Source organism: Dermochelys coriacea, chromosome 9 (genome assembly GCF_009764565.3).
Source record: "Dermochelys coriacea isolate rDerCor1 chromosome 9, rDerCor1.pri.v4, whole genome shotgun sequence".
Classification (NCBI taxonomy): Eukaryota; Metazoa; Chordata; order Testudines; family Dermochelyidae; genus Dermochelys; species Dermochelys coriacea.
The window spans coordinates 25921344-26209701 of record NC_050076.1 but is presented as its reverse complement, the minus strand read 5'-3'; the positions used below and the strand labels follow the sequence as shown (position 1 = coordinate 26209701).

Below are 288358 nucleotides of genomic sequence, written 5' to 3'. Positions count from 1 at the left end.
GATGAGTTTAGGGTTTTAGCCAAACTGTTCACATGGCCCATAGGAAACAGCAACCATTCTGATATATTGCAGAGTAGCAAGCCGTGTTAGTCTGTATCCGCAAAAAGAAAGGCGGACTTGTGGCACCTTAGAGACTAACAAATTTATTTGAGCATAAGCTTTCGTGAGCTACAGCTCACTTCATCGGATGCATTCAGTGGAAAATACAGTGGGGAGATTTATATACACAGAGAACATGAAACAATGGGTGTTACCATACACACTGAAACCAGAGTGATCAGGTGAGGTGAGCTATTATCAGCAGGAGAGCGGGGGAGGGGGGAACCTTTTGTAGAAATAGCAGAAGAGATAACTAGTTCTGATGGAAATTGTGGTTCACATCTATACCAAATTACTGTCAAAAGCAAATTGAAAAGATCAAGAAAAATTGCTGTAAATATGATGCATAACAGGGTTATTACACAATTATAAGGGTTCAATATGATGCTGAGATTCACAGAAATAATAAATGACTGTAAATGCTCAGTAGTTAGTTTTCAGTCTTATACATTGGAGTTATTTGAAACAGAGCTGTGCAAACTCAGCAGTTTCAGTTTCAGTTGTTCATGTGAACCTTTTAAAAATCTTGTTTCATCAGGGTTTGTACCTTCCTCAAGGGCCTTCTGCCATCTGACCACAGCTCATGCGGTGTTATCGCTGTTATCAATGGCTGGTACCTTTTGCACCAGTGGCCTGAATATATCCAGTAGGACTGCTGTGCAGGAGGAACTTTCGTCGGCAGCCATCTTCCTTTTTTTTCAGAATGTCTGTTTCAGGAGTTTCTGTGCTTGTGTTGATCTGCAGGAAACCATTCGCCACTGCTGATTTTATTATCCCCACGCAGCATGTGAGGTAACTGCCATTGGTTAGGTGTAGTCTTTATGGCAGGATCTGAATAAAACCATCTCCAGGGATTTTTCCCCTGCAGCGTTTTATCAAAGCTCTGAGACAAATCATATTTTATATATATATCTGTGTCTCCTAAAGGCTAAATTTTCAGAGGTGGTCATCTTCAGTTAGGCTGGCATCCACATTTGGACTCTCCATACAGGCCCAAAAATTGATTTTAAGCAAGGAATTGTCTGTCAGCACCCCAAATGTAGGATTTGGATGTTCTATTGAGATGACCACATGGACAATTGCTCCTCCCGGTGTTAACACCTCTCCCTTAGCAAATAATGCTCTGAGCTTCATGGTTTTGCTTCCTTCTTGACAGACTCGTTTTGTAAAGGAGTGGTCCTTTAACTTTATTGGATTTTTATTTTTATTCTTTTGAAACTTGATTGATATGCATTTCTGCGGTTATTTTTAAATGACTTTGAGGTGAATGGGTTTAGGGTATTTTTTTCCTGTGATATTTTGCTGTTCCATACCTGTATAAATCTGAATGTTAAGCAATCTGGAGGATGCCATGCAAATGATTCCATGTCCTGATTTGCATATTTGATTAATATACATTATGCTATTTACATAATTGGCAGCAAATTATCCTGATTGCAACCTGAGGCGGTTGCAGCATAGAAGGAACTTTCGGAACAGAAGGATTGCTACGCTCCTATCTGGCTCTGACATCTCCCTGGACCAATTAACTCTGGCTGCCTGCTTAAAGCTTTTTCTCCCCTGGTTGTTTTCTGTTCTGGGGACTGGGTGTAGGATGTGGTCAGGTTGCTAATGCTAGTGATGGCTGTTGCCTTGCCCTGGGCTGGATAGGGACTTGGCTGCTTGTGTCATCAGCTGGGGATGCTCTGGCTGAGTAGGTAGGTGGGTCCTAGGTTGGTGCTTAGCTTTGACTGCTTGAAGGCTGGGGAATGGGGGGCAAGCTGGCTGTGGGCCCAGTTCTGGCTGCTGCTTACTGGTTACTGCTCCCAGGCCCCGTGTGGTCATGAATAGATGGTAGGACCACTGCCCAGGGTTTTGCTAAGTCTATGGCCATAGGTGGTGGAGGCTACATCTCTACAGTTAGCATCCTCCTGGCTGGGTGTCTATGGTTGGAATCCTAGACTGGACTGATAGAGATCACATCTAGGGTGGCCCTAAGGATGGAGATGAGGCCTAGAGTGTCTCCTCAGCTTTAACGACACTTAGACAGGACTGGGGTCAATTTAGGGAAAAAAGGCTGTGGAGCTCTTCTAAGCTCTGCTGATAGAATAAGATTCACCCATACAGGTTGCCAGAATAAGATGCCACTGCCAGTAGATAGTATATAATATTGCAATTGATTTCTTCTCCCCAGTGGCTGGGTTGCTGATGGGTATGGTTTGAGAGAGGCTGGACGAATGGGAATTGAAACAAAATGTTCTTTGGGGGGATAGTGCCGAGTGTCCCCAGCTCTAGGGAGGACAGCACTGTGGTATGAGGGCTCTGCCAGCATTCAGGTTTGTCTAAAAATCCAACCTTGGGTCTCATTCCTTCAGGTACCACTGATATTATATGATTGTGCAGCTTTCTGAGCTCCACTGGGCTCCACCTGCAGGCGCTTCAATAGGCCCACAATAGGCTCCTTGAGCATAGCAGGGTTTATTAGGTAACTTCAGGGGTTCAATATGATCCTGAGACACACAGAAATGATAAACTATTGTAAATGCTCCATTGCTGTTATCAGTCATTAACACTTCAAACAAAGCTTGGCTCCTTCTTGCAGGGCGTGGAAAATATCACCACTTACAGTCACTGGACATTACCATGATCATTTACAACAAGGAAGTTAACATTTTTGACATTTAAATACTATTATAGCAGTTGACAGTATGTGGCACTGTTACACGCAGTCTTCTAAGTCTTTTCCTTAGTGGGCAAACAAGTGTTCAGTTTTGGGAAGATATGCTGTGATAGGTTATGCAAGGTTCTGTGCAGAGGCTGTAATCCAGAGGTAACTGTGCAATGCGCAGAAGATTTTGCTCTCTGCCTTGTCTCTGATTAGAGCCAATTTTTGAGGCAGGTTTGCTCCCTGGAAACTGAGCATTGGTATTGGGCTGAAATTCTGAAAGAAAACATACTGCATTCTATTGTCACCTGCATGCTGTCAAAGCACCGCATTCCATGGCTGGTGTATATTGTAAACAAACCATGTTACACCTAGAATATGCTCAGGCACCCCAACACTGATTCTCATCCATTGGGAAACCAGCCTGCAAGGATATGAACATCTGCTACTTCTCAGGAGAGTGGCAATGCTGATGTCAGAAAAGGGAAAACAATATCATCTCCCCACTTGGTAAGGCAACTCCCATCTTTTCATGTGCTGTAATATATATACCTGCCTACTGTATTTTTCACTCCATGCATCTGATGAAGTGGGTTTTAGCCCACAAAAGCTTATGCCCAAATAAATTTGTTAGTCTCTAAGGTGCCACAAAGACTCCTTGTTGTTTTTGCTGATACAGACTAACACGGCTACCCCTCTGAAAAAATAATCTCTGAGTATGTGAGATAACACCTCACTGAGATGAACTGAGCAGTTCACACCTCTCAGAGCTATTGCTCCAGACTCCCTGCAGACTCATGTAGACATCTATGCATCAGTTACACTCTGTTCACAGTTTTTTAGGTTTTCGCTGCAACCAGCTGAGACTTGCTGCATTTTTTGAAAATGAAAGCTGTGTTTCTGGAGAACAAGATAACAGCTTGAGAGAGGTGTTGGGATGCCACACTACTGTGTACCAGCCCAGTCCATGCTCTGATGGGAGCAGCACAGAACTCAGCTAAAAACAGAAGATTCCTTGCCAAATCAGGAGACTGGTTTGGTTGGAGGTTTTTTTGTTTCACAGATTTCCATCTGGGGCACGTCTGCTGACAGGCCCTAGAAACACTCTTAAGTCAGGGTGTCCTCAGAATATAGAACTGTTTGTTCTGGTAGACTGCCAGAACCCAAATGTTCAGAGCATGGTACAAGCTGCATTGTTTAAGGTCAACATCTTGTGTATCTGAGAATCATTGTAAGGGAGGGTATCTGAAGTGAGCCCTGATTTTTTTTTTCACCCCGCCTCCACCGCAGAAGGAAATGATGGTGGTGCTGCCCTTTGCCTTTTTCTGAGAGGTATCATGGAAACCGGGTTTTCTTATTGTGGGTGGAGCAGTACAGGGAGATGTCCGCTTGAACTCTCTGATGCGTACAGTATACGGTGTTGCTTGTTTTAAAATGTGTCTCACAAATATCACAGAAATAGGTGAACAATAACCATTAAAACAAATGATAAGAGACGATAATCTGTAAGTAGCTGTGTTTTCCTGGGTAGTTGCACAGAACTGCAGTTCAGCATTATTGCTTGGGTAACTACAATATCCACCAGAAATAACAGTTCATTTCCTTCCACTGGCTTATTCCTGTTGATATCTGGCTTTTGGGGTTACAACTAAGACTTTGTTCATTAACTATGAGATCACTTCTGTTTGTGTTTCTATATTCTAACTGAGGCATGTGGGGATGATCTAACACAATTCATCCTGTGTTAAAAACACTTTAGCAATTACACAGTACTGCCTCCAGTATGAAGTAAGATGAGCTCATATAGAATATTATGTGAGTTAAAAGTATCTAAGAATGTGACATGGGCAGATATTCATGAAATATTGTTTCCTTAATTTATTTCTCTGTATCTGAGTTAGAGATTTTAATCTCTCTCCTGATCTTATACCACATCCATCACCAGGGTATGTGAGAGCTTTCATGCTTGCATTCGATGTGAAACCGCTGCTCAAATTAGCATTAGTGAGGTATTTACTAACTACAAGTATCTACACTCCAATAGCTTTAACCCAGAGCATCAAAAGGAGAGCATCTAGACAAGCTAGTTAGAATCAACACTTTTTCTTAGTAAATATCCTTGCTGTTGCTGTTTATTATTTATATATTTATTTATCTGTATTTTGCTAGAGCCAAGAATCCCTAGTCATGGACCAGGATCCCATTATGTTAGGTGCTATACAAACACAGAACAAAATAATAGTCTCTGGTTCAAAGAGCTTATAATCTCTTTCTCTCCCTCTCTTTGCCAAAGAAAGGAGAGAGAATCCTGTTTCTTTAGGAACTTTGTTTAAAAAGACTTTGCCAAATGCCAGACATACCATTATCTCCAGAAGAAGACAAAGTAAGAGGTATGTTATTCTGATTAGTCAACACATGAATCACAAAATTCTGTATTGCTGTTGAACAATTATAATTTTGGATATTTACTTTGACTAAGGCCTGATCTGCACTACAGAGTTAGATCAACATAAGGCAGCTTATGTCAACCTACTTCTGTGAGCATCTACACTAAAATGTAGCTCCCCCTGATGTAACTTGCCCACTATACAAACTTAATGGCTACACCTTAGCAAGAGGCGTAGCGCTTGGGTCGATGTAGTTAGGTCAATACAGTGTCCGTGTACACTTACATCAGCGTTGTTTACATTGACTGTTGCTGCTTTTCAGAAGCCATCCCACAATGCTTCACACTGACAGTTAAATTGGTGCAAAAGGTTCTGGTGAGGACACGCACAGTCGACATAAGCATACTGTGGACTTGCAAAAGTGATTCAATTACTGCAGTGACTGTAGGTTGACATAATTTAGGTTGACTTAATTTTGTAGTGTAGACTTGCCCTTAATCTTCTCATTCCTGGTTAATTTTGGAAAAGGGCCATGTTCATTTGTTTGGGTTTTATATGGATTGCAGTTAACAGCCTAGAAAGGTTGTTGACCCGGAGAATGGAAATCCCAAGTTGCATTTTTTTTTTGGAACTAAAATAATTTGAAAATCTATCCAAGGGTTTTATACTGTAGTATCTGAGCACTTTTCAGGCAAAATCCATAGGAATAGTGAAGTCTGTAGGTGTACTTCATGGACTTTCTGGCTTTCTTTCTTTTTCTTTCTTTCTCCAAATTGTTTAAAATATTCTAAATTACCTTTAGCTGAAAATGTTTTCTGTTTATGTACATTTATTCAATGCTTTTATTTAATGGTGGACAATTTTCCCCACAAGCTATGTATACAAATAGAGCTACTGACTTGTTCATGTAACTAATTTATCAGACAAGGTTAGCCCTTTTCTCTGTTTACAATCATTAATGGAAAGACTTTGATTTATACAGATTGAATTACTATCCAAACTATTCAAACAGTTTTATGTGAACAATTTTCAACCTATGGGATTTTCACTTTGAGTATTTGCTGTCTGTGGCATAATTGGGCACTGAGCCACATGGTATTGTTTCTATTCCTTGACTGGATGGCTGAAACCTTTTACACAGGGCAATAACAAAAGCAAATAATAAATATTCCTGTGTCCACATTTGTTCACACATAAAAATTGCTATTGGTGCACCGAACAGCCATTTCCCCACACCGCCAGTGAACAAAGACCCTTCATGTGAATGGTGACTGGTGACAAATAGCAGATAAAAAGGAGCACAAACCAGCTCAAATCAAGCATTCACACTTGTTGTTAGAGAGTGGGTGAGCAGGACAGTCACCCTGGCTGCCAACTTCCACACCACTTGGCCTATTTTTTAATCTGCTGATTTGACTTTTTTTTTTTTTTTTATCCACCGATTGGCTGGGTGGGCATGAAAATTTTCAACCTGGCTGGTGAAACTCCTAGAGCCAGCCCTACACGCATCCCTTGGGAATTGTAATGATATTCATGAACACTGTCTCTGCCATATTCAAATGACTCTGAACTGACACTGTTTTAATTATTATGGTTCAGTAAGTTATTTAAGGTCTTGCCTACCCTAGGAAAAAATGCATATCTGTATTGCAGTAACTGCTAGTGATGGTACAGTGAGTAGCAACAGCATAAGCATGATTGTAGATAGGATTTGGGCACTTTTACCAGCATGTCATGAAAACCTGCGCTGAGATAAGCAGCAATTACTTAAAGGTCAGCTGAGAGAGTTGAAGAACAAAGAAAAGAGGAATGGGAAAAGTTTACGACTCAAGAAAGAAGGATGGAAAAGAGAAGAGGATTAGAAGTATGGATGTTTGGGGAGACATGTTTTTGGGATAATATAATATCTCGTCCTCTGCTGTATTTGTTCAGTGCCTAACATACTTGGGCGGTATCCTGATTGAGGCCTCTAGGGGTCACTGTAATACAAATACATTTTATTTTATATTGACAGTTTATATTGTGGTAGCACCAATGAGCCCTGATCAGGTCCCCATTGTCCTAGGTACCATATAGACAAATAGCAAAAGATGAGGAGTACTTGTGGCACCTTAGAGACTAACAAATTTATTTGAGCATAAGCTTTCGTGAGCTACAGCTCACTGCGTCCGATGAAGTGAGCTGTAGCTCACGAAAGCTTATGCTCAAATAAATTTGTTAGTCTCTAAGGTGCACAAGTACTCCTTTTCTTTTTGTGGATACAGACTAACACAGCTGCTACTCTGAACACAAAAGATGGTCTTTGCTCCCAAAGAGTTTACAATCTAAATAATAATTCCTTATAAATGTCACCCACAAGCAGCAGGATTCATTCCAATTGTTGTTTGTTGAAAGGATCGTATTCTCCATGAAAATTAAAGGGATCTTTTGTTTCTATTCTATTAAAGAGAAGAAGCTCTTTGGTCTTTCCAAACCTAGCAAATTTACAGGAATAGACTAGACTACAACCAGAGTTAAACCAATGTGAGGCAGTCCACACACAAGTTGCATTGGTTTAACTAAACCAATTTAAGCTAAACCAGTGCAACTTCTGTGTGTACACAAGCCCTAACAAGTAAATGCTGTCAAAACTGGTTTTTCTAAGACAAACTGGAGGAAGTAGAGGTGTTATCATATAGGCCAAATACCTTTTGGATAATAGTGTGATGGCACACTCTACTAATGAAAAGTACTATATAAGCACTAGGCATTAATTAATATTACAGATTCCTACCAGAGGGTGGGTTTTGTCACACAATTGGGCTTCTAGGGATAGGGGTGTTGGGGACTCATGACACTTTCAGCATGTTGCAGACCTTTGAAAACTGGTATTATTACAAAGATTAATTAAAGGGAAGTTAAACCAAAAGGGAAGAGATGAGGGAAGAGTTGAGTTTTAAAGAGGTTATTAGATGATTTCCTCATAATGTCTTACTTGGCAGTGTTTGCTCTCAATGGTTCCCCTCCCCCACCTTTAAATTTGTATTAAAATTGCACAGCCCATTTTGCTCTTGCTGTGTCAGCTTTTGCATTCCATTGCATTGCACACACTTGTGTACTTAGTGTGGCCCTATCACAAACTAGACAGTTACAGCTTAGCTGCTGCTTTGGGATCCATAGGCAGATCTCAGCTGAAGTGACTCTACATATAGCAATCAACAGAGCCCCAGCAATGAGGCTGCCTAATGCTTAAAACGATTGACAAAGGCTAATGAAACCAGCATATTTTGGTCGTGTTCATTGTATAGAATTGTGCTCTTTTGGGAGCTTTTCTTTGAGTGTCTGGCTCCCTCCTCCCTCCCTGTGTCCCTCTTTGTGCTCAGTTCCTCTTCTTTCTCTCTCTCTGCCTCTTCACTCTTTTATTTCCTTTGCTCATTTTCTTTCTCCATCACTTTCTCCCTCAATCAGCAGCTGTTTCCTTTACTGCTGAAAACAGTCCAGTGCAGTGAGATTAGGACTGGGGTCATGACTCTTCCCCCTGCTCATGTTCCCAAGCCAAGCGCTTCAATGCTGATTGCATCACAGTGTGAAGCAAGGCTGGATCTAGTATGCAGGAAGACCAGGCAGTTGCCTAGGGCAGCAAAATATTAGCGGCAGCAAATCATCCAAACCCTTTTTGGATGGGGTGAGAGGGGGTGACTGACTGCAGGCTGGTAGGGGTGAACATTTGCCAGTTTGCCTACAACAGCAGAACTGCTAGAGCCAGCCCTGTCTACAGCTGTCAGCATGGGGGAAGGAGACTGGTGAGCAGTGGAAGTGCTGAATTAGTAGATAAACCGAGCTGTGACAATACAACATATCTTTGTGTAGGGCCAGGAACCAAGGTACATGTGAAGAAAGGAATGCATTGGAAAGGTCTTTGGTGAGGTGCCTTCCCAGTGGATGTGCAACTGTTATACCACTAGGAGTGTTATGACTAGCAAGTTTAGATCAGTCAAAGAAAATGGCCAGAGCTGCTGGGCAGCTCTTCCAGGTAGATTGTTTTTCCTGTAGTCTTTTGGTACAAGAGGGGTAAAAAGAAAGGCATGATGGGCTGTGATATCATCAATCCCTGTTTCTCTAGAGTAACTGTTGTCTCTTTTGTATTAGCGTTATACAGGGGCCCATATTACAGCCTTTGATTGAAACCCCCACCCATGGAACTTTGACCCTTGCTGAACAATCCTTCCTGTATGAACCAAACATACTTCCTGTCAGACCTTGGATGAATCACTTAGTGGAACATTTTCAAATGCATCTAAGTGATTTAGGCTCCCAGATACCATTGACTTTAAGCTCCTAAATCACTTAGGATTAAGTTTTAAAGCTACTTAGGCACCTAACTCCCAACTTTGAAAACATTACCCTTGGTGTCTCTCTGCCTCAGTTCCTGATCCATAAAATGTGGGTAAAAGCAATTCCTTACATCATGTCAAAATCTGTGAGGTGCACAGATTCGATGGTAATGGAGGCCATACATGTACCAAAGGCAGAGATAAACACCTATGATATTTTATTTGTCCAGTGGCAATAAGAATTTTCCATGGCTGGACTAAGAGGAAAAAGTGTGTGGTTTGATCTCCTGCCCTTAGCCTAGGGATTACACTTACTGATTACAAAATTAAAATCCTAGCCATGTAACACCTGATCAAAAGCCTCCTGAAGTCAGTGGAAATCTTTCAGTTGATTTCAGTGGGCCTATAAACCCCAAACCATTAAAACTTCAAAGGAGCAATATACTTAACTCTGGATCTTTATGGAGATATAAATTTATTTTGTCATCCTTTCCCCACAAGGTAGGTTGGTACTGCTTTATGGTAGCTATATGAGACAGCTGATGTGCTGTGATGATGATATCCTTACAAACATGTGCTAGGAAAAATCCTTTTAAAATGCAAATCTCTCTCTCTTTCTGCCTTTGTTTGATTGTTTCAATAAACGATTGCTGCATCACTGTTTTGCTGGAGGGAGTGTCCCCTCCCCTTTTCTTTTTAAAGCTAACTCTAGCAACATTCAGAGTAGCAGCCGTGTTAGTCTGTATCCACAAAAGAAAAGGAGTACTTGTGGCACCTTAGAGACTAATAAATTTGTTAGTCTTTAAGGTGGCACAAGTACTCCTTTTCTTTCTTCGAGAAACATTGAAGCTAATGAACTCTAGCTGAATATCAGGAGCTGGGGAGAGGAAAAAGTACATCACGAAAACACTTTCCCCAAGTAAAGTACAAGGAAACTCCCATCTAAATGGTTCATACATATTTAATGGTGCGAACCCGCACTCGGGGTTATTACTGTATGTGCAGAGAGTAATTAGTAATAACTCAGACTCAAAGCTGGCTGTCACAGAGCCCTTGTAATCCTCAGATTGAAGAGATACATACCAACTGCTGTAGTGCCATTTTGTGGTGAAAGCAAGAAATATATAAATAGATGATGATGTTTTCCTCACTCAAATAATTGCCAAAACAATAGTCCAGATTCCGCCGTGTCCCAACTCTGCTCACAGCAGGGATCTAGGAAGCATCAGAGGACTGTTTTTGGTGCCCTGATTCCAAAAGCCAGTCTCCACCTGTACCTCCTCCATCCCCAATATGAGTTAAAGCAGCCTCCGGGCTGTTCTGATTTATGACACTGGTGTATGGAGCTTTACCATGCCCCTTCCAATCCTCTTCCTGTCCCCACGTATACTCTTTCCCCACATCACGTCCCCTATGTCAAGATGCGGGGAAGGGCAATGGCTAGTGGAGAGCTGCCTCCACCAGCTTTACACCAACAGGGACCCCTCTACACCAGATGCCAGCCAGGGCCAGAATCTGGCCCCTTTGAGCCACCTGAGCAGTACAAAGGAGTTAGAGTGGAATGAAAATCTGGCCCAACATCCTTGTGTATAAACGAGCAGTCAGAGAATTGTCCAAGTAAATAAACTTCCGCTACCTACATAGTTCTCAATTCATTTCCATAAATCCAGTGTACTAATCATATTCCAGGCTTTCCCTAAAGCCTAAACTGCACTAGAGTTTATGTAATAGTTTTATCAGCCAGACTTTGCATCTCTTTTATGACAGCCTTTGATTGGAGTGAGACTTTGGGATCTTCCTACCCATTCATTTCCTTTAGCACTACACTACAAGGCTGCACTACAACCTGTTTAAAAGGAAGCAGCAGCAGCAGCTTGTGGGTGGTGTTTGATCCTGCAAATTTTGGAGCCTTCTGTCGTTTGTAAAATGATTGGGGAGAGAAGCCCACCTTTTGGATGACAAGCAGGAGCAAATGAATTTGAAATGACTTAAATTCTCAAAATCCTTTTCTAATTTTGGCTCTGACAGAGAAGAGAGTAAAACGACCTATAACTGAACCTTGGTTATTATAAACTCTAGAAAATATTTTGTGTTAGATCTGATAAATTCACATTTTTCTGTTTGAATTGCATATGCATGAACTGAGTAAATTTGCACAATGACTGCAGTATAATGGGGAATTGCATGTGCATCAAGCGAAGTATAAGGGGAATTGCATGTGCATCTCTAAATATACTGAATGTTGTGAGTGGGGAAGAGTCTAGTTGACCAACTGCATTTAGTTCATTAGATTTTCTCCTGCAGAGAACAAAGTTCAAATCTGGCTGTAGGTCACCAGTGTGGGTAAGGCAACTCATCCTAATCCCTATTAGTCCATGTCAGAAAAATCGCTATGCAATTTGGCATAATTTGCATTTTCTGCACAAGTGAAGCCCTTGGTTTAGGTGCTTCAGGTCAGGACAAGGGTGCCGTGAGAAGTGTGAGGAAGTTCACATTGCACCTGCTCTCACCATGCTTCCCTCACAATCCAGAACACTAAGATCACCCATACGTGTAATTTAAATGTGCTACATGCACGTTCTTTCTCTCTTTCTTTCTTTCTTTCTTTCTCTTCTTCTTTCTTTCTTTCTATGGTTCTTATCCCTTGGTCTCTTATTTGCTTTACCTTATCTTAAAACAAACCTGATTTTTAATTTTAAGAAGCTCAGGGCTCTCTGTAAACCCTGAAATGTGTAATAAATCCTGATCCATGAATTTTTTTTCCTGTACATTTTTTTCACTTCTCCTGTCAAATGTGTTATTGTGCAGATCTGGCAGGCCTGTCTGCTTCTTTTCTAACTTTCCCTTGTGACTGATTTATACTCTCTGACTGATAGTCTGATGTTACCAACTGAGATTTGCCCCCATCCTCCAGAATTGTTTGCAATGAAAGAAATATTTTAATTTGGACCAGACAGAAAGAGTTAATTATTTTCAATGACTTTTAGTGAATTCTAATGATCTATTCAAATTGCTGATTTTAATCGCAACAATCTCTCATGGCAATACCCATACAAGTCAAGGAAGCCTATGTACACTGTCAGCTCACATTGTCACTGAAATCAGAACAGGTTAGTTGTATAACATTTTTCAAAAGATGCTGTATAAAGGAATTCCAAATGGATTGGGGAGTTGAGTATTTTACCAGACATAGAAAATCAGTTCATTCAATTTTAGAAGCAGTTTTATTTAATGTGGGTTTTAAAGATAATGGTTTCTAAAAAGTATGCTCATTTTAAATACATGACTAAAATTAGATAAGGGCTAAAACTGAAACTCCGTATCTGAACCACTTCCAGTTTTGAAGGGTTCTGTGTATATGATTGGCTTCAGATCCCTGGATCTGAACTTGCCCATACAATTTTGGTTCTGGGTCAAGAGAAAGGGCCCTTTCTCTGCTTGGATGTAGATCTTCTGAGAACAGTGAATACTTCAGCCCAAGAAGGTGGCACTCTCATAAGGACAGCTGATCTCACAAGAGTTCCACCACCTGGGGCTAAACCTCATAAGAGCAGAATTTCGGCTCTGTCCAATCTGAGCTCTAGCCCAGAACATCAATCTGAACCTAATTTGGAGCCAAATACTACCTCCTCAACCTTTCTCTCTTGTAAAACTTAACTTATCTCAAAACTTGTCTCAGACGCTCTGTCTGGATGTTAATGTCTGGAGTGGGGAATAAGGGTACAAATTTAGTGGAGCCATTACTTCAAGTCACAATAACCCCATATTGCATAATTCTTCTATGCCAGACATGCTGGGGGTATCTTCTTTTGGTCTTCAATCTTCTGCTTACAGACCTGCTAGAAGATAGGTCAGTTCTGCCACAACAGAGAGAGAGATCCCAAGAGAATGCTATGAGAAGGGAGCATGGCACACAGGAAAGCATATATGTGGTGTTTGTTCTCGAGCCCTAAAGCAGGTTAGGGCTTTTTATTTTTATCCACCTACTCTTGGGACGTTGCAGTACTGAGAGATGCTCTGAAACTGCACTTGGGACAAGATGTGTCAGAGCTCTGTGTTTCATAAAAAGAATACTGGAAAGTACTGTAAAAATCCATGATATACCTAGGAGATGAGATCAGCTCAATATCCCTTGCACTTTGATTTCCTAAAGTAAGAGGCCAGACTGTTTGCTGACGCTAAAGGGATGCTGCCAAGAATGTGTCTCAGAATTTACTTCCCAGTTAAAATATTTGGGCACCTTTCTTTTTTCACAATAACTGTTGTGGCTTCAATTAAAACAATCAGCCAAGTTAGTTTAGGTCTGATGTGCCAACCATGCTGTGCATTCAGAAACTGGACTGGATTCTACCCTCTCCCTGACACTACACTGCTGTAACTCCATTGACTTCAATAGAATTATTCTGGATTTATGCTGACGTATGTGAGAAAAGCAAAAGCCCCAATATTCTGCTCTTCTCTACAATGCAGTATATGACATCAGAATATGATTCAGTATCTGCTAGCATAGTGCATGTACACAGCTTAGCTGTAAAAATGTTGGCTGCTGGGTTGATCATCGTTTTTCCTCGCCAAACAAATCATCAGTTTGCTAAAAAAAACACAGGGGGATTCTAAAAATGTAGCATGGATTTATAAAATCCCCTGTTGACTTCAGTAGGAGCAGAGTTAGACCAAGGTTGAGCCCTTTGGAAAATCCTACCCTAAAGAGCTGCAATAATCACGTGTTAAGGTATCTGGGGCTGAACATCATGAGGGTGTTCCTTTAATGTGTGCTGTTTGTTACTGTTTGTTTGCAGAGCGGGGGTTGTTGGGAATCTATCATTTCCTGTATATAAGGAGGTGTAGGGAGTGTATGGGATGTATTGTTAGGAAGTGTTTATGCAGCTTTGGCCTGAGAAGAAGTCAAAGCATGTGCAACCTATAAGAAATGTTTGTCCTCAATAGCATTCCCCTTCTAGCTGTTGTCAGTAAGTTTGTTTCATTCTTTGTTATATTCCCTGCACCATATACGCTGTCCAAGTGATTAGTGCCTATTTTTCTGGTCAGAGTGTATTACCAGTTGTCTTTTCAACAGACAGTGTGTTCTTCACTGTCTGTAAATGTTTACAGTCCATTAAAAAAGTTCATCCTTTCCCATCTGAAATAATAAATCCAGGTTTCAGAGTAGCAGCCGCGTTAGTCTGTATTCGCAAAAAGAAAAGGAGTACTTGTGGCACCTTAAAGACTAACAAATTTATTAGAGCATAAGCTTTCGTGAGCTACAGCTCACTTCATCGGATGCATTTGGTGGAAAACAAAACAAAACAAAACAAAACTTTTTTTTCCACCAAATGCATCCGATGAAGTGAGCTGTAGCTCACGAAAGCTTATGCTCTAATAAATTTGTTAGTCTCTAAGGTGCCACAAGTACTCCTTTCCTTTTTGCGAATAAATTCCAGGTGTCTTCTCACATCCCAGCTATGTTATTCTGTCTTGTCAGTGTCAGGGGAATGAATGCTGGAACCTGCAGAAAGCAGGAGTACATAGGATGTCCATAAGATAGCCAGAGGGGTTGTGGGAGGAAAGAATTCTTTTCCCACATCCTCAGGCATTAAAGCAGCCTTGAATCTACTACACAGCAGATAGAGCAGTTAATGAGCTGTAGTAGGCTCCACTGATGCTCCTGCTCTGTAGAAAAGGAACATGCATAGTGGCTACACATCCTGTATATGCATGAACTTGACTCCTCCCTGGTCCTCCTGTGTGCCCTCTGCCCTGTGCTAACTTTGCCTATTCCTCATTAATTCCTTTATCCCCCAAGCAAAGCTCTCAAAATCCTGCCATTGCCTTCCTACCCCAATGCCATGGAACCACAGGAGTTCTGTTGCAGTCAGGGCTTTCTGCTGCCATGAAAAGGTGCTGGAAGGATGATGTGGAGGTGAGGCAAATAGACGCCCAATGATAATGTCCACCACCTTTTACTGTTCTAAGCAGAAAGCTTTCACATGAATTGTATGCAGGATTGTTATAGCTGTGTTAGTCCCAGGATATTAGAGAGACAAGATGGGTGAAGTAATATCTTTTACTGAGCCAACTTCTTTTACATGAATTGACTAAGAAGGGGAGCAAATCCCTTCATTTGCTTTAAGTGGAAGTTCTTGCTACCCCATTGCTGAATTATGGCCTCTTACAGAACAGATGAATGGACTCTTGTGGAACCATAGTGCCATTTCAAAAGATTTTAATAATCATAAAATGAGGAATTATGTGCCAAGTCAAATTTTACAGTGTCTTTTCAATCTGCACGGCCTGTCAGCCTGAGCAGCAGCTAGAGCTGGTACGGATACACATGATTAGGAAAAGAATGGCATTAAAAATGAAAAATCAGCATTTGAATCATGTAGCTATTCTGAGCTAGTCTTCTGTCCATGACCAACCCTAATTGAACCCAGTGAAAAAAATTCAGACGTAGTGAAACGGAATCAGTTCCCCCACTTTATTTTTATAAGTGATAAAATAACCTGCTTACTATAGCACTACCAGGTGCCTGTCTCTGCTGCCACAGACAGAAATTAAAAGTGATTTAGCACATCTTTCCCACAAGAAAATTCCCAACTGCCTTACTTAATGTCTTGCCCAAAGGCAATTGAAATCAATTTACATATATAAACTATTGTTCCAAACAGTCACTGTGTTTTTCTGGTGCTCCAAAAGACATCATTATCCTTACATTAAATATAGCTTTACAGGCGTATTATCAGGTGAATGCTTAGAAACAATCACTTAGGCTATTAAAAATGAGAGATTTTTTTTAAAAATTACTCTTTGTTATTGGTACCATTTGTTTACATTAAGCTAGGAGAGTGGAAATAATCAGCTTCATTTTTCTTTGGAGTCAGTTTCTTGTCAATCTTACATTCAGGTCCCTGTTTATTAGAAAAATTATGCCGTGTTTGGATTGCAGACAATGAAGGGAATGTCTATTTGCTGGGTGTATGGCTTGTTTGTTTATTTTCTAATGTCCTTTTCAAAATGAATTCATGGAAATGGTTCTGTTGGTCGTAAGTTTTAAGCAAACTTATTTGTACACAATTCAAATTTAGGACCACACTTGAGCTGACAGGTTCCATTTAATATAGGGTATGAGGAGAGAAGGAGAATTGGGTATAGTCATTTATATAGAATTGTAGGACTGGAAGGGACTTGGAGAGGTCTTCCAGTCCAGTCTCCTGCGCTCATGGCAGGACTAAGTATTATCTAGACCAGTAGATTACTAAACAGTTTGGATTGTTTTAGAAGTAATAGAGTACAAAATCTCTGGTGGTGACTTTTCCGAATTCACCTTTCATGCCTGGTGGGAGGGTTTTCTTTTACGTGAAGCTTTTAAAAATAAGTACAAGCCTGTAAAAGGTGTCTGACTGTCTGCACTCTTGTGCACTGCCACCCATCACTGTAGTAGTCTGAGTGCCTTCCCCATAAATACCTTAGCAACAGCAAAGTCCCTAGCAGACTTCATGGAGTCATTGGCTCTTCAGGCATGTCAGGTTATAGAAAATTCGTTTGGGGTAAGGTGTTGGGGTTTAGGGAGATGGTTTCCATTTGAACAATATTTCCTGTAAGCCCTAGCTCTAGGAAATTCTTGATAATCCTGTTGTGGTGGAATTGAATGACTTTTAGATGCATTTCTTACTCCATGGAATTAGCGTGAGAAGCTGCTGAGAAGCTTCACCATACTACAGAGTGCCTAAGCTTGCATTCTGTGCACAGCCCATTTGTAGCAACTGGATTTTGACTGAGCAAGGCCCATAACTTTTTTAAACTTTTAAGCAAAGAGGGGGGAGGGGGAAGAACCTCTCAGTAGAGCTGAAAACTATTGAATTTTGGAGCAAATTTTTCTTTAAGTTAACTGAGCCTCCAACAAACAACTGTGGATTGAAGAGGACAGTGCTCTATTTTTCTTTTAAGATGCAAATATGTTTCAAAAGTTTTAAGACCCAGTTCAGGAAAGCATTTAAGCTTACCTCCAACCCTTCCCAATTCTCCTATGAGTGACTGTCCCCATTACCTAACCGTAAGGCTTAGGCCAATTAAAGGGTGAGTAAAGTGATTTAAGGTACATAAACTGTTATAAATACTTTTAGTCGCAATTCCAGAACTAAAAATCAATCCTTGCAAATGTAAGGGGACTGTTACCCCCTTATTAACATTCAGTAGGTGTGTTTTGGTTGGCTAGCTCCCAGGACTAAAAGGGGAAGAGTCTATGGGAAATCAGGACCCTGAGACTGATAGTCCCAGGAACAATGGGGAGAGGCCAATGCTCCAGGTCAGCCTGAATGACAGGATGGGCAGGCTAATCAGAGAGTCAAGAGGCCAGGGAGGTCCCGTCCTCCATGTGAGCTGGAATTGCCTGGGTAAGACAGAGTGGGGCCGAGCTAAAGAGAAAGCAGGGGTGCAAGCTGAGCTGGGGAGCAGAGCTTTGCCAGATCCAGAGAGAGCAGACCCTGTCCTGGGAGCAGAGCTGCAGCCCCAAAGCCAGAGGCACAGCCCAGAGAGAGCAGACTTGCCCTGGGAGCAGAGCTGCAGCAACCAGAGGCAGAGGGGCCAAAGAAGCAGCCAAGGGAGCTGGAGGCAGAGGAGTAGCAGCAGCAGTGCTGAGAAAAAGTGTTGGAGCTGGGGCTGGAGGAGTCTGGAGCTGGGTGTGGTGAGCAGCTGGGAATAGCGAGGGGGACCTGGACAGCGGGCCCAGTAAAGGGAGATACCTCAGCCAAGAGGCTCTGCAGGCCAAGCTTGGATCGTAACCCCGACAGGGCGGGGGCGACACTGGGAAGAAGGGTCCTACCACTTAGAGCCTGAGAGCGTGTGGCCACCACCAGAGCAAGTGTCCAACCCACAGCATCCCTATAGCACAGCCAGGGCCTGAGAAGAAGGCCTGGGACCTACAAGGAGCAGACTGTGAACTGCCCTGACATTCCAGAGACACTATAGTGATGTTCCCTGCCACAGAGCAGGGTGATGTGTTTCCTTTAACCTTTCCCATTTTTCCTTATTCTTTTTAAAGTTAATTGTTGATTAAATAACTTGCATTTGCTTTAAATTGTATGTAATGGTCAGTGGGTCAGAGAAGTGCCCAGTGCAGCAAGAGTACCCTGGAGTGGGGACATCCTAGCCCTGTCCTAGGTGACCACAGCAGGGTTGGGGGTCGAGCCCCCAGGAATCCTGGGCCCAGCCTTGTTGGGGTTACGAGGACTCTGCCAGACAGGAGAGTGGAAGGGGGGCCTTAAGAGCAGGGAGGCACTGGGTAAAGGAAGTGGGAGCGAGGACTCAAATCCTTTCGCTAGTCCACTTCACCGGGGCTGGTGCAGAATCCAGGAATGTTCCCCACAATAGCGGGGACTATTCCCCCGCTTACACAAACATTTATTGTGGCTGTTTGATGCTTATATCTAGGAAGAGGCCAAATAACCATAGGTAGAAAGAAGTGAAGCTGTTCAGAATGAAACTGCCTAAGACAAAAGTACATTATCAGTAGGATCTGTCTTCCCCTCCCCTTCAAGATGTAGTAATAAACTACTGATTCCTAATCCTAATATTTCTGTGAACTAGAGTAATATGGAAAGAGTTAGCATATGCAGCTATTTAATAATGTGCACAAGAGTAAGAACAGGAAGAAAGATAAACAGGAAACTCTGCAGTGCTCCCTTGAGATTTAGATGAAAATTTCTTCTAAAGCCTCAATGTTCTGAACAAGCTGAGAGTTTATTTTCATGACACACAATTTAAGATTGCGTGGAGCCAAGAAATAACTGGAAAAGTGTCCTAAATTACCTCCGTTACAATGCATTTGCAAGTGGGGAAAGGAGGATTACAAAAAAGGATGTCTTGCAATCCCTAGTGGACAGCTAAGCAGCAAGCCACAACAGGGGATGTCACCAGGAGAACAATATGAAGCTGTCACAACAGAACAGAAGACCCAGTGCAACTCACTTGGTTTTAGGCTTCACCACCAACATGAACTCAGTCAATAATCATTAAAGTTTGCGACACTTTCAATGAATCTGGACCAACTTTAGTCTATATTTCCCAGTAATTCAGTCCAGGTTTAAGCCATCTTTCCCTTCCTCATGTGATTTTCCCCCCCAAAAAGAGACAGGATGTGGACTCCCTTACATGACAACACCTTTCAAAGTAGGTAGGATGTGTGGTTTATTACATCCCCTCACTTCCAAAGTCTTCTGAGGTGTTCAGCTAGCTTTCTCCCAGAGATTCAGAGGTTGACCCTCTGGTTCACTCCCTCAGCTTTCATCTTCAAGGGGTCAAAATTTACCCTATATACCCATCACATATTCACCTCTTCTTCAGGATATCTCCCAGGAAGATTCCTGCTTCACACCCATTCAGTAACAATGGCATCAAAAAGGCTTCAGATCCCACTGTTGACTGCCAGAATTCTTCAGAATGGACAGCATGGACACAATAGTTCATCAAACCAGAATATGGTTAGTAGCCATTGCTACAACAATGGGTCCCCCTGGAGCCTTTTTATCCCTGTGCTGCTGAATGGTGGAGGCAGACACCACCTCCCTGAAGAGATCCTGGAGATGGGAGGAGAGTAGACCTATCTGGATGTTCACCCCCCCACCATGTCCTTGGAAAATGTACAATGCAGCCAGCCATCCTTTGAAGATTTGTGAGGGAATGGGTTGAGCCAGCTGTCCCTGAAGTCAGAGTTTGGGGACAGGTGGCTTACAGGCCACCAGCCCCTAGAAAATAGCGTAAGGCTGCATTCTGTTGAGCCAGTATCCTGCATCCGGTGACAAAGGAGAGATCACTCAAATTAGGCTCAGCTTTGCCAGTACCGGGGATGAGTTACTGGTAAATCTGGAACAACGGTTGTCCATAGGACCAAGGGAAGCCCAGGCCCAATGCAATAGGAAGAGGAGTGTGGGTCACGGCTTATGGCTACGCACAGAAACCATACAAACATCAGTTTGTTTCAGAGCTGCCATTAAATTGGAGTGCTTTGGATTATGCACATATAAACTAAAACAGAAGCCAAAAGGATCAGCAGGCCTCCTGCAAACAAAAACCAAAAAGTTCTAATCTGGAAATATTCTATGGCTGTACAGAAGGGCCATCTTAGGTATCAAGTTGTTTGTACTAGCCTCGATGATTTTATTACATTTTAGTGCTTTCACACGATTGATGGAGCCAGCAAGACACAGGGGGGAGAAAAGGCAGGTGCTACAAAACTTCTCAAAAATGAGCCACATTCCTGGCCTGCTTTTCCCTATATTTGAGTCACATGCCTCTCTCTTTTGATAGAGAATTTACAAATTTATTAAGGATTTTTCAAATAACCTTTTTCCTGAAAGTCCATAGGGAGGAAATCCCACACCATCAAAACCTGACCCAAACAAAAATAGCATGTAGGAGGGCAAAGCAGATCAAATAGTCTTCAAAAAAATTTAACCCTTAGGTAGTCAGAGTACAACTCTACAGCTGTCAGCAGGGAAAGTAGCCAAAGATCTGAAAGCAAATGCTGCTGAAAAGATGTATTCCAGACCTTGGCATCTGGATTCCACAGCTGTCAAACTTGTCTCCTCTGTAACACCAGCTGTTGATGTCCCTCCAAAATATGTGGAAAGACTGCAGCATACACTAGAAAAGGAGGAGACTGACATTTCATGTAGTTAATTTCATAGCACCACAGATTGATCTTTTTCTTTAAAAATAAATAGGTTGTTTAACTGTTCTTAGTATAATATGGGATACAATACGGGATATTATTTTGGCTTTTGTATATGTTTGAAAATTCTAGGGAGCAAACTTACAACTGGGTGAGTAATATAAATCAGGTAAGGTAGCAGTGTGTTATGAAGGATTATGTGGCAGTGTGCCCCCTAGAATGGGAGCTGGATTCCTTAACTGTTCATTTCTATGCTTTTATTGTGTTTGGGGGTTTTTTTAAGTTGTAAAAATGTTGTAAAGAAAGTGCAATATTTTGGGGTGGGCGGGAGCAAAAGAGAGATGTTAGCTGGACTCTTCCAAAACATGTTTTTAATCCTTTTTATGGAGTTTGTTTAGCAATAAGTTAGGCCTTCTCAATAGACAACAGTTGCACGAGTTTAATTAAAATGTGGGTTTTAAATCAGCCTAGTTAAACTCATGCAAATGCCTGTATGGATATAGGCACATTTTTACTGTTGGCTTACATCAAATTATTCTAAACCAGCGATAAACTGATTTGTGGGTGTCCACACAGAGGTTTGCACGGATTAATTTAAATCTATTTTCAACCATTTTATTTAAACTAGGGCAACTTGTATGAGTAAACAGGCCCTATTGCCTAAGGGATATTCATTCTGACACTCTTTAAAGTGTCATCAGCAGCTAAGAAATTTGATCAGAATTTAGCATCTTACACAAGATCATTCCTAGGTTTGTGCATTGTGTGTGGTGAATCTTGCCATATGCTCAGGGTTTAGCTGATCGCCATATTTGGGGGGGAAGGAATTTTCCTCCAGGGCAGATTGGAGAGGCCCTGGAGGTTTTTCGCCTTCCTCTGTAGCATGGGGCATGGTTGACTTGAGGGAGGCTTCTCTGCTCCTTGAAGTCATTAAACCATGATTTAAGGACTTCAATAGCTCAGACATAGGAGAGGTTTTTCGTAGAAGTGGGTGGGTGAGATTCTGTGGCCTGCGCTGTGCAGGAGGTCGGACTAGATGATCAGAATGGTCCCTTCTGACCTTAGTATCTATGAATCTATCAAAAGAGGAGAGTGAGAAGTATTGAGGAGTCAGGAAATGTACAAACCAATGGGTCTGATATCTGCAGAGGGCAGGATCCCAGAAACATTAAGCAGAGATTGAGATTGCAAAGCACACAAAGAAATAAAGACAAATGATCACAAAGCCTGACAAGCAAAGATGTTGGAGCAGAGATTTGATGGAGGCAACGGTGAAGTTATTTCTGTGATTTAAAATTAAAGGTATTTGAAACATACAGAAAAGTTAGCAAGTGATGTATGGAAGGCACCTCTATGAATATCTGGAGGAGGGACACAATTATGGCTGTTAAATGCATGTGAAAAGAAAGTAAATGAGGGGTACTACCAACAGCAGTATTGGGCCGGGTAATCCATTTCCATCTGGGAATAAATTCTCAAAGATGGGTACCACACCTGGCTGATCAAGCTGGCAAATGACACAAGACTTGGTGTATAGTTTAATAACAGAAATAAAATGGATTGATATCAAGGCCTATATAGTTAGGCCAGAGGGTCTCATATTTTATGGTATATGGTGTATGTTAACTCATATTAATGAGAGTTCTGCTATATATGTACTCCTTGAGGACATGATTCAAAGCCTATTGGTGTCCGTCAAAATAATCCCATTAAATTCAATGGACTTTGGATCCGGCCCCAATTGGAAAAGAAATATCCTAGGAATTAAACTGGTACTTTGAATGTTAGATATGTGGAAATAGCAGAGAAGAGCTTTTTATTTTTTCTAATGATTTCCTCTTGATTTTTTAAAAAATGTACATAACTCCACAGTGAGAACACCAAGTATGCTTGAGTTCAGAAGTTGATGAGAGGGGGAGAATCCTAGTCACTCCTAATTACAGCAGGCTGTAAAGTACCCTCAAATGATTTAGGCAACTGAAGGCATATCAGATACTTTTAGATTAACCAAATATTTACATCACTTGTTTCTGTTGGAATTAACATATCTGGTCTTCAGGGAACATCTGCAATTTAGGTCTAAAGATCAAATACGTTAATAAAAATGTTCTTACTTTGTCATTTGGGGTTTAACTCTTTAAGGGCCTGATCATGCAGGATGATCAACAGCTTCTAGAAAGTGCATCTTCAGAACAGGGGCCTTAAGGAAGGGAGGAGTAGGACGGAGTATCGAAAAGGGTAACCAAAAACTAGGAAACAGGTGAAATTTAAAGCATATAATGAAAGGTTTGGGCAATTCCATACATCTAGAGGAAAAATACTTTTATTGACATCCCTGAGAGTACTGTATGAGGAATAATGATAGATATTAATTAGCTAGATCAAGAAACTTTCCAATGACTTCAACTGGCTATTGATTGGGCCCAAAGTGCAGATCTACCTTATAACATGACTTAGTAAAAATGGGTTAGTGAGGCTTTCATATTCACTGTGTCTCTCAGATCTAGTCACCGCACTCTTTAAGTATCTGATTCTGCAGGCCACATAAGCACATGTTTAAATTCATCGCTATTCAGCAAAGCATTTAAGCAGGCACTTTTTTAAGCGTCTGCTTATTTCCCATTGAAATCAAGTAGGTGCGCAGAGGTATCACCTAGGGCTTAATCTGAAAACAATGGGATTGTACACATGTAACCTGAGGGCATAATTTAGCCTGCAGACCCTCCATTCTGACGAAAGGGTTAGGAACCCAGCTTGGCCATCAGAGCCCAGGCTGAGAGTGTGGAGCTATTTTTATTTCACACAGAGCAAATCTGAGACAGAAATCAGGTTGACCTAAATCAGCATGGAACCCCACAGTCATTTTTTACAAACAACTTTGTAGGGTAGAGCCTCAGTTCGGGTATTTAAATATCACATTTGCCAACCGAAGTAGAGAGCAATAAGGCCAAAGAGGAACAATATCCTTTTAGGTTAAGACATCCCCTATTTCAGGCATGGGCAAGCCTATTGGATTAAATAAGGGCACACTGAACCTTTGCCTGGTCTAGAATTCAACTACAGCCAAAAACTAAACTGTTCGTGGTGCTTGAAAAAGTTGGGTTAACTTTTTTCATTTCTCTTCATTTTTGTGCCTCTGCACTTCTGGGTTCTGGCTGGGAGAAGTAGTGCTGATATGTAATAAAGAAATCCTCTGGTTGAAGGAATACCTAGAATATTACCATGACAATCTATTCTTTTGCTCAGATACTCTCTGTTTCTCAAGGGCTGGCTTGAGGATTCTAAAAGTCATTAATTTCTTGCTTAAAATTCATAGGTAAACTCTAGCATTCCTTTATATATCAGTGGTTCTCAACCTTTCCAAACAACTGTACCCCTTCCAGAAGTCTGATTTGTCTTGTGTACCCCAAGTTTCACCTCAGTTAAAAATTACATGCTTACAAAATCAGACATAAAAATACGAGTGTCACAGCACACAATTACTGAAAAATTGCTTACTTTCTCATTGTTACCATATGATTATAAAAAATCAATTGGAATATAGTACTTACATTTCAGTGTATTGTACATAGAGCAGTATAAACAAGTCATTGTCTGTATGAAATTTTAGTTTGTACTGACTTTGCTAGTGCTTTTTATGTAGCCTGTTGTAAAACTAGGCAATAGCTAGATGAGTTGATGTACCCCTGGAAGACCTCTGTGTACCCCCAAGGGGTATGTTTACCCCTGGTTGAGAATCACAGATCTATATGAAGAGTTAAGGAAAAAAAACTCTTGAACGCCTTTATTCTTCAGGCCTGATGGCTTTGAGACTTCAAATGTGCAAGTTATTGTTTCTCAGGCCATTTTTCCTCAGACTCACAGGTTTTTAAAAAGGCATTAACCCCTAGCGATTATGTTAATACTTTCTCAGGCACATATTTTGCTAGCCATGAGTATTTTACTGGTAGTCAGAAGAGTCTAACTTCTGAGAGAGTCTGCTTTTGCTCCAAGGTAGAAAACTGATTCCTTGCTTTTAATTCAAATGACTGCACAACTAACCAGCAGCTTTTCTATTACTGACCTGCCCTCAGAAGGTGCAATTGTTGCTGGGATTTCAAATTTTGCAGAGAAAATTTCCGAAGATGATTGACTGTCAGGCTGGCTGTGCAGATCTGGGAAAGGCTTTTCTTAAAGCAGCCTGATCTTAGCATTTCTCCCCTAAACACACACTCTGAGTCACTTTAACAACATGCTAATCAAGAGTTTCTCTCTGGATTTCCTCAGCGTTTGTCAGGGCTTTGCTGAAACAAGGAGAGATGGTGGAGAGAGATTAATTAGATCAATTAAACTGATTAAGTGGTGCATAAAGCGCTATTTTCTTATTTCTTTCTCTCACTGGTTATTCATTTATTACATCTTAAATACTCAGTCCTCACAATTTATAAAATATTCGAAAGGAAGAAGGTCAAGCAACTGTGCTGCAAGTGGCTGAATATACTCTGCCCCAAAACTTACTCTGATTGGACAGTTGGGTATTTTTAATGTCAACTGTGCTGTGTGAAGTAGTAGGCTCCTGGTACATTTCTCTTTGGTGGTATGCACCAGTAACCTTGTTAATACACTTCCTGTTGTCGCTGATCTTTGAAAAAGATTATTCCCTCCCACAATTTTCTAACCAATATCTTGTCCTCCTTTATCGCTGATAAAATATCATCTCTAGGAGTTCAGTAGATAGTTACACATAAGCAGCCTGCAGCAACTGGATTTTCTCTTTAAAAAGAAGCAAAGTTATATATGCATTTGAGAAGTATGGTGGACTTCATGGGATGAACTATAGAGATTTCCTTGGTTTGATAATCCCTTAAAAAATCTCTATCTCCAGGTTTTGCATCCATTGTTCTAGTAGGGTCTGGTACTGCTTTTAAAAAAAAATTATTTCAAAGCAGCACCAGACCCTGCTGGAACAATGGACGCAAAACCTATAGACACATCTCCACTGCTACAAGGATCAACACCCCACCTAACACACCTTTCAAGATCTATGGGTCCTACACATGCCTATGACAACTTCATCCAGTGCACTAAATGCCCCAATAACCACTATGTGGGTGAAACCAGACAATCACTCTCGAATGAACTGGCACAGGAAAATGATAAACAACAAAAACACCCTATCACCTGTGGGTGGACACTTTTCACACAGCGATCACTCTGTATCTGATCTATCCATTCTCATCCTCAAAGGGAACCTGCACAACACTTTAAAAAGACAAGCCTGGGAGTTTAAATTCATAACTTCGCTAGACACTAAAAATCATGGTCTTAACTGGATTTATGGTTTATTACAATAATTGGTCACCCATTAATCTCCCTTTTTGTCCTTTGATTACAGGTGGGTTAACAGGCCACTTAACCTTGAATGAATATGATAACTACTTGTGGTAAACTAATTGTGCTAAACTATCTATTTGATCTTGTATTTAGCTTTGACACTCTTAGTACTTTTCCCAGACCTGAAGAAGAGCTCTGTGCAGCTTAAAAGCTGGTCTCTCTCACCAACAGAAGCTGGTCCAATAAAAGATATTACCTCACCCACCTTGTCTCTCTATATATCTAGGCGTTTATATCCTGTCTGCCATCTTGGATTAGCTCATCAGGGAAAACCAATCCCTCTAGCTGCTTATGAAAACGTAAAATCTTTGTTCAATTATAAAAGCATATAATGTCTGGGCATGATTTTCAGAAGTGAGACTTACAACTCCATCTGAAGTCAATAATAACAGGTGCTCAAGACTTTTGAAAATCAGGCCCTAGGAATGTAACAGACAGGATATGAGAAGTGCAGGCAAAAAAAATATAGGTTTTTTTGGGCCAAAATCTCTGCTGGTGTAAACTGGCTATGGTGCTTCACGAATTTACACCATCTGAAGATTTGACCCTTTCTTTCCTGGCCACGCAATTCCAGCAGAAGTTTATTTCTTACATAATGCTAATCTCAGTACTTGATAATATTATATTATACTTAATGCTGCTTTAGTGTTTTTCATCTTCAATGTACTTTACAAAATGTTAATTCAGGCTGTGTCTAGAAAGTTGTATCGCTTGCAATTTAGTAAAGCAGTGCACACCCTAGTGAGCATGCCGCTATCTTGGTATAAAAGTGCTGATATTGGTATTGTTTATTCGTGTACAGGAAGGGTAATTAAAAGCTCTATGGTTATGAGATACTGGTTTAACTGAAAAAACAATGAGGGGTACTTGTGGCACCTTAGAGACTAACAAGTTTTTTTGGGCATAAGCTTTTGTGGGCTAAAACCCACTTCATCAGATGCCTGGAGTGGAAAACAACAGTAGGCAGGTATATATACACAGTACATGAAAAGATGGAAGTTGCCTTACCAAGTAAGGGGTCAGTGCTAATGAGACAATTCAATTAAAGTGAAGTGGGCTGTTTTCAACAGTAGAATACCAAGGGAATAAAATCACTTTTGTAGTTGTAATGAGGCCAATGTAAACAGAGTGGCCTATTATGCTTGCAGTTATACTAGTATAACTATTATAGTAAAAGTACTTCACACCCCAATTTGAAATAGTTACATTGGTACAAAATCTGTGTGTTGACAACATACTTTTATTTAAGATATTTATAATTTAAATTATTTGGCTGGTTAAGGTGATATGCAGTGGAGAAATACAACGAGGATTGGAAGAGAAGGCACAGGATAAAAAAAATAGGGAACTAAAGACTACGGCTCCATTCCTTCTTCCTTAGCAAGTTTTGAGTAGTCAGTCCTGGTACAGGAGATTCTGCAGGAATCTTCCCCTCCGATGCAATAATCCTGCAGCTTTGCCTCTGGTCTTCAGAGGATAATGACTGTTGGATCTCTCATTCCTCCCAGGCTCACTCCTGTCCCATATATCAAGCCCACTGTGCAAGAGTCCCAAGGAAGCTGGGACTCAATGGCCATTTCAATGACTGTGGGATCATGCCTCATATTAATCAGAGGAATGGATGATCCATAGTAAGATGACCCACATCCAGGCCCAAATTCTGCGGTTTTTTGTCAGTCCTTTACTCTGGCAAAATTCCTGTTCGGTTTCAGTACTTCAGTTTGGGTAAGGCCTGGCTAGGTCCTCAGGTTTTGAGCCCTACACATTCCAGTGAAGAAACAGCAGTGCAAATTGCTGTTCTGCATGTCTCTAAATTATTCCTGAGTTTTGTGAAACATTTCCACCCCCACCTCCCATTTAAGCCATTGGTTTGCAATAGAAATGTTTAACAGTTGGGTGTTGCTCAGAGAATAGAAGCCTGTGTTATGAAAACAATCGATTTGATTTTTTTTTTTTTAAATTCTCACTGTGCTTCTAGGAACACTGTGGGAATCCAAACCTAGAAACCGCAACTACAGCTACAACAATCGGAATTGCAGAGCTCACCTTCTACAAGAGCCAAAGAGAGATCAGGAACTTTTGGAGATTTTTCTCCTTTCCACAGAGCCTCTTTTCTAAGGGCCTGATCCAGCAAAATACTTGTGCTTAACTCTGAGCACATGAAGAATCTCAGTGACTTCAACATATTAATGGGAGTCAATGTGTCTACTCGTATGTTTAAAATTAAACACATGCTTATGTGCTCAGCTGGACTGCGGCCTAAATCCAGTGCCCATAAGTAAACTGGTGAAACAACCCAGAAAGTAAAAATACAGTTGCAATTAACAAGGTTTTATCTAAAAGGAAAATGTTTCTAATCTTTAGAAAGCAAAATAAGTTCACACAAGCAGAGAAGGGATTGGAAAAGTCCCACATTTAGGCTTAGGGTTCCACTGAGTCTTACAGCTTTGGTGCTGAAACAGTCCCTTCCTAAAGGCTTTTTCTCTCTCCTCTGCTTCCAGGGAGCTATAATGCTTCTCCTGAGTACTTGCGGGGTGGGAGAATTTGATCAGAGGTTTAACCTCTTGTTCACTGGGGAGCAAGCTGTATTGCGCAATGCATCACACTGGGTCGATTCTCAGCTGGTATGAATTGGCCTCATGCTGCTGAAGTCAATAGTACAATGCCTATTTACACCAACTGAGAATATGGCCCCATAACTTTTGGATGGGATTTGAATTTGGTTAAACAAGTTCTCTCTTAGTGCAGAAGCACCGCACACTGATTTGATGCTAACAGGAGTAATTTATTGTGGCAGGTATCTCAGAAGCTCTTTTTTACAAGGCAAACAAGTTGATAGTACATTGCTTAAAAAAACCCACATAAATCCCATTTCTCCATCATTTCACTTTGTAGACTGTGTGCTGGTGATTTCAACACTATCAGTGCTTTAATGTTGTACATCTGCCTGAGGCAGCTCAGCCATCGGGGGATCAGTAGGATGTTATCTCTGATAAGGATACTTTCTAACAGGTAGTTCAGTATTTGGGGGAACTGATTTCAGTCATACAAAGTAGATTAAATGCAGGACTATGCCCTAAATATATATTACCATCGATATAATGATGTCAAGATAGAGGCATTTGATGAAAGAGCCAGAACTAGCACTAGTTTTCTTCTGGTTAGCATGCAAAGGAGTATGTTTGTGTAGTTACCCTTGTGCTTTGATCAGCTTTTGGAAAACAAATCAGTAATTTAATCCCAAATGAAAAATGAGAAATGCTTCAGATAAACTTAATTTTCACTCCTGAGATATTGTTGTAAGCAATGATAATAAACAAAGCCTTCTGTTGTGACATTTTCTGGCAATACAACAGAGCCATCATATCTGAAATCTAAATTTGCCTTAGAGCTTGAAACATCCTGGGTATTGTTTGTTTATTTATTTATTTATTTTCATGTTGTGGTTTTCATTCTGGAGGCATGATTTTAAATACATTTTTCAAAAGATTATATGTGGAAATGGCGGCGTTGGCAGCAAAGATTAAGCTTTGTTTTTATATTTGTTTGTAAAGCTAGATGGTAGAGTCAGAATACAGAGTCATTCAGATTAAAAACTCAAAGAGAAATCCTAGCTCCACTAAAGTCAGCAGCAAAACTCCTATTGACATCAGTGAGCAGGGATTTCAAACTCAGCCTATTCTATTTTAGGATTTATTTATACAGGAAGGTTTAACTGGATTAAATTGAGTTAATCCAGTTTGAAAACACTAGTGCACACATGACACAATTCATTATAGCTCACTAACTCCATGTTTATTGTGGACTCTGGAGTCCCTCTTTCAGAGTGACCCAAGATTGATGCCCTCCATTGGTCTGCTGTCAAATCAACTGGATGCCTCCATTCCCCTTTAAAAACTGATACAGAGCCAGAATTTTCCCATTAGCTCCTGGATACAACTATTGCTGCATTATTACTCCAGAAGCCTTACAACATGCCTCGAGTGGCTGCTCAGAGTCATGGTGAGCCTGAATCTCATCACTGTCTGGGGAGAAGGGTTGATGTGGCAAGCTGGTTTCCACCCACCAGAATAAAAAAAATTTTGTGGACGTTGTTAAGCAGACGTCCATGGGGTCACAACTTGGACACTACCAGTGCAGGATAAAGAGCAAACAGATGGTACATTAAAACCAAGGATACCAGGAAAAAATCCAGCAGGAAATGTGATCTGTCCATTTTATGAGGACCTGAACAGGATTTTGACCAGTTGCACCACTATCGAACCCAATAATGTTGTGGACTCTGTTGGCATTCTGCTGTGCCACCCCACGGATAAGCATGAAGAGTCACGGGAGGATAAACACAAGGAGGCCAGTGAAGAGTTATCCCCAAAGTGCCAGGCTCACTTTGGGGCTCAAGACCCTGACAAAAGCCAAGTAGGAAGACAGCCCAATTCCCAGACAGAAACTGGGCGGATATTGAGGAGGCAGATCCTATCAAAGGAACATCAGCATGTAAGTATCTGTATAAAAGTGTTGTATTGTTGTTATGCTGTACTGCGATGCTAGCTTCTGTTCCAGGTGCCCCACAGCCATTTTTGGCAGATATGCACTAGGAATCTTTCTGAGTTTCCTCCCTCAGTCCATGCTGTCTGTTTGCCCCCACCCCCGTACATTTTCAACATGGCAATTGCTCCAGCTGCGCAATCAACCTCCATGTAATGCTAAAGCCCTGACCATAGACCATTTTGAAGCCCCTGCCATGGAGGGCACATGCCTATCTACCCCTTTTCCTCTATCCTCCCTGCATCCGTCCTGCTTCCCCCCATCCCCAAAGGTCCTCTCAACCTCATTTGCCAACTCAAAATGGCAACCACAGCCATTATCCTGTTCAACTGTGCAAAATTCAATAGTTTATTGAGAGGTGGTTACAGGAAAAGTGTGGTTTCAGAGTAGCAGCTGTGTTAGTCTGTATTCGCAAAAAGAAAAGGAGTACTTGTGGCACCTTAGAGACTAACAATTTATTTGAGCATAAGTTTTCGTGAGCTACAGCTCACTTCATCGGATGCATTTGGTGGAAAATACAGAGGGGAGATTTATATACACACACAGAGAACATGAAGCAATGGGTTTTATCATACACACTGTAAGGAGAGTGATCACTTAAGATGAGCCATCACCAGCAGCGGGGTGGGAGGGAGGGAGGAAAACCTTTCATGGTGACAAGCAAGGTAGGCTATTTCCAGCAGTTAACAAGAACATCTGAGGAACAGTTGGGGGGGGGGTGAGAGGGAGAAATAACATGGGGAAATAGTTTTTATTTTGTGTAATGACTCATCCATTCCCAGTCTCTATTCAAGCCTAAGTTAATTGTATCTAGTTTGCAAATTAATTCCAATTCAGCAGTCTCTCTTTGGAGTCTGTTTTTGAAGTTTTTTGTTGAAGAATAGCCACCCTCAGGTCTGTAATCGAGTGACCAGAGAGATTGAAGTGTTCTCCAACTGGTTTTTGAATGTTATAATTCTTGACGTCTGATTTGTGTCCATTTCTTCTTTTATGTAGAGACTGTCCAGTTTGACCAATGTACATGGCAGCGGGGCATTGCTGGCACATGATGGCATATATCACATTGGTAGATGCGCAGGTGAACAAGCCTCTGATAGTGTGGCTGATGTGATTAGGCCCTATGATGGTGTCCCCTGAATAGATATGTGGACAGAGTTGGCAAAGGGCTTTGTTGCAAGGATAGGTTCCTGGGTTAGTGGTTCTGTTGTGTGGTGTGTGGTTGCTGGTGAGTTTGCTTCAGGTTGGGGGCTGTCTGTAAGCAAGGAGGCCTGTCTCCCAAGATCTGTGAGAGTGATGGGTCGTCCTTCAGGATAGGTTGAAGATCCTTGATGATGCGTTGGAGAGGTTTTAGTTGGGGGCTGAAGGTGATGGCTAGTGGCGTTCTGTTCTTTTCTTTGTTGGACCTGTCCTGTAGTAGGTGACTTCTGGGTACTCTTCTGGCTCTGTCAATCTGTTTCTTCACTTCAGCAGGGGGTATTGTAGTTGTAGGAATGCATGATAGCGATCTTGTAGGTGTTGTCTCTGTCTGAGGGGTTGGAGCAAATGCGGTTATATCGTAGAGCTTGGCTGTAGATAATGGATCGTGTGGTTGATCTGGATGAAAGCTAGAGGCATGTAGGTAGGAATAGCGGTCAGTAGGTTTCCGATATAGGGTAGTGTTTATGTGACCATCGCTTATTAGCACCGTAGTGTCCAGGAAGTGGATCTCTTGTGTGGACTGGTCCAGGCTGAGGTTGATGGTGGGATGGAAATTGTTGAAATCATGGTGGAATTCCTCAAGGGCTTCTTTTCCATGGGTCCAGATGATGAAGATGTCATCAATGTAGCGCAAGTAGAGTAGGACATTAGGGGACAAGAGCTGAGGAAGCGTTGTTCTAAGTCAGCCATAAAAATGTTGGCATACTGTGGGGCCATGCGGGTACCCATCGCAGTGTCGCTGATTTGAAGGTATACATTGTCCCCAAATGTGAAATAGTTATGGGTGAGGACAAAGTCACAAAGTTCAGCCACCAGGTTAGCCGTGTGTGGTTAAAGTGTGGTTAGTATTCTCATTTTACATGAGGTAGATGTGGACACTGCTTGCCCTTAAAGGTACCAAGACTACAGCTCCCCACTGAGGTATAATTACTTGTAACAAGCATTCTCACAGGAAAATAACTTTACCTTAGGGATAACAAAGCTCTTACTGGTTATTCACAGGCTTACATAGACAGAGAATAGGAACAATGAATGCTTCAGACGAACCCGTCTATTTTTTTCTCTGCACTTTCACCATGTCTGCAGGGGAGACACAGTGGAACCTGAGTCTGAGAAATTGCTCAGTTTTGTCTTGGCATTATGGGGGATAGCTGCCAGGTCATTTCCCCAGAATAGTTTGCAATATCCTTCCACTCCTGCAGCACTTCTGGATGTATCATCTTGATGAATAGCTTCCCTACATGTCTCCTTGGTCTGCCCTTTGCCTTTTGGATAATACCATTCTTTGCCTCCTAGTCTCCCACCTAAGCATAACGTGATTGAGAATCAGGAGAGCCTAAAGAGGACGTAGACGGGATTACTATCCTGCTCACCCCCAGATAATCCCTACTAGCATCTCTAAGACTGTACAAGCACTTCCAAGGCACAGGAAACCCAAACTGAGACCATAATTCCCAATCTCCCTCAGCCTCCAAGGCGCAATGGCAAACCCAAGCAGTATGTACTGCAAGACAAAGACCACAGTACAGCCCTCCTCATGGACATACCACATACCGTCTCTGAGGTTCCCCCAAGACTGGAAGGAAAGCCAAAAATACGTATTAAAAAACCCAATCTCATAGCCTCTCTGGTCCCTGCTGTTGCTGGAGGAGCTGGTGCTACCAGAGCATCATCTGCTCAGCAGTGTGGTGGCTAAAGTCCAAGACTCAAGGCACCCAGCTCCAAGAGCTCTCATACAGCCAAGCAGTCTCTGCATGTTTGTGGTTGCCAACATAGTGGCACAGAGCATCATTGAGTCCATGCTGGCCGACCGCAACTCGAAATGGAGTTCCTTCGCTGGCAGAGAGAACCTGGGACGGAGACAGCGGAAACAAGGGATTTTAAAATTTGAACTCACACCTGGCTTCCTCTTTGCATCCCATAATGCACAGCGAGAAAAATCCCACAATGCACAGTGCTCAGCAAAAAAGGAAAGAACCATGGGATACCCTCTGAGAATGCCACAAGCTTACTACACAGCGAACCACCTCCATGTGTACACAATGATGCAAATGGAAAGAGGGCAGAGCCATCCTGGTTTCACACTATTAGTGAAGCTTGTGTATTGCACATTAAATGTGCATCAAATCAATCCATTTTAAGCCCCCTGTGTAGAAAAGCGCTTATGTACTTATATGACTCCTATCACCATAGTATCTGAGCAATTCACAATCTTTAATATATTTTCCTCACACCCGCCCTCTGAGGTAGGGAGCTGAGGCACAGAGGAGTAAAGTGATTTACCCAAGGATTTACACCAGGCAAGCCTGTAACAGAGCAAGACTTGAACCGAGGTCTTTCAAGCCCAAATCTAGCATCCTAACCACTAGGACATCATGCCTCTTTTTGCTAGAGGAGGATACCTCCTCATAGTTATAGTTGCAAGCAGCTTCCATTATAAATCCTTTTTTAAAGTTCCCTTCATAACTTAGCCTTGGAAAATTGGGTTGGCGTGAAAATTGCCACACTTTCTTCAGGCTAAAGAGAATGAAATCTTTAGACTTGAAATCAGATGAAGGTTTTAAACCATCAGAGGAGTGAAGTTTTGGAATAACCTTCCAAGGGAAGTAGTGGGGGCAAAGATCTATCTGGTTTTAAGTTCTACTTGATAAGTTATGGAGGAGATGGTATGATGGGATAATGGGATTTTGGTAAGTAATTGATCTTTAAATATTCAGGGTAAATAGGCCAAATCCCCTGAGATGGGATATTAGATGGATGGGATCTGAGTTACCCAGGAAAGAATTTTCTGTAGTATCTGGCTGGTGAATCTTGCCCATATGCTCAGGGTTTAGCTGATTGCCATATTTGGGGTCGGGAAGGAATTTTCCTCCAGGGCAGATTGGAGAGGCCCTGGAGGTTTTTCGCCTTCCTCTGTAGCATGGGGCATGGTTGACTTGAGGGAGGCTTCTCTGCTCCTTGAAGTCTTTGAACCATGATTTAAGGACTTCAATAGCTCAGACATGGGTGAGGTTTTTCATAGGAGTGGGTGGGTGAGATTCTGTGGCCTGCGCTGTGCAGGAGGTTAGACTAGATGATCGGAATGGTCCCTTCTGACCTTAGTATCTATGAATGTTTCTGCAAAGTTTGAAGGAAAAAAAAACCTGTGTTTTGAGTTACATGTGATCAAACAACTAGCCTGATTTGAAATACTGACTTTTCTCTAACAGTTTTGTTTCCCTTTAGTTCAAAAAATGGCTTGTTACCTACCACCCCTTCAAACTTTCCATGGGAGTAAATCCCCTTGTGAACTCAGGCTCTGGCTGTGTTTGAAGAACATGAGTTGTACTGAAGCAAAGCTATGAATGACTTTTTGTGGCTAGTTTTGTGTCCAATCTTGTTCCCATTGATTTCAGTGGCAGGTCTGAGCTCAGTCTTATCATATGATTGTTGATGTCAATGGGAGTTATTTGTTTGTTTTCCCAATGACTTCAGAGAGAGCAGGACTGGCATTGGGTCTGTGAGCACATTGCCATCTATTGGTGGGTTGCAGCTTACACAGAACCTAGGCCAAAACATTCAAATCCAGAGGCCCAAAGTTAGGCTTTGAAATCTTCATATATGCAGTACTTTACACTCGTTAAGCACTCTGGAGGGAATCCTCCTCTTTGCAACAGTGACAGGGGGAGAACTCACCACGTGCAGGCACTGTACTGGACAGCCATAGGCTGGTCTGCACGTCTTATCACAACCCCTGACAATGACGGCATTTTGGAGGCAGGGCCGGATTAACGCAGGGGCTTTAGGGGCTGCAGCCCGGAGCTAAGGGGGACCCCAGCGAGCCGGGCTCAGGCAGGCTGCCTTTCTGCATGGCCCCACGCCGCTCCCGGAAGCGGATGGCTGCTGATACATCTCTGCGGCCCCCGGCTGGCGGGGAGGCAGTTCTGCGTGCTGCCCCATTTCCAGCACCATCCCCACGCTCCCATTGTCCGGGAACCAGCCAATGGGAGCTGTAGGGGTGGCACTTGCGGGCATGGGCAGCACACGGAGACACGCTGTCCCCCTCCCCTAGGCACATGCAGAGACGTGCCAGTAGCCAGCCGCTTCCTGCCTTAGTCCTGCTGCACTGCCAGCTGGGAGCCGCCTGTAGTAAGTGCCTCCCGGCCGGAGCCTGTATCTCACACCCCCTCCTGCACCCCAACCCCATGCCCTAGGTCAGAATCCCCTCCTGCACCAAACTCCCTCCCAGACCCCACACTCCCTCCTGCGCCCTAAACCACTGCCCCAGGTCAGAATCCCCTCCTGCACCAAACTCCCTCCCAGACCCCGCACTCCCTCCTGCACCCCAACCCCCTGCCCCAGATCAGAATCCCCTCCTGCACCAAACTCCTACCCAGAGCCTGCACTCCTCACCCTCTCCTGCACCCCAACACTGTGCCCCACCCTGGAGCCCCCACCTGCACCCAAACTTCCTTCCAGAAATCAACTAATATAACAGCTGTTCTAAGGTCAGAAGTAGGCTATTTGAATTAACTTAACTATATTCTTCATGTTTTAAGACTGAAATGTAACCACAGAATGGCTTTATGTTAATTAAAAGGCAAGTTTAATATTGCGTTAATAGCCTTGATGCCATAATTTTGATCATTTTGTTTTGAATTAGGAAAAAGACTTATATACAAGGACCCTACAAAATCTCATAGCCCTGGGCCCACAGGCGAGTTAAGCCGGCCCTGTTTGGAGGTCAGTTTAGAGTTGGAGGGACAGGAGAACAGTCCCCTTGGCTTATGCAGCCACAGCATCAGCTGCTGAAGGGTAGAGAGCAGCCCATAGGATGTGTGGGGATAAGGAGAATTGTAAGTCAAAGCAGCTCCTTCCCCCAGAGAAGCCCATCTTAAGGCCTTTATGTTCCCTCTCTCCTTGGGCTATACCTTTGCCTCCTGGAGGTGCAGTGCAGAATCCCACTTTAATTATTCATTGTCTTGCATCTAAGTGCTTGTGCTTTGTAACTGGTGTGATAGATAACAGCTTTTTGTCACCTGCAACTTGAGATGTGGTATGGTTTTTTAAATGAATTTTTTTGGTTTTGAGATACATATTGGGGATGGGCCTGAGCTGCGAAATTCAGATCCATGCTACCCAAAAGTTTTTGGGGTGTTTTGTTTTCTAATATTTAGACATAATTCACTGACATTAAGGGAGGCAGCTGACAGAACAGACCCTGACAGTGTCAGAGAGGATATTCTCAGGAACTTCCTGTTCATGTTAAAGAAGTTTCATGGATAATACTCCATGCAAGAAGAATAGGAATATACCACCACCTCAGCAATCCTCAAGCTTGAAATGTTTGGGAAGTTTCTTTTTATTCAAGCCCAGTCAGAAAGAGAAAATCCCATTAAAACACATTGGATTGCTTTTAGTATTTCTGTGCCATACAATTACACACACTAATGCTCTCTGTTTGAGAATCCAGAAATGAAAATAATCCCCCCTTTCTTGCACTGTATTTGCAAATCCACCTGATTGATCTTTTTGGCCATAAATAGACTGACTTACCAAGGCAATGCATGATTAATCACAGTTTTCCATTTTATAATTGGTATCAGGCCATATTCTCGGGCATGGCATGAAAAATTTACTTTTCATATCTGAACACTCAACCTGTGTATGTCCAGCAAATGACCAAGGCACTCACAATAATTTGAGTATGCATTGGAGTGAACTCAGTGATTCTACAGATCCCATGCCCTACTGTTTTTGGGAGACTTTGGATGTAACATTCTCATAAGTGTCACATTGTTGGGGTCAATCACTCTCTCCTTAAAGCCTGAATCTACTGTGGATTTAAGTTCCTCTGATAACTAATGCAGGAGATAAAAGTGATTGGTACAAGAGCTGAATACCCTTCAGATGGGATTGAAATTGCTACTCCAAGATTATTTTCAGCAGATGGGGGGTGCTCATACAAGGTTCACAGATTTGGATCTTCCACCTTGATATTTCTTGAGGTTATAAAGATGCATCCCAACAAACATTTGGGAGAAAAACGAAAGAAGTGTATGCTCTGTAAGAGTGCAACAAATTATTTGCCGGAGATTTAATTGCAGGTAAAGAAGCCATTGTAAAGGTTCTTTAAAAACTAGACCTGGTAGCTTTTTTCACACAACAGGCTCATAACTGACCGTAATTTAATGCTATGTTCTGCCAAAGGGCTCAAGGTCTTGAGCTCTGGAACATCTGTAAGCCTACTAGTGAAGTGACCACATAGTGCTCGGAAACCCTCCATTCTCCACTCCTCTCATTTGGGAGTCTGAAAGGATGAGAGACCAGAACAGGGAGGAAGAAGTGGAATTAACTCCCATTAACTTAAAGAGGTGTCTGTCAGTCCCTGAATGAGTTTGCCTTTGTTTATGTTCTAAATAATGGATGTTGTCACTACTACATTTTTAAAGGCTTTAAAAATCACTTTTTGAAGTCTAAAACTATCTATTTTTTTTTTGTCCTTGATATCCCAGAAACACCCCTGAGGAGGACATCTAACACACACACAGTTTAGTGCAGGGGCAGGCAAACCTTTTGGCCTGAGGGCCACATCGGGTTTCCAAAATTGTATGGAGGGCTGATTAGGGGAGGCTGTCTCCCTAAACAGCCAGGCGTGGCCCAGCCCCCGCCTCCTATCCGACTGCCCCCTGCTTCTCGCCCCCTGACAGCTCCTCCAGGACTCCTGCCCCATCCAACCCTGACGGCCCCCCCAGGACATCCACCACCCCCTGCTCCCTGTCCCCCGCCTCCTCCCGGGGCAGGGGGAACTGTGGGGAAGGGGCCGGGGACTAGCCTCCCGGGCCAGGGGTCAGGGGCCAGGCAGGAGGGTCCCACAGGTTCGATGTTTGCCCATCTCTGGTCTACAGAATATTCAATTCTACTGGACAGTTTCAGAACAAACAGAAATCAAACTTTCCCTCACTCCCCTTACAAATCACTTCACTGTGGTGACTTGGGTTCCATTGTGATTTAAGTACAATGTGATTTAAGGACAGAAATAGTGTGTTTTAATTTATCAGCTGGTTTCAAGTCTCAAAAAGAAAAGGAGTACTTGTGGCACCTTTTTGCCAATACAGACTAACATGGCTGCTACTCTGAAACCTTTCAATTCTCAGTCTCTGTTTCTTTGTCTGGTTGAGTTGAAGGGGCATAACAACAACAACACTATACTGCATTCTACAGTACATTGCATCTGAGGAGCTCCCACTTTATAAATTACAAACACAAGTTAATTAAGTGACTTCATGAAAATGGCCTTGCGAGGTTCTTTCTGATCCATATCAAATGTGTTTATTTTCCAAGTTAGCAAATATTATGTTTAACTGCCAGCCCAACAAACCTACGCTGGGCTCCTCTGAGTGTTCACCTGGGTTCTATCCATCTCACATCATCATCACAAGTAACAGAGAGTCTGCAGACCACGTTAGACTCTCAGATACATCAATTCAACCCTGGTGTCTTTGCGTGATGCCCTCAGTGACACCTGTGTACTCTCACTGTTTTTAAGTGGGTCATGAATGGTAAATTTAAAGATACCCTGAGACAGCTAAAAACATAGTCTGACAGAACCTCTACTGTTGATTTTGATGTATAAGCTGTGAAGAACCCATCTTGCCTGTCAGAGCCCAGGCAGCTGGTGGGGCTGGTCATGTCCCTTTGATTGCAACTTTCTGTGATCATTTGAGTAATTGAGTTTGACTCACAGGAATAGTTACAGAAAGCAGATTGCAAATTCATGTGTGAGCATTAATGGAAGGCAAATTTCAAACACACTAAACCAGAGGTGGGCAAACTACGGCCCGCAGGCCACATCCGACCGGCGGGACCCTCCTGCCTGGCCCCTGAGCTCCTGGCCCGGGAGGCTAGTCCCCGGCCCCTCCCCCACAGTTCCCCCTCCCCCGCAGCCTCAGCGCACCGCGCCACCGGCACAATGCTCTGGGCGGCCGGGCAGTGCAGTTGCAGAGCCGCGGCCTGACCCAGTGCTCTGGGTGGCACAGCTCTAGCGCCGCCAGCCACTGGTGCTCCAGGCAGCGCGGTAAGGGGGCGGGGAGGGTTGGATAGAGGGCAGGAGAGTTCAGGGGGTGGTCAGGGGCGGGAGTGTGGATAGTGGTCGCAGCAGTCCGAGGGGGGGAACAGGGGGGTTGAATGGGTCTCGGGAGGAGTCCCGGGAGGCAGTCAGGAAGGAGAGTGGGGTTGGATGGGGTGGCAGGGGGCAGTCAGGGATGGCGGGTCGGGGGGCAGGGAGCAGGGGGTGGTGGATGGGGTAGGAGTCCCGGGGGGCATCAGGGGATGGGGGGTTGGATGGGGCAGGAGTCATGGGGGAGCCGTCAGGGGCGAGAAGTGAGGGGGTCAGATAGGAGGCGGGGGCTCGGCCACACCTGACTGGGGAGACACAGGCTCCCCTAACCGGCCCTCCATACAATTTGGAAACCCGATGTGGCCCTCAGGCCAAAAAGGTTGCCTGCCTCTGTTCTAGACTGTGTATTTGTTTCAATGCTGTTCTAATTTCTGACAGGGACATTATATCTCTTTGTTGTTAGCTAGAATTGTTTCTATTATAAAACAACTAAATGCTTGCTATTAGGCAGGGTTTTTTGGCTATCACAGCTCTACTGTTAATGCAGACTAGATGTCATATTACACCTGGTCCTGTCCCACAGATGTTTTCAATTGCACTAATTATGCCACAGGCTCACTTGCCAAATTATACTGTCAACTCAACCTTCTGGTCATTACAGACTGTCTCACACCCTTGTCTGTGTCCTTCATGCTGTGTTTTTCTCACCTGTCTGCCTACACTTCTTTCTCCCTCATATACACATATGCATGCATGTTCTTTAAGACCTGAATAATCCTTTGTCAAACAATGATGGCCTCAGAGAAAGAAGGATGATTGCTTGCTACCTTTTAACGCCATCTGAATGTGATTCACAGAGCTACAAATTGAAAAAGTTGCCAATCCTTAATGCTTTCAATTAAAAATTTCTGTAACAGGCAGGGAGTGACTAATACATGAAGCAATAGAGCCTAGATATGCCACAGACTTCAGGAGCTTTGCAAAAATCATTTCTGCAAATGGCAAATAAATAAATTAGCCCCATCTAACGTACTAAGGGTTAGGTTGCACTTTTGCATTCTGCCCAGGGCAGGACTGATGTGTAGCTGTCTGCCAGAGCAGCAGTAGAAGGAAGGTTTCAGAGTAGTAGCCGTGTTAGTCTGTATTCACAAAAAGAAAAGGGGTACTTGTGGCACCTTAGAGACTAACAAATTTATTGGAGCATAAGCTTTCTTGAGCTACAGCTCACTTCATCGGATGCATTCAGTGGAAAATACAGTGGGGAGATTTATATACATAGAGAACATGAAACAATGGGTGTAACCATTGACACTGTAACCAGAGTGATCACTTAAGGTGAGCTATTACCAGCAAGTGGGGGGGGACCTTTTGTAGTGATAATCAAGGTGGGCCATTTCCAGCAGTTGACAAGAACATCTGAGGAGCAGTGAGGGGTGGGGGATAAACATGGGGAAATAGTTTTACTTTGTGTAATGACCCATCCACTCCCAGTCTCTATTCAAGCCTAAGTTAATTGTATCCAGTTTGCAAATTAATTCTAATTCAGCAGTCTCTCGTTGGAATCTGTTTTTGAAGTTTTTTTGTTGAAGTATTGCCACTCTTAGGTCTGTAATCGAGTGACCAGAGAGATTGAAGTGTTATCCGACTGGTTTTTGAATGTTATAATTCTTGACATCTGATTTGTGTCCATTTATTCTTTTACGTAGAGACTGTCCAGTTTGACCAATGTACATGGCAGTGGGGCATTACTGGCACATGATGGCATATCACATTGGTAGATGTGCAGGTGAACGAGCCTCTGATATTGTGACAGATGTGATTAGGCCCTATGATGGTGTCCCCTGAATAGATATGTGGACACAATTGGCAATGCAAGGATAGGTTCCTGGGTTAGTGGTTTGTGTGGTGTGTGGTTGCTGGTGAGTATTTGCTTCAGGTTGGGGGGCTGTCTGTAAGCAAGGACTGGCCTGTCTCCCAAGATCTGTGAGAGTGATGGGTCGTCCTTCAGGATAGGTTGTAGATCCTTGATGATGCGTTGGAGAGGTTTAGTTGGGGGCAGAAGGTGATGGCTAGTGGCGTTCTGTTATTTTCTTTGTTGGGCCTGTCCTGTAGTAGGTGACTTCTAGGTACTCTTCTGGCTCTGTCAGTCTGTTTCTTCACTTCAGCAGGTGGGTATTGCAGTTGTAAGAATGGTTGATAGAGATCTTGTAGGTGTTTGTCTCTGTCTGAGGGGCTGGAGCAAATGTGATTGTATCGTAGAGCTTGGCTGTAGACAATGGATCGTGGTGTGGTCTGGATGAAAGCTGGAGGCATGTAGGTAGGAATAGCGGTCAGTAGGTTTCCGGTATAGGGTGGTGTTTATGTGGCCATCGCTTATTAGCACCGTAGTGTCCAGGAAGTGGATCTCTTGTGTGGACTGGTCCAGGCTGAGGTTGATGGTGGGATGGAAATTGTTGAAATCATGGTGGAATTCCTCAAGGGCTTCTTGTCCATGGGTCCAGATGATGAAGATGTCATCAATGTAGCGCAAGTAGAGTAGGGGCATTAGGGGACAAGAGCTGAGGAAGCGTTGTTCTAAGTCAGCCATAAAAGTGTTGGCATACTGTGAGGCTATGTGGGTACCCATAGCAGTGCCGCTGATTTGAAGGTATACATTGTCCCCAAATGTGAAATAGTTATGGGTGAGGACAAAGTCACAAAGTTCAGCCACCAGGTTAGCCATGACATTATTGGGGATACTGTTCCTGACGGCTTGTAGTCCATCTTTGTGAGGAATGTTGGTGTCGAGGGCTTCTACATCCATAGTGGCCAGGATGGTGTTTTCAGGAAGATCACCGATGGATTCTAGTTTCCTCAGAAAGTCAGTGGTGTCTCGAAGATAGCTGGGAGTGGGCTGGTAGCGTAGGGCCTGAGGAGGGAGTCTACATAGCCAGACAATCCTGCTGTCAGGGTGCCAATGCCTGAGATGATGGAGCGTCCAGGATTTCCAGGTTTATGAATCTTGGGTAGCAGATAGAATACCCCAGGTCGGGGTTCCAGGGGTGTATCTGTGCAGATTTGTTCTTGTGCTTTTTCAGGGAGCTTCCTGAGCAAACGCTGTAGTTTCTTTTGGCAACCCTCAGTGGGATCAGAGGTTAATGGCTTGTAGAAAGTGGTGTTGGAGAGCTGCCTAGTAGCCTCTTGTTCATACTCTGATCTATTCATGATGACGACAGCACCTCCTTTGTCAGCCTTTTTGATTATGATGTCAGAGTTCTTTCTGAGGCTGTGGATGGCATTGTGTTCTGCACGGCTGAGGTTATGGGGCAAGTGATGTTGCTTTTCCACAATTTCAGCCCATGCACGTCGGCAGAAGCACTCTATGTAGAAGTCCAGTCTGTTGTTTCGACCTTCAGGAGGAGTCCACCCACAATCCTTCTTTTTGTAGTCTTGGTAGGAAGCTCTCTGTGGGTTAGTATGTTGTTCAGAGGTGTGTTGGAAATATTCCTTGAGTTGGAGGTGTCGAAAATAGGATTCTAGGTCTCCACAGAACTGTATCATGTTCGTGGGTGTGGAGGGACAAAGGAGAGGCCCCGAGATAAGACAGATTCTTCTGCTGGGCTAAGAGTATAGTTGGATAGGTTAACAATATTGCTGGGTGGGTTAAGGGAACCGCTGTTGTGGCCCCTTGTGGCATGTAGTAGTTTAGATAGTTTAGTGTCCTTTTTCTTTTGTGGAGAAGCAAAGTGTGTGTTGTAAATGGCTTGTCTAGTTTTTGTAAAGTCCAGCCACGAGGAAGTTTGTGTGGAAGGTTGTTTTTTTTATGAGAGTATCCAGTTTTGAGAGCTCATTCTTAATCTTTCCCTGTTTGCTGTAGAGGATGTTGTTCAGGTGGTTCCACAGTTTCTTTGAGAGCGTGTAGCACAAGCTGTCAGCATAATCTGTGTGGTATGTAGATTGTAATGGATTTTTTACCTTCAGTCCTTTTGATATGATGTCCATCTGTTTGCATTTGGAAAGGAAGATGATGTCTGTCTGTATCTATATGAGTTTTTTCATGAAGTTGATAGAGTTCCACTCCATACGGCTAAATTCAGTGTCTTGCATAATGACAGGTTTCAGAGTAGCAGCCGTGTTAGTCTGTATTTGCAAAAAGAAAAGGAGTACTTGTGCACCTAGAGACTAACAATTTTATTTGAGCATAAGCTTTTGTGAGCTCCAGCTCATTTCATCGGATGCATTCAGTGGAAAATTCAGCCCCCAACTAAAACCTCTCCAACGCATGGGTCAAGATCTACAACCTATCCTGAAGGACAACACATCACTCTCACAGCTCTTCGGAGACAGACCAGTCCTTGCTTACAGACAGCCCCCAACCTGAAGCAAGTACTCACCAGCAACCACACACCACACAACAGAAACACTAACCCAGGAACCTATCCTTGCATTGCCACTGTGTCCACATATCTATTCAGGGGACACCATCATAGGGCCTAATCACATCAGCCACAATATCAGAGGCCCGTTCACCTGCACATCTACCAATGTGATATATGCCATCATGTGCCAGAAAATGCCCCTTGGCCATGTATAGTGGTCAACTGGACAGTCTATACGTAAAAGAATAATGGACACAATCAGACGTCAGATTATAACATTCAAAAACCAGTCAGAGAACCCTTTTCAATCTCTCTGGTCATTCGATTACAGACCTAAAAGTGGCAATACGTCAACAAAAAAACTTCAAAACAGACTCCAACGAGAGACTGCTGAATTAGAATAATTTGCAACAGGATACAATTAACTTAGGCTTGAATAGAGACTGGGAGTGGATGGATCATTACCAAAGTAAAAACTATTTCCCCAGGTTATTTCTTCGCCCCTCACTCCACCCCGCACTGTTCCTCAGATGTTCTTGGTCCAGCTGCTGAAATGGCCCACCTTGATTATCACTACAAAAGGTCCCCGTGCCCCCCTTGCTGGTAATAGCTCACCTTAGTGATCACTCTCGTTACAGTGTGTATGGTAACATCCATTGTTTCATGTTCTCTATGTATATAAATCTCCCCACTGTATTTTCCACATATGCATCCGATGAAGTGAGCTGTAGCTCACGAAAGCTTAGCTCCAATAATTGTTAGTCTCTACGGTGCTACAAATTCTCCTTTTCTTTTTAGTAGAAGGAAGGAGTCTTATCTTTTTGAGATAATTAGCCCCTTTCCTGCTTGTCCCTTGCTGCAGGAGTAGTAATCTCTACTGGCCCTTGGTTCCTATCTCCTCTCCCTTCCCACCCCAGACACAGACTGGTTCAGCAACTCCCTGCTGCTCCCCACTCACAAGTTTTGAGGGAGGAAGTAGAGGACGTTCAGCACCAAGGTACGCCTGGTGCACTCGGACCATGCAGAGGTATGAGAGCTGAATGTTTACTTTCCTTTATGTCTCCGCTCAGGGCATGCAGATTAAACCACTATCTGGTCCTCTGTGATTTGAAGCTGTGTGACAGGGCGCCCTTGCCCCGCACTGGAACGGGAAACTGAGGGGTTAACCCGACTTGTGGGCTGAGTAAGCCACACCACCCCCTTTACTCGACTGGGCATGCTCCAGCTGTACCAGTATAGAGAGAGCAACTCAGTTCAGTTGGGGCTGACTTCTATGGAGGAAGGATGTGTTTCAGCTGAGGCTTAGTGGCAGCCTGCAACTATAGGAAGCCAGGGATGTGGCAGCCCAGACAGATGCCAAGCAACCCTTGCAGGGTTCAGAGGTGCCGGAGAAGGGAAGACCAGAGAACCTAGAGGTAACAGGGATGCCCAGACCACTGCATCAGGGGACGAATTCAGGAAGCAGCCCAGGGGAATCAAACAATGGATCGGTGATGAGCCGAAGCCTTGAGTCCACATTAATTTCGGTTGGAATCTTCCTTGCTGACGTCAGTGGGCCTGCGCTATGACCCTAACGGGCCCTGGGCTGGGGTCTGGTGGGGAGAGAGAAGGCCTGACCCCTCAGCTGGAGGTGCACCCCTCCCCGTGTGCCTGGCAGGGGCCGCTGACAGGGTGATTGTAGTGGACTCTGGCTGCTAGGCCTTACTGCCCTGTGACAGGGACAAAGATATTGACTTGGGCCACTAGGCCCTTACTGCCCTGCGAGAAGGGATGGATTTCCTGACTCTGGCCATTGGGCCTCACTGCCCTGCGAGAAGGGGCAGATTGACTGATACTTGACAAGGGTGAATTTATGGATTCCAGTCACTAGGCTTTATTGCCTCTACTGATAGACGGGCGAGTATATTAACTCGGGCAGGGAGGGTAAGATACAGATGTAAGATACATACACCCCACTCCTATTCCCTAAGAGAGGACGTAAGCACTTGCCCTGCACAGGGTGGGGTTTCCCCCACCCTGTCACAGGCAGTTCTGCATTAAGACCTGGAAAGCCAAGTTCGCTAGCTTAGGTGTTATGTCTGCACGCTAACTGGTCCTGAAATCTGATAATTTTAAAAGCAGTTTATTAAACCATCCACACAGAGCGGTTTGGCATTGAAATGTAAGTTAGGGCCAGATTCTGACGTGCTTAGTCAAGATGAGCAACTCCTTAGGTCTGTGACTAACCCCACTGATTTCAGTGTCACATTGTTCAATGACAATAACAGGATCAGAATCTGGGATGTAAGGCAACTGTAGTCCCTGATGCTCAATAGGTGTAAGAGCTGTGGTAGGCCCCATAACGTGATTTCATAGATGAACCAGGGATTAGCCCAGGAATGTTTCCTCCTCTCATCAAATGTGGAAGTTCCCCGACCCCCTAAAAATCACACCTACAGAAAGGCCTAGATGAACAAATGCCATTACTGCACTAGTGATATCGGGCCTCACTCCGCGCTCACAACGGATTAAATCAGGAGGAGCACCACAAAACCAATCTGAAGGCCAGGCCCTGCCATTCTTGTTCACCTTACTGTGTTAGTGACCCCCATGGAATCCTACACAGTGTGAGTAAGGGTGAGAAAACTGGGCCCTTACCTTGTAGGAGCCCTGAGGCACTAGACAACACTGACTGGACAGCCTCAGGCACCCCGTAAGCACTTAACACACAAAAATAGTAACAAGGGGACTGATTCTCTTCTTACTGAAACGCGAGTTTAAGGGAATTTCAGTGAGATTTAGACGTATAAATTCCTCAGGTTCTTTTGAAAACCCCAGCCTTATGTTGAGGCTGATTCTGCTCTGGCATTGGATTATTTGGGTAGTTTGTGTATTTCAGTCATCTTGAACAGGGGGATCAGACTGGTCCCTGTCACTTTCTGCCTGGGCCTGCACTAGCACACTGCTGCTGCTTGGATTTCTGCCACGGCAGGAGAGTGTTTAAATAGAGGCCTAGGTTGATTGACATTTAGAATATAATGCACTTTTCAAAATAAACCCAAGAAATCTGGGCCAAACCCTTCCTAGAAGGTGTCCCTGTAACACAAAAAATGTGAGCTTTTTTTAAAAAATCCCTTTAAAATCCTCTGTCACAAAAATTAGAAAGCAATCTCTAATTACTATGGTTTATCAAATCAAATTAATGTCAAGATGGAAATGATTACTGTTGACAGGTCTCCTTTAAATTACTCAGCAAACATTAATGGTATGAGCAGCACAGGGACACTGACAGTAATACAGCCAGTCTTCTGGGAAGGGGGACATTTATGGTGGGTGATGCTGGAGCTCTGCCTTCTCTGTGTCCTCTTTACACACAGCTATAGATAGTATTCTTCAGTTCCCTCTCTGTCATTCATTATAAACCAGCAGGCTTCCCAATACTGACAATAGAGATTTTGGATCAGTTGAAAAAACAGTCATTACTGGTATGTTACAAACCACAGAAGTGGAAAAAACAAGATCTGCTTTATTAAAGAATAAAATATGCAAACAAAGATGGAGACTCAAACATAACAAAAAATAGCAATTCGAAATTCTCCCCTTCTCCTCCACCAGCTGGAGGAACTGCTACTCAAAAGAGACAGGTAAAAGATGTGGATAAGGTGTGTGTAATAAGCCATGCTGCCATCTAGTGATGAAATTGTAACACTGTATTTTAACAAGTTAACACTAAGCTTTCAGATATATCGCAGGTTCCAAATGTCACTTATGTTAATTATGTCTGTCTTAACCTGTGTTACCTAGTTTCAGTGACAGAATCTCTGCAAGGTCCTCTGTATTGTTATGAGATTCATTTATTTGTACCTTATTGAGATTTTCCTGGCAATATGTGGCTGACAGTAAGTAATAATCTATCTTTTATCACAGTGTTCTTCAGTCCTAAGAATTTTTTCAACCCCAGTGAATATACACTTACTATAGTACCATGGGGGGGGTAGGGGACAGAGTTCAACTCCTTTGTCAGCTAATTGTAACTAATACACAATTAATTGGTGGAGGTTTGCGTGAGCCCAAACGCAGCCTGTCAGCCAAAGTGATGTGATTATATTATTTGTAGTGTTGTTGTTGGTCTTAGTATATGAGACGGACAAGGTGGGTGAGATAATATCTTTATTGGACCAACTTCTGTTGGTGGAAGACACAAGCTCTTGAGCCTCGCAGAACTCTTTGTCAGGTCGGGAAAAGGTATCCCAAGTGTCACAGCTAAATACAAGGGGGGACAGATTGCTAAGCAAAAGGGTTCAGCACATGTTGTAAGAAAAATAGCTTCCTGAAGCTCAGAGGTTTGCCTCTTCCACCAACAGAAGGTGATTATAGTATGTGATTTAAAAATTAAACTATAGTCATATGATTTTTTATTATTTTTTCCCCTGAAGGAGTCCATAATATGTACACTTCTTGGATTTTCAGCAGATCAGTGCTTTGCATTTCTGATCCTGAGGCATAAACACTTCAGAGGTTAAAAGTCAGATAACAGCTCTGTCTAGTGGCAATTTCAATAATTGCATCAGAAATGAAGGGTGCTATTCCTAACAGAATTCAAATCCATATGTGTTGAATCTCAACTGAATTTAGAAATAGCTGGCCAGCTTTTGCATGTGCTGTATGTTTTAAGTGATTCTCTTGGAGGTATATAGACTTAACCCTACAGCCATATTCTGACACTATTTACTCTTATCATGCTTTGAGAGAGGGCTGCTCTATTCAGCTGGCATAAATTTTGCAGCAAATCCCCCTGACATTTTGTCATTTGTTAAATTATGCATCTTATATAGAGATGGCAAACACCAAAAACCTTTGTGGTTTAGATTGGTTTGACTAAGCATCCAGAAGTTCAGATGCTTATCGGAACTGTAATCCTCTCTCCAGCTTGTGATTCTGGCCTGGAAATCTCATGGAAGCAAGCTGCTGTTTCTTCCCTTCTCCCCACTCACTACCCCCCCCCCCTTCGTTTTCTTTGTTTTTAAGATGTCTGGTCCTTTTCCATCTGACCCTGGCCAAAAGAATAGATGCGATAATTCTCGGTTGGAAACCAGAAGTGACAATAATTATCTAACTGAAGTGTTAGAACCTCCAAAAAGTCTGGTTCAAATCTTTTGAGAAAATGGGTTAAGGAGACCCTTATTTCTCTGGACTAGTTCTCCCTTCGCTAGACTCTTGGGGCTAGATTATGTCTGTAAAGTAAGGGGCGGTGGGGAGACAAGTGTTTTGGTGTGGAGCTATGCCCCAAAGGAGCACTAGGAGGCTGGTGCACAGTAACCTCACACACTGTCGTGGTCACATCCTGGGCTGCTGCAGTGGAGAATAGAGAGACTTGGTCACATCTTCCCTGCCCTCTGCACCCTGCTCTTCAGGATGATTTGTGCCCTTGAAGGGTAGGGAGGGATTGCAATTTTGCATGATCCAGCCTAGCCCCTGAGCAGATTCTGGTTGTGCTTGGGCCCATAGCAAGCCAGCCAGTTCCATACATGTATTCAGAGAAATAAACGAGCATATGCATTAACTAGAGAGTTCCCTAGACATCTTTAACTTGTATACTAATCCTAAGGCTGTCTCTCACTGTCCCATACATCCCATACTTTTCTTACCATGTTATCTTAACGAGAACTACTAAGCACCAAGATTAGAGGAAGCAATAAAATCTGAACTGAATTTATTTTTTCCTAACAAAGATGGAATGTTAAAACAGGCAGTTACAAATAAAATTCATTAAAACATCTTGCCCTGTGAATTGTCTATTGGTAAACGTTCATCCTCTGAAGGTTAGAATGGACTGTGTTCAAGGGATAAACGTTAACCATTTCCTTTTAATGATCATGAATTCTAGTCAATGACAAACTAAATTCATATTTTGCATAAACTGTGAGATGGCTAACTATAACCCAGAACACACAATGGAAAATGTAACCTTAAAACATATGTGTAAATGCACATGTATGTGATGCCTATAAAATGCAGCCTGCTGATCTGGATAGACAGGTGACAAGCTATGACTCTTCTTCCTTCCTTCCTCCCCATTTCTAACCCTAATTTTAAAAAACAACCTACAATGTCTGTAACAAAGCTGTGCCAGTTCTTCAACAGACTTCTTTGCAGAGGTGGTTGAAACTCAGAATTTCTTCTCCATGTGAAAATTCTTGTTAAATCCCTGCACCACAGAACAGCTGCACTATGGAACTCAGCATGAGCAAGGACTGGAGGACTTGAACAGATAAGCAGAATAAATGATAACCAAACCTGCAGTTTGCAAATTGCCTGCATGGAAACCATTCAGGACCTTCAAGCTACTTCTCTATATCTGGACTTGCACCTTCTCTGAGTTCACTGTAAAGGGTTTCCATTGTATATTCATCTCACCGATCCAGGCTGTTTTCTACAGGGAATCAGATTGGATCTGGTATATTGGGTTTTCCAGCTACACTTATCTTACATTTTTAAAGCTGTAAGTCTTGGATCCTGCCTCCTTTTTCTCAATTCAACCCCTTGTGCTGGGTTTTCTTTATTACATCTCCTTTTATAAGCTCTGACTCATTTCACTCTTTGTGTTCTCTCTTGGCATCTCACATAGTCACTGACTGCCAATTCCTTGCAATCCTCACATCGTTTTCTGCATTCAGTATGTTTCTTGGCTGCCTGTCAATTCTCAGTCTTTAACCTTTTAGTATTTCCTGTCTCTGTTCTCAGAATTTTTTTCTCTTTAATATTACTAATCACTTTACTCCTTCTTTTGCCCCATCTAGGGCTTTCCCTTTATCAACAGGAAAATGAGAATATTTTCTTGTATTTGGATCTGATTGAATTCAGAAGGGGCTGTAAAGGGATTCATTTGCACATGCTTCCCAGGACTTTCACCAAAGATTTTATTTTTTAACTCTGTCTTCATTTTCAAAGTTTAACAGGTTTACAAATAATAGCCTTGTAAATATCGGAGACAATGCAGTAACCATTACAACAATGGGCTGTTGCTTAGAGAAACATCATACAGTAGTAATGATCATTGGCACCCACTATTTAGCATAGTGTCATCATGTTTAGAGTGAGCATCTCTTCACTGCTCATGACATGTTGTTTCTAGTGATTTTATTAAATTGAGTGAATTCTCTGATTACATACATTTAACACACCAGGCATGCCTATCAAATGTGTGGTTGTTTGTTTTGTTTTTTAAATGGACAGGTGTGCTGGGGTTTTTTTTGTTTTTTTGCTGGTGAATGTACTTTGAGTATTGAATAATTGGTAACCAAATTTGTCCTCTTTTTTGGCTGGGTACATAACTGATGCATTAATTTTTCCATAGCTACCACCTCCCATATTTTTTGAACCATTCTTCTAGAGATGCAGCTGCCTCTTATTAGAAACACTCAAAAAGATTAAATGCTCAGATATTGCAGTGATAGGTGTGTGCTTAAAATCCTACAGTAGAGTGTAGGCAGAACGTCAGGAAGGCAAGGAATATATGGCTGCCTATAAAAGAGATTTATTTCAACTTCTCAAAAAGAAAAGGAGTGCTTGTGGTACCTTAGAGACTAACAAATTTATTTGAGCATAAGCTTTCGTGAGCTACAGCTCACTTCATCAGATGCATTTGGTGGAAAATACAGTGGCTGGCACCTTAGACTAACAAATTTATTTATCCGATGAAGTGAGCTGTAGCTCACGAAAGCTTATGCTCAAACAAATTTGTTAGTCTCTAAGGTGCCACAAGTACTCCTTTTCTTTTTGCGAATACAGACTAACACAGCTGCTACTCTAAAACGTTTCAACTTCTGATAGTTTTATTTTCCTCTCTCCATTTGCTGAGCAGAGGGTTTCCTATAAAGAACCATATGAAATGGAATCAAGGTACTAGCAAAATTACTTTACCAGGGGAACAAATTCTATGTTTTTCTGGCTGCAACACTTCGACATTTCCTGCAAAGCTGCAACTATTATGTGGATTGGGATTTATATATATTTGTTCCATTTTACTGACCGCCCTCCTCTCTGTTAAATGTATTCAGACACTGAGTCAGCATACCAGACAATCTTCTAAAATATGTATTCCCTGAGCTCACTGTTATCTTGACATCCTGCTGCATTTCTTCTGTTTCCATTTTGTATCAAGCAACTAATTAATTATTTTGGAAATTTGACCTAAACTACTATAAACAATAATTAACACTAGTTATTTTTTAATTTGTATTTTGCTAGCACCTAAAGGCTGCCAACTGAGGACCCACTCTGCTAGGAACTGCACTCACACGCACGGATACGCATAAAACAGTCCCTCCCTGAAAGAGTCTGCAGGCTTTAACTTGTCTAAATAAAACAGAAAATGGGTAGGAGAAAGGATGAATTATCTCCATTTTACAGGTGGGGAACTGAGACCTAGAGAGAGTAAAGCTCCAGTCTTACAAATGCTTACTGGTGCTTAGAGGTAAGAATATGTGTATTCCTATTGACTTAACTGGGACTACACACATGTTTAAACTTAACCATGTGCATAAAGGTTTGCAGGACTGGAGCCTAAGGATACATCTACACTGCAATAAAAGACCCCTAGTATAGCCATGGCTGGCCCAGGTCGACTGACCCAGGCTTGTGGGGCTCAGGCAGTGGGGCTAGAAATTGACATGTAAAGGATGGGGCTCGGGCTCTCAAATACTATAGGGGAAGTGTGTCTCAGAGTCTGGGCTCCAGCCCGAGATTGAACATCTATACTGCAATTTTGAGTCCCGCAGCCAGAGTCCTGCATAGACCTACCCTAAATTTACACACGTAATTTGTGTCCGAATTGGTAGCTGAACCCAGATCTAGAGGTGGGTGATTGTTTTTTGGTGAATAGTAAATCTCATTAGCCAAGAAAAACAAAACATCCATTTCAGTTTGAAACAAAATGATTTTTTTTTTCCCCTTCAGATTTTTTTTTTTCATTTGGCTGCCAAAATACAAAGTGATTTTATCTGCTCAGCTCTACCCAGATCTCTTTATTCCCAGTCCAATGTCTTAACCAAAAGGCCATCCTACAATATTAAAGAAGCAATTCCTCATTTTATGCCACTCTTTATTATGTTGTAACAGAACTCTAAAATGGACAAATTCTTTATCTCGCTCTTTGAACATATACACAAATATCAGTACACAGGTTATTTTTCAAATATCTGTTTGATTTAGCTGTAATACTTTGGTTGTGTTACACTGTCAGCTAGTTTAGTCTCTATAAAAGCTATATTAAACAGTGTAGCGATTTACATTAAGCTGTGACTGTTGCTAGTCAAATAATTCACTGTAAATTATTGAAAATGTAGTCCTATTTTCCTGATTGTGAGCCAATCCTGGAAATACGTTCATTTGCCAAACAATTTGAGCCAGATTCAAAACTTGTTGAATTCAATAGGAATCGTTCCACTGAGTCAAATGGATTTAGAATCATGCCTATTTGAACAAATGTCTACTATGGATTGTTTACAATGTTCCTTTTGACTATTCTCTGTTGATGGTGTGTGATTAGTCACGCAAGTCATATGGTATTGTTTCTGCTCCATGAATGGATTACAAAAACTTCTTAGTAATTATGTTCTGACTAAATATATTTTGGGTTATTTTGTTTTTGTTTGTAAAGACATCTTTATTGACATACATATTGTTGCTGTGTCAGGCAGAAAACCTGTCTGATTCATTGACACTGCTGCCAGAAATGCTATTTCTGGAATAGCAGTGGTTAGTCCTGGTGTTAGTTATCGCACACTTGGTCCCTTCTATAGCTAATACACACCCTATTTTGTGTAACTCTTTCAATCATCACTGCTGGAACACAAACAAACAGTCATTGGCATTTACTGAAGAAAGGCCAGACAAATAGCTTGAGTTCATGTTGGGCAAATGGTGGGCTATTAAGATTTAACCACAATGCAATTCTCACAGGATTTGTGGGCAATCAGTTTCACACTGGATTTCCTTTCATCTTCATCTTGTGTGGTAGATTCTGGGCAGAAGTGTGAATTTACACCATGATCTATTGTGGATGTTCAACAATCGTGCAAAGACAGCTGATGCTAAATGATTTTCCTGATTGGCAATTTATTAGGTTTTATCTAGATTAGGTTATTTGTCCTGGGATGACTACACTGAGGCACTCATAGATATTTCCCTTATTTGGTCACGTGACTATAAGTTATTAGTGCTTTTATAAATAATACTTTTTCTGCTTACTGTAAAGGGTTGTCATTGACAGCAATGGGATTCCAATGAAGTTACATGTTATATCCCACATTCCTGCCAAAAGTGTTCACCACAGCTCAAGGTATTACAATGAATAGCAAGGGAATTAATTATGACCTGTCACCTCTAGTGAAGTGTTGCCAATGTCTGAAATTTAATCTTTGGACTAACATTAGGTATGTACTCCAGAGATTCATGGAAACTATTTGTCGTTTGTTTTCTTTTTAGGTTGTTGTATTGAAGAAATTCTAATCTTTAAGTGCAATATACCTAGAAAATGTTCATGTTTTAAAGTACTCTGCAAAGGGTCACTTCCATTTGAAACAATCACACTGAATAGAGCAAATGGATGCCTGATAAGTGAAAGCATCCTTAATTTCACTGAAAAAAGAATCTGAAGGGGTATTAAATGGACTCTGTCTCTGTGGAAAGAATTTTCAAGAGAGGTAAAAGCAGGCCGGCAAAGCAAACCGAAAATGGTGTGATTACTGCTGTGGTACATGAAGTGAATGCTGGAAAGTTCTTAGTTGTATCCAAGTTTCTGTCGGTGGCAAGGTTGCCCGCCACTAGCTCAGCAGGGGTTCTATCGAAACATACTGAGCCTTTCTCTGGTTCTACAACTACTTCCCTGCCAAGATTCCCTGGGTCACTTCCTACAAGACTCTCAGCAGTTCGCCATCTCTGCAGTCTCTCCCCTCTCTGTGGTGTGTCGAGCCTGTATGCAGGGGTCTGTCTCTGGTAGGTTGGCCTCCACATCCTGGAATGCAGGTGGTCCTCCCACAGGAGTCAGCAGCACGCCTCCTTTCTCACCAGTGGTTAGCCTAGACTGAGCCACTCTGCTGCCTTTTATATCCTGTCTCCAGCTGGAGCATGCTCAACAGAGCCGAGAAGGTATGGCCTCTTCGGCCAACAGAGAAGGGTTAGCCCCTGTTGCACCTGTGCGGGTTGATACAGCCCATCACAGGGAGACAAAAGCTAAGTTGTGGTATAAAGTATCAAGTGGTAGAGGCTCACAGATAGGTCTTGCAAAGTTGTTCCTCTTGCATACCTATCACTGTGGTGGAGGTTCAGACAGCACTAAAGATGATGAAATGTGGGAAGGAAGTGAGACTACATGGTGTACCAACTGAGGCATTTAAAGTGTAGGCCATGAGGGAATGGTGGTTGTTTGTTTTTCAGCGTAATTCTCTGGAAAATTGCCCAGCAAGTGACGGAAGAGCACACTGGTCCCTACCTTCAACAGTAAAGGAGATGTGCAATCATCTTAGAATCATAGAACTGAAGGGGACCTCCATAGGTCATCTAGTCCAGTCCCCTGAACTCAAGGCAGGATTAAGTATTATCTAGACCAGTGCTTCTCAAGCTATCTGATGTGGGGGACCGGCAATTTTTTTTCCAATGTGCACGCAGACCAGCAGCCAATGGCTCACGGACTGGCACTGGTCCATGAACCACCACTTTGAGTAGCACTAATCTAGACCATCCCTGACAGATGTTTGTCCAACCTTCTCTTAAAAATCCCCAATGATGGCGATTCTACCACCTCCCTAGGCAATTTATTCCAGTGCTTAACCACTCTGATAGTTAGGAATATTTTCCCTAATGTCTAACCTAAATCACCCTTGCGGCAATTTAAAATTGTTGCTTCTTGTCCTATCCTAAGAGGTTAAGAAGAACAATTTTTCTCCCTCCTGCTTGTTACAACCTTTTATGTACTTGAAAACTGTTATGTTCCTCTGTCTTCTCTTCTCCAGACTAAACACACCCAATTTTTTCAATCTTCCCTCATGGGTCATGTTTTCTAGACCTTGAATCATTTTTTTGTTCTTCTCTGGACTTTATCAAATTTGTCCACATCTTTCCTGAAATGTGGTGCCCAGAACTGACACAATACTCCAGCTGATGCCTGATCATCGCAGAGTAGAGCAGAAGAACTACTTCTTGTGTCTTGCTTACAATACTCCTGCTAATACATCCCAGAATGATGTTTGCTTTTTTTGCAGCAGCGTTACACTGTTGACTCATATTTAGCTTGTGATCCACTATGACACCTCCCCACGATCCCTTTCCCCAGTACTCCTTCCTAGGCAGTCATTTCCCATTTTGTATGTGTTTAACCGATTGTTCTTAAGTGTAGTACTTTGTATTTGTCCTTATTGAATTTCATCCTATTTACTTCAGACCATTTCTCCAGTTTGTCCAGATCATTTTGAATTTTAATCCTATCCTCCAAAGCACTTGCAACCCCACCTAGCTTGATATCATCTGCAAACTTCATAAGGGTACTCTCTATGCCTTTATCTAAATCATTGATGAAGATATTGAATGGAACTGTACCCAGAACTGATCCCTGTGGGACCTCACTCATTATGCCCCTCCAGCATGATTGTGAACCACTGATTACTTCTGGGAACAATTTTTCCAATAAGTTGTGCACCCACCTTATAATAGCTCCATCTAGGTTGTATTTCCCTAGTTTATGAGAAGGTCATGCGAGACAGTAACAAAATCCATACTAACGTCGAACTATACCATATCTATCACCCCTCCACCCCCACCCCACAAGGCTTGTTACTTTGTCAATGTTAGGTTGGTTTGACATGATTTGTTCTTGAAAAATCCGTGCTGACTGTTACTTATCATCTCATTATCTTCTAGGTGTTTGTAAATTGATTTCTTAATGTAGCAATTATTGACCCATTCTGTTAATGAGTCACCCATGAAATGGATGGAAAGAATTGTCAAGAAAAGATTTTTTTGCAAGAACATGGAGCATCAAGTAATTGACAATTTGGATTTATGCCACGAAGGTCAACAATTTAAATAGCTTAGCTCAGCTCAGTGTTGAGCCATGATCAGCACATGGATGTTAGGAGCTGCATGAATAGCACTTGGAATAAATGGAGGGAGTTGATTGGAATTCTTATTAATTGGTTGGCAGGCCACTACTACAACACAAACCTTCTAGCAGGTCGATAGCATGGGGAGCTAGTATTTGCCCTTAAGCTCCCCCCCTAGAGATTCATGCCCCCCCACCTTCCCAAATCTATCACTGGGGGTAATAATGACCCTCAAAATACTAAGAGGCAAATGTAAATGTACAAACAGAACAAGGTTTATTAAACAAAGGACCCCACAACCAATAACGGTGAACAAACAGTAAAGCACTTGGATGCTAACAGACAAATAGGCCTGAAGCCAAAGACCCCAAACAGGTGTCTATAGGTGGTTGGTAAGTATACAGTAAATCAAGAAAACTAATACATCACCATGTCACTGATGAACAGGACAGAATCACACAAGAATTTAGGAATACGACACAGGAACCATGAACACACAGTTTCTGATTTCCTCCGCTGTTCCTATCAGGAACAACAGGTAAGTATGTCTGGTCTTGTCTTGACTTCACATCTCAGCTTGGATCACACACTAGGTACTGGACTGTCACTGAGGCAGACAGCGCGGAGTGCTGTGCTCTCAGCCCTTATATAACTTCCTACCTCTAGGCAGATTACATTTGTTGCATGATCAGTTCCTGCCTTTGTTTAAAAAAAGGGCCCCAACTTCACAAACAAGGAGGGGTACCAACATGGAGGCCAAACAACAACCATGGTAAACAAAATGGTGATTTAGGAATTGGCCCTACACTCTCTTCAATAAGAATATGTCAAGTAAACTCAAGAGCAAAGTGGGTAAGATCATGATTAGGCCACCCATGGTGTACAAGTATTAATGCTGCCAAATGAGGAAAAGAGAATAGCTATCTCACACTGAAATGAGAATGTTCTGGTGGATGCTGATTAAGACACAAACTACACATTGAAATGGTAATAGCAATGATGAAGTAGCACTCGTCATGGAAAAGTTGAGGGAGCATCAGCTGAGATGGCTGGGTCATGTGAGATGATGAGATGTGGGATATGTTGGCCAGAGAATACAATAACTAGTAGTCATGGGACAAAGACCATGAGGAGGACCTAGGAAAAAAGTGGTTTTAGAGGCTGACGGGGGAGACAAAGAAGGTTGATGTCAGCTTGGAAGATGCACTTGAAAAGAACATTTGGAGATAAAGAACAAGTGCCACCAACCCCAATTGATGAGACAAGGAGAAGAAGATTGAGGCTCACAGATAGTGTGATGATGCGTGCCATATAAGCCCTAGAGAGAGATGCTGCTAGAATGTAGGTCTAGATCCTTACAGGTATGCAGGCTTCTAACTTCCATTGAAATGCCTTTTAAGGAGTGGGCCATAGCTCTGGAATGCTGTTGAGACACTCCTGCCTCTGGATCAGGCACAGTGGAAGTCATAGAATCAGACTTTAAGGTCAGAAGGGACCATTATGATAGTCTAGTCTGACCTCCTGCACAACACAGGCCACAGAATCTCACCCACCCACTCCTGTAACAAACCTCTAACCTAGGTCTGAGCTATTGAAGTCCTCAAATTGTGGTTTAAAGACTTCGAGGTGCAGAGAATCCTCCAGCAAGTGACCCATGCCCCTTGAGGCAGAGGAAGGCGAAAAACCCCCAGGGTCTCTGCCAATCTGCCCTGGAGGAAAATTCCTTCCCGACCCCAAATATGGCCATCAGCTAAACCCTGAGCACATGGGCAAGACTCACCAGCCAGACACCCAGGAAAGAGTTCTCTGTAATAACTCTGATCCCATCTAACATCCCTTCACAGGCCATTGGGCAAATCAACCGCTAATAGTTGAAGATCAATTAATTGCCAAAATTAAGCTATCCCATCATATCATCCCTTCCATAAACTTATCAAGTCAAATACAAGAAGCCTGACAGACATTTTTCTCAAGCCCTGGAAATCAGACACTGACACTTATTTATTAAAACGATTAAAAAACTTGTTCATTTTCACTGAATGTATTTTTAGCTTGGGGAAAACAGATTCTGGAACTGTCTGTTCTTCAGTCACGTTTACGAATGCTTGACACATTATTCTAGTCATGTTTTGTCCCTCCTACATTATTTCCTGATAAGAACACAGTATCTTCCAAACTGCTTTGTAACAGAACTTCAGCTAAGACATGATACTTGTGCTGTCATCTGAACCTTCAGATGTCCTGATATCTATTAATAAAATGCTTCCTAAACCTATAGGAAATCTTATCCACTCTCTCTCTACACCATACAATTTAGTTTCCTGTTTTTTTTTTAAACATGGTTCCTTTATTGCTTTCACTATTAAATGTATTTGGGTTTTTAAAATATTCATTGTAAATGCTGCTTTTCCACATATTCCATTCCAATTTGTTCTGTAAGGACATCTTTATTCATTTTTCATCCTCTGAATTAAAAAAAAATGAACCAAATGTGCAGCATGCGTAAATAAAATGATGGCACACAGTCCAGTAGAGGAAATGCAGCATTGAAAGAGATTTTAGGGCCTTTATATTTATTCAAAAAATAGCAGTTGTTTAACTACCTCAGATGCTTCTGTTTAGCATTCAGAAGAGCTTTTCATATTGTATTTTTAACATACAGTGTTAAAGCCATGCTGAGGTTTTCTTTTGCTTTGAGAGTCTTTTTATATATGTGCAGTGGCTGCTACCCAGTTGCTATCTTTTTTTTTTTTTTAAAGCCATGAGAAAAATCCAATATCTTTTAGCATCTTTAAAGCCTTACCATCTTGGCATCATCTTCAGCCTCCAGGTGGAAGGACTTGTATACTTTTAGAGAGGGCAACTCATTTATCTTAGCCCATTACCTACCTAATATTCTTTCTTTAAATAAACAAAATATCCATTTTCTTTTTTGGGGGGGGAAAGAAAGCAACAGCATCCTTCTCAATAAAGAGGCTATATTTATGTGGATTCAGTTATGAATATTAAATTACAATTCTCCAAAAAAACCACAGCTCTCCACATACATGCATAGCTGTAGTAATTTTTTTAACAAGTTTCAGCTGTTTATATCCAGTCGGTATGAAAGGCAGGCAAAATACTCCTCTTGCAGTTCTGACACTAGGTCAGGAGATGTACCTTTATGGCAAGGTATTTTCCCTGGCAACTGTTTAAGATTTGCATTTGGATCTATTCATTGAATGTAACAGGAGTTATGCAAACATATCAAGGGAACAGATGATATACATTGTCTCCTGATAAAACTTACCACACATCAGAGCTAACATTTAGTTTTAGTGCACTTATTGATAGCTTCAGTAGAGAGGCCAGGGGCTGAAGGGGCACAGAGTCTGAAGTCTCTCTTTCCTCAGTAGGCCCTCATGGAAGAAACTTTTATAAAATCTGACCGAAAATGATAACTTTCCTATAGGTGGACAGTCCTATAGAGTGTAATAGATTTATATTACTGTTTAAAGCATTTTATATGAGGGTTAAAGACCTTATAGAAAGGTTACCATTCCCTCCAAAATTGTATAGGACTTGTCAATCAGGGATTTTTCCTTCCAGCTCAGGATAGAGGCAGACTAGTGAATAAGTGTTGGAAAGCAGAAATATCACTTCCCATACTATGTCTGTTTTCTGGCAAGGTGCAGTACAAGATTTGATGCCGGAGGCAGATTCTCAGCTGGCGTAAATTGTAATTGCTCCAATGGAAACCGATGCACACAATTGAGAGGAGAGGACAGGGCAGGGGCAGGATGTTGTGGATTCACATGGTAGTGCAGGGGAGGGGCAGCAGCAGCTCCCCAGAGAACTGAAAAAACTAATACAGCCAAACTATTTAATTGACAGGAGTCTATATAGTGAAGATCATCAGCCTCTCCAACATCTCAGAAATGCATCCCTGCTTCTCCATCTCTGTGGCTAAGAAATACTGATCAATAGCACTGCTGAGAACAAAATGTGGCACTGAAAGAATAGATGCTTGCATGTTTACCAGGTTGCTTATCTCATTTTGGCTTTCATTCAGCGTGCCAAGGACTGCGAGAAGCTTCTAATTACATTGAACTGAAATCATGGTGGATATATTACCACATGGATAAATTCTCTTTGCAGGATTACAGTTTAAGGTTACAGTTTTTCAAAATGTGTGAAACATATGTTTTGTTGTAATTTTTTGGCCAGAAAAAAGGAGTTAAGATACAATTCACTTTATGCAAACAGGGGAGTAGAATATTTGGGCCAAATGAGTAGAGAGTAAGAGAGAGAGTGGTCTTCAGACTGATCTATTTAAATAGACGATGTCATGTACTTTAGGACCAAAATAAGATGCATTTATTTTTCTTCCAAGTGGAGGGGATACAAGACAGCTGCAAACAATTGCCCTAACCCACAAAGATTTATGTATGTGATTCGTTTACTCCTTATGTGTAGTCCTATTGTCTTCAATGGGACTACATTACAGGGCATGAAGTTAATCACATGTATAAGTCTTTGCAGGATTGGAGCCTAACACTTGAACAGAAATATTTCCATTATTATTATTTTATTTCATTTTCTGTATTAAATATATGAAAACTGCTTATATCAAATGTTTAAACATTGTCCTGTAGTATTTGAACTCCAGATGCACATACATAGAGCTGGAGGGGGAGAAAATTTAACTGATTTGGCTAGTTTCACTTTCCAGGAAGAGTTCAGCGCAAAATGTAAACAGCATAAGTGGTGCAAAATATATCAGGATTTTTAATCCTTTCAAGTGCAATAATATGAGATGGTGGTGTTACTAACACAGGTGAGGAATTTTTTTTTAAAGATGCGACTTCATTTTGAGGCCATAACCTTGAATTAAATCAGACGAATATTTAAGAACCAGAGAAGGATTACACAGCCAGAGGAAAAAGACAGATTACTAGTTATATTGTAATTAAATCCATCTGCCATTCAGGGTGGGATTCTGCCTTCAGGGTGAAAAGCAAGAGGAAAATGCTATTTTTAGACTCTAAATTTTAGAACAAGGCCTCTCTTAAAGTAAAATAATATGCTTTTAATGAACCTCTCCCCCCACTCTCTAGAGTCAAGGGCTTTTGCAAAAATTTTAGGTTAACAGGAGCTTGCTCTGCAGGCCGGTTGCGCCTCTCATAGCTCTAATTAGAAACACTTTTTTTTTTTTTTTTTTTTTACAGCTTGGGTGTTGACTGGCTAGTTACAGTTTAATTTTGCATTTGATCTATGCCAGGGTGTTAACCATGTATTTTATCATGTTGTGTGGATTTTTCTTGTAATATGAGATCTAATGGTTTACTTTAAGCAAAAAATAGGTGTTTGGTGTGGAGTTTTGCAGCCAGTCATAACTATCTGGAGTATTTCAAGCATCTTCCAGGTTTCCTCCCTGCAAACACATGAACATCTGTATCCAGCTGTCGTTTAAAGTTTCTTATTCCTGACCTAAATATTTTCTTTTGAACATTTGGGATGCTTTGGAATTGGTTGTTAAACTTTATATAATCAGTTAAATAAGGACTGATATCTAGCAGTCTACTCTTACTGATACTGTGCAATAAAAGCCTGTTCCAATGACTTTTGAAATCAATTCGAGACTCCTGTTGATCAATTGGAATCTAAATGAGGTTGCAGATTTAAAGTTACCAGCCTTGTGGATGGAGGGAAAGCATTTTAATTCAGGCTTCTTTGGAAGATTGTCCCTGTCTCCAATTGAAAAATACCGGTGTGTAATGGGTCATTCGGATTCCTCCTGCATGCATTTTTTTACTAGTATTGCTAGAGCTGTTGTGAATAAGGCTAGTGCTTGTCATGATTCTGTCATGGAAGCACACATGGATCTGGCATGCACTGAGAGCTGAGTAGATGATGGTGACCAGTAGTTCACAACCAGGGGTCTGGGGCCCCTTCGGGGGCCTCAAGCAGGTTTCAGGGGGGTCTCCAGACAGGGCCAGCATTAGACTCGCTGGGGCCCAGGGCAAAAAGACTAAGCCCCACTGCATGAGGTTGAAGCACAGGTCCATGAGCCCTGCCACCAGAGGCTGAAGACTGAGCAATGTGGTTTCTGGGGTCCCCTTTTGGCATGGGGCCCCAGGCAATTGCCTGGCTTGCTACCCACTACCGCCATCCTGGCTTTTATATGCAGAAAACCAGTTATTGCAGCACAGGTGGGCTGTGGAGTTTTTATAGTATGTTGGGGTGGGGAGGGGAAAAGAAAGAAAGAAAAAGGTTGAGAACCTCTGATGTAGACGCTGTTTGGCACTTCTGGTCCTGGCCAGCTAATAGTGATTTACCAACCTTGTGAAGAACAAAGAAGCGGGAAAGTGGCTGTTCTATCAATGTGGATATGTTCCCTCCTTGTCATGGGAGTTGGTCTGAATATTTTAGATACTCAGGTCACCAGAGTTGGGCTATGTGAATATATCCGCGCAGGAGCTAGTTGTTCTACACCTGTGTCACTGATAGAGCACATGTGTTTCCTCACAGCTTCAGAGTCCCCACCATAAATCCATGATCTTTTCTCTGGACCTAATGAACATCTAAGCTACTCTATCAGCCAATAACAAAAAGGAGATGAAGCAGAAAGTCGACCCAGAGGTATGTGGTGGGGTGTATGTATCTACCCTGCACTGTTTCAGCAGAGGTTAATCACACTCTGTGGGCCAAGGAGGCCACATCCCCTCATCCCTGCTGGATATGCTCAGGCTGGGCTGGCCGCTGAAGGAAGCAGAGGTGCGTTACAGGCTTCTGTGGAGAGACGGCCGGCACTCCAGGACGCAGAGGCTAGCCAGGCTGTGGCTCCAACCAACCCCCTAGCCACCTGATGCAACAGATGGAGGAGAGACCGCAGCCCCCCCAAGACTATCGGCTGAAAAAGAACAGGTAGTAAGTAGCCCAGGGGTACTAAGCATTGAGCCAGTTGTAAAACCAGGGTTTGACCCAGCTTGTTTCAGAAGGATCCCTACTGAGTTGGTGGCGGATACCTCTGCCGCAGACAGGGCCCCCGGCTGGGACCCAGTGGAGTACAGAGGGCCTGGGTCCCCTTAACCTGACCAACACCCACCCCTGGGGGTGGCAGCTTACCTCCCCTCTGGTCACACTGCACTGCCCAGAAGGGCAGTTCTACTGACTGCGGTCACTGGACTGCACTGCCCTGCCACAAGGGGTAGTTCTATTGACTCTGGCCGCTGGGCCACACTGACCTGCTGCAAAAGAGTAATCCTATTGACTTGGGCCGCACTGCCTGACACCCAAGAGCTGCCGCACTGACTGCGACCAATAGGCCACATTGCCTTAGGAGCTAGGTTTGCTGTGGCGACTTGGGAGACTAGGCTGCCCAAGCTCTACCTTAATTCCCCCACAACCTAATACCCTCTGACAGGTGGACCTACCCCAGGACCGGGTACAATTAGATCACATCATTACTCGGTTAAAGCATACGCACATCTTTATGGTTCTATAGAAGTGTTTATCCATTTTTTTTTTGTATACTGTATTCTTAATGTATAAATTTCTACAATGACTCATAGTATCTGGTAATACTAATAGAAATTGAGGTCAAATTTGAGGTATATGACTTAACGGTTACTTTGGCTAGAGAACATGTGCTCATGGCCTTAACTCCTGCAAGGGAATTTATATCTCTCAGGAACTATCTACATCCAAAATGTGCATCAATTAACTAAAACTTATTAAATCTATTTTAATTAAGCCAATGCAAACTCCTTTGTGGACTCTCTAAAACTGATTTAAACCTGGCTTTTATTGATTCAATGTAAGGCTTATACTAAATCAATAAATCCATTTAAGAGTGTCCACTTGGGAGTTTGCATTGGTTTAAATGAGTTGATTACAAAACACACCTTTAGTTAAACTGGTGCAACTTTGAGTGTAGACTGGGTTTCCATTCCAGTCTGAGCTGTGGTACAAAGGCCTTTCCTGTGAACTTTGTTGTATCGGTTGTTGTGTTGCTATTTTTCACATCATAAGAGTACACCGTGATGCCTGAGAATTTGTATATAGATACATATTAATGCAGTTTTAATCTATACAAAATATTTTGAAAGGAGACAACTTCTTGCTTGACAAAGAAGATCATTCTCCCACTAAATACAAGGGGAGTTACCCTTTATATCATTGTTTATATCTAACATTTAACATTCTTGATCTAGGTACTAAAATCTGAACTGCTCTATGAAAGGAGCCTCTACAATAAAATGTACAAATGTTAAAAAGTAAATTTATTTTATCATCTCAGGAAACAATTACTTGTGATTAGAGCAAACGGATATCAGATAAGCAGTAAACTGAGGTGTAACATGTTTTCTTTCATTTCTTCTTAGAAAACATGTTTTTCTCTCTGTATTTTATGTCAGTTTCTGACTTTCATTGCCCAAAGTACAAACAGGAACATAAACTCATCACAGCATTATCTACCCAATGTTGTCCATTTCTTCAGTAACTTGTTGTTCAGCCAGTATCGCCGCTGGCACAACAGTAGACTGGTTCTGTATTCTGATTGCTGCCCCAAACAACACTAACTTAATTCCAAAGGAAAAAATGCAGCAATAGGAAGCAGAGGGCACTATTCATTTCATACCTCTTTTTCCAGGAATCCATTAAAAAAAGAACAGGAAACAGTTTCCAGAATTAGAAAGACAAATTGCTATGTTTTCAGTTTTTTTACTTTTCCAAATGATGACCCACTTGAATGTAAGCTGTATTTCTTGTTGTGCTAACTTTATTATGCTCCTTCATTTTTAAGTATAGCTTTTCACTCCTCTTTCTCTGGGTAAGATTATTTTTAATTAGGGTTTTATTAAACCATTTTGGCACCATGCATGAACCCAGAAAACTCAAACAGCATTGTGTAGAATGCAATAGCTGTCAAGTAATGGGCTAAGTCTTGTCCTGACCTGCAGAGCCAAGATGAGCACACTAACTGGTCAGTAAGTCTTCCTCCAGAGAAAATCAGCCAGCCAGTATAGAAACCTTAGGGAGTTGCGCATTGCAGCCCTTCTGATGCGGAGCCATTAGCAATCATCAGCTAGCATTTGTTGCCTATTGCCACAAATATTACATCCAGCTTGTGAGCTCGACGCTCCCACTACCAGTGCCCATGCCCCCTGTTGGAGACAATGTGGGTAAGTGTTAGCTTGCCCTTTGTCCTACTAGTGTCCGAAGTGCTGTAGAGAAATCCTGCCCTACTGCCTGCTATGTGTGTGAGAGAGAGAGAGAGAGAGAGAGAAAAAAGCAGCTCCCTGCACACTTACTATGTTGCCCCAAATGGGTCATTGCAACATAAAAATAATTGGAAAAACCAACCATCAGGGAAGAGGATTATGTCCATATAGGAGTAGTGGGTCATGTATAGCTGAGGAAGAAACAATCTGTAAAGCTTCCCCTGTAATCACTCTGAAGGCCATCTCATAGTAGGACAGGCAAGTCCTCGTATCCCATGTTGTAAAGACTCTTAAGAAGTACAAAACCATGGGTAAACTCAACATGTTTCTTCAGCCTGAAGACACGTTAAAGAAGGATAGTCATAGTGACTTATAACCACACATCTCAGAAGATCTTGCTGAAGCAAGTTACTCCGAACATTATATATGGCTTGCGGGTTACTTGCATAGCTGGAGAATTAAGCTCAAATTTAATTCTGGTGTAAGCAGGCACAGCTTCACTGAAGTCAGTAGAGCTTTGCTTACTTACACCAGAATTGAATTTGGTCATTGTTCTTTTAGAAGGGCTTTAATCCTCAAACAAAACCTCTTACAGGACAGACAGCTCTATATTTAGTTCTATTTCTGTGGGCAATACCAAATTGACCTACAATTCTATTTTTAACCCACAAGTCTCCTCCTACCTTAAGGTTTCTCTGAGCTTCAAAAACATTTGGGCTACTGCTCATTCTCCACAGCAGCAACACATGGAAGATTTCCTGTTTATCTTGGGCCTAGTTCTGCCTGGTGCTGATCACCTCCAATTCCACTGAAACCAGTGGATTTACACTAGGGATGCAACCATGATTTGTTTTGGGAACTTACAATGAAGCAATGCAATCGTCTTTATCAATCAAAACAATGTACTTGTTTTATAAACGAATAAGCTCAGATGGTCTCTTACTGTTCAGACAGAACTCCCTGTTCAATCTCTTATTAATGGCCATTGTTTTATATTTCTCTTCCCTTCTTGATTGCAGAGCTCCCTCTTTGTTGGTATTGTGCACTAAGGCCACCATCTGTCTCTGTTTTGGCTCTCCAAGCCTCTCTTCATCGCATCCTTTCTCTCTCCCTCACTCTGTGAAAAAGATTTTCCTCTGTTCTCCCAAGCCTCTCTCTCTCTACCTCAAACTTTCTCTTACTGTGACTTTAAGGCCTTTCTTTTTCTTCCTGCAGCCACTGTCTTCTGCAGGCCCACTCCCTTTCCTTCTGCTCCCAGGTCACGGGCTGTCAAATCTAGACTGTGTCCCTTGCCATTTACAAACACAATGATGATGACACTGAACACTTAACATGTATGCAGGCCTGGCGTTACCATAAGGCAAACTGAGGTGACCGCCTCAGGTGCCAGATTGGGGGGAGGAGGGGCGCCACTAGGACCCAGAGTGTAGAAAATTGGGCCTGCTGCTGGTGTGTATGTATTCTCTCTGCTCTAGATGCACAGAGAGGGTGGAGTGCTGTGCTGGAGGAAGGAGGGCACAAGAGACAACTGGCAGGCACGAGAAAAGGTGAGCGGGAATAACAGAAAGCAGCAGGAGCTGCAGGGAGAGAGGAGGAGGAGCAGCCTCTTATGGACCTCTCTAGCACTCCCAGGAGCCTGGACTGATTAACACCAGCTTCGCAGGGAGCTGCCTGTTTCCTGCTGCTTCCCTGAACCCACTTGAGGAGAACAGGCAGTCAACTGAAGTTGTAGGAGCCAGTTCGGCTCTTAAGATGCTGATGTCTTTCCTCATTCAGGCCCTGATACCAGCCTGCTTATTTATCCCCTTCAACTGAGTGAGAGCCACTATAGCTGGCACAGAACAGCAGTCATGAGTGAAAGAAGAAAACGCCCCTCTGGGGCAGCATTCAGAAAAAGAAAGCAAAGGAAGCTTTTCTATCTAAGCAGAAAGGAGCTCTCCTGAGATACATAGACACACATGTTCACGGTGAGCCTTCCGGCCCCAGTGAGGATGAGAGTGGTGAGGAGATGCCTGATCTTCCAGTTAGTCAGAGTGCAGGCGACCTGGCAGCTACTGCAGTATCCATATCTCCATCTCAAATGGATGTAACCATGCACATTCCTGAAGAAAAGTGTAGATCAGAGAAGAGTGTGATGGAGGCACAAGAAACAGCTGCTGCTAAATTTAGTTCTTTAAGTCTAGATGATCCAGGACTGTGGACCCACTTGAGCAGTAGCCTGAGGGACTTCCTTGTACTGCATGGGCCACAGCAAGTGAAAAACTTCATGTTCCCCAAAGATTGGGTTCTACAGGAACAAAGGACAGGAAAAATCTGGCTAGAAATCTGGCATGCGCTGAGAAGGCAGCAAATCACCAGAGAGCATTCCATAGGTGGAAAGAGTTTGAGTTGAGACTAAGGTTAAAGGCCACCGTAGATTGCATCATAGTCTTTACTGGCAAAATGTTCTGAAAAGGCTCATTGCCATTTAGTGCTGCTACCCAAAACCTAGCACTGCATGGCACTTCAGATCATCTGTATTTGCCAAACAATGGAAACTTCCTTAAAATTGTGGAACTGATAGCTGAGTTTGATGCAGTACTCCAGGAGCATCTAAGAAGAGTCACCACCCAAAAAATGTACACACACCACTATCTTGGAAAAACAATTCAAAACGAGATCATACAGTTACTGGCAACAAAAATCAAACAGAAGATTGTGGCAGATCTGAAGTCAGCAAGATATTACTCTGTTATGCTGGACTGCACACCTGACATCAGCCATACAGAACAAATGATTTTAATGGTGTGTTTTGTAACAACAGAACCTAGTGAAAATGTCCCTGCAATGGTGACTGTCAGAGCATTTTCTAGAATTTATTGACATTGATGATACTACAGGAGCTGGTATGACAAATGTGCTTCTTAAAAAGCTTGAAGATACGGGAATTGCGATAGCTGACATGAGAGGTCAGGACTATGATAATGGTGCCAACATGAGAGGAAAGAACAAAGGAGTTCAGAAACTAATCCGAGAGTTAAACCCTCGAGCTTTTTTTTTTTTTTTGTGCCATGCAGTTCTCATTCATTGAACTTGGTGGTCAGTGATGCAGCATCAGCTTCTAGTGAGGCTGCTGAATTTTTTAAATGTAATTCAAAGCATCTATGTATTTTTTTTTCCTACATCAACTCATCGATGGCAAATTTTGAAGCAACATCTGGGAACATCCTCTGACACAAACTGAGTGCCACACGATGGGAAAGTCGAGTGGAGGCGATAAAGCCTATCCAAACACCAAATTGAGAAGACAGAGGATGCCATAGTTGCCATTATGGAAGATAATGCTATGACTGGAACTGTTCATGAGAGAACAGTGGCAGATGGAATCACCAGAAACATACATAACTTCACATTTCTGTGTGGCTTAGGTTGTGGCATACTGTTTGAAATAAATGTTATTAGCAAGAGACTCCAAGGTGTTGACCTTGATATATCTGGAGCAATGGAACAACTGGACAAAGCAAAGTCATACCTACAGTCTTACTGGTCAGATGAGGGATTTCAAAATGTTCTGTGAATTCTTCAGAAGTTGGCAGAGGAACTTCACACTGAAGCTATTTTCCCACCCATTCAAAAATACAAGAGTTAGCGAAGAAGATGACATGGGATTATCCCATGCCTCGTAATCAAAATAAGAGACCCCAAACAACACTTCAAAGTTGAATTCTTTAACCAGGTGCTAGATTGTGCAATACAGTCAGTTGAACGTTTCATGCAGCTCAAGGAACACAGCAGTATATTTGGGATGTTGTATGATATTCCAAAACTCCTCACTATACCTGAAGAAGACCTACACCAGCAATGCAGGGCACTAGAGACAGTGTTGACACATGATGACTTGCGCAATATTGATGTGAGTGATTTAGGTGATGAACTGAAAGCCCTTTCAAGATACATTTCAGCAGGATCAACTTCAAAGGCTGTTCTGGAATATTTGTATACAAATAAGATGACCACCCTCTTCTAACACTTCCTGTAACAGTTGCCAGTGGAGAATGCAGCTTCTCCAAGCTGAAGTTAATAAAAAACACATCTTTGCTCCCCAGGAGAGGCTGGTCGGCCTTGCAACCATCTCAATAGAGCATGATCTGGCCAAGACTGTGGACCTTCAGCAGGAAGCAGTTCAAATCTCTGCAACCAAGAAGGCATGGAAAGCACCAGTTTGATTATTCAAACAGATAAAAATGCCAGTGTTTACTATGCAGACAAGAAAAGGAACATTTGTTGTTCAGGCATTTGAAAGTTAAGTGTTACTTAAAATTTTTGAACAAGGCATTTTAAGTTGTTAGTTCTCCTTTATTGGGGTAGGTAGCAGAGCAGTACCACGAGAGGAGTAGAATAGGAAGAGGCAGAATTGAGACCTTTCAAAGTTTTGGCCCAAGCAAGGGGGCATGGCGGTGTCATTTGAGCTGCCCACCTCAGGTGCCAAAATGTTGTGGGCCAGCCCTGCACGTATGCAGCACTGTACATTCTGAGAGTCCTGTGCAAACACAAATCTTCCCAATCTTAACACTGGTGCTCACTCACACTACACTCCTGCATGAAGAAATACTTCCTGAAGTCTGTTACAATGGGGGAAGTTGCATGGGTTCTTTTCTATTTGAAAATAGACCCAGAACCTCAGCCTTTCTTTTGGCCACTTTGCACTGTGTAGGAAAGCAGCTGGAAAGCTGGATGTTCTCCTGGTTTAGGGATGTTGTAACATTGCATAAAGCTTGTGTTGCCAGCTCTAGGCTTGGTGTGCAACAAGTGCGAGGAGGTGTGATGGGAGTAAGGGCTGGTGTGCAAGTGTTATCTGACTAATCCTTAATGTATGGCCTATTGCAAGACAATATAAATTAGAGCAACCTCTGAAACTTAATTTAACACTTGTGTGTTGAAGTGTTTTGAAGACTATCCGTAGCACTTACAAAAATCCTTAAAGCAAAACATATTATATGTATGTTTTTATATCTGTAAATCTTTAAGGTAGTTGAAATGGCACATTAGGGCTGTGTGGATTGTCCTATATTGTGTGTGGCTAGCTCAGGTCACTGATAATAGTCCCCTAAAGGCTGTGACTACAAGCTCTTCTAAAGGGAGGTAGGGAGAGGAAAAATTAAAATGGTTTTAAAAGGCCTTGTATGCAGTGTTGTAGCTGTATTGGCCTCAGGATATTAGAGACACAAGGTGGGTGAAAAATATATTTTATTGGACCAACTTCTGTTGGTAAGAGAGACAAGCTTTAAAGCTACACAGAGGCCTTCTTTAGGTCTGGGAAAGGTACTCTGAACATCACAGTTAAATGCAAGGTGGAATAGATTATTTAGCCTAGATAGTTAGTACATATTTTAAGGAGCCATTCAAGGTAGAGTGGCCCATTTTACAAATTTTTGTAATAAACCAATTTAATCTGGAATGAGGAGTTTTTAATTAAGGACCTTTTAAGAAGCAGTTGAATACTTAGATGTCAATGAACTTTGACATTCTAGTTGTGTGGTACTCTAGGAAAGGAGTCACCGCTAAGGTGAAGGATGAAAGAGGGAATAATAAAATATGATACAAAAGCAGTTCCAAGTGAGAAAAGCACCAGAGCCTGCTAGAAAATAGGAGCCCGAGTGTATCTGGAACAGTTAAACACTAGTAACCATTAAAAAATTAAGCCTGTAGTTTAAGGAATTGTGGTGGAATTTGACCCACACTAGGGACTAAATTTTGACAATTTAAAATGCATCTGAGTGAACCAGATGGTTCAAAATTGAATCATGAGCATGTCTAATAAATTGATGATGGGCAGAGAATCCTCAAATTTCAAAAATGGATGCAAAAGGTGCTACCTTCTAAATATATTAATGTTGATTAGAAAAGATGAATTTCCAACATCAAGAAAACAAGTGAGCTGTTTGGACAAAGATTAATGGAATGGATCTGGGATCACTGAGACTTAAAAGAGAGCAAACCATTTTCTATATAGTATGTCCCTATCTAAAAAAATTAGTACAATGAGGGGAATGGCTTATCACTAGGGCCCTACTAAGTTCACGGCCATGAAAAACGTGTCACAGACTGTGAAATCTGGTCTTTTTGTGTACTTTTACTATACTATACAGATTTCACAGGGGAGACCAGTGTTTCTCAAATTGGGGGTCCTGACCCAAAAGGGAGTTGCAAAGGGGACACAAGATTATTTTAGGGGCTTCATGGTATTGCCACCCTTACTTCTGTGCTGCCTTCAAAGCTGGGCAGCCGGAGAGTGGCGGCTGTTGGCCGGGCACCCAGCTATGAAGGCAACACCCTACTAGCAGCACTATAGAAGTAAGGGGGGTAACACCAGGCTATGCCACCCTTACTTCTGCAGTGCTGCCTTCAGAGCCTGGCGGCCGGAGAGTGGCGGCTGCTGACTGAGGGCCTAGCTCTGCAGCAGTGCAGAACTAAAGGTGGCAATGCCATACCATGCCACCCTTACTTCTGCACTGCTGCTGGCAGCGGCTCTGCCTTCAGAGCAAGGCTCCTAGCCAACAGCCACAGTTCTCCAGCTGCCCAGATCTGAAGGCAGCGCCTCCACCAGTAGCAGCACAGAAGTAAGGGCAGCAGTACCACAACCACCCCGTGACGGGGTCCACTCACCACTCTGGCACCTCCTGCTGGTTGTCTTGGAAATTAGCTCTGCATGGTAATGCACCCTCTTCAGGTGGTGCCTCGTCACCATCACTCCTGCTCTAGGATTGTGGCGTCCTCTTCAATGATACAGCCCTCTGGCTGTGCCACACACTGTGCTCCCCCTTCCGCGGAACCTGCAGTCTGCTGTTCAGCCACTTCCCTTAGTGGCTACTGCAGCAAATTGTCTGGCCACTTCCTCATGGCCGCACCATCCTCTTTGCTCTTGCCTCAGCTTGCAAACCCCAGCAGCCAGCCAGGAGCTGTCTCTTGCTCCCCCAGTTGCTGCTAGCAGCACTGCTCTGTCCAGGGTGCTGGCAGTTCTCTCAGACGTCCAGAGACAGTCCTTCCTCCCTGGGCTCCCAGCAGAGAACTGCCCTCTTCTGCCCTCCAGCTCCCTTTTTATATGGGCCTGATTGGCTGCTTCATTCAGTCGTCCTTTGATTGGCTGCCTTCTGTGCAACCTCACTCGGACTCTATTAACCCTTTAGAGCCCAGTGTAGGGCAGGTGCCCCATCCCCCTACAATAACCTTGTGACCCCTCCCAACTCCTTTTTGGGTCAGAATCCCCACAATTACAAAACTGAAATTTCAGATTGAAATAATGAAATTTATTATTTTTAAAATCCTATGACTGAAATTGACCAAAATGGAGCATGAATTTGGTAGAGCCCTGCTCCTCGCTGAAATGTTTGATGGTGTACCTATAGTGCAGTCATAGGGTACAAATGCAGCTCCTGTAGCCATATCTGAGCAGATCAGGCACTTAATTTATATCATATTGACTGAATGGAAGGTGCTACAGAAATAGCTCATTTACCCAGTGGGAGCTCATTTTTGTCAATGGAGTTACACTGGTGTAATATTGGCATAACAGTAGTGAATCAGGGCTATACTTTGTGATTTATTATTAAAGAAACTGATCTAAATCATAATAGCTTTCTAGAATTTTTATTTTAACTTCATAGAAATTTTTTTTAAAAAAATGTTTGTTCTAAATCCCCCTTTATCTTAAACTTTAAAAAGATAACAAGCTCCTTAAAGATATTCCGACAATAACCATCCCCTATGCCCCCTGTCATTTGTACAGGCAGTTTGTGTACACCATGCATACAAAGAGAATAAAGAAAGGACAAACCAAGAGAATAGCATCCTTCAGTAACAAAGACAACGTTGTGGTACAGACATTGGTTTGCCAGCTTCCAAGCTTTCTTCAGTTTCTAGTAGCAACCACAAAATGTATCGAACTATGACAGACATTGTTTCACATTGAGTTTCCTGGTGCTATATGCAAAGTTTAAAATGCTAAGCTGTTTAAATGGCAATATTTTATGAATAACAATCAGTAGAAAAGGTTTATAGATAACATTTTTAGGGACTCTTCCACTAAACATTCTCCTATCAGATGCAGGATTAATGGGATCTGAAACACTGGGACTGTATATGTGGGCATGTTTATCCCACTGTAGCTGTGCCACCATAGTGTAGACACTTCCTACATCAATGGAAGGGGGCTTTCTGTCTGTTTAGTTAATCCATGTGTCTGAAAGGTTGGAGCTACTCTGGTGATTAGGGCACCTAACTACAGTGCTCAGGATGCACACAATTTTTCACAGCCCTGAATGACATAGTTGGGTTGATCTGGTTTATACTTAAAAATTAGCCTAACAGTAAACAAAGTGAAGTACATGTGAATAAGTGGTGCAAGGGCTCCAGGAAATAAATCGACTTTGAATTTTTTCCCCCATCCTAAATCAGGAAAAAATAGTCAATCTCAAAAATTATTGCAAATTGATAATCCAAAAAAAAAGTCAATCGAAACACTTCATTTTGGTTTTGTTTTGTTTAGTTTATGCTCTTTTAAAAGATTAAACCTTTTTGTATAAAAAATGAAAAATTTGAAACACAACTTCAAACCAGAAAAAGGGTTTTGTTTTGAAAATGTGGAAAATTTTAAAAACAAGTTTCAATTTTTTTTCTATTGGAAGACTTTTCAAAACCAACCCTTTCCACTGAACAGTTTTGATTCTGATTAATCAGCATTCTCCAATAATAACTATTTAATCTGAAAATTCCTGACTAGCTCTACAAATAATGTAGGAAGAAGGTACGCTGACAGCTATTTTCTTATTTATTCCACTAAGCTAATGCTGTAGGAGACTGATCTCTGGACACTGCGAAGGTGGTCAGGGAGGCTGCCACCAGAAGGTCCCTGGGCCAGTACCCAGAGTAGAGGGTGGGCCTGGATCCTCCCTTTCCCCCTTGTATTACACCCGGCTGTTAGAAGTGGCCATAGAGGACTGCACCCGACCCCTGACAGAAGGGGTTAGTCTTTTGGGGGTGTGCTTGGCCACTGCGGCTGGGGCAAACTGGAAAGACTGCTGTTAACCTCCCCCGGAAAGGGGTGAGCGTGGACTAGGGGGCACTGCCGGAGGGCAGTGTCCTGAAGAGGATGCCGCAAGAAGGGAGCAAAGCGGATCCGGACGCCAACAGAGGGTGAGAGATGGACAGAACACCACCAGTGGAGGGTGCTCCACATGGACTGAGCTAATTCCCAGAGGTACCAACAGGAGGCACTGCGGTAGTGAGTCCCGACCCCTCACACATACATTGGGATTTGAAGTGGCTCACAGTCCATTACTTTTACAGAATGACAGAGGTCCAGCACAGTTGCAGGAAGACACCATTAGGTTGGAGATGGGAAGAAGTCACTTGCTGCTAGGGAAGAGAGCCTAAGTTGTTGGCTACAGATGAAAGGGAGAAAATAGGTTGCTACTGGAATTTCAGACTGATAAATTACTTCAGCTTTTCTACAAGGATAGCAATCACTTACCCAGGAATATAATTTTTGCTTATCTGCAAATGTTTCTACCCACAACAAATATCAAGAGACCGTTTTACCCTGTCATGTTGAGGGAAGGAGTTAGTTTTTTGTAATACAGTGATTACAAGTGTTAGAAATTTTAAGAGTAAATAAAAGGATGTATTTATAGATCTGGATGCAAATGTATACAGAAGGAGCTGCATCAGAGCCGGATCTATAAAATGGGGTTAACTGAATTTTAAGGGTATTTATTTGCATATTTTGGAGAAGACATTGGGGAAAGACATGTTTTAGAAAGGATGTCATTAAGAATCACTGTCCTAACCTAATATTAAGGTAATAAGGTACATAATAATTAACTCTTCCTGCAAAAAAAAAAAAATCTTCAAAAGACTTGGACTGATCAAGGGACGCAACGGAGTGTTCCTACTTTAAGTATGCTCCTAGCATGCTAGCTTTTAGTTACATTGAAATCCATTATAAAATCTTAAGCTCCTTTTTATAGCGTAGCCTGTCTACAGCATGCCGCCTTTGTCCTCCACAACAGTTTGTGCAGCACCTAGAATATTGTAGGCGCTATTAGAAACATTCATAATTAATAATAATGCAATACTCTCTCCCGCATAGGGGCGTGTAAATATCCAACTGGCATTTTCTTTACCCAATCATATCTGGCTAATAAGTTTTCTTCTAAGAAAAATAAAATCTTTAGCAAATTTATCATTTTATTCTTTTGAGTAGAAAGACATCTGTCATGTCTATCTGCATCAAAATCCAGATTTATGGTTATTTACAAAAAATAATTGGATAAATACTATATTTGCATAAAATTGTGCAGGTCTGATTGCAGTCTTCAGCACAGATGAGGGAATGGAAGAAAAAATAAGTAGAATGAATGAATAACCTCATTTTGTTCAGCATCAAGTATGAAATTCAGAATGGTACAGAGGCCCTATGGCTTAAGAGGAATTAATGTGGCATTAGTAGTGCATGGGCCTTCTCACCCCAAATGAATACATGTATCACTTTATATTTTAGGAGCCTGATTCTTAAACCAAAGCCCCTTTAAAGTGCCAGAGTAGTATAAAGAGGGCCCCAGTGTAAATGGGAATCAGGCCCTGAAACTGGAAATATTATATTCACTGCAAATTAAATTTCACTATGCGGAGTGAAAAATCTGCAAAAAATAATAATTTATAATTACTATTTCTAGCAACTTTCAAGTGACAGCCTTCCACAGCAGAGGCTGGCTAGAAGCCTGGCAATTAATTGTGTGACTATGTAGCAAGCCATATGTGTGCTAAAATTAAAATTTCTGTGGTATTATGTAGCGATGGAAATGACTGAGGTTTGAAAGCATAGGTTTGGCATGTGAAATTGCATATGTCTCCATATACACCCTTTCCAATATTTAGGGCATGATTTTTAAAAGAACAGGTGCCGACTACAACAATCTAAATTTTGTATACAACTGTTGCCTAATTTTGTCCCTAGCCTCCGTTTGTTTGTCAGAGGATGGAGATGGATGGCAGGACAGAGATCACTTGATCATTATCTGGTAAGTTCACTCCCTCTGGGTCACCTGGCATTGGCCACCGTCGGTAGACGGGATACTGGGCTGGATGGACCTTTGGTCTGACCCTGTATGGCCATTCTTATGTTCTTAATTAGTGTGTAATGACAATGGTTGCTCACTGAAATTTGGATACCTCATCATTCATGTGCAAAGATCCAATGTATTGCCTCAGTCATTTTTGAAAGTGAAATGTAGGCTCTTGTATCACCTGGACACTTTTGAAAAGAGTGAAGGTAAAGTTTAACACCTGTCACCTAGAGATATAAAAAAGTCTCTCTCTTTTTGTCATCTTGTCATCTCAGCCATAGCTGCTCGCTGCATTGTACTGCTCTTCAATGTGTACACAATTAACCCTACTCTGTTTATCCCAGGGCAGGCAAACTTTTTGGCCTGAGGGCCACATCAGGTTTCTGAAATTGTATGGAGGGCTGGTTAGGAGAGGCTGTGCCTCCCCAAACAGCCAGGCATGACCCAGCCTCTGCCCCCTGTCTGACCTCCAACCTCCTTCCTTCCTGACTGCCCCCCCCCAGAGCCCTTGCCCCGGTCAACTTGCCCTCTGACCGCCCCGACCCCTATCCACACACACACACCCCCGACCACCACCCCAAACTTCCCTGCCCTCTATCCAACCCCCCCCTCATTCCCCATTACAGCGCTGCCTGGAGCACAGGTGGCTGGCAGCACTACAGCTGTGCCACCCAGAACACCAGGACAGGCAGCCGTACCACCTGGCTGGAGCTAGCCATGCCACTGCGAGCACAGAGCACCAGTTCAGGCTGTGGCTCTGCAACTGTGCTGCCCGGCAAGAGCTCGCAGCTCCGAGCATTGCAGAGCATTGCACCGGCGGCACAGTGAGCTGAGGCTGTGGGGAGGGGGAACAGCAGGGGAGGGGTTGGAGGCTAGCCTCACAGGCCAGAAGCTCAGGGGCCAGGCAGGAGGGTCCCACGTCCTGGATGTGGCCTGTGGGCAGTAGTTTGCCCACCTCTGGTTTATCCTCTTCTCCAGCTATTGGAGTGACATGTTCTTTGAAACTAATGAAACCTAAGGATTCAGCTTTATATGATTGAAGGCATATGTATGTTCTATCTGACATATCTAGTACAATTATTTACTACTAAATGTATCATTAATTCCTAAAACATATTAGGAAAAAAATCATTTGCTCTAAAGTCACGTGTGGTGTGAACAGAACAAGTATGTTGAAAAATACATCAATATATTGTATTTATACTTGTAACTGATTATCATGCCTAACTGATTTGGAACGGTTTCACATTGCCAAATTTTTTAATTCTACTCTGAGTGTTTATGTATGGAGGAGAGGTAAATATATATTCCTGTAGTGGTAGGAGATGACCTTGCTTTCTTTTCATGATTTACAAGGGCTGTATGACTCACAAGTTGACTTAACTTAAACTCAGGTTGATCAACCCACCCTCACCAGGCTCCTCTCACAATCTACTCCCTCTCCCCTTGCCAGATTCATCCCTTGTTCTATCTGCATTTGAGTCAGGCTGCTTCCTTCTTTGTGCTGCCTAGGATCATTGAGAGTACCAGAGAGAGTCTCCCTGCTCTGAGTTCCTGTGCCTGGTCCTACAGCAGCCCTTGGCTGCCAGGAGAAGAAATTGCAGGATAAGTCTTGTTCGATCCCTGCAACACTGAGCTGTAGCATATTCAATCACTCCAATCAGCATGTCAGAGTTGTGAGGTGGTGATGGAGCATGATCAGTACAGACAGAATCGTCAAAGAATTTAGGTGCAAACTCTAGTAAGTTTCTACTAAGTATGTGTGAACAGAGATTTTTTTCCAGAGTTTTTAAAACCCACCTAAATTTCGGTAAATATTCATAGGAATGGCAAATGGCCTGACACAAGAGCAACCCCCTTGTCCAATTTCAAGTCCCTGCTCCAAAATAAGGAGGCGATAAAGGTTCTTAAAAAAATTCTTACAACCTTTTAATTAACATGAGCAAAAGAAAGTAAGTATTTCCCACCCCCCAATTTCATTCTCCGAAATGGATGAACCATTATTGCTAAAGTTTTCCAAATGAAAGTCCACCTGAGGCAGATACCCAGAATGGAAAAGTTCAGCTCAAACAGTTAAAGTATGGCTCAAACAGTTAAAGTTTTATAAACCACTGAAAACAAGGTCTTATAGTGGGAAGTATAAGGGCAACCTTTACTCTAGGTGGCACCACCAACTCTGCCTATAATTGAGAAACCACTTCACTGATCACTGACATTCAACCGACTTTGGGGCAGAATAAGGCAGGCGCTTAATCAACATCATGCAATTGTTTAGGACAGAAAGTCGGGAGGAAAATACCCATGTGAACATGCAGGGAGATTTTTGGGCTGCAGAGCTGTACATACCCAAATCAGTATTTAGCAAGGGCTGTGAAATTAACAACTCTAGTTACTGCAAGTATACAGAACCTTGTTTTTACATCTCCCCAGTAAGATGTCACTTCCAAAATCTTGGACCTGGAATACCATACTTGCTGGTAAGAGTAGCAATTACTGAGGCACCAGCAGCATTTCCTGCAGAACTCTGCCTTTGCTTTTGAGGTCTTCCATCCAAGTACTGACCAGGCTTTATGTGGCCAAGTTTTGAATCCTGGCAAGTTCACTGCTGGAATGGTATGGCGGCAATAAAATGAATTTTTGTTTGAGAACAAAAAACGTGTTGGAGAGCTGAAATCACAAACCAAGTTTAGAACATTGTTTACAAACTCATCTGAAAAGATCAGCATACAAATGCTCACAGGTTCTTCATTATTTCCGTATGGTACGGTCAGTCTAAAATAACCTTAAGTTAGTGTTATACAGCCTGTTTATCTCTTGATCAGTTTAAAATCCGTTGAAAGAACATTTTCTTTAACTTTTCTCTTACATATTGTATCTTCTGATGTACCTGATTTAAAGGTAACATTTGAGCTGACTAGCCTTCAAATAAGATATCTCGTAACCTGTATTCACACAAACGAAAAAATTGAGGCTCAAGAGCTCCTTCCTCTTCTGCTCAGTATGTTTATAAATTTCCTGAGCTTGTCTTGGGACACCTGTGCTATTGAATTTGACAAGTGTATCCTTCAGTAAAAGTCTGCTCCTGACATTGGCAAGAAGTGGAGTTCCCTACAGGCTCATGTCCCTTACAATGAAGAAAGCACTACAGATGTATTTTACCACGGCGTGGATGTCTCACTTTGTAATGACCTCAGTCACCTCTGTTCCCCTGGTGTTTTTTTTGTGAGACAGTAGGAGTCTTATTCATTCACTCATGCTAATTAAATGATAGCGTATTGCATTAACTTGAACTGAGGGAAGTCAACAGTCTGCCTCGGTCATAAAAAAGTGATTTTTTCTTAAAGAATAATGTATGAATAATGCAAATACAAGTTATGCATTCAATTATTAACATTTATATTTTATTAACTGGTTGCATTTGGGCATTTCCACTTAGGGCAATTTTGTCCCCTCCTGTGAGGGCCTGTGGGTGTCAAAGCCAAGTCTGTGAGGGTCATCATTCTCCAATCCTCACCCAGCAGCTCACAGGCAGTAGCTGGAACCAGAGTCCATGAAGCCCAATTGGGGCTCAAGCCTCACCCCTACGCTTTGATTGGGAGAGGTCCAATGATCCTGATTGGGCTGCAGCCCCTGTTTAAGCCAGAGGAGGAAACAGGAAGTTCGTACAACTGGGCTTCACCCTAACGGTATGTCTATGGGTATTATTGGGACACGGTCCCAAGATAAGGGGTTTGTCTTGTATAGGACCTGTGGCAAATTGCTGGCGCTACTATGATGGGTCTTGCATTCTCTTCTTGCGGGGAGGAGAGTTCAGGACACCATTTCTTGCCCCTGAACTGGGGTATTAATTGCCCCACTAGTGTCCTAGAGGAGGAGAGTGGAGAGGGAGGGACCCAGGCCCGCCTTCTACTCCAGGTCCCAACCTAGGGATAGCGGTAAACCACTAGAACTAGCGGTTCCTTCCCCTGGGCTATTTCCCTCTCCTGCCCTTCAGCTTGTGGGGCTTCCTGCCCTCCCTCTGCACAAACCAGGTGTCCCTTTACCTAGAGTCTTGGTCGTCTTAGCCCACCAAAGCACTTCTCCAAACTCTCCTCTGCTTCAACTCCTCCAAACTGCTCTCTGCTCCAACACCAATCACTCTGCTTTAAACTCCTCCTCTTGTCTGATTGAAGCAGGGAGTTTTATCATGTGACTGGCTTCAGGTGCTTTAATTAATTTATAGCAAACTTTTTTCCCTCTACAGGGAATAAGGCTCCCTTCAAACACTCTCCTGCTACCCTCTGGCCATGCTGTATCACAGACCCTATACCCCCCCCCCCCCACTGCCCTCCCATCCCCAATTTTTCAGACTTGCTATCTGGTCAACATAGTCCAGGGTGGGTAAACTTTTGGCCCTAAGGCCACATCGGGTACAGAAATTATATGGAGGGCCTGGTAGGGAAGGTTGCGGGAGGGAAGGCTGCCTCCCAAACAGCAAGGTGTGGCCTGGCTCCCACCCCTTATCCGCCCCCCAGAACCCCATGCCACCTGCCGGAGCTGGGGAACTGTGACTGCGAGGGAGGCAGGGAGGGAGGGGAGAAGAAGGTGAGGGGCTAGGAGCTAGCCTCCACCCCACTCTTCATGCTGCCAGGGGAGTTGGGCTGGCTCCTCCGCAAACCTGTCCTGACCCTGCTTCCTGGCAGGAGCTCAGGGACCAGAGGGAAGGGTCCTATGGGCCGTAGATTGCCCCCCTCTGACCTAGTCTATGCTGCAGTTAGATACCTGTCCCTGATCCATGCCAGCTGACTCGGGCTAAGCGGGTTGTTTCATTGCGGTATAGATGCTCAGGCTGTAGCCCAAGCTCTGGGACCCTACCTCATAAAGCCTAGAGCTCAGGCTCCAGCCTGAGCCTCCATGCCTACACTGCAAATTGAACCAACGCCTTAGCCTGAGCCCTGTGAGTCCAAGTCAGCTGGCACAGGCCCATTGCAGGTTTTTAAGTTGCAGTGTAGCCATACTCTGTGGTTTCATTCTGTCTGCCCCAGGCCCAGTGAAGCACATCTGCATGGCTTTTCAGGTTTTAGAGATGTGGGGCTGGTTTGGAAGAGGCCTGGCCAAAGCACAGCATCCAAAATGGCATATCTTATTGCAAATCCACCAGAATTATTGTTGATGCTGTCATTTTCTTGCTTCGTGCTTTAAATTCCCTAGCAAAAGCAGAGGCAAAGGCTGAGCAGCATTGCTAGCATGACACACCATGGAATACCCCATTCTTCTGTGAATGTCCTGAGCATTTCCCTGCAGATCTCAGGACATTTGCAGGATTTAAGAGCTACATTGCACTCCACTCCGTGGGGAGGCAAGAACAGTCCCCAACTTCATGACTCCTTGAAAACTCTGGAATTGGAATCTTGAAGAGTTTTCAAAGTACGTTTTACTCTCCATTAGATATTTTGCCAGAAAGCCTGGTCCTGTCCCTTGCTTTTTAACTATCTTCTTATAAGTAACTACATGTAAATTTGTATTTGATTTAGATAAGGATGTTTATTGAAGTTAAGTTTCACAAAAATGTGGTCCTTTAGTTCCGAATTCTTACTGTTGCCCCATTCATCTGAGATGTTATCCATCATCCATTTGCGTTTAAATAACATGAAGAAGACGCATGAAAATGTGCTTCACATTATATTCACTTGGACAGAAGAGTTGGTAAGCCCTAAATGAGTGCTATATTTATATTACTATTATGGGAAGATAGTGAATGCTGAGCATCCAACTAAAGGTTCAAGCAGAACATTCATAAATAGCACAGAATGCAAGAGCTGCAGAAACTCAAGACATGCAAAATTAAATTATCACATCAGAAACACTTTGTCAGATTCTACATAGAAAAAAATGTGGATGAATTGGTAACTAAATTATGTTAACATACCATATGTTGTTTAAGTTAGACATCAAGTAATACAGAATTGATCTGGCAGAGCATATTTTGTTTCGAAGCATCTGGTAGATGTGGATAATAAACACAATAGGATTTACCAAATAAATACATGCAATAATAAACACATCTGATGCCGGCCAGTTATTCTGCCAATTTTAATGTATATTTTTCTTTGTATCCAACAGATTCCCAAAGTATTCTGAATACTCTTAAGGGGTCACATTCATCAAAGACTCTGGAATTTATAACTACTTAAGTATATTTTGTTCTTTGGGGGCCACCTGATTTTAAAGTGGTTAGTAAAGTAATTTTAAAAAATCAAATAATTTGCTCAGAATTTAACAGTTCTGCAAGATCAACCTACATTGAAAATCAAGCTGTATCCTTTTTGCTTCATACATTATCACCTGCAATAAAGACTTCAATCAAAATGCAGGGCCAAATTTTGCCTATAAATGTGCTTTCACACTACTACATATGGCTAATAATGTGGAAAGCAGAATGCAGATAATATTGACTAGATATTATAGGTCATATTCTCGACTGGTGTAAATCAACATAATTCCACTGACTTCAAATGAGCAATATCAATTTGAACAACTGAGAATCTGGTCCTGTGTATATATTATATTATAGAAATTGATAGATGGACGGTTCGATAAACAAAGGTTCCTCTTCCAAGCTAAGCAAGCTCTGAAGAGCTAAGAGTGTAGTTTTGGGGACTAACGACTTTTAAGGGCTGAGGATCCCAGGCAGAGCACCTGAAGCACTGAAGGTATAATTACCCCACAAATGAAGGTGTGGAGTAACTGTAGGGTGCGTAGGCATACCCATGTTAGCTCTAATCTAGCTTAGTGCAGGTAACCATAGCAATGAAGATATAGTGGCACAGGCTTCAGCGTAGTTTAGCTGCCCCAGTACAAGACCACCGGGACCCTGGTTATATATTCAGATTGTTGGCTTGCACCACAGTCTGTGCTACCTTGACTCACTGCTATCCTTACCAGTACTAGCTAGATTAAAGCTAGTACAGTTATGCTTACCCACACTACAATTGCACCTTATTTGCAGAATACATGTACCCTAAGTGATCACTGAAGATCACAAAGAGTATTAGAAATTGCTTTGAATAGTAAAGTAGGCATATGCATGTGATGTGACTCAGAGGCATATAAGCAGCAGATATACAAAGTAACAGGTTAAAATTTTATGCACTCACTTTTCTGGCACTACTACAGTTTGAGATACGTCCAGTATGTTGCTTATGCACCCTCAGCTCCTATTGCCTTCTAACCTGTCACCAGTGCCCATGGCAGGAAGACTTAGCAGTCCTGGCTCACGTTCTCCCAGCAGTTAATATTTTTGAAGCTTCCCTTGACACTATTATTTTATTTAATTTTTGACTCTCAAGGTGGCTCTAAAAAACAATGACCATATTGTAGTTTTGATTCCTTAAAGTGACTTCATTATTAACATTAGATCCAAAGTATTTCTCAGTCTCCTTTGGGATAAGTCACTGAGGTGTTTTAAACTGTCTGATTTTTTTTTTTCAGCTTGGTTTTCCATTTACAAATAATCAAATGGCTTTTCAGTTAATACAGGATCATCCAATCACAATTGTGACAAAGCTCACTGGACAATATCAAATATTTCAAATATTTGAAATCTTTGATCTATGCTGTCTGTAAACCATACTAGTGAGATCAGGAATTTGTGTGGTTACTTCTTCAGTGATTTCACAAAAAGCAAATGCATGCCCTTGTGACCATGTATCACGGTATTTTAACTCCCTTTTTTTAGGGCTCTCAGTGGGACTGGCTCCATCACTTTTCAGCATGTTCAGAGTGCAGTGGCTCAACAGCTTGCTGTTTGAGTATCACAATCCCACTGGGCTGATCTGCAAGGTGCTGAAGCACGATGGCCTCAAGCCAGCAAAGCACTTAACATGCATTTAACTTGAAGCATAACGAGTAGATTCATGGATCAGATTTTCAGGCCAGATGGGACCATTTGCTCATCTAGTCTGATCTCATGTCTGTCACAGGCATAGAATTCGCTCAGTTATCCCCAGCATTGAGCTCAAACACTTGAGTTTGACTAAAACATATCTTGCAGAAAGGCATTCAGTCTTGATCTGAAGACATCAAGCAAATCGAGAATCCACTGCTTCCCTTGGTAGTTTGTTCCAACACTTAACCTCCTGCACTGTTAAAGTGCTTTGCTGAATCAGGGCCCAACTGCTCAGCGTCTGCAGGAATCCAGCCCATTGCCAGTCTACTCTTTTTTACATTGGCTTGAAATGGGATGGATCTTTAAATTGGCACTGGTGCTTTTTTAAGCCCTTAGCAGAGTTGGCCTTGTTCCCTTTGAGACCATCTTGCTGAGCATTTTACTGATGGATATCTGAGTTCACACATCATAAGCTGTATCAGGGTTTCCGTCTTCACATCTGAACTTGTCAAGCAATTTCACTTTTGCTGTGATGGGTCCTATGGGGTCCAAGGTCGATTTCCAATTAAGCACAGTTGGCATATATGTAGGAGAGCACCTAAAAGTTAAAAGCAGGTTAAAAGTTTCATTTTTTATGGAAAACATGAAGGTCAGCCGGGGGGGGGGGGGAGAAGGGCACTGAAGATGCTGTGCCTAGGGGTGTGTAAGGTGTAAATCCGGCCCTGTATGGATGTTAACTCTCTCTCCCTTGAACTTATCTCATTTCATTCTCTGTCACTTTTAGAAAAACACCTTAGCTTTCCCCTTCTAAGTTGTTGTTATAACTATTCTTTCTTCATTAAATATTTGAAGACCACATTTATTTTGGTTTAATATTTTTAATTGTTTTTTGTATAAATTTGTATTCTGTTTGTACAGCGTCCTAAAATGCAGTGTGTGGGGTCAAGGGGGTGCTATAGAATACAATTATTAATTACAGAATAATTAAAGAACTATGTAATCAGACAATCTTGTAAAATGTGAGTACTGCAATTATTAATTATGTGGATTTAGGAATGCTGATTATTTCAGTAATGTGCCTGCAGCAATACCAAACCTCTAATGATGTTGTATGATGAGTTAGATTTGATGGTGAAACAGTATGGACAAGTATACAAACGAAACTTTCTGAAGATCATTCAAAAAGAAATCCTAGCTACATAATATTAACACTCCCATTCACGTGCTATGAAACAATAACTGACAATTGACCTACCTGTTCCTTTTTTTAAAATTGGGATGTGTTTTTTCCCTTGTATTCTGCAGTTAGTAGAGATAAAAATCTCTGGTTGAACATAAACATTGTTTTCCCTCACTTATGGCTGTGGCATTTCCCTCTCGTGCTTGTTTTGAGAGAAGCATGTGTTGTTCTCATATGATTGGTGGTGGAGTTCTATCTTGTTGAGACATATACATTTTTTTTCATTTAAATTTTTTCCTGGTTTGTTCATTTTATTTTAGTCAGATTTTATGTTTCTGCATTGTTTGTGGAGTACATGTTTCATTTGTTTAGGCTTTATCTGTCTTTGTACATGTGCTTGGCTCTTCCCCATATGTTTTGTTTTTTTTCCCTGATATTTTTAATTAATGATTTTATTTACATTCTGTTTCAGAGACCTAGGCCCACCTTTTAAGAAGGCTTAGGATAAATCTTATTTACCTTTTTAATATTAAAGAACTTTTAATATGTTCTTTTTGATTTTGTTTTCTTCAGTCAAATAACATAACTTCAAGTGAATGTAAGACAATTAACTTACTGTCATCTGTATCATATCTATTCATAATCCACTCTGTGGTCAGAAATATGGCATTGAGTCGAAATTTGGGCTCTGGGAAGTTGCAGTTTTGCTTGATAACCCGTGAAGAAAGGAAACCTGCATGATTTCTAGCAATAATCTGAGGTTTTTTGTGAAAGTTTTGCTAGATTTCAAATTATTCTGCCACTTCTGATGTATTTCCTAAGTACCTGTTCAGCCAGCTGGTTAAGCATGTGCCTATCTTTAAGCACATGAATCATCCCATTGAATTCAGTGAGTTGACTCGCATGATTTAAGTTAGGCACGTGCTTAAGTAGCTGGCTGAATCAGGGCCTGTTGAGGAAACACTCATGTAGTTACATGCTGGTTTTCATCCTATTGATTCCATAATCCTGTGTATATTTGTGTAGTCCAGAGGTTTTTGTAATCCACTTTGCCATAAAATCTGTCCCTATCTTAGTTGTTCTCACTCTCATAGTAATTAAATCTCCTATAATAATTTTGCATCAAGTAAATCCCCATCTCAGAACAAACATGACCATCATCACAGAAATGTCATCTGCAGAGTCCAAAGCCTCTATGAAACAGGATCCTTCCTTTTTTAGTATAAACACATTTTTCCCAAAAATGAACATCCCTTATTCCTGTCAACAGCAGAGCCTGACTTAGACAGGTCTCTTAATCTGCATGTTTTTTCCCTGAGAATGAAGTTCTAATCACTCATTCAACAATTGTCTGTGTCGCAGATGCAGAGAGTAGTCTTGCAACCCTCCCCCTAGCCCCTGAGCTTTCTTCTTTAAAGTCTGTGTCGTGGGTCTCAGGCTACTGAAGAAAACCCTTCCAAATGGTTGCTAGGTGGCAGATCTCCACTTTGCAAAGCATTTCTTCTATTGTATTACTATTGCATGTTGTAGAATAGATTGGCTGTAGGCTCAAGTTCAAAGCTTTTTTGTATTATTGTTTTAAAGTTAAAATCTGTGGCAAAATCAAGTCCACACTTTGCAGGTACTGAATGCACAGTGCCCTCTCAGCCAGGTGCAAGGAAATCTGGGTTAAGTATAACAAAGCTCTTGTTGGCTTCAGCTACTTCAGCTGTTTCCTTAAACTCTGTTTCAGACAGAAATGACCTAAAACTGTTTCAAAAACTAATTTGGGTGGCAGAAGACTTGACAGGCCAGGCCAAGATTAACCGCAATAAACAGTAGGCATGCACCACACAGTCCCAGTTGTGGTGGGTTTTCTGTTTTTGTAAATGAAACTCCAGTCTGAAGAGGATCCTAAGCCAAACGTTTGAATTCAAATCTTCACTTTCTTCACAATTCAAGAGATTCTGCTCTGGTGTTCCAGTTCAGGTCCATTACACAGTACTGGGGTAGAAGTTGAGCTATGAAGTTCAGATCTGATTTGGTATCTCCTCAGACTTATGGAAGCTCACTTATGGAAGTCTGAGGAGATACCAAATCAGTGTTCTTGTTTGGGGTTTTTGTATCCTAAATATATTCTGATGGCCTTTTAGCATATGTCCCCTGGTGTGAACAATTAATACTGGACCTAAAAAAATGAGTTACTTATTCTGAAATCTGCTTATGTTAAGTATTCTGAAAAGTATCACTTTTTTCTTATTTTTTCATTAATTTTAAATTTGAGATAAAATGAAACTGATTTTAATTGTTTTGAGTCTAGAAGGAAAAGGTGGAGTTAGAGTACCTAAATACTACCAGCCTATTATAATATGAATACATAAGACAGAGAGAAATCCTCAGCTATATATAACTTTCTAATAGCATGAACATCTTAATAATCAGCCTTAGTAATGTGTTTTCTGTACAGTATATTTTGCATTTCTATCATGTTATCCATGCTTTGTTTTTTCTAGCTAGTGATAAATGCTAATTTATAACTCCTTGACCAAATCTTATTGAAGAGTCTGTCCTCCCAGTGCATCTTATTGAAGCACACTGCTCAGTTGTGAACTCTGCTACATGTCTGCACAGGGAGAAAATTGGGTGTAAGGCACCGCTCTACTCAGCTGTGTAGGCTACCTGTGTATCATGACCAGTGGAACTGGAGTCAGAGGGCCCATGTTCCCTGGTGGAACTGTTATTGACAGGCCATCAGGGAAATGGAACACTGCCACTGGAGTCAGGCTGGAATCTACTCCGCCACATGGACAGAGCAGTCCAAAGAGTTTAATAAGTTTCCACTTGTTCAACCTAACCTAAATTCAACATCACTCTTTTGCAAATGAAAGTGTTGGTGCTGTGAGTTCTCTGAAATGCAGCAACTGACAGCATGAACCATGGATATCAGTCTAACTCCTCCCTCAGAGCCCTGGATTTTGTAGACACAAACCTTGCCCAGTGATAGACACAGTGGAAGATGGAGTTTGAGCTGTTCAGAGACCTGGGCATGCAGGAGGCCAACAACAACGGGTAAGTAAAACTATTATTTTACTCTACATAAGAACAGTCATACTGGGTCAGCCCAATGGTCCATATAGCCCAGAATCCTATCTTCCAACAATGGCCAATGCCAGGTGCATCAGAGGGAATGAAAAGAACAGACAGTCATCAAGTGATCCATCCTTTCTGGTCCACTCCCAGTTTCTGGCAATCAGTGGCTAGGGACACTCAGAGTATGGAATTGCATCCCTGACCATCCTGGCTAATAGCCGTTGATGGATTTATCCTCCAGGAATGTATATAGTTCTTTTTTGAACTCTGTTATAGTTATAGGTCTTCAAAGTATCCCCTGGCAATGACTGTGCATTATGTAAAGAAGTACTTTCTTTTGTTTGTTTTTAAACCTGTTGCCTATTAATTTCATTGGGTGACTGTTGGCTCTTGTGTTATGTGAAGGGGTAAATAACACTTCCTTATTCACTTTTTCCACACCAGTCACAATTTTATAGAGCTCTATCATATCTTCTCTTAGTTGTCTCTCTTCCAAGCTGTAAAGTCCCAGTCTTTTTAATCTCTCCTCTACGGATCTCTTCCATACCCTTAATCACTTTTGTTTCCCTTCTCTGTACCTTTTCCAATTCATATATCTTTTTTGAGATGGGATGACCAGAACTGTATGCAGTATTCAAAGTGTGCACGTACCATGGATTTATAAAATGGCATTATGATATTTTCTGTCTTATTGTCTATTCCTTTCCTGATAGTTCCTAACATTGTTAACTTTTTGAGTGCCGCTGCACATTGAATGGATGTTTTCAGAGAACTATCCACAATGACTCAAGATCTTCCTTGAGTTATACCAGCTAATTTAGACCCCATCATTTTGTATGTATAGTTGGGATTATGTCTTCCAACGTGCATTACTTTGGATTTATCAATGCTGAATTTCATCTGCCATTTTGTTGCCCAGTCACCCAGTGTTGTGAGATCCCTTTGTAAGTCTTCTATCTTGAGTAAACTTGTTTGCCATCTCACTGTTTACCCTTTTTCCAGATCATTTATGAATATGTTGAACAGTACTGGTGCCAGAACAGATCCCTAGGTGATACCACTATTTACCTCTCTCAATGCTCAAAACTGACCATATTCCTACCCTTTGTTTTCTGTCTTTTAACCAGTTACAGATCCATCAGAGAACCTTTCCTCATATCCCATGACTGCTTATTTTGCCTAAGAGCCTTTGGTGAGGGAACTTTTCAAAGCTTTCTGAAAGTCCAAGTACACTATATCCACTGGATCACCTTTGTCCACATGTTTTGTTGACCCCCCTCAAAGAATTCTAATAGATTGGTGAGGCATGATTTCCCTTTACAAAAGCCATGTTGACTCTTTCCCAACAATCATGTTTATCTATGCATCTTATAGTTCTGTTGTTTACTATAGTTTCAACCAATTTACCTGATACTGAAGTTAGGCTTAGTGGCCTATAATTGCCAGGATCATCTCTGGAGCCTTTTTTAAAAAACTGATGTCACATTAGCTATTCTCCAGTCATCTGGTACAGAAGCTGATTTAAATGAAATGAGGTTGGACAGTTAGTAGTCTGCAATTTCATATTTGAGTGTCTTCATAACTCTTGGGTAAATACCATCTAGTCCTGGTGACTTATTATTGTTTAATTTTGCCAGTTTGTTCCAAAACCACCTCTTTTGACACCTCAATCTGAGACCGTTCCTCAGATTTGTCACCTAAAAGAATGGCACAGGTATGGGAACCTGCCTCATATTCTCTACAGTGAAGACTGATTAAAAAAATTCATTTAGCTTCTCTGCAATGGCCTTATCTTCCTTGAGTGCTCCTTTAGCACCTTAGCCATTGAGTGGCCCCACTGATCGTTTGACAGGCTTCCTGCTTCTGATGTACTGAAAATGCGTTTTGCTGTTAGTTTTGGGGAGTTTGGCTCTTTGCTCTTCAAATTCTATTTTGGCCTGTCTAATTATACTTTTACACTTGACTTGCCAGACTTTATGTTCCTGTGAAGTGACACAGGTTTTTCTCTAGAGATGACTCCAAACGGGAGGGGATAGACCTCTATGTTACTGCCTTACACACAGTGGTTGCTATATGCAATTTTTGGGAGTTGGGGTTTGACAGACTCCCTAATTTTATGATAGGATAGTCTGGCATTTGGAATCACCATTTGCAGGAGTGGCTGCTCCAGAAAGGCAATCTTACATTAGACAGATGCTTAGACAAGGGGTGTGCAGCGGAAGCCTTGAGAGAGGATGTAAGCCTGAGGAGACACCACACTCCCAGAAGTACATGGAGTGAGACAACTGCAAAGGAGAGCAAGTGGTCAGGGTTCCATACCCATAGTGAGATGCATTTCCTGTGGGAGGCAGCACAAACAGGTAAAGAAGTGCCCCACACTGGGATAGCATTGCATGGAATGTGGCAAGTTCACCCATTTTAGCAGTGTATGCAAGAGCAGAAGAAGGTCTCAGAAAGATTCATCCAGACTTGTACAAAGGGGGATGGCACATCAGATAGTGGCGATAACACCATAACTCTCTCCATGAGTCCATAGATCATGGAGACAATTTTGAAAGCATATGGGGATGTTTTCCAAAGACACCGGGTACCTCAGAGGAAATCTGTGATTTGAAGTAGACTCAACAATGGAACCTGTGTGCTTATCACAAAGGAAAATTCAAGGGGTACTACATAATCAAGTACTCAAGGAGCTCAAAAGTCAACAGAGCAGGGATATCCTAGCATCTGTAGAGGCCAGTATAACCTTGGTAAGCAACATGCTGGTGACGAAGAAGCCATCAGGCAAATTATGCATCTATATAGAGAGAGAACCACTGAAGTAAGCATTGAAAATATGCCACAACTGATGACATCTTACCAGAACTTTCCAAAGCCAACATTTTTATGGTCTGATGTAAAGAATGGGTTTTGGCACATAAACCTGGATAAAGACTCCAGCATGCTGATAACTTTTGCAATGCTATTTGGTCACAACAGATGATGGGCATAGGTCCAGAGGAGATTCACCCAAGCATTGGAAGGATTTCCTGGGGTGAAAATAATTGCAGGTGATATCCTCATAGGTGAAGGGAGTAATGATACAGAAGCTGAACGAGACCATGCCAGAAAATTATAAGCTTTCCTACAATGATGCAGGGACAAGAACCTAAAACTCAGTCCAGCAAAAATACAACTCAGACAGCATGAGGTGACATACTTCAGATATCTGCTCACAACTGAGGGATTGAACAGATTCCAACAAGATCAAGGAGTCAGAGGCATGCCAACTTCAGTGGATGTGAAAGTGGTACAGTGCCTCTTGGATGGAAAATGTATCATTCCAAAGTTCTGTCCACACCTGGCTGTAGTAGCAGAACCTGTATGTTGACTCATAAGGCAGGATGTTGAGTGGACTGGGCAGGTCTCCAACAGCAAGCATCTAACACACTGAAACTGATAATGGATGCCTCTCTCCTCTCCTAAAGTACTACCAGCCAGGAGAGCCACTGATATTCCAATGTGATGCATTGGAGAAAGGATTGGGTGTAGCTCTTTTGCAGGAGCAGCCGGTTGCTTATGCCCTCAGAACTCTGTCACAGACTGAACAGGGATATGCCTAAATAAAAAGAGCTTCGGACTGTGGTATTTGGAGTGGAGTGATTCCATCAGTACACCGATGGCCATCCAGTAATAGTGTAATCAAACCACAAAACCCTAGAGCAATAGTCCCCAAACTTTTTCAATTGTGCCTCTCTTACGTGGTGTGCACCCCCTTGGGAGCTGGGGCAGGGTGAGTGTAGTAGGATGGGGGCAGGGAAGCCATGCTCTGGGGATGGTGGGGTGAGTCTGGGAGGGGGAGCCATGTACTCCAAGAATAGGGCGTGGGGAAGGGGAAGCCGCGCTCAGGGCAGCATGGGGAAGCCGCCAGAATCTCTGAGTGCTGACTGAACACTGCCAGGTCCCCTTTCCAATGAGACTTCCTGGTCAAAAACCAGGCACCTGGCAACCTTTGGCCAGGGGGCTGCAGCAGGGAGCTGTGGCTGGGAGAGGAGCCATGGCTGGAGCAGAACAGGAGGCACAGTGGGGTTGAGTGGCATTCCCTCCCTGCCCCTAGGGGGCTGACCCAGGCTCACTGTGCCCCCTGGATGTTCTTCTGTGCCCCTTGGGGGTGTGCCTCACAGTTTGGGGACAACTGCCCTAGAGGCAAACATGACAAAGTCCCTCCTTAGTGCTCCAAAGAGATTGTAACAAGTTGTGGTGCCTGCAGTGCTACCAGATGGAGATCAGACATTGTTCAGGGCCATTACTGGTGTTAGAATCCAGGCTATATATGTCTAGCATCAGCGAGTTGTGGGAAGGAGATCAGGACACTGACTCTGCTAACATACTGCTCTCTCTCTCAGATTCAACAGCGAAGCTGATAGAAATCAAAGAGTTTACAGAAAGGACATCCAACTGCAGGCAATCAAGAGAACACTACTAGAAGAATGGCCAGAAGACAAAAGCCAACTACCAGTAGAAGCAGAACCACATTTTCAAATTAAAGATGAGTTGTGTATGCAGGATAGAATCATATTTTCATGACAGGGAGCTGTCTTACCTCATTATGAAAAAATACATTCTTCACACATTGACAACTGTGTTTACTACCTGGGAATAAATACACAACTCCACTCCTTGATAGAAGGGTCTGAAACTTGCCAGTTGTATGATTATTACCACATGACCTGCTCACCTGACTGGTGGGAAAGGACTTACTTAAAAGGAAATGCAGTATTGTATTACAGTAGAATTCAAAATTGGGAGGCCAATATCCTGCCTGATATAAGAAGCAAGTCAGTGTTTGTCAAACTGAAGGCCCACTTTGCAAGATATGGCATTCCAGACATAATAGTCACTAACAGTCCCCAATTTGTCTTGAAAGAATTTGAGGAATATGCACACAAATGGGAGTTTGATCACCACAACATCTCCTCCACAGAATACCAACAGAGTAATGGTAATGTGCAATCAGTTGTGAAAACAGCATTACACAAGGCTGTTTCACAAGGTTGTTTCTTCTGGTTCAGACCCCTTGCTAGCATTTTTGGCACATAGGAATACCCTATGTCAGGGGTGCCAAAACAGTCCCACACAGGCACTGATAGCAGGAAGGACCAAACCCATGTTACCAATAAGGGAAGATCTGCTGCAGCCAGAAGGATGGGGACACTACCAAAAGGAGATGACCAGCAGTTAGAAAAAGTACACACTAGGGTACGACAGGTCAGCCAAGAACCTACCAGCCTTGGAGACAGGCACTCCTGTGCCCATCCAGCATTTAGAGAGACACTAGATGGAGTGAACTAAAGGAATCGTGAGGGGTTCAATGGCACCCAGGTCATATGAGGTGACTACACAAGAGAGAGAAGGGATCTGAAGGAACAGGAAGCACTTATGAGCCAGGAAATACAACACCCAGAGGGAGCCTACAGAGATAATCACAGAACAGAGAAACAAAGAGCCATCTTGAGGCCAAGCCCACAGGGAAGGAAGAGGCTCCACAGAGAAATAGTTGCTAGACTCTGAGGTGCCAGCTATGGATTTTTGATTGCAGTCTGTCACCTGTCTCAGAGTATGTCTAGTGAGACAGAGATAGGACGTTCCTGGTATGGTCACCTGTTGAGGACACCAAACTATCTTAAGATCTCTGCTATGTGCTAGCAACCTCTTGCCAAAGGATAGGGATCTGGGCATCTATTACTTGTTTTTAATGTTTATATTAAAATGTTTGTAAAATAGGGAAGATGTATTACAATTAGTGGCACTGGAGTTAGAGGGCCCCGGGGGTGCTATTAGTGATGGGACACCAGAAAAACAGGGACATCCAGAAAGTTAAGCTGGAAGCAACTCTGCTACATTGACAGAACAGGCCGAAGGGATTAATAAAGTTTCACTTTTCCAACTTAACCTGCTTTAACCATCGCTCTTTGCACAGGAAACAACCTGCATCTGCTGCCGGTGCATGGGAAGGAGACTCACTACTACTGAGATGCTACTTCCTTTCCTGTACAGGTACATGGGCAGGAGTGAGGAAGAAAAAAAATCTTGGCTCCACCCTCTTCTGCACTGACACAGCACAGCTAACCTCACTGAGTGGAAATAAACTGCAGCTGGAAAAGGGCTAGAGCAGCTTACTTCCCTCCTTCGAGCATGGTGCTCCACAACTATATGTTGTCCCTTATTCAAATTGGATTGCAAGGTGCCAGTCCAGCCGTAAGGGAGTGTCCATCCATGGGGTGGTTCTGACCCCATTAGCTGGACAAATAGTACAGATCCCAGAGAATAAGGGCACAATTGCCTCTTCTAAAATAAGTGAGTGAGATTTACCACTGGTGCAACTTTCGATATCCTTGAGTTTAAGCCTGCATTATATGAGTGAGTATTGAATCATGGTATCATAGTTTGGTACATGGGAGAGGAGTCTTTTACAGTCAATGAGGAACATGTGTGAAGCAGCTTTGATTTTTTTTCCCCAATACCTAGTCTGTTTTTATTCCCCTTGAAAAGATACATTATGTACCAAAGCTATATAAAAGTTGCAAAATCATTACAACCACAATTTTTCAAGCTTATGTAATTCATAAGAATTAACTGCCAATAGAATTGCTGTGTATTTCCTATTTTCTTACCAAAAAGTTCTACCCTTTTCCCAGATTTGTTCTAACCTTTGTTTGGCATGCAGCAAAAGAATCTGAGCTAGCCAGCTCTGATTCCCTCTCTAGAAGAAAGTTTGCTGGAAGAAACTGTTTGTTTACGCAAACCTTTGGCCAACTTCAGTATTGCCAGTGGCCACCCCCACAAATCTCTAAATATACACAGGAAGACGCAACGTGAAATGGTACTGCTGTCCAGCAAATTTATTACAAAATCCTGGCTTTTGTGATATATTTTTTAAAATACTACATTAGATATTTTTAATATGCATAGTGTTGAAATATTTGTGTGTATTTGTGGTTCTCTTGGAAAGTGCTGGATTGTCATTCCTGGAGATTGCAGTCTCTTGTTTATGCACACATTTGTATCGAAAGGCTGTGACCCTTAATTTATCTCAACCCTGAACAAGGGAGGAATTGGCAATGTATGTTCAATCCATGGCCTCTTGGAATGTTTGGGCACTACAGAGCTGTAAGCTAGTGCTACATACAAGGGTGGTGGTCTAGGTGATATGGATACTTATCTGTTGGGGACCCGGCTTTGGCCTCAAAACTCACCTTACTCAGCTAGTACTAACTTTTTGTCACTGCCACTTTTGATTGGATTAGTATTACATTTAATAAGAAAATGTCTGACTGGGGTGTAGAGGGCCACTGAAATTTCCCACTCCACTCAAAACATCCCTTTATTCGCACAGGTACAAGTGTGAGTTCTACCCTGTATGATCTGATGTGGGTGGTGGTTCTTCCAGGGCGTGATTTTTCTCTTTCAGATTTAGTCCCTAATTCTGCAACCACTTATCCAAACCCTTAACTTTATGGGCAGCAGTAGTGAATTCAAAGAGAGTGCAGACCTGATGAGAGTACTCCTGCATAGGCAGGGTCAAGGTCTCCCTTTGCATTGCCTTATTTTTCAGGTTTAAATGAATTCCCTGAGGTCCACCTGACATGACTTTTCCCAACCCACCATTGTGCATACAAAAGCAGAAACCTTCTGAAAGGTGAGCTGGATGACTGAGGCCCCTGTTCCTGTCTAGACCTAGGGCAGGCCTACGCTTAAATGCTGTTGCGCGTCATTGAAGAGGCTATTCCGCCAATGGCGGAGCTGCTCTGGTTGGTGGGGTTAATCCCTTTCCGCAAGAGGTTGAGCGGAGAAGCCCTATGGGTGGCAGGGGGCGGATGTTTCACACCCTGAGCAATCGCGTTAGCCTCGTGTAAATGGAAAGCGCAGGGGTGGAGAGCTGCGCGGCGCAGGCACTTGAGTGCTCCCACAGCCCCGGGGCCTCGTGTCTTCTCTGGCGGCTGCCCCATGAAACAATTGGGCCACGCGGTGTTAACGGCAGCCCTCGCTCTCCAGCCCTGCCGTTTCCATGGTGTGCGTGTGTTGGAGGACCACGCTATGGCCGAGCGCTGCCCTGCTACAAACTCAAAGTTACAACCGCCAGCAGCGCCGGCTTGAGACAAAGACCGTCTGGCTCCAGGCTTTCCCCAGAGGCCCGGGGTTGGGGGACGCGCACAGCTCGGGGCCAGTCCGGGAGTCCTGCACCGTCCCACGGCCTCTGCGGGCCTGGGCTTCGCAGCCACCCGAAACAGCGGGGGCCGGGGGCGGCTGGCGCTGGAGCCGTGGACTCTGGGTGCGAGCGCGGCCGGCCTCGGGGCTCCGCCGGGTGCCCGCAGGGAGGCGGCGTCTCCCCTCCTGCTCCGCGGGGCTGCAGGGGCGGCGCTTAGCTCCCGGCGGGCGGGGCGCGGACGGCTCAGGTTGAAGGCTGGGTGGGGAATCCCGCTGAAGCAGAGCGGGGGGGGGGGGGCGGCCGGTGCACCGCAGTCCGTGGCAGAGGCGGGCAGCGAGCGGCAGGTGGGGACGGGAGCGTCCCCCCCCCCCCCGCCCTCCGGGCGAGAGGCGCTTTCCCTCCTGCGGCTGCTCGCGGCGATGCGGTGAGTCCCTGGAGCAGCCGCTCTGCGGGGAATTGTTCCGCCTGGCTGCGGGCTCGGGGGGGGGGGGGGGGCGCGTGGCTCCGTGCAAAGTTCTCTCGCCGCGGTGCTCGCAGGCCGGGGGTGGGCTCGTTCGGTGCTGGGCCCCCTCCGGCCGTGGGGCGCCCAGCAGGTGGGCTGCGGGTCTGGGTTTGCACCCGCCAAGTTCGGCTCCCTGGCGTGCGGGGGGGGGGGGGAGCCGCTGTAGCCCTAGCGGCTGCTTGGGGGAGGGGGGGGAGGACTCTGAAAACTCTCTCCGACTTCTAACGCCGCGCGGTCACTGCAGCGGGGGTAGGGGTGTAAGTGGCATTGCAAGAAACCTTCTGCAAGTACTGTTGGGGCTGGGTGTGCAATGACAAAGTTGTGCTTACTGCTGTTTCCTCGTAGTAAAAGGAGAGCGTGCGAGGACTGAGCCTCTGCAGGATTTGTTGCCTCCTTCTTGCACTAGTGGTGACCCTAAGGAATTTGCTATGGATGGGGAAAGTGAAGTGGATTTTTCTAGTAACAACATAACGCCATGGTGGAGGAGGAGATCGACCCCCCAGCTACGCACCAAGAGCAAACCTAGACCCCAGTCTTACCAGAGCCCCAACGGGGTCCTCTTCACAGATTTCCCTGTGGAAGACAGGGGTACATTCACTGTGACTCAGCCCGCTGAAACAATAGTTACTTCTCCAGACAACAGATTAGTCCAAAGGAGCCCCTCCTCTTTTAAGTCCAAGATGGGATCTGTGCCAAATGGAAAAATAGGATCTCCAGAGTATAAAGCTGTATCCCCCCAACTTTCTTCTGACCAGGCGTCTCAGGTTCTGAAACTGGTTTCAGATAACTTGGTAAGTTTTACAGCAACTGGTACAGTAACCTCGCCAGATGACACATTGCTTCATCCAGTGATGATTTCCAGTCAATCAGCACTTATCCCAGAAGATGAACAGACTGCTTTTATGCCAACTCCTGGGTCCTTACCTGGAAATATGCCTTCACTGAATAATAACACAATGGCTGTTTTGCAGTTACAATCCTACCAGCTTTTTAAAAACCAGAAAAGGCACTTGTGGGATCCTCATTGGTTTCCCAGACAGCTCCCTCACAGCAAAACTTAACTCTCCACAAACTGATATCTAATCAGAACCAACTCCCAGAAAAACAGTCAATAGTTCTGAGTACAAATAGTCCTGCTGCACTCAAAGTGGGGAAACAACAGATCATTCCTAGGAGTTTAGCTTCTGAAATAAAAGTGACAAACAAAACCAGCAACCAGAATATGGAGCCGAACAAAAGGGTCCTCAAGGTCCGTAGCATGTTGGAGGTGCTTAATATGCCTTTGGTAGCTGATAGTGATGAAGAGACGGAAGGTAACCTGAATAGCCCAGGGGCATTGAGAAGAGGATTGAGGTCTACTTCCTATCGAAGAGCAGTAGTGAGTGGCATTGACTTTGACAGTTCTACAAATTTTAACAAAAAAAATAGAATGTCCCAGCCAATACTCAAAGCTGTTGTGGAGGACAAGGAGAAATTTTCTAGTTTAGGAAGAATAAAGGTGAGTAAACTGGTAGATGAAGTTTACGCTTTTTTTTTTTTTTTTTTTTTTGAATGGTACTGGCCACTTTAAAGGTAGTGATTAGCAGTCTAAGTATTTTCTTTAATGCATTTGTTTTTGAGTTCTGCTGTTTATTATTAGAAACTTCTCTGTGGTATCTGACAGGTATAAATGGTCACTTAACATTTCCTCAATTTTTACTGTAGTGAAAACAGTACTTTAAGGATACCATTAATTTGAAACCTAGCCAGTTTAAAATACGAGTTAAAGGTAATTTCATATTTACATTTTGTCACTGAATCCCCCTGTCAATTTAGTTTTTGTCTTGCATTCATATTTGCTTACATTTAAAAATGCTTGTCACACCCCTATATATGATTGAATAGGGGAGACAATGAAACTGACTTTACAAAGTGCTGCCTAATGTAAAAAGTAAATGAAGTGGCAAAAAAGTAGTCCAACTACTCTCCCCCCCCCCCCCCCCCCCCCGGCCGCATCTCTTTCAGTTATAGTAACCTTGCCTGTTACTTGTAACGGTATGTTTTAAAAAAATTCAGGTAGAAGGGAACTTTTTAAATCGACAGAGTCCTTTTAAAGTATCTTGAAGTAGCCTTAGGTGTATCCTAAAAGCAGAATGTCTTATTTCAGTCCTCAGATTTAATCCTTTTTGCATAATAGTTTTGTTACATTTTCTCTTGCTAAATTAATTATATTATAATTATGCCACATCTTGCTAAAAAACCTTTTATGGCTTGAAAAAAATGTTAATCTTTGTCTTTTTGTTGTTTCATTTGCATTCTACCCTTCAAGCATCAAATGCTTTTAAAAATTGGTAGATTAAAAAGCTCTGCAGGGTGACTTGGAATTGTGCAGTAAAGCACTCCAGGCAAAGCATAATAGCTGTAACTAGTAGAATAATTATCAAGTGTATGACAGTTCTCAGGCAAATGAAAAATTTAGGGAGTTGGGAGCTTGCACAGAAATTACACAAACAAGCAGTTTCAGTAGGTCAGATTGTGGCTGTATCATTCAATTAGTTTTTTTTTCCTACAGACCTCCCCCAACGAAAGCACTGAGGACTCCTGCTTAAAACAGGAAGACGTTATATTGCCCTGTCTTTATACAGAGATGACTTTCTGTTGTTGTTGCGCGTGTGTTTTTTGTTGTTGTTGTTGTTGTTGTTTTTACCAGTTAAACTAATAGTATTGAAGCACATAAAGGTCAAAAGTGTAGTTCACCAATAAGTTTGTTTTATTTCAGAGGGCTTGTTATGGTCTCAGAAACTAACTTACATGGTGCCTTTATATGAATTTTTTGTAGCATGAGAAGAAGGAAAGCTAGTCACTCTAACAAGAACAATGTATACTTGATAGGATAGCTCAGAGCCAGTGAAATGCGAGTTTATTGAACTCTTGTAATGCTATAGTATGAAATAATTTTGAATGGCTTTTTATTCAGTTTGTAGGAAAAATGCAACATGACGAATGACTAAGCAATTAGAAGAAAGTCCATAATAACTTTAATGTTACATTTGTAGTGAAACAATGGTTGTGTGAATAATTTACTAATTGTCAAAAGTTTATAAACTAGGAATAATTAACTCAGTGCCTTAGGTAATATTAAATAAAATAGCATAACCTTTGTTGCAGTCAGTGGCTTTGTATTCTTATTTTCATGTTTCTTTTCTTTACAAAAACATCCTAGAAGAAAACACGGAAAGGACAAGGGACATTTGATGGGGAAGGTAAGCACTGGATTTTGTGGAGACTGGTTTTTATTATTTAAATGCATGTACTGATAAAAACACAAGCTTTCAAATGACCAAATAAATCTCAAAAGAAGCTGACTTCAAGAGAACAATATGTCAAAATACTGTAGATTTTTATCAAAGAAAAGCATGTTAGTTAATTCAAGATTTTTAGATTTCAGTTATCAGCTGGAAATACTTTAATAATAATACAACTGCCTTTAAATTCTGTTTGTAGAATTGCTTAAAGAATACGGAAAGGCAGGTAAACAATACCTTACACTTGAGCATAAGCTTCCGTGAGCTACAGCTCACTTCATCAGATTCATCAATGAAGTGAGCTGTAGCTCACGAAAGCTTATGCTCAAATAAATTTGTTAGTCTCTAAGGTGCCACAAGTACTCCTTTTCTTTTTGCGAATACAGACTAACATGGTTGCTATTCTAAATACCTTACACTGGAATATAAAAAGAACTATTTATATGTATTTGTGTATATAGTTTAAGCTTCAGCTCTTATAAAAACACTGTGGGATTTGCATAAAATAAAGCCAATTCCTGCAAGCTGATTTCAGTGGTCAGACCTCATACATAGACCTTTGACTTCGTTGGGGTCTATGTGAGTGTCAGGATTAACCTGTGGATCAGGTTGCAGAATTGGGGGGTTAGGGGGCAAGGTGCCATTCTCTGGGTTTTAGGTGTAAACCACCAATACTTATGAAAACTATCCCTGCAGTCTAACATAATCTTTTCTTTCTCGTGTTGCTGTTCTGACCCATAAGCTTGTAGTCTCGATGTCATCTTTGTCTCCGCTCTTCCCTGCTCCTCTGACCCTGATTTTGATGAACTGGCTGCGTCCCCTCCTCTCTAGTTTACAACAAACATTAGTCCATACTCTTGTAATGTCTCTTGACTATGGTGATTGGCACTCTCTCTGCTTACCCATCTTTGATCTCCCCAAGTCCATTCAAAATCTAGTTGCTGTGAACATCTTACTTTCCCACTGCTTTGTCTCCTCTTCTTTTCTTAACTTCTCAGGTCTCATGCATTGTTTAAGCAACTCTTCGCTTTTGAAGCAATCCACAAATATGCCCTGCCTTCATTTTCTACAATACCTCATTCCTCTCTCCTGATTCTATGTCCAAGGTTTCTTCTGACTGCTCCCTTCGTCTCTGTGTTCACTCCTTACTCTTTGCGCCCTAGAATGGCATTCAGGATTCAGTTATTATATGCCAAGCTTCCATCCTCGAAAAGTTTATAAAAATATCACCTATGCTTTGGAGCATGCCGTCTATAATGATCCTGGCCCACTGTGTTTACTGTAGTTCTTTGGATTGTAAACTCTTTGGGCAAGGTCTTAGTGGTTTTTTTGGCAGAGTTCCCCTGTTACACAGCATCATATGCAGTTACGCTATGTGTTTATGATTATATGATGTGTGTACACACCTTATAAACTCTAGCCCTTATGTACAACCCTTCAGCCAAGTGCTAATGGACACAGCAGCTAAAGCAAATCTGACCAGTTTGACGAAAGACTTTAGCAGACTCTTAAAGACTCACTGAGGAGCTCAATCTCTTTCACTTTCGTTCCTATAAATAGTAGGTTATACAAAACACCTGCCTTTCTCCTATAAAAGTATTGCCTTTGAAAGTATTGTCAGCCTTTCTCCTATAAAACGTTTCTTCTCTTTGTGGCTTAGTTCCTGTATTTTGAGTTCCCTCTTTCCCCGTATGCTTGTGCTTAATATATATATATATATATATATAATATAAAGAGCGTGAGCACTAGAAGAAGCTGGTCTCCATGTTTGTGCTCCTTCCCCATATGGTTTTGTTGCATTAATACTGGTAGCATTGAGGCACATAGAAGAGGAATCCTGAGTGCACATGGAAGTGTGCAGGCCCCACATTTAGCATGTCTCGGAAGATGATTGGGTGTGCCCCACAGGCTCTATGTTGGTCATTCCTGATTTTAAAGTTCTGAAGTCAAAATTTGGGATTATTTTTCCCCCTTCCCCAATGAAGTATGAAAATTTTTTAAGGCTAACAGTGAAAAATTGCCATTGGTAATAGGTTCTTAATACCTTTTACTATGTGCACACTAATCCACACCTGGATTATTGACCTTACTGTACTGATGTTTTTTTTTTTAATCTTTAGTTTGACACATTGCACAACAAATTAGGGGGAAATAAAGCTGTTTTCAGGTTTTCCTCAACAAAGGACACATCTGTTCTTTAATTCAGTCAGAAGGCTATTTTTTTTAATAGTGGTACAGTGATCCATTGTTACTGTGCCACTGTCATTCTTTAATAAGACACTATCTTTGTCTTCATGCAGTTTGTGAGCAACATCTATAATTTGCTTTATTTCATTGTTTAAATGCTACTTATGCCATTTGTTTTCAAAAGTTATAACTTTCTGGCAATTAATGGCACTTCCTTTTGTATTGTAGAAAATGCAGTATTGTATCAAAACTACAAAGAAAAGGCTCTGGACATAGATTCTGATGAAGATTCTGAGTCCAAAGAACAAAAATCGGAGGAAAGGATAGTTATTCAGTATACGCCTCTGAGATCAACATGGAGTCAGCTATCGGTGGTGAGTATTTAATGGTTATATAGCCAGTAAAAATATAGTATGCAAGAATGTATAAGCAAGGATTTTATCTGCCAGTGGCATTTTCTGCCTGAAGTTTGACTTCCAGCCCCTTCTCAAATGTAAAGTGATGTGGACATTTTATTAATACTCAGAGTTATAATTGCCCATGTGTTACAGATATGGGGCCAAATCCTGAAGTCCTAACTCTGCTTTACTCAGCTCTTACCTGCGGAAATCTCTTTACTCTTCAAGATGATTTAGTAAGGCCTATTGGAAATGTCTGTTCATAGATACTGGCTTTTGTCTTTTCAGTAAAGTATTAAGATAAATTAAGAATCTATGGAACAAAAACATAAGGCAAAATTAAATAAAGTGGGTGACATGAGAAAGTAAGTGTGACCTGAGGATTTAGTAATTTCAATCTCATTCTACTAGAAATGCTGGCCTATGTGGAAGAGAATTATTTGGTACAAATGGAAGTGATTGCTCTGGATTAACAGGACATTTTTTGGTGTATATTGTCAATCAAAATAAACAGGGGCAAGGTGGTGAGGTAATATCTTTTATTGGACCAACTTCTGTTGGTGAAAGAGAAGAAGAGCTCAGTGTAGGCTTGAAAGCTTGCTTGTTTGTTTTTCATCAACAGAAGTTGGCTGGAAAAAAGATATTACCTCACCTCTCTAATATTCTTGGACCAACATGGCTACACCAACACTGCAATCAAAACAAAGGATTTTTAAAAATGAATGTGTAAAACAAAGGGTAGTGTATTGCAGTTCAGCTTTACATTCTTACAAATGACTTGCAAACTTACATAATTTAAAAAATGCAAACTAAAGGATGTGCTGAATGGCCACAAATCAGAAAATAATTGCACATTTGCCATCTTAAGGGCCTGATCTTGCAAACACTTCCTACGGGGCACAGTGATTACTGCTCAGGCCCTGTCTACACCAGGATTTTAGCACTGGTGTAGCCACACCATGGTAACCCCCTAGAATAGATAGAATTTACACTGCTGCAGTTTACCCTTGTTTGAAGGATCACATTCAAAATATCCAGACTTGCTGGAAAAACTGGTTCTGATTCTACTGGGGTGGACATGACCCTTTAGATTAAACTGAGTTCTATGTGTTTGCACTTTTATTCTGTGCATGGAAGGGCTATGGACAATCTTTAGATCAGGATCATAAACGTGAGTGAACTTTTTTTTTAACACAACCCTTGATTTTTAGAAGAAGACCATGGAGGACTGGAGATTTACTCCCCTTGATGCTCACTGTCATAGAAAGTGACTTTTGTGAGTGGAGAAGCTCACTTTAACCTGAGAGCTCTTGTGCTTTGCATGTACATATAGCTCCTGAATTTCAAATTTGAAAAGGCCATGACCATTTGTTTAAAAGTTCATAAATGCAACAGTTCTAGATACAACTGGACCAGTTAGGTATTCAACCAGATGTCCTCACATGCAAATAGGGGCATATAGAATCTAGGTGCATACCATTGTGGTAACTGCATATGCAAATTGGGTGCTCAGTTACACATGCTTTTTGCATGTAACCCTAAGCTTCTCTGGTGACAATAATAAAGCTCTTCAGTTCCCATGATACTTTTCATAAGAATAGAGGTTTGCCTGGATGCCTTTAGTCAACAGTGCATTCCCCCACATGTGCATCACACTTTAAAACCCCCCTTGCCTTTCCAAAGGTGCTGCATTTCAGTATGCTGTATGTAATGTGGTGACTTTTTGCTAAATATATTTTTGTTGCTGCATTTCTTTGCTTCTACATATATATTGGTGCATTAAAAATAGTGACCAAAGAGTTCATGATTAATAATGAAATATGAAAGGAAGAAATGTAGATGGTAAACCTGGGAATTCTAACCACCAACCACAGGGATAGTTTCACATTCTCATGTTTTGTGAGATTGCCAGACTCATCTCTCTAATGCACGTACAGTTTTGCACCTCTTATGCAGAGATTGTCTGCTATCTTTAGAAAAGTTTACGTTTTTTTTTTTTAACATATTGATTAATTCTCCTCGTTGATTTTGGAGGCATGGAAGATGGAGAGCCAAAAAATGTATTTTCTGTTTGTATTATGATAGTACTTAGGAGCTCTAGTTATGGACCAGGACCTCATTGTGCTAGGTGTTGTATAAACACAGCACAAAAAGATGGTCTCTGCTCCAAAGAGCTTGCAATCTAAGTACATTTATAGGCATTTCTGAGTTTTCTACATGCTTTTGTAGTAGTCGGACAGAGGAGGAGTGTTGAAGAGTTTCCTTTTTATGATCCTCTCAAAAAGAAGAGGCTGAGTTTGCAGTGCCAGAAACATATGCTGTTTCTGTCAAAGCTATGAGAGCATTCTAAATTTGCTTATACTGGTAAAAAAGGAAAGGCTCATGCTATTGGAGGAGACTTCTGTTTGCTTTCTTGTAGGAATATGGTGAATTGGCTGCAGGAAAAACACTTGACTTCATTATTCAACAAATTTCTTGGGCTATTGGTAGAGGTTTGTTACTTATGTAAGAGTCTGGTGTTTTTTTGTTTTGTTTTGCTGGTCTAAAGTGGTTAGTTAACAGAAGTAATCTGTGTCATTTTCACTTTGTTTGGCAGATGGTTTCTTTGACTCCCCTTCATTTCCCAGGAGTAACTCCAAAATGTATGGCGAGAAGGGACAGTTTCTCTGATCTTCCCCTCTCCACTGACACATGGTTGGTTTCTGGGGCATAGTTAGAGGGTTACAGACAAGCAAAGTTGCATCAGTTTAACTACAGGTGTATTTTAAAATCAGTTTAGTTAAACCAGTGCAGAAGGCCATGTGGCCACTCTTAAACTGATACAAACTTGGCTTGAAACAAACTTTAGCATATTTTAAGCATAGGTTTAAGTTAAACTGAAATAAGCCATTATAAATAAGTGTTTTGGCACTGATTTAAATATTTTTTAAACTGTTGTATGTTAAACCAGTGCAAATTCTGTGTGTAGACGAGGGATGGGTGTCCACCACCTTTCTTATTGCAGTCTTTCATTCAGCATGCACAGTAGTTCTTCCTCAGAAGTGACAGGAAACCAACTAAGATCCAGCTCTTTAAGTCATCACCATGATATTACTAGCAACCCCATAAAGGTATTAATATATGGGAACAACTGGCCCTGTGGATGAGGGGAAAGCAGTGGACGTGGTGTTCCTTGACTTTAGCAAAGCTCTTGATATGGTCTCCCACAATATTCTTGCCAGCAAGTTAAAGAAATATGGGCTGGATGAATGGACTATAAGGTGGATAGAAAGCTGGCTAGATCATTGGGCTCAACGGGTAGTGATCAATGGCTCCAAGTCTAGTTGGCAGCCAGTGTCAAGCAGAGTTCCCCAAGGGTCGGTCCTGGGGCCAGTTTTGTTCAATATCTTGATCAATGATCTGGAGGATGATGTGGATTGCACCCTCAGCAAGTTGCAGATGACACTAAATTGGGAGAAGTCATAGATATGCTGGACAGTAGGGATAGGATACAGAGGGACCTAGACAAATTAGAGGATTGGGCCAAAAGAAATCTGATGAGGTTCGACAAGGGCAGAGTCTTACACTTAGGACGGAAGAATCCCATGCTCCGCTACAGACTAGGGACCGAGTGGGTATGCAGCAGTTCTGCAGAAAAAGACCTAGGGGGTTACAGTGGATGAGAAGCTGGATATGTGTCAACAGTGCGCCCTTGTTGCCAAGAAGGCTAATGGCATTTTGCGCTTTATAAGTAGTAGCATTGCAAGCAGATCGAGGGATGTGATCATTTTCCTCTATTCAGCATTGGTGGGGGCCTCCTCTGGAGTAGTGTGTCCAGTTTTAGGCCCCACTTACAAGAAGGATGTGGAAAAATTGGAAAGAGTCCAGCAGAGGGCAACAATAATGATTAGGGAGCTGGAGAACATGATTTATGAGGAAAGGCTGAGGGAACTGGGATTATTTAGTCTGCAGAAGAGAAGAATGAAGGGGGATTTGTTAGCTGCTTTCAGCTACCTGAAGGGTTTCAAAGAGGATGGATCTAGACTGTTCTCAGTGGTACCAGATGACAGAACAAGGAGTAATGGTCTCAAGTTGCAGTGGGGGAGATTTAGGTTGGATATTAGGAAAAACTTTTTCACTAGAAGGGTGGTGAAGCACTGGAGTGGGTTACCTAGGGAGGTGGTGGAATCTCCTTTTTTAGAGATTTTTAAGGTCAGGTTTGAGAAAGCCCTGGTTGGGATGATTTAGTTGGTGATTGGTCCTGCTTTGACCTCCTGAGGTCCCTTCCAATCCTGATATTCTATGAACAAAGGAACAATAATGCTAATTGGTACAATTTGGAAAATCCTGAAGTTGTCTGGTGAGAATAAGAAAAAGTTAGAAGTTCCACGATTTTTGTATCTAATTTAATCCTCTGAATGCTGCTTTTTGTAGCTTTTGGATGATGCCTATGGAGTGGGAAAGTTTTTGTTCATTGCATTCTTAAGCTATAACAGAACATCTTTTCTATATATGGAGTTAAAAAGGATTAGCTTGATGTAAAAAAGAGGTCACATGTTAATAGGTCAAGTTGTGTGCCTTGACAACTTGGACTGCTGGCAGTTCACACTGAAGCACTAGTTGTTAAGATTCAATAAAATCCTACTTAGGTTTAAATTTCGTAAGAGCTGTCTTACTGATGTTGGCTCCTTTGCAATTACCAGGTAGTGCAATAGGAGAAGTTCTACCCTTACGTGCATTAGTTAAAATCTTGATTCATTTTGTACTATAGACAGCTGTATAGATGCCTTTGTGATTATGAAAGCACCTTATTTAAGTACTTAGAAGTTCAACTGACTTATCACGCTGTTACGTTGACAGTTAATGAAATCTGTCTTTCTGTATGGATCAATTTAAAATGCAGTCAATGCAATAAAAGTTTTGTTGGTATTTAAAGAAAACTCCAGCAACACAGGTACATATCTTTCTTTAGCAAATTGAGAATTTAAACTAATTTTAGTTACAGTAACAAACTAATATTATGCAACAACAGACAAATGTCAATATATTTTAGGGTTTTGTCTCTGCATTTGTGTAAATAACAGAAACTACTAGGAGACTGGAGGCAGGAGTTCATCTATTTCTTTGTTACATTCTTGATGCTAGTGTGATAACCAAGCCCTGTCTGTCTCTCTCTCGTTCTGTGAGCCAGGCTTCTTTAAAGTAGTATTTTCATTATTGGATACCTATTATTGAGTATGCCCATTACAAAATAACTGCTTTTGCACATTTATTGATGATTTACACTGGTGCCAGACATAGCATAAAAAAGTCTGATTTTAAATTAGAGTTGATATGCTATGTTTGTAGTTATTAATGGTCACCTTGCATAACGTGTTTCATTCTTCACCCCCAGCACATCAGACTTTGTATCAGGATGTTTGCTTACCCTTCTTTACTTAATTTCATAAGTGGGGGAGGGAGGGCGGGAAGTACTGGGTAGGAGAGGGTTTTGAAAACCAAGCATAGCTCCTGTGAGACGTGACACACTGGGTCTTAAAGAGCCTATGTTTTCAGTTCTGTGGGAAAGCTAAATGGTGCAGTGATGTATTAAAGAACTAAATACGAGATTGGCATGATTTACTGGACAAACTAGTACATTTCACAACCTGTAATGAGCGCAGGAAAATAAAGTGAGATTATCTAAGCTATAAACATATAAAAAGATGAAGAATAAAATGAATCTGGAAATTCAGAAAAGGTAACTTTAGACGTGCAGAACTTGGTTAAATCAGCTAATCAGGCTTGGGCTGAGGTCATCCTTTTTCATTAGAACAAATATGAAACTGAAGGTACTGTGTTGGTTACTTAGGAGTTATAAGCAAAATCTTCCTGGATGGTATAATTAGTGATTTTAGTGTTCCCATCTTCTTGCTACACATATGCATGTGAAAGTAACATTGAGCTTTGAAGAGTATTTCAAAGCTCTGAAATGTCATGGCATTTAAATCTGTCTTGTTCAAATTCCTTTTCAAGACCCACTTCTATCATGATGGCTATAAGACATTATCTAACTAACAATGAAGTAGAAGGTCAGTTTGAGAAAGAGCTCGGATGTTATCTCTCTTCCCCTGCCCCAAATCTTCATTTGTTGTTTGTCATCTTAGATTCTGAGTTCTTTTAGAGGGGTTTGTCTTTCACTATTCTTTTGACAGGTTTCAAAGTAGCAGCCGTGTTAGTCTGTATTCGCAAAAAGAAAAGGAGTACTTGTGGCACCTTAGACTAACAAATTTATTTGAGCATAAGCTTTCGTGAGTTACAGCTCACTTCATCGGATGCATTCAGGAGCTGAAGCTCATGAAAGCTTATGCTCAAATAAATTTGTTAGTCTCTAAGGTGCCATAAGTACTCCTTTTGTTTGTACTATTCTTTGGATAGTGCCATTTCTGCCTGTCGTAGGTACTGTTGCTATATAGATAATAAAGAAAATTACAGCTCATGCAGTGTATTAAAAAGGTTTGTTTCTCACTTCTCTGTGCTTTACTTTCCAATATTTTCCTCATTCAGTTATTTGATCGCTTAGTTATTTTGCCTAAGGTTACAGCCCTTTTACTGTTAACCACTCCTCTCTTCTACCCATAAGCCTAGAGCTGGATTTTGCAGAAAAGGATATTGCAGAATTAGAGAGCTTCAGAGAAGGGCAACAAGAAATGATCAGGGGCATGGACAAAAGAGATTGAAAAGACTGTAATTGTTTACTCTAGAAAGCCGACTAATGAGAGGAGACATGATAAAAGTATATTAAAATGAATGATTTAAAGAAGGTAGATCAGGAACTTCCATTCTCCCTGTTTCATTATATCAGAACAAGGAGACATTCAATTAAATTAAAAGGTAGCTAATTCAAAATTGATAAAAGGAAATGCATATTTTGGCTTGCTACGGAAATCATTGAGGCCAAGAACTTCAAGATTCACTTATATGAGGCCAAGATTCACATATATGGATAGAAAGAATATCCAGGTTTGTTTTCAAGATAAAAATGTTGGAAGAGATATTAAACCCTGAAAGCATGAGGTTTAAGCCAACCTGTAACTATTAAGAGAACAGGATGAGACCTAATGTCTTGGATAGACTTCCCACATTTACTTACCGCAGGGTTCTTGTACCTTCCTATGATGCATTTGATACTGACCCCTATTAGAGATAAGATACTGAACTAGATGGATCTCAGATCTGATCCAGTTTGGCTATTCCTGTGTTTCTTAACTGGGTATTCTGAGATGTGACCTGGGGAAGTCCTGCTCCCCAGACTAGTGCACAGCCTGAAACACCTACCCAAGCAGATGCAGTGAAGCAGAAACTGAAATGGTGCTAGAATGTGAGCTGGACAATTGTATGGGTATGCCAACCCCTGAGACTGCCAGCCAATTGGATCACTAGTTAGTGTCTCAGTGGTCCCATTGCTTTCAACCTATTGTTGCTAAAGCATCCTTGCCTCATTGCAAAGTGGAAATGGTATAGTCCTTCTGAGAGTAGAGAAGGTAGTTCTTTACTCATTTTTGTCCCAGTTCTGCTCCCACTGAAGTCAGCAAAGTTCTGTCATTGACTTCCATGTGCACAGTACTGAACCACTTGCCAACGAGAGGAATCATCTTTATATTCACATGCCCATATTTAGCAAAATAATTGTAACACAAAACTGCAATTTTGGAAAACTAATGCAGAAAATGTTATAGCACCACCACTGGAAATGTAGTCACTTGTAGTAGCAGGAATTCTAGAACTCTTTGTACATGTTCATAGGTACTCCCTGTCTCTGCAAATTTTTAGCAAATATTCAACAGCATCAAAAAAGGTGGCACCACCTTTCCTAGTAGTTTGTTTTGTTCTTTTTATGGATGCTAATTAAAATACAAAGCAGACACATGCCATTTCACTCGTAAGGCATAGCGTGCGCTCTCCTGTTCATAGCTGATCCCTAGCTGCCTGTTGAGGGAAACATTCAGCTACAGCCCTTTATAATAACACACTTATAAACACTTTTCATCTTCATAGACCTTTATAAATACTGAGAGCAGATTTTCTGTGGAGGTACAAGAAACTGTGGATAGTGTTTGGAGTGCACTCTGTTAACTGACCTTCCTTGCCAGCCCCAGGACCCAGCTGTGAGTCCCCAGGTACAGATGGCTGAAAGGAAGCATGCTTACTAGGAAAAGAGGTCCCAGTTGGACTTAGGCACTAGCTACATGCCGACATTGGGGGTCGGTACAGTTTATGGAAGAAGGTTATAAGTTCAAGTCTTCATTGGAATAACATCCTCCTCTCTAGACTCATCCAACACTATTATATACCTAATTCTTGTTTGGTCCCAGTAGTGCTCCCCTCCCAATATTTGATCCCTTGCTCCCAACCACAATCAGTATGAGCCCCACAAAATCTGGCCACGTGATCAGACCTGGTTTTCCCTTCGTCCCTCAGAATTGCATCTGCCTCCCCCACCCGCCCTCCCGATCATTGTCACAGTAGTCCTCCTACAGAAATTTTGGTTTCTTCTTTCTTCCAAATTCCAGCCTTCTGCAGTCTGTCTTTCTCCAGAAGACAATGAAAAAGTGTTGTCCACACATCATAGTGCTTTCAGACTCTCTGCTTACTTTTTTTCCCACTCCATGAGATAGCAGCATGCAAAAAAAAACCCCACAAAACAACCCTGTCCCTTCTCTCCTGACTGAGGTTCCTCGTCTCTGTATATGGATCCTGGCCCAGAGAAACATTTAGCTCCAAATTCATTAACCAGCTCCCAACCTTTTGGAAGGAAGAGTATCATTATGCCCATGTTGCAGACAGAGGAACTGAGACACAGAGAAAGGTGAAGTAATTTGTATTCACAAGCAAGGAGTCGGTGCCAGAACTGGGACTCAAGTATCAGTGGGTAGCCGTGTTAGTCTGTATCCGCAAAAACAAGAAGTCCGGTGGCACCTTAAAGACTAACAGATTTATTTGAGCATAAGCTTTTGTGGGTTAAAAACCCCACTTCACATGCATGGAGTGAAAATTACAGATGCAGACATAAATATACTGGCACATGAAGAGAAGGGAGTTACCTCACAAGTGGAGAACCAGAGTTGACAGTGCCAATTTGAGCAGGGTGGATGTAGTCCACTCCCAACGATAGATGAGGAGGTGTCAATTCGAGGAGAGGCAAAACTGCTATTGTAATGAGCCAGCCACTCCCAGTCCCTAATCAAGACCAAATTAATGGTGTTAAATTTGCAAATGAATTTTAGTTCTGCTGTTTCTCTTTGAAGTCTGTTTCTGAAGTGTGGTTTGTTTGTTTTGTTTGTTTTTTTGTTCAAGTATAGCTACTTTCAAATCTGTTATAGAATGGCCAGGAAGGTTGAAGTGTTCTCCTACTGGCTTTTGTATGTTACCATTCCTGATGTCCGATTTGTGTCCATTTATTCTTTTACGTAGGGACTCTCTGGTTTTGGCCAATGTACGTGGCAGAGGGGCATTGCTGGCACGTGATGGCATATATAACATTAGTAGACATGCAGGTGAATGAGCCTCTGATGGTGTGGCTGATGTGGTTGGGTCCTCTGATGGTCTCGATAGAGTAGATATGGAGACAGAGTAGTTAACGAGTAGTTGCTACAGGGATTGGTTCCAGGGTTAGTGTTTCTGTGGTGTGATATGTAGTTGCTGGTGAGTATTTGCTTCAGGTAGGGGGGCTGTCTGTAAGCAAGGACTGGCCTGCCTCTGAAGGTCTGGGAGAGTGACGGATTGTTTTCCAGGATAGGTTGTAGATCATTGATGTGCTGGAGAGGTTTTAGTTGGGGGCTGTTCGTGATGGCCAGTGGTGTTCTGTTTTCCTTGTTGGGCCTGTTCTGTAGTAAGTGATTTCTGGGTATCTGTCTCACTCTGTCAATCTGTTTCCTCACTTCCCGGGTGGGTATTGTCGTTTTAAGAGTGCTTGGTAAAGATCTTGTAAGTGTTTGCCTCTGCCTGAGGGATTGGAGCAAATTTGGTTGTATCTTAGGGCTTGGCTGTAGACAATGGATCGTGTTGTGTCCTGGATGGAAGCTGGAGGCATGTACATAAGTATAGTGGTCAGTAGGTTACCGTATAAGGTGATGTTTATGTGACCATCACTTATTTGCACTGTAGTGTCCCAGGAAGTGGATCTCTTGTGTGGACTGGTCCAGGCTGAGGTTGATGGTGGGATGGAAATTGTTGAAATTCAGGTGGAATTCTTCAAGGGCCTCCTTCTCGTGGCTTGAATAGGGACTGGGAGTGGCTGGCTCATTACAATAGCAGCTTTGCCTCTCCTGGAATTGACACTTCCTCATCTATGATTGGAAGTGGAATACATCCACCCTGATAGAATTGGCCCTGTCAACACTGGTTCTCCATTTGTGAGGTAACTCCCTTTTCTTCATGCAGACAAATATACTGGCACATCTGTAATTTTCACTCCATGCATCTGAAGTGTGGGTTTTACCCATGAAACCTTATGCTCAAATAAATCTGTTAGTCTTTAAGGTGCCACCAGAACTGGGACTAAAACTCACTGACTTCCAGTCCAGTCTCGCCTAATCTAATCTCAAGGGTTTTTTCCCCCAATTTTAAATTTACGCTTACATTGCAGAGGAACTGAAAAAGATTAATTTTCCATTTTGTTTTCTAAATTGAGTTCTTTGTTACCTATCTCTGAAACGTATTCATTATTATTTCTCAGGATTTTGAATAAAATCTGATTATTTCTTTTCAGTCCTTCATTTTTTAGATAATTTGTACCAAAGATCTCTTAGGACTAAGTTTACTCTCTGAACTTTATGGCCAGCATGCGTACATATGAAAACAAGTAGAGTCAGTGGCTGAATGCAGCTATTGGCAGTAAGTCTAGAATGCTTTTGAAATTCCATAGGCTGCCTCTATGGTGAAGTAAATACTATGACCCATTATCAAGGAGGTAATAGAAGAAACAAAGAGAGCCATTTAGGTGCATATTTACCCAGGTTTATAGCAGGCAAGCACCATGAGTCTGTCTCTGTTTAGATATTTCCTGCATCACGAGAACCTGGGGCAGAGAGGAGAAATGATCTATTAACTTAGTTAACCCAAGCTGAAATCAGATTACTAATAGAAAGGAATTGTTTACTATATGGTTTTAATGTTTAGATCATAAAAATAAACATTCAACATTCTGTACTTTCACATAATGTCCTGCATTTTCAGTTTCTTCTAATGCAGTGGTTCTCAAACCATGGGTTGGGACCCCAAAGTGGGTCACGACCCTGTTTTAATGGGGTCGCCAGGGCTGGCGTTAGACTTGCTTGGGTCCGGGCTGAAGCTGAAGCCTGAGCCCCACTGCCTGGGGCTGAAGCTGAAGCCCAAAGGCTTCAGCCTTGAGAGATGGGGCTCGGGTTACAGGCTCCCCCCCTCCTCGTCTGGTGCTTAAACCCTTCGGCTTTGGCTTAGCCCTCTCCCGCTCCCAGGTGGTGGGTCTTGGGTGGGCTCAGACTTCGGACCCCCCTTGTGGGGTCATGTAGTAATATTTGTTGTCAGCAGGGGGGACACGGTGCAATGAAGTTTGAGAGCCCCTTTTCTAATGATTCTCAAAGTTTAGCTCATAGTTGCACGATTGGTGAGACTGTCTGTGATGCCTTAATATGGAAGGTTGATGTTTTATTGATAAACACCAGTTTTAAATTGGATTTGTTTTGTTTGCTTTTTAAAAGGGGCTATTAAAATGTTTTACTTGTGAAAAATATTTGACATTCATATAAGCCCACATTTTCAAACTTTGCTGCCTAAAATCAGGTTTCTTAGTCTGTATTTAGACATCTAATTAGATGTGGCTTGATTTTTTTCAGAGGTGGGTTCATGCTAAGGCCTGAAAAATTGCATGCACACTGCAGATATGAAATATCCCAGTTTGTATATTCAAATATGCATTATCTCATTAAAATAACAAACCCAAATTGTGTGTGTGTGTGTGTGTGTGTGTGTATATATGTGTAGTATATATATATATATATACATATATGTGTGTATATGTATATATGTATCACAAAACCACATTGCTGTTTGTTATATCATTCCAATGATATTCCACCTCCCTCTCTGACTTTCAGCATTTTGTATGTCATTTCACCCCTACGTCTTTTTTACACATAATTTCAGAGTGGGAGGTAGAGAAAGGAAGAAGTTGCTGATGATAATTTAACTTTAGATTAGACTGGTATGCTATGAAAGAGGCTGAAGGGAGGAGGGAGAATGGATGGTGCAGAGCTTAAAAGGGTTGTGATGGGGCTGTGAGGGGTAGAATGTAGTGGAAGAGGCTGGGGCTGGGAGACAGAATTAGAGGGGATAGGTAGGAGTTGAGACTGAGTGACTGTGGAATAGGATGGGGAGGAATGGAAAAGGTGAGACCAGGTGAAATTATAAATTTAATGTCAGCCTCAAGTGAATTTGTGATGTTGGGATCTTTACCATATGATATGTATAGGGCTCCTCCAGCATCAAATTTTAGTCAATGAACAATCTCTCTAAAAAAGGCCCTGAGGTGAGAGAGAAAATATTTAGGGGCAAATTTTCAAATAGGCCTCAGAAATTGCATTCAGGTATGTTGTGTGTATGCAAGTTAAGTAATTTAATTTAAAAATCTGCGTGCTCAGATAGTTGTGTGTGCAAAATCTGCCACTTAAGTCTTAGCACAAAACTTGAATCCATATTTACTTGGATAATGTAGAAGAAACTGTTCTTCATAAGGATATTAAATATTAAAATTTGTCTTTTTAGGTGAAAAAGAATGGATTGTCTCTGACGATCAGTCAGGAGGAAAGAAAGAGGCAAGAGGTATTCTTTAAGTAATTTTTTTTAATTGTTGATTATTAGTAATATATAGCATGCCCGATTTGATATTTTGTGCACTTTCTTTATGTACCTGTCCATAAGGGGGACAACTTTAGTACATCCTAGTTCCATTCTCTGCTGCCCTATAAAATGGGCTGGATTTCTCCCTCACTGTGTCTCCTTTGCCTGCACCAAGGGACAGTAAAAACAACTGGAACCTCCTAGCATGTGAGTTTCCAGCTTGGTTAGCTGGGATGACCCCCTGTGCGCTCTTGGTAGAGGTGTGGTTGAGGCAGGCTGTACTCCAGTGAACTCTAGCTGATGGATGGCTCCTTAGAGGTCATAGCCAGTCAGCCCCTCTGCACTATGCTGGGACAAGCATGGAACCAGCTCCAGGATCAGAGCTGCAGCTAGTGCCTTGTGTGATATCCCTTCCACCCTCAAGCAGAGAATATAGGCCATTATCTCTAGATTGTGTATGCAAGACTTATAACAGTTTCCTTCTCTGCAACTCCCCCATCCTCTTGGATTTCTTGTCTGCTCTCTGGAGGATTTTGATGTATTTCATTATTTATGGATGAGGAGAATCCCAAGAGAGTGACCTGTCCCTGAACAAACAGGGGTTCTCCTTCTGCCTGTTATCTTAGTGGACACTTGTGCTACACCCTCTGTCCTGTTTCACTTTTGGGCCTGGGAGAGGGGCCTCCTTTTCATCCCTTTGAATTCCTCAGGAGCCATTGCTCCAGCTTTTGAAGTCAGATCTACATATACTTGCCTCAGAGAGCAATTCCTTTATCCTTTCAGGATTAGAGCCTTTAGATTTAGCCAAAATATGTCTTGCAAGCCTCAGGTTTTTGTGTTTTTAGTGCTAGTGTTTCAGCACAGGCAGCTTTTAACAGGAATCGAAAAGAAGTAATCATAGGATGCAGCTATGCCTGTCGTTGGTGGTTGTACACCATTCTCATTGTGTGTATAGTTTAAACTTAAAAGCCTATTTGTTAGCTAAATTTCTGTAACACACCATCAATATGGAAACTTGGAAAAATTTGTTTGCTACTGTTGGGTGGGGTTCAAGAGGAACAAGATTTTAAATTGAGGCACCACCTTTAACTGTGGTTTTAATATGTTAAGTCGTTGTGTGTATATTGTGTCCAAAGGAATACTTCTATAATTGATGCTCTAAATAGTAATACTTTGTTAATACATTCACTTCCCTTGAAACTATCAAGTTCTAATCTTGAATTCATGTACTTCTGCAACAGTAAGCAAAACTGCTCTTCCACCAGTCTGCTAATATTTTCATGAAGCACTCATTAGCTATTGCGATACAGACAACTGCTCATGCTGATGTAATGCAAATGAAGTCTTTCAGACTCTTCCATAGAAGTCTCCTAAGTTGACTATAAAGTAGTAATTGGTAAATATGATCTCAAGTTTTCTCTCTATTCTGTTTACTGTTATTACTGTATATGTGAGCCTAAGATTATCTTGATTTGTTCGGTCATGCTAAGTGTTTTGTGTATAAAGTGGTATTATACTAAAACTTTGTTGCACTTGGCAGTCATCGCATAGCAGATATTAAAAGCAAATGGGCTTTAGTTCTGAATTTCAAACACACTAGCATGGCCTTTCAGTTCTCAAACTGAAGAAGTCAATGAGGGCTCTCATAAAAATCAGAAACAAAGAAGCTCCTCAATAATACAGTGAAGGGAAGGCTCATGTGTTCCTTATGTACAAAAATGCATAGATCAGAACAAATTAGTCATGGAACACTGCAGCTCTCTTTAGGCAAATCCTTTCCTGGTGAGTGCAGCTGGAGGAAACGCAATGTAGCCAGGGTGAAGTTAGAAATACGTGTGGTGAGCAAAGGAAAATGACCAGAATGCTGTGTTCAGACACCCTTTCCCCCTACATCAGCCATATAAGTATAGCTGACCAGGCAGCTTTGTTGCCTTAGTCCAGCTAGCATCTGGCTATATTCTGTAGACCTCTGGGGCCGAGGGGAGTACATCAGGCTGGAATATGTTTTAAGTGTCATTAACTTTATACATCTCCTTATACTAAGACAATGCACTTTCACAAGGACCATGCTGTTAATGCAGCAGTTATATGGCTCCTGATATGTTCCTGGTCACGCCCCCTTTTTTGTTTAGAGTCTGCTGGCTATACAGGTATCTTGTGGAGGGAACTGATGAGGGGCTAGCAGTGGGGAGGGAACATCCCACCTACTCACTTTCTGACATCTCTGGCATCCCTACAGTTTTTTCCCTTGGAGTTGGCTCCTTCTCTTTGCACAGCAAAGGCTTAAAAAAGTGTAACGAGTGCCTCCTGCTGCTACATGCAATACTACAGGCCTTCCTGCTCCTGGCAGCCCCTATAGGTTGTCAACCTTGTTTGGTGGGTGTTCAAAGGCTCTGCCCTCCAGCTGGGTCTCGCAGTCCAAACAAACTTCTTCTGGGGTAGCGAGTCCAACAAAAATAGTCCCATCTTCCGTCACCGGGGCCCTTTAAATCCAGCCTTTCGCTCTGGCTTCTAAATGCACCTGGTCCCTGCTTTGTCTTGGCCAGCGGGGGAACCCAAGCCCATCCACTATTCTGGGTCCCAACCCAGGTCCCTATAAGAGAAGCCACGTACGTTTTCCTTGAATTAGTTGCTGCTACTTTGGGCCTTTTCCCCCACAGCCCCTTTATCTTCACCCCCACCTCAGGGTTAAAGTTTCTCAGGCCCTCTCTTTTCCATTTTAAGCAAATGCAGGTGGTTCACGCTCCTGTGGCCAGAGAAGAGCTCCCAGCCAGGACCTGACCTACTAGGGTATGTCTACACTACAAAATTAGGTCGAATCTATAGCAAGTCGATTTTTTAGAAATTGTTTTATATAGTCGATTGTGTGTGTGCCCCACATAAAATACTGTCAGTGCATTAAACTCAGGCGGAGTGCTTCCACAGTACCGAGGCTAGCGTTGACTTCCGGAGCATGCGCTGTGGGTAGCTATCCCACAGTTCCTGCAGTCTCCACTTCCCATTGGAATTCTGGGTTGAGAACCCAATGCCTACTGGGGCAAAAACATTGTCGGGGGTGGTTCTGGGTGCATGTCGTCAGGCCCTCCCTCACTCTGTGAAGGCAATGCAGACAATCATTTTGTGCCTTTTTTCCTGAGTTACCTGTGCAGATGTCATACCACAGCAAGCATGGAGCCCGCTCAGCTCACTGTATGCCTCGTAGGTGCTGACAGACGTGGTATTGCATTGCTACACAGCAGCAGCTCTTTGCCTTTTGGCAGCAGATGGTGCAATAGGCCTGATAACCATTGTCATCATGTCAAAGGTGCTCTTGGCTGCCTCGGTAAGATTGGTCAGGAGCGCCTGGGCAGACATGGGCGCAGGGACTAAAATAGGAGTGACTTGACCAGGTCATTCTCTTTAGTCCTGCCGGCAGTCCTATTGAACCATCTTCTGCCGAGCAGCCAGGAGATGAGGATGGCTAGCAGTCCTACTGCACCGTCTACTGCCAACCAAAGATCTAAAAGATAGATGGAGTGGATCAAAACAAGCAATAGACCAAATTTATTTTGTATTCATTTGCTCTCCCCCCCCTGAAATCAATGGCCGACAATCATTTCGGTGAGGTCTGTCGGGGCACCTTGAAAAGTTTAATGGCGATTCAGTCCTGCCCGGAATACCAGGGGGAGGGATAGCTCATTGAGCATTGGCCTGCTAAACCCAGGGTTTTAATTCAATCTTTGAGGGTGCCATTCTGTGTGACAGTTGTTCTTGTTTCTCCTTGATGTAAAGCCACCCCTTTCTTGATTTTTAATTCCTTGTAAACCATGTTGTCAGTCACCCCTCCCTCTGTCAGAGCAACGGCAGACAATCGTTCCGTGCCTTTTTTCCGTGCAGATGCCATACCACGGCAAGCATGGAGCCCGCTCGGATCACTTTGGCAATTAGGAGCACATTAAACACCATGCGCGTTATCCAGCAGTATATGCAGCACCAGAACCTGGCAAAGCAAAACCGGGCCAGTAGGCAACGTCGGCGCAGTGACAAGACGGATGAGGATATGGACATAGACTTCTCTCAAGGCATGGGCTCTGGCAGTGTGGGCATCATGGTGCTAATGGGGCAGGTTCATGCCATGGACGCCGATTCTGGGCCGGGAAATAAGCGCAGACTGGTGGGCACTGCATAGTGTTGCAGGTCTGGACGATTCCCAGTGGCTGCAAAACTTTCACATGCATAAGGGCACTTTCATGGAACTTCGTGACTTGCTTTCCCCCTGCCCTAAGGCGCCAGAATAACAAGATGAGAGCAGCCCTCATAGTTGAGAAGCGAGTGGCAGTAGCCCTGTGGAAGCTTGCAATGCCAGACAGCTACCGATCAGTTGGGAATCAATTTGGAGTGGGCAATCTACTGTGGGGGCTGCTGTGATGCAAGTAGCCAACGGAATCAAAAATCTGCTGATATCAAGGGTAGTGACCCTGGGAAATGTGCAGGTCCTAGTGGATGGCTTAGGGAATCCCATTGCAGCAAACTGTGGTGGGACCATAGACGGAACCCATATCCGTATCTTGGCAATGGAGCACCAAGCCAGTGAGTACATAAACCGCAAGGGGTACTTTTCAATAGTGCCGCAAGCATTGGTGGGTCACAAGGGACGTTCATCACCAATATCAGCATGGGATGGCCGGGAAAGGAACATGAACGCTCGCATCTTCAGGAACTCTGGTCTGTTCAAAAGCTGCAGGAAGGGACTTTCTTCCAGACCAGAAAATAACCGTTGGGGGATGTTGAAATGCCTATAGTTATCCTTGGGACCCGCCTCCCCCTTTATGCCAGGGCTCAGGAGCCATACAGAGGCAGGCTGGACAGTAGTCGGAGCTGTTCAACTACAGGCTGAGCAAGTGCAGAATGGTGGTAGCATGTGCATTTGGATGTTTGTAAATTGCACCAGCGCACTTTTAGACTTGACTTAGATCTCGGCAAAACCAATATTCCCATTTGTGTTACTGCTTGCTGTGCGCTCCACAATATCTGTGAGAGGTAAGGGGAAGACGTTATGGTGGGGTGAGAGGTTGAGGCAAATCGCCTGGCTGCGTGGTTACCACACCCAGACACCAGAGCAGTTAGAGCCCAGGAGGGGTGCGGTGCGCATCTGAGAAGCTTTGAAACCAGTTTCGTAACTGGCCAGGCTAACGGTGTGAAAAATTCGGTTTCTCCCTTGAACTCCTCTTTCCTGCCCCCCCCCATGCACTCTACGTCCATGTAAGCTAACCACTCTCCCCTCCGCCTGCGAACACCACTTGCAGAGGTAATAATTGTTGCTTCACGTTCATGCATTCTTTACTAATTTCAGCACACAAATAGGGAGATACTGCCAAGGTAGCACCGTGGAGGGGTGGTGGAGGAGGGAAGACAAGGCCACACAGCACTTTAAAACTTATTGAATGCCAGCCTTCTGTTGTTTGGGCAATCCTCTGTAGTGGAGGGCTGGGTAGCCGGAGGCTCCCCACCACGTTCTCGGGCGTCTGTTGAGGAGGCTAGGGAACTTGGGGAGGAGGGCGGTTGGTGTCGCAGGGGCTGTAGCGTGGTCTGTGCTCCTGCCTTTCCGGCAGCTCAACCATACACTGAGCATATTAGTTTGATCCTCCAGCAGCCGGATCATTGATTCACACCCGCCACCTGTCAGCTTGCAGCCTTCTCCTCAGCCCGCCACTTATGCTCTTCAACTCTCCTCCCAGTCATTTTGTGATGTCCTGCACTCTGACAGTCCTACCTCCACACATTGGTCTGTGCTTCATCAGTGTGGAGGACAGCATGAGCTTAGAACATGTCATCGTGAGGTGCATTTTTTTTCCCACCTTCTAATCGTCGCTAACCGCTGGAAGGAGAAGATCCTCTGATCCTTGAAACACATGCAGCGGTGAAGAAAAAAAAAGGGACAGTGGGATTTAAAAAGACCCATTTTATAGAACGATGGGTACACTCTTTCATGGTAAACCTTGCTGTTAATATTACATACATAGCACATCTGCTTTCGTTACAAGGTCACATTTTCCCTCCCCCCAAGGTGTGGCTAGCCCCTCCTCATGGCTAACAGCAGGGAACATTTCTGTTCAGCCACAGGCAAACAGCCCAGAAGGAATGGGCACCTCTGAATGTCCCCTTAAGAAAAGCACCCTATTTCAACCAGCGTAACCATGAATATATCACTCTCCTGAGGATAACGCAGAGAGATAAAGAATGGATGTTTGAACTCCAGCAAACATACGCTGCAATGCTTTGTTCTGCAATGGTTCCCGACTACGTGCTACTGGCCTGGCATAGTAAAGTGTCCTACAATGGTGGACGGAATAAGGCTGCCCTCCCCAGAAACCTTTTGCAAAGGCTTTGAGAGTACATCCAGGAGAGCTTTATGGAGATGTTCCTGGAGGATTTCCGCTCCATTCCCAGACACATTAACAGACTTTTCCAGTAGCTGTACTGGTTGCGATTGCCAGAGCAAATTAATCATTAAACATGCTTGCTTTTAAACCTATTTAAGAAGGTACACTCACCAGAGGTCCCTTCTCTGCTTGGTGGGTCCAGGGGGGAGGGGGTACTGGCTCTAGGTCCAGGGTGAGAAACAGTTCCTGGCTGTCGGGGAAAACCAGTTTCTCTGCTTGCTTGCTGAGAGCGATCTACAACATCATCTTCCTTGTCCCCAAAACCTGCTTCCGTGTTGACTCCCTCTCCATTGAGAGTCAAACAAAACTGTTGGGGTAGTGGTGGCTGAACCCCCTAAAATGGCATGCAGTTCATCATAGAAGCGGCATGTTTGGAGCTCTGATCTGGAGCTGCCGTTTGCCTCTCTGGTTTTCTGGTAGGCTTACCTCAGCTCCTTAAGTTTCACGCGGCACTGCTTTGGGTCCCTGTTATGGTATTTGTCCTTCATGCTCTGGGAGATTTTTCACAAATGTTTTGGCATTTTGAAAACTGGAATGGATCTCACGGATTCCTCTCCCAATACAGTGATCAGATCCTGTTCCTCCCATTTGGTCCATGCTGGAGCTCTTTTGTGATTCTGGGACTCCATCATGGTCACCTCTGCTGATGAGCTCTGCACTTACCTGCAGCTTGCCATGCTGGCCAAACAGGAAATGAGATTAAAAGTTCGCGGGCCTTTTCCTGTCTACCTGGCCAGTGCATCTGAGTTGAGAGTGTTGTCCAGAGCGGTCACAATGGAGCACTCTGGGATAGCTCTCAGAGGCCAATACCATCGAATTGCATCCACGCTACCCCAAATTTGATCCGGCAAGGCCTATTTCAGCACTAATCCCCTTGTCGGGGTGGAGTAAAGAAATCGATTTTAAGAGTCCTTTAAGTTTAAAAAAAAAAAAAAAAAAAAAAGGGGGGGGGGTTCATCATGTGGACGGGTGCAGGGTTAAATTGATTTAACGCTGCTAAATTCAACCTCAACAGTGTATAGCAGTGCTAAGACTCCTTTTTATCTGAGCCCGCTGGGATAAAGCAGCAATTGGCTTTTCCCTGCAGCCTTTCTAGGCAGGCCTGGAGGAGCCACCTTTGCCGCTCCTCTCCTGGGGTGGGGTATAGTAGGACCATGGGGCTTTCCGCAGAGGGCCATGAAGAGCCCTAGTACACCAATCACAGAAGGAATACGTTTTTGTGGATTTGACTTAAAGCTGGAGTTTTTAACCTATCCAATACCTGTTACTTGTTTCCAATTTTAAAATCCCAGTTCTTTGAAGGAGAATTTTTTTTAGAAGCAAATGAAGAATTTTGAATAAAAAACCTGGGATCTGAAGGGATAATCATGAGCACCCATAAGCACTGAAGGGCATTCATTAACATGATTTACAGAAGAGTCCACTGTACTTGAGATGCTGATCAGTCCTTTCAGAAGCTGGAAAGGTCCAATGTGTTCAACATGTTTGTCAACATATGTGACTTCAGTTAGTAAAAATCCACCATCAGAACTTTCAGCATACAGTCAGCTTCTGAAGCAGATTCCCTTCAGTGTTTGAAGATGCCTTAGAGAAGCTAATTACAAATAGTTACTGAAATTCAATGTGAAGATATTTACAATATTTGTTATATTGGCAGCCAAATTCTTAGAACTCTCAAAGTGTCCTTACGTGTAAGATGGGTCAAAATTTTTAATTGGAATAACAAATGTCTGAGCCCAGTGGGACCCCCTGGTGCTATTTAAAAAGGAGTGTCCAACCTTCTGTAGTGATCAGCCAGTCTGTATATCAGCGAGATCCAGGAACCCCAGTTAGATTTTTCAAACGAAAAACTAAAGCAGGGAAGGGGAGGATATTACAACAAGTGGATACATTTCTACACTGACACAGTAAAAACCCTGGTTGAACTGCAGAGGTTTGGTCAAAGATCAGCTGTATCACCTAGGTGTTCTGTGTATGCCCGCCAGCTGAAGGAAGAATTGGAGGAAGGACCCTGCGATGATACTATAGTGGCATGGCTGACAGAGAGAGAAGCTGTGACAAATCTTTTTGTGAGAGGCTGTATGGTGTGCCAGAGGTCTACCCTTTCCTGCTCAGCTACCTGCTCCACCCTACTAGTTGTCTACTAGGTGAATCTTTGATTATCCAAGGTTTTGTGTGTTCCCATAGACTTTTGAGTAATCAAGGTTCCATTACACAAGAATGTTCCCTAGTAGATAACTTGAAAAGACATTAACTGATGTGTAGCAGCCTGCCTATGTTTAAATTTTCTGCCCAGAGTACTGGAGGGGGCAAATCTTTTAAGAGACATGTTAATGTGTGCAAAACTGGAAAGCTCTCAACTGGTTTGAGTTTAACACTTGGCTTAACATTCTTTGGATATGTCTACACTAAAATTTAAAAAACAAAACAAAAAAAACTCAGTTGGCCTGTATCAGCTCACTTGTACTCGAGCAACTTGGGCTGGAGCCCAGGCTCTGGGATCCATGTCTACACTAATATTGCAGCCCAAACCCGAGTCAGCTGACATGAGTCAGCCATGGATGTTTAATTGCAGTATAGACATACCCTTTGACTACGAGTCAGATTTGAAAAGGCTGCATTTTAGTTTTATTTATTTGCAGTACTCCACTTTACATCTAAAAGTAAATGTGACTACTTTTAAACTTGTATTGGAAAACTTAGTCTGGATGATAAATTCTTCTGTTGTAATTTATACCATACAACTCATCCAAAACAAACAGTTGATTGTAAGTCTGTTTTTCCTACCGTGCAGGCTATATTTGAAGTAATATCATCTGAACGTTCATACTTGCTGAGCTTGGAGATTCTGATCCGGATGTTTAAAAATTCCAAAGACCTGAGTTTAACAATGACCAAAACAGAAAAACACCATCTTTTCTCCAACATTGCTGATGTCTGTGAAGCGAGCAAAAAGTAAGTTTATTGTAAAAGGACAAAACCCTTTTTTATTTGCATGAAATTCTGAGAGTGGTTGTTACTAGCAGAAATAAATTACTATGTGCATTATATTTCATGACTTTAGCAGGAAGCATCTTTACTTGATTTTGTGGTGATAGCAAGAAAAAAAATTTTCATTAAAACCAAATGGTCTCCAACGACAAATACAAAAGGTTGACATTTTATGCTTTAAAGAGAGACTAATACATTCAGATGATAGATGGTCCCGTCATATTTTAAAATAGTAAAATACATTTGCAGCAGTTCAGAATAAGTAAAATACAATAACTAAAGCATAAAATTGTGATACTTCAATTACTTTTTTAATGATTGACCAGTAAATGAAGTTGTTGTTTAAAAACGATATATGTTTGAGAAGATGGATTCCGTAATAGGTGTTGAGTTATGGTATGTCACCAGTTAACAGATTTATTGTTGCCTTACTATAACTCTGCGCTGAGAGGAAAGATTAGCTACTAAATACATTAAAACTGAATGGAAATCATTGAGAAGGTGTCAAAACGGGGGTTAATCTTGAATATTTTAAAGGCACTAAACAAACAAACACATTGTTTTTTAAAAGGGAGAAAACTTTTGAAGTACTTAGAAATATGAAATAAGGAAAAGCATGAATATCATTAAGTCAAACCAAAACAGCAGAAAAATATTTCAATGATTCTTTTTCCGTGAATTGAAGAGGTGCTGCAGAAACTACTTCTGTGTTTTATCTTGCTTGTATTGTACACACACAAATGTCTATTTGGTTGGAGGAGGAGGAGGGAGGTTTGTTTGTTCATTCTTTAGTTCTTGGTCCAAATCTTGTGCTTATTAATCCCAGTCCTGCATGGAATGAAATGAAATCAGTACCAAATTAGTCCCTTTATGTTTTGAGGTTGCCAAGACGACTGATGACAAAACAGTGTACTATGCAGTTGGAAATGAATGCATAGTTTTTTTTCCCCCCCCCTCCATGAAATACATTTTTTTTTGCATTGTTTACATGATTTGGGGGCATGTAGTGTGCGTCATAATTTGAAAACCAGTATGCTACAGGTATAATGAAGCTAATTTACAACTCAAAATTAAATAATTACTTTTTCCTTTTGTAAAGGTCTGAAATCAAGTAGGTTCTTCTGAATAAAGTGTAGAATTTCTATCAGACTGTCTTCACTTTTATTTCTGTCCAAGCACCATATCCTCAAATCTAGTTTTCAACCAGACAAGTTTTTGGAGTTTTGACTTTTTACCAAACAGATGTCCAGCTATATTATAAATTTTTATATCCAGCTACAGGTTTTTTGGAAATGAACATTAAATGCAAATACTGGAGATCAGTTTTAAAATTTTTGTATTTACTTTTTCAATAAATTTGAAAGAAACAACAATACTAAAGAGCAAAGTACTGTGATAGAATGAACAGTACAAGAAGGAAAAACACATTCTGTGAGAAACTGCTTTTAAATAACAAACTCCCATTTAGGACCCAAACCATTAACTTCAGTGGAATACCTTTCAGGATTATGCCCTTAGTCGTTCATAGTAGAAGCTCAGAATTATAACTTTACAACTAATCATTGCCTGATATTATACTGATATGAAGTGATAAGAGAAAAATGACCTCTTTCTATCCCTGGAAGGTCATAGCATTTGAAGGGAATAGAATATTTTTGAATACTATTCCCACCTGCTGACCTTTGAGATTTGTTTCATATGGCTTCCCCACTGACTTCACTGACCTACTTGCAGTGTATAAAGTTAAGCACAAAGTTTGCAGAATCAGGGACTTAGGTTCTTCATTTGTGGAATATCAGATGTCATTTTCAGTTCTTTAAGTCTCTAACAGGAAATTTTTGCAGAGATAATCTGACCATATACTTCAAAAAAAAAAAAAAAAAAAGTTTTGTTGCAGACAATGTCATAAGTGTGCATGATGCATTACAGACAACTAAAATAATTCCAAGCCTCATGGAGTTTTTAATCTGAATTAGGATAGAAGGGATGACAGTAATGGAGAGTGAAGAAGGTGGAAAGAAAAGTTGTGGATTACAGTAATAAGTTATGGAATAACCATGTGTAATTGCATCTTAGTGCCATTTTTTTTCTTTAATACATTTAAAGATTTGGGATTCTGTCCAGAGTGAAGTTATCAATGGAAACGAGCATCAGATGGGGTAACCAAAAAAACTGATGGTAAAAAAATTTGACAACATCCAGAAGCCTATTTCCAATATTTTTTCAGGATTCAGACTTTTTCCGTCGGGTTAAATGGACTTTATTATTCAACAGCAGCAAATCTGGTTGCTACTTGCTTTAATTGAAAGAGATCCTGCTTCCTTTTGTGCTACTCTAGCAATCTTTGTCTGGAATAATGGCCCTTTAGGGGCTGGTGAAAGCCAGGCAATGGGCCTCTGGCTGGAGATGGTCAAGTGCATATGTCAGCTCTGGCACCACTCTCAAAATGTTCACAGTGTAGCTTATTGAAGATTGAGCCCTCTGCTTTCAAGCCGGAGGAACAATGTTTCATGACTATCCGCCCTAACTGCCATAGCTTGGATTTTACCATCTGAGAACTAACTTTTTAAAAATAGATATTAGAGAGCGACTCCTTTAGTAAAGCAGTCCCATGATTTAGATTGTATTTTCTTGATATGCAGCTTCTTAAGATTGTTGATCTTCTATCATCAGGGTCCTACCATAATATTTGCAGGACTCAGGCTGTATCTTGAATAGGCTGTTATAGTGAGAGATCTTTCATAGAATATCAGGGTTGGAAGGGATCTCAGGAGGTCATCTAGTCCAACCTTCTCAAAGCAGGACCAACCCCAATTTTTGCCCCAGATCCCTAAATGGCCCCCTCAAGGATTGAACTCACAACCCTGGGTTTAGCAGGCCAATGCTCAAGCCACTGAGCTAGTCCTCCCCCCTCTTTTTTAATCTTGTTAGCTTTTTCTAATGCTTTCCTCACTGCAGTACTTGCAAAATAAACAGCAGATAATTGTTTTGCTTTTGTGGCTGTAGTAACTAGATGAGAAAATGCTTGAATGGAGCTGGTCAGAAGTGTCTTGACAATTATTTAGATTAATAGAAAGTATTTACATACCAGCTTGTTCTTAATCAATTTGGGAAACTGACCTACAGTAGCTGGAGGGGAGGAGCATATAAATACGTCTAAACATGTTAGACCACTGCATCTCAAGGGTACAGTGGTCTGCACTAATTTAGTACAACTACAGGTGCCTTGTCTACATCCATTTCAAACTTCTTCCTGGATAGTTGAAGAATGTCTACTATTTTCAAGGAAGTATGCAAAAATGTATTGCTTAGCAATTCACTTTAAATTCAGGAGAACATGAAACACTGATTTAACACCACTCTAACTAGGCAGGTAGGGATAGATTCCCAGAAAGAGGGGGAAATTACAAGTAAGTTAATATACTTTAAAATTACCTGGTTTATCATTAAACAGTTTATAACCAAAAATTGGAAAATAAAAGCCATATCTAGTCTTTTAGGATTTTTCTAAACTAATCTTAATAAGAGTCTATTGAACTGTCCTAAATTCAGCAACAGTTTTTTGTCCAAGTACTGGCTCTTGCAAAGGCACTTCTTTAACTCAGTGAGTAACTGTTTACCCTTCTGTTGAATGTCATTGTGCAGCATTCCATTTTATGTGGTTCTTTTTCGTAAAGTGCATAGTCACTTTACTGTCTCTTGAACAGGGTCTGTGGTAGGTCATAGCACCTGTCTACAGAAAGCTGCATTGTGTTTGGAAAGGAACTTTCTTGAGTAGACAGTCAGAGAGGGCAAAGTGCCTAGATAAACAGAGCTCATATGCATAAGGATGTGTTTGCAAATCTTTAAATGGTTGCTAACATTGTTAAGTTAATCTGTTTTTTTTGCGCCAATCTGTTCAAACATCTTGTCTTTATATTAGACTTCAGTCATTTCTTGTACTCTAACATGGCCAACTTGATAACTTTTTCATGGTCTGTGTATGCGTATTGCCCCTACACTTGTAGTGTACATATGTAATTCTTCAATCAATTAATTTCTATTGGGTTGTATTACTATAGTTGTGCATTGTCACAGCCTGGTGAGTGGGTACTACACTGGCTGACAGGCCTGAATTGCTATGACCCAAATAAGTAAAAAATTAAAGCTTTTGCTATTTTTTTTTCTTCTCTCTTCCTGGTTTCTAATATGAAAGTGAACTTGGATGAAAGATTCACACAAAGGCCCCTATCACCTTGCAGTCTTTAATGTATTGATCCTCCCAACACCCATCTGAGGTAAGGATTAGTACACTGATTTTACAGATGGGAAGAGACACAAGCACTATGTGCCTTGCCCAAGGTCATACGGGAAGGCTATGGCAGAGCTGGGAACTGAACCCAGGTTTCCCGAGTCTCAGGCTAGCACCTCAACCATAGACCATCCTTCCACGTTTGCATTTGCTACCTTTTCCCTCTTTCTGTCTTTCATTTTGTACACCTTTTCTATGTAGAAATTGCGTGTGGCTTGAATTTCTTTAGCATTTTAAGGCTGCAGAATTTGTAGGCCATATGGGGGAAAGGACTCTCCCCATTCACCCTAGTGCATCTTATAAATTCTGGAGGGTCCTAGCCCACTGACCTCACCTCTTGCTTCCCATTTATTTCAAGTATCCCAGTGAATTTTATGTCCTTTGTGTGGTAGTATAGTTTCATATCCCCAAGGTTGTGCTGTAATATGATTTTATTTTTCAAAGTTTTGAAACTGGAAGTGGTATACATCAAGCACAATCTGGATTTTGGCTTAAGTATAAGATGTGAGTGGACAAAATGATTTGAGAAGCATGCTGCTGCCATAACTTCAACTATTTGATTGGAATGTGTCTGTCTGTACACTTAAATATTTGGATTATTTCCCTATAAAGCACAACAGATACAGCATCTCTTTTCTAGTGATGTCTTAGTTTTACTCAACTTGTGGTAAATGGCACAAGTACCTTTAAAAGTTTCTTGTCCCAAGTGGGCAGGGTTAGAGTCTGAGATCCTTACTTTACAAGTAGTCCCCATGAAGCCAACAGGAGTAAGGAGCATCTTGACTAAGGATGTGAAAATCTGGCCCAAAGATTGAATGTTTTGGTCTGAATTAGAACCCAGAGCCTGTCTAGGTAAGTCTTTTTAGTCTAACAGCTTAGAGTGCTCTCACATTTTGTGACTGACTTTTATACTCCTCTTAATACTGCATTCTAAGGAATTAGTAGTTTTAGTAGTAAGTGTATTGCAACTGAAATGAAATGGCCCACCATTTATGGCTGATGGAATCTTTCATCTCCAGGTAACTCATCTGCAAGGCCCCAGGTTGGCAATTCTGAAAACAGATATTGTCTGATGGTTGTTTGGTAGAATAATACGAGTTGGTTATCTCTCTCCAGTTCTTAATGGATAGGTGTTGATGTTACAAAACCACTCCTGCAATAGGTAGTAGTTGGCACCTGTTTTGTTAGCCTAACCTTTCCTTCCCCTATGGATCATTCCTGTAGGGCACAGCATACTGGCATATCAGTGATTAAGTTTACACTGGGATCCAGTGTTAATCAGCTTTTCTTAACTAAATTCACTAAAACTATTTAAATGAGAATTTTAAAATGGCAAGAAAATCAAAGTTGAGGAATTTTTTCTAACTCCTTTAAATAATTGTCTTCAAAATAACAGGGGAGGGGGAGCAGGAGGGAGGGGAAACAATGGAAAACAACAAACTGGCCTAAAATTATAATTTCTACTTGTCTGGAAAATCTAGTTAGTGGTTCAAGAACTTTTTTGTAGTTTGGAGTGAAAGAGGAGTAGTTTATTAAAGCATATTTTATTTCCCAAATTATGGGATTCTGTAAAACCCTAGTGAACAGGATGCTTTTGAAATACTGTCTTTCTGCAGCTTCATCTATGCAACAAGCCCATGGGAAAGGATTTTGCAACTAAAACCTCTTAGTACATCAAAACTGTTTGACCTCCTTTTCAAAGGTGGTGTAAAAACATTCCCCAGTCATGAAAGTGTAATAATTTAATACAGCTGTCCTATTTTACATGGTATATTCTAACCAAACTTTTTTAAAAAACAGTCTCAAATTGCATATTAGGGTAATATCTGGAATTTGTTGGCTTCTGAGGCAGGAAGGTAGCTACTGAAAAACAAGTGCACTGGCAAAAATACTATATTTTAATGAAGATCACATGTAGTTTATATCTGGTATCTTGAGGTTGAAGATGTTCAGTGGAAAAGCTCCCCAGAAATGTCAAGATAAGCTTCTAATAAATGACAAGGCCATTCCTAATTGAACAAAGCTCTCTTTGTGACAGGTAGAAAACAGACAGCAAAGCCTGCCTCTGCATTTGGAAGTTTGACATCTCTCTCCTCAAAGGAGGGTTGATTTAAATAATTTGTGTAGGTACAATATGCACAGTCATTTTAGCTATAAGTATTTTGCAGGATTACTTCAAAAAGCTAAAGTCTCAATTATGTTTATATATTTGACTTATATGCCTGTTTGCAAAGGATATACAGTATGTATAAAAATCACATGAATTTTATCAAATTCAGTGAGAGGTGGACTATCTTGGGAGATTTCAGAGTAGCAGCCATGTTAGTCTGTATTCGCAAAAAGAAAAGGAGTACTTGTGGCACCTTAGAGACTAACAAATTTATTAGAGCATAAGCTTTCGTGAGCTACAGCTCACTTCATCGGATGCATTTGGTGGAAAAAAAAAAGTTGTTTTGTTTTCCACCAAATGCATCCGATGAAGTGAGCTGTAGCTCACGAAAGCTTATGCTCAAATAAATTTGTTAGTCTAAGGTGCACAAGTACTCCTTTTCTTTTTATCTTGGGAGAGAAGCTAATGGGGATGCAATAGGCTGATTTACTCAGGCTACACAAACTTTTACTTCAGAGTAAATCAGTTTGCTAGTCAACTAAAGAGCTTGACTCTCAATGCATTGAGCAAAAATGGTCAGTTTTCCAAGAATCTGTCTTAAGCATCTCTGAAAACGGTTATCCGACATCCCTAAACAAATTTACAAGACTGTTGGGAGTTTTACTGTGGTGTTCCCTTTTTCTCCCATTAGTTCAACAAATGCTTAGAAACCTATAGAATATCAAAAGATTAGTGTTAATAGGGAAGAAAGACTAGGAAATAGAAAACACATTGATTCAAAGTTGTTTAGACTATGCAATGCCTAATGATTTCAGAGATGTGGCTTGTGAGGAATCTAGCACATATTAGGAGCTTATGTTCCCTGAAGCATCTGGCACTGGCTTCTGTTGAAAGACTAACCATTGGTCTGATTCAGAGTATGGCCATTCTTATGTTTTTATATACAATAGCATATGAGCTATATATGCAAGACATACCCATGTTGGGAACAGGTAGCTTTTCAATAGCACTGCTTTGTAAATCAAACTAATGTATCTATACTTGCCCATATCTTGATATTGTGCACTTTTTGCTTTTGCCATATAATACTCTTCCTGCTAGTGAATATTCCTGTTATGTTCTCATTCTCATACTGTTGAGATGGTACATACTGACACTCAATCCTTTTTGATCTTTAGGAATGGTGAATTGTTTGGAGTTTGTGTAATATTAATGTATAGTAGGTGAATGGTAATGAAAATTTCACAAATTCTAGACCACCAGTTTGAGTGCAATTTAAGACAGACTAACAGTCATTACCATCTGCTAACTCTACAGTGGCCTGAAAGGAGTTGGTTGTCTCAGTCCGATTTATAGTGGACAAGTATCTTTTTTAGCCATTTCAGCAGAAACAGGCCAGTGCTGAACTGAATGCACATGGAGAACGAGTTACTCTAACCCCTCAAGGTGTTCCTTCTAAATCAAGTTGGAAGCAAATGGATAGGTAACACCAAGGTATTAGCATTACCAATTTACGTTTAAAAATTTGAACTCTGATTTTTCACATTGGACACAATGGGTTAATCTGTAAGGGGTAAAATCTAATTCCTTGGTAGTAGATCTGAGTGTATGTGCTTTGAGAAAGAGGGGTAGACAGGGATGGGAGGGACAACACTCCCATGTAATCTGGAAGCAAGGTGTGAGAAGCACCCACTCAGCTGATTCATGGCTGTTACTATTACAACTCATGAGTTGTTTTACTACTTGTAGTCTGATGAAGTGAGCTATAGCTCACGAAAGCTTAGACTAACATTTATTAGAGCGTAAGGTGCCACACGTACTCCTTTTTTTACTTGTAGTCTATTGCACTAGCAGTGCTGGTGGCCAGTGGACCAGGCAGTGTGCTGACTTGATTGGACCCTATTACTCCTGTGTTTGACCAAATCTCCTACTCAGAGTAAAACTATGCAGAGATCTGCAGCAGAGTTTGGCTCCACATTGAAGGGGCCTGCTGCATAGGGTGACCTAACGGCTAGTGTGAAAAATTGGGGTTGGGGGGGTAATAGGCTTCTATACAAGAGCCTCATATCAGGACTATAAAATCAAGACATCTCCCCTTTGCAGTCCTTGTCTTTCCCAGCATCCCCTTGTATCCTGCATTTTGCACCTTCTGTGGCTGTCTCAAAATTCCAAGGAACCAGAGACTTTAGAGCAGTGGTTTCAACTTTTTTAGGCTGCGTACTCCTTTCCAAATAATGAAGTCTGTGTATCCCAATCTGAGATAGCGTCATAATGTAGCTATGATTAAATTGCCAAGCCTTAATAAAATGCATTGTCCACCATTGCAAGATTTTTCTTGCGTACCCTGATGAGTTTGTGTACCCCAGTTTGAAAACTACTGCTCTAGAGCAGCAAGTTCGAGTATCAGTGTCCATGTCCTAGCTATGGTCCATGTATTTCTGTACATGCCAGCACATGAATTTTAGCATTTGCAGTATAAATAACTGTCAGCCATTCAGCACAAAATACACTTTCACTTCCTAGGAATCATTTTCTAAATGGCATTTAGGGCCATGATAGACGATTAATGTAAACTTGAGGCAACTGATGCTCTTTAGAGACATTTAGGAGACAAGTGGCTAGAGAAAGCATTTGTTACTGTTTTAATAGTGTTTCCCATAAAAGGTCATTATTTGGTCTTTACTGTAATGCTGTTTCTATATTTTTTCAATAGTTAGTCTGTACACCTTGTCTCACACTGAGTCAGCAGCAAATCCAATAGTGAAAGTAGTAACATGTATATTCCATAGAAAGGCACTGGTGAAAGAATAGTTAAGTACCCCCAAAGTCAAGAAATATCAAAGCTAATGCACATGTAATCTTAACTGTTCCATCATAATGCGTTCATGAATTCATAGATACTAAGGTCAGAAGGGACCATTCTGATCTAGTCCGACCTCCTGCACAGCGCAGGCCACAGAATCTCACCCACCCACTCCTATGAAAAACCTCACTCATGTCTGAGCTATTGAAGTCCTTAAATCATGGTTCAAAGACTTCAAGGAGCAGAGAAGCCTCCCTCAAGTCAACCATGCCCCATCCTACAGAGGAAGGCGAAAAACCTCCAGGGCCTCTCCAATCTGCCCTGGAGGAAAATTCCTTCCCAACCCCAAATATGGCGATCAGCTAAACCCTGAGCATATGGCAAGATTCACCAGCCAGATACTACAGAAGATTCTTTCCTGGGTAACTCAGATCCCATCCATCTAATATCCCATCTCAGGGGATTTGGCCTATTTACCCTGAATATTTAAAGATCAATTACTTACCAAAATCCCATTATCCCATCATACCATCTCCTCCATAAACTTACCGAGTAGAATCTTAAAACCAGATAGATCTTTTGCCCCCACTGCTTCCCTTGGAAGGCTATTCCAAAACTTCACTCCTCTGATGGTTAAAAACCTTCGTCTGATTTCAAGTCTAAACTTCCTGGTGGCCAGTTTATACCCATTTGTTCTTGTGTCCACATTGGTGCTGAGCTTAAATAATTCCTCTCCCTCTCCTGTATTTATCCCTCTGATATATTTATAGAGAGCAATCGTATCTCCCCTCAATAAACAAGCCAAGCTCCTTAAGTCTCCATTCATAAGACAAGTTTTCCATTCCTCGGATCATCCTAGTAGCCCTTCTCTGTACCTGCTCCAGTTTGAATTCATCCTTTTTAAACATGGGAGACCAGAACTGCACACAGTATTCTAGGTGAGGTCTCACCAGTGCCTTGTATAACGGTACTAAAACCTCCTTATCCCTACTGGAAATGCCTCTCCTGATGCATCCCAAAACCGCATTAGCTTTTTTCACAGCCATATCATATTGGTTGATCATAGGATGACTATGAGCTGCCAATGATCAACCAATACTCCAAGGTCCTTCTCTTCTGTTACTTCTAATTGATGCATCCCCAACTAAAATTCTTGTTGTTAATCCCTAAATGCATAACCTTACACTTCTCACTATTAAATTTCATCCTATTACTTTTATTCCAGTTTACAAGGTAATCCAGATCCTCCTGTATAATATCCCGATCCTTCTCTGAATTGGCAATACCTCCCAGCTTTGTATCATCTGCAAACTTTATTAGCACACTCCCACTTTTTGGGCCAAGGTCAGTAATAAAAGATTAAACAAGATTGGTCCCAAAACTGATCCCTGAGCAACTCCACTGGTAACCTCCCTCCAACCTGACGGTTCGCCTTTCAGTAGGACCCGTTGCAGTCTCCCCTTTAACCAATTCCTTATCCACCTTTTGATGTTCATATTGATCCCCATCTTCTCCAATTTAACTAATAATTCCCCATGTGGCACAGTATCAAATGCCTTACTGAAATCTAGGTAAATTAGATCCACTGCATTTCCTTTATCTAAAAAATGTTATTTTCAAAAAAGGAGATTAGGTTGGTTTGGCACGATCTACTTTTTGTAAAACCATGTTGTAATTCTGAAGTATGTAATCACTGAGGCCTAACAGTAAGGCTGATGTGCTTGCCAAAGCAAGGATTGTTCAATGTCATCTTTGCAGTTAAAAAAACAAAAAAAAACTTTGCAGCTTTTCTTAGATTAATCTAGCCACTGTTAATCTCTGTATTTTACCTCTGGCTCTTTCCCCATTCAGATAAATTGGCCTCAATTATGTGATAAACCTAAAACAGAGCATTAATGAAATTTATCTGATTACCTAGCAACCCATCTATAGAAGCTTCTTCACTCCTGCTTTGATTGTCAGTATTCTTTGTGTGGTGTTCTTCTGTTAAGGGTATTCTGACAAATGCTCTCCATTTGTGCCCCTTTCTGAAAGATTTATGACTCTGGAGAATTCTATTCCATCAGTATGTCTTCCCTATAGAAATACAACACAGATGGCGCATAACTCATTGCGCCACATATTTATGAGAAGAGTTTCACTATAGGAGCTCCCTTTGGAGTGTTCTTTTTATAACTGTGGATTTATTCTACACTCTTGTCAGATATGTTGCCTAGGACTTCTCTATGTCCCAGTTTTCTTTTGCCTCTAGGATCAAGTATGATCAGAGGTCTCATGCTCAGTTCGGATAGTCTTCTGTTTTTCCCACATGAATTAATAGTCCTTTATCCTGCCTGATTCTTCATTACCTAACTTTTTATCTTTGGTAATTTACTGACATTATCTCCCCCCCTCCTCCTCCCCCCCCCCCCAACAACTCCCTCAATGAGAAACACACGCACGCACTTCTGTACGTCAGCCCTCTAAAAAGATTGGTTGAATTAGTCTTATTTCTTTGTACTTATGTATTAACAAATATGTATCACCAGCAGTAATCTCCAGAAATCTGAGTTATCCAAGCCATAAAAGTGAAAATATTCCAGCCAAAAGTTGTCTCGTAGTAGTGTTAGGAATTATTTCTGATGACTTTTGCACTTGGAACACCATGGCTCTTGGCAAGCAAGTTAGTTAGTTCAGTCCCCCACCCATAAGACAAAGTTGGAAATGACTTAAAAGGTGCACTGCTAGAGATGGGTGGGGGTGATATGCATTGTGCTTCCTTATGTGCTGATACACAGGTACAGATTTTCAAAGGCATCAAATGGAGTTGGTGTTTAATTTCCATTGACTTCAATGAGAATTAGTTGCCTAACTGCAGTTAGTATCTTTGATAATCTCCCCACTAGTCAGTAGTTCATTTTTTCAGTGCAATAATAAATTTAAGATTCATTCCCAACCTTCTTAAAATAAGGAATAAAAACAAATATGCAACATTACTGAACGCATTGTTGGACTTGCCACCCAGTAACCAGAAAAACTGTTTGTGGTGTACCTCCACATTAGATTTGACTAGCTCAGATTTGCCTGACCTTGAAACTTTCACATCCAACTGTCTGTGACTTGACTAGTATAATGGTAACAGATGTTCATGGATGCTAAAATGTTAGAATGGAATAATTTATGGTTACAGATGCAGTTTTAAAACTCTCAGCAGCAAATTGTGTTACAAATTCTGCTGCATTTAAAAAATTTTTTGGTTTTGCAATACCATCTTCAATAAAGTGAGTGTTTAGTGGTCAGAGAAGGGATGAGAACTGGCCAAAGAAAAGGAGTATTGATTTTAATCAGTCTTTGTTTCTCCCTCAATAAGTTGCAAGTAGCAGCTTGCTATATTGGAGGTAAAACAGAGGTACCAAGCTGTATGAGGAACCCATAATTCTCCCATAATACACAGTGGATGTAAGGAAAAAATAAGGATCTTTAAGTATACTGTGCATACTCTATGACAAAAAGATAAATGAACCCAGTTGGCTGTAGCATAGTATCCCTTCAGTCCTGAATGATTACTAAGGATGTTTTAATTTAGTAGTTTGAACTATAGCAAGAGTAGGGATTAAATATAATAGCTACCACTTAAATTCAACTGAAAATGGTGATTCTTTGCACTGCATGTAACATCGCTTTGTCTAGCTTCAATGTTCTCCATGTGTACTGAACTTTTCAGCACTTGAGTGGTAGGTTACCATATTACACTTTATTTCAGGGGGTCAGCAGCCTTTCAGAAGTGGTGTGCCGAGTCTTCATTTATTCACTTTGATTTAAGGTTTCATGTGCCAGTAATTAACGTTTAAGAAGGTCTCTCTAGAAGTATCTGTTATATAACTAAACTATTGTATATAAAGTAAACAAGGTTTCAAAATGTGTAAGAAGCTTCATTTAAAATTAAAATGCTGATCTTACGCTGCCGGCCTGCTCAGCCCGCTGCTGGTCTGGGGTTCCGTTCACCTAGGCCGGCAGCAGGCTGAGCGGGGCCTGTGCCCAGGACCCCGGTGGGTAAGGGGCTGGCAGCCAGAATCCCAGACTGGCAACGGGCTGGGCAGGGCCGGCGGCCGGGACCACTGAGCAGCTCAGCCTGCTGCCAGTCCGGGGTTCCGTCCGTCGGCTCCTACCAGCCAGGGTCCCAGCTGCCAGCCCTGCTCAGCCCGCTGCCGGCCTGGGATCCTGGCCCTGCCCACATAGTGGGTACCTACCTTCTCCCTGGTTCTAGCCCAATCTCGTCCTTCCCCCTCCCGCCCCCTCTCTGCACTGAGCTGAGGGTGGGAGTGCACTGAGCACAGGGTTTGAGGTGAAAGAGCAGGCTGGGGGTTGCGGTTTAGGGTCTAGCCAGGAGCTAGAATGAGGGAGGGGGCTCAGGGTTGGGGCAGGAGGTTTGGGTGTGGAGTGCTTACCTGGGCAGCTCCCATTTGCTGTGAGGGGTGCAGGCAGGAATGTGGGGGGGTGCAGGAGCTCCCCTTTGGTGCTCAGGGTGGGGATGAGAATGTGGGGGGTGCAAGAGTCAGGGCATAGGATGTGGAGGGGCTGGGTATGTGTGCAGGTGCTGGAGTAAAGGCTGGGGTCATGGGGGGTGCAGGAGTCAGGGCAGAGGGCTGGGAGGTGTGTGGGGAGGGTCAGGGCAGAGGGGTGTAGGCTAGGGTTGTGAGATATACCCTGTCCCCATGGCCTTGTCCCCCACCTCCCCTCTGCCTCCTCCCCGGAGCAGCAAGTGTGCTGGGGCTCCGCTTCTCCCCCTCCCTTGCAAGGGCCATCAGCTGATCGGTGGCAGGGAGGGAGAGGAGGAGGGGCAGGAACCCAGGAGCCCAGCTGTGAGGGGGCAGGGCAGAGAAGAGCAGGCAGGATTTTTAATGGCATGCTGCTGCCTGCCAGGATCCTGGCCTGGGTTCAGCAGCGGGCTGAGCAGGGCCGGTGGCTGGGACCCAGCAGGCAGCAATGTGCCATTAAAAATCGGCTGGCGTGCAGTCTTTGGCACGTGTACCATAGGTTGCCGACCCCTGCTTTATTGTATGCAAACTGATGAGACTGTCTATCATAGTGTTTTCAAACTGCCCATAGTATCTAAGCTTTTCCTATGTAAAGTAGAATGCCAGTAGCCAAGTTCCCAGTGGGCTTCATGGAGTCTGATTTGTCATCTTTTCTGGCCTATAGAAAGCTCTGAATAAGGTAAGCTTTTTTGGGGGTGGGGAGTGGTTGGATAGGATAGAGAGATTCTAATATTCTAGCTCTGGTTGGAAAAGCTTTGTCAAGTTTTTGCAGCATTTTCTAAAGGAGGTAGGACTACTGATTTCATCCCATCTCCTCTGGAAGCTTCTTACACATACATATCCTTTCACCTGAGTGCTTTTTTGCTGGCTCTTAAGTGCTTCATTCTGGTAGCATAGGGTTGCCAACTATCTAATCACACAAACCCAAACAACCCTACCCTGCCCCTTCTCAGAGGTCCCACCCTGCTCACTCCATCCCCTCTCCCTTACCCTCACTCACTTTCACTGGGCTCAGGGTGGGGGTTGGGGTGCAGGGGGAGGGAAAAATCAAGGGTTTCGGAGTGCAGGAGGGGGCTCTGGGCTGGGGCAGGGAGTTTGGGTGCAGGAGGGGGCTCTAGGAGGGAGTTTGGGTGCAGGAGGGGGCTCCAGGCTGGGGTAGAGTGAGGGATTCGGGCTACAGCTGGGTGGTGCTTACCTTGGGCTGCTCCCACTTGGTGGGTGCAGCAGGGCTAAGGCAGGCTCCCTGCCTGCCCTGGCCCCGCAGCACTCCTGGAAGCGGACGGCATGTCTCTGCAACCCCTGGTGGGGGGGGGGGAAGTAGGGAGGCTCTGTGCTTTGCCCTCGTACCCACAGGCATCGTCCCCGCAGTTCCCATTGGTGGCAGTTCTTGGCCAAGGGAAGCTGCTGAGTTGGCGCTTGGGGTGGGGGCAGCATGCGGAGACCCCCTGCCCCCACTTCCCCTCCCCAGGCTGCAGAGATGTGCTGCCACTTCTGAGAGTGCTGTGGGGCCAGGGCAAGCAGGGAGCATGAAAAGTACCTATTGCAGCACAGCTGGTTTAATCTCTCTTTAGGAAGCTGTCACAGTACTCACGTAAGGAATTATTGTCTCCAGTTCTACACTTAGTGAAAAAATTATAAATTTACAAAACACTTTGCATCTTTCCAAATAAGTTTTTCAAAAATCTGAAGCTGTGATCCTATGTTTTGCAAGAAATGGGATTTTGCCAGAATCAGTGAGTATTAGAGCTTAGAAAGCATAGTTTATATTTTTGTCAAAAGGGGGCATGAGGTGTGCTATATTATCCCTAAATGGTGCTCAAAACAATTTTAAAAGCAGGGCTTTTGAGCTATAATTCTGGCAATGTGGATGACCAAACAGAACTGTGTGACTTACTTGTACAAGCATATACTGACAACAAACAAGACTTTTATTGCTCTGTTATGCAGCTAAAACCACTTCATGCTGTGGTTTTGTACCAAAATTAAATTTCTTCCCCTCCTGCCCAATACCATTGTAGCTCTAGATTAAAAGTACTATTCTTCCCTTCCATTCATTGCCACTCTTCGTTTAGAAATAAATACCACTCACATTGATAAGCAATCAGATATTTTTTGGTAAGAACATTTTAGAAGTTGCCAATTACTATATTATATGTACTAGTTTTTCAATACCCACCTGCTGAAGTGAAGAAACAGATTGACAGAGCCAGAAGAGTACCCAGAAGTCACCTACTACAGGACAGGCCCAACAAAGAAAACAGAACGCCACTAACCATCACCTTCTGCCCCCAACTAAAACCTCTCCAACGCATCATCAAGGATCTACAACCTTTCCTGAAGGACGAGCCATCACTCACAGATCTTGGAAGACAGATCAGTCCTTGCTTACAGACACCCCCTAATCTGAAGCAAATACTCACCAGCAACCACACACCACACAACAGAACCACTAACCCAGGAACTTATCCTTGCAACAAAGCCCGTTGCCAACTCTGTCCACATATCTATTCAGGGGATACCATCATAGGGCCTAATCACATCAGCCACACTATCAGAGGCTCGTTCACCTGCGCATCTACCAATGTGATATATGCCATCATGTGCCAGCAATGCCCCTCTGCTATGTACATTGGCCAAACTGGACAGTCTCTACGTAAAAGAATGAATGGACACAAATCAGACGTCAAGAATTATAACATTCAAAACCAGTTGGAGAACACTTCAATCTCTCTGGTCACTCGATCACAGACCTAAGAGTGGCTATCCTTCAACAAAAAAGCTTCAAAAACAGACTCCAACGAGAGACTGCTGAATTGGAATTAATTTGCAAACTGGATACAATTAACTTAGGCTTGAATAGAGACTGGGAATGGATGAGTCATTACACAAAGTAAAACTATTTCCCCATGGTATTTCTCCCTCCCACCCCACCCCCCACTGTTCCTCTGATATTCTTGTTAACTGCTGGAATTAGCCTACCTTGCTTGTCACCATGAAAGGTTTTCCTCCTTTCCCCCCCCTGCTGCTGGTGATGGCTTATCTTAAGTGATCACTCTCCTTACAGTGTGTATGATAAACCCATTGTTTCATGTTGTGTGTGTGTGTGTGTATATATAAATCTCTCCTCTGTTTTTTCCACCAAATGCATCCGATGAAGTGAGCTGTAGCTCATGAAAGCTTATGCTCAAATAAATTTGTTAGTCTAAGGTGCCACAAGTACTCCTCCTTTTCTTTTTGTAAAAATATAAAATTGGTAATTTTATGGAGCTGGTGAAATTAAAACAGCCCTTGAATGTATTTATATAGGAGTTTGTGTAGGTGACAAGATTAGATTCAATGTATAATTCATCTACAAAAACTACAGTAAAAGTATACCCAAATATTAGGAAATGTGACAATTAAGGTTGGCCAAGCATATTGTATATGCATTGTGAGTTTTAATTACGTAATCATACTTCCCCCCCCACCCCCCACACACACACTTAATAATGAGGTTAATGCTTATTCCTGAGTAGTCCCACTAAAGTCATCCCAAAGTATTTGTACGATGGGGCCCTGAGAGAGCTGCCTTATGGGAGCTTCTATGGAAACTAGCCTGATTCTGTGCTGCCTCAATGTATGCTCCTAAATGAGCCAGTGCATACCTGACTACTGCACAGAGTATCAAGCCCTCATGTACATGTATGGAAAGTGGCCAAAATTTATATCAACTGCAGTTAAGTTGCATGTTCTGTAAGAAATTGGATGTTGATGTTCCAGGAAAGGCTCTCAGAGACTGGCTGGTAAAATACCAGTAGCCTTAAAGCTGTGCATACTTTAAATGTTTGTTCACTGTTCTGATACCAGGCATTCAATTAACAGGAATACATTTGAACCCAGTTAGGATAATTTATGTATTTTAAAGATTATCTGTCTACCAAACATCATTGTGTAAAGGGTGGGAATGTTTTGGTTTTTTTTTTTAAGCAAATACATTGCAAATGTGATTTCATGAAGCAAGACTATTTCAGTTGAGGTGGTTAGACTGTGGTTTGGACTTAGAGGCTAGAATTAAGTTTAAGATTAGAGTACAAGGTGGATTGATTTATTTAAATCAGTCCTAATCATGTTTCGCATTTGTACTTTAGTTACTTTTCCTTTTTTAAAAAAAAGGAAAAAAAACTCATTGGTTGGTAACAAACACTTGATTGGCAACTAAATATAGCTTTCCCTTAAATTTGGTGCTTTTTTTTGGCCAACCAGGAAGATATACAACATCTATACAACCAATTATGTAGCTTAATGTTTTACATGATAAAGTTTTACTTGCTATTTGTGCCAAACCCTATTTGGATGGAAATTTTAAATTAATGCACAATATAGCATTTTATTTTATATTAAATTAAAACTATTGTAAAGTATGCTGGATATATAAGAAATTTACCAAAACATGTTTTGCATTTAAAAAAATTATGAAACAAAGGAAGTGTCTGTATAGAAATCAGCTGACTGTTTCTGGTCACTATGTCCTTCAAGATTTTAGAACTAGTAGATATCACCCTTTCACAGCTAGTTTTTATTCATAGATTGGAAAACAGGCTTTTCTGCTTTAACTCTGAATGAGCTAGTCACTGAACTAAACTACTTGAATAAATTTCAATGAAGAAAATCTTTGCACCTTCAGAAAAGGCTACTGCTGTCAAAAGCTGGTTCAACAACTCTAGTTCCATTGTTTTATCCAGTGACTTCCAACGGTTCTGTGGTTTGACTATTTAAAACTTGGCAGCAGATGTTTGATTTTTATTTAAGTGATTTTAATAAATTATAAAAGTGTAGGCCTTAATGTAGGTAGTTTGTTTAAAATAAACTATTTAAATAAGTTTAAAAATCATTGATTCGTCCATCCTGGGAGAATCACCTGCTGATGAATATAAGTGGTTTGGCAAAGCAGCAAGTTGAAATAAGTGGTTAATGACCTCTCATGTCCAGGAGTCCTGAAATAGTCTTTCGTTTATCCTGTTCATTCCTCTGGGATAACGATGACCTTTCTGCTTATGTTTTTTTTTCTTTCCAGCTTTTGTGCTTATGTTTTCTATCCATTTGTAAATAGAGTGGTAAATATAGGTTAACAGGCAGAAGGTCAATCCAGTGAGTGAGCTCTTTAAGGTAGAGGTTAAATGCCAAATTGTTACAACAAAAAGTGTGTAGCAGGGAAGTATGCCTTTAAACTCAGAAGTTTAAGACAATGTTAGCAACAGACCATGAAGACAAAACTAATTTGTCACTTGTGGGTGCAGCTTCTGACAACTGCATTTAGGTAGCCAAAGGGTTGCTGGTTTTGGATGGACATACGCCTGGAGGTTTCATTACATGACAGTCTTTAATTAAAGATTAATCTTTAATTCCTGGAGACTCCAGGACAGTCCTGGAGGGCTGTCAACCATAATGTAGCAAGGAGGGGAAAGTAGTAGTATTAAGATGTGCTCAAGCTAAATAATAAACCAGATGAAGTCATGTAAAATAGACGTGTGCTGTGCTCTACTCAGTTTCTTGTATGCACACTAAAAAGTTATAAAAATCCACAAAAGACTCTCAAATGTGCAGTGTTCTTACTCTGAACTTTTGGTTACAGCATGAGGAAAATCTTTCAGAAATAAATGTTCTGTACTTCCCTGTAGTTTTTAAAGTGGAAGCTAGTGTGAGGATTTGAAGCAATAAATCTGACATGTTATACATTGTATGCAGTTAGGTGCGGTACATTGATTCAGAGCTTTTCTATTCCTGTTGGAGTAGCAGAACTCTAAATGTAGATTGCCCTGCAAAAACTGCTGTTAACAGTCACTACTTGGTCTAACTGAACATTTCTCTGAGAGATCTTCATACTTATTCATTATGAAAATGAAGTTCCAGATTTGGTTGGTCAACCTGTTAGGCATTTTCAGAAACAGACTTTGTAAAGTCATTTAGACTGATGAGAACAAAATGGATATAAACTGAGCAATTAGATGCAAAAGCAGCCCCACCCTTCCTTTCCTATTCCCCCCCCCCCCCCCCCCCCCGGTGAGGACTCCAGTGTCAAATAGAATAGAGTCCCATATTGACATCAGGCAAAGCAAACTATGATTTAACCAAAATATAAATAAAGTGTTTGTATATCTAATGCAAAACAGTTACTTCCTTTAAAATCTTGTGTGGTTTTTTTTAATCCTGCACTTTTGGCAAACCTTATGTTAAAGCAACTTGACTGTATGCTATTAATGGCCAAATTACTGTTTTGCATTCATTCTTGTTTAGAGCTGGAGAAAAGGAACTTAGCATCCTTATAGCAGCAACAGAGTAGCTTCTAAAGCATTTCAGTGATGTATATAAACATTTTGCATTTAGAATGAGACTGTATGAGCAAAGAATAGATGCTTTGATTGCATGAGGCAGAATGGGCTAGTGGAGTGAGTACAAGACCAAGAATTAAGACGACATACATTCTTATCCTGTCTCTGCAGTAGATTTACTATGTTCCCATTGGCAAATCACTTCTCATTTTCCAGATCTGTAAAGTGGGGCTAATACTTTATAGGAATTTAGAATGTGTTTGTAAAGTCTTTTGGAACATGTGAAGTACTGAATAGGGATGGCAGTAAACAATGCATGATATAACTCTAGGTTTCATTGAGCAATGCTTAGATAATCTGAATTTTAAGACAAAGGATCAGATAATCTCAGTTATGCTGGTGTAAATCTGGAGTAACCCTGTTGGCTGCATTACTTATGCTGTATTTACAACAGCATAACAGTGAGAAACTGACATCAAGCCTCTAATATCCCTATTGTCTAGCTTAAAAATAAATATTTAAAATAGGGCTGTCAGTTAATTGCAGTTAATGCATAATTCAAAAATTGCAAATTGCACTGTTAAATAGAATACCCATTGAAATTAAGTTTTACATTTTCAATTAGTGTACAGTGCTCACTATGTATTTTTTCAATTTGCACTGTAAAAAAAGTTTTCAGTTCACCTCATACAAGTACCTTAGTGCAATCATGAAAGTGCAATTTACAAATGTATTTTTTTGTTACAGAACTGCACTCAAAAAAACCAATGTAAAACTTTGAACTTGTAGGCGCTAATCAGTCCTACTTCTTGTTCAGCCTATCGCTAAGAGAAACAAGTTTGTTTATATTTATGGGAGATAATGCTGCCACTTGTTAATTGCAGTGTCACCTGAAAGTGAGAACAGGTGTTCACATGGTACTGTTATAGCTGGTGTCGCAAGATATTTACATGCTAGATATGCCAAAGACTCATACCTTTTCATACTTTGGACATCATTCCAGTGGACATGCTTCCATGCTGATGCTCATTAAAATAAAAAATGCATTAATTAAATTTGACTGAATTCCTTGGGGGAGAATTGTAGGTCACCTGCTGTTTTACCCACATTCTGCCATATATTATGTCATAGCAGTCTTGGATGATGTCCCAGCACATGTTGTTCATTTTAACACTTTCACTGCAAATTTGACAAAATGCAAAGAAGAAATGTGAAATTTCCAAAGATAGCTACAGCATTCAACCTACGATTTAAGAATCTGAAGTGCCTTCAAAAAAATCTGAGGGATGAGATGTGGAGCATGCTTTCAGAAGTCTTAAGAGCAACACTAAGATGCGGAAGCTACAGAACCCAAACCACCAAAAAAAGAGAAATCAACCTTCTGCTGGTGGCATCTGACTCACATGATGGAAAATGAACGTGTGTTGGTCTGCTCGATAACAATCCAAAGCAGAGCGGAACAGTCATCCGCATGGACGCATGTCCTCTGGAATGGTGGTTGGAGCATGAAGGGACATAGGAATCTTTAGCACATCTGGCATGTAAATATCTTGTGATGCCAGCTACAACAATGCCATGTGAACACCTGTTCTCACTTTCAGGTAAGATTGAGAACAAGAAACAAAGCATTATCTTCTGCAATGAAAACAAACTTGATTGGCTGAACAGGTAGGAGGACTGATTGGACTTGTAGGCGCCAAAGTTTACACATTTTCAAATGCAAGGGGGTTTTTTATATCTAATTCTACATTTGTAAGTTCAACTTTCATGATCAAGATTGCACTAGTATTACGTGAATTGAAAAATACTTTCTTTGTGTGACGGGGTTGGGACTCACTATCACAGCACCTCCTGTTAGAACCTCTGGGAATTAGCTCAGTCCATGTGGAGTGTCTTCCGCTGGTGGTGTCCCATCAGTCTCTCGCCCTCCACTGGCATCTGGATCTGTGTTGCTTCCTTCTCATGGCATCCTCTTCAGGACACTGCTCTCTGGCAGTGCCCCCTAGTCCACACTCACCCTCTTCCGGAAGGGTTAAGCAGTCTTTTCGCTTCACCACAGCGGCCAACCACATCCCCAAAGTCTAACCCCTTCTATCAGGGGTCAGGTGCAGTCCGCTATGGCTACTTCTAATGGCCAGGTGTAGTACAGGGGTGGGGGAGACCTAGGCCAGCCCTCTGCTCTGGCAGCAGCCTCCCTGCCCTCCTTCACTCCCCTTGTCGGTCTCTCCTCCCTGGGCCACTTCCCCTTTGGCCATCTTGCACCTTGTGGGCCCCTCTATTCTATTCTATTCTGCCCGGCCCGGCCCGGCCCGGCCCGGCCCGGCCCGGCCCGCTAGTCTCCTTCACTCAGGAGACAGACCTTCTCCCTTGAAGGTCTGGGAGAGACTAACTGCCTCACACCTGGGCAGCCTTTATATAGGGCCTACCCTGGTCCTGATTGGCTGCCTCTTGCTCAGCCCTGGTTGGCTCTCTGCAGGCCCTCTCTGATTGGCTGCCTGTCTACACAGCTGCTCTGGCCTGCTGTAGCCCAGTCTGGCCTGAGGGTGGGGCACTGCCCCACCACAGTTCAGTTTTTACAGTGCAGATATTTGTAATAAAAAATAAATATAAAGTGAGCACTGTACATTTTGTATTCTGTAATTGAAATAAATATATTTGAAAATGTAGAAAACATCCAAATATATTTAAATAAATGGTATTCTGTTGTTTAACAGAATGATTAATTGAGCAGTTAGTTGCAATTAATTTTTTTAATCGCTTGACAGCCCTAATTTAAAACCTTCCTAGTGATAAGATTGACTTGTGATTTTTTTTTTTATTATTATTATTTTTTTTTTTTAAGGCCAGATCTCAGCTAGTATGAATCACTATGGCTCCATCAAAGTCAATAAGGTATGCTCACTTACACCAGCTGAGGATCTGACCCATTGTTTAGTGTTGATCGCAGAAATTGGTGGAAGGATTTTGAAAAGCCCACCAAACTATTGCATTGTTTGTAGAAGAAATTAGCATGTTAGAACATGATGCACATACTAGTCCCCTGTGTGAAACAATAAATATGCTGCAATTTAAACAATAAGAACCTGGGTGGAGAAAGACATAAGTAAAATAATTTTAGTGGGCAGTTTGAAATTTTTCTTTGGGGGCAGGGAGCAGAGGAGAGCGAATAATGTTTGTACTTAGCTAGACAACCAGTGAAGAAAAGGCTGAGACACCAGAAGATCCACACATCTTCCTGAATCCATGCAGAATAAGCCTGTTTCTCATAGCTTTTTATGAATTAAGAACTGGAGGACATTAAATAACATGAGGATGGAAAAGAATCTTTTGAGTGCTCAATCCTAGGTGAAGAGCACTCCTGTGAGGTGCAGAGAACCCCCACTTGCCAGTGACTTTGGTTGGGAATTGAAGGCCTAGCACCTGGCAACAATGCTCAACGTTTCTAAGAATGGAGCACTAATTTACAACAGCAAAGGAAACAGAACAAGCAGTCTAGGACCCAGATATACCTAGAGACGTCAGAGTTATATTCTCTTGCTGTAGTTGTAGTTTTCATATTAAATAGTGCACATAGGATAAGGAAATTAAGTACTGATTGTCTATCTCCCTACTTAGAGACCTCTTTAATCAATAGCACATGGAGAAATAGAAGTACAAACTGACCGCTTGTGAAGCAATCCGATTTACTTAAATGTGTTCTAATGTGAGACAGATCCAGTCCTAAATTATCCTGGTTAAAGGACTCAAGTGTCCACGTAAATGCATACTCAACTGCCAAGTGTCTTCAAATTTGTCAGTCTTGTTCAGTAACTCTCTTGTGGTTAATTTGAGAGGAAACGTTTGCCAAAATGAAATGATTGATTTAAGGTGTTGGTTCCTTCTAGGGAGCTCAAAGCTACTACCTGGAATTTTGTTTGTGTAAATAGGGCATGATTTGGTCCCTACAGTAGTTAGCTTATATGAATTTTATCAATTAACTGTATGGCTTTTAAGGCATTTGTGATGGTAAATCAGGGGTTAAAACTGTTCGTATTAGCAGGAAAACATAGCACGAGCAAATTGCCAGCACAAATATCAAGGCACTGTTCCTGTGTAATGCTTAACTGAAGGTTAGTGATCAGCTTAAAACATAGCTTAACAAAGAGCTCCAAATTAAAGCAACAAGCATTTGGAGAGAGTCTTCCTTTCTCGATGGGGAATTAGGATTGACTAAAGCTTAGTCTATTGTTCCTGGATCTAAGAAATCAATAAAGATGCATTTTCTAAATAAGTTTATATCGCCCTTAAAAAAGAGGCAGCCTGACTTACATTAGAGAATTACAGATCGGATATTGATTTTAATTACTAACGATATGGTGAAAGAATTAGACCCTCTTTCAAGGTATTGTCTGACTTTAGTTTAAATGGGTTCAAAGTTTAATCAGAAAAATTTCTTAGATTTAAAGGTTTCAGAGTAGCAGCCGTGTTAGTCTGTATTCGCAAAAAGAAAAGGAGTACTTGTGGCACCTTAGAGACTAACAAATTTATTAGAGCATAAGCTTTCGTGAGCTACAGCTCACTTCATCGGATGCATTTGGTGGAAAAAACAGAGGAGAGATTTATATACACACACACAGAGAACATGAAACAATGGGTTTATCATACACACTGTAAGGAGAGTGATCACTTAAGATAAGCCATCACCAACAGCAGGGGGGGGAAAGGAGGAAAACCTTTCATGGTGACAAGCAGGTAGGCTAATTCCAGCAGTTAACAAGAATATCAGAGGAACAGTGGGGGGTGGGGTGGGAGGGAGAAATACCATGGGGAAATAGTTTTACTTTGTGTAATGACTCATCCATTCCCAGTCTCTATTCAAGCCTAAGTTAATTGTATCCAGTTTGCAAATTAATTCCAATTCAGCAGTCTCTCGTTGGAGTCTGTTTTGAAGCTTTTTGTTGAAGTATAGCCACTCTTAGGTCTGTGATCGAGTGACCAGAGAGATTGAAGTGTTCTCCAACTGGTTTTTGAATGTTATAATTCTTGACATCTGATTTGTGTCCATTCATTCTTTTACGTAGAGACTGTCCAGTTTGGCCAATGTACATGGCAGAGGGGCATTGCTGGCACATGATGGCATATATCACATTGGTAGATGCGCAGGTGAACGAGCCTCTGATAGTGTGGCTGATGTGATTAGGCCCTATGATGGTATCCCCTGAATAGATATGTGGACAGAGTTGGCAACGGGCTTTGTTGCAAGGATAGGTTCCTGGGTTAGTGGTTCTGTTGTGTGGTGTGTGGTTGCTGGTGAGTATTTGCTTCAGATTGGGGGCTGTCTGTAAGCAAGGACTGGTCTGTCTCCCAAGATCTGAGAGAGCGATGGCTCGTCCTTCAGGATAGGTTGTAGATCCTTGATGATGCGTTGGAGAGGTTTTAGTTGGGGGCTGAAGGTGATGGCTAGTGGCGTTCTGTTGTTTTCTTTGTTGGGCCTGTCCTGTAGTAGGTGACTTCTGGGTATTCTTCTGGCTCTGTCAATCTGTTTCTTCACTTCAGCAGGTGGGTATTGTAGTTGTAGGAATGCATGATAGAGATCTTGTAGGTGTTTGTCTCTGTCTGAGGGGTTGGAGCAAATGCGGTTATATCGTAGCGCTTGGCTGTAGACAATGGATCGAGTGGTATGATCTGGATGAAAGCTAGAGGCATGTAGGTAGGAATAGCGGTCAGTAGGTTTCCGATATAGGGTGGTGTTTATGTGACCATCGCTTATTAGCACCGTAGTGTCCAGGAAGTGGATCTCTTGTGTGGACTGGTCCAGGCTGAGGTTGATGGTGGGATGGAAATTGTTGAAATCATGGTGGAATTCCTCAAGAGCTTCTTTTCCATGGGTCCAGATGATGAAGATGTCATCAATGTAGCGCAAGTAGAGTAGGGGCATTAGGGGACGAGAGCTGAGGAAGCGTTGTTCTAAGTCAGCCATAAAAATGTTGGCATACTGTGGGGCCATGCGGGTACCCATCGCAGTGCCGCTGATTTGAAGGTATACATTGTCACCAAATGTGAAATAGTTATGGGTCAGGACAAAGTCACAAAGTTCTGCCACCAGATTAGCCGTGACAGTATCGGGGATACTGTTCCTGACGGCTTGTAGTCCATCATACCATGATACCATCATAGGGCCTAATCACATCAGCCACACTATCAGAGGCTCCTTCACCTGCGCATCTACCAATGTGATATATGCCATCATGTGCCAGCAATGCCCCTCTGCCATGTACATTGGCCCAAACTGGACAGTCTCTACGTAAAAGAATGAATGGACACAAATCAGACGTCAAGAATTATAACATTCAAAAACCAGTTGGAGAACACTTCAATCTCTCTGGTCACTCGATCACAGACCTAAGAGTGGCTATACTTCAACAAAAAAGCTTCAAAAACAGACTCCAACGAGAGACTGCTGAATTGGAATTAATTTGCAAACTGGATACAATTAACTTAGGCTTGAATAGAGACTGGGAATGGATGAGTCATTACACAAAGTAAAACTATTTCCCCATGGTATTTCTCCCTCCCACCCCACCCCCCACTGTTCCTCTGATATTCTTGTTAACTGCTGGAATTAGCCTACCTGCTTGTCACCATGAAAGGTTTTCCTCCTTCCCCCCCCCCCCCCCCCCCCGCTGTTGGTGATGGCTTATCTTAAGTGATCACTCTCCTTACAGTGGTATGATAAACCCATTGTTTCATGTTCTCTGTGTGTGTGTATATAAATCTCTCCTCTGTTTTTTCCACCAAATGCATCCGATGAAGTGAGCTGTAGCTCACGAAAGCTTATGCTCTAATAAATTTGTTAGTCTCTAAGGTGCCACAAGTACTCCTTTTCTTTTTTAGATTTAAAGGAAACAGCAACACTTCAAGTCTTCTGGTATTAAAAGGCCAGACACAGTTTGTGTTGAGCAGCTCTTGTGATTGATCAGAACTAATTTTTAATCTTTAAACCTAAAGGATTTATTGAAGTAGCTGGTTTACTGATAAGCTATAGTAAGCTGGATGCACAAAGGGAACCTGTTGATCCAAATCTTGATTCGTAGCACTCTATATAAGAATAGCCTGCTGCTCTAGGTAGGTTGTTTTTAAATAAGTGTGATTTTTTCCCTTGTCTTCTAAAACATTCCTACCCTAGATTTTTACTGTTCCCTGAAAGGATTATGGACCGAGCACCTGATGCAAAAAATATGATTTAATTTTTAAAACATAAGGATAATTTTCTAGTTCAAACATCTAGAAGCCTTCAACTACCGGGGGGGGGGTTACAAAGAGGATGGAGCTAGGCTGTTCTCAGTGGTGGCAGATGATGGAACAAAGAGCAATGCTCTCAACTTGCAGTGGTAGAGGTCTAGGTTGGATATTAGGAAAACCAATTTCACTAGGAGGGTGGTAAAGCACTGGAATGGGTTACCTAGGGAGGTGGTGGAATCTCCATCCGTGGAGGTTTTTAAGGCCCAGCTTGACAAAGCCCTGTCTGGGATGATTTAGTTGGGGTTGCTTCTGCTTTGAGCAGGGGGTTGGACTAGATGACCTCCTGAGGTCTCTTCCAATCCTAATTTTCTATGATTCTATGATCTTTCCTGTATAAAATTAATCAGCAATATGCTAAGAGTTTCTGCCAACTACAAAAATGGTGGAAATGGTTTCTAGTCACTGCCAGCAACTGTCACGGTCGGGTTGTAGGCAGCTAGACCTAGTGATGTCAGAGCCAGAGTCCACAGTCACAAGAGAGGAGTCAAGAGTCAGCTGGGTCAGGATACTGGGAGATCAGAAGCAGGAGATAAACTTGAGATCAGAACCATGCGTCAGGAATGATAGGCCAGGTCAGGATACGAGGGAGTCTGAGGCAGGAGACAAACTGGAGGTCAGGAACCACAAATCAGATGCCAAGAGTCAACCCAGGTTAGGGAACCTGGATGCCAGGAAGTCAACATGTGGAACAGGAGCAGGGTGGAGCCCAGTTGTTTAGACAGCTTCCTGTTCCTGTTGGACCAGCTGGCTGTTCTGGGACTCCACCAATAGGACCTCAGGGGTGGAGCTTCAAACTGGGGCTGGGTTTCATGGGTCCCAGATAAATATAGTTGTCAGCAAGCTGGCAGGTGCAGGGTTGGAGCTTGGCTACTCCTGTAAACCCTGCGGACCTGGGTTCGATATCCGTGGATCATGACAGCACCTAGGTTGGTCTGTACTTTAAATCTGAATGTTGCAGTTCATAATATAGTAGATGACACAATTTGAAAACTTGCCCTGCTTGATTAATAGAATTCTGAAGGCCTCCAGAGACTCTCTTGGCAAACCACCAGTTCACATTGAGTAAGTCAGCATATATAGTAGGAGATAGAACTGCATACTGGTGTTCTTTGCCAGCCACTACTCTTCTCCAAATCACATGGACAGTACTTAATATAATATAAATCAATGACAATGTACATTATCTCATCCTTTGAAATGAGAGGGGCAGGGGTTAGAGGCTTTCCAGTGAGATTATGCCTCTTAGAATTGGAGATAGGTCATTACAGCCAGGAAAGACTGCGCTATCAATAGAGAAAAACTGCAAGGGAGACAACGCTGAATATATTTTTATAACCATATTCTTCAGCAGCTGTCAAAGCTAATTCCCCACTCTGGCACTTTGAGTGCAGAAGGTGGGGGCCCACAAGGATTCTAAAAATTAATACTGGCCACTCCTGGCTTGTATTAAACTCCCAAGGTTACAGCTTTTCTCTGACCTTGGATTGGTAGATGCTGCCACCACCCAAGTGCAGAACTCCTTTGAGAACCTAGAAAGGCGCACTTGAGAATTCCTTCCTATGGGGTACCCTCAAGCCCTTTCACACCACCACCCCCTCGGGGAAGAGCTGAGAAAGGGGGGGGAGGAAATCAGCTGTTGCCATCAGCTAATTAAACATGTGCACAAACCTCTTAAGACACACAAATCCAAACCTGTTCTTAAAAAAAGATACATTTTATTGAAAGAAAGAAAAAAAAAAAAACATCTGGGAACTCAGGCTATTGCTAGATTTTAAAAGAGCCACTACAAGAATTAAGCACCAAGAATAGCTTTGTTGAGGTCCAGGTTACAATTAAAACAGAAGCACCTGGGGTTAGTACAGAGAAGTCCACAAGCCATAACGAAATAAAAGGGATAAATCTAAATGCGTCTTTCTAGACATTTCCTGATCTACTTACAGTCTGGGGTTTTAAATTAGTAGTTTCTAGGTATGATACTGATGATTTTTCATACTTGGTCCAAGCGTCTTGCAGCATAGCTGTTGCCCTGTCCACCTCTCTCCGGGAGAACAACAACAGACAGACAAGAAGGGAGTCTTCTTTCAATTTTAAGAAGTTCTAGACCTTCCCTTGTCTCTTTTGGCCAGGTGCCCACTCACTTCCTTTTACCTGTGCATAGCAGTGAGACTTTTTAACCCTTTACAGGTAGAGCAATTAGAGAACAGCTATTAAGAGGGATTTTATAGCTACTGGCTGGTTGGGAGTCCATAAAAGGGAGCTACTCCCACTCCCCTTTGTTTATCACAGCAGCTTTATCAGTAACTACAGTACTGTAGTGTAGACACTTGCTACAGCAACAGGTGGGGTTTTACCATCACTCTAGTAAATCCCTTCCCTCAAGAAGTGGTGGCTAGGTTGATGGAAGAATTCTTCTGTCAACCCTGCAATATCTATACCAGGGCTTAGGTTGGTTTAACTGTATCTCTGGTGTGAATTTTCATACCCCTAAGTGACGTAGCTTAGGTCAACCTAAATTTTAAGCTTCAGTATCTCCTTTCTGGGTTTGACTTTAATGGTATGCTGAAAGGTATAGAGCAGGTAGCGTGTGCTCTATTTGGAGCAGGGTGGGAACTCTACTTGTTTACCAGGTCATTCAGCACCTCAACCAGCAATTTAATTTATTTTTTTTCTTTTTAATTTTGTAGTTGACTTTGATGTGTCTTTAAGTTGATGTGGAGTTTTCTGGTTATTGTTGCAACTATGCTATTGCATGTCCATTACTACAAGGAGAAAAGATTCAGTACTCATGGAAACATAGATGTTGTGTTTCACGTAATTTCACTTCCTTTTCAGCCGTATTGTTGAAAAGTACCGTTGCAACCCTATTAGTAGTACTGTTTCTGTTTTGACTGTTTGTGAAAAATAACTTGACCAGCATTGCTTCTGCTGGAGTCTGACGGGTTACGCCACATTTCCTTTACATATATTGTGCAAGAAATACATGGACAATTGAGCCCACGGGATGAGGGCCTCGCATCAGTTAATCTTTTCCTCCCCTACAGAGTCCCCAAATTTCTCAGATTGTCCCTGTATTGCCTCTTGTTTGTTTATGTGGTTAAAAGTTCTGTGAAATGATCCCATATTGTGTCAGGTGAAGTTTGAAATGCTATAAGAGACAAACCATTATGAATTATGTTTAGTGAAATTGGTAATTTTTTCTCTTCCTTTGCAGGTTCTTTAAAGAACTTGAAGCAAGGCATCAGAACAATATCTTCATAGAAGATATTAGTGATATTGTTGAAAAGCATACTGCATCAACATTTGACCCATATGTGAAATACTGTACTAATGAAGTCTACCAACAGCGAACGCTCCAGAAACTATTGTAAGAAATTATGCTTAAAATGCAAGTTTTTAAATCATCCCCTTAACAGTAGCAATCAGGATTTCTTAAAGCATAACATCTAGGCTCCAATTCAGCAAATCACTTAAGCACATGCTTATTTTAAAGCACATGTTTAATTCCATTGATGTAATTGAGGGTGAAAATATACTTGGCTGTAGAGTCCAATCCTATTTGCAGTCACGTGCTAAATTGTCTTCATTGACAAGGACAGTTTTACTAGTTTCTTTATAGCAATGTTTTTATACTTTTTCCCTTTGTATCATTCATTGCATTTTGTTGATTTTTGTGTGTATGCGCGCACTGTACTGATGTCTCTAAATATCAGTTATATTTGTATAATATTTCTAAATATAACTGTTGAACACTATAAAAGGATGAGATTCCCTCACACTGCCCTTCCTCTGATTTACTGACATCACTGCTATTTGAAAAGAGAAATTCACATTTCTAAATTAAAGCAATCTTTTAAAAACCTGTGCTTTCTTTTTATTTTTCTTCAGAGCTACAAATCCAGCCTTCAAGGAAGTGCTGTCACAGATTGAGTCCCATGAAGACTGCAGGAATTTACCTATGATCTCTTTCCTCATTCTTCCAATGCAGAGGGTTACACGCCTTCCATTGCTGATGGATGTGAGAATGGAGAGATTTTTTTTTTCTCTGTATATTGTGTTTTTGGAAATTAAGCAACCTTTCTTTTTTTTAGTTATTGGCTCATTCCCACCTTACTTTGTTTAGACTGGAGCCATGTCTGTATTAACTGGTCTGTCAACAACAAAGAGGAAATTGTGAAGTGGGTAGTGGCATTTATTTGCACTTGCACTGACCAAGGAACTGTGTAGAAGATCAAGTCAAACAGTTGGGCACCAGTCTCTAATGAAACTGTATGTCAAAGTCAAAGTTAAGACATAACTACCATAGAAGTTGCACACATACAGAATTGGGCCTAGAACCTGGTCCTTCAGTTCAAAACCTAGGCTTTCTGCCATGCAGACTAAAGGACTCCTCCTTTAGGGCCAGACTGTGCACCCCATTTTTCTCACAAGGATAGTTCTTTTGGCACTATGAAAATTAAGGGGGTCACAATCTGATCCGTAGCCAACGATTTTAGTAATCGCTCCTGTGCCCTCAATGTGGCAAGGCAGCCACTAGAGGGAAACCTCATTTACATCCATAGCTAGTAACCAGCCTGTTATGGTGGGGTGTTTGGGGATCTCCCTCCCAACAGACAGCTGCAGTGATTGGGAGAGCCTACAGTGAGGGAGAGTGCTAGGAAGCGGAGGTGGAAATCTGATGGAAACATACATACTCATGAGGTCTGTGGCATTTTGGTTTGGATGCCAGGACTGAATGTGATCTCACTGCTGCCAATTATATGGATTAAAATCCACACCTGAATTCTGGGTTTAGTAGGACCCAGATCAGGACTTATGCAGGTCGGTTTCCTCTGTAATCATGAATACTGCTATAATTAGGGGGATGTGTTCAATACTTCACAGTGGTTGATTAAATAATAGTCCTTTATGTATAACTACAGCTATAGTTGCTAGTTTAGACATCCTGGCCACATGGGCCCTACTCTACTGTTCAGTAAATCCCTGTGTTTAAAAAGAGAAAAAATTCAAACTAACTCTTTAAATTCAGGATACCTCTATTCTTCAGGCATGAAAACATGTAACATGCTGAACAGAATGGAAAATTACAAAACAGTTTTTTCTCGGAGATAATTTCTAAACTTTATGTTGAAATTTTTTCCTTATAGTGAGTTTTCATTGTTTCACTTAAACTGTAATATGAAAAGTATGATTCTCGTCTTACATTCAGACTGTAAAAACATAATTTCACCTGAAGAATGGTTTCACATTAAAGGTCTTACAATATTTATTTGTGTAACTCTACCAAAAACATAATTTAGCCCCTTCATTGTTAGGAACATATCGATGCAAGGTATTTATTTTGGCCGAACTTTATTTTCATGACCAACTCACATGGTTAGCCAGCTTTCAGCAAAAGTTCCACAGTGCTTTGAACATTAGTGACTGGATTATGTTGAACCTGTATACATGGTCGTCTTAAGGGCCAGAGACAATTGAAAGGGAGCACAGGCCCTGCTCTCTCCAGGGCCTTTGGGAGGACATGGTGCTCCAAGCAAGCAGGTCCGAGGCTTACCCCCTCCCTCAGCGTTAGACCATAGATTAATATCTGCATGCTGCACTCCCTGAAGAGCACATAAGTAGGTACACACCCCATGTGCACTGAGTTCTGGCTGGTAGGAAAATATGCTTCTGTGTTGCCCCTCCATGTTTAATTTCATTAATTGTATTGTAATTCTGTATTCATCTGATTTTAGATGTAACAATATACAGATTTCAGTTTTCTGAACTGATTGACTTTTATTTCAGACCATCTGCCAGAAAACCCCTAAAGATTCACCAAAATATGAGATCTGCAAACGAGCCTTAAAAGAAGTGAGCAAGGTATGTTTTTAAAAAGCAAATCCTACACAGCCGGCCTGCTTCTATTTAGATTCTTTTTTCTTCCTCAGTTGTGTGGTGTGCTTTGGCCAGTTCAATATGTCAATCTGAGACATGCTGACTTTTGTTTTTCCAGATGGCTTCGGCCCCTTATTTTTATTATATATAGCACCACTTATTTGATGTAGTATTTGCCTCCTCCATTATTTTCTTGATCATACATTTCATAATGAAATTGGACAACCTAGTTCTATTGTCATTGTCCAAAAAAAGGAAAGTGGTACAACACCCAAAGCCTGGAAACTGCCATGGATTTTCTAGAGTTAGAAAACTGGAGCTCCTAACAACATTTAAGGTGTTGTGTTGTTTTTGTTTTTGTTTTTTGATGAAATTAAACCATTCCAGACTGAAAAGAGATTTTCAACACAGCTCTTATTGACTGGAACAAGTATTGAGTACACACAACAATAGAGAAGCAATCCATTAATACCCAAATCATAAATATTGCCCATAATTAATTCTACAATAACCTCCAATGGGTTTCTTTTAAAGCTGATAATGAGGTTTTAGAATGTGGCATTGGTGACAAATTCCAACTTCACACTGAAAACTGTTGGCCTCGAAAGCTTTTTGAAATAAAAAGAAAGACAGTTTGAAATGGAAATCTAGAAACTAGCCTCTGAGATCTTAGAATTTGAGACCCTGCAGTACACAATTGAATGTTATTAAATTTGATGCCTTAGGCTCTGAGCATTCCTGGCTCATTTAAATTATTTATGCATGGAAATTTCCAATTTTTCTCTTAAAGTGGAAGACTAATGAAGGATGAAAATGCCAAATTGCTTTATTCAGGAACAGTCACTGACCAATCAGCTTCACATTTAAATCATTCTGTTTCTCAGAAAAAAATTCTGAACTGCTGCAGTAACACAATACTGCTGCCAACACACTTGAATTTTATTGTGGGAACTTCTTGTAGTGTACAGAGTATTCAGACTGAATAGGAGAAGGGGGAGGAGAATTTTCCTGACTGATATTGTTCATACCTTTTTATCCGGATGCTGCTTAACTATACCCGATAAACATGACTTTTATTAGTGACTCATAAAAATCCTCCTGTAGAACAAATGCGTTACAATTTTTTTTCTCAGGGAAGGATATCTAGAGCTTAGTGTATAAGGGCTTTGTCCCCATCTTCTTCAAATACTCAGCTGTTGCACTGAATTCATTGCCTAGTCGTGTGCAACAAAATAGTTTAATTTGTCTCCTATATAAAATCCATTAAAAATAGAACAGCCTAACTTGCTAACATGCTGCTTCCTATCTCCCCAACAACAATTATAGCAAAATAAAAGGTGAGCTTTTTTTCCTATTAGAAAAGCTGGAAGGCTCCTTTGTCCTTTCTAGACTTTTGATGCTGCAAGTTTAGCCTAGAGAAGGCTATCCAGACAGACTCAATTGATTTGTGTTCCTACTTTCATCCTACTCTCCATCACTCAACACTGGCAGGGATTAGCAGAGGTCATGGTGTTAGCATTCAGTACATTAGCTATCCTTTTCATTGAATTGCTGTGGTACTGGAAGGATCTCGGGAACTAAGTGAATCAATGGAGTATGCTATTGCTCAGACATCTCTCTCCCCTTCCAGGAAGTGAGAAACAAGAAGGGGCCGATTGACTTTTGGGGAGCCCCTGGAAGGGATTAAGGAGTGTATTTTATTTTTTCCATTTAACATATCTGGATGCCTGATCTTCCTCCCTTTTTTGGGGGAGGGGATGGGGGGGGGCTCTAGAGGAATATGACAAATTTTCAAATCACATTCTAAGGCATGAGTGAATAGTTTTGTAAAATACTACCTTCCTTAGCTTGCCAAAAGAGCATCATAACATTTACCTTGGTCCTTCAATAAACAGTTTGCATGTCTGCAGTTGTAAGGGCAGCATATAACATTGGGTCACAACTATACAACTCACTCACTTGCCAAAGTTAGAGTTTATGTTCTCTCAGGGTGCCCATTAAGTTTTTGGACTGAAGATCTGCGATCCTTTTGAGTTAGATACTTCGTGCCACTTGTAGTACTCTGTGTGGAATAATCAATCCTCTTTGTGGTTTACTATAAAAAAATCAGTTTTTGATTTTCTTGCTTCTTCAATGATATGCATTTCCACAGAAAAGTTGCCATGTAAGGGAAAAAGTAGTAATGCAATATCTAAATACATTAAAGTAGGAACTCTTTTCCTTTTTCTTTCTAGTTGGTCCGTTTATGCAACGAAGGGGCTCGAAAAATGGAAAGGACAGAAATGATGTACACAATTAACAACCAGCTGGAATTTAGAATCAAGGTATGATATTTCCATTCATGAACTCATTTAGCATGTGCAGAACTTTTGCTTTTCATTAAGTTTTCAGACTAACAGATTCACAGCCAGAGAAAATGAAGCAAAGTAGCTGGGGACTGCAGAAGCCATGATGCTGAACTGACCTTTCAACAGAAGACTAAAAGTTTGTCTCCTGAGAGCAGCTGAAGCCGTGAATGCTGAAAGAGCAACAGATACCATTGCTAACCACATATGTTACTAACACCAAGCAGCTAGAGCTTTAAACAAAAAGTAATTACACAAGTTAACATTACTCACCTGAGTACGGTGAACAGATAGCAACTGTGAAAAAACAGGACAGAGGGTGGACATATCATAAGCTTATGCTCAAATAAATTCGTTGGTCTCTAAGGTGCCACAAGTACTCCTGTTCTTTTTGCGAATACAGACTAACACGGCTGCTACTTTGAAACCTGACACAAAAACCAGGATATTCAGAGAGAAGGCTTCTCATTGTCAGTGAAATCTTGCCCCCCTGTTGAAGTTAATGACAAAATTTCCATTGACTTCAGTGGAGCTAGGATTTCACCTCGTCTCTTTAACTCATGAAGTTCTGTAGAAGTGTTTAAACACAGATGATATATAGAACCGTTCATTGGTCTTTTTCTTTCTGTCTCTCTTTCTTTCTCCCCACCTTTTCTGGGTTTGTCAGCTCTTGGATATTTTCAATAAACTAAGAAGATACTATGAGAAGTGCAGTGCATTTTTAAAAGACTGTAATAATTTAACTAAAACATATTTTAAAAATGGTAAAATATATATTGTTTAGCAGGAAAAAACAAGTATCAGACTTTATTAAATTCACAGCTGTTTTGCCTGTTGACGTATTGTGTTAAGTACTAAACTCTAATCATTTTAATGAGTTTATTAAAAGGGCTGCATATGATAGTGATATTTTCCAAATCTTTTCTTTTGAGTACAACCAAAGTTACAGATTGTGTTGTTTGTTTCCTTTATCAGTGGCCTGTTGAACAAGAGTCAAATGTGATTTACAAAGATTTTGGTGGCATTTTCAAAGTATCAACAATATAGAAAAAAATCTTCTTTGTACCTCAAAAATGTTCATTTAAAACAACATTTTGTAAGTGGAATATCATACCCATGGGATGACATTATTTCTCAAGAATACTTCTTACTAATGCAGTGACAAAATGTACCATTTTGCGTATTTTTTTTTTTTTTGAAGTCTGTATATTTTAAAGGATTTCTGTACCCCCATCTTGGCTAGGGAAAGTTCATGACTCTGGAGCAAGACTTTTCAAAGGATCCACAGCATTTTTATTGACATATTTCCAATAAAAATAGAAAAATAAGGTGTAAATATTCACTTACAATAACAAAAACAAAATAAGAAATTCTTTATAAGGTGATCATGAAGTTCACTAATGACCTTGGAATAATACTCTCAAGAGATTTGGGAGACCATCTTTTCAGATTTGTCATTCCAGAGCTTCAAGTCTGAGTAATTTCTAGGAGTTTTTATAGCTAAAATGCTCTCAAAATGCCACTGAAAATGTCTTATATTCTTTATTTTCACCACAAAAGATGTCCATAATCTGTTGTTCTTGATTTAGGCAGAAGGATCAATCTCTTACAGTGTACCCTCTTCTAGAATGTATACTGCAACTTCCCCCTCTCATTAGTTTCATGGGAATAAAAGCAACTTTTATTCTTTAGCTTTTTTGCTAAAGTATCATTCTGTATATCTTAAACATGACTCCTTGGTGGTTTAAAATTTAGCCGTGGTTTGAGAGTTTGCCAGTTGGATTGTAAAAGGCTGATTTTTCTTGGCATAGTTTCAATACACTTTATTATGCTGAACCTGTTTCTTGTATATGGAAGAAGACATTCTGCATTCAGCATTGCATATTTTTGACAGTTGGAAAAAATATTTTTAAAAGTCAAAGCGAGTGTTCTCTGGAATCTAACCTGTTAGGAAACCATATGCTGAATTTATTTGGCATAGAAAGAAATGTTGAGGTATTTTGAGTTAATAGCAAATAAAAGCTTAGTTAAGCCCTTTTTAGGTATAAAATAATTGAATATCTTGGGACGGTCTTTCTTAGAAATACACATAATTTAAACTATAAAATAATCTCTAGGGCCCCATATGACATTCTTAGAATTGTTACAATGTTTCATTCAATCTAACTTGGTTCCTGAAGCTTGAATAACCAAAGCCACTTCAAAAATGGTTTAGTTTCCTTTTTATGTACTTATTCAGCTGTTTGCCCATCCTGAAGATTTAATTTTTAGTTGAGATTAGAAGATATTTATTCAGTGTCGTTCAGTTTCAGATTTCATGTACGGTATTGGGGAAGTGAGAGGCTTTTTTCCTGCAAACAGAAATAACAATTTAATTATTTGGACCAGCATGCATTTTGTGACTGCTACTGTCAAAGACCGTTGTTGAAACTCAAGCGCTGTGTTTGCACGATTATGAATTCGTATTTGTGTCAGTCCCAGGATATTAAAGAGAGAAAATGGGTTAGTTAATATATTTAATTGGATCAACTTCCAACAGAAATTGGAGTCTTGATCACTTGGTGGAGAAAGATGGCAAGCGGTATTTGTCTTAGCAATGTTAGGTTTGATTCACATGATTTCGTGATCCCTGAGTTTTGGCTGAGTGGGTTGAGTTTCTGGTTCAAACTGAGCCAAAATTTCAAGCCAAATATTGCTATGAAACTGTGGAAACTTATTACTTTGATTTCATAATGATGAAACTCAATACCTCCTGCAGCACTGAGGAGTTTCTTATGAGTTTCATATCCAAGTACTGAACTAATTAGACCAACGGTTCTCAAACTAGAGGTCATGACCCCTCAAGGGGTTGAGGTTATGGGGGTCCCGACCTGTCAGCCTCCACCCCAAACCCCACTTTGCCTCCAACTTTTATAATAGCGTTTAATTAAAAAACTTTTTTATATTTATAAGGGGGGGTCATACTCAGAGACTTGCTGTCTGAAAGGAGTCACTAGTACAAACGTTTGAGAACCGCTGAATTAGACCTTGCATGGGATGTGAGTTTGAACAAGGTGACAATGAGGTGACAGTGACAAGGTGAGATAGCTACTGATAAAGGGAATTATGTGATATTCTTATAGGAAAAATTGAGAAATGTGGGTTGGTTAGAATTATTGTAAATTGGTTACAAATCTGGTTAGAAAACCAAACACAGTACCTAATTCCGTACTGTTGCATGGGTGTAAATTGGAATAATCTCCATTTAAATAAAACCAGTTTGATTGCACTCTCTGGTCCACTGAGAGCAATTGGGGTTTCATTATCTGCTTGGAAAGTAGCATCTATGTGGTGTCATATATAGATTAAAAGAGGGCATAACAATATTTAGTATATTTATGACTTGGAAAAAATAGTAGAAAAGAGATTAAATTAATGGATAATAGAAAATTGTGGACATTTAAAAGGGAAGTCTTCATTGAACAAGAACTTGCAAGTTTTGTTAAGTGAAAAGCAGCTGGCGGGGGTGGGGAGAAAGATTCTGGCCCAGCATCTACTGTATTTTATATTGGCTTTTATATGTTGTATAGCATAGGCAGGAAGGGCACTTTGTAAACAATTTTATTATTTTACTGTCATTAAAAAGGCATATGCAGTAATATATTTCATATGCAAGAAGAAAATTGTTGCCTCTAAAACTATGGATGTATTTATTCTCACCCTTTAATTCTTGCACCAGTGAGATCACAGCTGAAATACTGTGTTCCCTTTTGGACATAATATTACAGTACAAATACTGACAATTTGGAGACAGTTCAGGAAAGGGCAGCTAAAATACTTAAAAGCCAGAAAAATAAGACACATAAGGAATGATTACAAGGGGTGACAGCTGCATGGAAAAATATTTTTATGAGCATGTAAAAGGGTGTTCTAGAGATGAAAGAAAGTAGTTGTCTTCATTAGTCAAACATGACAAGACAGGTAATGGGTTTCACAGCAAAGAAAGTTTAAATTCAGGTGCAGAGGAATTCAGTAGCTGAAAAATCAGTCACTGGTGGTGATAGAACAGTGAGATAACAGAGGAAGGGGCAGGGTTAAAATTTCATAATTGACTATGGGAAATGGTTAGTGGTATTAGGATTCTGCCACAATAATGGAGGATTAAAGACATCTCAGATTTCCTTTCCTCCTGTACTGCTTCTGGTTCATGTGATCATCAAACACAAGGATATTAGTGAAAGAGTGTATTCCCTCATGGTTAAAGTTTGATTGGCTTTCCATTATAAACTCAGTTTTGATGCCCCCTCCACCCACCTCTAACTTTACCAGAATTTAACTAGTCTTCCAGGGTCTCTGGCCGACTACATGAGCACTCAACTCAGAATACTTAGCTGTGACTCACATGGGGTTTTAAAGTTGTGCAGGAGCAGACACATTCACCATGCTCAGGCACCCCTTGGCATCTAGGACTAGAGAAAGAGAGACACCATGAACAGGCAGGATTGATAAGCGCCACAGTCTGCCCTGACCCAGTGGGTTTCCCTGGTCCGAGCCCCAGCATCTCTTGCTAGGTCTTCAGAGATTATCTGTGTCTCAAAAAGAGTGGCTGAGGCTAGCGCGCTCACTGATTTTATAAGCTTCAGAAGACAATGGGAGTTTAGACATTCACTTCAATAGGGCCTGGCTTTCACACCAAGAATGCAGTCAGAGTTTCTCTCTAGCAGAGTTTATAAACTCTGCAGCAGTGAAGCTCTCCATATTTCCCTTGTCCCAGAAGGTGTCATAATCTCCTGGCTGGGTGTTGAATTGGTGAGGGCTGATTTCCTGCTGCAACTATGTATAAGGATACATTATAGTCCCAGAACCCCTGTTGGTTCATATAAGGGTCATTAAACTTTATGTATATACTTTGTTTTTACAAGCAGTTTACAAGCATATACACAAGTAACTAGAATTATAACAATTTTCATAACTATTCTTGGGGGAGAACCAAGAAAATTAATACTTTTAAGTCATGTACAGGAGAAATAGAAATATACGTCAGACATTTTCATTATCATAAAAAAAAAAAAATCCTAGCCAGAAACCTTTTTAACATAGATGTTTGGACTTAGCCCAAGTATTTCCATGTTAGTCTTTGAGATGATGATGTCAGTACAGATCCCAGTGAAGGTGCACATGCGCCTTATGCAAGCAAGGTTGGAGTCTTTTGAACAGCTGTGTCCACTGGGGCTGTGCATGCATCCTGTGCTGCCTTGTGCTTTCTGGAAAACCTTTCACATGCTTGAAGAATATTTTCCCACTCAGCTGTCAGCCCTCTTAATCATTCCTGATGGGTCTGATAAACCTGATACCTGATGTACTAGCAACGTCAGGCCCACCCAGGATCAGCCTCCCAACAAATGGGGACCCTGCACAGGCCCTGTGGCGAACACCTGCCATTATACCATCTGCTGCAGAAAGGGTGGGAAAATGCTATTAAGTCCCTTCAAAAAAAAAAAAAAAAAAAAGCTTGTATGTCAACCTCTTTGTCATCTCAGTAGTGCAGGAGAAATCCACATTCAGCAAAAGCATCCCAAAGCACAAGAACCCAACAAAGTTCAACCTGTTTGGGAAGAAATCATACTGCTATGCCTCCTTTCAGCTACAGGTGCAAATTGTCAGACCCTTCTGGCCAAATAATAATTTCCTGAATTGGGATGAAGTAACGGCCATTCTATCTAAGCTCCCACCTGAGAAGTATTCAAGGATATCATCAAAGAGGACCACTAAGTACCTAAAATGCCCTCTAAGCTGCAATGGATATTTCAAACACTGTGACTAGATCCATCGCCACAGCAGTGACAATGCGATGGGATTCCTGGTTTCAAGCATTGGCATTCCCAGGGAAGTGCAAGTCACAATAAATCACCTGCCCTTTGAAGAGATGGAGTTATTCAGTGAGCACACAAATAACACACTACATTACTTAAAGGGCACAGAGGCTTCCTGGCACTCCATAGGGATCCATACCTGTCATAAATATAAAGGAAAGGGTAACCACCTTTCTGTATACAGTGCTATAAAATACCTCCTGGCCGAGGCAAAGTCCTTTTACTTGTAAAGGGTTAAGAAGCTCAGGTAAACTGGCTGGCACCTGACCCAAAATGACCAATGAGGGGACAAGATACTTTAAACTCTGGAGGGGGGAAAAAGCTTTTGTCTGTCTGTGTGATACCTTTGCCGGGAACAGATCAAAGATGCAAGCCCTCCAACTCCTGTAAAGTTAGTAAGTAATCTAGCTAGAAAATGCGTTAGGTTTTCTTTGTTCTGGCTTGTGAAATTCGCTGTGCTGGAGGAAATGTGGAATGTAGAATGTAGAAAAACAGGAATGTATTCCTGTTTTTGTGACTTTTTTGTAACTTAAGGTTTTGCCTAGAGGGATTCTCTATGTTTTGAATCTGATTACCCTGTAAGATTATCTTCCATTCTGATCTTAGAGTTGTTCTCTTATCTTTTTTTGTTCTTCAGATAAAGTTCTGTTTTTTAAGAATCTGACTGGATTTTTTGGGTCTTAAAAATCCAACACTGGTTTGTGCTCATCTTGTTTATTCTCAAGCCTCCCCAGGAAAGCGGGTGTAAGGGCTTGGGGGGGTTATTTTGGGGAAATAGGAACTCCGAGTGCTCCTTTCCCTGTTCTTTGTCTAAATCACTTGGTGGTGGCAGCATACTGTTCAAGGACAATGCAAAATTTGTGCGTTGGGAAAGTTTTTAACCTAAGCGAGTAAAAATAAGCTTAGGGGGGCCTTTCATGCAGGTCCCCACATCTGTACCCTAGAGTTCAGAGTGGGGAGGGAACCCTGACAATATCCCAGCCCCTTATTTCAAACAATATAGTTACCAGACCCCGATGAGACAGAGGAAGCCACTATGGTGTGCCAAACAGCCTGATTAGCCTCTCACAGAGAAGCCCAGATGAAGCAGGAAACACCATCTTCCTCCTCCTCAGTGATGTACCTTGCTCCTGTGGCTTGTTAGCAAATTTAATAAGGCTTTCAGGAACTACAAAAGAGCCAATTAAGAGCATGCAGCCTTCTGAATCCACTTTTCCCCATTTCACTAGGCATGGTCTGCCATAAGGTTGGACAGATAGGTGCTAGAGATGCTTATCAGATTTCACTCCGTAGCTCCTACCATCCTCTTTCCCCCAGGATTTTCAGGAATCCTTCTCACAAGAGCCTGTTACAAACAGAAGTGGCCTCATTGCTTTATCTAAGAGCCATAGAGAAAGTGCCAGCAGAATTTGGGGGAAGAGGCTTCTTTCTACTCATGGCATTTCCTTGTCCCAAAAAGAAAGGGGATCTTCGTCCTATATTAGACCCGCAAATACATGCGCAGCCTCAGGTTCAGGATGGTAACACTTGCTTCCATCTTCCCATCTCTTCAGGCTCAAGAATAGTTTTATGCTTCTTGACTTGCAGGTTGTGTACTTCCATATGCTATCCAGGCAGCACACAGGACATACCTAAGATTCATAATAGGGTCCATCCATTACCAGTACTCTCCATTTCATTAAAAGCATTCACAAAATGCCTGACAGTGGTAGCAGCATGTTTAAGAAGACCGGGCATTCACATCTATCCTTACCTAGAAGACTGGCTGATCAGAGGCAGGTCTCAGCAGGAGACTGCAACAGCCCTAGAGTATATGTCCTCTTCATGTTTCCTCAGCTAGGCCTCCTAGTGAACTTTCAGAAATTGTCTCTCAACTCATCACAGATGATAGCCCCTAGGGATTCTATCATAGACTTTCAGTTGGCAAGAGCCTACAACCCAGAGGACAGGTTCTAGTCTCTTCCATCAGTGACAAATTGCCTAAAATCTGATCTGATGACAATGGTGCATGCTTGCTTAGGACTATAGGCTACTTGTCAGTATGTGCATATGTGATTCCAGGCTTCACGTGCAGTCCTTAATTCTATGGCAGATCACTCACTATCTAGGCACCATTTGAACAAGAGCTACAGATCCACTTCAGGTCCTGTGATAGCTGAATTCATGGCTGCAGCTGAAGAATGCTGTGACCCTGCTTTGGCAACAACACTCCTTACAGACACCTCAGGGACAGGTTGAACCATCTGCAGATGCAGGGAACCTGGTCCCAGGATGACTTGAAACTGTGTAAATGTCCTGGAGCTCAGGGCCATAAGATTGGCCTGCGTAGGATTTCTGTCTGTCCTGCAGAATTCCCCAGGGGAGACCTTCACAAACAACCCCTCCTCAGTGCACTGTTATAAACAAACAAGGAGGCATTCATTTATCCCCTTTCTGCCAAGAAGCCATCAGGCTGTGGACATGGTGTCATCAGGGGTAATCCTGTTGATTTGGCATGTTCCAGGAACCAGCAACAACCTGGTGTGACGCTCTCCTCAGGGCACCCAGAACCGTAAGCCACTGTGTTACCTCCTTGCCTCACAAGAGAGAGCCTTGCTGGAGCTTTACTCTGTGTCAGCTCCCTGCCTCATCAGCTAACTTCTTGAGACTCTGCCAGTCTTAACGTTGTCTTGCAGTCAGTGGACCCCAGTTCCAGAGTTCTCCAGTGATGCGTCTCTGCAGTGTCCAATCCCTCTCACTGGACACTCCCAGAAATTTTTAAGTTTGCTGCTTCCAAAGAGACAGTGCACACACCAGCCTGTTAGTTTAGCTGAGGACTGACACTTTACTTCAGTATAACAGCACTGAGATGGCTTATAGTAAAGAAAATAGATGTAAGTGATACTAAGTAAGAGAAAAAAAAACAGGTATGGTAACAAACAAAATAATAAAACATGCTTTCTAGTGTCCAGGGCTGAATTTTATCAAACTAGCATGTTTGTCTAGACAGCTTTCTCCTTGGCCAAGGCAGTTCTATCTGTCAGACCCATTGCAAATATCCAGCTGGCCTCCAGTATATCTCCCAGCCTGTCCAGTCATCATATCTCAGAATCCTGGTTAGGCATTGCATCACAACCCACAGTCATTGCACTTAATGGCTTGGGTGTTAGCTACAGACAGACACTGCTCTATACAGATTCAAGAAATTCTCATACAGAGCAGGAAGCCATTACTAGGAAATCCTACTCCTCTAAATGGAAAACATTTTCCATATGGACAACCGGACAATCTAGACTGAGTAAAGACCCTGAGATTGAGAGTCCTTGACTACGTGCTGAGCTTCAGACTGGTCTAGCGTTTAACTCTCAAGGTCCACCTTGTAGTAACATTGGCATGTCACATTCTGGTACAGTTGTGCTCGGTCTTCTCATATCAAACAGTATCCATTTTCCTCAAAGCCCTTCTGCATACTAACCTCCTGTTAGAGACCCAACCCTGCGTGGGACCTCAGTCATCTTCCCAAAACGTATGGAGCCTCCTTTTGAGCCGCTGTCAAATTTCTTGGTATGCTACTTTACCCTTAAGATGTGTTTTATAGATGCTCTGCAAGGAGGAAGTCAGCAAGTTCCAAGCCCTTCTAACCAGATTTCCTTATACAACCTTTTAGAAAGATATAAAGTTTTGTCGAGACCGCACCTTAAGTTCATCCCTAAGGTGGTCTCCAAATTCAACCTTAATCAAGTCAGTAAATCTGCCAGTGTTCTTCCCAAAACTTCACTTGATGCTGGGAGAAAAGAAGCTATGGTCTCTGTATGTCTCGAGCTCTATTACAGCGGTAGTCAATAGTCGGACAGCGGGCCAAATCCAGACCACCAGATACTTTTGAATGGACCCTGAAATCTTTTTATTTACTTATGATCATTATTGTTCGTTTTTATTATTTGCTCTGGAGTCTGACCTTGACTATACCTGATTAAAAAAAAAATAATTGACTACCCCTGCTCTATTACCTTAATAGGATCAAGCCTTTTAGGTTATGTCCCCACCTCTTTGTGGCTATATTCAGCCCATGAAAAGCACAACATGTCTCATCATAGAGACTTTGAGTACATCGTGCAGTGTATTTCTGCCTGCTATCAGATAGCCGATGGTCCTGGGCCTCCAAATATCAAGGCGTACTCCACCAGGGCACAGGCAGTGTCTTGATCCAGCTTCCGAAATATGCTGATATTTGAGATCTGCAAAGCAGCAACATGGATCAACTCACTTACTTTCATTAAAGATTACACCCTTGAAATGGCAGCCAGGTCAGATGCCAAGTTGATGGAAGCGGTGCTGCAATCATTATTTCACTAATAATTTCCACCATTTAGAGGATGCTGCTTGCTTGTCAACTACAAAAGGATCCATACTGATGCACATTTGAGAAGAAAGAAGGGTTACTTACCCAACAGTTGCTATAAGATGCAGTCAGTTTGGATCCCATGCCCACCCTCCATCCCTGCTTTTCAGAGTCCTCCGCAACCGTGGGCTTTGAACTGTGAGGGAACTAAGGGAAAGTCACAGCTGCTCCACCCTTTTTGCTCTCATAGAGGAGCATGAGGAGGCTCAGGATGCATGTGCGGCTCCAGTGGACTGCTATTCAAAAGGGGCACATGCACATGGGGCACATGTGCACTACTGTAAGATCTATACCTGACAACATCATCTCCAAGAGCCACAATTACTGTAGTAGGGCAAGTAACTGTTCTTTTTCTGATGTTTAGGTGTGGGTTTTGCTGTTTCCTGACTTTCAGATACATTTGCTCTTGTTTTTAACCTTTGTTGTGACTTTACTGACTTTAAGACCTCTTCTATTTTAGTAACTGCAGTATTCTAACCTGGTAAATTTTTCTGTTTTGTAACTTTAATTCTGCTTTAAGAGAGACTGTGGTCTGGGAATATTTAAACGCCATTTTATTTCTGCCCTTTTGAAGAGATTTATTTAGTTCTGCATTAGGTTAAAATATGCTGTTAGGTCCATTTCACAGCGTGCTCAATTCCACATTCTGTTTGTTGTTAATTGATTTGAGCAGATATAGTGTGAAGGTAGCCAGTACTTTTAAAGCATCCACTACTGGCAAGTGTCTCCTGTATTGTACATTACTTTGAATCTTAAAGTCTGTATTTGACACCTATGCTCCTATTTTTATGTTTTGAGTTTATTCATGCATTTTTCCAAATGATCCTGATCCTCCTTTGTCTCTCAGAAGGCTTGTGACTTATGATTAAAAAGTTTTTTTTCTTATATTGTAGCCATTTCCACTGGTCTCCTCTTCCCGGTGGTTAGTGAAAAGGGGTGAATTAACAGCATATGTGGAAGACACTGGACTCTTCTCTAAAAGGACCTGTAAGCAGCAAGTGTACTTCTTCCTCTTCAATGATGTTCTCATTATCACAAAGAAGAAGAGGTAAGAGCTTCAACACTCTAAAACTGCATGTGTGTCTAATTCCTTGAGTCACACACAAGCCACAATTGTCTTGAATGTTGCATGAGTCATCCTTGGGAAATGAGAATGAAAACTTCCTGGCTTCACAACGGCTAAGTTTATTCAATATTTACCTCAAGTATAATTTATTGTTCCCAAAGCATTTTTAGATTATTCCTTTTAGTAACTGTTTTCATGTTTGAGTGAATGAGGAAGATATGAGAAGAAGCGGTTATACATAATATGCTTGCAGCACAAAAACAAAACCTCATGTAAGTGGAAATGTTGACTAAAAATGCGTTAAGTGCTGCCAAAACATCTACAGTTTTGTAGTCATACATTTTGGTATGCTGTGCCTGTATAAAGAATGAATGAATTAAGGAGGCATTTTTGAGTCTCTCGTATTTCTCCATCAGACCGTAATCAGAATTGCATTGGTTGGAGGTCAAACAGAAATGAAAATCCAATGCAGTCAGAGTGACTCAGCAAAGGTGTACATTTTAGCAAGATAAATAAATATGTAGAGCAGGAATGTCTCTCCATGCTATTCTTTCATGGAGAATCTGTATCAGTGATGTGATAGAGGAGGCTGCTGGGAGCACCCTGTTAAAATTCCACCACCAAATTGAAGGGAACGTTACGGTAATTCCTCTGCCTTTGATGGAGTTCATGCTCTCTGCAGATGCTGCTCTATCGTTCCTGACAGAGATGATTTGCTCCTGTGGTTATTAAAAAATAGTTTTGAAGAGCAAATGTTTTGCTTTTGGGTTGACCAGCTACACCAAATATCAGGTATTTTAAAAATGATTTCAAAAATCTTGAGCCTATGCGTCAAACAGTACAATTGAGCACTATACTGTAATTCTGTTGTAGTTTATGCATTTTTTTCAGAAACAAAATGTGAACACTTCCAGCAAAGTGCAGCATGATTTGTTTGTTGCCTCAGTTCTTGGTTGTATTCAAGTGAATATATTTCTCCCCAGCCTGTTCACTGTAGTACACACACTGCTGGGACACAGGGTTTATCACAGGCTACAGGGAACACTTTTATGGGAGCCCCTTTTTGAAACATTGGCAGCGCATCAAAGATTTGTATCACGCATCTTTAAACAGTGTGTACCTTTCTGTTCTCAGGGGACTAGAGTTAATATTTTATTGTGCTGGTAGCTAAGTAAACTTCTGAGTTGGAAAACAATGAAAAAGTCTATTATCTGTGTTACATTGTTTATTGGTTTCCTGTGGAATAGCTTGGTTACCCAGCTTCTAAGATAATTCTTTGTAATAATGTATTCTCTCCAAACTCTGGTTCTTTTGATATATAACATCTTCCAGCTGTTGAAATCTGTGAGATCCTAGTGGACCATATGAGTTACAGTAAATAAAACTTGATCTTAATTATGGAGTTTATATATTCACTGTACCAAGATCTTTCTAAATAAACAAATGAAATTGAAAAGTATTGATTCCTGTGATCCTACCACAGTCATTCTGATCACAAAATATGTGCTGCACAAATGCAGATAAACTTACTGATTACATTCTTTTATGTGATCCATTGCATCTTAGCTGTGCAAAAAAAAAAAAAAAAAATCCATTCCCATGCAGTTTTCAAAGTTAAACTTAAACTGGCTTCTGCACATGTTATAACATTAAATAATTTAATGACTGCACTAATACCATTGGTACAGTTCCTCTAGTTTTTAAGATGTAACAAGGGATATTTTGAAGGTGATATTCAAGTTTAAGACACTATGTGTTTACATTTGCACATTTGGGTTTCACATGTTTTTTTCACTGCTGCCATAAAAATCACTTTGTTGTACCCCTGCATTATAAGTCCTAATCATTCGGCTGCTTGAAATTGTGCAAAATGAGTTTTCTCTCTGTATCCTGAAGCTTATTTTCACTTGCCCTGGCCAAGTCGTTAACCATATTTGTAGAGCTCAGTTAGCACAATGAGGAGTGATTAAGTCCAAATTCTTTAAAGGCCAGGATTGATGGTATATGCCAAAGTAGTCCCACAGATAACTGATAAGCAGTGTTGGTCCAACTATGTTCAGCATGTAGAGCAGTACTTGCATTTAGACTCAGACTTTAAGGACAAAAGGGGCCAGCGTGATCATCTAGTCTGACCTCCTGCAATTGCAGGCCACAGACTCTCACCCACCCTCTCCTGTAATAGACCCCTAACCTCTGGCTGAGTTACTGAAGTCCTCAAATCTTGATGCAAAGACTTCGTTACAAACGTTTTACATACCAGAAGTATAATTAAAAGAATTGAATTTGTGTATTACAGTGAGCAAGCACTCCAGAAAAGCATTTGTTCAGTGAAATTTAGCTATAGGATGATAAAGATCAAGAAACCTCATGATACTGTACACTTAGGCATGCTCCTCATAGGGCTTTATGCTTCCATTCCTGTTGTGCTTTCTTCGTCAGATCCATCCGCAGCCCCTAGTTTGAGCTCATCCTGCATTTGTAATGGTAAGACTTAACAGCCTACCTTTATGTTCTCAAATAGTTGAATGGGATTTAGCAACCCAATTCCCCTTGCTTTAATGGGCATCATATGGCCAAATCCCATGCAACTCTGAAATATTTTAGAGGCTTATGCTTTAAACATCATGCTGCTTTGCAGCCCAATCATGCATAAGTATATTAAATGCGCTTTTGGGGATCGCTTAGGGCCCCATTTACTCTTCTGTGTATCACAAAGAAGCAGGAAACTCAGAGTTGCTTCAGCATGCTTGTTCTTTGATGGGTTAGGGCACTGCAGTGTCTGCTGCAGAACAGCCTAGCCCTTGAAGCTAGCAGATCACAGGAGACACCCAATGAGTCCCTGTGCTTTTGTGCAGCTGGCCTGCTGGTAGCATGGTTCCATTGGGCCATAAAGCATTAACACCAAATGGATTTCTAATGATTAAATCCACAAGGTCAATGAGGGAACCTACTTGAATGGCTCTTCCACTGCTTCACTTTTCACTGTTCCTTCAACCAAAAGTGTGAGAGGCCTGGGCTCCACTGTTTTTACCTCAACTGAGTCATTGTCTTCCGCATCCCTCCTGGCTGCGGGGGAATTAACAGTTGGCAAGTTATAGCCTGAATCCAGCATCTTTTTTTACCTTCTGGCCCAGAGCTTTAAATAGTGGCTAAAAATTCCATCCCTTCTCCATTGTTTAGCATTCAGCTTCTTGCGATTTCCTGATTCAGTTTATTCTCCAGCTTCTGTGGAGTCTTCGAGGACCTAGACGATACGGACTTTTTACGTAAACTTTTCTCGCCTTCTTAATACAAACTTTATGATTTCTATCTCTTGAATGCATGATGGAAGACTGTATGTATCCAGGGTGTCAGACTCTTGGAGAGACTCAAATCCCACTTTTATGGTTGATGGACTGGGGCATAACTTTAGTGCCGGTCACTAACCACCATGCATGGTGGCTCTCCCGTTGATGTCAAAGATTTAATGGTAGACAGTGGCCCTTAAGTAACAGCTAAATATTCAGCTATTATTGTGTATGTATTCAGTATATGTTGTATTCATCATTACTCAGTGAGAAAAATTACCACCACAATTTTTACTTTGTTTCCTACCTTTCCCATCCTTCTTCCCTGTTTTTTGTTGTTGTTCTTCCTCTGCATTTTCCTTCCTGCAGCAACACCAAATTCTAGTCCTCTGTGCTTCACACTCATCCTTATCCCCATTACATCTACTAATATGATTGCTAATGAAATAGTTCACATTGACATTAAAGTCCAGTAATTACCCTTCAAATGTAAACATACTAGGGGGCAGAGGAGTTCACACCCTTTGTCTCTTGAGTCATTATTTCAGTCTTTTTGTATCCGACGGACAGCACTTCATTGGCTGTACTTGGGTCACATCTTTGAAGGTTTTCTTCACAACTATGAGAGCAAGCAGTTTTTTAAAATGAATATTAAATTCTACAGAAACCAAGTATTTAATGTGGTTTCACATAAATACCTCAAGCAGGCTAAATCTACCTATAAAAAGGTTTACATGTGACACCTGAGATATAGACAGTGCTGCTTTAAAATAAAGGTACCCCAATAGAAATCTATATATTTTTGCTAGGTAACATTAATCTTACTTTTATGTGTTCCTCCCGGGTTGAACTTCCAGGGCCATCCCCTCTCCTCTTGCTACAATTGTGTATATAAAACATATCCATTCTGAACTTGACCGGAGGCACTGTTATGGAATTGCTAGGTTCAGAGAACTCTTCATATGTTGCCATTTATCACAGTGTAACTCCCTTCTCTTCACCAGTATATTTATGTCTTCATCTGTAATTTTCACTCCATGCATCTGAAGCAGTGGGGTTTTTACCTACGAAAGCTTATGCTCAAATAAATCTGTTAGCCTTTAAGGTGCCACCGGACTTCTTGTTGTTTCTATAGCCTACATTTTCCCAACCAGTTGGAGAGCTCAGAAAATGAACTGTCTGCAGGAGCATCCCTATAACTTCTCACTGAAGCCTGGAAGTGTTTGCCATAGCAGCATTCCGCTAAGGATAGAACAGAGCTCCCTCTTGAACCTACCTGGATTGGATAGCTCCTACGCACACAGTCCTGGGATCAAGAAGGTCTGGTTTAAGGATTCCAGCTTTCAATATGGAGTGGCTGCATTTGAGCTGGTGTGCTGTAGTCCTCCCTTTCTACTCAAGAAGTAGCGAGTTCATGCTATGTTTAACTATAGTTGAAGCAGACATTCTTTATTCACCCATTCAAAAAGACCCCTCAAACTGCAATATTGTAGATTATTAAAAGGTTTCTTACAAACTGCAAGAATACCTCTATTTTAGTGAGGATATAGAGTTATTAAATGTTTTTAGCTCACTTTCTGTAATCCCCTAAGGATACCACTAAAATCATGTCTGTTTAATGGCTGCACGGCTTGTCAACTCCTGAGATAATCCTGGCAATGGAATGCAGCTGGACTTCATAAATTGGAAACCACCCAAAGGTCAAATAATACTTTGGAATGTTACCTGTTCACAGCTGCTCGCAAAACTGGGTTTGTGCACCAGATTGCTTCCCCCCACCCCCCCAAAAGGAAAAACCATAGTTTCCTAATTAAAGAGGCAAGTTAGATACCGCATCACAAACAAAAGGAAGCAACTTTTTAAATGAAATACTAAAGATTTCAGTGTGTAACTTGCAAGTATCCTTAATGGTGGTAAGCTAAAATAACAGGTACTTACATTTTATTGGTTTAAAAAGACCCATTTGAAAGAGTGAAGGAATAATTTGGGATTTTTTATCTTACATTTTCTAGGATTGTGGGGTTTTTTTTTGTTTTTGTTTTTTTGTGTTTTTAACTTTATATAATGTATTTGGAGCCATGTTGGTCTCAGGATACTGGAGAGGCCAGGAGGGTGAGGTAATGTCTTTTATTCCTGCGGTTTTCAAACTGAGAGTCACAACCCAGTACTGACTCGCAGAATGTAAGGCACTGGGTCGCGGCGGCTCTGTTCAGCACTGCCAGCCGGCCGTTAAAAAGTCCCATCGGCAGTGCTGCCCAGCTAAGGAAGGCTAGTTTCTACCTGTTCTGACACCACGCTGCACCCCAGAAGTGGCCAGCAGCAGGTCTGGCTCCTAGGCGGGGGGAACACGGGGCTCCATGCGCTGCCCCCGCCTCAAGCACCAGCTCCGCACTGCCATTGGCCAGGAACTGGGGCAGTGCATGTGGGCGCAGACAGCGCATGAAGATGGACTGCCTCCGTCCCCCCACAGGGGCCGCAGAGATGTGCCAGCAGTTGGCCACTTCCAGGGGCTGCATGGGGCCAGGGCAGGCAGGCAACCTGCCTGAGCCCTGCTGTGCCGCCAACCAGGAGCCAGCTATAGTAAGCGCCTCCTGGCCGGAGCCTGCACCTCGCACCCACTCCAGCACCCCAGCCCAGAGCCCACACCCTCATCCAAACTCCCTCCCAGAGCCCACACCCCCTCCTGCACCCCAATCACCTGCACCAGGCCAGAGCCTTCGCCTGCACCAAACTCCCGGAACCTGCATCCCTCACCCTCTCCTACAGCCTAACATCCTGCACTAGCCCAGAGCTCCCTCCTGCACCCAAACTCCCTCCCAGAGCTTTCACCCCTCACTCCTGTACCCCAACCTCTTGTCCCAGGCTCAGCCCAGAGCTCCCTTCCACACTCCAACCACCTGCCCCTCAGCCCAGATCCTGCACACCCCCCCACACACACAAACCCCCTGCCCCAGCCCACTGAAAGTGAGTGAGGGTGGGGGACAGTGAGCGATGGAGGGATGGGGAAATGGAGTGGGCGGGGCCTCGGGGAAGGGGCAGAGTAGATCCTGGGTTGATATGAAATTCAAAAAGTGATCTTGTACATAAAAAGGTTGGAGACCACTGGTCTAGTGTGTCTGCTCAGTCCATGATTTTTAGCGTCGAGCAGAGTAATGAATTTAAGCTCCCAGGTTCATATTTTGAAAGTGTTGTGCAGATTTCCTTTGAAGGTGAGGACTGATGGGTCTGAGATAGAGTGATTGCCATGGGATAAGCGTTCACCAACAGGTAATAGGATGTTCTTGTCTTTTATCATTTTCCTGTGTGAGTTCATTTGAGAGTGAAGAATTGTCTGGTTTTACCCACATAGTTGTTGGGGCATTTAGTTCAGGAAATAAATCTTTCCTGAACCCCCACTTCTGACCTTCAAACACCGCCCCCCCCAAAATCTCTCCAAGCTTATCATAAGAAGCAAGCTCCCCACAGACCAGGACACACCAACTCTCCAAGCAACACCAGATCCTGCCAGAACAGCAGATGCAAAACCTGCAGACAGCTCCACTGCTACAGTGATCAACACCCCCCCCCCACAACACACCTTTCAAGATCCCTGGCTCCCACACATGCCTATCCCAACATGTGGTGTACCTTATCCAGTGCCCCAATAACAACTACTTTTAGCTTAGAACTATCTGGATTGTCAAGTCTCTTTTTTTTTTTTTTTTATTCCACCCCCCCATGATTTTATTGGAGACTTCTGGGAGGTCTCACGGCATAGTTATTGCATAGGCACCATGGAAAAAAATTAGTGGGCACCCACCAGCAGCCAGCTCCCCTCCTCCCCCCCCCTTGCCTCCCGTCCGCCGGTGGCTCCACTGATCAACTCCTCCTTCTCCCTCCCAGTGCTTCCCACCCACAGCGATCAGCTGTTCCATGGCGTGCAGTAGGCGCTGCTGGGGGAGGAGCGAGGATGGGGCACACTTGGGGAAAGGGACGGAAATGGGTGGGAAGAGGTGAGGTGGGGGCAGGAAGAGCTGGGGCAGGGGTTCGGGCTTCTTGGTGGATTATAATGGGGTCTTGCAAAAACTAATAATTTGCCTGCCTGCCTGCTGAAAAGTCAAAGCTGCTCATAACTCTTCAACTGCATGTCGCTTAATATTTTTATTTTTTTATTTTTATTTATTTATTTATTTTTAGCATTTACTGAAATCTTCCAACATTGTAAAATATTATTCCATCTCAGGGATTAAAATGAGTTCTTCAAATCTTAAGGAGGTCCAGTTTAGCAACACAATAGTTCTGGCTTCTTTGTCTCATATATCTATGAAAGTATGCTTCTGCAATCTTGTATGAGCTTGCTTACTGTGGGAAATCCTATATTGTTGCTGAGTTGGTGCCTAGAAAAGTAACTTGAAAATTACAATCTAACTCAAAATTGGTCTTTGTTTTTTTAAAAAAATCATTAAAATTGCTTTCTATAGTGTAGTCTTTGAAGTTTTACATATTATCTGCATATTTTGTTTGTCTGCCAGAGCTGCTATTTCCTGGTTGCAGGTGGCATTTTGAGATTTGGGATGAGTATGAATTGTTGGGGGTTTTTTTTGTTTGTTTGTTTTTTTCCCAAGAGGTGGAATCATATTAATTATTCAGAGCATCAGTATGACCATCCCAATAGAATGCACTTGTGCTTATCTCGGTCTGTCTTTGCAATACACACTGCTTCCTCAGGAAATTAACTTTGTGGGTGTGTGAGGACTGAAGACTCTTGTGTGTTAATTTTAGTGCAAAAACTGACATTTCATTCTGTCTGGCAATTGCAGCGTTTCTCACTCCTTGTGAACAAAACAGATTTGGGGTCTGACTGATTTGGTTTACACTAGTGTAAGTCGGAAGGAATTCCTTTAAGATAGTGTAAAACTATCAAGATCAGGAATCTGGCTTGAATGGAAAATATCAAAATCTGTATTTCCCTATAGACACTGCCAGGAGTAAGATATAATGCAAATGTTGTTTTAAGCAGCTATACTTCATATAATATTATAGAGTATACAGATATAGAGTACTATTAAAATAGGGAGGTCCAGCCCTCCAGTAGAGTGTAAATATCTCAAAGTAATTTAACTTCCCACCCCACAACTATATTTTTGCAAGAGAGGAAATACATTTTTGAGGTGTGAGGGCGTATGCGTCATTGGTTGTGTACTTTGTTCTTAATACCTTGAGACTTAATACTAAAAATTAAAACTCTCTGATTTCCTACAGTCCTGTAAAATAACATACATTTTTACCTGTACAGTAGACAGACCAAACAAAAACTGCTTGCACCGTTACTGTTCTTTTTCTAATTCACAAATGTACTTACTATATTCATATTTTCAAAATAAAGTAGAAGGGAGAGAGTAGCACATTAGAATGATGTTTCAGATCAGGGATTCTCAAACTTCATTGCACCACGACCCACTTTTGACAACAAAAATTATTACATCACCCCAGGACGGGGGTCCAAAGCCGAAGCCCCAGCCAGGGGGCCCATAACCTGAGCCCTGCTGCCCAGGGATGAAGCCGAAGCCTGAGCCCCTCCTCCGCCCAGGGATGAAGTCTTTGGGCTTCATCCCCAGGCAGTGAGGCTCAGGCTACGGCTTCAGCCCCAGACCCCAGCAAGTCTAACTCCAGCCATGGCAACCATTAAAATGGAGTTGAAACCCACTTTGGGGTCCCAGCCCACAGTTTGAGAATCGCTGGTTCAGATTATAGATCTGGCTAGTTACAACAAATGAAGGTGCTGCAGCTCCAAGTTAAAGTCCATGCCAAGTGATGGAATCTGTCCAAAACAATTATTCATAAGAAAACACATGGAGTGCTATATAAGGCTGTTATCCTTGCAAGAACATACTCACTGGGTTGGCATTTCTTTGGCTTACAGTATTACATGGACATGGAGATAAGCCAGAACAAGGTTGATGCCTTTGTTGGCTTGCCTACCTCTATTATATAGTACTGCTTACTTTGGTTCGTACAGTGGTGATATATGATTTAGGGCACAGTGTCCTGCCACTGCTTAGAGGAACCTTATCTAGAAGATCTCAGGTTTTTTATTTAATTTATATTAAAATAATTGACATAGTCCTTGTGACGGGTTCGGTCACAGAGACCTCCTTGGGACTGTCACCTGATGTGCTGAAATTACCTCTGAGCCCGTTTTCCCTGGCAGCTTGGGACTCCAGAATCCTGCCTTGTGGAGCCAGACACGCTAATCTGCTGCAACACAGACCAGATCTGGTCCACAGCCCCAAAGCTGCAGACTTAACTGAAAACGGCTCAGCAGGTTACCTGTCCCCAGCACCCAAACACCCAGTTCCCAATGGGATCCAAACCCCATATAAATCCGTTTTACTCTGTATAAAGCTTATACAGGGTAAATTCATAAATTATCTGCCCTCTATAACACTGATAGAGAGAGATGCACAGCTGTTTGCTCCCCTAGGTATTAATCACTTACTCTGGATTTGTTAATAAACAAAAGTGATTTTATTAAGTATAAAAAGTAGGATTTAAGTGGTTTCAAGTAATAACAGACAGAACAAAGTAAGTCACCAAGCAAAATAAAGCAAAAACACGCATGTCTAAACCTAATACATTAAGAAACTGATTACAGGTAATATCTCCCCCTCAGAGATGTTCCAATAAACTTTCACAGACTATACTCCTTCCTAGTCTGTGCTCAGTCCTTTCCCCTGGTATGGTCCTTGTTAGTTCCAGCAGACATCTTAGGTGGAAACTAGGGGAGTTCTCATGACTGGAAGCCTCCTTTGTTCTGTTCCACCGCCTTTTATAGCTTTGGCACAAGGCAGGAATCGTTTGTCTCTGGGACCCCCCCCTCCTTCGATGGATTTCAGTATCAGTGACATGTTCACATGTCCTGTGAGACCCCAGCCTCCATTCTTCCAGGGCTGGCCCACACATACACCGGAAGGTTTGCATGTAAACAGAGCCATTTACAACTAATTGCCCTAGTCAATGGGAGCCATCAAGATTCTAAACCACCATTAATGGTCCACCCTTTGCATAATTACAATAGGATCTCAGATTTCAGAGTTATACTTCTGAAGTATAAAAAGATGCATGCATACAAATAGGAGGAATGTATTCAGTAGTTTATAACCTTTATGATACCTTACAAGAGACCTTTTGCATAAAGCATATTTCAGTTGCATCATATTCACACTCATAAGCATATTTTCATAAAACATATGGAGTGCAAGGTCACAGTACGATAAATGCATCCGATGAAGTGAGCTGTAGCTCATGAAAGCTTATGCTCTATAAATTTGTTAGTCTCTAAGGTGCCACAAGTACTCCTTTTCTTTTTGCGAATACAGACTAACACGGCTGCTACTCTAAAACACACACTTAATTCACTGTGACTTTGTTTGGACAGGGAATAAGTATTTTTAAACATATGAGTTTGCCGTGAAGTTCTGTGCAGTTTGATGCCTTCAGAACCTTGCCAGTGTCTAAATTGGATGTTTTGGTTGAATTCAAGAAGCAGAAAGAAGGAAAGCAGAGCTGTTGGTCAATGACCTATTACAAGTGGCTTTCCAGAAGTTGAAATGAATCTTAAATTATCTCTCTTCAATCTTTGTTCTGCTGGGCAGAGACGTTACTGAAAAAAAAATCAGAAAAAGGGGGTGTCATAAAGGGAAGGGTAAACACCTTTAAATCCCTCCTGGCCAGAGGAAAAATCCTTTCACCTGTAAAGGGTTAAGAAGCTAAGATAACCTTGCTGGCACCTGACCAATGGGGAGACAAGATGCTTCCAAAGCTGGAGTGGGAGAAAACAAAGGGTTCTCTCTGTCTGTGTGATGCTTTTGCCAGAACCAGAGCAGGAATGCAGGGCAGAACTCCTGTAAAAAGTCAGTAAGCAATCTAGTTAGATATGCGTTAGATTCTGTTTTGTTTAAATGGTTGATAAAATAAGTTGTGCTGAATAGAGTGTATATTCCTGTTTTGTGTCTTTTTGTAACTTAAGGTTTTGCCTAGAGGGATTCTCTGTTTTGAATCAGATTACCCTGTAAGGTATTTACCATCCTGATTTTACAGAGGTGATTCTTTTACATTTTCTTTAATTAAAATTCTTCTTTTAAGAACCTGATTGCTTTTCATTGTTCTTAAGATCCAAGGGTTTGGGTCTGTGTTCACCTGTGCAAATTGGTGAGGATTTTTACCAAGCCTTCCCCAGGAAAGGGGGTGTAGTGCTTCGGGAGATATTGCGGGGGGGAAGGGGGTAGACGTTTCCAAGTGGGCACTTCCTCTGTTCTTTGTGTAACACTTGGGTGGTGGCAGCGTTTAACCTAAGCTGGTAAGAATAAGCTTAAGAGGGTCTTTCATGCTGGTCCCCACATCTGTACCCTAGAGTTCAGAGTGGGGAAGGAACCTTGACAGGGGGAAAAGTCTCTAGTTGTGTATGTGAAGAAGCGTATACCATATGTTCTGATTTGACTGGGTGCTGATTTTATCTTGCATGGTTGTACAATAATATGATTGATCGATGTAAAATCTTATACCTTGGGGCTGTACTCTGTTTTGTGTGATTTACTGCTTAGAGAAGAAAGCTTGAAAGAACTTCTTGGAAATAAGCATCAACGTTACTGTAATCTCAAAAAGATGAACACAGATATTAGATAATCCAAAATGGGATTTTGATTGAGTTGCTGTTTAATCTTTTTAGTGCTAAATAGTTATGCGACTTTTGTCAGGGCTTGCATCCAGTATTTTCAGGCAATGAAGCCTTCAGTCTCCCATCTTCTATTGGACAGTGCCCATGATTGTGAATTGATGTATATCTGCCAACATCAGTAGGGGCAAAACGCACTCTTTGGAGGCACCAGAATATAATGCAAACAGACTTTTGTTCAATCCCTAAATCTCTTAGAAATTTGCTCTCACAAAGTTATAAAATAAGTGTTTACTTTTGTTCTGCACAATCTCCAAATATGTGTGTAAACAATCCCAGTGAGTGAATAAGAATATTCGTAGTTACATAAACTATGCTGGCAGGGAATCGTAATTCACAAATTTCAGTCATAAACTGCTTGCTATGTAGGGAAGAAAAGAATGGCCCAAGTGCTTAACAGGGTACTAAAGCATCAAGAGGGGCTCGTGCTTTGAGGCAGAATGGACTTTTGCTCTGTTCCATTGTAGCAAATATTCTGAAGTTGATTAAAAATGCATTTCTTCATATGAATGTAGATTAATTTACTATTATACTGTTGAATTGATAAGGATTTATGGGCATTCTTATGAAATAATAAATAGGTAAAATTCATCTTAAAAGGTGTTCAGTTTTCTGACAGCTGCAGTGGCACAGGAGCTAGCAAATAGAGCTGTAAACAGGGGAGTTTGAGTGGGAGTTCTGTTGGAGGAGAAGGTATTTGTATTTGGTTTTGTATTTGTAGCATTTGTATGTGTAGAGGCTTGTAGGGGCTTTGTAATGGGAGAGAAGCTGAGCCCTGATTAGGGGGCGGGGCTTCTCTGACTAGGGGTCTGTCATAAATATAAAGGGAAGGGTAAACACCTTTAAAATCCCTCCTGGCCAGAGGAAAAATCTTTGCACCTGTAAAGGTTAAGAAGTTAGGATAACCTCGCTGGCACCTGACCACAATGACCAATGAGGAGACAAGATACTTTCAAAGCTGGAGGGAGGGAGAAACAAAGAATCTGTGTCTGTCTGTTTCAGAGTAGCAGCCGTGTTAGTCTGTGCAAATGTTAGTCTGTATTCACAAAAAGAAAAGGAGTACTTGTGGCACCTTAGAGACTAACAAATTTATTAGAGCATAAGCTTTCGTGAGCTACAGCTCACTTCATCGTCTGTCTGTGTGATGCTTTTGCCGGGGACAGAACAGGAATGGAGTCTTAGAACTTAGTAAGTAATCTAGCTAGATACACGTTAGATTATGATTTCTTTAAATGGCTGAGAAATTAGACTGTGCTGAATAGAATGAATATTGTTGTCTTTGTGTCTGTCTTGTAACTTAAGGTTTTGCCTAGAGGGATTCTCTGTTTTGAATCTAATTACCCTGTAAGGTATTTACCATCCTGATTTTACAGAGGTGATTCTTTTTAGCTTTTCTTATATTAAAATTCTTCTTGTAAGAAATTGAATGAATGGGGTTTTTTTTATTGTTTTTAAGATCCAAGGGTATGGGTCTGTGGTCAGCTATGCAAATTGGTGAGGATTTTTATCAAGCCTTCTCCAGGCAGGGGGGTGCAAGGTTTTGGTGAGGATTTTGGGGGGAAAGACACTTCCAAACAACACTTTCTCAAAATAAACCCAGACGTTTGGTGATGGCAGTGGAAGTCCAAGGGCAAAAGGTAAAATAGTTTGTACCTTGGAGAAGTTTTAACCGAAGCTGTTAAAAGTAAGCTTAGGGGATTTTTCATGCAGGTCCCCACATCTGTACCCTAGAGTTCAGAGTGGGGAAGGAACCTTGACAGGGTCCTATAAAGGCAGCCAGTCAGGCAGCAGCACAGGAGCTAGCAAACAGAGCTGTAAACAGGGGAGTTTGTATTGTGGTGCTTGTTTGGGGTTTGTTTTTGCTGTGGGGGGGGTCTTTTGGTGAGGCTTGTGTTTCCCAGATTAACAGGATTTAGGTGGGAAGGCTATGATGGATACAGAGGCAGCAGTGGGAGTGACTCCTGTAGTGGAAGACACATTGAGGATGACTGGATGTGGAAGCTGTGGTATGTACATGATCCTGGAGGGGGGACCTGGTAAGAGTTTTGTCTGCATGAAATGCCGTCTGATAGAGCTGATGGAGGAAAAGATCCGAGGTCTGGAGATGCAGGTGGAAAGTCTGGCTGAGTTTAGGAAGGGGTTTGAGCAGATGATGGAGCAAAGATATGAGGTATCTGAAGGGAAAAGCTCAGACTCACAGATGGAAGCAGGGCTGGGGAATTCTGAGGGGAGACGGCTGGGTGAGGAAAGTGGTCAGTGGAAGCATGTGACTCAAAGAACCAGGCAGAGGAAAAGACGGGCTAGTGAAGGAGAAATAGAGCTCAGGAACAAGTTTGCAGAGTTGGAAAATGAAGGGGCTCAGCAGGTAGTCGCTGAAGGTGGAAGGGCAAGGAAGACGAGAAGAGAGGCTAGTCCTGTAGGAAAAGGGGAAGAGTCAAGGGAGACTACACCAAATATGAGCCCCAGGAGGATACAGGATGGGTCGAAGAGGATTATAAGGGAAAATAAGAATGGAAAGAACTTGCAGCCAGAGGGAACAGGGGAGAGACTGGAGAATAGCACCGTCACCAGGAAAAGGCAGGCCTATGTGATGGGGGACTCTTTATTGAGAAGAATAGACAGGCCTGTAACCAGAGTAGATCCAGAGAATAGAAGGGTGTGCTGTCTTCTGGGTGCTAAGATACGGGATGTAGACCTGAGGTTGAAAAGGATCCTAAAGGGAGCGGGAAAGAATCCCCTAATTATCCTTCATGTGGGAACAAATGATACGGCTAGATTCTCGCTGGAAAGTATTAAGGGAGACTATGCTAGGCTGGGGAAAACGCTTAAAGAAATTGAGGCTCAGGTGATCTTTAGTGGGATCCTGCCTGTTCCTAGAGAAGGGCAACAAAGATGTGACAAGATTATGACTGTCAACAGATGGCTTAGGCAGTGGTGCTATAAGGAGGGCTTTGGGATGTATGGCCACTGGGAGGCATTCACGGACAGAGGACAGTTCTCTCGGGACTGAAGAATCTCGGGATTGGACTGAAGAATTTATGGATCTAAAGGTAGAGGAGGCCTGGGATTACTTTAAATCAAAGCTGCAGAAGCTATCAAAAGCCTGTATCCCAAGAAAGGGGAAAAAATTCATAGGCAGGAGTTGTAGACCAAGCTGGATGAGCAAGCATCTTAGAGAGGTGATTAAGAAGAAGCAGAAAGCATACAGGGAGTGGAATATGGGAGGGATCAGCAAGGAAAACTACCTTATTGAGGTCAGAACATGTAGGGATAAAGTGAGACAGGCTAAAAGTCGAGTAGAGTTGGACCTTGGAAAGGGAATTAAAACCAATAGTAAAAGGTTCTATAGCCATATAAATAAGAAGAAAACTAAGAAAGTAGAAGTGGGACCACTAAACACTGAGGATGGAGTGGAGGTTAAGGATAATCTAGGCATGACCCAATATCTAAACAAATACTTTGCCTCAGTCTTTAATAAGGCTAAAGAGGATCTTAGGGATAATGGTAGCATGACAAATGGGAATGAGGATATGGAGGTAGATATTACCATATCTGAGGTAGAAGTGAAACTCAAACAGTTTAATGGGACTAAATCAGGGGGGCCCAGATCATCTTCAAGAATATTAAAGGAATTGGCACCTGAAATTGCAAGCCCGTTAGCAAGAATTTTTAATGAATCTGTAAATTCAGGAGTTGTACCGAATGATTGGAGAATTGCTAATATAGTTCCTATTTTTAAGAAAGGAAAAAATGTGATCTGGGTAACTACAGGCCTGTTAGTTTGACATCTGTAGTATGCAAGGTCCTGGAAAAAATTTTGAAGGAGAAAATAGTTAAGGACATCGACGTCAATGGTAAATGGGATAAAATACAACATGGTTTTACAAAAGGTAGATCGTGCCAAACCAACCTGATATCCTTTTTTGAGAAAGTAACAGATTTTTTTAGACAAAGGAAACGCAGTGGATCTAATTTACCTAGATTTCAGTAAGGCGTTTGATACCATGCCACATGTGGAATTATTAATTAAATTGGAAAAGATGGTGATCAGTATGAACATCGAAAGGTGGATAAGGAATTGGTTAAAGGGGAGACTACAACGGGTCCTACTGAAAGGCGAACTGTCAGGCTGGAGGGAGGTTACTAGTGGAGTTCCTCAGGGATCAGTTTTGGGGCCAGTCTTATTTAATCTTTTTATTCCTGACTTCGGCACAAAAAGTGGGAGTGTGCTAATAAAGTTTGCAGATGATACAAAGCTGGGAGGTATTGCCAATTCAGAGAAGGATCGGGATATTATACAGGAGGATCTAGATGACCTTGTAAACTGGAGTAATAGTAATAGGATGAAATTTAATAGTGAGAAGTGTAAGATTATACATTTAGGGATTAATAACAAGAATTTTAGTTATAAGTTGGGGATGCATCAATTAGAAGTAACGGAGGAGGAGAAGGACCTTGGAGTATTGGTTGTTCGTAGGATGACTATGAGCTGCCAATGTGATATGGCTGTGAAAAAAGCTAATGCGGTTTTGGGATGCATCAGGAGAGGTATTTCCAGTTGGGATAAGGAGGTTTTAATACCATTATACAAGGCACTAGTGGGACCTCATCTGGAATACTGTGTGCAGTTCTGGTCTCCCATGTTTAAAAAGGATGAATTCAAACTGGAACAGATACAGAGAAGAGCTACTAGGATGATCCAAGGAATGGAAAACTTGTCTTATGAAAGGAGACTCAAGGAGCTTGGCTTGTTTAGCCTAACTAAAAGAAGGTTGAGGGGAGATATGATTGCTCTCTATAAATATATCGGAGGGATAAATATCGGAGAGGGAGAGGAATTATTTAAGCTCAGTACCAATGTGGACACAAGAACAAATGGGTATAAACTGGCCACCAGGAAGTTTAGACTTGAAATTAGACAAAGGTTTCTAACCATCAGAGGAGTGAAGTTTTGGAATAGCCTTCCAAGGGAAGCAGTGGGGGCAAAAGATCTATCTGGCTTTAAGATGCTACTCGATAAATTTATGGAGGAGATGGTATGATGGGATAATGTGATATTGGTAATTAATTGATCTTTAAATATTCAGGGTAAATAGGCCTAATCTCCTGAGATGGGATATTAGATGGGTGGGATCTGAGTTACCCAGGAAAGAATATTCTGTAGTATCTGGCTGGTGAATCTTGCCCATATGCTCAGGGTTTAGCTGATCGCCATATTTGGGGTTGGGAAGCAATTTTCCTCCAGGGCAGATTGGAAGAGGCCCTGGAGGTTTTTCGCCTTCCTCTGTAGCATGGGGCACGGGTCACTTGAGGGAGGATTCTCTGCTCCTTGAAGTCTTTAAACCATGATTTGAGGATTTCAATAGCTCAGACATAGGTGAGGTTTTTCATAGGAGTGGGTGGGTGGGATTCTGTGGCCTGTGTTGTGCAGGAGGTTGGACTAGATGATCAGAATGGTCCCTTCTGACCTTAGTATCTATGAATGTATATTTCCACCTATTATCCTGAGTCAGTTTGTTTTTCAGACTTCAGCTACTACCACTAGCCACTTCTGTTCTCTCTACTGCAGACAATAAGGAAAGACCTACAGAATAAATTGTACCTCAGTGGAGCTGGGCAACTGATATTGTACCCCATAGGCCATAAGTGAAGTCCATGATTTGACTAAGCTTTAGTATGGATTTTGTCTCGCTGAAGAGAGTGAGTCAGTCTCTGAAAGAGCAATGGTTCAGTTGGATTATTTGTTTAAGGGGAGCTGAATAAAGCAAACATTCTGAAGTTAAACAGAACAGTTACTGTGAAAACTAGAATTATTATTGTCTTCTATTCGTATCTCTTTGCTAGATGGTTAGTATCTAATTGGTTCAGGTCCTGGTTACTGGTTAATTCGTGGATTAGTAGTCCAGACCAGAATAGCTGGTATAACTATAAATACTACCGGTTGGAACAAAACGGAGAATTTCTTACTGCGCAATCAAAAACAATTGAGAAATGAGAAACAAATGAGTGAGTTTTTTTTTTTTTCTGTGCTGTTGTACAGAACATTACTAGATTTGGATTTTTCTTTGTTTCATCAAACCCTTGGGGGGCAATAAATCTGAAAAGTGACCATGCCTGGTTTTAGTAGTGGGGGGCCTTGTCACAGTTTACAACCCAGAGTAGCCTTACTGAAATTGATAGAGCTAGGTAGTTATCAGCTGCCTTTAAAAAGTATCTCATCTTGATGAACAGCTGGTGAATTTACAATCACATACAAGACAATTACGGGAAATACGCGTGCGTGCACGCGGACACATACACACACACACACACTATCCAATGCAAGGAAAAAAGGCTTTCAATTTGCCTTTTTTCTAGCTGAGCAATTCTGTTTCCAAAGTAAGTGGTGCAAATTCTTTCAAATGCTCCTTAAATCATGTTTTGGTAGCTGAATGCAGGTAAACAATTTAAAGAACTGGAAATGTAATTAAGATGAACTTCTCCTTGAAAGGCTTTTTCTAGCATTTCTTTATACTAATTGGACATGAATGAATAAGTTGCCTAAAACAACAAATATAAAAGAAACTAGCTTGGATTCACAGTGTGGAGTGCTTAGGCATGTTTCTGAAGACGTCTGGAGACTCCACAGTTCAGGCACCTGTTGTCATAGATAAATGTTAATGGATTGGGGCCCGGGAGGGGTTGAAGTAATGGTTTACTGACAGCGCACAGAAACTTCAAGTAACAAGATGACCTGACCAGGCATTCTCTTACGCAACAGCTGAAGGCATGGCAAAGAGATTTTTTTTTTGATTAGCTAGTGTAGTTCAGATTTAGGAAAATGAATGACCTAAGTTGTTTAGGGAGAAGGTTTTTAGGTCTTGGTGCTTGGGTAACAGATTTCTTAAAATTGTATTTTTTAGTAACCCTAAACAAAAGTAATGCAGAAATGTATGTATAAAGTGCTATTGCATGTCCAAATAATCCTGGAATATGATTCAAAGTAGTGCTTCAGATGCTAATGGTGCTTCATTTTATTTGCTTCCTTGGTTTGTAACGAACAGCTTGTGTGTGTGCGCGCGTGTGCACGCACGCATGCTCCACCACCCTCTACTATATGGAACATCACATCTTCTCGTGTTTGTTTTCCCCTATACATCTCCTCCTCCCCCCCATCTGAACTAGTGCAACCTATCCTCACTTGACTGAAAAGAGGTCCTGAGTTCTTGTGTTTCCAAATGTCTATTACCCAATGTGTGTGGTTAGCTGACAGCTGTGGTGTATTTATTTGTAGGCAACTTATTAGTTCTTTCGCACCAGAATCCTCTGATTATTTTTGTCAGGAATGTGCTTAGCAGTGTAAAGAGTTTGTCAGTTAACAGCTGCTTTCAGAGCCTGCACGGAGGTACACACATTGTATTGTTTTAGAGTAACACTTTAAAAAAAAAATGAAAAGTAGTATCTTAAAATACATATCTTTATAGAATTCAGATGACACATCCATGCCCACCTTCTTCCCCAAAGCCACCTCATAATAAGCATTATAAGGTAAAGTGGAGCTTTTGAGCTCTACCTCCTGTCAGTGTGTCTTTGAATACTTTTAGTGCAGTTATCGAGCACACACAGTGGTCTTGTTTTTTTGCATTCACTAGAATAGATAGTATCTTTTTATTTATCTCATGTGGAAAAGAGATCATGTGTCTAAAAGATATACATTACTATACTATATTTCAGCAAGGCCAGTACAAGGTCAGAAGAATAGGTGACAGCGGTTATCAACCATTTGCTTGAAGCCATAATGGCATTATGACCATATAGCAAGTTTTGAAACTTTGTAAAAATAGATTGTGTCCAGCTCCTGTACATGCAGATTAACAAGAAGCTTAACAAAAAAGCATTATTTTCTCTGCCTCCTTTTTAAACACAGGTTATTATATTGCACAATCCATTATAAATGTAGGAGTTCGTACTTTTGGAAACTTGAAAAATGGAAATGGGGAAAGTATATTCTGTTTAATGGATTCAGTGGCATTTCTCTATTTGTTTTTTTTAATGTGCTAACTTTTGAATGTTGCATCTGATCAAGTCCAAAATTTCAGGGACTGTCCTAGGAATCATTGGGTAGAACCCTATTTTAGTGAAAATATATTTAAAAAAAAAGGGGGGGGGAACCAAATGAGAGTAATGGGGGTACACAGTGCCCCGGGCATCTGGTTAGCGCACACAGCACTTCAGCCACCTTTGTATTTGTCTGTAGATCAAAGATGGCAACAATTAACATCTTCCAGCGTAATACCCTCTAGCTCAGCTTAGCTTTACTCAGCCTCCTAATACAGTTAAAAAAATATTGACACTCTGAATGACTTCTCTCCGAGCCGGAAAGTGGGGTGGGGAAAGAACGATGGGGGAAGAAGGGAATGGGGATTCTCAGAGAGCCCCGGCATGGTTGAGGGAGAAATGGGGGGATAAAAAGAAACAAAACCTCTGGCAGAGGGAGAGAATGGAGAGCCCTGCTGTGGGGGGCCTGGGGTGCATACTGAGTAGGCAGGGGAAAGAAGATGGGAATGGGGGGCAGAATACAGAACCTGTGGTGGTGGAACAATGGGGGACCCTGCTGTGGAGGGAAAGAGGGGTATGAAGGATCATCCAGAAATCTGCAATTGGGGGAAGCGTGAGGGACAATTATATGGGCGACGGGGCTATGGGGGGAAAAGAGAGTCCCTGGTGTGGGCGAAGGGGAGGTGCACAGGGTCCCTGGCATGAGGGTGGAGGTTGCAAGGCAAGGAGTCCCTGAAATAGAAGTAGATGGTAGGGTGGCATACGGGGGGGGGGGCAAAGAGCCCCTGGTGTGTGTAGTGTGCTCAGCCTACAGAAGCAACAAAGTGTGCAACATTCTAGTAAAATATATTCTAAAACAGAGGTGCTTTTGGATGTCAGGTATTGCTTAGGAGTTACAGAAAATAAACAAGAAGACATTATTCTCCATTTGCTATGGAGTAAGGTAAACTTACATCACCCAAGGAGTGTCAAAGCCATGTAAACTCTGCTGCTGACTGAAATGCCTTAAAGCGCAAAGATTAATTTCTTTTGCATCTTTGATAAGCAGATGCTTTGTAAATTTTTGAGAAAAAATTTTTTGCTAAAGGGCTGAAAGTGTCAGAATAATTATGTGCCGTAGAAAAGCATTGGAAATGCGTGCTACTCCTGAATTTGCTTCTGGACACGTGTAGTGGAGAATTGTTTACTCTGAACAAAAGTGTTAAGTTTTTTTTCCTTGTTTTGCAGTGAGGAGAGCTACAATGTCACAGATTACTCCTTGAGGGACCAGCTGTTGGTTGAACAATGTGACAGTGAGGAGCTGAATTCCTCACCTGTAAAGAACAGTTCCACTATGCTGTACTCGCGGCAGAGCTCTACAAGTCACCTCTTCAGATTAACTGTCCTTAGCAACCATGCAGGAGAAAAGGTGGAGATGCTACTAGGGACTGAGACTCAGTAAGTAGATAACTAAAAACTTCTCCAACTCTCCTTCCCTCTCCTCCCATTTGAGGCATTTTTCTTTTATCTAAGGTGCTGGAGCATCTTCAATTCTACTCTGTTTTGTTCAGCAAGTTCAAAAAACTTAGCAGAGTCCCCATACGACATCTTGATAAGAGGCCTAAACTGTAGTGGTCAAAGTAACAAAACAAAATGGAACTGCTGCCAAATCCAGATATCTCTCAGGACAGTGTAAACCATTACACTAACTGCACTGGATAGTGGGGCTGGGCCAGAAGCTGTTTTACCATCCTGTGGAAAAAAATGTGATTTCAAAAAATTCCCCATTCTGCATTGAGGTTTTTTTGTGAAGAGACTGAGAGACCCACACCAGAATAGCCAGTAGTCTGAATCAGGCAGAGCAGGAACTTGAACCTGCTTTTCCCACATCCCAGGTGAGTGCCCTAACTGTTGGGCTATCGACTATCATAGGATGCAGCTATTGCTCTCTGACTCTGATTAAACTGACCCATTCCCAACAAAAATATTGGTTTCAATGAAACAGCATTTTCAATTCCAGACCCACTCTGCTAGACAATGTATTGGTCAAATATAATAACTTAACCTGTTCATCTTACAGTAGAAGTATGCTGCATATTGTTAGCTCATATAATATTTTAAAAGTATGTACAGTATGTGATTTGCTTGTGGTTTTTAAGTGTTGGATTCACTATTTATTATAATTTTATAATTTGTTGGACCAAAATGGCATAGAAACAAAGAATATGCAAAATTCTACCCATAACAGTTAAGGGAGCAGTTATAGTGGCACTTGAATTTGCCTCCTGGGGAAATTCGCGAATTTCTCTCGAGTATCAAATGAATTCCACTCGAGGTTCTGTACAAGTAGGGTTTTTTTATCTTTTTCCAATCAGAACATCTGTTCTTTGAGCTGATTAAGCTCATATAATTATGTCTCACTAGTCAGATCAGTAACTTGACTGGAGCCATGGTAAACTAGAACAAGACAAAGAAACTATATGGATGCTCCTGTTCTCTGAATGTGTATGCAAATTATATAATGTCAACCCATGTCAAGATACAGCCCATACTTAAAGAGCAATATGAAATGTTAGCCTGGGATATTATGTGACATCTGTACACTACAAAACTCTGTGGAGTGCATTAGAGACAATTTCTGCATCAGTATCAGCATCCGATGAAATGAGCTGTAGCTCACGAAAGCTTATGCTCAAATAAATTTGTTAGTCTCTAAGGTGCCACAAGTCCTCCTTTTCTTTTTGCGGATATGGACTAACACGGCTGCTACTCTGAAACCTGCATCAGTATAAGGAACTTAGATGCAAACTTCTCCATACTTGAGATAATGGTAATACGTAGCTATCTGCAGTTTTGCACTAGCATAATTAATTGCTGGCTGTTAGGTTCTGTGGAGCTCAATTACGAGAGTATAGGATGACTGCTGAGTTCTGCTCAGTACCTACAGCTCAGCCCAAGACTGTCACCTGCACCAGAGCACACACTTTTAAAAATAGGCAAGGGCAGTCCTGACAAGCCAGGAGAGCTGTTGTCCTGCTTTCTGACTCCTTCTGTGGGCAACAGGACAGGAGAATGTGTGGCTAGTGAGACTTCCCCTTGTGGCTAGAGCAGCACAGAAAGAGGAAGCTGCAGCTAAATCCCAGCAGGGCAGAAAGAACAAAATACCAGCAGTGCCTGGCTGCATCCAAAGGGCAGATTCCATGGCCAGAACATGAAAATCTGCGACAAGTTGGCAAAATGCCAAATTCCATGTTCAATTCAATGAACAAGGAATTGTAGAGGGTGCAAGGACCTATGTATATAAATCATTGCCTCTGGCAGCTTTACCAAAGCAGAATCTTTCAGAATTGTCACCAAAGGCTCAGGTGAAATAATCACTCACAAAAAGTTTTCATGAGCGTTCAAAATGAAAAGTGTTCCTTATTTCCACTTCTGCAACTTTCAACATCAGCCTTACCCAGATAATTTTCCACTGACTGCAGCCTTAAGTCCTTTTTAAAGGTACCAACGTGTATATGTTCAACAGAGATTAACTAAATCTGGCTAGGTGATGGTGGCTATTGTATATGCAAATAATTTTATGCAGGGTGTTTGGCCTCTTAAAACTAATTTTTACTGCCTCTTCCTCAAGATCACAACCCCGATTTACCTGATCTTATCAGTCTGAACAGTTGTCATTTCTCCAGGTGACCACATCGATCAGACTTCCTCAAGAGCAATTGAGGACAAAGTGGTTTGTTACTCCTGCTCTTAGGGGAGGGCTAAAGTTTGAACATTAAGGGAAAACCCTAATGAGAGGTAATAGTTCTATGTCTGCCTCTGGATAAATGAAATACTTCACTACCTCACTCTCTTCTTTCAGAAGCATGAAAGAGTCAAATGCATATTGAAACAAAAAATACCGTTATGTTTTAACCCATGGGTCATGCATTCTTCTAGTGATGATAGACCAGCAGTTAAGTGTAGGAGGTTACTTTATGTCAAACTCATTGTTCAAAAGTTGTAAGCGATTTTTGCCAAACCTCTCTGGCCACAAAACAGGATCTAACAGTGAAATTAATTTTAACCTAGCATACCTCAAACCCACCACACTGTTGCTGATGTAAACTGTGGTGAGTTGGCCTCTGTCAGTCAGTGACTTTAGCAAATGAAAAAAGACTTGCATATCTTAGCAGTAAAGTCGTTCTGAGGATACAAATGTTAGCTGTTAAATATTTCATCTATCTAAGGCAGGGGGTCTCAAACTGGAGCTTGTGACCCCTCAGAGGTCGTGAGGTTATTACATGGGGGTTGTGAGCTCTCAGCCTCCACCTCCAAGCCCCTGCTTCGCCTCTATAATTTATAATAGTGTTAAATTATAATAGTGTTAAATATTTTTAAAAGTTTAATTAATAAGGGGCGTCTTACTGAGAGGCTTTCTGTGTGAAAGGGGTCACCAGTACAAAAGTTTGAGAACCACTGATCTAAGGGCTTGTCTACGTGAACATTTTTTTGCCACAAGCTTAGGTGTGAATCTACTCTGCACTAGCCTGCCATGCACTAACTGTCCATGTGAACCCTGCAAATGTGCACTAATAATTTGTTAGTGTGCTTTGATCAACCCCACTTTGCAGTGGGAGAAAATTAAAGTAAGCTCCACGCAGAAAGTTAGTATGAGGTAAGCTAGTATGGGGTTGAGTCGCCCAGCCTGCTGTGAACTAAATGTATACAAGCCTTTAGGTAAAATCTAGGCACAATCTGAATGTTGTTCATGAATGCTGTTTTGTCACAGATCTTCAGGTTTTCCTGGACAGTTTAAAAATGGAAGGTGGATGAGTATGAAAAAATTAAATTAGAGAAAAGGGAATATTAAAAAGGAAAAAATAAAATATGGAGGTAGATGGAGTGAGTGAGGTGAAAGGGAGAAGAAGAAAAGTGTCAAATGACACAAAAATGGAGAAGTTAGTGTATTCAATAAAGGAGCATAAATAAAATTATACTTCATTGGCAGACATCGATCTCCATGCTTTGGGGAAAGATATGTGATGGGTATTTTGAGCACTTATGTTAATATGGATATTACTGCCTATTCTGGATTAAAAATTGGGTTGGAGATGAAAGCAGAATTCACTAGAATTTATGCACAGCCTTCTGGCTGATGGGGGCAGGGCCTAGGAGCCTTCAAATCAGTTACATTTTCAGATTTATCCCTTGAAAAATGGTTATGTGTTGGCAGATATATAGATGAAGCTGGGCTCCATTTATCCTGCAGCAGAGAAGGGCAGTGGCTGCTCATAAATCATTACTCTACTATAAGAAATGAGACAGTTAAGTTTGAGTTAGAGGAGACCCAAAGAACCATCTTGCTGGCCTTCTCCAAAATCCTTAGTGTGGCCATAGATTCATGGAAGCACCATGGTCCACAGGATAGAACCCAAAACTGGCAGTCACGAGACCTGAGTTTTGTTTGCTCTGCTACTGACTTTGTAATGTGATCTTGGGTCAGTCGCCCCTTTGTGTCAGAGTTTCCCATCTGTGAAGAGCAGATAACCCTTTCCCACCTTCGTAAGACACTTTGAGATGTGTCTACTTTTATGTGGATGAAAACTGCCATATAACAGCTAGGTGGAAATGGTGGTGTTTAATTATCACAGTGGATGAGAGTGAGTTACATTATGGACTTCGGGGGGGAAATTGCTTCAAGAGCACAGTCCAAGGTGCTAAACCCAGCTGTTAGGAGTCAATTTTCATAGTGAGATGTGGGTGAATTACACCACTTAAAGCCATTTTCTTATACGTTCTGTAAAACATACCTATGTATATGAAATATTTTTTTTGCACTGTCAGAAACTTCCACTCCTGTTTGCTATAGGTTAATCTGCTATCATTAACTTATTTTTATAGAGAGACTCTTTTTAAAAACAATAAATCCAAACTAGGCAGCCTTTGTCTCATATAATCCTATCATGAAAGGATTGAATAATTATATATCCTTGCATTTTATGACTAACCATACAGCACACAGTTGGTTACATTGCACTGAGTCTGTGTAAACAAACTCTTCTTTGTGGATATTTATTCGTTGGTTATACTTCAGTTGGTAAACAGCCTTAATAATGCATGTGATTGTATTTGTTTTGATTCTGAAATATGTTAGAGGTGCGCTAAGTTCTTGAACCCAAGGCTGAGCCCCCCCAATAGTTCATGTAGGTGTTCTGATGTCTCACATGAGTTGGTTCAAGAAGGAGCTGTGTTAGTTCACGGGCCATAAATTCAGACTAAATAGAGCTTTTTTAAAAGCCTGTAGTCCATGGGTATAATTTTTAAGAGGAGAATAAATATAGGATAAATAATAGTAATTTTTTTGTAGCGGATTTCCAGCCCAGACTAAAACTTTACCTAGAACTGGGAAAATACATTCAGTCCTAAGAATCAGGGATGCAGAGGCGGATTAGGGGTTTGTGGGGCCCTTGGCCAGAGCAAGTGGGTGCCCCTTCTGCCTGTAGTCCCCTCGTTCGGGTTGGGGCAGGGGGGCTTCCCCTGCTCCCTGGCAGGAATGCTGGGTGGGCAAAGCAGGGCAATCGCTCGCCCCCTGACCCCGTGCCCTGGCAGGAGTACCAGGTGGGGCAGGGCAAGCCTCTGACCCTGTGCCCTGGCAGGAGTGCCAGGGCAAACCCCCATACCCTGACCCTATGCCCTGGCAGGAGTGCCAGGTGGAGCAGGGCAAGCCCCCGGGCTCCAATCCCACTCCCCGGCAGGAGTGCTGGGAGGGCGGAGCAGGTTGGGGTGCAGGGGTGCCCCAATTGGCACCAGCCCCATTGGCCCGGTGGCTAATCCACCACTGCAGGGATGTACCACCATCAGTGATGCAGTGGTTACTTGCTCTTAACTCCTCCTTCATTGGTCTTGTGTACTGGGGGACAAGGGATATTGAGTGAACGAGGTAGAATCCTGGGTACTGAAAAATCTGGAGCATTTGTTATGAGGTACCACAGTGTTTTTATTAGATCTTCGTGCCAAGAAATCAGAATGTCTGTGCCATGAAGATTATCAACTCTCCAGTCACTGAAACAATGGCATAGCTCTAGTTATGAAGACCGCTACTCAATACCCTTACTAGCAGAAGTTGCTTCAGGCTCTGATGCAGTAAGAGAGTAGGAATTGAGTTAGAAGAGGAGGAAAAAATGACATGATCAAAACTGATTTGCATTTGAAACTAGTATGTTCTGAAATAGAACCTGGCTACAACTGAAGCATTCTGATTTGATGTCAGTAATTTCATACCCATGTCAAGAGCCCCCACTGAATAGTTAAATATGACTTTGCAGTTTTGTGTTTTTTATAAGCAGCAAAAAATATGCCAAGCAGTATATCTTGTGGTGGAGGGGTGGGTATGTCTGCACTGCAGCTGCATGTGAGCCAGTCCGGGTAGACAGACTCGTGCTAGCGGGGCTCAAGCTAGCACACTAAAAATAGCCATGTGGATGTTGCAGTTGGGGGGGGGGGTTGAGCTAGATGAATCTGTCTACTCTAGCTGGGAGGCTTGCTCCCAATCACAGTGTAGACATAGCCTGTTTGTCTTGGGTGGTTTAAGGAGTGAGATGGGAAGCCAAGGTGTGCAGTAACTCCAGAAATGCACTGGTTATCATGCCTCAAGGTCTAAAACAATTACATGAGATTTTCTAAGAGTTTGGCAGCAACTGTGCTTGCTTCTAAAATGGAAAAAAATCACTCAGGGGCTTATGCAGGTCTTTGTATTGTGCTTTTCCTGCCAGGAGGTTCTGACTGGAAGTGTTTCTCAACCTTTTTGATACTAGGGACAGGTTTGTTGCCTTTCTAAACTGTGTCAGGGAGATCTTGGGGACCAGCTGTTGAGAAACACTGGAGTAGGGCATTTATAAATGGAAAACTCATCTGGTATTTCCCAGACACAAGGGAGTTTCCAGTCAGAGGGCCAGATCCTTAGCTTATGTAAGTCAGTGTAACTCCATTGAAACCTATGTAGCCATGCTGACTTACACAGCTGAGGATTTGAACCGAATGTTTGAGCACTTACAGAATTCACCCAGCAATCCATTGCAAACCGCAAATATTTATTTGACTTAATTTATTGGCTAATTACTTGTGACTTCTTCAGTGAGAAATGTAAACAGATGCTTTTCAACAAACAATACAATAGGGAAAATCCAGATTTTCTGTTTTTGTTCAGATTGTGTTCAGGGGGAGAGAAATCTCAAAGGTCATACATACTCAGTTGTGATATCCATCTGTCTGTCTACAGTATCTGCTCTGGCCACTTGTGGTCATTAAAAATCTCCTAGGGCTTGGCTACACTTGCAGATAAGAACATAAGAATGGCCATACTGGATCAGACCAAAGGTCCATCAAGCCCAGTATCCTGTCCTCTGACAGTGGCCAATGGCAGGTGCCCCAATGTAATGAACAGTTTATCATCAAGTGATCCATGCCCTGGCACTCAATCCCAGCCTCTGGCAAACAGAGGCAAACAAACAGAGGCTAGGGACACAATTCCTGTCCATCCTGGCTAATAGTCATTGGTGGATCTATCTTCCATGAATCTATCTAGTTCCCTTTTGAACCCCATTATAGCACTGGCCTTCACATCACCCTCTGGCAAGGAGTTCCAGAGGCTGACAGTGTGTTGCGTGAAAAAATACTTTCTTGTGTGTGTGTGTTAAACCTGCTACCTATTAATTTCATTTGGTGACCCTTAGTTCTTTGTTATGAAAAGGAGTAAATAACACTTCCTAATTTACTTTCTCCACACCAGTCATGATTTTATAGACCTCTATCATATCCCCCTTAGTCGTCTCTTTTCGAAGCTGAAAAGTCCCAGCCTTAGTAATCTCTCCTTATACGGAAGCTGTTCTGTCTATACACCTCATCATTTCTGTTGCCCTTTTCTGAACCTTTTCCAATTCCAATATATCTTTTTTGAGATAGGGCAACCACATTTGCACGCAGTATTCAAGGTGTGGGAGTACCATGGATTTATATAGAGGCAATATGATATTTTCTGTATTATCTAGCCCTTTCTTGATGATTTCCAACATTCTGTTTGCTTTTTTGACTGCCACTGCACATTGAATGGATGATTTAAAAGAACTATCCACAATGACTCCAAGATCTTTCTTGGTAACAGTGGTAACAGCTAATTTGTAGAGCACTGGGAGTTAAACCAGCCTTCAGAGACCTCAGCAGGGAAAATGCTGCCTTGTGTTTACACACGCATGGGCGTGGCCACATTAGCAGCTCTTGCAATGCCACAAAGAACAGTGCATTGTGGTAGCTATCCCAGTGTGCAAGTGGCTGCAGCATGTTTTTCAAATGGTGAGGGGGGGGAGTGTGATGTGTGTATGTGGCGGGAGAGACAGTGTGTTTTGGGGGTCAAAGAGTGCGTCAGCATGCTGTCTTGTAAGTTCAGACAGCAGCAGACCCCCCTCCCCCCGCCTATCTCTCTCTCGCACTCACAGCCGCAGCATTCCACAGTAATGGCTTGCCTTGTCCTGGAGCAGATAAGCAGCCAGCTGTCAGAAACAGAGCTTTGAAAGGAGATATCCACATGCCTTCAGCCAAGTTCAAAACAATGACAAGAGTGGCCACTTGACTTCAAGGGATTATGGGACGTTTCCAGACGCCAATCACAGCACAGTAATGCAACACCTTGTTCACACTGATGCCTGGGCATTTCAACCAGGGCACAGCAAGCTTTATGCTTCTGGTGGAGGTAGATTACTAGGAGCGCTCCAGCTGCAGAGTCCAGGCGCTTTACGTGCCTGCCAGTGTGGACACCTCAGGAGTTAGGGTGTCTGGGGCTGATTTAATGCACTCTAACTTGCAAGTGTAGCCAAGCCCCTCACACTTTTTGCAGCAGTAAGTGTATTAATCCTGGTCAAATTCCACCTTGAATGATTTTTCTACTTAAAATCATCTTTCGTTGGAATATATTCTATTCTCATTTCCTATCCTAGGCATTATATACTATTGATGATTGCTGTTAAGTGATTGCTCTATTTCACAAATGCTTGTTTCACCTGTCACTGTAACACAGTGGTAGACAAAGTCATTTGTACATGTATCTAGTGAAGTTTTCAACCCAGTTTTGGGTGCTCATTGATTAAAGTTGATACTTTAATTAAAATGAGTATCAAGCTTTGTTGTCTTGTGAATGTTTTAATTTTTTGTTGTGACATAACAAAATTGATTAAAATTGTAAATATAAAAGCACTTCATGTAGTTTTACATGCATTTTGGAAAGTTACAATTAATACAATTCATACCAGTTATTAGCTTTGCAGGTTGCAGTACTGGGCACAAATGTGCCTTCATTAGGGGCCTGATCCAAAGCCCATTGAAGTCAAGGGCAGTCTAGGTCTACTCTCTCCAAGAGGAATATGCAAACCAAAAAACCCACCCAAACAACCCTTTTGTGTGTATTCATCAAGATGAATCACAAATGCTTGCAACTGACATGGACAATAGAAATGATAACACAATATATTCTTCAAAGTAGAAAAGTGAATCTGGGCTGTTTTTCAACTGGGATAAGTCTGCTGAATGCTAAGAATTAGTGGTAGTTTGCAGTGTTGTTGTGGCCATGTTGGTTCCAGGATATGACGGAAACAAGGTGGGTGAGGGAATATCTTTTATTGGACCGACTTCTGTTGGTGAATGATACAAGTCTTCAAGCTCTACACACAGCACTGAAGAAGAGCTCTGTGGAGCTCGAAGGCTTGTCTCTTTCACAAGCAGAAGTTGGTCCAATAAAAAAATATTACCTCATCCACCTTTATGTGTCTCAAGAATTATCAGCATGCTTGATCAACATACAGTAAATTATTCAGATTTAATTTTGTGATTTTTTTTTTTTCCCCCCTAGTAATAATTGAAAACCCTTATAGAAAGTTTCCTCTCATAACAAAGGGAGTCATGGTGAATGCAATCAGTAATAAGCCATCCAAGTAACCAATCTTTGAGACAATTTGATGAACGCATTTTTTCTTTAACTTTTCTGCCTCCTTTCCTGCCTGCCTGTTGATTTAATCAACATCAGAAAGTAAATTGACAGTCTTTTTATTAGGATAATTCTTTATATCAGTGAGAAAATTCAAAGCAAAAATCTTTGGGAAGCTTGCAGGGAAGGACACAATCATATTAATTGTCAATCAGCCATACTGGTTTATCTTCACACAATTTGAGGAAAACGCCATATAATCAGTCTAATTTGGGAACTGTGTTGCAGATAGTAAAAGAAGTAGTTGTGAGTTATAATTTGCAACTACTGACTGTTAACATTTAAAAGATTAATTAGATTGATAGGACTAATGTGTTTTAAGAAGAGGCAAAGCAAATGATTATCAACTTTCGTTATGCTGATTATTTACTGGTTTCTATGTACTGTGTTTCTAAGTGGTGTGCACTGTTGAATCTGTCCATCCCTGCTATATTTCTCCATTTATGTCCTTTGTTATAATTTTGATTTGATTTAGACCTTATAAAGGCATCAAATTTACAAGGATATTTGCCTTTAAGCCATTAGGTTTGTATCTTGCAGAGCTGGCTCTACCATGTAGACAAAGCAAGGAGACACCTGGAGCACTAAAACAGTTGACAGTTTACATTGGCAGCAGAACACAACTATTAGGGATGTTCCCAAAGCCTGTCTTCTCTAAAGTACAGGGCGGAGAGAAATACATATACAAGTGTTATGTTGTGGGGAAGGACTATAGCCCCATACTCAGTTCTACCACTTATGGCTTATTGCATGCTAGGAACATAAGCATTCTCCGGTGTCCACTGGTGCCAAAAATGTAGATTAAGTGTTCTAATCAAAAATATAGTGTCTTGATTTGTTTCACTGTCTCTTTAAATTGAAGAATGAGCCTAGTGACACTGGGTATTTTTAACAATTTGATTTTGTACAGATTTAAAAAAGAAAAAAGTTTGTACGCTAATACTTCTACACCAGGCCGGTTCATGGCTTTTCACAGCTCATGCAGTAATAATTTGGATAACCAAAGCTCTTTCAATAATGAAAGAAGAGGAAAACAAATAAGCATTGTAGGGAAGGGATTTAGGTCAGAAATATTAGATCTAAGTGTCTGAGAATGAGGAGGAAGTGTAGGGTTCACTGTGTATCCCACCAAGCCAGGCCTCTACTCCTGTCACTTCACTTTAACCCTCTTGTGCATGTATTGATAGTGGGAAGAAGTGACTTCTTTTGTGAAGTCTCTTGTTCCTTGAAGGATGGCCTTAACAATTCAGTCTGAGCTGCAACTTAAATCTCCATTTGGGAGGGGTTTGTTTTTGTTGTTTTTCCTCTAAATGTAATTTATTTTGGCCATTTTCAATCTGTCATAGCACATGAAATACAATTTTGAGTTTAAATACACGAAAATGCTTCCAGAAATGTTAAGTGTTATGTCCAGTACCATGGTCTAATTGTGTTAGATATTCTAAAGGAAACTAATAAAAGAGCTGGGGTGTTGCATTACAGAAAGTGACTGTAATTATAGCTGTGTCACAGGATATTAGAGAGACAAGGTGGTGAGGTAATTAGCTCAGCTACCTGGTCTCTTTATAAAGCGGCTAAAGCACATGACCAGACACTAAGTTTTATTGCTTTTTGTTTGTTTTTCAAACTGAGAGGTAATGTGAACTACTCTGATTCCCATCCACTTGACAACACTGGTTTAAGTATTGGCGCAGAGGACTGGGACTCCAGAGACGTGGATTCTATTCCTGGCCCGCTGACTTAACATCTTCTTGCTTAAGTTTACCCATCTGAAGAACTGGTATAATATTTCCTGCCTTGTGCAGCTTAATATTTGTAAATATTCTCTGATGAAGGATAGCATAAAGTGGCAGTGTTATAATTCCTCACATGTATCCAGAGAATAAGTGCATACAGTAAACTGGAAGCGTAAATAATATGCATTTATTTGAAAGCATGAATGTCTATTCATCCAAATGGGTTGGAGCACTAATAGCTCCAGTCTCTGAGATAACTAATGCATGTTTTAAAATCTCTAAGGAAAGAATTTTTCAAAGGCAAATTAAATGTCAAGGGCCACATTTTCATACTCTCCCTATCTGCATTAATAAATATTGCAGGCACACCTGTTTGTGAAACTTCATATTTGCCTGTGCATGTTGGATAATCAAGCAACCAAAAGTGAGCAGCAAAGCCCGGAAAATTTAATTGCAACTTTTATAAAACCAGCAATTAAAGACCCCCTTTCAAAATGAGTTCCGAAGTTCATAACTAATACTGACCACGGTGCACAAACAATTCCTCTGCATCCTTAATTCCTTCTGAACCTATTCTACTACACCAATGAGGGAAGATCAGTCTTAACTGTTGGTTAATATTTTAGCATCTTAGCATTTTATAAAATTAGGTCTAGACACAGACTATAGTAGAAATCAGGGGCTGTAGAATCAGGGGCTGTAGAAAATCACAATTTAAGTCCTAATTTAAGATGTAACAAAAAAATGTAATTTTTGTTCTTGTGACTGATTTGTAGAGTATTATTTACCACAACGCTTGGAAGATACAGCATTCTGTTAAACAGTAGTTGCTGTGTTGAAAGAGCTTTGCATAGTCTAGGGGAAGCAGTGATAGAGGTGGTCCTTGTTCTATTAGAGCTGTTTCAGGGAGTGTTCTGCTTTAGACAACAGCAACAAATAGTGTCTTGTTCTCTCTGGTACAAATCCCTGTGAGAGGCCATCTCTGAGATGCCATTAGCATCCAAGCTGCCCTCCACAAAAGTGAAAGATTTTATCTGTCTCACTGGACTGTAAAGACTGGAGGGAACACATTAAAACATTAACCACACAATGTTCTGGGCATATCCGTGCTTGGAAAGTTTTACTCGTAGATTTGCTTTCAAAGTTTAGAATAACCCTGAAAGAAGCTTTAGATCGTTAATGATTCTTTAAAGACCTCATTACTGTAATCAGAGGATGAGTCAAACATGTTCTGGAATGACATGCTTTGTGGCAAAAAATGTGTGCTTTTTTTAGTTATTTGGGGGAGGGGACGTTTAGTAAAACTTTACTATTTTTTACTAGTTTATGTTCTTGACAATTACGGAATTACTTTGTTATATGGCACTAGGTAAAAAACAAAAATGCCAATCCCACAAAGTTTGTTGGGAGAGAGAATCCAGACAGGAAATTGATAGCTGTCTATACTCCCTTTTAAGACTGGATGCTAAAAGTAGAGAAAGCAAAGAAGGAAAATATCTGCACTAAGCAGGCCAAAATGAATGGGTTAGAGATGCTTATAGGTGTAGAGATCGCAGCATTTCTAAATGTAATGCTTTGTTGTTAATTTGAGGATGCACTTAATTTCTCAGAAACAATTTGATTATCTGGCCATTTTGCTTGGGGCTTCAGCCCTGCATGAGGCGCCTGCCAGGCCTCATGGCTTCAGCCCTGCCCCTGCTGAAGCCCAAGACCCCACTCCCTACTGGGCAAAAGCCCCTATCCCACCACCTCACTATAAGGCAGAGGTCCAGAGCTCCTCCCCCCAATCTGGTAGGTGGAAAATTGGAGGAGTGTAGGGAGTTCTGCAAGCTGCACTTTAACTGCCCCCTGAATCTGAGAATGTAGCTGGGGAAGTTGAGGCTGGGAAAGTTGTAAGAGATTAATTCCCTGTTCTAACAAACTGATCAGGGCCTGCCGTAGCCAGCAAATTGCCTGGAAACAATAGGCATTTTTCAGCTGCTTATTAAATGAAATCTAGGGAAAGAAAATTGGGTGCACACAAAATGTTTGGGGATTGGTAATGTGAAAACACCTTGACAGAAAAACTGTACATATGCAAATAGAAAAGGAGTACTTGTGGCACCTTAGAGACTAACAAATTTATTAGAGCATAAGCTTTCGTGAGCTACAGCTCACTTCATCGGATGCAACTAGTTAACGTTGTATCCTTTTTAATATGTTAAATTATTTCTTTTCATTCTGTTTGGGATTGGTTGTTGGGTATCATCATTTTAGACCACATTGGAACTATGGATGAAGCTGAGGTGGTGGGGGAGCTGCTGTTATGAGCTGGATTAAACCTTGTTATGGGTTAAGTTAAACCCCATTGAGATTGATAGGTGTGAACTCACCTTTCAGTTAAAACAACTGTAAGCATAAGCCTCCACCTAAAACAAAAATAGTGTGTGACCTGACCAGGTGCTTTTGCTGAGTATTGTTTTGGGTATGGGTCTGTGTCGGAAAGCAAAAGAGACAGAAGTATAGAGGGAGCCCGCCTGAAAGCAGGGCCCCTAAGAAAGCTGAAAAGTGCGTGCTTGGTGCTGTGAGAGAAAGAAGCTGTTTTCTGCTATTTGATTCCTTCTGTGTTCAGAGATACAGAACTTTGCACATTCTTTGTAAATAAACAAAACTGCATCAAAGGCATAGCTGACTATCACCAACTTCTCCTCCCAACTGGAACGTCCGGAGGGCCCCAAACTGTGACTAGCCACTTGGGTCAAAAAAGGGAAACAATATCTATAAAGAGCCATTCATCAGAAAATCTTAATGTGCTTTTTAATGAGCATTATTAAAGTCTATCTCTTACACATTCTTCTTGGGATAGCTGTAAGGCTCCTGCCACCGACTACAATTATTTAAATTAAATTGTCACTTAGAATTGGAAAAACCATTACTGGCACTGGCATCTATTTTTTTTTTGTCTTTATTTCAACTCACCTGGTCACCATATTGGCTTCCACACAAGACTAATCTGACTCTTGACACCTTATTTGAAAGTTCCAGAAGAGAGTGCATTTCAGCTTTTGCACATTGTTCAAAATCATATTTGCTCTTTGTTTTTATAGTTGGAATAAGTTTAGAAACATTTTCTTGCTTAGATGGCATATGCACCAACCATTGCATGTTTTGTTCTTTTCTGTGTACAGTGCAATGAACTGAGAGATTAGAAAGAAGCTAACGTTTACATTACAGCACAGTTAATTACCATTTGTTATTTCTCTGAGCTGCCTGAGAGGAATGATAGGTGCCATGAAAATAATTGTTTTCCTATTAAAAATGTCTACAACATAGTTATAAAAAATGGAAAATAAGAATCTGTAAATAGTATGTTTTTCATTTTGTTAAAACCAGATTTAAATTAAACCAGTTCAAAGCACACTGAATACACTCTTTTTTTATTAATTTTAGAGTGGTGTATTTCAGTTTAGCATAAACTTGTTTCTAATTAATTTAAGCTGTATCAGCATACTCTAGAATTACGCTGATTTAAGAGTGTCCACAAAGGTTTTTGCATCAATTTAACTAAACTGATTTTAAATCATACCTTTAGTGTGTACACATGGCCTGAGATAGAGAAGACCTATTTTTTTTCCATTGTCTTATACCTTCTATTGTTCACACCTGTGCAAAGTGGGTGTAAAATGCTACCAAATCAGAATGGTAGAGTTTTACACTCCTCTGCACAGCTGTAAATGACTACACAAGTTAGCGGGGAACCAGGCCTATAGTACAGAATTACAAATGATGAAACAAAGATACAGTATTCCTGGACAGAGTGCTAATGTTCTTGAAGCTAGTGGATCTTTCTCTCATTTTTGTTTTAGTCATCAATATGTGATCAGCACTTGATTACCTTGTCTTTGGAGGATGATAAGCGGGCTGTGGGCCATTCATGTATGGAAATGTTCAGTGGGAAAGGGAGGAGTATATTTGATGCAATAACTTTTTAAAATGTTAAAATTGTGTTTTTACTTTCTATAGTCCAGAGGACAATAAAAATATTCCCATGCAAAATGGCCTGAAGACTATGTGGGGAAAGAAGGATCCTTCAAAATTTTCTTCCAGCCAACAAGTGCATTTTTCTAATCACAAAACTATCTAAAGCTGGTTGGAAAACTGGGGTGGCAGGGAGCAGGTGGCCATGGAAAATTTCTACTTTTTGGCCAAAAACCCCCCAAAACCAAGCCCCAAAACCAAGCCCCCAAACTTTCATCTGGAAACCAAAAACTTAGATCTGAAATGCTGCCACAGTGCCTCATAGGAGTTATAGTTCAGATGCCTCAAACTCCTATTCTCTATGGGACAGTCTCCATCTCCCTTGAGGCCCCATCTCCCCTCTTGCCGAGCCGTTGTTGTGCCTCATGGGAGTTCAGTTTCCACGGTGCATCATGAGAGGTGGAGTTTGGCCATGGAACCTGGCCCATAGAGGATAATGAGAACATGAGATACAGAAACAATAATTCCTACAAGGCACCATGGAAGCGTTTCCTAAATGAAATTGTTTGGTTTTCAGGTGACATTTTTCACTAAATATTTTGACAAAAATCCAGTGTTTAGTCAGAAAATTTTCAACTAGCCCTACTAATATCCCATTAACTTGCTGAATTTAATGTACAATATTAAAATACTATTCATGTAATATCTAATTTTTGGTCATGTATATTAAGTTGGAAGTCCATTCCAACTACTTATCACTCTGTAAATTAATACCTCAAATTCTTTCAACACATGTGTTCTCTCTCTCTCTCTCTCTCTCTCTCTCTCTCTCTCTACTAAACCTTTATCCCCTAATTCTGGTGTGCCCAGCAACCACCAGTAATCAGGATTAAATAATAATCAGGAGGTAATAACCCTAAGCTAAATCATGTCACCCTTGAAGCATCTTCTCTCAAAACTAAATAATCCTAATTTTGTCAATCTAAGTACAACTCCTTATTCCATTTATCCTCTTTGTTGCCTTACACATTGTGTCCTTAATTTAATCATAGTTTTCTTCAAGTAAGGTAACCTAAACAACACTATGCCCCCAAGGCAGTGTAACCAATGCTTTATGAGAGAGAGCACAATATCATTAGACTTTTATTGTATAACCCCCACTTGAGTCAAGCCAGCATCCTGTTAGGAGGGTATAATAGAAAGGACTTGTGGAACAAATGTATTCTAAGGAGGAATTTGCACATCTGGAGGGAAGAGCCAAGCCTAGAATATAGCATGATAGATTAGGCAGCACAAGGAAGCGCTCAAATGAGAAGTTTGGGAGGTGTATAGGCAGCAAGGTGGGGATCTCGAGCACATGATAGCCAAAATGCAGGTAATGACAGAGTTGTACAAAGCTTTGAAGGAGATGGGAGCGCAAATCAGAACAGAGTCTTGGGGCTCTGGTTCATGTCTGGGATTTTTAAACCCTACAGTTTGGTTTGCATAAAGGATTTTTACTCACAAGAGAAAGGGGAACCAACTGTAAGGCTTAGGTTCCAAACATCTCAAAGTTCACATCCAGGATTATGTTTCATCACCATCTCTACTCCGAATTTGACATAGGAGGTTGAGGGGATGCCAGGGAAAGGGTTTCAAAGAGGGAGGTGACATGGTCAAAATGTCAGATGTTTTTAGCAGCAGCATTTCAAAAGACTGGAGGGGAGCGAGGGGAGATTTCAAGATGACATTCTCTTTTCTGGTGACCTTTTCAAACCGCCCTAAAGCTTCTGTTTTTCAGTTCTCTTGATTTCTTATCCCAGTGAAAACAGTTTTTGATATGCTGAAATATTGTATTAGTTGATAAACCTCTGAGCATGTTGCCAGTTTCATGCACATATTTGTTCATCTGAAATATGGGATGTAAAGGCTTTTCATCTTTTTCATGTACAGTAACTGTTTTTTAAAAGTAATGTTGATTTCAGATTTTAAAAGCAGTCTAACCTTTTACTGAAATTCATCGAGGCAGACACAGTGGTGAAATGAGGATAGACACATGCATGGAATGAAGTAACAGGCTGCAACTTTTATTAAACTTTAGCACAAGAGAGGGGCACTACCTGCATCACCCCTACTCTCCCCCTACAGATGTTTAATTGGTTCCAGTGTGGAAGTTACGTGACTCCTTACCATATAACCTGTAAGTTGGGTAGGCTCTCCACAGCATACACCCCTGGACTTGGCTCTCTCTGAGTCCTAGCATCTTCTCTTTCCCAACCCACAGGAGGAGAATAGAGGGCGCTGAAGGGTGCGGACCTTGGCCTGCAAGTGCCACAAGATCTCACCTTATCTGTGAGCCTGAGGCCCATCACCAAAATCCCAGGTCTCTTACCTCTGGGAACCGTTCATTTTATTCTCTTTACCACACTGGTAACTGGCCGCAAGTTGCAACACATTAACAACTCAACCCCCAAGTTACCTCAGTTAGGTTCCATGCATGTTCCTGGCTAGGAGGTGCTGTGAAGAAGTCAAAAAAACTTTCCTGGTCCTCTGCCAATTAGCCCATGTGAGAAAAAAATTCCTTACTGACCCCTAGAAGCTAGACCTAAAGCTTCTGTCAGGCTGGATTCTGACAGGTGGGTAGGGTGGCCTGCTGGAACAGAGCCAAAAGAGGCTCCACATGGCCCCCGTGCCGGGTTAAATCCTGGGAGCTGGGGAATGCTGGCCCAATGACTGCCAGAGACGACGCTCATCACCCCCACCCCGGTAGCTCCTCCCCCACAGCTGGACAATGACCGCCAGAGACTCCTGGCAGGAGGTGCTACCTGGTGTCCCTCAGCAAGGGTCTCCCTTGCTAACTGCTGGGACTCCCCTTTCACCACCGGCCCCATCAACTTCCCCCACCCATTGAGGCAGGTGGGTGGCATTTTTCCTGCTGCCTAAACCATCTGAGTGTGTGAGAATCCCTTCAACAAGACAAAAGAATTAGTTTAACTGAAATACTCACACTTTTTGTATTGTACCAAGGCATGATGCGTCAAATTCAGACCTTAATTTGTCAAAACCCAAGTCCATTTGGATTTAATTATTACGGCTCAGCTGTTGATTTGGGTATCTTTTACATAATCTCTTACAATTTTCCTTCATCTCCATTACCTCTTTTACCCCCATCTCACCCCTCCCCCCCCCCCCACACACACAAAATCCCCTCAAAAATTGTTCTGTTAACAATTTGTTCCTTTGGGAGAACTGTGTGATATTTAGAATCTAATTATTCCTCTGCCCATCTCTTCGGAAATATTGGGATATTCTAGCTGAAAACAATTTTTACCTTATCAAGTTATCCAAGGTTACATTTAAATTATTCTTTTATGGCACATCTCTCTGACTGCCCAAGTGAGCACATCAATGACAGAACTTGGCCCTTTTAGAGCACCATTTGATTTTTGTAAGGGACTTATTTTCCTTTCCAAATATACATCCAGCCAATTGTTAGTTACAGGGAAACTGAAGTTTTTTGTCTGCTTACGTTACATATGAATGGTGTGCTGTGCCCATTAAATCTGCCAGATATGCTGCGTATTTTTTGTAGAGAAGGCTGCTTATAAATGCACATTTAAAATGTTATTTTTATTTAAGTTCTGTGGTGTGTGTTAGACTAGTAATTAATATTAAGGCCACTAGTTGCAGATACTGGGACAAAGCTTATTTTAATGAAGCTTAAGTAAAACAATGAAAATATGCACAAGAGACCATACTTTTTAGGCAACTTTCTTAAGACAGTTCCAAATGTGTAGAATGTTATTCTGTTCCTCCTTTATTGGAATACCACCTCTGCTAAGCAATCCATTATTGTTGGTCACTTAATATGTTCCACTTTACTTGAATCATGAAGTGTTTACAGGAAAATATATCTTGCTATGTTTAAGAAAGCTCTTGACTTTAATTTAAAAAAAAAAAAAGTAATATGGCTTCTTCCCAGGAGAAAGAAGGAAAGCACCTTTTTCAGAACCCTAGGTTTAAATCTATCTCTAGCATTCTAAGGGTCAGGTGTCTTGGAAACTGACTTTGTCTCTATTGTTTGCAGGAGTGAAAGCGCGCGCTGGATTACTGCACTTGGACAGAACAGTGACAGACAGAATGCAGACAGGACAAGTAAGTAAGAGACAGGAAGACTTTTCAGAAACTTAACGTGAAAATAGAAATATACTGCCCCTCAGTGGGTAGCTTGAATAAGTGTAGACTGTAAGAGTAAATGTTTCCTTCCAAAAAAACAAATTTATCCAGATTTCCTTTGCGATGTTCCTTTTGGTCTAGCATAACACATATTTGTTGATCTTCTGTGGATGCTGTTTATCAAGACCTTTTCTGAGGAAGTTTTTTCAAGTTTTTTGTGGTACACGGAGTTATTTTACTTGCATTCACTAAAACTGCTTTGGCCAGTTGTATCAGCCTGTTAGTGACTAGGTTGATGATGGAAGCTGATTTTATGTCTGACCGAAATTCATGTTTGTGTGTAGTTCCCCATTGGGAAGCCAACATATTTAATGTGCTCCATTACTGAGATTACTTGCGTTGTTTTGTTTTGGCACATTCTAAAATGGGATGTTAAAATGACTTTTGAGTATGTTGCTTAAATATAAAGGTAATCAGTTGCTTATACACATCATGTGGGTCAGTATATCATTTTCTTCCTCAGCATTGACACAGGTAGAGATTGTCAGAACTTATACTGCAAAGCAGTCAGATGAACTATCTCTTCAGGTTGCCGATGTGGTTCTGGTTTATCAAAAAGTGAATGACGGTGAGTAAACATTTTTCCAGTTAGCTACCACCAAGATAGATTAGTCAAGCTGGGAAACAGTCCTAGTCTAGTATCAGCTTCACAATGAAATGGGGTGTCAGCCTAGAAGAAACACCACAGAAAGCCATAGGTTTAGGCCCAGGTTCTTGAAGGATAGCCACTCTTTATGCAGGCATTGTGGCCATATTCAAGTAAATTTCCATCCAACTCAGAGGATTTGCATAGATAATTTAATTTCAGGTGCAGCAATGTGGGTATAATTTCCCTTCCCCCCCCCCCCCCCCCGGAGCCATGTGCCCATAAAGAAGAAACTAGGTTGAGGCCTCTTTAAATATCTCTCTCTCAAGAGACGTCATTGCTTTGTGATCAATGTATTTGTTGATTTTGTCTGAATACTGCACACATTCAAGGTGTTTACATCTTGTGCTGTGCTTCAGTACATGGTGACTCTCTAAGGAGTAATCTTGCAGCATGAGAGGCAGGGACTGTCATTTGTTATGTAAATGCCAGTCATGCTGGGGCCCAACCTGGTTATTGCTACCACAATAAAAATGTTATAACAATGCTGAGCATGTCCTGCAAAGATGCTGAGTACAGTCAACTCCCAGTAGCTTCAGTGGGACTTGAGTGCTCAGCACATTGTAAAAGGCAACCCTTAGCTCTAACCCAGTTGTTTACTGTCACAAAGAGTAAAAAACAAATGGAAAACCTCAGGCTGATTTGTTTGTTTATATTCCTGAGATCCAAAGAAGGTGTGTGGTTTTCAAATATACTGTATCTTTACTGCTTTATTTTTATTATTCCTAATCTGCATGCACAATGTTTCCAAACAACGTAGCTTGTCGATACCTTATGCTTGACTCATTGTAAAACATAACCATATTACAGATACAATGACAGACTGTGTGTACAGGAGTCTCTCTATAAACATGCCATACACAGTATATTACACATGTATTGTTGCCTCCCCATTCTCCCTTGCAGGTTGGCATGAAGGTGAACGATTGAGGGATGGTGAGAGAGGTTGGTTTCCAATGGAGTGTGCCAAAGAAATCACATGTCAAGCCACAATTGACAAGAACATGGAACGGATGGGACGTTTGCTTGGACTTGAAACAAATGTATAGAGTCCCTGAGATCTGTTTTTTCTTTGCTGCAGGATTTGCACTAAGGGACCACAGTGGTGGCTTGGTTTTGTGCTTGTTGTCCCACTATAGCTGTAGCATGGGAGCTGTGACTCACAGATTTGTAAAATCAGTGTGGGGAGGAAGGGCAGGGGGGGAAAAAATCAGCAGCTCACTGTGTATCCAGGATACTTTTAAGTTAAAAGCCCCTAAAAAGTAAATGAACTTCTAAAGTTCCCATAACAAAATGCAGGTGACATCTTTAGATAGTTCCCTCTTCCTTATTTTACAGTGTAAGAGAGCTAACTGAATCCTGGCCTGAGCAGTAAGCTCTGGGAGCAGCGCCACATACTTTTGACTTCATCTCCCTTTGTCTTTAGCTGCTGCGCCCCTTTTATCATTATGTGCTGTTTCCTCACCCACACCTGTTCAACCACACACACACACACACTTTTTTTTTTTCTTGTTTATTTTTTTAATCATTTAAAAACGCCTTAGCTTCCTCTGGCCAGGCTGACCACCAGCCACCCACAAACCTGTTGCCCTGCAAGCAAACAGCAATAAACTACTAATATTTGGGGATTTCCCACTCCTCAGGGGAAAGTTGCAGTGCTGTATTGCTAGCACCAGATGGTGCTGCTATGTGTGGGGATAAATAGCAGCTCTCTAGCCCCTCATATGGCCTAAAATGTAATCCATGAGCACACACTGTATAAAGTGCTCTCTCCCCAATAAGGCTCCAGAGAAGACGTAGACCAAGTAAAAAGATATTCCGCTAAATTAAGAGTGCACAGCTCTCTACTTTTGTAATATCAGAGCATCCTTCTGTTGGGTCTTCTCATCTTTCTCCTTGTGGCTCTCTATCTATATCTGTATGTCTGTTTCAGTGAAGGGTTTTCATAACATTAGATTACCTTTTGTGTTAATCCTTTAAAACCTTCACTCCTTGGGCTTTCTCTTCCCAAATGATGGCTTCTTATTTCACACACACGATTTTTTTTTTAAATGCTATCATTTGGAAAGCAGTGATTAAAGTACCTCTATCCCAGCTAACAAAGCTAATGTGTTCTCCAGGGACTGAGAGGGGAAATCCAGAATGGTTTTCTGTTGGTCTTTTTCACTGATGATGATGTTTCATCTATTCAAGCAGCTCAGATTTTGTTTCCTTCCAGTGTTGCTTCAGCGTTCAGAGGGCCGGGAACAGTTTTCAATCAAGAAGTATGCAGTGAACTTTTGTAGTGTGGGAAAGTAACCTTGGTCTCCAAGGCTCCAGCCTCCATTCCCAGAACAGACCAGTCTTACAGTATGTCTACCCTTTTAGCTGGGGATGTAATTCCCTGCTCAAGACTTACTCAGGCTAGTTCCCATTGAGTTAGAACAGTAAAATCAGAACGTAGCCCCGGCAGTGTGACCAGCAGGACAGGCTAGCCACCCTGAGTACATGCCCATCAGATCTTAGCTTGTTTCAGCTTGTTCTTATTTTAAAAAATATTCTCCATAAGTATAAGCAGCTCTGTGCTCTACACCGCTCCTCTGTGTTCCTGATTGTCAGTCACGCAATCTGATTTTCTGTGTTGTAATTCTCTCCAAGCTTATCTAATTCCACACAGTATTTCACTGGAGTCCCACGCCAGCTGATTCTGATATCTTCTCTTGTGTCGTTTCTCTTACTTCCCTGGCCCTATTTATTCACAAAATAAACTAACCTTCTGTGCTCTGGAGCACACGCATGCATGTACTGATTTGGTGTCTGGGGAGGCTAAGCACAAGCTGAGATGTAGGATTTGGCTCCCCCTATTGTCCATTATGGTAGCATTACAGTATCTTGTTGAGAAGTTTGCACTTTTATACATTTACAGACATGTTTTTAATACTCATGCTGTAAGTTGTGGCTACACAAAATACTCAGTTACACAGTTGCGTGTGAACACTTTTTTGCAGGGGTATCTTAAGATCTGAATTTTATCAGTTTGTGTCTTAACTTCCACTCCCACAGGGCAAGGATTATAATGCTGAATTCTTGGCTTACTTTGAAAATACATGAGGATGTTGATCTCTGGGAAACATTCTATTAATCATTTCATTTCAATTCCAGTTTTGCCTATAAATTTAACTAGGATTTCAAGATGTGCTGTTGCTTTCGTTCAAGGTTTTTCAGGGAGAGTTTTTTTTGTTGGGAAAAGAGTGTATGAGCCAGAACTCCAGGATACCATCACCTTCAGTCCTCGTTACATGTTAATTACTATAGATACAGAAAGGGAAAATTATATGAGAGAGCAGCACTAGTATTGACTTAAACTCTTGGTCATACAGTTCAGACTGGAGAAAATGAGAAGGCCTGGTAACGAGGGAGGGTTTGCAGGGACTATAAAGTAATATGATGTTTTGTCAACTTTGCCTTCCCATTCCTAATTGTGACCTGACCTGCTGATGTGGAGACCCCATTGTGCACATGATGGTGAGAGAGGGAATAGCAGAAGCTCACGTTGGTGCTGCTGAACACATGTTCTCCTTTGCCTTTGAGAGTACCTGTCAAGAGTGTACTCCAAGCATCACTGGCCAAATTTTGCATCTTCAGCCTAGCCTCAGAATTTCACAGGAGCAACAACCATTTAATGTTGTCTGACCAAGATGCACTTGTAAACAGGAAATAATTTTCAAAACATCTTTTCTGTAACTAGGTGTTACGGTTTGCACACTGTATGTATTATAAATATGTTAATCCTTTTAAGACACAGCTGATCACTCGGCAGGGTTGAATAAACGTTAGCACAAAAAAGGAGGTAAAAACTTATATTAGAAAAGCTTTCTGCTTGTAATATTTTCACTCCATTTTTTTTTGGAGGGGCTGCATGTTGTAATATATACTGTAATATGTTGAAGATTTGTAAATGAATATAATGTTCATAAGGTATCCCTGTAACAAGTACACTTAAAAATATATTAGAAAAGCAATAGTTTTGTATAAAGTAATTTGAAGATTCACAGCCTTGGAAGTTTGGCATGTGGTTATATACCCTTGTGAATTAATTTATAAGTGGACTGATGAAACAGTAATGAGCATATTGTAATCTTTGTAAATTGAAGAGTTTTATTTAACATAGGTAAAAAAACTGCTAATTTTTTTAACAAATAATTAAAAAAACTCTACTGTATACAGCCAGCTCTTTAACATAGTAACTGAATGTATAAATCCAGATATTTTATTCAGGTTTTTAAATACATTGTATATATTTTTCACACCTAGTTTTTTCTAAATGTTTTTATAAATGTTTCCATTTCTCCTTTTATCAGATACAATTCTGCAGGAATTAGACATCAGTGACCTTATAGGACAACAATCAATAAAATGCTTTTAAAAACTTTACTTTTAAAAAAAAAAAAAAAAAAAAAGCTTTGACTTTTACTAGGAAGAACCAAACATCACATGCAAATCCCTGCTGTCATCCTTTTCGTTGGAATTAGTTTGGATCTTTTTAACCATTTGTCTGTCTTGTTTAAGACAAAGCCATAATTTTAATTGGACCTTATGCACTTCGCTGCTAACATGGATGAAAGTCGAGGAGTCATAAATAGGGGAGAGCAATAGCTCTGTGGTATACTTCTGTCTCCACTCCAGATCCATGGAATTTGGACTCCCTGAACTTGAGGGAATGGGCAGGGCTGGCTCTACAGTTTTGCTGCCCCAAGCAGTGGGGAAAAAAAACTGCTGCCAGCAAAAGGAAGAAGCTGCCGCTGATTTGCCGCCGCGGCGGGCGGAACAGAGAAGCTGCCCCTAAATAGCCGCCGTGACCGGAGGAACTGCCGCCCCTTTTTAACTGCTGCCCCAAGCACCTGCTTGGAACACTGGTGCCTGGAGCCAGCCTTGGGAATGGCATGTCATGGTGGGAGGGCCAGGGTCAAGGGGATAACTACTCTCTGTAGGATCATGCTCCTACAACCCCACAGCAATGTGTCTGCAGGTGGTTGCACTGGATTGCATCAGAAGAGGCTGGGTACTGTTCAGAGGTACCTTTGCCTGCTTGGATGCCATCAAATTTCTCTGTGGTTCTTGGGATATCTGTAGATTTGATGAGTCTTGCACATACCTGCATTTAGAAGGTTAATTGTGGCGTGGTGACCCTCCATGTTTTTTCTAATGCTTTGAAGCTATAAAGCACGATAACTATGCTAATTATTTTTAAATGTCTCATGGGATTTTTTTTTAAATGGTTGTGAGAGTTATAGAAGTGGAAAGTCTCTTGGTATGTCAATGGAAGTCCTGATACTTCTCTCTTCCAGTGCTAATATGCCAGATGCACAAACTGTATGATAAATGAAAGGCCTGATCAATGCATTTCTCTCCCTTACCCACTTTTTTTGTTGTGCAAGCAAGAGCAGAATAAAGCCCTTAAGTAAAGTCTATATCACTTAAATTGAGAAAAGTTAACTTAAAATTTTACAGATAATTTTCTTAAAAGAAGAATTGATTAAAAGTTTTCCAAAAATAGATATTTAAAGCTTCTCTGTGAAATGAAAACTTAGGGAAGCCAAGTTATGGAAAATTCAGGAGACCAGTGTCTAAGATCCCTAATAAGTAGAACTGGGGAATAACTTAATGAATGAGTTGGCACATTTGCATACATTCAGCTTTTGGAACATTATTTCAAGAGATAGGGACTTGCCATAGGTGTCATTTGTAAATGCAGGGAGAGCATTCCTGCAGCAGTTTGTTGGGATAGGATGTCATCAGTTATCCAGTCACATAATACAGATTCTTAGGCCTCACATAGTATTCATGTGGATCCTAGAGTAGGATAAGGACCTCACATTTTAACAATCTTCTGAATGTGCACAATACTCGTTTGCCACAGGTGAAAAAAGACTCTCTCCGATAACTTCCAGAAAACAAGAAACTTGCAGATAACCTTCCACTGCTGTTGCCTATATCTTGACCTAGGGCCAAGTTAGTCTCATAATAGATATTCTCAACAGGGGGGAATAATTTCAAATTACGCCAGTTAGAGATTTTGGTCAGATGCTGAAAATATTGTCCTGAAGGTTCACAGATTGTAAAATCAAATACCCCTTTTGAGAAGTAAACCTAGATACTTGCCTGAATTCCAGAAGTAGCAAAATTTGAAATGTGTTGCTGGAAAGAAATGAGGAGCCAGTTGTGGAAGACTCAAGATGGTGACCAACAAGCCAAACCGGAGAGCTAGAGCTAATGACCCAAGAAGTACCAGACCTCAGCATTGGTGTGGATGCTGCGGTGAGGCGCACAATATTAAATACCAACAATTGTGAATTGCATAACAAATTTCATGTCCTACAGCCCTCTATAAACAGCCTTTCTTCCCATATAGACAACTTCAGTGAACAAATCTTCCCAGCAGAGTACCACCTTTCTGTAAGAGAAGGAGGGCAAATCCCTGAACAATAAGGTAGTGCAACAGGAGGGGAAAAGTAAAGGGTAGTAAAAATTGTCACTAATTAATCTGTTTCTTAGCCTTTCCTAAGCAAAACTACAACCCTTGACTTGCTGCAGTTAGCCTCTTTGCTATCAATCTCTAATTTAAGAGAAACTAAGCCAAAATTGTTACGGATAGCCAGGTGAAATACCTTGAAGAGGACAGCAAGAAAGCTGGATAATTACAGTAACCATGAGACAATCCTCACCTACCAACTAAGACAGGAGAATGGGAGAAGTAGGGTTTCTTCAGGATGTCTTGACTCCATCTACACACTGACCAAAGCTAGTGAATGCTTCAGCCTACTGCTTGGTGCCTAAAGAGCATGGCATATATTTATTTCCCTTCATTTTCAGTCTCATTGACAGCTGCATGACCCCACTACCTAGAAATATTCCCTTATTGACGTCCTAGTGACCCCATCTGCCTCCAAACTGATCATCAGTGACTTCTGCATGACCCTGACTTCCCCCAGTGTAGCTCCCACCTGTGACCCCACAAACTGGATAATGTGCCTCAATGGCCCACTACCTGCAGACACTCTTTTTTGGACCCCTCCAAGACCCTAACTACTTCCAAAATTAGCAGTGGTCACCCCCTACTACAGTGGTTCTCAAACTAGGAGCACCGCTTGTTCAGTGAAAGCCCCTGGCGGGCCGGGCCAGTTTTTTTAGCTGCCGAGTCTGCAGGCTCGGCCAATCATGGCTCCCACTGGCTCTGGTTCACCGCTCCAGGCCAATGGGGGCTGCGGGAAGCGGGGTGGGTTGAGGGATGTGCTGGCCGCCCTTCCCGCAGCCCCCATTGCCCTGCAGCGGCGAACCGCAACCGGCCATACCTGGGGACGCAGCAGGTAAACAAACCGGCCCATCAGGTGCTTTCCCTGAACAAGCGGTGTCCCAAGTTTAAGAACCACGGTCCTACTACTATCCAGGCTTGCTCGCCATTACTCTGTGTGATTTAATACTCAATGTCATTGACTCCCGACTCCACTACCTCCAGACATTCACTTATTAATCCCTCCTCATCTGCTGCCAAAATACTCATCAGTAAGTGTTAATCTGTGACCCCCCCACTGCCTTGATATGCAGCATCCTTGACCCCCACACACACACGTCCTCCATTCACTCCTGTCTTGACACCCCATCAGTGACCCCCCCCATCTTGAACCTCACTATCTGAAATGCTGCTCCCCACTGCCTTGCTACTCTGCCTCATTGACCCCTGCATGATTTGCCCCCTCCCCCTGGCCCAGGCATTACCTCATTGATCCATCTGTGACACCAGCTGCCTCCAAACTTATCAATGACCTCTTCATGACCCTTACTGTTCCCATTTTTGCTCCCTGGGACTGCCACAGAAACGTCTCACTTGAAGTTGTACCAGTTAACGTTGTTTGTTTGTTAGTACAGTGCGGAACACGCTCGTTTAAAGTTGCAAAATGTTCCCTTATAATGTTGTTTGGAAGCCACCTGCTTTGTCCACTGCTTGCCGGAAGAGCAGCCCGTTGCAGTTAGCTGGTAGGGGCTTGGAACCAGGGTGGCCCAGCAGCCCCCCCCCCCCCCGCAATCAGCTCCCCACTCCCCTAAGTTCCCTGTACAACAGCTGTCCAGCAGGCTAGCGCTTGTCAGCAGTTCAGCTGTCCCTCCCCATGTGCTGCTCCTGCGCTCTGCCTTGGAGCTGCTCCCCAAGCCTCCTACTTGCTGTGGGTGGGGGCATCTAATGTCAGGGTGTCTTCCTTGCTCCTGCCCCCTGCTTACCCCATCTCCGTAGAGCAGGGGGACACATGACAGGGCTCAGGATGGAGGGAGCTTCCTGGCAGCAGCTGTGGTCTCAGCTTGCTGATTAACTTAACAAGGCAGTGTATTTAAAAGTGGGTCAGTGTATTTAAAGGGGAAAGGCACAGCTCTTTCCCCCCCCCCAACCCACACATGTGCCATGCTGTCTCCCCTCCCGCCAGTCCTCCTGCCTTGTAGCGTGTGAGGCTACATTAACAATGAGTTAACCTTTGAGGGCTCAGCCAATTGCTAGTTCAGCATTTAGGAGTAAGGCATTCCCTGGGAAATATCCCACCCTCTGATGCCTCCACCGCAACCAAGCTTCACAAGCATCATTGCTGTGTACAGTATTAAATTGGTTGTTTAAAACTTATACGTGTGTGTAAAATACAGTCTTTTGTCTGGCCAAAAAAAAAAAAAATTTCTCTGGAACCTACCCCTGCCCCCAATCCATTTACATTAAGTCTGATGGGGAAATTGGATTCGCTTAACAGTGTTTTGCTTAAAGTCACATTTTTCAGGAACATAACACATTAAGTGAGGAGTTACTGTATTACTCAACCTTAGTGCCCCCCATGACCCCCACTACCACCAGATACTGATTTATTGAGCTCCTAACTACCTCCAAAGTTATCATCAATGCCCCCCCCCCAGCTTGCACTCCAAGGCTGTGTGACTCCACTGATTTGATACTCATTGACACCCCCCTGCCCCCCATGACCCCCACTACCACCAGATACTGATTTATTGAGCTCCTAACTACCTCCAAAGTTATCATCAATGCCCCCCCCCCAGCTTGCACTCCAAGGCTGTGTGACTCCACTGATTTGATACTCATTGACACCCCCCCACACACACACACATAACCCATGTCTGTCACACATTAACTTATTGACACGCCCCCCACAGCTGATGCCATGTCATCAGTGACATCTTGACCATTGAGCCACACTGCCTTGAGACTCAGCCACCTTGTCCCCGCCATTACAACCAGACACTGACACCCCCCCACCCAGTGACCACGTCTGATGCTAAAAGCATCATCAGTGACCCCCCCCAAGTGTGCATGCCTGTGACCCCCCCCAACTGCCCTTATAGGGACATTGACACCTATGTGACCCCCCCCCCACTATCCCCTCCAATCTTGAATCCTCTGAGATACCGACTACCTCCACAATTGTCATCAGTGATCCTGCCATGACCCTTACGACTTGCCCTCCAGGGCCTTGTGTGCCCCCCTCCCCCCGACTTAATACTCCACCTCAATGACCCCATTTCCACCAGACATTGGCTTTGTGACCCTGACCATCTCCAAACTTGACCTCAGTGTAACGCCTTATGCCCCCTCAGCATTGCTCCATGTGCCTGCGTCTGACCCCCCCCATTGCCTTGCTACTGGCCTCATGAACCCCATTTCCTCCCCCCAGGTCCCCTCTCGCCACCCACCTGCCCCCAAACACCATCTATGACCCCCCCTTATCACTCTCAGTGTTGCACTCCTGACTTTGTTACCTCATTGCCTTGATATTCAGCCTCATTGACACCCCCTGCCCGCCTGAGCCCCATTACCTTTAGCCTTGCTCACAGTGACCTCTCCCCCCATTGACATGATACTCAGCATTGGTGATGCAACTGCCTCCAGACTTACCTTCATTGACCCCCCCTCCCCGTAACCCTCCTCCATACTAATCTTCCATGTAGCCCACTGCCTCATCCTCCCATGCTTGCCACCTGCTACCTCTCGTGGGCGAGCATTTGAGCTAATTGTCCTGCTATGCGACAGGCCCTGATCCACCCATGTCATGCCACAGGCTGCATAGTTCCAATGGGAGCCTGGTGCTCCTTCCAAAATGGTTCACAGGAGGTCTGGGAGTGCTGGCCAAACATGCTCAGAACATCAAGGGCATTTGCTCCATATGCTGGCTATTCTGTAGCTACCCAGAGAGTGGGTATGCGCTTTTGTCTGCCTGCTACAGGAAGGGCAGCTGGCTGATCGGCCAATAAGGCCCAGGGAAGCACCTGGAGCCCAGGGAGAGAAATCCTATTACCTCGCCCCTGTAAAGCAAGTGCACTACCACTTGAGCTAATTCCCACTCCCAAGATAGGGACAGAGGAACTAAAAATCCCATTGATCGTCATTGCCATGTAGGCTCTTATGTGCCTAAATCCCTTTTTAAAATGAGATTTAGGCCCCCTAAATCAGTTAGGTGTTGCAATGCTGAGTGTAGCACTGCCTAAACACCTTTAAAAAGTTGCTTCAGACTATAGCCTTTAACGATGCAGACTAGCCCTTGACTTTGAAAGCTAGGGTGGGCATGCCCAAGGCATTATTAGCAATAAACTGAAGGATGAGAGCGCACATTAAAAAAACACAACAGCATAATGAGCACTGCTTTGCAGACTAGTCATCTTATTCACATATCACAGGTATCCCCTCTTTTTATTCCTTACCCACTGCCATTAGCATAATATCAACAACAGAGTTTTTGAAAAAAAAAAATCTCTTAATTCAGGCTAATTTGAGGGTTCATTTAGCAACATAAATGTTGCCATAGCAGAAGAAATCAGTAGCCCAGCTAGTCCAGGACCTGGTCCCTGACAGGGGCCAGTAGCAGCTGCTTCATAGGCAGAAACCCTACACCAGCTAGTTATGGAATAATCGCCCCATTAGGGAAAAAAATTTTCCTGCTCCCAGACGATTAGTGTTTGTTTTACATGCTGACGATTTATCCCCCTATTGGATATTACATTATTACATAATTGTGGATATAATTATCAATAGAAATGCCTCATCATTTTAGAATCCCACCAAACACTTGAACTTAATTTTAGCTTGTGGCAATGAGTTCCATATTTACAGCATGTGTTGTGACAAAACAGAGAGCGAGAGAGTGAGGTGGAGTGATTTTCCTGTAGTTCATTTAAAAAGGTGGATACCTCTCACTTTTATTAAATGTTACCTTGGTCCTGTTTTATGAGAGTGTAAATAGGAGTCCCTGACTTACTCTCAGTGCCATTAATTATTTGCCTCTATCATATCCCTTTTTATATGTCTTCTAGCTAAGTTCTATCCTTTTCAGTCACTCCTGACAATAAGTTTACCCAGACTACTAATCATTTTTGTTGCTCATTTCTGGACCCTTCTATTTCTGCTCTTTATTTTTTTTAAGATGGGAATTTGAACATGTCTATCCCAGGAATCTAGTTTTTCAAATCTCCTACTTTGACCTCTAATCCTGCTATTGAGCTAAATTAGACAAGCATTATTAATGAAGAATAAACAGGCTTTATTTTTGGGAAAATAGAATGGAGACCTACATGGAAATGATCCACATATAGTTGAATAAGAGCATTTACAGCTGACGCGTGAGAAACAGCAATATTATTCTGAACATATTATTAAAAATTTACACTTGAGACATATTTGATCTTCAGGAGGGATGAGATTTTCCCCCCTGCTCCAGCTCCTGTATGCTGAGTAAAAGGGCTAGAGCAGCATGAAACCTGGATCCAGTTGAGAAAAGATTCCACTGATGCCAGCACTGCAAACAACAGCCATAAGACTGTCCTCTGATGACCTTCTTGCAAATCCTAGTCTACAAGGATGTGCCATGAGCAGGCTATAGCACTGTGGAGGCTGTTTGACTGGCTACACTAACTTAGACTGACCTCCAGAGCTAGGAGCAGCCCAACATTGGAAGGACACAAAGATAGATTTAAGTCACCTTAGGTGCCTCTCCCGCTACACTTGTGAATTCTGTGCTTCACTTCTAAGGCAAAGTCAACAGAACTAGGTTGCTTAGGGGGGTATGAAAAATCCACCCTCCTGAGCGACGTAGTTACTCTGATCTATCCCCCACTGTAGACAGTGCTAGGTTCTTCCAGCAACCTAGCTGCCACCTCTTGGGAAAATGGATTAACTACAGTGACAGGAGGAGAACTCCCATTGCTGCAGTGAATGGCTATGCTGACGTGCTTAAGTGTAGACATAAGAGGCAGAAGCACACAATTTCACCTCTGGCTTTTACAATGGCTTTTTCATTTTTCAAACGCACAGACTGCAACCTCACACAACAGACAGAACTAGGTTAGCAGTTAGTGGTGGCAGTTAGTCAAACAGTGATACGCACTGGTCAAAGTGAGATCATGTGCTACATCCATTGTGAAACATGGCAAGATGCAGAAGCCATTCCTATTGCTCATGCACAGCTATTTAGCAGCACTCCAAATATTTTCCATAGAGTTAATACTGTGCCTTTAAACAAGATCTACAGCACTTTAAGATATTTATATGTGCAGTGTTCAATAGTTACATCCAGATTTACTTCCAAGTTCCTTGTACAGCTCTAGTCCTTGGAAAGTTTGAGTTAGACGAAGAAGAAGAAACTAGAAGAACTGCATACGTATAGCGTGGCTAAATGACAACTCAGGGTGCCATCATAACCATCTACAAAAAGAAAAGGAGTACTTGTGGCACCTTAGAGACTAACAAATTTATTAGAGCATAAGCTTTCGTGAGCTACAGCTCACTTCATCGGATGCATTTGGTGGAAAAAACAGAGGAGAGATTTATATACACACACACAGAGAACATGAAACAATGGGTTTATCATACACACTGTAAGGAGAAAAGGAGTACTTGTGGCACCTTAGAGACTAACAAATTTATTAGAGCATAAGCTTTCGTGAGCTACAGCTCACTTCATCGGATGCATTTGGTGGAAAAAGCAGAATGCATCCGATGAAGTGAGCTGTAGCTCACGAAAGCTTATGCTCTAATAAATTTGTTAGTCTCTAAGGTGCCACAAGTACTCCTTTTCTTTTTGCGAATACAGACTAACACGGCTGCTACTCTGAAAACTGTAAGGAGAGTGATCACTTAAGATAAGCCATCACCCACAGCAGGGGGGGGAAAAGGAGGAAAACCTTCCATGGTGACAAGCAGGTAGGCTAATTCCAGCAGTTAACAAGAATATCAGAGGAACAGTGGGGGGTGGGGTGGGGGGGAGAAATACCATGGGGAAATAGTTTTACTTTGTGTAATGACTCATCCATTCCCAGTCTCTATTCAAGCCTAAGTTAATTGTATCCAGTTTGCAAATTAATTCCAATTCAGCAGTCTCTCCTTGGAGTCTGTTTTTGAAGCCCCCTTGCTGAAGTACAGCCACTCCCAGGTCCGTGATCGAGTGACCAGAGAGACCGAAGTGCTCTCCAACTGGTTTCTGAATGTTACAACTCTTGACGTCCGATTTGTGTCCATTCATTCTTCTACGTAGAGACTGTCCAGTTTGGCCAATGTACATGGCAGAGGGGCATTGCTGGCACATGATGGCATATATCACATTGGTAGATGCGCAGGTGAACGAGCCTCCGATAGTGTGGCTGATGTGATTAGGCCCTACGATGGTATCCCCTGAATAGGTATGTGGACAGAGTTGGCAACGGGCTTTGTTGCAAGGATAGGTTCCCGGGGCCACAACAATGGTTCCCGTAACCCACCCAGCAATATTGTTAATCTATCCAACTATACTCTTAGCCCAGCGGAAGAATCTGTCCTATCTCGGGGCCTCTCCTTTTGCCCCTCCACCCCCACGAACATGATACAGTTCTGTGGTGACCTAGAATCCTATTTTCGACGTCTCAGACTCAAGGAATATTTCCAACACACCTCTGACCAACATATTAACCCACAGAGACCTTCCTGCCAACACTACAAAAAGAAGGATTCTAGGTGGACTCCTCCTGAAGGTCGAAACAGCAGCCTGGATTTCTACATAGACTGCTTCCGCCGACGTGCACGAGCTGAAATTGTGGAAAAGCAGCATCGCTTACCCCATAACCTCAGCCATGCAGAACACAGTGCCATCCACAGCCTCAGAAACAACTCTGACATCATAATCAAAAAGGCTGACAAAGGAGGTGCTGTCGTCATCATGAATAGGTCAGAGTATGAACAAGAGGCTACTAGGCAGCTCTCCAACACCACTTTCTACAAGCCATTACCCTCTGATCCCACTGAGAGTTACCAAAAGAAACTACAGCATTTGCTCAAGAAACTCCCTGAAAAAGCACAAGAACAAATCCCCACAGACACACCCCTGGAGCCAGGACCTGGGGTATTCTATCTGCTACCCAAGATCCATAAACCTGGAAATCCTGGACGCCCCATCATCTCAGGCATTGGCACCCTGACAGCAGGATTGTCTGGCTATGTAGACTCCCTCCTCAGGCCCTTCATTACCAGCACTCCCAGCTATCTTCGAGACACCACCGATTTCCTGAGGAAACTACAGTCCATTGGTGATCTTCCTAAAAACACCATCCTAGCCACTATGGATGTAGAAGCCCTCTACACCAACATTCCACACAAAGATGGACTACAAGCCGTCAGGAACAGTATCCCCGATACTGTCACGGCTAACCTGGTGGCAGAACTTTGTGACTTTGTCCTGACCCATAACTATTTCACATTTGGTGACAATGTATACCTTCAAATCAGCGGCACTGCGATGGGTACCCGCATGGCCCCACAGTATGCCAACATTTTTATGGCTGACTTAGAACAACGCTTCCTCAGCTCTCGTCCCCTAATGCCCCTACTCTACTTGCGCTACATTGATGACATCTTCATCATCTGGACCCATGGAAAAGAAGCTCTTGAGGAATTCCACCATGATTTCAACAATTTCCATCCCACCATCAACCTCAGCCTGGACCAGTCCACACAAGACATCCACTTCCTGGACACTACGGTGCTGGTGGGCGATGGTCACGTGGACACCACCCTGTGTCGGGGGCCTGCTGACCGCTGTTCCTGCCTGCATGCCTCTGGCTTTCATCCGGATCGTGCCACTCGATCCATTGTCTGCAGCCGGGCGCTGCGATATGGCCGCGTTTGCTCCAACCCCTCAGACAGAGGCGGACACCTACAGGATCTCTATCATGCATTCCTACGGCTGCAGTACCCACCTGCTGAGGTGGGGGGACAGATTGGCGGGGCCAGGGGAGTGCCCGGAGGTCACCTGCTGCAGGACAGGCCCAACGGAGAAAACGGCAGAGCGCCGCTGGCCATCGCCTTCAGCCCCCAACTGGAGCCTCTCCAGCGCATCATCAAGGATCTACAACCTATCCTGAAGGACGAGCCATCACTCTCTCAGATCTTGGGAGATAGACCAGTCCTTGCTTACAGACAGCCCCCCAATCTGAAGCAAATACTCGCCGGCAACCACACGCCACACAACGGGGCCACTAGCCCGGGAACCTATCCTTGCAACAAAGCCCGTTGCCAACTCTGTCCACATATCTATTCAGGGGATACCATCGTAGGGCCTAATCACATCAGCCACACTATCGGAGGCTCGTTCACCTGCGCATCTACCAATGTGATATATGCCATCGTGTGCCAGCAATGCCCCTCTGCCATGTACATTGGCCAAACTGGACAGTCTCTACGTAGAAGAATGAATGGACACAAATCGGACGTCAAGAGTTGTAACATTCAGAAACCAGTTGGAGAGCACTTCGGTCTCTCTGGTCACTCGATCACGGACCTGGGAGTGGCTGTACTTCAGCAAGGGGGCTTCAAAAACAGACTCCAAGGAGAGACTGCTGAATTGGAATTAATTTGCAAACTGGATACAATTAACTTAGGCTTGAATAGAGACTGGGAATGGATGAGTCATTACACAAAGTAAAACTATTTCCCCATGGTATTTCTCCCCCCCACCCCACCCCCCACTGTTCCTCTGATATTCTTGTTAACTGCTGGAATTAGCCTACCTGCTTGTCACCATGGAAGGTTTTCCTCCTTTTCCCCCCCCTGCTGTGGGTGATGGCTTATCTTAAGTGATCACTCTCCTTACAGTGTGTATGATAAACCCATTGTTTCATGTTCTCTGTGTGTGTGTATATAAATCTCTCCTCTGTTTTTTCCACCAAATGCATCCGATGAAGTGAGCTGTAGCTCACGAAAGCTTATGCTCTAATAAATTTGTTAGTCTCTAAGGTGCCACAAGTACTCCTTTTCTTTTTGCGAATACAGACTAACACGGCTGCTACTCTGAAACCATCTACAAGTATTTAAAGGCTGTAAACATCACAGAGGCATATTTTCTAGAGAATAAGAGGTAGAAGACATTTTTGAGTAAAAAAGTAAATATGTTATCTTTCATAATTACAATGGTCTGAATCTGAAAAAAATACTTACCAAGGTGAATTTTGGATATTTGACTTTTAAATTGGTGTTCAACCTTTACGTTAAATTTGAAAAACTATTAAATTTCCAGTTTTTATTCCACTACAAGCAGTTACACTGTATCTCACTCACCACACAAACCTTTACATTGTTTAATTCTAATTTTAAAGTAAATTACTAGAACAGTTTGTGATGTTAAAACCATGTCCTTAGTGTGATGTTTTGCAAATGCCAGTGGTAATCTTGCTTTATAATGGAAGCTTATGCGAAATACACATCTATTTGCCTTTAAAAATTCAGCTGAGCTAAAAGCCTTCTGTTGCATTTTAAATTTACTTTTGTTTAAATAAGTTATTAGTAAGTAAAGATCTATTTTATGAGATGCAAAAGAGAATAACTGTACTCTGCCTTTTAAAACTGTCCCCTAAAAGAAGCAGTGTTCTTTTAAAATGTGACAGGAAATTTACTTCATGGAAGAAACAAAGGACAGATGCAATTTCTTAACTGTATGAGTCTCTGTTTTAAAAAAACAAAAAAAAAAACAAAAAAACCAACTATCAGAACTTTTAAGAATTATTTCATTCTAAAACTTTTTTCTCTGCATTGTAACAGAACTTTGTAATATATTTATATTAGGGCCATCAAGTGATTAAAAATATTAATCACAACTAATCGCACGATTAAAAAATCAATCATGATTAATCATATGATTAATTGCACTGTTAAACAAAAGAATACCATTTATTTAAATATTTTTGGATGTTTTCTACATTTTCAAATATATTGATTTCAATTACAATGCAGAATACAAAATGTACAGCACACACTTTATATTTAGTTTTAATACAAATATTTGCACTGTAAAAAACAAAAGAAATAGTACATTTCAATTCACCTAATACAATACTAATACTGTAGTGCAGTTTCTACAATCTCTATCATGAAAGTTGAACTTACAAATGTAGACTTATGTACAAAAAAATAAACTGCATTCAAAAATAAAACAATGTAAAACTTTAGAGCCTACAAGTCCACCCAGTCCTGCTTCAGCCAATCGCTCAGACAAACAAGTTTGGTTACATTTGCAGGAGATAATGCTGCCCGCTTTTTGTTTACAATGTCACCTGAAAGTGAGAATAGATGTTCATGTGGCACTGTTGTAACTGGCGTCGCAAGATATTTATATGCCAGATGTGCTAAAGATTCATATGTCCCTTCATGGTTCAACCACTATTCCAGAGGATGTTTGCCAATGCTGATAAGGGGTTCTGCTAGATAACGATCCAAAAGCAGAGCGGACCAGCGCATGTTCATTTTCCATCATCTGAGTCAGATGCCACTAGCAGAATGTTGATTTTCTTTTTTGGTGGTTTGGATTCTGTAGTTTCCACATTAGTGTGTTGCTCTTTTAAGACTCTGAAAGCAAGCTCCACACCTCGTCTTTCTCAGATTTTGGAAGACACTTCAGATTCTTAAACGCTGGGTCGAGTGCTGTAGCTATTTTTAGAAATCTCACATTGATACCTTCTTTGCGTTTTGTCAAATCTGCTGTGAAAGTATTCTTAAAATATACATGTGCTGGGTCATCATCCGAGACTGCTATATCATGAAATATATGGCAGAATGTGGGTAAAACAGAACAGGAGACATACAGTTCTCCCCCAAGGTGTTCAGTCACAAATTTAATTAATGAATTTTTTTTAATGAGCGTCATCAGCATGGAAGCATGTCTTCCAGAATGGTGGTTGAAGCATGAAGGGGCATATGAATGTTTAGCATATCTGGCACGTAAATACCTTTCAACGCCGACTACAAAAGAGCCATGCAAACCACCTGTTTTCACTTTCAGGTAACACTGTAAATAAGAAGCAGGCAGCATTATCTCCTGTAAATATAAACAAACATGTTTGTCTTAGCGATTGGCTGAACAAGAAGTAGGACTGAGTGGACTTTAGGCTCTAAAGTTTTACATTGTTTTGTTTTTGAGTGCAGTTATGTAACAAAAAAATCTCCATTTGTAAATTACACTTCCACAATAAAGAGATTGCACTACAGTACTTGTATGAGGTGAACTGAAAAATACTATTTCTTTTGTTTATCATTTTTACGGTGCAAATATTTGTAATAAAAATATAAAGTGAGCACTGTACACTTTGTATTCTGTGCTGTAGCAGAAATCAATATATTTGAAAATGTAGAAAAACATCCACAAATATTTAATAAATTTCAATTGGTATTCTATTGTTTAACAGTGTGATTAATGAACACAGTGTGATTTTTTAATGCAATTAATTTTTGACTTAATTGCAGTTAACTCATGCAATTAATCAACAGCCCTAATGAATATACAATTTTTTGAGTAATTTGTCATTTAAAATCTGGTTTTAATATGTCTATGCACCAATGTGGGTACAAAAAAAAGCTGATCTAAACTATTTATTGAAAATTTAATTTAAAATCATTCACAACAACTGGAAGTTACATGTCAACAGCATAGAGGAAGGGTATGCTGCTAGTTTGGGGGCACATGTCAGAGTGGTAGCAGGGTGGAAGAAGGCAGGCTTGGTTTTCATAGGCTTGCTCTTCTTTCTTCATTGGCTGGTTTTCAGCAGCGCTATTCCCCCTTCTTAAAGGAATTCTGTTGTCTCTTTTAGGCCCCAGTATATTCCAAGGAGAATTAATGATTTACAATGGAATCTATGCCACTACAAAATCCCAGAGAGCCCCAAATTACATCAGTACCTCCGAGATGAAGGATGACCCAACCTCCACTAAGTGCACAATACAACTAGGAAGAGAAACTGCCCATTTTCTGTGTGCAGCTCTGATATGTCTGCAATATAGCTCTATAAAACACTACATTGTAGACTATTACTACAGAATTAACTTATACAATGACCAAATGGCTGGGCATTTGGGGAAATATCATCACCCACACGATCTCTTTCTGAGGAATGCAAAATGTTTTCCATTACTTTCCTATTTTAAAAAAATAAAAACCAATTTTTTATTTACTTTTTTCTTTAAAAAAAAGAGAGACTCACTCTCACACCCAAAACGCTACATTTAACTATAATATACTGTTACATTATATTCGGGATCAGGCAGTGCCAAGCCATCACTACCTCAGCATAGACTCAGATGCAGATTCTTTCAATAACTGCTTTGATAAATTCTGATCCTTTGACCTGCAAAACATCTGTTGCCGTTCTAGAAAAAAAGTGTTGGCTCTCTTACTTTTTTGAACTAATGCTGCCATTCTTATGGAGGCTCTGCCTATCACCAGCAGAAGCTGCAGCAGGTTGTTTTCTCTGTGTGGCATCTAGCCTTTCAAACACTTTTATCCATCCAGTTTTTGGTAAGCATCCTAAAAATTTGAGAAACAAGGAGAATACTGGTGCCAATTATTATCCAGATAACATTACCCAGACTGCTGCTCCATATACTTACCATAGGTTTAGACACTGGAACAGGTCCACTGTGGGAATTTACAGTCTGGAGGGGCCCACCCATAGTTACATGGCAATTTTTAGTATTGGTGCATACTCCCCTACTGTTGCATTTTTTCTTAACATCACAATCAAAATTCAAATTTGACACACTTGCACATGTCCTATTAAAGGAAATTTTCCCATTACCACAAAATGTGCCATCTTTCACTGCCCCTGTATCAATTACATCAGTCCCAGCATGATGGTCTGTACCCCAACACCAGATATGACCCATGGGAGTTTATACGACAGTACTATGTTCCTTCAAAGGGTTTATTTGTATTTTTTTCTACATTTTTACACTGAATCCTTCCACACAAGACATCACTGATTTTACATTTTTTGTAATTTGCTCCAGTTTCACCACCACCACAGTTGCCAAACTGGTCACCTCGAGTGTTCAGGTTACTGAAGCAACTTGGAAGAGCTTTTTGTGCACCCCTTCCAAAGACATCTGCACACTGTTTCTTGTGGTTATGGCAGCTTCCCCGATAACAGTAGCCCATGTTACTGCATGGAGTTCCATCTTGTACATACACATCATCTTGGCAGCACTTTGAAGTCCCATTGCAATACTCAGGTCACACTCATCAACAGCTGCTCTGCATAGTTTTCTTTCAGCAAGAATTTGACACTTTTTACAGCACTTTCCAAAAGCACAAGCCATACCTGGTTTCAGTTTGCATGTGGACTGACAACACAAGTCTTTTTTGCATTCCAGTTCTGCGCCATAGTCACATTCCTCTTCCCCTTCCACCACCTTGTTACCACAGCGCTTCATCCTAAATATTTTGCTGGGATGTTATATACGCAGAATCCAGCGCCTTCACAGAGGAGATTAAAATATACTTCACGACTGCAGTCACTGAACTGATCAGTAGTTACATGCACAGCAGCCATGCTGCAGCCAACAGTTCTGTTACAAAGACATTTATCATAGTCTTGATACATGCAAAGATTATGACCCAACTCATGTGCAACAGTGACTGAAAAAAATGGCACAGAAGCAAAACGCTACATGACAATGGATGCTGCATCCGTCACAAGGCAGATGCCTCCTACATATGCCCGCCCAGCACACCCTCTGTATATTTTAGCCATAAATAGCTGTCCAGCATCATGCTGCAGGCGACAATAGAGCACATCATTCCTCCAGCGGTTAAATTCAGGAAGGGCATTGCCTATAGTATTGGGTAATGTGATGAGGATGTTTTCTGTCCAGATCTCTAGTCCAACCAGGATGACATGAGCCCCCAAAGCACGATAAAATGAGTCCACCATATTGATCACTTCGAGGACCTGGCTGGTCAGGAGCCTTTTCATTCCTTCTAAAAAAGGATGAACTGCTCTTTCTCCACCACCACGCAGAACTCAATATACGTGGCATGTGTCCATCTGTGACGTCCGGCTGCCACAGCGGGCCCGGTTCCTTCGTGTTGCAGCTCCTCAGTGGTCACTCCACATGAGACAGGTGTGCCCTTCACTTCCCCCATCTGATGAAGGAGGTGCTGGCAGGTGGAGGAGGCCTTGCTGGGCTCAATCCTGTCGCTCGTCCCCTCAGCCCCCCAGAGCAGGTGCTCAGCACCACCAGTGACTCTGGGGCACCCGCCACGTAGCCCTTGTAGTAGCAGTGTCTTGGGATGAAGGGCTGGCTCTGCACCAGCTCATCCCGCTCGTAGGCGAGCACAGAGAGGTGGCCGGCCAGGAACAGGCCCTTCTGCTACAGGTGAGCAACCAGAAGTCTCCCACCCACCTGCAGCTGGTAGGATACCTGCCCCTCGGCCTCCCAGCCCCCAGAAGGTGCCAGCCGCCGAGGCACCGCCACCTGGTAGCAGGAAGGCCCCGCAGTCCCACCACGGCCCGCGCTGGGCAGGAGGGACCCCACCAGCAGCAGCATGGAAAAGCCCGCCCACAGCGGCCCTGCCGTCTCCAGGGAAAGAGGCGGGAAAGAAACAAGGGCTGTTCAGGAGTTGCCTTCAACCGCTTCCTCCCCAATGGCTCCTGCTAGCGCGGGCGGCGACGGCTGGTTCCCAACACCGGGGCGGAGGGCATCGCTACACCCGCCCCTCCAGCCCGGCCCCTCTCACCGCAGCCAACCTGCGCCCCGCTCAGGCCAGGTTAAAAATGGCCAGGGCCAGGGTGCAGACGCTAAAGCAACTCATCTCACGCCTTCTGGAGCTGCCTTACTGGTGTTCTAGGCTGGGTTGTGTTTTGGTTTTGTTTTTGTTGTTTTTTTTTTAAATACACTGACCTTCTTCCAGCCTCTCCCTTGTGCCAGTCCCTCAGCGGATTGAGTCCTTTAAGCCCAGCTGCAGGAGATGGAGGATCCTGAACTGAATCCTAGTGTGCCGACAGACCGTTCCCCCTTCATGCAGCTGAAGATGAGTAGCCCTGTTACATGGTACTTCTGCACACTTAATGGGAGGTTGTCAACTGCAACGTACACCTTGTTTCCTAGAACCAAGGCTCTTTCACATGTTATAGCCTCTAGGAGCCTTTCCTGCTAGGTGCTGTACAAACACATGGTGTTTAAGCTTACAAATCATAGATGATACTACAGGGGTGGTAGTATTGGAATGTGGAAGTTTAACATACACACTAGAGGTGAGCATGTCTCTTCCTTCACATTACACAAGACATTTTCACAATCACAGGAGTCTTGTGATTTCCACAGTGGTATTGCAAGTTGCTATAAATTGCACATACATTACTTACGGTTTTTTACTCACATTCATGGATAAATTTATCACTTTTATGCTCATAGAAAAATCTGTCATATGTTCACCTTGCATAGGATGTGGGTTAGTTACCAAGTGATTTAGGGGTCCATAGCACTTTGAAAAACACCTAAAGACCTCAGACTGTAAACTCTGTAGGGTAAACATCAAACTCAGAGTACAGGGAACAAAGGTTCAGAACAGGACCAGGGATGACAACACAAGGATTATATAAATAAAAAGTGTTTTAAGGAAGGATTTGAAGGAGGAATGTTGGCAGATAGGAAATGAGAGTCTGTTCCAAGAACATAGGGCATTATCAAGGAAAAAACATTGCTGAGAATGGGAGAAAGTAAACCCCCCCCCAAAAACCAAACCCACAGAAGTAGCAAGGATAAAGTGGAGTGAGAAAGCACTAAGCAGAACTGTAGGTTGAGCACAATGGTAAAGAACCTGAAGAGCACTGCATGAAGGAAAAGTCTGCAACATCTTCCTTCGTCACTAGTGTCTGTTATCTTCAGAAGCATGGGATTAGTCACTTAGGTATTTAAAAAAATACCATCACAAACCATTTTAAAAATGGATTCTGGACCACAAATTGTGTATACTCATTGATTAGAGAGTCTAGCAGTTTATAACAATTATAATGCCTCACTCTTTTATACAGTACTTTTCGCTTAGGTTACTTTCCATGTTCTTACATTGTACTCATTGTATAATGAGCCTCGTACTGAATGAAACCATGAATCCAGCAAATAAAAACAGACTTAAAACAGCTTAGCTACAGAGATATTCAGAAAATGTTTCAAATGCTTTAAAGGGGAACTACTCTGATAAGTGATGGTGAAAATTGCACCTTTTTACTCAGATCTGTAGTGTGGCCTTTAGATTTTAAGGAGTGATGTTACCATGTGTGAGCTAATATATAGTAATAAATATATTTAAGTTACAGAAACTCAACAAGGTAGCCATTCCGTCAAACAGCATGCAAAAATAATGAAGTCCTTCTCGGCAGGAATGACAAGCCTTAGTGAAAGTCATCAGGAAGCCCAGATTAAGAAGTTCATTAGTAAAGGTAAAAATCTATGGAAGTAGGTTTCTGGAATATTAGAACAATGGCTATCAACAAAAGACGAGCAGCAGAAGAAAGAAATAAGACATATATAACTTAAAATCCTATGAGCAAGAGAATGTCAATGGCCAACACCTGAGAAAAAGCAATTCAAAAATAAAAATAAAGCCATAATATATTTGGGGAGGCAAAATGATCACTCAAAGGGAGTAGCACTAAATGACTTCCAAAGTAGAGAAATTGCTTATAGACTCAGAACCAACTGCTCCAAGCTAGGTTTCAAACACAATGACAATTCTACGTTACACTCCAATGATGAGATCAACGTTGAGATCCATTCTGCATTTGCCTATGAATTCTGACAATATTCTCAATCATGACATCTGCTTAGTATTGGGGAACTTCAGTGCCAAGGTTGGGGATAACAGAGAAAAAGGAATGGGCAAGACTGGCCTTGGTTCCCAAAATAAGAAAAGTTAAAGACTGGCATCAAGGCTGATTCCTTACTCTGGCACTTTGAGTGCAGAAGGTGGGGGCCCGCAAGGATTCTAAAAAATTAATACTGGCTATTCCATGCTGGTATTAAACTCGCAAGTTTACAGCTTTTCTCTGACTTTGGATGGGTAGATACTGCCACCACCCAAGTGCAAAAAAAACAAACAAACCCCTTTTTGGGACCCAGGAAGGTGCACTTGGGAATTCCTCCCTCTGGGGTACTCTCAAGCCCCTTCATGGCCCCACCCCCTGGGAAGAGCTGAGAAAGAAAAACAAAGGAAATCAGCTGTTGCCACCAGCTAATTCAACAACATGTGCACAAACCTCTTAGGACACACACATAAAACCCAATCTTGTTCTTAAAAAAGGTAAAATTTTATTAAAAACAAAAAGAAAAAATACATCTGGAACTTAGGTTATTGCTAGATTTAAAAAGAGCAAATACAATAAATGGTTTTCTAGAGGTCCAGCTTAATGGTTACAAGCAAAACAAAAACATTTGGCGGTTAGCACAGAGGAGTCCACAAGCCTTATAGAAATAAAAGAGATAAACCTAATTGCGTCTTCCTAGACCTTTTCTGATCTGCTTACATATTTGGAGTTCCAAATGAGTAGTTTCTAGGTATGATTGGATGATTTTTCATACCTGGTGCAAGTTCTTACAGCATAGTTTCAGCCCTGTCCCTGCTCTTCAGAACAACCCAGACAGACAAAAGGGGAGTCTTGTTTCAATTTTAAAAAGTTCTAGCCCTTCTCTTGGCTCTTTTGGTCAGGTGCCCACTCCCTTCCTTTTACCTATGGACTTTTTAACCCATTACAGGTAAAGCAAGTAGAGAACAATTACTAAAAGGGATTTTATAGCTAACTGGCTGGCTGGGTGTCCATAAAAGGGAGCTACTCCCCCCCCCACCCCCTTTCGTTTATTACAAGTGGTATAACTGTGCCTGCTATCAGACCTCATAATTGGTGGAAAACTATTTTCACACAAAGATACCTATTAAGTAACTTGGAATTCCCCCGATGAAGTCACTAGGAATCAGGCTAGCCATGGTATTGGAAGGAAATTTAGATCAACTCTCCAGAAGGTCAGAGCATATATCTGAAGGCACCACAATTTGCGTGTGGAAAGACTGAAGATCAAACTTGTGAAAAAACAAACCAACCCAAAAAGCACCAAGAAAATTGTCAGCAAATGAAAAACAAACTAGACATTAGTGCAGCAATTTCAAACTGAATTGAAGAACAGATTTCAGGTGATACAAGTTTTAGGGCAGGTTTACATTATGGGGCTAAGTTGACTTAAGTTATGCAATTCCTTAGGTCGACTTATTGCGATGTCTACACCATGCTGGGTCAACGGGAGAAACTCTCCCATCAACTTACCTTATGCTTTTCATTCTGATGGAGTACCAGAGTCAACAGGAGAACATTTGGTGGTCGATTTAGTGAGTCTTCACTAGACCTGCTAAATCAACCCCTGGTGGATCGATTGCCATGCATCGATCCCCTGGTAAGCAGAGACAAGCTCTTAGATCTACCATAAGAAGTCAACATTGATATGTCATGGTCCTTTCTGTTTGACACTATCATAAATACCACCACAACAGTAGTTAGTTTCCAGAGAAGCAAACCTGTAGTCTGGATAAGTGAGGACACATGAAACTATGTGTAAGAAAGGAAAACGGCAAAGCAAATAACTCAAAAAATCAGCAGCAAAAGTTGTATAAAAACCAAGGACAAAGAGGTGTGAGAAGAGACAAAAAGGAAGTATGCGGATAATATTGCCAAAGAAGCGGAAGCAGTTGCTGAAAAAGGTGGCAGAAGAACAGTATATCAGCCAATAAGTTTCTATCTGGCAAGTTTATACCAGCTGGAGGACCTGGTTAGGGATAAATAAGGAAAGACCTGAACAAAAAAAGAACAAAGAACGATGGGCAGTGCACTTTTCAGAGGTGCTAAACAGAACACTGTAAGAAACTGTTGACTGACAAAGAATTTTAACACCTAGTACCAGAAACTGTAACATCACACATCACAAACAAATGGAAGATGCAATAAAAGTTAAAACCTGGGACAAGAGCTGCAGGTGAAGTCACCAAGGAAGTGAAAGCTCGTGATGAGACCACTGATAAAAATCACTGAACTTTTCACAGTATAAACTGGAAAAAGCTTCCAGAACAATTGAAAAATAGCTTTATAGTCAAAATACCAAAGAAAGGTGACCTAAGTGACTGCAATAACTGGTGAGGTATTACATTCCTTTTGAGTGATCAGCAAAGTCTTCTGCAATATCATCTTAAATAGGATAAAGAAATCAGTTGAGGGATAGCTAAGGGAAGAGCAGGCTAGATTTTGACTGGAAGGTCATGGGCTGACCAGATTTTCATTTTAGGAATAATCACTGAAGAGCACATCAAATGGCAAAACCCATTCATCATACAGTTTAAGAAAACATTTTACAGCCACCATTGTGATTCACTTTGCAACATTTTGAAGTGTTATGGTATGCCAATAAAAAATAAATTAAGGCTTTTTAAAAAAAAATCCAGACGCAGCTTGCAGTTAAAGCAAATGCAGACTTGAGCAAATGGTTTAACATACACACTGGTGTCAAACGATAATGCACCTCTCGTTTGGTATTACCGTTGACTTTATTATCAGAAATAGGATAGATACAACATAGGCATCACATAACAGTACACTAGAAGATTTCGATTTTGCTGACAACATAACTCTAAGTGACAGCTCAACCAACATACAAGCAAATACCAAAAAACTCTCCAGTATTGCGAAATAAATATGAAATTATGAAAAAGTAAATTAATGAGAATTTCAGTAACTGCCAATTCATACAGTATGTTAGAAGGCAAAGGAAAGCAATTCATATACCTTGGCAGGGGATATCCAGAAGGAAAGAATGTCACAACTTGGCAAGATGGCAGCTGAATTCACAAGATTTAACAAGATGCTCATAGCTGAATTCACAAGATTTAACAAGATTTGGTCATCAAAAATCTACAATTTAAAGATAAAACTACAAATCAACTCAAATTTTATTTCTACTTTAACATATGGGTGTGAAAACTGGAAATACACCAAAGGCATGGACGGATGTCTAATTTCTTGAGGAAGATAGTAAATATGAAAGGAATGAATTTATAACAAATGCTGAGATTCACCAGAAAGTTCAGCAACTGATCTAGAAAAGATAGGTTTCAGAGTAGCAGCCGTGTTAGTCTGTATTCGCAAAAAGAAAAGGAGTACTTGTGGCACCTTAGAGACTAAAATTTATTTGAGCATAAGCTTTCGTGAGCTACAGCTCACTTCATCGGATGCATCCGATGAAGTGAGCTGTAGCTCACGAAAGCTTATGCTCAAATAGATTTGTTAGTCTTGAAGGTGCCACAAGTACTCCTTTTCTTTTTTCTAGAAAAGATAGAAATATCTAGGATGTGTTAAGAATAAAACCAGAGGGTCTGCCACAAGGAGGCATGCCATTGGGTAGCTGGTGGACCATGTAAATGGGTCCAGTTGAAAGAATCCCTCCACTGAACAGTACTTCAAGGAAAACCATTTGGGATTTAACAATATAGAGGACATGCAAAGCGTAGAGCTGGTTGGAAATTTTGACCAAAAAATATGTCAAAAATGCTAATTAGTGAAAACAGAAATTTTGTGGAAAAAAGTGTCAGCTTTGGAAGAACTTGCATCAGGGAAAATCATCAGGTTCAGGGAGAAAATTCTGGTGAAAACCAGAGAGAGAGGCTGCAGAATAGCCCATATCTGAGTGATTAGGGTACTCATGTGGGATGTGAAACACTCAGCTTCAAGTCCCTCCTCCGAGTTAGGCAGAACAGGGATTTGAACCTATGTCTCTCATATCCTAGGTGAGTGCCCTAGTTACTGGGGTCTCTGTGATTTTTCACAAAAAAATTAAAAAAAAAGTTCTCATTTTTGTTCCAAGAGAAAAAAAAAAATTTTCAACAAACCTTGAATTTTTTTGTGAAACAGAATTTCTGTTTTCCCGCTAGCACTAGCAAAATGCAACCCAGAATAGGCAGGGATGCCTGAGATTTATTCATGCCCCCAACAACATGGAAAAGAGTTAGATTCAGAAATTAATCAAGCTGTTTAAGATTTTAAAGTGTGTTTGTGGTATATATTAGTGTGTACTCTCTCAGTGAATAGCTGATTCACTGTACAATACATTAAAATGTACACATAAACAAGTAAAATTAAAAGGCAATTTTAACGTAAATCAAATTGAACGGGAAAACAGTAATTCAGATATAAAACTAGTGCTACATGTAAGTCTTTAAAGCAGGGGCTTTTGTTTAAAAAAAAAACAGAACAAAAAAACAAAACTCAGACCTGAGTTTTGAAACAGCTTCATCTTATGTTCTTCGCTATACTAGTGGACTAACCTAGGAGTACTTCCAGAATGTCACATTCAGTACGTGACAATGGATGCAACTTGTGTAGAATATAGACAAAGTAGTTAATGGGGGAAAAAACAGATTTTGTGCATTTGTTCATAAACACTGAATTTACACATTGTACAATTCATGTGGCTGGAGACGGATGCTCTTCTTCTATGTATAGTCCAGGAATACAATCAGAAGAATACCATGCTGTTCTTAAAATTTTGCAGTGAATGCACTAGCTTTCAAACAAGTTTCCAGCTGGCCTGGAACTAAAGAATTTTTTTTCTTAACGCAAGGACCGAGAAACCAAATGCCACTGTGCATGTGGGATGAAACAAAACCAGTGGCCGGAAGAATCCACCATGTATTACATGCGTTTCCCAAATACCCACTAAATCCTACTTTTAGGAGTATCTGGGCTGGGAACATGTATACCTGTTTTATCTGGATCCGTAACTTATTTTCATAGTGTTGCATTTTTCTAATGGCTCACTGAGTAGAGAACTTCAAACTGCCACACCTCTCCTTGAAATTTTTGATCACCAGCACAAGCCTGCAGAGAGAGGCACTTGAAGTGGAGCACCAGTGATATAACAGGAGGGAAGCTGACAGGGCATTCTCTTCAGTTCCCTCCTTCTACTGGTCTGTAGGCCCAATGTGACATTGCACCCCTTAATGCTTTATAGATATATGCTTATGAATGTAAATATGACATAACTAAAATATATTTTACGCTACATATGCCATGTAACATATCTTTGAAAAGGTTATGTTCTACTGAATGTATTCATCCTATTCGTATGCATGCATAATTTTTATATCTGAAGTTATGAGCGTTGGCTCTATGCTTGTATTTAAAGTGTTTGCTGTAGGAAGCACATAAGACAGATTTGGTCAACATAGCATGAAGGGGTTATTCAAGTAATTGGGAGTACTTACCTAACAATGAACATTGAAAGACGCCAATCCACAACTGAGCTTTCCTGGAAACGTTCAAACACACACGTGGGCAATGGCGTTGGCCTGTAGAGAACTGAGTCATACACGGACAAATGACTTGCCCATGTGACTCCAAAACTCCATCTTGTAGCTATGATTCTACACATGGGGAGAGAGGGGTTTCCACCCACAAGAGAGAGACTATATAAGCCCCTGGAAACCCCTCCATTTTGTCTTCAGCTGGCTCAAGAGATAGCCTCTCCATCCCAAAGAGATGCCTGAAAGAAACTGGAACAAAGGACAGTAACTACAGGGGCGTGAGTGATTGTTGGACCAGACTAGGAGGAAGCCTAGTGTGTAAAAGAAGCTTATTGGAACATCTGAGGGCGAGATTTACCTGCATTTAGTTTCTTACTGTATTAGGCTTAGACTTGCACGTGTTATTTTATATTGCTTGGTAAATTTACTTTGTTCAGTCTGTTATTACTTGGAACCACTTAAATCCTACTTTTTATACTTAATAAAATCACTTTTTGCTTATTAATTGACCCAGAGCAAGTAATTAATACCTGGGGGAGCAAACAGCTGTGCATGTCTCTCTATCAGTGTTCTAGAGTACAAAATTCATGAGTTTAACCTGTACAAGCTTTATACCGAGTAAAACATATTTATTTGGGGTTTGGATCCCATTGGGAACTAGGTATCTGGGTGTTGGAGACAGGAGTTCTTCTTAAACTGTTTTCAGTTAATCCTGCAGCTTCTGGGGGACATGGTTCAGACCTGGTCTGTGTTTGTAGCAGGCTAGCGTGTCTGGCACAATCAGGCAAGGTACTGAAGTCCCAAGCTGCCAGGGAAAACGGGCTCAGAGGTAGTCCCAGCACATTAAGTGGCAGTCCCAAGGGCATTTCTATGACCCAACCTGTCACACCCAATTTATCAACCTTCGGGGTGTACTCCAACCAACAGCAGGGTGATTTGTGAGGTTGAATAGTGAGGGCGGACAGTCTTGCCTCCCACCACACCTGAAGCTTAATATGAGCACTTTTTGTATATAGTGAAAAGAGTATATTTGTATTTGTATAAATGGAAAGAGTAAGGTTTCCAATAAGTTAGATTTGTTTCATGATGGCAACCATACAAAAAGCTTTCTATGTTTATCTGTCATGTTAGAGTTAATGCAAATCCTTACATCCCACTAGGTAAGGATATGTTGTGTAGGATTTGCATTTTAAAAAAAAAAAGAAACTCAGACTGAAGACTGATGCACTGTTTTAGGTCAATTTTCTTCAAGGTAAGGCTAGGAATTCCCTAATCCAACATGTGAGGATGTGCTAAATCCTAAAGAAGGCAAATGTGTCATCACTTAAGATGTACATGTATATTTAGAGAGGATTCAGAAAAGGTATTCCAGATAGCATATTGCAATCAAACATGAAACGGAACTAGTAATATAACAAGTGTAGCTTTAACAAAAAACATTTAATGCAACATTATGTACGCCTTACATTTACTCCATTTTCTAAAAGAAAATTTAGACAATAACTAATCCTGCACAGCGTATTCCTGCCATGATTTTTATCTACCATAAGTCACTGCCTTATTCTGAAATTTCAGTCAATACTGATTACTGGGTACAAAAGGAAAAGCAAGAGTGATGGAATAATTGGGATGAAAGAGGGACAAAAGAGTTTGAAGATTATTTTGATTCTTACCACTGTACACTTTAACAGCTGCTTTGTCTAGAAGTTGGATGTAGTTTACATTTAAATATGAACATAGTTACTTTCAGTTGAAAATTTTGAAAGAAAGATGTTGCTTGGTTTGAACCCCTTTTAACTACTAGACCTGATTACTTTTCCCCAAAAAAACCTTAATGTGACATTTTCCATAGACAGCAGGAACATCTAACGAATTAGATAGTACAATATAAAACACAATATTTTGAATTTTACATACCTTTTCCTTGAAAGAGTTACAGTTATAAAGAAGCCAAGTATAGACAGGACAAAATAAACCGCATATACTAATGGATGCCGACATCATTGCACTGTCATATTTAAAAAGCTACATTAAACACTGGATGTCATGCACCTACAGCCATTATAAACTACTGAAATTAACTGTTCTTCAATATGAGTGGAATTACTGAGTTGCCCTAAAAAGTCTTTCATCTAGCTAGACAAAAAGCTATAAAATAAAAAGAAATTAGTGAAAGTGTCATCTTCTCAAACACCAACATAATAGTGTCAACTGTAACGTTCACTCTGAAATCGAGGGGCATAGTTTCTGGGACTTTCATTCTCCTGTGTTGTGATTAGGTCTATAATGGCTGTCAGCACTGCAGTGTCCCTGGATTTAGTGTCATTCCAGTCCACAGGGTGTGGGTTTTCAATTTTTTCTTGTAGAAGGTCATCCAGTTCTCTTCTTAAATCCTGTAATAAGAAAGTTTGTTGGAATAAAAATAGATACAATCTAGAAAATTATAGTTTAACACTACTATGCAAGTCATGTGGACCCTCAGTTGTACAAGCATCTTTCATCCTGCTATAAATAGCCATCATACCCCTCATGACAGCCATAACATCCAACTAATTTCAACATTGTCACTTAAAAGATCAAAATCTGCTTTTAAAGTAAGCAAAGAGACAAGGTGGGTGAGGTAATATCTTTTACTGGATCAACTTCTGTAGGTGACAGAGACACAAGCTTTTGAGCTTACGCAGAGCTCCTGTGCAGATTCCTCTTCAGGAAGAAAAATTGACCTAAAGAACAGCTCTGTGTAAGCTCAAAAGGTTGCCTCTCTTTCATCAACAGAAGCTGGTCCAATGAAAAAATATTCCCGTACCCACCTTCTCTCTCTCCCTAATATCCTGGGACCAACATGGCTACAACAAAACTGCATAGAACAATTTTAAGTAATTAGCAGGTTTGTTCTTAATAATGGACTCCGGTGTGATGTTTCTGAGCTGTCCTCTTTAGAGAAGTATAAATATATGTGGATCTCTGAATATCTTGTTCTACTGGCCATTAAAAGGCCAGCATTTCCATTAATTGCCACTATTTTAAGGTTAAGAATTCAATCAACTTAATAAATTGTGATTTTTCTTTTTCTATAGTTACAAGTAATCTCCAACATTAGGACTGAACTACTGAGTAAAAAAAATTCACCACCACTCACTTTACGTTGTGCATTTGACGGCATTTTGTATCTAATTAGTTTCAGACTTCTCCTCTTTAGACAACTTCACCCTATTTGCGTGGGGTTCCCCCACCCTGACCAAGGGTGAGAAACTTAAAAAAAAAAAAAAAAAAAACACAGGAAAAAGTGATTGGAAAAACTAAAGTGACAGGAAAACTCAAGGGAAGACATGATAAATTTAAAAAACCAAAATTAGATTTCGAGTTAATGCTGTTTTGCAAGTCTGACAAAAAAATGCTAGAAACTAGGTCAGTATTTTTCTACATAAAAACTGATTTGTCCATTTAAGTTATTAAAGTGCAAAATATTTTCTCTTTTCATACTTCTGCACTCTTGGCACTCACAACTACTTCAAATTTTTAAAATACTTGGAAATGGTATTAAGAGATGGTTCAAGGACCAGACCTTATTTTTTCCAGCAGAGGATCAATGCCAAAATTCACTGTTAGCTAAGGGACCAGAAATAATTTTAAAAGGCCCATATTTTTAACCACTAGGGTTAGAAATTAATATCTTTTACCATCGGAAACCAGATTAATAGATTTTAAAGCCAGACGTGATCATTTTGATCATATAGTTTGACCTCCTTCATAACACAGATCATAAGACTTCCCTGAGTTAATTCCTGTTTGAATTAGAGCTTTTCTTTTAGAAAGATATCCAATCTTGATTTTGAAGTTTCCAGTGATGGAGAATCCATCACAACCCTTGTTAAATTGTTACAGTGGTTAATTACTCTCACTGTTAAAAAACTGCACCTGAATTCTAGGCTGATTTGTCTATCCTTCACTTTCCGGCCACTGGATCATGTTATATCATTGCCTGCTAGACTGAAGAGTGCTCTTATAAATTTCTGTTCCCCATGTAGGTATTTATAGACTTACCAAATCACCATTTAACCTTTTTTTTCCATAAGCTAAATAGATTGAGTCTCACAATAAGGCTTTTTAAACTCCTTTAGTCATTCTTGTGGCTCTTCTCTGAACCCTCTCCAAATTCTCAATATTGTAGGGTCCACAAGTCAAGAAGAAGTGGACACAGTATTTCACTAGCAGTTGCATGAGTGTCAAATATAGAGGGCAATATAATATTTTTACTCTTACTTGAGATCCCCGTTTATGTATCCTGGGATCTCATTAGTCCTTCTAGCCACAGCATTGCAGTTGGAGCTCACATTCAGCTCATTATCCAACATGACTCCCAAGTCTTTTTCAGAGTCACTGATTCCCAGGATAGAGTCCCCCGTCTCTTAAGTATGGCCTACCATTCTTTGTTCCTAGATGTATGACATCACATTTCGCTATACTGAAACACATTACTTGAGTTCATCTTATCAAGGTAATCCCAATCTCTCTGTATCAATGACCTATCCTCTTCATTAGTTACTACTCCCCCAATCTTTATTTATGTCATCTACAAGCTCTATTGGTAATGATTTTATGTCCGCACCCCCCTCCTGACCACTGATGAAATTAAATAGTGTAGAGCAGAGAATTGATCCCGGCCAGATTCTACCAGAAACATAGCTGCTCTATGTTGAAACTAGGATTCTCAGCTTTTCATTCATTCATCAGCCCTGCAGGTCATAGTTATGACATTTAAAAATCACAAGAAACACAAGGTAGGTGAGAATATCTTTTATTGAATCAACTTCCGTTGGTGGAAGAGGCAGACACAAGCTTTCATCTCTGCCTCTTCCACCAACAGAAGTTGGTCCAATAAAAGATATTCTCACCTACCTTGTCTCTCATATCCTGGGACTAACACGGCTACAACAACACTGCAAAAAAAGTAATCATATCATTTTGATTGCCATCACATGCATCTTACTCTGAGTCGCACATGATTTTGAGAGAGAGAGAGAGAGAGAGAGAGAGACACAGACAGACAGACAAGGTGGGTAAGGTAATATCTTTCAGTTGGTGGACAGGATAGTCACTATCGAGAACCACTAGAACAAGACAATTCTTTATGGTTCTAAGAACCTCCTGTGTAAATATGCATTTAAAGAATTAACACAAAGCCTTGTTTTTTTAAAACAGGAAGTCAAATTGAAAAGGACTAGTTAGATGGAAGCTTAAAAACCTGAAACTACATATACTCTTTTGTAAATAGGTATACTGTGATCTGTTTTTTGAAGGGCCCTTCCGTCTAAGCAAGTTATTATTTTTGATATTACTATGAAAAGCTGCATAAAACAAAGGCAAATGGACTATCACCTTAACTAGATTTCCTATCCTAGCTGGAGACTCAAAGACAATCCATTCATCCACTGCAATGGTATCCTGATCTTTATCCTTCTGGATGGAAATATCTCCGCCGAAGAACAAAAGACAGTATGGAGAGACCTCTGTACAATCATACAGGTAAATCTGTAACAAGTCAAAAGTATTCAGTAACACTAGAAAGCATAATAATACATCCAAAATGACATTACTATGTTACATAATAAAAAAATAAAAACAATTACCTAAGATGATTTGTTTAAAGTCATTTCTGAATCAATAAATCAACAATTTCAATCCTGCAGCAAATCACTCAGTTCTAACACTGCTATTATATAATCATAATTTTTTTGATTAATGTGAAGACTGAACGTGTTCATGAATGCTGACAATTTCCCTTAGCACAAAGTTTTGGTGAAGTCAAACATATTACTTATCCTCTTAGTTAAGGTAGTTGCATGGGAGTCCCAGTTAGAGCAAAAAAACCCTTTCCTTTCCAGATGCACTTAATGGTATCAAGTGAAGGAACAATCTTGTTAGAAGCAGTTGTTTTACCATTAGACTTATCCAAAAGGTATCAGTACACAATGCACAACATTATAGATGCAGTGTGCTGAACCCAGGTCTCTACCCCAGGGAACTGACAATCTGCAGGCATGTAAGTTCAAAAGAGTACAAAAAAACAAACAAAAAAACAAACAAAAAAAGCGGGCATATTATACGCAGAATTCTACATGGCAAAGGTAGGCCATTCGAAATTTCCCTCAATACTCAATAAGCAAACATTAAGTTTAAGACTGTTCCAGAAGAATGGGACCAGAGGCACAAATTCTAATGTGGAAAAGAGAGCCAAGGGGGCTGTCAAAACCAGAAATATGGTCAGAGTAAAGGAAACATGAAGGAGTGCAGAAGGAGATGTGGGAAAAGGTAAAGTAGGGGTTGGAAAGTTAGAAATTGGAGAGAAGCTAAAGAGAGCAGCAGCTGATTTGTCACACCAGCAGGAAAAGGCATCTCAGCAGCTGAGTTTTGGAGGGATTGAGAGGAGACAGATGGGCACAGAGGAAAGTATTAAGGGCAGAGATGGTCAGCAGAGTGAGGTTTGCAGCAGCCATGCCAACCACCACCTATGGATTCACATTAGCTACCAAGCTTCCTGAAGATTCAGGGTGTTTACCTTGTGCAAGTTCATGACAGGTGGTAATTGCAGCTAATAAAGCTGTCTGGAGTGCAAATTAAAATATTTAAGATACTTAGTGTTTCAATATAAAAAGATTTAACAGTTGGCATCATGCCAGATAGCAACCCACTTCTTCTTGAAGACATAAGATACTATTTTTAAGACAACTTTTTCGTAGTCAAGATACTAAGTAGGTGCAATTAATGAGCTAATTATATATATTTATAAAATGCAATATTGGCTTGATTTTAACAGAAGTTACCTGTCCACTTTATTATGTCAAATATTAAGTTATACCAAACGCAAAATGCCGCTTTATGTTTTAAAAAGTTTATTTATTTAGTTTCAAAAATATATTACCATACAGATTCAGAAAGTAGTAAGAGTGTTCACTTACACTGCTAGTTCTCATCTTTAAGTGATAGACAAGCCAGTTATAATGGAATTCCGTCTCTTCGACGTTAACAGATTTAGGATGAATGTTAACTGTTCCATCTGTCTTGGTGCAAACTTTCACCCTTTATAAAAAAAGATTTTTCACCAGTTACAGGTAAATAGATATTCACAGATTCTGAAAAGGTACATCAATATTTTATCCAAAAACTGATAGCATTTTCATCAAATTCTGCACTGCATTGTTCTAAATTTCTGAAAATAAGTGACATTCAAAAACAGTTTTTACCTCTTCCCATAAAGCTGTACCTGGTTAAGAATGCATATTAGAGGTTAAGCTGTCGTTTGTTAGTGAAGCCAGTTATCGCACCCAGTTTTTAGGCATTTATATCTAACCTCTATTTCTTTCAACCAGGGAAACATTCATGACATTTTCACCCTTTCTCAAAAGGGAGCACTTATGAGTTTACTTAGAAAGGTTGGCATACAATGCAAATTGCCAAAAAATTCTTGGAGAACACCTGCAAATCACCTGCATATGTGAGCTCTCTCTCTAACAGGTACCTGGGATTCAGAGAGTGTAGGAAAATAGAACAAAATATTATTTACAGCAATAATTAGCCCAGTAATCAACTAAAAGAGAACTGCATGGATAATCTATAGGAATCCTCACTAAATCAAATCCCCTTTCTGAGTCCCCAAGGCAACAAGAGGAGGAGAAACCAACTGCAAGATGCACATTGCATAGTTATTTTCTTCTTTCTGGAACTCATCATCGTAGAGTTCCAGAATTGAGTACACTTACTTCAGGGCAGTGATTTTCCAAATGTGGTTCATAAAGCCTTGCTTGCTACTGGCCCACAGAAGGGAGTGTTTTACAAAGTGGGCACTGGGGTGTTGGAAAGAGAGGCAGTCAATAGGAGAACCTCTTGTAAAGTGGTCTGTAGAACAAAACAATTGTTTCAGGCAGCAGTAGAATCCTGCAATTGGGCCAGTGCTGCTCATTTACACTGACCTCACTTAACCTGGTGGCAGAAATGCAGTATTGCCCCATCTTACTGAGTTGAATGAGGAAGCTACAGAAAACACTCTTAGGATTGGTTTATCTTTAGTTTTGACTTTGAAAAATGGTAAGGTTGGGGATTCAGTCACTAATGATCTCCAGCACCTGATCAAGCAGACTAGGTTCAGTTCAGGCTGAGTGTCAACAAGAACTGGGTCTTCATCAAAGTGGAATGTTGATCAAAGGTGCACTACTCATGCTATTAATATGAGAAAAATGTAGATCGTAGGAAGTGGTAAGCAAGTGGACTAGTGCTGCTAGGATCTCTTTTCTTCCGGCCACTGAAGAGGAAGGGAGAGGATGTAATGTCTCAAGTGTAATTGTAGAGAAAAACTGATAGTGTGATTCTTTGACGGTCATGCTGTTTCCATATTTGTGATATTACACGTTTATGCAACATTGTCAGGTCATCATTTTAAGGATGTATTTGCAGGTGTCCAACTGTAAGTATTGCTGATTTAATTAACTGCATAGCTCACATAAATTAATCCACATCTATGATTAGTTATACAGAAGATTGCATCTAAGTACTTCAAAGTTACTGGTTAACACCTAAAAACTACCTATGCAGCAAAGAATTTGAATGCAAAAATGAGATTAAAGCCTTACATTTTTCTCTTTTTGCTAAAGCTTTTACGGATCTTTGCAACTTTTGGATATAAACCAGCACAGATGACTGCTTTGAGTAACTTCTCATTATCTGTAGAAGACAACAAAGTAAATAATGCATTCTACAAACCATGAATTAGACTATCAAAAATATTCTCTGTCTTTTTCCACTGTTTACCTGAGTTGCTATTAGATTTGGGATCTCGGGGGTTTTTACTATTCACAAACCCAGCCGCAAGGAGATGTTCAGCAAACTGTCCTTTCATGTTAAGCAGCATCTAGGGTACAATATCAGGGTACAACATAACTCTTCTTGGAGAACGATGCTTTGTCAAACATTTTTTTCCCCACAAGTAAACATTTCCTGTCACACCACACTACTAAAATGACTACCTGAAGTGTATTTGAAGAGAGAAAATATTCCCAGCAATAATCCTTTTCACTTCTGAAACCACGTCGCCGGACCTCTTCCCAGCCCTGAAAATACAAAATACTTTCAACTACAGTTCAAAAGATCACATTTTTACTAACATCTATATGTAAAAAACAGAAAAGGGCAAAAAGTATAGCTATACTTTTCCCCAAGGGATCAGAAGTGCACCCTTTTATGTTTGATTTTCATGCAATGAAATGAAATCATGTAATGCAAATAAATCGCCAGGTGAAGGTAATAGTATATAGAAAAAGTAAAATGACATTTTGATTCATTTTTTGTTTAATCAGTCTAGTTGTGCTTTGGATACTGATTTGTTAAAAATTGGGTTTGAGAGCTAATCTTTGCTGTTATAACTCCATTCACTCCTAACAACAGTTCTTGATGACAATAGCAGTAGCCTGGAGCTAACAGTGCAGCAGGACTTTTAGGCCAAGTATTTCCTTAGTTCTCATTGAAACATGGGAAAAGCTAAAGAAAGAATCTCCCCAAGACTGGTGCAGTCAGTCCTGGCTCCCTGTAAAGTCTGACAGAAAAATTATGGACTTCTTTGATTTTTAAGGGAGGATGAGTGGAAGTGACTAAAACTAAAAAGAAAAGGTTTGATATCCATATATTCAATACAAAGAATTTTATATTTAATAGATATTTAGACATCTGCAATATATCTATGAAGTTAACCCAATTCCCTGTTGGCAAGGGTATTACTACTACTATCTCAGAAACAAGGTTCTGAAACACTAGCAGGGCAAACACGGTTTTGTGTTGTGTGAAGAGGCTATACACAAATGCTTTGTGATGGGGATGAGATTTGATTTTGAATCAAGTATTTTGTTTCAAGAGTTCTTCAGTTAAACTGAAAGCACAACTTCAAAGGCTGTGCCAACCGAACATTTAATTAAAACAGACTTACCGCAAAAGCATTCACAACAGTTAGATGGTCACTTTTAGTATTCTTTGATAATTCTTTTCTTCTTGCATCTGCTACTTTCTCTTTGCCCTTTAAAGAAAAAATAAATTAGAACATACCACACATCCATGATTCTGGCAAGCTATTTTTTCCCAATTTTATTATTTTTTTATTGTAAGGATAATTTTAGATTGACGTTTTTAAGCTAAAGTATTTATGCTGCCTCTTACTAATATCCTGCCAAGTTTTAAAAAGGTAAAGAATTTGTTCGTTATATTTGCAATTCTCTTTTTAGATACTTTACCAGTGGAATCACAAAGGGGTCCTTGAAGCTGAGGCTGGCTGCAATTGTGAGTACTGGATCTAAGCAACAGAATAAAGCTCCAAAAAGGATCATTTTTCCAATATGTGGCTCAACTGGCAATCGTGCCAAGTGGACACCTAATGGAGTCAGTTCTTCTTGTCTATCCAAAGCATTCTGTTAGAAAAAGAAACATACTTCTTGAATTTGGGAGTAGGAGAAGAATTTTTTGAAAACAGGCAGTGTGCCTACTGGAGAAGGGGGAAACATGACAGCTGAAGAAGCAATCAAACTTGAATTTTTTTGCGTTTAATTTATGTATTATGCAATACAAAACATGGAGCGCTAGAATGTCTTCAAGAAGGCTACTTTAACAACAATCATCCTTTTATTTAGGCTTTAAAAAGCTTATTGGTGTTCGTAAAAGTTTATTGGACAAAGTACTTCTTGAGTATGTTGAAGGCACTACCCTAGATTTGGGGGGGGGGGGGGGGGAAAGAGACAACAATAGATTTGAAGACACTATAAAGTGCTCTTTTCTCAGTGCTCTCCTGGTTTTTTTTACTCCATTTGTTACCATTCCTACATCTTTTCCCCTTTCTGTTCGGGGCTCTGTTTGCTCCTTCCCTTTGCTACTAATGTTCTCTTCCCATGCTGCTACCAGCTATGCCACCGAGTTTTTCCTTTTGCTTAAACTTGTTCACAATCCGTCCAACTTGTGAATAAGGTTGTGGATCCTTCCAAATGCTGCACTGCAACTAAACAGGCTGCTTCAATTGATATGCGTAGGTAACAAAAAGTACCAACTGAAAAATCATCAGCACAAGTGTGTCACTAAACCCCATCATCTGAAAACCAAAGCTACATTTGACAACTGATTGACACTTCAAAGTGACTTTCCTATCTTACTTTGTTTATTGGCCTCAGTCCCCACTTATGCCTGTGATCCTATTGCCATTCAAGTGGCTGTTCACAATTAGATTCTTCCTCCCAATTACTTTTATTTTCCATGAAAAAAATCTCAAAACACTTCATCGATCTGGCTATTTTGGGATGTCTTAGGTAGACAGTCAAAAGCAGATGGCACAGTTTTCGAGCAGCAGAGACAGGGGAATTAAAGCTTCGCTGGGAAACCTCAAGAAAAGGTTGCATAAATGTGAATAATTTAGAAAGTCAAGTTCCTGAACAGTGACTTTAATCTGGCACAGTAAACATTTTCAATATTTAAAATAAAATTAGAATTATTTCCGCTTTGTACCTCAGTCACAAAGGACCCTGGAAGGCAGGTCACTGGTTAGTACCAGTCACTGCATACCTCTTAAGGCACGAGAGAAAGTGTAGTGCCTCCAGGGCAGTAAAATACAGCCTGGATGCATATAGAGCCACTAGAAGCTGAGTGGCTCCAATAACCAAAATGCATAATCAGCCAGGTCTGAATATCTTATAATAAGGTAACTCAGCAACATTACTCAGTACTGATCTTAGAGTGATTTCTGTAGTTCGATAGGTCAACACAGTGAACCATAAACGTGCTCTAGGATATGTTTAAATATTAGTTTACCAGTTCCATTAGATGATTTATGGACAACATCACAGCTTCACGAGATGGTGGATCCATTAGCCTACTCAGAAAATAAGCAATTCCACCAAGCCTTAGAATCTGAAATAAAAAGAGATGCAAGTTCTGACAGACATGATTCTGAGTGCGCATTACGTGTTACCATTAATTCAGTATACATTTGCAGACCTCTGAGCTGCTACTCCCTAATTTGCAAAGTTACTAATACATCAGAACTTTTAAGTTTGAATTTCACTAGGTTAATACTCAGATTTATCAAGTATTCCTTTATTTTCCTACAATCAGTTAAATTCTGAAAAAAATGAAAAGATATTAGTGCAGTCACAAGTTTTGTTTAGGGCTCCACTCTTCATCTGAGGTACACATCCAGCACTTGTGTCAACAATGGTTACAAGTCATGAACTTCATCGTTTTTGTTTAAATTATCTCCATGACTTTATATTTAAGGATGTGAGAGTTATAGCAAATAGTTCAGCCAATTTCCCTGAAAATTGCCATGTCAAAACTACTAAAGAAACAAACTCAATAAAAGTAATGACACAAAACGGCAAGCCAATGAACTCAGTCAGCTTTAATTGTTTTTAGTAAGTTATGCGACACCCATCTCTGAGGTGCCATGTCTTATGACCTGCTAGTGAACAGGAAGAAAAAAAATTCTCCGGCTTGTGGGAATATGAATTCAGAGAAACAGCATAATTCAGATTTATTTTAATAGAGTTTGTCTTTTATTTAATATTAAACCAGGTATTTAGGAAACTATTACAAATTACTTAAAAGTATGGTCTGTCAAATAGTCTGTTGAAACAGTTGTAATCTGTTATATCAAGTTATGCTTAGGAACAATCTCAGGCTCAGAGTAAGTTTTTGAGCATAGTACCTAAAGCCAAACCCTTCACTCTCTTATCAGCATGCAAAGTTTCTAATATATTAGAACAACCAACCCTAATCAGATAATTACCTTGATTTGTAAACAAAGTTCTTCCAAAGGTGTCCTTAGGATTTCTGGTAATTGATAATCATCCAGTAGGCTGGCACGTAGACCATTGTATAGATGATAACAGTGACCCGGCTGGACTCTAATATTCAAAATATGTAAGAAATATTTTGTCTTTCAACATTACTTACAACTACATTGACAGCTTCTCACAAACACTCAAAAATTAATAGTATATTCTCCCAAAATCAAAAATTTCCAAAATTCATAGTATATCTCAGAACACTTCATGGCATTAAAATAAAGGTATACAAGTTAAAAGGTGTATTCAAATGGGGTGAAAAAAGAAATTTCAGAGTTTTGAAATACAATGAAGAGCCAATAAGGCAGAAAGATACAGGAGGAATGTTTCACACAGCAGGAGCACTAGAGAACAAAAAACCAATGGTGGCAATATTTAATGAAGGAGCAGTGAAATGGTTGGAGGGAGAGCACAGACAAGGTCTATGAGCTAGATCCATGCAGTGTTTGACTAGTAAGGCAGTTTTTAAGTTTACAGACAAATTTTTGCTTCAATATACTTCATTCTCCCAAGGTTTGAAGATGAAGAGGTAACATAAGACTACTAACACCATGGAGTTTAAAAAATTCAGTACTACTATTAGAAATATTCAAAAGCCAATCAAGTTAAATGAGAACTCATACCCAGAACTATGCCAAAGTCATTCCACAGGAAAAGAATGAGACAGTCACACTGGCTTATGCTTTATAATGGAAAGTGAAAAACAGAATAGAAAGCACTTGAAAGTATCTTAAGGTACACTACTGTAATTGATTGAAAGTTGAAAATTGTAATGTCTAATGTGATCACATTTGTTTCCATTTTAGAGTTTATTGCCACAGAAATTTTCTAATATCGATAGTCATTTCTCTTACCTTCCTGCTCGACCTTTCCTTTGTTTGGCATTAGCTTTACTAACCCACTCTGCTGCCATTGTGCTAATGTTGTTCTGTGTATCAAAGTGAGTTTCTTTTATTTTTCCTCCATCTATGACGTACACCACATCATCGATGGTAATGCTGTCAAATATAAGTGTTTTTCTTATCTTTACAGTATGCATAGAAAAGTTAGTCTACAGAGTGCAGGATATACTTTATGTACTTGGTGTACTAATTGATGAATTATATTTACAAACTTCATTGATGTCATTTTAAGAGCTCTGCAAATACAACAAATGAAACTTATTTGCTGCACACCAAGAGAATAGAGGGACAATCCTGCACATATTTTAAAAACATTAATTTCACCTATTTCTGAAGTAGGGCTAAACAGCTCCTGCTCTGCTGAAGCACACCAGCAAGTTTAATGTGAGTGATACCAAATATTATTATCAGTACTAGTAGATGCCACATTACCAAAGAATCATTCTAAAAGGGGCAAATAAGTGGAAGATTTGTGTGCGTTTTTAAAAACACATTTCATATACCAAAAACAGTAAGATTAATTCTCCAAAGCCATGCCATATGCTAAAAGAATTTCTAAAGCTTTGCCGTGAACTGAAATCGGACACTTACATGAGCCCCTGCAGACGATCTCCATGCTTCAGCAGGACTCATAGCTGAAGCTATCTGGCATAGTTTACATTACATGTTATAAGACAGTATGGAAGATTTACAGAAGGGTGCTCTAGTTTTAAATAACTATAGAAGGCAATGGACAGAACTTAAGAAAATGTAAGCATGGTAAAAAAAAAAGGGGGCTAATGTACATTAGCTTAATTTATATGAAAAGTTTGACCAATACTTAAAAAGCTTCAAGCATCTAATGATGGCATTATGGAAGCTCACGTTTATTGTCTTAACTTCTATATTTTCTCAGTTTACAAGTGAAAAGGTGGTTTAACTGTCAGCTCTGCAAACTCAACATGGGATCTTACAGTCAAGTTGCATATTTTCTTAAGCATGAACTATCAATATTCTACAGTGGAATGTAGTCAACAGTCATGTTGATGAGCAGTGCAAAAAAGAGCCAACCAGGCTCTGCAGTGGTAACAGGATTTAAATAAAGGGGTAAAAAGCTTGTCAGGAGTAGTAAGTAGCTCAGATTAATAATACTACAGATCTGTTCACTGAGTCACTTTACGACCATTCCACAGAGCAATCAGCTTCCAATAAAATGGTTTGAAGATTTAATCAATCTAGTCTAGCATATTTATAAAGAAAAATTCCTAATTCACTGTACCACCAATTTATGAATAACCAAACGCATGTTATCAGAAATATTTAACAGATTTACATTTTTGCTTTAATGTTATGATTTAGCATTTATTTTGCAAGAATTGTGTTATTTGATTAAAATGTGACTACCTACGTAGAAACAAAAATATGTTTTACCTAGTCTCTGCTATGTTGGTAGCGATTACAATTTTCCGTACTCCACGAGGGGTCTTTTTAAAAACCTGAAAAGATACATAATTAACAGAAGTAAAACAGACTATTTATCAAAACCAAACAAAGCACAAAGTCATTTTGAGTGTTTTGCAGGTCTGAACAGTTACACTTTCCCTCCTATATGTTTTCCAGCAACTGCTTCCATGCAGTTAACTGACTTGGAAATTGTTTGTGAAAGTATCCCCATCATAAATATTTATAGGGATGCTACTCTGAGAACTTCAATAATTCACGTGTATTCCCTAAATATAGTTAAACATAAGTATATTATGGTGATGAAAATCTTCTTTAATAAGAGTATTTTATACACATACATGTGTGCGCTAAACAATGCCATAATCAACACCATGTTCAAAGGTACCTGCAGCAGTGTCATCTGGATAGATAAGCACTATAAAAATACAAATGGACTATTTCCGACAAGCCAAAGAGAAATTTAACATTCACTTAGCTTTATTTCAAATTACGCATAGGCTATATTTGGGGGGGAAAAACAAAACAAAAACACAAAAACGCTATAGCAAAACATTTTTATCCTCAAAATCTATGTGTTTAGAAGATTTCGCTTAAAACAAGACATTTATTATAATTTACCAATGTTTACTATAGTTTAACACAATAAAAGTTAAGAATATTGTAAGTAATGAAACATACCTGTGTCTGATTAACAGTAGGCATCAGTGAATGCAGAGGTATAATAATGAACCTATCTGAAAGTTAAAACAGTAAACAATGGTATGTCATGGAAAATTCAATGCTGTACTGCAAAACTAAATCATTTGGACACAAAGGATAAAAAAGGAGGAGCTGTAAATCTACTGTTTCTCATTCCTAGTCACCTTTCTTCAAACAGGCATAAATGTACTTTCCAGTACTTTGGTAGTACATCATTATATCTAAGTTAACGCTTCTTTTGACCACACCATATCCAGCTAAACTGCATCACTCTAAATTTTCATTGGAGAAAGGGGATGAAAAAACTTACTAAATACAGAATTATGTCCCAGTCTGAACAGGTCATATCTTTGTTAGGTTGTTCAGGATATGAGCATCTACAATTAAAGTAAAAAAAAAAAAACCACACATTCCTGTGCCAAACAACAGCATATTAAAATAATGCTTAGCTATAATTATGTTGAGGTTTTTGACAAGCATAGCTTCATGGCAATCACCCAGTTTCTCCTGATAAAGAATTCATTTCTCTCTATGAACAGTTTTCCATTTTGGATCTAGCACAAGTCAGATTCATATACCATCAATTCAAGAAACAACACATTGATTCAAATGACCACTCAGTTATTTTGAATGGACTCTGTGATTCTGAAATATGTTCCATTTCTAAAATTAGTGAAGGTTCACTAATAAGCAGGACATCTAATTCAAAACACTCCAAAACAGGAGGATTAAGCCTGTTCTATATGCACTACGTTAAGGGCAGCAGCCTTAAAAATTCTGCTCAAGTGTTAACCTTGAACAAAGGATCAAGGGCAAAAACTGTGTTCTCACCCAATACGGTGAAACTTAAATAGAAACAAACATACAGAGTATTCTGTTGAGATACAGATGTAACACTTTCATTTTAAAGTCTTTCTTAAGTTCTGCAAGCTTTTGCAATTGTGACAAAATTGTACTTTTGTGTTCGGTCATTGATTTTGGGATTAAAAAAGTTATATGAAATAATGCAGTTTAATTTAACTGATACATTTAAATTACCAGTTTCCATGGAGTTTTTAAAGGTTAACACACATTTCTAATGAGCTGAATTTGTGATCAGTTGCATCTTCAATCTGTATTCTATCAGATGCTTTGTTCAGGTTCCACATTAACATATAAGCAATACTACTGAGAACATAGATGGCTTCTGCTGGCAATGCAGTACTGGCTGGTTAATGACAGATGAAGAGCTTAGCAACAATCTGACTGTCAGCATTGAAAATATGAGCCAATGGCCTTCTAGTTAGTCAACAGCAAAGTCATCAGCAAAAAGAAGAGAAAGGCGGCAGTCAGCCACAGGAAAATATTTTAAACCATTGTCCTTGGTTTAATTCTAAAAATCATAGCAGCCATTTATTGTGGCCCTCTAAGCATATCTGTGCTGCAACATCTGTATCTTTAGGGTAATTTTAAGATTTTGAAAAAAAAGGAAACTGGTAGATCTGTGGAACAGAACTTGCTGTATTGTATTTGGGACTAGTTAGCACAACTTGAGAGCTTCTAAATATGCAAAAACCAAAAAATCATTTAGTATCAATTCTGCAGGTACTTGATTGAAAGCATTTGCAATATACCAAGAGTGGTGTTTAAGAGATCACCTATCTTTACTGTTTTATCTATACCTAGTATCAAATGTGGCAACAATTTGTTGCTGTGGAAATTACCATCTTTGGTATCATCACTTGAGGTAGGAATAAGCAGCAGGAGCAGATATACTCCATGTTTGTGTTTTTATACAATGCTACTATGCTATGTGATGAAAACCAGCTTTAACTTACAAGTCCAGAAGTGAATGCTTTATATATAGGCTTGGCTAAATTCAATTTTAATTTTTTTTAAATAAATTCAATGGATAATATCAATGTTTGTTTTAAAGCATATTTTCAATTTCTAGAAATTAAAATTTTTCATAGATGCAGGAATTATTGAGGGGGGTGTCAAACAATTTAATGAGAGTAGACAATGAGATTAAAAAAGTTAAAGCTTTATAACTATTAAAAATCAAATTGTCAACATCACATCAAAATATACAAATTAAATATTCTTAACTCAAACTCTAAGTCCTCAAGCAGCATTTTTCCGACTTTGCCCGTGTGTAAATTTCACTGGTCATCAATGAAAATATTTTTTGGTTGGTTTGTGGGTGTACTGTGAAATCAATGTTTATAGATAAAAATCTAATCCTTCCAAGCCTATTAATATACCAGTCCGCTTCAATACTTAGGCTACGACTACACTGCAATTAAAAAACCATGGCTGGCCCATGCTGGCTGACTTGGGCTAAGGGGCTGTTTAACTGTGGTATAGACGTTCCGGCTTGGGCTGGAGTCTGGGCTCTGGAACACTCATCTCACAGGGTCTTAGAGCTTGGACCCTGTGAGATGGGAAGGTCCCAGAGCCCAGGCTCCAGTCTGAACATCTGTTCTGCAATTAAACAGCCCCTTAGCTTGAATCAGCTGACACAAGCCAGCCATGGGTTTTTAACTGCAATATAAACATACTGTTAGTTCCCTTTAACAATTGCGATTTGAAGAAGCAACACTTCCCCAAACCATTGGTATCTAAAGCACAGGGCAAACAGTTCAATGGATGGAGGGAATAAAGGCATCACTGGGGACAGAATTATAACAAAGCTTCATAGAAGAAATAAGCTTTAAAGGAGTTGTCAACAGCAAAGAGGAAGGAAAAAAGGAAAGTTCATATTTGGATAGAGATGGACCATCCAGGAGAGTTCTGTATATGAGAATGGACAGAAGGAGAGAGATATGGCTTCGAGAGTCATCAGCGTGGAGATGGAAACCCAACCATGGGAATAAATGTCAACGGCAAGATCTTTGGATGAAAGACAATACATAAGTGCAAAGATATCGTATATATAATGAGCACAGAGAGGAGGGAGCTACGAAAAGAATAGAGGGACGCCAACAAAGATAGCTCAGTGGTTTGTGCATTGGCCTGCTAAACCCAGGGTTGTGAGTTCAATCCTTGAGGGAGCCATTTAGGGGTCTGGGGCAAAAATTGGGGATTGGTCCTGCTTTGAGCAGGGGGTTGGACTAGATGACCTCCTGAGGTCCCTTCCAAGCCTGACATTCTATGGAGGAAGCTGATGAACCAGAAAAGTTGCTGAAGAAAGAACAAAATGCTATCCTTATAATTATTTTTTTACCTGACTTAAACATGACTTGTGACATCAAGAGGTCATGTAAAGTACTAATATTGTCCCAGCCTGGGAGAAACACCAGTATTGCACCATCCTATATATGAATGGAAAAAGATTAAAATTACATACTAAATACTCAAACATTTGTACATTCGTGTAAATATCTTGGATAAATGACATTTAACTTGAGGCACTACTGAATCAAATATTCCACAAAATTTTATGTTTTTTGTTTTTGTTTTTTGTTTTGTTTTTAAAAACAGGAATGACTGCATACATTTTATCTGGATTTTAAAAAGATTTGAATGGAAATTTGATTTTAAAAGGTTCAATAGTGTTTGCAATCAACAATATTGTAGCTGTGCACTAGTTTGAGAAACTGACAGTGCATCTAAATAAGAGAACTATGAACAAGTCTATTTTAATTTTCCAAACAAAAGAATGCAAAGTAAGCAGCACAAACAGCAAAAAGTTATTTTTCTCAGATTTTAATTATCTAACAAGTTATTTGTAACATAGGAAATCTGATATTTATAAATATAGTTTTTTTGATACCCGACTATTCCTTTAAAATAAGGTAACGGATGCGTTGCTTGTCCAAAGAAGGCAGAATTATTCCATGGTCCACTTATTTATTCCTATAATTAACTCATATTGCAGTGCTTGAAATCTATTATACTGTCAAGTGGAACCTTTTTGACAATGTATACAAGTAACTGAAATATATCTTTTTCTCAGAATTTCATTAGGGATTTTAATCACTAATGTATGCCTGCATATTCCGTGACATACTTTCTCAAATAAAAACCAGTAGAATGAAACTTGAATTCTAAATAAGCTTAACTTAAAGAGAAAACAAGAACTACCATACTGGATCAGACCCAATGGCAATCTAGTCTGGTATCCTGCTTCTAGCACCAGCAAAAACACGATGCTGCAGAAGTAAGCAATAGTAAGAATTCAAGTCCATTAATTTTTAAGCAAACAAAACATAACTGATTGTGTTAGATGTGTAATTAGGCACATACAGAGGTGTAATGGGGTAATGCAATTCAAGGGCTAACAAAAAAAATATAAAAGCTGTATTAAATATTAATACCAAGTTTATAGTTTACAAGTTAACAGACTTAAAACAAGCCAGGACAAGAGCCTCCTAGTTGTGTGTTTACTAAACATCTGAACTAATATGACACCATTAAATTATAATAATTCACAGACTTCACTGCATTTACTCAGCTGAAATAATTTAAACTCTATTTACTCAGTACATGATACCTTAAAGAAATAAATTACAACTCAAAACAGTACAGTTAATTTTTCTACCCATTTGTCAATAAAGAGCAAGAAGGTGGAAGGCTGGTGATTTACTTTTATGTTCATGAAATTTCCAGGCAGTGTTTTTAATGTGATTTTGCACAATTAAATTCTTCACTACATTCTTTGATTACTACACTACTGATATTGCTTTTGACATACACATTGAGTACAACAATGAATTTAAAGATATCAACTAGCAATAAATTCATTTAAATTTTATGCTACTTCCATCAAAGGACTGCAAGACACTTCACAAATCATTTATTAAGCCTTAATATCCAATTAAACTATTACTCCCACTTAACAGATGGGAAAAAACAAGGTGTGTCAATGTCAGAACTAGTAGGAGATCCTCAGACATCTAGCTCTGTGCTTTATTCACTAAACAATGCTCCCAGTCTAGGTAATAAGGGCTATGTAATATGGTTCAGTATCACTAAAAGAAGCATGAATTTTTTAGGGTGAGATTTTCAAAGCTGCTATGAAGATTTAGATGCAAACTCTTGTCAAAGGCCCCTATTCAGGAAGGCACTTATGCACTTCCTTACTATAAGCACAAGCTTAAATCTTGTTGACTTCAACAAGGCAGGTGCTTAAGTGCATTCCTGAATCAGGACCTTAAATGAAAATTATGCACCTAAAGCCTACAGGTGGTTTTGAAAATCTCAGTCTCAATGTAGTGATGTAACCCAAAATAATTTCCATCTACGTTTTGATATTTTTAGTGATTGCTGATCACAGTGCAGAATTTCCTGAAGTGTGGTGTCATGTTCTAACGTTGTATCCTTTTCCTCTGGCTGTTAAAATAGATCACACCCAATATTTTTATTGTAACACTACTGCAAGCAGAGAAGAATCTTAACTTAAATATTTTATTTGGAGTGAGTGATTTTTGTAAAGAATATAAATCCAATGGGAACATGCACAAGCCCATATAAGGCTTTTGTTCCTTTAGATATGTAGCTCCTAGTGGGAGGAAAAACAGTTTGCTAAGCAATAGGACTTGAGAACATTTATAGGATTGATTGTTAGTGGCAGTTTTTTGTTTCAGCATAATAATTCAAATCTATAATTAAAATCGAGCTTTCTGAAAACTGTTAGACAGCATGAGTCAAGTGATTTAGCTAGAAAGAAAATTAACTTATTTTAATAAGTTACGCAAAATCACAGAGAAACTCACCTCTTCCTCTAGGACAATGTGTCTGATAAGTGCAGCTATAAGGTCAAGATCAATCTTGTCATCATCCATTATTTCCAATGCATCTATTGTACTTGCTGAATACCTATAGATAAGTGTGTACATAATGACAAGTTTTTAAGAAAAAAAAAATTCACTCATTTCAAGTGTTTCTATTACAAGGCAATTGCAATTTGACAGCAAAGAAAATGCAGTATTCTTGTATGATATAATTCTCTTTTGTTTATACACTAGACTTGCATAGATCTACACCACATTTGCCCTAGATTTAGAATCTGGAATAATGTGAGAGCTTTAAGACAATGATACTTTGCTCTAAATAATTTGAGACAGTTAGGTCACACTATGACATACATCAAATTAGTACAAAGTGAGACTACATAACATTTAGCCCATGTACTTAACATATACAAAATGTTTTGAGTTCCATTGGTAAGTAAGGTGAAGTGTCAAGTTTCTGAATATAACATGTCCAAATTAAGCTAAATTAATTATTTGGTTTAACAAAGTTGCTGCAGTCAAATATTTCATGCTTCACCATTCAAACTAATTAAGTGCCTCAGGGACTTAACTCTTCAAGCCAGCAGTTATCCAATCAGTGAAGACCTTGAAATGCATTATAAATGAGTCATTAAAAATCATTGAAGTTCCAGCAAAAAGGGGAAGGAAGAGAAGTCTGAGAGGAGAAAGTGGTGAACTTTGAAAAAGACAGGGATGACAAGTGAAGCAACATGTCCCTGTGGTGGGGAACATGTTGCACAATTTTTTAAAATCATTTATCCATTGCTTGAATGCTATAGTGTAAAGCTCTGAAAAGTGGGGCAAAAAAGGTGTTTACGAGGTTCCTGAAAAGGAGATCTTCCTTCCTTATCCCTGTCATGACCCTATTGAAGGAAAAACAGGTGAGACATGACGGGGTTAAATTAACTTTTGCTCCCCAGTCACCCTATTTCCCTTCCCCCTCCTGCAGGAAACTACTCCTCAAAAGTCTGTGGGCAAGGAAGGCTTAACTGCCTGGGATATTAATGCTGCTACAATTTGTTTTTCTTACCGTAACTGACCAATGCATTTTGCTCAAACAAAATCTCCCATAGAGGGACATGTTTTTGAAAACAGGTCCACTTGCAAAACTTATAAATTGACATTTAGGCTTCCAAGTGGTCATTTATGGGTAGAATTTTTGTAATTGTGTGTTTAAGTGTAGGCAAACACTTGAGCCACACATATATAATCCAGTTTTGGAGTATGGCCTCCAAATGGACAAAATGGTTAGTACGGTAGGGAAGTGAGCAGGATGTAATTCGTGCAGTCTTGGGAGAAGGATTGGCTGGGTTGTCCATTCACAAAAAAAGGATTTCTAGGATGGATTACATCATGCCTCTTGAAATAATCAGTATAATGTCCAAGAGAGCAAAGCAGTGTAAGCAACCAAAGGGAAAGGGCTGAAAAAAAAAAAAAAAAAAAAAAAAAAAATCAAAGACTATCAGTTAAAATGGTAAGTATAACAAAGGTTTGGTTTATGTAATTTTTAATCTGTTTGTTTAGAGGGTTATGAAGGAATAGTCTGAAGAAAAGGATGTCAAAAATATTTTTAAAACATTGTGGAGTGTTTATTGTTCTGTTTTGTTGATTATGCAGACCAGACTACTAGCAATATCTACTACAAAGGGAAAGATAGAGCAAGTAGAGAAGCCATCAGGGAAATAGTTAGGGATCAGAGTATAAGCAGCCTGACAGTTTGATGAATAGAAAGAATTGTGGACTATCCATGTGCATGCCAATAGTAAATGGCTGATTGCGACTTCTTCCCCTACATCAGACTTGAGTTTGCAACTTTTAGTTTAACCAAGCATGTGACATACTATGCTAGTATGCGGACTCATGTAGGACACACTTACGCTTAGCACTGAACTGCACGACTCACAATGTTATAGCCATCTTTATGTAACTGGTAAGCATGTTATAAAAACTAATTAATCGCACGTTATAATCTTATGTTTCTCAGTTGTAGAAGTACATAGATAATTGGTAATACCTGACAGCATAGAAATGAACAAACAAGACCTACCTTCCTCGCAGCTGCCTTAGATAATCTGGCCATCGTTCTCTATAGATTTCTTCTCTCTCTTCCTTTTCTGGTCTGCTTATGTGTCCTTGCATAAAGCCCTTCTTCAACCATGGTCTGCAATCTTTATCTTTTGGAGTATATCTAAAGTACACATTTATTATGGTCATTTAATATTTTATTTTAATTTAAAAATTAAGAAAAAAATTTCTTAAAGGCTAACAAATACATTGGTGATTCAACCCACTGATAATATCGTGCAAGATTTTAGTTGTACCTTGTAATATTATGCTTTAAAGAAAAACAGCTGAAGAAGCCTTATCTACAAAGTGGGCTCCATTTCTACAAAGCATAAAAATATGCAGAAAAAGAATTTTTGAAATTTCTCTAGCTACCTGAAAATGCAAAGATAATCAAGCATTTCAACATGAATAATTAACCTAGTTTGGGAGGGGGAAAAAAAAATAAAACAAGTGACTTCAAGTTGAGATTTTTTTTTTTAAATTTGATTTTGACTACTGATAGCATCTTGCTAAAAATATGATGCCATTTGTGAAAACAAAGAAAAAAATACTGAATTTTCCATGGTCAAAAATGCTTTTTTAAAAACAGGATGTTTGCCATCAGTTCAGAAATGTCAGTTGTTATTTGAAACAAGACCGAAATACACATCAGTTTATTCATGGTGAGATGTGACTTGCAACTGTGGAAAATCCAAACTGCTAGGCTGAGTAAAAGTGAACATCATTCTACATATGTGCCTAGTAGCATCCAACAGTTATGTGGATCTTTACTTTCAGAAACAGACTGACCTTAACTTTTCAATTGTGTCTTCCAAAAGATATTCCACAACAGGGAAGGTGAATCCAGGTATATGGATCATAGGACAATTGTCTATTAAGGAAGAGTGTAACTTCTTAATTCTTAGAAAACTAATAAAATATACTTAATACTGTAACAATATTCTACATTAAAAATAGTTAGAAAAAATGTCAAAAGAGTTCCTTTCTACTTAACTGTATATCTATTAAGTTTGATTTTCAAGTACACTTAATGCTTGTGAAAAGTATCAAGTTAACACCCCCAGAAAGTCACTAAATAGACCACCACAGGCAACAGCAGTGCATACTTCCCTACGTTCTAACCAATGTGACTGAAACCCAAGGCAGATGAACCACTTGTAGACTGGTTAGAATACCATAGGAAGATTTGCACTAGCTATCACTCACTCATGCCCTCTAAGGGTGCTAAATGAGAGTTTTAAAAATTGAAGATAATGCCAACCTCTGTTTGGCAACTTATAGTGTGCATTAACTCTACTGTTCTGAACAGCATCTCATGGAGAAAAACAAAAGCAGCAATGTAGAACAATGATGGGATAAATCAAGGAATCTCTAAGATTGCACCCTACTTTGAGACCTCTTAACATTGAAATAATCATTGTTTTTAAGTCAAACCCACACTTTTCTTTTTTTAAAACTGCATTATTAAAAAGTATAAGTCCAATATATATATTAAGTATATTACAATTCAAGCATATCACCCACCAAAATATTCTGAAAATTTCTCAGCATTCAAAGTAGCACTCATCAGTATTACTTTCAGATCTGGTCGAACATTTAGAAGATCTTTAACAACAGTCATTAAGACATCTGATTGAAGATTTCTTTCATGGATTTCATCAAGAATAACATGACTAACACTGGACAACTGCCTAAAATAAAAGAATGCAAAGTTGATAACGTTTATGTTTAGCAGAAGCAAGGCATTTAAAAAAAAAAGTGCTAAAGAATGGAAACAAAACACAGAACCATTAAAAAGCTAGCTCACTAAAACATTGATAGTTGTATTCACTAGTTTCTTTTTAAATATAAATACTTACTTGTCTGATTGGAGCCACTGAAGGACGATTCCTGTTGTACAGTACAAAATGGAACCTTGTTTCCTTGGTAACCGACTGAAAAGAGATGCATTAAGAATTCTTGAATTCTCTTTTCTAATATTTTACAAAGTACTTTAAAAGCTTCAAAGCAGAATGCACTTTCTATAATGACAATCTACATCATTCAATTTATTCTCTAGGCCTGCTCATTTTGAACTAAATTAGTGCAAGACGGGATTAAGTCAGGGCTAGGCCATAGTATGCCTATGATGAGGAATGGATCATTAGCAATCTGACAGTACCAGGCGTTACAGCCATTATTTGTCAGGATTAGCTTTTCCCTACTCATCCCAAATTGTTGTTAGACTAAAGACAAGGCAAAATATTGTTTTCTGTTAAACAGCGTTTATACATGAGAATATAATTTAGCTCCATGAATAATTGTACATCCTGAATAAAAACATCTGTGCACAAAAACAACACTGGAATATCAAATTACAACTAGGGCCATATTCTCTATTTTTAGCTTTTCAGCTCAGTTTTTCATTTAAGGATTATTCCAGATACATCAGCACCTACACTAAGGCCCTAAACCTGAAAACACTGACGCAACATGCTTAACCTTACATGATTTGAATGAGACTACACGTGGTAGTCAAATTAAACATATGTATAAATGTTCAAAGGATCAGGGCCTAAAGCTGTTGACATTTTTAACTTTAACACTCCCTTCTATATGTCTGTTGTAATAAGGCTGTTTCCAGATTGGAAACTGCATGAGCTGTGATTTTCAACTTGACCATTCGAATGGTTTCCAGCGTAACCAGAATTAGTGCACAAGATATTTTTAAGTCTTTGAACCATAACATTATTTTGTTCCTTCTCTGCCTCAACCACATCTCTTATCTCACTCACCTTTTAACAGTTTAAGATGTGCATATTGATAGCCTTTTTACCCTGTGCTATTTGTAATTCTTCCACCATGTGGTGTTCATTTTGTTTATCTCTAAAGGATTAAAATCCCCTTTAAATTAACAGAATTACAGATGTAAACTTGCTCCCCCATGACAGGAAAGTAGACTATACTACAAAAATTGGCTTCTCACCAATTTAAGTAGCATCAAAGTTCAACCACTGTAGTCAAGCTTTCAAGTAAGTACTTATTTTTCCTCCCAACCATTTACAGGAAAATTGCTCAGGAATCCCCTCTGGGTGAAAGCGGTTAAGTATGTTCCGTCTATGTTTAAAATAGTATTTCAAATTTTCCTGTTTGATTTATACTGGATTTGTCAGTTTACATTGAAGTCAGCATCCAAACACCAAGAAAACTATCATTACCTCTGGAGACGAATTTGGTATCCTGTACTCTTGCCATTACCACACACTTCTGCCCTTTCAGCTGCAACTCTCTCTGCCACCTTAAAATCAAACCAAATAGCATCATGTTAAAAAAATAAATAAATAAATAAATAAAGGCTTATCTGAGCTTCAAGGTATTCTTCAGTAGGAACTATCTACCATGAAGAAGTTACATGTCAGTTTATAATAATGCTAAAACTACCTTTAATACCTGTGCTGCTTCGTCCAGAAAAGTGATAGGAAAGCACTTCTGGGCAGCTCAAAAACAGCAAGACATAAGGTGTCCAAAAAGCAAGAATCTAAGTACAGACCCTTTCACGTTTTCCTTTACCGTTAGCATTCTTGCCTAATATGGGCATAGTGAGCAGGAAACCCAACTAATAAGATCCACAAAGGTCTATAGGTAAGCTCCGGGTGAACTTCCACTACCCTTGCAGGTTACACAGACCTGCCAGAGAGTTCAGCTTCAATGATGCTTACTTCAGAAGAGCAACATCTCTTGAACTCCAATCCTGCACATACATACTTGATAGCCCATAGGTGTCAACATGACTCAATTTATGGGTGCAAGACTTCGCAGAATTGGGAATTTAAAATTGTAAACTCTTTGAGGGAATGACACATCCTATATGCTTGTACAGTGCCTAGCAAAACAAGGCCTGGTTCTGATTAGGAACTTTGGGCAGTACTGCAATACAAGTAGTAAATAATTTGTCCCACAATTTCTCTATTGTAAAAAGGAAATTAATATTCAAAGAAACAATTCAGTTTTTCAACGTTGCACTTACTGAGATAGCACTGATCCTCCTAGGTTGGGTACATACAATCCTGCAAGCAGATCCTTTCCCTCTCTCTATATAATCATCCAGAATGAACTGAGGAACTTGTGTCGTCTTTCCACAACCAGTCTCACCACTTATCACAGTCACCTGATTATTATTGATCACAGTTATCACTTCCTATTTTAAAAGGAAAAGAAAATGTAACGTTATGTTGAAAAAGTCTTTTTAAACTGTAGAAGGCCTTCTATAATTCCCTATTCTTTTGAATTCAATTTAAAAAAACAAGCCACAGTACTTTAAAGGGACATATTTAGACACACATTTTATTAACAGTTTAGGGCCAGAGACTCAAAGTATGCCACGCACTTTAAATATATGACTAAGGCCATGCACAAAATTACTTGTGTATACAGAATGAATACTATCATTTATAAAAATAGGGTTGCACAATGAACAGTCCTGCACAAACACTTTGGTTTATGAACAGAGTTTGAGACCCCTTTGAAAATATAGCTATCCCTAGATAATTGAAAATGAAGCTTAACTTCTCACTTTTCCTGTTCGTTTGGCTTTTGTATTTCATTCAGTTCAGTCACTGAAAAAGAGACTGGTATGTTTCTCGACAGTATTCAGCAGCACCTTCCATCTCACATACTTCAGCACAATGTTTCAGTGTTTGTGCTGCAATCACAGCAAGGGAATGTTTAAAACCCCACAAAAAAGGTTACTGGAATTGGAAGAGCAATGGAACTTTGTTTCTTAGATTTTGTCTTTTTTTTCAAAGAGAAAACTAAAATCAGGGGCCAAAATGGACCTGAAAGTGTCCATTTATAGTACAAGTTATACTGTCCATTAAAGGTCTAACAAACCTACAAAAAAAAAGCATATGGAGTACTTTCACCCTGATATGTAACATACAAGTTATTTAACCTAAGATGAAAATAACCCCCTTTGGCTAAAATGCTCCATAATTCACTCATTGTGCATAGGTAGCATAAAACAGCATGCAGCCATAGTTGTGTGATCTAGAGGCTAAAATGGAATAAAGACAAAATTTAATCAATGTTCAACCATAACTCTCACATACATACCATGACCAGCAATAAAAATTGCCACACCTGGCAATTTTAGATATAATACAGTAAATAAAATGTTTATTAAAATTACAAGTAAGCATGGCAATTAGTCACCTTAGTTTCAAACAGCATATAACATTTTAAAAGTTAAATCTGAAAAGTGAAGGATGGAAAAAAGCTATATAGTATTTTAAATATACTTGGTGCTCATTCCTGGTTTCCATGGAGACTGCTGCCTAGCTGTAAAACTGTATGGTTCAACATAAGCAGAGCGAGCTTCCCTACATTGCACGTCAATGTGCTTGAAATCTTTTCTGGAAAGAAATTAGTTGTAATTATGAAGCCTCACATGTTCTGATGTCTTTATAAGGTGGTAAGATTCTTTACATTTCCTCTAAAAAAATATTTCAAACCAGAGGCCTTCTGTTATAAATCTGGGTCCAGTAATCATATTTTTCGTCTGAATTACAAACCCTTATTTTTCTATATTTATAACAAAATAGCAGAGGTGCCCTGGATTTCAAAGTAAAAATAAACACATTTACCCTTCTTATCCCATATGAAGGAAGTTTCTCTCGGAATCTCTGGGGGAAAAAACAAAGTTATATTCATTTGTAAAATACACTTATGCTTTGGAGGTAAGAAATACAATCAGTTTTGTCTATGATCAACAAAAATTTAATCTGAAAAAAGATAACTTACTTCTATAACAAGTTGTACACGCTTAGTCCTAGGTCCTGTAAATACTTATGTGCATGCTTAACTCTAAGTTTGTATGCAGTCCCATTGAAGTCAGCGAGACTATTCACATACTTAGGTATGTGTGTAAGCATTTGCAAGATTGTGGCCTTAGAGCAGGAGTGGGCAAACTACAGCCTGCAAGCTGTTTTAAGCCGGCTAGCGAGCTCCCGCTGGGGAACGGGGTCTGGGGTTTGCCCCGCTCCAGCCAGGGCGCTGGGTCCGGGGCTGCACCACACGGCTCGATCGAACCCCGGCGCTCCAGCTGGGGTGCTGTGTCGGGGTCCACACCAAGTGGCTCCTGCTACAGCATGGCCCCGCTCCAGCTTCTACATGCTCCAATGGCCCCCTCCGGCTCTCCAATGGGAGCTTCAGGGGCAGCGCCTGCAGACTGGGGAGTGTGCAGAGCCACCTAGCCATGCCTCTGCTTCTGGGAGCCGCTTGAGGTAAGCGCCGCTCGGAGCCTGCATCCCTGAGCCTCTCCCCATGCCCCAGCCCCCTGCCCCAGCCCTGATTCCCCTCCCGCTCTCCAAACCTCTCATCCCCAGCCTCATCCTAGAGGCCACACCCCCAGACAGAACCTGCATCCCTTCCCGCACCCTTGGCCCAGTTCTGATCCCCCTCCCACCCCCTCAGTCCCAGCCCAGAGCACTCTCCTACACCCCAAACCCTTCATCCCTAGCCCCACCCCAGAGCTCGGACCCCCAACCAGAGCCCTCACCCCTCCTGCACCCCAACTCCGGTTTTGTGAGCATTCATGGCCCACCACACAGCTTCTATTCCCTGATGTGGCCCTCAGGCCAAAAAGTTTGCCCACCCTTGCCTTTGAGTCATATTATGACCTTCTGGATTTGGCCAGAAAGGAATAATTGAAATCAGCTGATGAGTCCATTCTCCTACATAAGATCTTGAAGGCAGATCAGCATCACCCTATGTCAAAAGCAACTAATATGTCCATATCAACATTGCTGGTTCTTTCACCAGCACCAGAGCAACCAGAATGATTTCTAGGCCAAAAACTGGTCTAAAGGTGGATTACTGGTATTTTAGATAATTCATCCATTTCATTCACTTAAAAATAATCATATCGTGCTGTCCACTGCCTTGCACTTAAATTTTAGCATTTTAGGATGAAATTCATATGAAAAATATTATACAAAATAAATTTTTATGTTCAGAAGTAGTCACAGGAGGAGTGTTAATATTTTCCAAATGTTATACTAGTGGCAATTTCCATGTATAAGTGTTTATTGAAGTGGTGGTCAGCTGATAAATTGCATAAAGGAACATTATGACAGTATCAAAAAAAGTATTTTCACTTAAGTGACACTAAACAGATTTTCATAATGACACTTTTCCATTAACAAGGGTATAAAAGGTAACTAGTTTTTGCTTATAAAAATAAACTATTATAAATAAAAACATTAGCATCAGTTGTGGCTTCTAGTTAACCATTATCTAGTACCTGCATTTCAATGTATCTAGCATCAAATTTCTTCTTTCTTAACTCTTCTCTAAATTTCTCATTCAAATCAATATCTGGCTCATTTTCTTGAAAGAGATATTCTGAATCTCGATCTAGGAACGTTTTCTCCAAAATTGGTCTCTGCTTTACAGAAGTCTTCGCCAAGGTTGGTTTCTCTAGAGGTACCTCTGGACTATATCAGAAACAAAGATTTGATTATAATGCTATTTCCACATATCAACTCAGGTATAGCTTGAAAAAGTCCACTCAGCAGAGGCAAGTACAAAAGTTTCCCTGGTGAGCATGGGGATGTTATCAATTTCTGCAAAATTTAAGATACATATATATTTAAATAGTCTTAAAATATAATTTGGTAAAGTTGTTTTTACATATACCAATAGAAATACAGTTTAACAAACTATTCCACTGCAGTGTTTGAAACCCAATCACTGCCATACAAGCCACCTGCAAGTGAAACTGACTGAACACAAATAAAGGCTTTGAGTTTTGTTATTCAAGCTAAGAGAAATGCAAAAAGGTATACGAGTATGGTGACAAGTAAATAGGATTTTTAAAGCTCTCAATTTTAATAATCTTTGGTATTAAAAATACCGTCAATTTGAGATATAGTCAATTTTTTGAAGTTATTTAAAATTCATTTCAGGTACTATGCTTGCCAGCACTCTGACAATTTTTGTGGTTCTACAATTCACTTTTTCCTACTTTAAAAACTTTTTTTATCCCCACTGCTATGCGAAAGATCCAAACGAGCTGTGGAAAACTAGATACAAATTGCTGTCAAATGCATAAAATTTATCACAGTAGCAAGTAAAAAATTCAGATAGAAGAGTGACTGCTAAATAGATGGTGTCTGTTTTATTACAATACAAATATAAGACTTTTTGTTTACAACATAGGATTGTTACGTTGTGTCCCTTTAAGCCTGTATCTAAAATAGGTTTCTCCTACTTAAGTAGCAGAGAATACTGACTAAACCAATGTAACAGTGTCCGAGTCTGCAGACAGAACTACTGCCTTAACTATTCTCACTGCCCCATCTCATAATTGGATATGACTGGAAGAACAGGACCATAACATTTTTCTTGTGGCAGAGTGAAATTAACAAGATTCTGGTGGTTAGTTTCATTACTGCTATTGAGAATCCTGTCTGTAGAAATGGAATTGTCAAGAAGTGTGCCTATTTCACTTCAGCTTGGAAAACATTAACTGAGGCTGAACCTATTCACAAGGAGAACTCAAAAAATGGAGGCCAGGGAAGAACAGAGTAAGATAGTACTCTGGCATTTGGGATGCAGAGACAGTTTCAGAACCACAACCATTCCCCAACAGTCTTTGGAGTGGGAAAGAGAGCACTCTTTCCTTCCAACAGCAAGGGGAGCCTCAACAATTTATCACATACCTACTAGCCAGAGTCTGATACTCAAGATTAACTTTGATGTTTTAAGAGTATGCCAGGCCAAAAGGTATTTAGAAACCTAACTCTCATTGATTTCAAAGGTAGTTTTGGCACCAAAATACTCTTAAAAATCTGGCTTTAGGGACTTAATAATGCACTCTTAAAATATCCAAGCTGCAGTGTAAAGAGAGTCAGGAATTCTTATTACATCTAAACTGAGTAGGAATAAATACCACAGTGGCAAAGAAGAGTCTTCTCTACTACAGCTTCTACAGTTGTTGCCACTAATGGTGAATTACAGCTATAAAATTTGCTAGCATAAGACCAGAGAGAAACTAACAAAAAATGTTCACAAGCATCCTTGGAAGTCCAGCATCCTGCCTCCTCCCTCCCAGCAGCTGGGTATGAAAAGAGGTAAAAATTTGTGGAACTCACTGGGTGAAGATACCGCCTCTTCCTCCACCTTCTACTCCCAATATTTCCTATTAGTATGGCCCTTTGTTATTTTTTTGCCCTAATTTTCCCACATTTTACAAAAACTATTATTCATTTTTTACTGATTTTCACCCAAATTCACAAGTACATGAAAATACCAGTTACATTAAGAAAACCCAATCCATTACATTAGGTAGATGTGTTATATTAAATTAGTCCACATGTAAATGCAAGGCTAAGTAAGGCCGTGTGGTGGAAGATACACATAGGTATGCATGTGTGTACATCCTGTTGATGTTCAGTTCATTAAATAAACCACAGCATTACACTGCTTTTACTTTCAATATTCTTATCTTTTCCACTATTTGTTGCTTCTTCCGGTCCCCCCCAACCCCGATATTTATCCAGAAAACTGTGAAGTTAATTTTTTGCACCAATTTTCAACCATTTATTTTTTGTAACAAACACTTAAAAATGCCCAGGTAAACAAAATAAAAATGAAAAATTAAGGTTCTCGCCTATTGGCTTATTTATGGTTAGTACGTTTAGTCTTCTGTTGTGGGTAAAAATTTCAAACCCAGAACTCAAGCGTAACCTAGAAAACTGTTTGAAAACAATGGTCATACTAATTATTTCCTCCATGTGTTACTACATAAAAAAAAAATCAAAAAAAAAAATCAGCATTTATAAAATTTTATTTATTTAATCTAACCCACAAGATGACACCACCTTTAATTTTAGCAATTACTACAGAAATCTTTTGCCACCATTTTCTAAAAGGAAACCCATAGCATAAGTGATTGATTTTTTTTACCCTTCTTCCTCACCGGACCACCATGACACAGATTCTTGTTCTTTTTCATTTCTAGTCTGGACAGTATTCAGCAACTGAACAATCTGTTCTTCCCTGCGTTCATCCATACGCACCACAGCTCTCTAATTTGAGGAAAGAAAAACAGCTTTTCCACTGGTGTTTAAGAGCATATAGTCATGTTCAAAATTTATTTGCAGGCTTGGTTTAACTACAAAAATGTTTTTCATTTTCCTGCAATTGTAACAGTAGTACAATTTATGGGACTACAAAATTAAACTTGTTTGTCGACAATGTAGAGATGAGTGGGTCTTTTCCATCATGCCACACAAGACATTTTAGCAGCCACACAGATTTTTACTTATCTATATACTTGCAGTCAGAGTCATGCACAAATTATTATTTGTAAGGAGGATTTTTTAAGTGGTATTCTTTGCATTACAGATGTAAGGAGAACTCAAGTTTAAGAAACTGAGCCATCACAAAAAGAAAAGGAGTACCCGTGGCACCTTAGAGACTAACAAATTTATTAGAGCATAAGCTTTCGTGAGCTACAGCTCACTTCATCGGATGCATTTGGTGGAAAAACTTTGGTGGTACTCCTTTTCTTTTTGCGAATACAGACTAACACGGCTGCTACTCTGAAATGAGCCATCACATTTTCACTTCTAGAATGCTAATCTTTTTATTCACCTCTACATACTAAAACCCCCTACTTACAGTGATTCCTGTTAATAGCCACCAAGGATGCTTTTTTCTGACCACTTTAACAGGTTAAGACAAGCTTTGACGTATTTAGGACTTTTCGATGTTTAACTATTAATTACAAAACCAAAATAATAAATTTTTCATTGCTTTTTAAAAAGAATCTCTCTCTCTTCCTCTACATTCCATGCCTCCTATCTTCTCTGCACCTGTGGAGGTATACAGATACTACAGATTTCAGAGTAGCAGCCGTGTTAGTCTGTATTCGCAAAAAGAAAAGGAGTACCCGTGGCACCTTAGAGACTAACAAATTTATTAGAGCATAAGCTTTCGTGAGCTACAGCTCACTTCATCGGATGCATTTGGTGGAAAAAGCAGAGGAGAGATTTATATACACACACAGAGAACATGAAACAATGGGTTTATCATACACACTGTAAGGAGAGTGATCACTTAAGATAAGCCATCACCAGCAGCGGGGGGGGGGGGGGGGGGGGGGAAGGGGGAAAGGAGGAAAACCTTTCATGGTGACAAGCAAGGTAGGCTATTTCCAGCAGTTAACAAGAATATCTGAGGAACAGTGGGGGGTGGGGTGGGAGGGAGAAATACCATGGAGAAATAGTTTTACTTTGTGTAATGACTCATCCATTCCCAGTCTCTATTCAAGCCTAAATTAATTGTATCCAGTTTGCAAATTAATTCCAATTCAGCAGTCTCTCGTTGGAGTCTGTTTTTGAAGCTTTTTTTTCTTTTTGCAGATACTACAGAGAAATGCTAATTAGAAATACCTGTACTGTTGCATATGATAATTCCCATAGCAGAAAAAACACAACGCTTGAGAATCCTCACTTTTCCCACTACAGCTCTTTATGGTGCTGCTAGAGAAGCAAAAAGTGATCCCCCTTTTCTGCAGAGGAGTTTTAAAAACAGGGATGAGGAATAGCACAAACATGAATAGCTTCTCCCAGGCTACCTGATTTTAACCATTTAGCTTTTCAGACACAGGGGTACTTCCTTTACTGTTTTCTGGAGCTTGCTTGCTCTGGTAAGGATAGCCGAAAGAGGGATAAGACACAGCCTGAAGCCTAGGCAACTCTCTGACACCACATTCTACAGGGCATTACCCTCTGATCCTACTGAGGGGTACCAAAAGAAACTGCACCATCTGCTCAAGAAACTCCCTGAAGAAGCACAGGAACAAGTCTACACAGATACACCCCTAGAGCACTGAACAGGGGTATTCTATCTGCCACCCAAGATCCATAAACCTGGGAATCCTGGACTCCTCATCATCTCAGGCACTGGCATCCTATGTGGACTCTCTCCTCAAGCCCTATGGTACAGCACTCCCAGCTATCTTCGAGACACCACTGACTTCCTGAGGAAATTACAATCCATTGGTGATCTTCCAGAAACACCTGGATAAGTGAAATGTAGACTTTTACATCCATAGTCTACACTATGGATGTAGAAGCTCTCTACACCAACATTCCACACAGAGATGGAATACAAGCCATCAGGAGCAGCATCCCCGATAATGTCACAGCAGACCTGGTGGGTGAGCTTTGTGACTTTGTCCTCACCCACAACTATTTCAGATTTGGGGACGATTTATACCTTCAAGTCACTGCTATGGGTACTCTTATGGCCCCACAGTATACCAACATTTTTATGGCCGACTTAGAACAACGCTTCCTTAGCTCTTGTCCCCTAGCGCTCCTACTCTATTTGCACTACATTGATGACATCTTCATCATCTGGACCCATGGGAAGGAGGCCCTTGAGGAATTCCACCAGGACCTCAACAATTTCCATCCCACCATCAAGCTCAGACTGGACCAGTCCACACAAGAGATGCACTTCCTGGACACTACTGTGCAAATAAGCGATGGTCACATAACCACCACCCTATACTGGAAACCTACTGACCGCTATACTTGCCTATATGCCTCCAGCTTTCATCCAGAGCACATCACATGATCCATTGTCTACAGCCAAGCCCTAAGAGACAGCCACATTTGCTCCAATCCCTCACACAAACACCTACAGGATATCTATCAAGCGTTCTTAAAACTACAATACCCACCTGGAGAAGTGAAGAAACTGACTGACAGAGCCAGAAGGATACCCAGAAGTCACCTACTCCAGGACAGGCCCAACAAAGAAAGTAACAGAACGCCATTAACCATCACCTTCAGTCCCCAACTAAACCTCTCCAGCGCATTATCAAGGATCTACAATTTATCCTGAAGGACGATCTCTCACTCTCACAGACCTTGGGAGACAGGCCAGGCCCTCAACCTGAAGCAAACAGACAGCAACTACACATCAGACAGCCCCTTAACCTGAAGCAAACTCACCAGCAACTACACATCACACAACAGAAACACTAACCCAGGAACCTATCCCTGCAACAAACTCCGTTGCCAACTCTGTCCGTATCTATCCAAGGGACACCATCATAGGACCTAACCACATCAGCCACACCATCAGGGGCTCGTTCACCTGCACATCTACTAATGTGATATATGCCATCATGTACCAGCAATGCCCCTCTGCCATATACATTGACCAAACTGGACAGCCTCTACGCAAAAGAATAAAAGGACACAAATCAGACATCAAGAACTGTAACATTCAAAAACCAGCAGGAGAGCACTTCAATCTCCCCAGATACTCAATAACAGACTTAAAAGCGGCCATTCTTCAGCAAAAGAACTTCAAAAACAGACTTCAGTGAGAAACTGCAGAACTGGAATTAATTTGCAAACTTGACACCATCAAGAGGTGTCTTTTGAATAAAGACTGGGAGCGGCTAGGTCACTACAAAAAAATAATCTTCCCTCTGTTGATACTCACACCTTCTTGTCAACTGTTGGGAATGGGCCACATATATCCTAATTCAATTGGCCTCGTTAGCACTGACTCCCCACTTGGTAAGGCAACTCCCATCTTTTCATGTGCTATATATTTATACCTGTCTACTGAATTTTGAACTCTATGTACCTGATGAAGGTTATAGCTCACGAAAGCTTATATCCAAATAAATTTGTTAGTCTCTAAGGTGCCACAAGGACTCCTTGTTGTTTTTGCTGATACAGACTAAGGCCTTGGCTACACTTGCGAGTTACAGAGCAATAAAGGAGCCCCGAGCGCACTAGCTCACTACCCATCCACACTGGCAAGGCATGTAGAGCGCTCTGACTCTGCGGCTACAGCGCTGCTGGTACTCCACCTTGACGAGTGGAATAACTTTTGCTGCGCCCCGCTGGAGCGCTGCAGCACCAACGTGGACGTCCTGGTCCTATAGTGCGCTCTGATCAGCCTCCAGAAGTGTCCCACAATGCCTGCGCTAGCCACTCTGGTCATCACTTTGAACTGTACTGCCCTGCCCTCAGGTGACCAACCATCAGACCCGCCCTTTAAATTCTCTGGGAATTCTTGTTTGCTCAGCCAGGCGTGGAGTGCTCTCAGCGAACCTTTCCAGGTGACCATGCCTTCACATGCCAGGCGAGCCCCAGTATGGAGCAATGGCGAGTTGCTAGATCTCATCAGTGTTTCGGGGGAAGAAGCTGTCCAGTCCCAGCTGCACTCCAACTGTAGGAATTACGATACCTTCGGGCAGATATCAAGGGACATGATGGAAAGGGGCAATGACCGGGATGCACTGCAGTGCAGGATTAAAGTGAAGGAGCTGCGGAATGCCTACTGCAAAGCCCGCGAGGCAAACCACCGCCCTAGTGCTGCCCCGTGACCTGCCGTTTCTACAAAGAGAAAGATGCAATACTTGGGGGTGACCCCACCTCCACTCCGGGGACCACTCTGGACACTTCAGAGCCCAGTGCAACAAGGCAGGAGGAGGAGCAAAGTGGGAGTGAGGGTGCTGAGGCAGAGGAAGACACCCCAGAATCCCTAGATGCAGGCAGCCAGGAGCTGTTCTCAAGCCAGGAGGACGGTAGCCAGTCGCAGCGGCCAGTGCTTGGGAAAGGACAAACACCAGAGGAGGTTCCCGATAAGTGGCTTTTATTTTGGGAAGGAAGTTATTTGTGTGGGCTCTTGGGGCAAGGAGGGTTTGGGCTGCATGCATGCCTAGATGCGGAATAGGGCGACAATGTGCTCTCTCACATAGTAGTAATCGACCTCAGTGATCTCTTCAAAAGCTTCATCCAGAAATTGGGCAATGCGCTTGTGCAGCTTTCTCGAGAGAGCCACTGTGGTCCTTGTCCCAGTCAGGCTAACTTGTCCGTGCCATTGGTCAGTGAGGGGCGGGGGGACCTTTGCTGCACACAGGCAAGCTGCATATGAGCCAGGGCGGAAGCCGCATTGCAGCAGAAGACCCTCCCTTGCTTCCCAGGTCACCCTCAGCAGAGAGATATCTTCCAGGACGAACTCCTGTGGAAAATGTGGGAACAGTGTTCAGTAAAGGGGCCCCCTGCCGCAGTTGGCTTTCCCCAAGGCACAGAAACCCAGAGGACAGTACAGCTGTGAAACAATCAGTCATGCTTGACTGTGTGCTTACTCACCATTTTGGGGCTCCCGTTGGTTATGTGCGCTCGCTTTTAGACAGGCAAATTATGCTACTGTGTAGACTGTGCTTGCCCTTAAGTACGGGTGCATCATTGCTCTGTCTGGTATGAACAATGCTGCCTCTGTTAAGTTTTGCATTTTAACTTTATGCAACCTTGAGATTTCAGCCATCTGTGTTATCACCAGCCAAAAGACTCCAAAGAATCAAAAAGAGGCCACGTAGAAGCAAGGAAGACACGTTGCATGAAGTAATGCAACATTCAAGTAATGAAAATCAAGAAGTGCAGGAGAGTGAAAGGAGGGTCCACCAGCAAAATGTGGATCGCTGGCACCAAAGCACAGAGTGGGCTACTAAGCATCATGGAGCACCAAGCGGATTCGATACAGGCACTCGTAGCAATGCAGGCAGAGCACTACCGCCCCTGCCCCCCCCCCAGCCCTTGTCCCAAAATTCTTTCCCTTGTGCCTCTATGTCACCTCCAACCCACTTTCCCCAACATTCGGGTTCTTACCACCCCCACCCCCACCTGCCTCCAACACCTGTAGCTTCACCACCCAGCCCTGAAAACTATGACCCTTACCCACTGCGCTCAACCCCCATCACCATGCAGTATAGCCATCCTGAATTGCAGCACTCATTGCACAGTATTCCAGACAGGACATACGCAAGTCGGTGATTGTACCGTTCCCCACCCCCTTGCCCTTTTTGTTTCCCAAGCAGTTGGGTCTCTTTTCAATAAAATAATTTTCTTTTCAATAAATGGCTTTATTATTGCATAAAGTAAAAGATACCTTAGCCCAGGAAAGAAAAAGATACTGCAAGTCAGTGTAGCAAACACAGTTTCCTACTAACATTGGAACCTCTGCATTTCACTCCTGTGCAGGACACCAGACATTAGTGGTGGCTTTCAGCCTCAAATTGCTCCCTCAAGGCATCCCTAATCCTTGCAGCCCCACACTGGGCCCCTCTATAGCCATGCTCTCTGGCTGTTCAAATTCAGCCTCCAGACGTTGAACCTCCAAGTTCCATGCCTGAGTGAATCTTTTACCCTTCCCTTCACAAACGTTATGGAGGGTACAGCATGTGGATATAACCGCAGGGATGCTGTCATCGGCCAGGCCCAGCTTCCCATACAGAGAGCGCCAACGGCCCTTTAAATGGCCAAAAGCACGCTCCACAGTCATTCTGCACCGGCTCAGCCTCTTGTTGAACCACTCTTTGCTGCTGTCAAGGCTCCTTGTGTAGGGTTTCATGAGCCACGACATTAAAGGGTAAGCGGGGTTTCCAAGGATCACAATGGGCATTTTGACTTCCCCTACAGCGATCTTCTGGTCTGGGAAAAAAGTCCTGGCTTGCAGTTTCCTGAACAGGCCAGTGTTCCGAAAGATGCGTGTGTCATGCACCTTTCCAGGCCAGCCTGTGTTAATATCAAAGAAATGCTCACGGTGATCCACAAGTGCCTGGAGAACCATCAAGAAATACCATCGAGGCTAGGTGGGCTGGTGCCAGAATTTGGAATATGCGTCCCATCTATCGCCCCTCCACAGTTACAAAACCAATTTGTGCAAGCCAGCCATAATGTCATGCACATTACCCAGAGTCACGGTTCTTCTGAGCAGGATGCGATTAATGGCCCTGCAAACTTGCATCAACACGATTCCAATGGTTGACTTCCCCGCTCCAAACTGAATAGGGACCGATTGGTAGCTGTCTGGAGTTGCCAGCTTCTCCACTATCAGGGCATCTCTCAATCTTGTGTCCTTGTGCCACAGGGTGGGGGTGAGCTCCTCACACAGTCCCATGAAAGTGGCTTTTCTCATCCAAAAGATCTGCAGCCACTGCTCGTCATCCCAAACTTGCATGATGATGTGATCCCACCACTCAGTGCTTGTTTCCCGAGCCCAAAAACGGAGTTTCAAGGTGGTGAGCATGTCTGTGAATGCCACAAGCAAACTCGTATCATATGCGCTACTCGAGTTGATATCATTGTCTGAGCCCCCACTGTCACTTTGGATCAAAAGGAATAACTCGACTGCCAAAGTGATGTGCTGGTGAGACTTGTCAGCATAGTCCTCAGCAGTTTGGGCTCCGTTCCCGCAGACCGAAAGAGAAGACAGACTGCGCAGTACAAAAAACGTTGAAAGATGGTGCCAAATGTGGACAGAAGCACAAGGATTGCTGGGATGCGAACCAATGCATCACGGGGTGTTGGGAGAGAATCATAGAATCATAGAATATCAGGGTTGGAAGGGACCTCAGGAGATCATCTAGTCCAACCCCCTGCTCAAAGCAGGACCAAGCCCCAATTTTTGCCCCAAATCCCTAAATGGCCCCCTCAAGGATTGAACTCACAACCCTGGGTTTAGCAAGCCAATGCTCAAACCACTGAGCTATCCCTGTTAGAGGACCTAGAATGCCCTGAACTCCCTGCCCCCTTCCCACAAGCCTCAGCACCAGAATGGGAAGAGGTGCTCTGTGGGATACCTGCCCATTATGCGCTGCTCCCAATGCCGCAAATGTGGCCACGCCAGTGCGCTTGCAGCCGTCAGTGTTGACAGACTGCAGCGCTTTCCCTACCGTGCTCTACGAACACGGGTTTAACTCACAGCACTCTACATCTGCAAACGTAGCCATCCCCTAACACATCTACCTCTCTGAAACCTGTCAATACAGCAGGTCATCTTTAAGCTGGGTTGTGTTCTCTACAGATTACTGTAGTAGGGCGGGTTGGGTGGGGTTCTTTTGTGTGTCTATTTGTTGTTGTTTTTTGAGCAAAACCTTAAAAACCAACATCCCGTCTACTCTGCGTGCCCAAACGTTTCATGCCACTTGTCTTCAGAGCAAAGTTTTGTTTCTCACAATCTTGGCTAGAATTCCCATGCCTGACCCCGGCCCAAGCGGCACAGCCTACTAGCTGTCTACTGTCCTGCACCCTAGGTAACTTTCTTTATGCATGTAGTCTGGTACCGGGGCGGATTTGACTGCAGCATTTATGCGGCTCCATGGCTGAGACCATCATGCGCCCCTCCCGGCGGGAGGCACAAATAAGTTGGGGGCGTGCACGTGCATGGAGAGAGCGACAGACCGCACAAAAGTAGCCGACAATGGGCCCAGGGTCCAGCGCAGCAGAACCCGGGCTGCACCCACTCGCTGCCAGGGCTGCACCCACTCGCTGCCAGGGCTGCACCCACTCGCTGCCAGGGAAACGTCCCAGGGCCGGGGGACCATGCCAAGGGCTGGCGGCCCGACCAGCGGGGAAGGGCGAGGGGCAGAGGGAGAAGAGACGGAGCTGGCGGGGGGGGGGGGGCAGCGGGGGCTGAGCCCCGGGCCCAGGAGGCGGAAAGGAGTCAGCGGCGGACAAGAGGCGCCCGATACGCGCCGCGGCCGTTACCTGCTGCCTGTCGGGCTCTTTGCTTTTCTGGCCCTGCTTCCGCGCGTACCACAGCCCGATATCGCGGCCCTTGAGGTGACTGGGATGCCGGCCCCGGCCCCCGCGGCCTTCGGGTCCCCCCGCGGAGGAGGAGGAGGAGGAGGAGGAGGAGGAAGGCCGGGGCCCCCCCCCTCCTCCGCGGCTCCAGTCCCTGCGGTGCTCGAAGCTCATCCTCCTCCGCTCAGGTCGCCGCGAGGGGTAGGACACAGGGCGCGGAGCACCCTCAAGAAGCCGGCAGCAGCGCCCGGCGGAACCGGAAGTCGGCCGTCTCTTTCCCTTTCCTCACTTCCGCTCCACCTCCCAACGCCTCCGAGGGCGCAGGCGTGTCGCTGTGACAGACATCATCACGTTCCCCGGCGCGCGGCTTGTCCAAACCTAGCGGGGAGCGCTGTGTGGCGTGCGGGGGGAGGGGAACAGACTCCCGAACTGTGCCAGCGCCTCGCAGGGGTTAGAGTGCCAGCCTGGTACCCTCGTGGGCCGGGGTTCTAATCCCGGCCGCGCCCATGCGGGTGAGGGCTTTGCTCAGTCACACTTTCCCTCCCTTCTCCGCGGTCCGTGAAGCGTCCCGGCTGTGTTTCACTAGGAGCTCACAGGCCCGTTTTCTAGGCTGGGTTGGGGCCTGTCTATGCAGTAAAGCGGGAGGAGTCAGCCCGTGACTCAGAACGTTTCTCCCTTTGAGAAGGAAAGCCTAGAATCCACCGCTACCCACCCTGTTAACTCTGAAACCTACAGACAACATCAGTGTCCAACCTTACCAGCCAGAAATGTGGGAACCGTGTACAATGCAGGGGCTATTGCACTCCTTTTGCTAGTCATGTCATGCTTAAATAAAAGTGTGATGTAAAAACATCTATAGATGTAACCCATACACCTCCTGGATGTGGTGTTCTGTCCCCTCTAAATGGTACCAAGACTACTTAGAGATGAATGAGACTGCTACATTCCTGGCTAACAGCCAGGTGGCTTTTGGCTCATGCATTAAGCTTCATGGGT

General features: G+C 41.4%; 2 protein-coding genes, 1 long non-coding RNA gene and 1 pseudogene across 5 annotated transcripts; 2 read left to right on the top strand and 2 right to left on the bottom strand.

Annotated features, from left to right (window-relative positions):
• The first annotated feature begins 98659 nt into the window (after positions 1–98659).
• On the top strand, positions 98660–219819 carry ARHGEF26 (Rho guanine nucleotide exchange factor 26). The gene is given in 16 exon segments (XM_043492293.1): positions 98660–98797; positions 99221–99871; positions 99874–100373; positions 102078–102117; positions 104575–104720; positions 117507–117563; positions 126798–126958; positions 157516–157668; positions 158190–158319; positions 160089–160163; positions 162413–162502; positions 173650–173804; positions 195087–195296; positions 214612–214679; positions 215224–215328; positions 216313–219819. Coding segments are annotated over 15 exon segments (2601 nt in total). The 5' UTR covers positions 98660–98797; positions 99221–99303; the 3' UTR covers positions 216456–219819.
• A 15392-nt stretch (positions 219820–235211) lies between these two features.
• On the bottom strand, positions 235212–239051 carry LOC119861377 (annotated as a pseudogene).
• A 7418-nt stretch (positions 239052–246469) lies between these two features.
• Positions 246470–287940, bottom strand: DHX36 (DEAH-box helicase 36). 3 transcript variants are annotated; one of them, XM_038416678.2, is made up of 25 exons: positions 287327–287940; positions 278706–278827; positions 276040–276232; positions 274382–274420; positions 272767–272937; positions 271958–272037; positions 270620–270694; positions 270285–270451; positions 269550–269631; positions 268741–268881; positions 266655–266757; positions 264164–264251; positions 260938–260993; positions 260227–260291; positions 258769–258912; positions 257857–257974; positions 256881–256979; positions 255323–255496; positions 255022–255108; positions 254069–254152; positions 253854–253953; positions 253676–253766; positions 252008–252128; positions 250428–250580; positions 246470–247441 (listed from the first exon to the last, which is right to left on the bottom strand). In XM_038416678.2, the coding sequence occupies exons 1-25, from the start codon at positions 287534–287536 to the stop codon at positions 247256–247258; spliced, it is 2949 nt and encodes a 982-aa protein (XP_038272606.1). In that variant the 5' UTR covers positions 287537–287940; the 3' UTR covers positions 246470–247255. The 3 variants fall into 3 exon arrangements, with proteins under 3 accessions (XP_038272606.1, XP_043347878.1, XP_043347877.1); XM_043491943.1 differs by lacking the exon at positions 278706–278827 and having other exon boundaries at positions 287327–287528; XM_043491942.1 differs by lacking the exon at positions 287327–287940 and having other exon boundaries at positions 278719–278827.
• Positions 266051–283633, top strand: LOC122455685. The gene is made up of 3 exons (XR_006274083.1): positions 266051–266063; positions 275765–275769; positions 283259–283633. It is a non-coding gene; the product is annotated as an uncharacterized LOC122455685 (long non-coding RNA).
• Positions 287941–288358: the final 418 nt, after the last annotated feature.

What these genes read in the sequence shown, in the direction of transcription:
- DHX36 (XM_038416678.2), bottom strand. Translation starts at nt 287,536, where the DNA reads ATGAGCTTCGAGCACCGCAGGGACTGGAGCCGCGGAGGAGGGGGGGGG. An exon ending in AACTTTGTTTACAAATCAAG is followed by an intron (nt 256,980 to 257,856) that starts GTAATTATCTGA and finishes TTTTTATTTCAG; the next exon opens with ATTCTAAGGCTTGGTGGAAT. An exon ending in TAAAGATGAGAACTAGCAGT is followed by an intron (nt 250,581 to 252,007) that starts GTAAGTGAACAC and finishes GACTTGTTACAG; the next exon opens with ATTTACCTGTATGATTGTAC.